A 288,358-nucleotide genomic window follows, 5' to 3' on the forward strand; every position below is an offset into this window, starting at 1 on the left:
ACATCACCTGAATGTATGATGCCATAAATAATTGTGTCTTCCCACCTAATGAGAAAGAATGTAATTTTTCTTTTCATTTGCTGAGCCATTTTTGTCATGTGTGTTGGCATTATTTTTTAAAAAAGGTAAAAGATGAGAACTGTGTCTGACTAATGAGGTGATGATTAAACATCTTTGTTTGCATTCCACTTATCCATCTCTTGTGTGTATAGTGTGCATGGACGCATGTAAATAACAGAAAATAGCGACTTGGATTAAGACTGAAATAAAACCCTACGTTCTTACAAAAATACTTTTTAGATTCACGTTGACCTCTACTTTGTGGCCACAGAGTCCTTCAAGGGGTGTCAGGGCACCTGGCACCACCATCAAACGTTCTGTGAATTGTGTTGTTGGGGGTCACGTCCTCCTTTTCATCTCCAAGCGTCCAAAGAGAATTCCCCTCCTTCTTGTGTGAAGCTGTTAGTGTGCTAATCGCTTCGGCGCCACTCCATTATCAAGGTGCTGTGTGCCTCTGGTAAGTGCGGCCCCTCACTTCTCACATGGTCTTTTGGGGACAGTTTGAATAAATGGATGATGGCTGCAGGAAAGTATAAAAGAGTTGGGTCCACCATTAACACACAGGAACCCACTTGCTGAATCCTGCCTGATGTGCGTGTAAACTGTCAGAGCCAACAACCAAATGGTTGAAAAGAATAATAACTTTTGCTCAGTGTCAGTTGAGTAAATGTGTAGCAACAGCTTGCTTTGTAGATGATAAAGGACAGGCTCATACATTTTCTTGTCTGAGAACAATAGTTAATGGGCTTTCAGTGTAAATGATGTAGCACACAATCCCCATTCCGTTCAAAAGAATATTCCAAAGTCTTTTGAAAGCTTAAGTCCCACAGATTGACAAATTAAGTGAGTATCTTTTGAGTGCGTCTCTTTAACTATGTTAGCAGCGTGGCTACTTGGATAACTATTATCAGTCTGTTTGATGGTCAGTTCATCACTGTGGACCAGTCTGAGTTATCTCAGACCACTATGAGATTTTACATTCGCACTCATGGTCCCCAGAGGGTGGATCTTACCAACTTTGGGGCTTCCCTCACTTGTGTTTTTGAATAAGAGTAAACCTGGATATATTGGCATTAAATACAGCCATTCATTTTTCTCTTGTTATGAATTAGAACAACTTTGATGAGCCCCCCTTTTAATCCAGCGCCATCATGCGTTGAGTAAGAAAATGTTGCTGTGGAAAGGGAGTCCTGGGATAAGTTGTTCAAACAACTGCAATTGCTTCCTGACCCTGGATAAGCGCCAGAGGGTGGACGGACAGACGGATGGTCGGTCGGTCGGTTGGCCAAACACTTGCAATTCTACTGAATTCTTTATGTTCTTTATGTTTATCAGCAAATTCTATCATGTGGTGGTGACCATGCTATTTATACTTGCTAAACATCTCCATATTTGTCATTTTCAGCATTCAAACATCAATACAATCACAGTAAGAAAGGAAAATTAAATTCACAAAAGTTCAGAAGATACACACTTGATTAGATAAATTCAGACAGCTAAAGCTTCATAACCTTCCAGAGAAACTCTGGAATACATTTATGCACAGAATGAGGACAATGATTTTTGCCCTCCATCTCATCCACGGGAATCTTAGCAAGGGTTAATGGAACAGGGTGAATGAATACAGTACTTTATACTCTAAGACTGGGAATCTTAGTCAAGCACTTTAGAGGAAAAAGCCCATCTGACTTGCCGCTCTCCTTTCCTCTGACTGCATATATGAAAATACAGTAAATGACATTTAAAGAACACGCTGGCCCAGCTCAACTCTGCTTTATCATTTAAGCCAAATGAAATTATGGTCATATAACCATAAAAGCAGAAGACAATCAGCAGTCAAAATGACTGAAAAGTACACTTCTGAATAGATAAGAAAATCCTTCATACAATACACATTGGCCTGAGTTTTCCCATAATGCCGCCAGTCTCCAGCAGAGAAAGATATGGAGATGATGATGATAATAATAAAATGTAATCACTATGCTCCGTTATTTTGTCAACTGAACACTCCAAACCCTGTGGCTTTCTCCTTTCAAATTAAGCTGAAAAACATATATCCCTCTAAATGAGCAGCTAACTACTGTACTGAACGTCCAGAGAGCATAGAGCTCATGGCTTCACTCAAACAGTCATGAAAAGTGAGTGAATTAAAGTCTGATATGAATTTCCTCCATCCAAATACAAGACGAAGAAACGTATATGGAATTACTAAGATTGCTGAGGCGAAGACAAACACGAACTGCCTGTCACTCTCGCTGAAAACTGAACACAACCATTAAAGTCGAGCTGACGGGCCGTTCTTTTCCATAAGCCATTAAAAGACTAAATGTGGAGATTGACATTTGTGACATAAGACGTGCCGTGGAAATGATGAGATGATGCGAGGACGTGCTTTTGAAATAATTATAGTGGTTTGACAATGTTGAAATAGAGTTGTTAAGCTGCTGACCCCATTATGGCCTTGCGGGTTTTTTTTGTTTTTTTTAACAAAGTTTCACCCTCTGACGATGTTATTTTGCCCTTGCTCACGGGGGAGGGGGGGGACTATTGACAGTGGCAGAAGCTTGAGTTTACAGTGTGCAATGTGCTTGTACCTGCAAAAATCCCATCTCCCCTCTATCTCATTATACAGGAATAAAAACAAAATGCATGCTACAGTAGGCTCAACCAAATCGGGTACAAAGGTTGTGCATCAGTGAGACATTACAGCTTGCACTGTTCATGAAAGGTTGTCACCTAATCACATCCAATTAGAACAATGCTTAATCAGATCACCTATAAAAAAAACAAATTAGATGACTGCATGAATGATAACAGATTTGATTAAGGCTCTCAGTGCAGATCTGCATTAAGTTTGCTCATCTGTACATCTCATTTCCACTAAATTCTGTTTAAACGTGCCAGGAATACAATTTGGGTGTTTTAAGTACTGAATTGTGTAGTTGTACATTCAAATATTATGTGCCCTGAAATACTGATAAAAGCCTTCACGGGTCCTTAAAATCCACAAATTCCCGGAAAAACTCCGGTGGACATGACCCCAGTGCCTGTAGTAGTAGCTTTAACCCTGTCTCTGGAAAAAAAAAAAAAAAAAAAAAAAAAAAAGACAGGCTGTCCAAACCTTTTTAACACAACAGTGTTCATCATGGCAAAATAGAGTAATACAAAGTATTTTGTGAGACATACACAAATCACTACGGGAAACATTCACTGGAACCACAAAACAGCTTTTTTTGTTGTTGTTTTTTTACATTCCACTTCCCATTGAAAACGAGACCCTGTAATATTACTGGCAGCCTATTTGAAGACATGCTTAAAGCATCTCATACATTTTCAAAAGTACAACATTTTCCAATGGCAAGTAGTTTAAAATGTAAATAGTCAGGTGCCTGAATGTTATACTTAAGAAGTGGATACATGTATTTAATTACTTTGCACCCCTATAGCCCACACTGTCATGCACTTGTGACCATTCTGAAAATATTGATTATATGAGCAAACATACCCTTTCACAGTGATATAATCAACCAACAGTGCTGTAGGTCAAACAAAACTAATTATTTCAGTGGAAGCTGTGCACATGTAATTTCCAAATTCATGACAAACTGATTAGCCTACTGTTGCTTGATTTTAGCTAAGGGAAATAGAAAGTCATCATTGCACACAGGACAACATTAAACAGAACAGACTTGCTATCTTAGACTTAGGTAGCAACTATCAACATGAGGTCATATATAAAAAAATACATTAAAAAAAACACCTGATCAACGTTTACAGCTGAATGTAATTTAAATTCACCACGGTTAGTCATGACTGAAACTGAATGGAAGTTTACATCTGTTTATAGTTTACATTTAATGGTGGATTTAATGTTTTAGTACATGTTTTAGTTTGCATGGCTATACTAACAAAAACTGAGGACTGGTGACACGTTTTATACTTTGTATATTTTTCTTCTTGCATATATATTTCGCAATATTTAGAATATAACTGGGAAGCTTCTTCCCAACTCTACACTGTAAACCTAAAGGCCATTCCTGATAAGCATGTTACATTTACATTTGACAACATGCCTAGCAACAACTCATCAGCTGAATTTAAGCAAGTCTGTAACTCTCAGAAAAAACTCTTGACTTTTGTTGTAAACAAAGATACAGGTCTTTTGGAGATTGCTGAGTGCTTGTAAAAAATGAAGCAAATTAAATAAGATTGTTAACTTGCCATTACACAAAGTAATTACCATAAAAACCAAATGTTATCACCAAATGTATGATATAATGCTTTATAAACCTCAAATAGTTAATGGTAAAGATGGGCAATAACCAGTCATTTTAAGTAAGGGGAATTCAGATTCTTTATAGATCAACGAAGCATTTGTTGCAGAATTTTCATTTCTGTGACCGAAGCCGTTACGTCTTATCTTAACACACCATTTCCAGAGAGTAAAGTGTGGCGCAGCACTAATAAATAGCTCAAACAAAACGCAGACAGCAGCTTCACTGAAGATATTATCAACACTAAAACAGTCTGTATCAGTGAGTGAAGTCAGAGGTGCAGCTTTGGATCCAAATATATTTCAGCTACATTTTGCCTCATGAAGTGCTGCTCTGCCGTCACAATGGCTACATTATCCAAACATTAAGCAGAATTGGGGCTGCAAGTTTCAGGCAGCTCCTATTGCTTTTATTTTATTTTTATTGTTTTGCCTTCTCACTATTGTTTTGTATTCTTGGTATTTATTCAATGAAGTTTAAAATGTCAACCCAGCAATAAGTTGTCTGCTACCTTTTAGTGAATCTTGCATTTCTATCTTCGAGCCGTATGCAGTATATTACAGTGACAATTGATTACAGTTGAAAGACCAAATGAAGAAGCCACACTCCTCCTGAAATGTAATACTCTGTATATTGAAAAGCGGTAGGTGATTTCACTATGTTTAAAGAGGTGATAAATCCTGTGCTAGTGCCACTGACAATTGTTGTCTTGAGCCTACGTGCATAGTAATCCAAATTTGATCACATCACTGACTTTGAGTAGTATTTAAGCTTATTGGGAGCTGTTTTACAGTGATCAGTAATACAATTAAGGCATTTTAGAAGAAGTTTTGGAACAAATCCATTCTCCCGAGAAGAAGAGTGGGACATCGTTACATTATTTACGATGGAGATGCACTGCAATGTGCCGTGCTAGGTGTTTTAAATAACCGGACAACTGAATGACTCTAATAACCAAATAAACAGCAGACTGTTATCTTGAGTTATGTTGAAGGATGGGGTTCATGCACTTCCACTATTACGGCTGGGCTCCATGTCATCAATCCTGCCTATAGCACTAAATCCTGGCCAGGATCTATGAACCCCTATTGGTATTGGATTTCAGGACAACTATGAAACCTCCAGTCAACGCTTTAAAACATCATCTTTGTCTTAATCCACTGATCGATAGGTCTGACAGGTTGAAATAACACAATAAAGTGGATTTAGTGTTCTTGCAATGTGGGGACATTTCATACTTCAGATTAAAGCCTGGTGCATTGTACTCTCAAAGAAGGAGTAAAACGCTCTCTCTGCTATTGCGAATATCCTGAATTAATCCATACAGTTCTCACAGAATCAAACATCCATGCTCTCGAATATATGGCGCTTAGTGCTAATTAAGAAAATGATGAAGAAAAATTTAAGAAAAGAAGGCCGGATCCTCCGAACTTCTGTTTGGTGCATAAGCACAAGTAGCGGTCCCTCCCTGCAACCTGCAGGCGCATGGGGAGAACTCCAACACCATCCAACTCCAACTCCAACTTTTATAGTTTGTACAATCTTTTCTCTCTTCAGGTGCATACAATTTTGCATTTTTATTGACTATGGCTACTAACTACAGTTATGCTTACTGCAAGATAGAGAGACAGTAGATAGGATATTGGTATGTATGACTTTGTTGTTGTGTATGTATTATCAAATAAAGGCAGAGCGAGGATGTCGGAGCATGAGTGCACGGGCTCACGTATCGGTAACAATGGATAAAATGCTATACTTTTCCTTTTTTTTTTTTTTTTGACCACATGATGTACCAGGACATTTTTATTCAATTTTGGACCATTTGCTATACTATGACATTTGTATGCCATCTGGGACCACACGCTATATTTTGAGGTTATTTAAGAATACATGCCAAACAATGACATTTATGCCATTTTAGAATACATGCTGTACTATGAAATTTTGTGGTGACATGCTATAGTATGACTTTTTGATCATATTTTAGACGACATGCTATAGTATGACTTTTTGGTCATATTTTGGACGACATGCTATAGTATGACTTTTTGGTCATATTTAGGACGACATGCTATAGTATGACTTTTTGGTCATATTTAGGACGACATGCTATAGTATGACTTTTTGGTCATATTTAGGACGACATGCTATAGTATGACTTTTTGGTCATATTTAGGACGACATGCTATAGTATGACTTTTTGGTCATATTTAGGACGACATGCTATAGTATGACTTTTTGGTCATATTTCGGACGACATGCTATAGTATGACTTTTTGGTCATATTTAGGACGACATGCTATAGTATGACTTTTTGGTCATATTTCGGACGACATGCTATAGTATGACTTTTTGGTCATATTTCGGACGACATGCTATAGTATGACTTTTTGGTCATATTTCGGACGACATGCTATAGTATGACTTTTTGGTCATATTTCGGACGACATGCTATAGTATGACTTTTTGGTCATATTTCGGACGACATGCTATAGTATGACTTTTTGGTCATATTTAGGACGACATGCTATAGTATGACTTTTTGGTCATATTTAGGACGACATGCTATAGTATGACTTTTTTTCATATTTAGGACGACATGCTATAGTATGACTTTTTGGTCATATTTAGGACGACATGCTATAGTATGACTTTTTGGTCATATTTAGGACGACATGCTATAGTATGACTTTTTGGTCATATTTCGGACGACATGCTATAGTATGACTTTTTGGTCATATTTAGGACGACATGCTATAGTATGACTTTTTGGTCATATTTCGGACGACATGCTATAGTATGACTTTTTTTTTTTCATATTATAGGACGACATGCTATAGTATGACTTTTTGGTCATATATTTAGGACGACATGCTATAGTATGACTTTTTGGTCATATTTAGGACGACATGCTATAGTATGACTTTTTGGTCATATTTAGGACGACATGCTATAGTATGACTTTTTGGTCATATTTCGGACGACATGCTATAGTATGACTTTTTGGTCATATTTCGGACGACATGCTATAGTATGACTTTTTGGTCATATTTCGGACGACATGCTATAGTATGACTTTTTTCATATTTCGGACGACATGCTATAGTATGACTTTTTGGTCATATTTCGGACGACATGCTATAGTATGACTTTTTGGTCATATTTAGGACGACATGCTATAGTATGACTTTTTGGTCATTTAGGACGACATGCTATAGTATGATCATATTTCGGACGACATGCTATAGTATGACTTTTTGGTCATATTTCGGACGACATGCTATAGTATGATCATATTTCGGACGACATGCTATAGTATGACTTTTTGGTCATATTTCGGACGACATGCTATAGTATGGACGACATGCTATAGTATGACTTTTTGGTCATATTTCGGACGACATGCTATAGTATGACTTTTTGGTCATATTTAGGACGACATGCTATAGTATGACTTTTTGGTCATATTTCGGACGACATGCTATAGTATGACTTTTTGGTCATATTTCGGACGACATGCTATAGTATGACTTTTTGGTCATATTTCGGACGACATGCTATAGTATGACTTTTTGGTCATATTTAGGACGACATGCTATAGTATGACTTTTTGGTCATATTTCGGACGACATGCTATAGTATGACTTTTTGGTCATATTTAGGACGACATGCTATAGTATGACTTTTTGGTCATATTTAGGACGACATGCTATAGTATGACTTTTTGGTCATATTTCGGACGACATGCTATAGTATGACTTTTTGGTCATATTTCGGACGACATGCTATAGTATGACTTTTTGGTCATATTTCGGACGACATGCTATAGTATGACTTTTTGGTCATATTTAGGACGACATGCTATAGTATGACTTTTTTTCATATTTCGGACGACATGCTATAGTATGACTTTTTGGTCATATTTCGGACGACATGCTATAGTATGACTTTTTGGTCATATTTCGGACGACATGCTATAGTATGACTTTTTGGTCATATTTAGGACGACATGCTATAGTATGACTTTTTGGTCATATTTCGGACGACATGCTATAGTATGACTTTTTGGTCATATTTCGGACGACATGCTATAGTATGACTTTTTGGTCATATTTCGGACGACATGCTATAGTATGACTTTTTGGTCATATTTCGGACGACATGCTATAGTATGACTTTTTGGTCATATTTCGGACGACATGCTATAGTATGACTTTTTGGTCATATTTCGGACGACATGCTATAGTATGACTTTTTGGTCATATTTCGGACGACATGCTATAGTATGACTTTTTGGTCATATTTCGGACGACATGCTATAGTATGACTTTTTGGTCATATTTCGGACGACATGCTATAGTATGACTTTTTGGTCATATTTAGGACGACATGCTATAGTATGACTTTTTGGTCATATTTCGGACGACATGCTATAGTATGATTTTTTGGTCATATTTCGGACGACATGCTACAGTATGACTTTTTTATTTAGGACGATATTATAGTATGATTATTTGCATATAGTATGACTTTTTTATAATATTTTAGACGATATGCTATAGAATGACTTTTTTGTTAATTGTCATTTGTCATTTTTCTTGCTCTTTTTTAAGACCCGCTATACAATGACATCTTCATGTCATGATGGACAACATGCAATGCTTTTTTTTTCTTTTCATTTTGTAACACGTGCTTTCAATGACAATGTTTGACATTTCAGAAAACATATTCCACTCTGAAATTGTTCTGTTTTATCTGGACAACATGCTGTACTTTTTTTTTTTTTTGGTCATTTAAGTGATCTACTATACTCCTTTCCCTAAAGAAAGCTGAGTACAATACTTGGTCTGTAAATTGCTATTCTTCCTTTTGTAGAGTCAATTTTATATTACAAGGAGTATCTTCCTCTGGCTTCAATTCTGTGATATTTGTTAGTATTGCTACAACTGTTTGCTCTTCCACCGCCGTCCTTTTTGGAACTACATTTAGAACTGAACACTTGACTTCAATGAAATCGCACTTACCTTCTCCCACTGGTCGCAGATTGTTCTGACCCTCAGAATGGCTGTGCAAACGTTAATGCCAACAGGGTTTCCAGTCTACAGTCCCAGCAAAGACTGAAAATGTGGGCACTTGTTGGGGAGAGTCAGGCTAACAAAGTGGTCAACGAATCCAAAAACTGACAGCCATTCCTTGTTTGCAGAAGGATGAGGGTTTTAGCCTGTTCATTCTACATTATTTTAGATGCCTGCTTTACTAACATGAATAAGAAAACCTTTATTGATCCTAATCTGTACATGGGCCCTATCAAAAAAGTTTGCATTAATTCTACTGGCTTCATTTTCACTTAAACCCCCTTGAATCATGTCACATTTGAGCAGCAACACTACAGTAAAGTCAGTTTAATCCTAAAAAAAAATCCCATAAACAATATTCTTGAGTGTCACACTTGACAAAGCCCTTCCTCTGTGGCAGAAAACCAAACAGATTATTTTAGAAGGGAGTCTTCTACGATTAGTAACGAGCTGTCCGTCATATGTTTCTACTTCATCAATTCAACATATACATTCCAGGCAATTTCCAGGCTTGAAACATTATCTCACATAGATGTACAGCTAAGGAAGACAGATTGAGTGTAAATCACACTTCATGACAAGCTGGCAGTACCGATAATGGCCCGTCTACATGTACAGAGGGGCACTGTGTAAAAAATGTGTTGCCGGGAGGTTAGGAAACTTCTATCAGGAGGGTTCCCCCAGGGGCAGTGAGAAGCTGAACCACTGAGTGCTCACCCCACGGAGCCTATTGTTAGTCTAATGAACAGACAGAATTTGATTAAAACATTTCAAACATCATTTGGCCCACAATGCGGTGCCGAGAGGCTCCCCTGCCGAGCACACTTAACACCCCGATGATCTGAGGCGAGAGGCATCTTTCGCTCGCTCAAAGGTGAGCCCACAAATCACTGTAATGCATTCAGCAGGGGTCTCTCTCGCCGTCTCTGTTTCCAGCTCCCCTTCTCTTTGCCGCTCATCGTTAAAAATTCATTAGACACTGTTTGTATCGCCTCTTCAAGGATGTCACCCTTGATGGCCAGCTGTGTAGGAAAAGGCATCTTCCGCAGGCCAGAGGGAATTGATGGTGCTCCTAGCGTGGGCCGGGGTACTCTCCGAGGCTTTGATGGATGCATCGGATCACAGTGTTACAGATATGAGACACGTAAGAGGTCTAACGTATGACCAAAGACTGTGAACCCTGATAGCACTCTCACTCCCAAAGTGCACTTGTAGAATGTTTGAATAGCTGTTGTTTAAATTACTTACTTGCTCCTGTTGTGGCATGCTCGGTGGTGTGCATTGTTAAACATGAGCACATGGCAAACAATGGGAAGATCTACAAAGATAATGGTTAATGTGGAATGTTTTTTAATTTGTGCAGTCGGAAGGAAAGCATATCAGGGCATTGTGGGGATAAGTGCATCAGCAAGTGGAATAGATGAGTAGAGATTGATTCAGTATTCAAACCATACAGAAGTTTGACAAAAATATCAAGGTCCAGTTTCTAGCTTTTTCCTAAGCTTTGAACCACATCTTACCTGCTCTCTGATTGGCTTGTGTTTTGAATAAGAGAACTTCAAGTGATTTTAATTATAATTAACCATATTTTAATACTGTTAACTTAAGTTCATATAATGGGCTCATTGATCACAATCTATAGGCCAGGTGAGATTTCATAATTTGCAATTTTCAGTGCATCAGTCTTCGAAAGCAAACTATTCCTACAGTTATAGTTGGGAATCAAAAACCTTCAAAACCAGTTCCAATACCTTGATTTAGATGCCAGTTTCTAAATGATATTTTATTCTATTCTCAGGCTTTGTCATTTGCATGGGGGAACACTTTCAGTCATTAGTTGATTTTGTGATGGTTGCATTCAGGACAATTTCTGTCCGTCCGTTCCGAAATGAAAGTGTTATTTTAATGTTCAGATTTTTTTTATTTTGAAAAGTTGAATTCACTTGCTTAATCATTTCCTTCCCTCCTCTTGCCACTTTTTTTTTTTTTTTTTTTATTGCCACACCCCAGCAGATAATCTATTCAAGGCTCAGCATTTAGCAGGCCTAATCCTCTCTGCTGATGCATTTAGGAGCACATACTGTAGGGTAATTGTATAAAAGAGTAAAAGTGGGGTTTCAGGCACTCTGATAATCACCTACTCTTTGCCAAGAGCACACCAAAGGTAGTGTGAAAAATGGATAGGGGAAAAAAAAAATAGATGCACGGAAGCCAAAAAACCTTGACACAGGAGAATCAGCTGTCTATTGGACCGGTGAGCTGGGTCAGGCTGATAGGAGCTTGGCCAGCACGGTCGCTGCACTCAGGCTCAGTCCTGTCCTGCAGCTTTGGAGCAGGTCCCCGGCCATAATGGAATCTGACAGGATGTAAATGAGTTTTTAAAAGAGCTGGTGAAAGCTGGTCATTTTTCTCATTTAGTGGTCCAGTGTGTTGGCTTGGTCCCCAGCTGTCACCGTGCATCCCTGCTTTTCTGTGGATACGGAGGGGCACTCAGCGTACAGTAGTAAGCCTGGATTACAAATGCCATATAGGGTAGAGGATGCATTTCAGTCTTTATGTCTTTTTCTCCATTATTTATTTTCTTACTTTTTTTTTTTCTGCACTGAGTAGAAAGCTGCAAAGAGCAGTGGTGTCAAACTCCTGTGTAGTGTACCTCTAGCCATATGAAATGAAATATTCCTTCAACACCACGCAAATATTTTCTTATAAATATATTATACAAAGTCTGTTAGTATTTACTTTTTTTTTTCAATGTGTACCTGCAATTTCATTCCTTTCAAAACTATGTTTAACAGTTCAGTTTATCGTTTGCTAACTGCTTGTGTATCTCTTACTTTTAGCTCGTTTACTTTGAACTGGCTCACTAACTTTTAACTGCTACTTATTTAAACTATTTTGACTAGTTTTAGGTAATTCGATAAACTGTTCATTTAACATCTATACTTCAACTGTTTGAGGAGTCGTTTTTCTTTTTTTCATATTTCAACATGAAAAATTGCATACCCATTCAGTTTACCTTTGGCTACCTTTCCGACGTTTCGTTCATACCTTCAGCTAACTCTTTGGTCATTTATTTTTCTCCTGAACACAAACATGTGGATATGTTTTTTTTTGTTTTTTTCTTAAATAAAAGGGCAATCTAAAATGACAATTTCCACTTAGTTTGTTTTGTTAAGTGCTCAGGCTCTTCATGTTATCCTCCCTTGGGCAACTGCAGACAAAACCACTTCCTTCATCATTTGCAGTATGAGGTATGGCAGGCAATGGCATACAGGACTTTGTTGTGAGGCTTTAAAGATTTCCTCAGGTCCTATTTAGACAAAAAAAAAAATACACATTAGCTCTTAAGATGATTCAAGGTGTCTGCATTTTAATGAGGGTCTATATTAGCAGATAACCTCTATATATCACGCTATTAGGATTATGTTTGTGCCATTCAATGTGTAACTATAAAACTATAAAGCAAATACACTATTCCCGCATGGTCTTAACAGTCATCCATGGTGCACTCACCTCACCCAGATGCTCTCAGGGCTGCTCAGCAGCACCATTGCAGTATTAATGAGCAGCGATAATGACTAAAGGCAGTGAGTTAGTGCTAAATGGACCTCGAACACCCAGCTGACAATGGACCATCTACCACAGAGAGGTTGATCAGGGGAAGTAAAGGCAGAGCTCAGGCCCGGAGCTTCGGCGCTTAACCTCAGGCTTCACATGTCAAACTCTGCACAGAGGCAAAGGGGTCAACGCAGTAAAAGGTGACGACAGCACTGCTGCTGGATACATACACTAATTAAAGTTCCGATGCTAAATGCGTCAGGCTTGGTTTCATGTGTTCTGCTTCGTAAACTACTGTCTTTATGTTGATTCAATGTTTAATGCAAGGCTTTAAGATTCGGCCTTGCACTGATTCCACAAGATGCTGGAAAGATTACTTAAAGATTTGGGTCCATGTTGCAATGATTGCATCACAACATTTCTGCAAATTGGTCAGTTGCACATTTATACTTTTCATTTTCTGTTTCACCTCCATTTTCACCAGCTAGCCATAAGTAATGCCTGTTTTCTGTTCAGTGCAAAGCAGATAGCACATGGCAGGTTTATTCGAGCTTTTTCACAGACAACAGCAGTTTCCTGTGGCAGGAAATGTGGCTGATTAGACTAAACCAAAAGAATGACGTTGCTAGTTGTAAAAACCAAAACAAATCAATGACCTCAAAGAGGCTAAAAGACTTTGTAGAGATTAGGGAAACTGGAGTTGGACGACAATTCTCTCTGGGATTGACACTCAAGACATCCCTTTCCCATCACTCATAGTTATTTGTTGCTTTGTTAATAAAAAAAAATAATACTGATAATAGCAGCTTCAAAGCATACAATTGTACTGTTAATTAGTCAAAGCATAAAATTGTACTGTTAATTAGTATTCATTCATAATTAGCAGAGTCATAAAAAACGATCAACCCTTTATAAATTGACCAATAAAGAAAACAAATTAATAGATACATCCTGTCTTAAAACGACATGACTCTGGTTTAATCGGGGTTTTTTTCTCAGCAAATGTGTCACCCACTGAGGTAATGTTTTTTCTCTCGTTGCCCTAACCTTGACAGATTATTGGCCACTGAGAAAACCAAAATAATTTCATAGGTTGAAAATATTGGCAAGGGAAAGCATCCTTGTGAGGTAAGCAGCTGTGTTGGCCATATTGCGTATCGATCCACCTTGTGTTGTGATGGCTGCGCTTAATTAGATTTATATTGTAAACAGAGACTCACAGTATGAAATTTAAATTAGCAGGTAAATGTTATCCATCAAAGCAAATAATAATGTGTTGTGCGGTGCTGTGCAGTATTGGTATTCCAGAGATTTATATGGGCTGTAAATGGAGGGAGAACCTTTCACCCTCAGGGTTTACTGCAGGCTGTAGAGCGGCATGCAGCCTGTGTGCTCTTTCCCTTGTCTCTGCAGGCGTCGCTCACCGAGAGACACGATGACTGACACATAAACAGAAACACGCAGGAATTCAAGCACAGGCGTTATCTAAAAAAAAAAGAAGAGCAAAATAGAGATGAATGAAGCTTTGAAGCTAAAAAAGAAGAAAAAAAAAAAAAGTGGGCACCAATATCCTCACCATTATATTTGCCCCAATCTGACAAAAACAATTGTGTCGTCATACTCAACAGGGCTCCTTTGTGACTCCTGTTTATAGCTGTTGCTGCAGGAAACCCCATTGTCCTGTCCTAATCAAATTAAAACATGTAGAGGCATGACTCCAAATGCTGTCAGAATAACCTCAAGGATATGGAGCAGATTATTGGAATTCAATCCAATGTAATTAAACACTCCTCCCCCATCCGGCAGGGAGTCGAGACATTAAAAAAAAACCTGAGGTTTAATTTCCGGCTCCAGATATTCCTCTGTACACTGAGTCATGGAGGGAGGTGCACATGGATGATCCAGCCAGATCACCGTCTTAGCTCTCAGAGTAAAAGTTAAGCACGGGGAAGCAGAATGTTTCAAACTATGGATTTAACAAGAGAAGCTGGGGTTAAGACCTTTGCTTCTCCGTGTTTAACTTGGCATCAAAGGACTTTGTTTCCTGCATGAAGTCTGAACGGATTCGGATGGATTTCTGCTTCTTGTTTGAGGAGGTGCACACATATTCCCATTGGTGTAATGTGGGATGCAACAGATGCATTGAACAAATATTGCATATACCTGGAAGTACCTATAGTCCCGCTTTTTCCCCCCGGTGTGTTTACGCACATCTGAAGAACCACTGATGTGTGTATCCGCTCCATAATAGAGATATTGTGCACAGCATAGCCTGGCTCTCGGTGTTCGTGATCTTTGCCGGGTCAGAGAGGGAGCAGGCAACTTTAAGATATCTTGACAACAGTGTTGCAGACTGTGTACCTTTGGAACACATTGTACTCTGAAGTTATTTTTACCATTTTGGCTGCTGGAAATGTCTCCTGCATTAGGGTTATAGTTAAACCCCATTCAGATTGTGGGATGGACTCATGATTAATTCTATAAAACGGCATCATTTTACATTTTGACTTTGGTCTGTTTTATCTTTCAAATATACATTTAAACACTACAGCAAGTGTAATATTAAACAAATCCTTACTTTGATGATCTTTTTTGGATTATTTTCCAATTCCATTACAAGGTTATATAAGATCGATCACATCAAACTACTGTGCCATGAGTAAAAAAAAAACATAAAAGTCCATTCTTACTATATAGTATGTTCACAAGAGGTTTCAGTTGCATGTTGGGAGTATGATTAGCTTCCAGTTGTGATGCTATGCACATGAATGTTAGTGCTACAATAGCATCTATTCTATTTGTTTGAATCTATATAACATTACATTTTCAGAGGATTTACTATATGTATGGTCGGAATCTTAAGCAATATTATTTATCGTCATATTGTCCTGTGACAACAAGTTCTGAGACTGTTCCTATTGTGCAGGAGCCGAGCACAGCATAGTGATACGCATGGAGCAGGGGGAAGTCATAACTTCAAAGTAAGTATTCAAAGGTGCGTCACTTGGTTAACATCAGTACCTGTGTTAACATGCATTTACAATTTTCACCAAGGATCGGGAAGTTGAACAGAGAGCGCACATCAACTTGTAACACTTTCGCATGAAGGTTGATCCCTTTCCCCCTAAACCGTGCACGTCATAGTGTTGCACTCCATATGTGCACAGCAAGAACAGTTTCGAAGCTTTTGGATTGCACCTTGTATCTCCACATTTAATGATTCCAAAATGTTCAGATACACCAAAAGAACATTCAATTTAGCTTTATGGGTCTAATTAGCTTAAACTAAAGCATTCAATCACCCACTGGAATCTGTAAAAAGTATTGCATACATGGTTTTCACAGGAAAGTGACATCTTAGTGAGATAGTTCTTGACTGTAGCACATATAGAAACACCTTGGAGTGCTGTGTCTGAGAAAAGTCCAGCAGTTTTACCACAGTGAACTAAAAAAAAAATACACAAATAGTGGAGTTATGTCAGATTACAGCTAAAATTGCTGTTTCTGGGCGACACTGAAAACAAAGCCATAATGAGCCCTGCTTAATTCTGGAGCTGAGTAACAGTCATTATTACTGCAAGTGTCACCCTATGAAGTCATCTCAACAGCCCTTGAATAGTGTATGGGGAAACCACATGATAGCATTCATCATTGTACAAAAGGGTTTTGTGGAATGTATAATTACATACTTATATGGATTAATGTCTCAAACTGCTGACATTTTCTGTCATTATTATGACCCGTTATTGTGTGAAATGGCTCTCAGCTTGTATCAGTCATGATATTTCAAACACTTAATACAAGTGAGGGAATTTTGTTATTTAAAAAAAAATGATAAAAGATATGCATATTTTGTTTTAAACCTTTGTCTTCAGGGGATGGGGGAGTGTGTGTTGGCGGGGGTGGGGGTGCTGGTCTTTAAATTGAGCCCATTGAGTAGTATTTTAATCTGTTGTTTTTCTTTTTTTTTTCTGCACTACAGATGTCCTTTTTGACCTGACCTGCAAGTGATATGTCACCTGTGAAGGAATTGTTCTTCATGTTTTTATTTTTATTTTTTAAACATTTATTTCCACCAGAAATATTTTTCCTGCATATAGACTCTTTCTGCCCAGATATCCGTGTACTGGGATCAGCTTACATGTGATTCGTGATGTGGTTTTTGGTGTAGTTCAGTTCAAACTGGGTACGGAAGAGATTTGCTCAAAATTTTGGTTGAGATGTCCATTATTTGTCATTAACATTTGTATTTAAAAACCCAGAATATTGCTTTGGAAAATAATTATTTACTGATAACGATTTGTTGTACATTTGTTAACATTAAAATCTGAATGATTTTTCTTTTCTTTTCTTCAGAACCTATGTTGCTGACACAAATAATACTGATTCAATTATAAAAATGTGAAGCTGCCGTGGATTTAGGGGGGGTATATTGGCAGAAATAGAATATGATATTCAGAATTAAGTTTTCATTGTTGTATAATCACCTGACAACAAGAGTCATTGTTTCTTTTGTGCTCTTCAGATCTACAGAGAGAGTGGGTCCTCTTTCACGGAGCGCACCATGTTGCACCGCCATGTTTCTACAGAAGCCCAGAAGGGACAAACCAAATACGGAATCTCGAGAGGGTCTTTCACATTTTTTTACAGCCACCATAGATTATCTGACATGCTTGGAAGGGGAGGGCGAAGCGAAGGGTATTCAGTTGTTTGCAATCTGCAACCTCACCACTAGATGCCACAAAATCCTACACACTGCTTTGGTGTGTTCTGTTTGTTTATACTTGAACAGTTTGTAGAAAAAAAAAAAAAGAAAAAGGAAAGTACAGCCCAAAAGTGTTTTTGTTTTTTTTAACAAGTCCATTTGATAATTTTTTTTATCTTTGAAAAAAAAATATTTTTCATACGCATTTTTTCCCCCACCTTAAATGTTACTAATGGGGACACATGTAAGATGTTTGTTTTTTAAAGTGCACTCTTGTTTTAATTGACAGCTCAGCTGTTTGGTAAATGCTTATACTGGAAAAAAAAATGACAAAATGAACTAAAAAATTAAATCAGAGCATTCATATGTGATGTGTCACTTATTTTCAGCAACCCCCAGCTTCACTGTTATGCACCTGACATCTACCCAGCACAAAAACCTGTTGGTCACTGGTGCAGCAAAAAAACAACCTTGACTAAGGTCTCTGACCTTATGATTAAGGTGGCTTTTTCTTTGGACTTCAGTCCACAATGGAATTGGTCGTAAACCCTCATGATTACCAGGGAAACAAATGGAAACTGTCATTTTCAGTCACTTGTTTTGGTGCCAGAAACTATACATTCATTCAAAGTAAGACCAGAATAAGATCAGTTGAATTTCCTGTTGATGACCTTGAACACCAAGACCATCTAAATTTGCAGGGCACGTTTATTTTCATGTTTTTTAATTTATTCTTAAAATATTTCATGATAAAAAAATGTATGTAAATGACTCTCTAATACTTCTGCAGTGCTTTCTCTTTCTCTCTCTCTCTCCTCGCTGTATTCGTCGCCACCGGAGAGAGGCTGGATTTGTGCGAAGAAACACAAGCACAAAAATAAATTAAGAGATCAAAACCCATAGAGAGGAAATGAGTCAGTATTCCACACCGTGTACAATACAATATCATAGCAAATTAGCAGATTTCAATGGCTTCCACTGACTACCATAGATTTACAATGTTCAGTTGGCTGCAGATCAGTTCTCAATAAATTGTGTCACTTTCCTTTTTTTTTTTTTCATTAATGGTTCGGATAGACAGTGACTTGTAGATGACCATGAAAAGAAAGCGGCTACTGAGGTGTGAACAGAAAACCTGGGACTACGAGCCAGCAGTAATGAGAACAACAGCATTTGTTCACATCCTACTAAACTGCCATTGTGACCACATTTTAAGTCCAATAAGCTTCTCTACAAAGGTACAACATATAAAACTGTTAAATATATAACTTTTTAGGGCCTTTCAAAATACATTTAATGACATTTCTTTACTCCTTTTCAGACTCAACAGCATTTATACTCTCTGTAGATAGTTATCATTTCTTTGATAGGATTAGCACTCCTTATCAACGACCAACCCGACAATTCTTCCTGCAAGCTGTCCCAACCGTAGCTACTGAAAAATGCAAATCAGATTTTTTTTTTTTTTTTTTTTTTTGATACACAGTTATACGTATGTAGTACCTATATCTCCAGTTCCAAAATACAGTGGTGGGCTTAGTCTGAGAAAAAAAATGTCTGGAAAGTTTTAAAAGTACTCCTTTGATTGTGTACGGTACGTTACGCCACCGCTCCCAAAGGTTCGGTTAGCATTGGTCCACTTGTGCACCGTGTCTCTGTGGGGGCAGTCGTTGGTCAGTAGCGACACACAAAGCCTGTTCACAAAGTCTCAGTGTGCCTTTGCCAGGTGGTCCTCTCTGTCATAATGATCATATGTGTTGGTTTGCTCTTTGGTCTATAAAAATATGGGAGGTTTACTCCAGCAGAAGGCCTATTCACAGCAGAGAGCGCTCAGTTTGTTTTTTTTACTGCCTCGCAAGGTGGTCCGAGAAGCAACAGGGTTTGCTCTGGAACTCCTGTACTCGAGTCGAGGGGAGAGATGTCGGAAATCCCTTGTTTGATGCAGTTAGCAGCTCCAAACGGTGGACTTCCAATGAGGCAAAAAACCATTCATGGGGTTTTGAGGTGTCTGATCCTCCGTGGCACGAGCAGGCAGATATAGAGGAGAGGAGGTGGACGCAACGTGTTGACCCAACGACAGATAGCAGGAGGGAGTAGCCAGAAACCCAGAGGGGGTGAGGGGGCAGTCACAGGAAATAGGAAGTGTTTTATAGCTAGTTTGTCCAGTGTCCAGGAGAGAGCTTACTCCCTCAAACAGTCACTCCCTGGTTTTCCCATCTCTGGTTGTGTTACGAGACCTGTGAATCAACAAGAACAGAGCAAACACAACTGTTATAGCACACAGTCGTTGTCACTGTCAGCTCCTGAGAGAATTATCTGGAGGTGTATTCTGGAAAAAAGACATTGTGATTCAACTGATTTCCATATTCTTCATACTGCCTGGATATGAAGCAATTTGCGTTTTGAAGTACACTGTTTAAATGAAAATATTCCAGCAGTTTTTTTTCTTTCATTTAACAGAATTGTTTAATGCAGCATTTATTTTTATTTTTTGCTGTGTAAATGATTTTTTTTTCTTCTTTTAAAGTCTGAAATATGTTTATGTGCTTTCTTGCTGAGACTTATTTGAGAAGATTGATACCACTTTTTTTATGTGTCCCCTAAATATGAAGCTGGAGTAAGGAAATGGTGGACTTAATGTAAAAATAATCTAAATAGAAGAAAGCAGTTTACCTGGCTCTGTCCAAAGGCCATAAATTAGTAGCATCTTAAAAGGTCACTAATCTATACATTATTACTCTTTTTGTAATACAAAATACTCAAATGTAAAAATTACATTTTACCATTTGGGAGTGCAACGAGATATAATACAAACTGATATCGCACCTGTAATACACATGCCTGTCAACTACAGAGTAGCATGGCAGTATCACATTCTTGCCTCGTGGTGGCCTGAAAAACCCCATGGTTTAGAGTTTGGGGAGAAAAAAAAAACACAATTTGGGTTTAGGAAAAAAAAAAAAAGACGTGAGTGTGTGGAGACGACACAAACCGTAACAAAAACACAGTGCCCTCTAGTGGACTCGCTAGAGTATTACACGCTTTTCCATGATATTCATGTGTTCATGAACTTCAGAGATGTTGCTAGGCAGATTTTGCTACTTTCGTAGACCTCCTGAGTTTCCAGTCAGTATGCTAAATAAAGTTAACTGGCAGCTAAACAATGGTTGAATTTGACCTCAAACTCAGCAAGAAAGCAAATATGAATCTAAAAAATGTGGAACCATTCTTTAACGGAAAGAAAATAACCTTTTCATTGAATACACGGTGTGTTGCTAAAAGCGTTATGTTATTGCAATCACTCTAATTGCATTGTAAGAGTGTTTTGCGAGTCAAATATTTACAATTCTTCAGCAGGTGTCACCCAATGACAAAGGTAGTCTCACAGGGCAGAGGCTAAGAAACAATTCATCTGCCACAGAAAGACAAACCTGGAAGCATCCTTGCCATCTGGCCCCCACCAGTCACACATCCAACTTGATAAAGGTGTTGATACCTTCTAAGACACTTGCTTTGCCACCAAAGCTTAATTTAATTTATTATTATGAACTCTTGATGATATCACAGGGTGCAGGTGTTGAGTGGAGTACGAGCATGCATCACAGATGACATTGTTTTATGCTGTGGGAATAATAAACGTCTCAAGGAGCTCAGGGTTTAATAGAGATAATGTGATGTTTTTTGCTGGAGCTGGGCATGAAATGATCCAGAGGTATAACGGCTTAAAGCAAGGCCGTGACTGTGCTAACTGCCCAAACAGGTGTTAAATCCCAGTGTTAGCACAGTTTCCCTCTCTCAATGCCTCCTAGTGGAGCACGCTGAGATTACAATGTAACTGTATGATCAAGCAGCCACTGATAAAATGGACGGAGTGCAGAATCACTGCACAGAAACATTGTTGTGGAAGGAGAGAAATACAATGCAAATGAATATAAGTAGGCAGAGATGTGGTCCTTTGTTTATGTGAGCTGCCACATAGTCTGTGTCTACCATGGTAATTTTCTTATATTCTCTTTTTTTTCCTCACACCCACTGTGGCAAATGGTTACCCATAAATCTCACACACAAATCTCATCTCAGGGAAATGCAAGCCTTCTATTAAAAAGAGGAAAGAATGTCAGATGAATATGAGATGAATTTGCCCCATGAATAAAATTTACCGGCCCAGGTGATTATTACCTGGGGTTTATCAGGAAACGACCGTATTACTCTATTTTATATCTTATAACAGCGAGCGAATATTTTACAGTCTTGCGCCGGAGGAGAATGCAGAGAGGAGGGAAATGCGATGCGGGTGAACATATGGATAAACTTTGAGTCCAGTGGTTTGGCTATTCAAACAAGACCTTCAACTGGAAAATAGTTAAACATTCAAGTACGACTGATAACTGCTCTGGGTCTTGTAATAACAGAAGGGAACATCATGGATGTAATCCATCTGTGTTAATGTGCAATTTACGCAGGCTTCTCTTGTTATGGAGCAAGCAGGCAATTCACTCAATACATATCGATACGTACCCAGCGGCGTTCGATCGAGGACGAGGACAATATTTGGTTTCCTAGAGACGTTGCATAGCGCTTCCTGTCTCGAAGCCAGGCTGAAATGCTTTGACGTATAGATTAGAACGTGCACGCATTTGTGATGGCGTTCACATGCACTCAGTATGTGCATTCTAGTGAAGGTCCGTGCGAACACATCTGTTCAAGCTACAGATAACTATATCCACAATAAATGCGGAGTGCCTCTCCAGCTGGGAGTTGGAGAAGTGAAAGCGAATGCACCCGAACATATGGCTCTGGCCTGACATTTCCTCTCCGTATGAACTTTCGCTGACTCCCTTCAAAATGTCACAGCGCTGTGACCCGTGGTGAACGTGTGAATGGGCATGCATGAAAGAAAATGGATCTACTTTGCCAAACCAAACTCTTCATCGAGACACTGATAGATGTGGGTAATGCAGAATCTCAGGAGTATACCGTTGATTAATTGATGTATGATTAAATTATTTTGTACAGTCGCTGGAAGCTTTGCTGAGGAATGCGAGGTGGTGCTGAAGCATCAGCTAATTGAACCAAGCCTTTTTCTATCTGTCATTCTAAAGTGCCTCTGCTTTTTGCATCCCCTCACTCTACTTTTTTTCTAATACTTGTTCTTGCCCTCGCTGTTTGATGTTAAGTATTGTGCAGTCGAGCACGCTCTCTGTACTGCGCAAGTCGCACAATAGCATTCCAGATGAATATTCATAAGTGAACTGGTAGGCTAGGAATGATCCACAGGTTAATAAGAGACGGGAAATTGCTCATTACATGCTGTGAAGTTGGATAATGCCTGGAGCAGATGCAAACATCAAAATACATGAACATGTATGCACGGGCCTCCAGACACTGGGCCCCATTCCACATTAGGAGAGTTCAAAGCTATCTGGGGCGTTATGTCATTATCGACCCTTTCATACTGCATTTCTTCAGAACATCAAAGCAAACACATTTTACTCTCTGCATTATGCAATATGATCAGAACTTAATGCTCCAGAGGAAACATTAGAACACATTTATCGTTGGCGTCAGGCAGTAACAACAAAATGTCATTGATTTGTTTAAATTACAAACAACTTGCCTGACGTGTTGTCAACATGGTCCTCAATACACTGTAATGTATAGATTATATCTGGTCGTTCAGTGAAAGCTTCTGTATTGCATGTCACTGTATGAGATCAGAAGATTGCGGGCGATATGCTGCAACTTTGTTTTCCTTTAAACTCTATATTAAGAGATCAAGTGCTTAAATCCGATTGTAGATGTCCTTTTCTGTGAGTAAATAGACAATCATCTTCTATTTGATGCACCGTGCCGAGGTCTGAGTTCACCCCATGCATTCCACCCTGTGTCTATTTATAGTTTCAAATCTACTGAAGACTTTGCTGTCTGGACTGAAAAGCAGTGGGATCAGATTTTCCCTCAAAAGCGAATTATAACATGGGCCATAAATGCTGACAGTACTGACCGACAGAAGAGCCTGTTTTTTTCCCCGAAAACTATGAGAGCGGGCATTTTTATGACTTTGGCCTCATCCCTTTTATTGCGCTGTACGTTAGATTTACTACACGGCCACTCTCTATTTCCCGATCACATGTATTAATATCAGAGTCTGCTTGGCGCCTTGTTTTATTTGAGTGCGCAGACGCCATCTGACACAATACTTTAAAGACAATATACAAGGCGTGCCAATAAAGCAGGCTGGAAATAAACCGATGGCTTTTACTGGTTTTGCCGTGCACATGGATTTTCTTTGGTTAAACACACACAAGGGAAATGGTGAGCTTAAGGAAAAATGAGGGAGCCAAATAAAGATATCAAACAAGCAGACGGTTGTTTCAATTGTGGATTTATGTGCGCGCATTCATGTGAGTCTATGCTTCCTGTTGTTTGCATGTTCTACTAAAGCTGGAGCAGGATGTGTTTGTGTTCCCTCCCTTGGTGCAGCGTTCTCGAGTACTTTTTCTGTCTATTTGTGGGAACTTCGGTACTCCTTTACCTATTGAAATTCACCGGGAAGGACTTGTTTAATGCTCGATAGTCCACTCCACAAAATTCTTCTCTGATCTTCACACCCCCAGAATCTTTTTCGAGGAGCAGTAGTTGTCGGGTTTGGAGGAGACGCAGGCAAGGGGAGCACATTGGAGCTTTTGGATAAGCTGTGACAGCCGGGATTACATCTTGTGAATATCCGCTCACTGCCCAACAAAATACACAAACTGCTGCTCCTCAAGAAGGCGCGCAGGGACTCGTCAGTGTCTGCCGCCCTACGTCTCACTGAAACCTGGCTTGGTAAGACCGTCCCTGACAGCGTCTTACATCTGCCAGGCTTCCGACTCCACAGAGCGGACCGCACGTTAAAGCGGACAACAAGAGGGGGGGGGGGGGATGGATTGGGTGTACAGATATTACAGGCCTTTGTTGGGGAGACCTTACAACACCTTGCTGACCAGATAACCATACTCCCTCCTGATCCTTCTTGGTGATTTTAACCGAGCAAATCTCAGCCACAAACTGCCAAAATGCAGACAGCATATCAAGTTCCACCAGGAAAAAAGAAAAACACTGGATCACTGCTATACCATACTAAAAGATGTACATTGCTCTGTTCCTTGTGCAGCTTTGGGACTGTCTGATCACTGCCTGATTCATCTTCCCCCACCTTACAGGCATAAATAAAAATGGGCAGAACCTGTGGTTAAAACTCTGAGAAGAGGGACCAAGGAGTCAAAGATAGAATCACAGGCTTACTTTGACTGTACTGTAGTTTTGAGGCTGCATCTAATGACTTGAATGAACTCACCAACACTGTGTGCATCGGTATCTGTGAGGATGTGAGCATGCCCACCAAAACTTTCTGCACCTTCAGTAACTATTCACCCTGAAAAACAGGTTTTCAGCAAACAGCAATACATTGGCACAGAGAGGCTTGCAGGACATTACAGGCATACTGTTCAGAACCTTAAACTGGATGACAACCTGAATGCACTTTACTGCAGTCTACATACGTCTACAGTCACACTCCTCCCCACAAACCTCACAACAAACTTCACCACCAAATCACCCACCTCCCCTCCCCACTGTCTGCACACCGACTCCCCACCTACACTGAGGATCTGTGAGGAGGATGGCTGTCGGCTCTTTCAAAGACACTACATCAGGAATGCTCCAGGCCCAGATGGTGTTTTACCCTCCTGTCTGAGAGCCCATGCTGATCAGGTGGCCACCGTCTTCACTCATTTCTCCCACAGATCCCTGGACCTATTTGAAGCCACACCCCCTTGCTTCAAATGCCCCACCATGACCCCGGTCCCAAAGAAACGCTCCATCGCAGGACTGAATGACTACAGGCCTGTCACCCTGACGTCTGTGTTCATGAAGTCCCTTGAGAGTCAGGTGCTGACCCACCTGAAGGACATCACAGGTTTTTTTGCTGGAACTCTGCAGTTTGCCCACCGGGTCAACGGGTCAGTGGATGATGCAGTCAGCATAGGACTGCCTTACATCATGCAACGCCTTGACTTCCGAGTTTTAATATGCAAAGATTCTGTTTGTAGACTTCTGCTCGGCGTTCTGCATCATCACCCCTCTATCCAAACACATCAGTGTGCCTGCCTCCACCTGTCAGTGGACCAGACATTTTCTGACAGACAGGAAACAGCAGGTGATGCTGGAGAAATCCACATCCAGCATTCGCACCACCAGCCCCCGGGGATGCACACTTCCCCTAGGGCTCTTCTCCCTCTACACCAGCGACTGTACCTCAGGAGACCCATCTGTAAAACTCCTGAAATTTGCCGACAACTCAACATTCATTGGGCCCATGAGCGCCCCCTCACCAGACATCTGCTGAAATCTACAATCTCCCAGGAGCCGAAGAGGGAGAACAACATTGACACAATCATTCAAAAGGCCCAACAGAGGAAGCATATACTGTGACAGCTCAGGAACTTCATCCTGCCTCAAACATCACTAATCCAGTTTACATTACATTAATCGAGTGTTTTATCTGGACACCCATCACAGTCTGGCTTGGATCGGCCACCAAACAGGGCAGGAACAGACCACAATGGACAGTCAAGTCAGCAGAAAGGATTATTGGTGCCGATCTGCCGACTATCCGTGACTTGTACACTTCAAGACTGAAGAAACAAGCAGGGAAAATCACAGCAGATGCCTCACACCCAGGACACACCTGCGCCAACTTTTCCCATAAGACTCTATACGCCAAAACTTACAGAAACGAGAACAGTTCTTCCGTCTCGCCACCACCCTGATGAACACTTATATATCAGCTACCTGTTGTTGTCATGACAGTCACGTGTCATATAAAAGCTGCACACAAACAAGCACACATGCATCTACTGTATATAATCATTGACGATATATAACGTACTTTATTCTTTACCCATCTAATATCAATTTCAGCACACATACATCTCATGTAAATATATTGAGAGACATGAGACAAATGTCTTGCACGTGTTCACATACTTGGCCAATAACAGTTCATTTCAAGTCAATTTAGTCACAAATCAAAGGTTTTCCCGAAGGAAGATCGAGATTAGGCGGCTTTGTGTTGTACCTTGCTGCCTCCATGAGGCCCTTGGTGCTCTGTAGCTGCTTGTGTTGCTTGATGCCTTTGCGGGACCAGGGTATGGGTGGAGCTGTTGTGATGGTGATGGTAGAGGTGGTGGAGGTGTTGGTAGGTGGATTTTGGCTGTCTGTCAAGGGGTCATCAATGCTCTCCATAGTGCAAGAGTGTCGAGGGGGACTCTTGTCGCGTCATAGAGCCTGAAGGGAGAGAGGGAGAGGGGAAGGCGGCAAAGGTTATCAAGCCCAAGGATGCAGTTTTGTTTTTCCAGATTTAGACACAGTCACACCAGCACCACCGCCACCATTTTCAGAATTTGTCTCATTAAAGTGTCTTGGACAGGTGTCTATTTGGATTTGTCGACATTTGTAGAGCAAATCAGTGCTTGTGTTTATCAAAAGGAAACTGTTCTGCGTTAAATGTGTTCTGGTGTTAACTATAGAAGTAGTGCACATACAAGCAAAATTGAAAGAGGCTTTGTGTTTTACCCATTAATCTTATTTAATCATTATCGTCTTGTTAAGCAGTAACCTGAAATGAAATGTCAATAAATAATTCATGCATCATCAATTCATTTATAATTAATTATTTTGAAGTAATTTGTAATGTTCTTATATTATTCATTATTTAACATTATAAGCCATATACGCATGCCTTATTGAAGTTTCATATCGTATTCTATGATGTCCTTTGGCCCTGGCAGCAGCGCGGCTCTAAAAAAGTTAATGCTGCTCAGTTGTCCCCCAGTTTGTTCTAGATTGAAATATCTCAACATCTATTGGATGAATTCCCATACAATTTGGTGCAGACTTTCATGGTCCCCAGATTATGGTAACTGGTGATTGTGGTGAACCACTGACTTGATCCTGTAGCGCCACCTGCAGGTAAGACTTTTCACATTTTAAAGAGTGTGTAGTAAATATCAAACCGAGTGGATTGGGAGTAAATTTTGCAGAGACATTCATGGTCCCCAGATGATGGAGCCTCTGGCATTTTCTTTAGCACTATCATCAGGCAAGTTTGTCTCAAATCAGCAGCAAAACTAATCACAATCCCATTAGCTTCATCTTTAATAATTGTTCAGTGCTTATTAGCAAATATTAGCACATTAGTGCTATACTAAGTTGTAAACATTATTCCTGGTGCTGGTGTGGCTGTATACTCTTTTGCGTGCATCACCGTTCAGTAAAAAACAAGATTTCAAAGTTTTCAGACATGATTGTTTCTTCTATTGATTGAGAACACTGTCTTCTTCTCTACCACTTTAGCTAAATAATACGATTGAAAACCCAAAGGAATTTCTTTGAAAATCCATTGTCCCACAGCTCAGAACAAGCCTGTTTTTCCTCCTTCATAGACTGAAATGTAATCATTTTTGGAAGCACTTTTTTTCTGAGAACATAACAAATGTACTGCAATTGGCTTGGGTGTCAGGATGCACTTGTTTTATCCTTTGCATGTGTGCATTTGTTTGTGCTTGTATGTTGGAATACATTTTCATTTCTTGTAACTTTTAGCTGCTCACACATAAACACAAGCTAGTTATAAATCCTTGCTTTTATGAAATCGATGTCTGTTTTTCAATGCCACATGGAAATAGCTGAATGTCTGGAATGGAACAATGTCGACACTTGGGCTGAATTACAAGCAGGGACTCTGCTGGACAGCAGAGTCTACACTGCTCACTTAGTAGATCAATCCAACAAGCTCTTAGGCTGTTGATAGGAACTTTGAAAGATAGACTTTCTCAATCTTCAACTCAGTTCCTCTCGCTTCTCTCGCCCTTAACAGTTCCAATATCATTCAAAAAAAATGGAGGACTTCGTTTTCCTTCAAAGGCGAAGCGATGTGCTGACTTGGCTCCCTCTAGAAGGAAGCTGGCAGACGCAGCTAATGGTTAGCAGCAACAGGGTCTCTTTCTCTTTCTCCCTTTTCTCTCGGCCTGTCTGGGGTGGCCAAGCAGCTGTCTTCTTAGTGGTGATTCTGTTCAACTCACTGTTGGATGTGCCTAGAGGGCCCAGAGGGATCAATTACCAAGGCCGGTACCGACCCAGAACCACAAGGAGGTGGGGGGAGGGGCATGGTGATGGTGGTGGTGGTGGTGTGTGTGTGTGTGTGTGTGTGGGGAGGGGGTCCCATCAGGCTGAGCCTGAGCAGGATCCACAGAGAGATGGAAAGGAAGTGATGGAGGGGGGTTGGTGTTGGGGAATGGTGGGAGGGGGGCGGGGGTTGGGGGACCCTCAGCACTTGCTTACAAACCCCAATTGAAGGAGCTTTTCATACTCGGCCGCACAACGTGCCGTCACTGGAAGAGGAATAAATGCGTAAATGTTCTGGAAGCTTACAGGCAGACACAGACATGGCCTGGAGATTGTTTAGTGCAAACTGCCCACTTTGTAGAAAAATATGTTTACGTGTCGACGAAAACAGTCTTCATCTCCATGCATATGAATACACAGAAGGATATGAAGAATTGTGCACACCCTCCCCTCCCACATGCAGAGCTCCTACAAATTGTATAAAATATGCAAATACATACGCATGAGCTCATATTATCAAATATTCCAATATTCTCTCTTCACTTGTAGAGGTAGCACTGTGGATACTCCTCCTTTCTCTCTGTATTCTCCTGTCCTCTCCGCGGTGAAAACGTCTTGATTACAGTAATCACAGTCTTTCTCTCAGTAGGTGCCACTTCTGTTCATAGCACTCCGCTCACAGCCTAAATACTCCAATCAGGATCGACCTAATGGAACATATGATTAAGGCCTCGTTAGACATCTGAGGATTTTTTTAGCCACTTTTGTTTTAGAACTGACGTCCACATTACGAGTCCCTGTGCCTTGCAATGTCTGAAAATGATGGTGCGTATAATACACTGTACTCTCTTGCTGTTATAATCACGTCATATCAAAAATATTGGCAATACTCTACTGGGTGCTATGTAAGCAGCGTGGCTGTCAAAAAAAGGCTGGTCTGTTGGATTTTGTGCAATTATAACTTGAAGCTACTTTTGAAAGGAATGTCCTTTTCCATGAATTTAACAGTCACTGAAAGGCCAAACAAGAGCCACCGCTTGATGTGAATCAACTAAAAGAGACTTCATGTTTTACGATGCTTTACATTTGACTGGCTCAAATCTCTCCCTGTCTTTCAGTCGCGTTGCTCCTTTCTTCTCCTCGCGCTGCATTCCTCTTTGTTTTGAATTGTTCGTCTTATCAGGCTGTCACAAAAAGCTGCCAGATAACCTGAGGTGATTTCACTTTTCTCCTTTAACAGCGCACTCACTGTGCCTCTTTTCTCGCCGAGCTCCCCGCGTCGGCATACGCAGAGAGAGATAGCTCCTCGCGCCGTTTCATCTGCCAGTCTAAAATGGTGGAGGGCACGGCGCAGAGCATCCTCCTCTCTGGAGAGAGACAGCACTGAGCCTTTCACTCAGAGGATGTATAGGAGATGACTGCTGAGACTACATATCGTTTTGCTAAAAGGGGAGCGCCTTGCAAAGGCAGCAAACGCAGCATTTGACTGTGGTGACTGTGATAAAACGTATATTCAAAATATTCAGCGACATGGAGAGCAGAAAGGATTGTGGGAGTGGAAAGTTAACCGGAGCAGCTGTAGTGTTTCCTTTTCTGGTGATTTTCTTCAGATGATCTTTCCAGAACCAAAAGACAACATATTGTGAGGATACTGTGACTACACACACAGGTTATATTGCACTATTATAGAAAGTTCAGCTTGGGTATCATAAAAACAACCATTTTCAGCTATTTTTCAGTCAGTTTAGATGGTCAAAACTAACTTTATGAAAGGTTGGTTTATTCTCCATTCTCTGGGAAACCTTTCAATGATACAGTAGTTTGCTAAGCCGTCTTTAGTTACCGTTGAGATACCTGTCAGGCCTTTCATTCTATCACAACACATCTGTGGTTTGCAGTGATAACAGTGGCAGGTTTTGCAAAGAACACAGTCCTTAGAGTACACTCAAGCTAAAACTGAATTAATTGGTTAAAAACGTCTGTACTCCAGCAGACATTTAAACATATGAACTGAAACCAGAACCCTGTAAAAGCTTGTCAGATATCGATGTGATGGCTACATGAGTGATATCATGCTGAAAGACTAATAATACAGCTGCATGTCTCTGGAAAAACATGAACACCCTCACCAGCAGGTGATCCATGTAGAAAAGCACTGTCCTTGTCCTATATAGAGGTAGTTAACCATAGTGCTGTAATACTGTATTTGAATGCAAACTTACAAAATTATTGTTTCTAACACAACTTTACCATGAAAAAAACCATACTTACATATGTTCAAGCAGCACAATGGTAACAGTTTGACTTAAATGAGTTTGTATTTTCAGTATGCCTAATTTTTACTGGACAAAAGGATTTGAGGATGAGGAGAAACGGACGACTTGTCAAGCAGGAGCTGCTATATTGCTGTTGTTTTTCTAAACTATGATGTCATTGCATATAAAATCCAACATTGGAGATGTAACCCCGGTTACGTTTAAAGATTAGAAAGGTGATGTGGACCAGTATAAGAAAGAACTGGGACCGCAGGAGCTCAGGAATTGAACATCAGTAAAGAGGCACAACACAGGAATGAACCTTTCATGAACTATATTAACAACTGCAGTACAGATGGTTAAACAACAAATGACAAAATTACACCACAACAGATTATTTTATTGGCCCATCACAGTGTCAATTAAAGAAGAGCGTCTTAACCCTTTATATGCCAGATATTGCTTTTAAGCATGGACTACATAGATGTTTCATATCTAACCAGGTCATTTTTTATTGGAACCAGAATGACGACATGACAGTTGCTTTAGGAAAAACAAATATAGGTTACTACTGCAGCTTGACAAGCCTACTTATGATTGCTATGCTGTGTATATGGAAATTGAACCTTTGATGTTCAGGGGCATGGCTTCATGAAAAGTAATTTGCAAAAACACTTAAACATTTGGTCACATCAGTTATGTTTTGACAGATATTAGTGATAACTTTGTATCTTTACTTCCTTATGGGCAAGTTGCATATTTTGGCAAACGTAATGTTCCATGTGTTCAGATGAAACAAAAAGAAAATGATGAACATGCAGTGTATTGTCCTTCTGCATTTCATACATTTTCATTAATACAGTTAAGCGAACCCTCTCGGTGGCTCATTCATTTGAGCTTGATTTTCTGTGAGGTATTGTGTCAGCGAGAAGCCCTGATACTGAAATAAATTATGTTCTCTATACCTTCACAAGTCTACCTCTACATGACATGTGTCCTTCTCAGCTAAAAGTAACCCCACTCAAAATTTCAGTGTCAACAATAACTGATGTACATATCAATCTTCATATACTTCTTCTGGAGCGGACCTTAGAGCAATCCATATTGCATTTTTTTTTTTTTATTGACAAGAGCAACTATGAACTCTTCAAAGCAGGGTCAGACTAAGATAAATGCAATCAGGGAGGGAGGACAGGGCAAGGACTGAAAAAGTGATAGACAACGGGGGAGAGAGGGAGAAAATGTGAAGAAAATATAACAAAAGCAAGTGGAAAAGACTCGAACAAATATGCAAGAAAGTTATTTTTATACAGAAGCATGTCGAATGGTGGCCGCTGAGAAGAGTGACATTCTGTAGGATGAGGGAGGACGACCAGCATCTAATCCGTCTTGCCAAGCAAAGGTAGAGAGGAGGTCAGCGGTGTCATATTGAAAAAAAAAATCACTCCTCTGTTTGACAATGAAAGCACAACCTCTCAAACATTCGATGAATACACGCAAACAGCCTCCTGACATTTGTCTAAAATATCCCTTTATGGGGCTATGGGGCTGAGTCAGATTGACTTGGCTTAGTCAAATGCCCCGAGGGGATATGTCTGTTTGTCAGCATTGATGTTTTCGCACAAACACCTGACAGACAGGTCGGACATGCTCACTGGACTGTGCGCAGCTAACATTCATCCTCAGGCAGTATTGGGGTGGCTGCAGTTTGGGTTTAACCTTGAAAAGCCTCAGGAAGGGGCGATTTGTTCAACGTTAACCAGAGGGAGGCTTGGGAGTAAATGGTTTGTTTTGTTTTTGCCGGTGATTCTCCCTTGGGTCTGCAGATAACGAGAGGTTTATGTAATTTTTGCTCGGGAGAATCGGCGTTAACCTTTAATGCATTTGTACAATTTTAGGCTCAATGTGTGGCTGAGAAGTGACATTCTAAATCTTTCTTGAGGCTCCTCAACTTGCCCGACATTAAAGTGAGCGTTCACATCAGGTCAGTCTGTCCATCAAATAAATTAATATTTTAAGAAGAATTTTAAACAATGACCCGAGTCTGCTTGTTGCCAGCTATTAAGAGTCCTTGACAGGGAAAGCTGCTGAAAGACACCCACACCCCTCCCCCCTCTCCCCCACACACACAGACACAGAGAGAGACACACACACACACACACACACACACACACACACACACACACACACACACACACACACACACACACACACACACACACACACACACACACACACACACGGACTGGCACAGATGAGTGCGCATAGCTGTCCAGCCATTTGACTAGCTGTCACCAAGTTTAAAGTAGCCAATGAAGCAAGCAAGAAATACCTGTCACATCCCGCATATTGTCAGCATAAGCCGATGAGAGCTGCACTGACTGACTTCCTAAGCAGGATATGAAACGTACATGTGGGCCAAAGCGTACAGGGCTACCCTTTGCAGGAGAGTGGGGACACATATTCTCAGTTATGAATATGCAGATGCTGAGAGAGAACATATCAGTAAGAGCTTGTTAACACACATGCTATACTGCACATGCATCAGATCTATTTGTCTCCGAACACACAGCGACCACCATATTTGCATACTCAACAACACCCACACCCACACCCACACCCACACACATGCACACCCACACACACACACACACACACACACACACACACACACACACACACACACACACACACACACACACACACACACACACTTATATCTGTCACATAACAAATTAAATCGTAGGTGGAATATGAAATGGCCGTCAACGCAGTGTCCACAACCAGGTTCATCTTCAGGTCATCTTTGTGACAGGGCACTGCGAGGCACACATGACTCAGAGCACAGAAAGAGCACCATCAGCTGACTGATAGCAAACCGCATATCACCTAGATTCAGCAGTTAGTCTGTGTTTCTGCGCTGTATTTATGGGTGTTTGTCATTCAGCAGGAAGGAATAAACAAATTAGTCAGCTAATGACTAAATCATGACAGATGCATTAACGATGCCCCACTGGTCCTCCCTGTTCACCCATTGACATTCACAGACAGATAGGGCAGCTGCGTTGTGTATGTATGTGTTGCATAACCTGTTTCTCAACCGAGACCTCTTTAATTACGACAGTATAGACGCGGCGCATGCAGGCGGAAGAGCAACAGTGTTTACGTCTCTTGTAAAGTGGAGTAGGGGATGCGGGGCTGGAGGCAGGGTGTGGAGAACGGGCCGGTGAGTGAACGGGCGGCATCTTGGCCAGTAAAAGCGGTGGCTCCCCATCTGCTGACGTCATTAACATTAAGATTGTCCCTAATTCAAGCTAATTGCTGGCATTGAGGAAGTAAACAAAGCGTAGAGTTGGCGGAAATGAAGGAGGGCAGGACATATTTTCATAGGTTTGTGAATGGTTTTCCACTGTTATCAATATACTTGTGGCTGACAGTGTAAAAGTTGGCACAAAGTACACTATGGCAATAGTTCGAGGTGGTGCTTGAATATCCATGTGAGGCAGGACCACATGATTTTTGCTAAACCGTAGCTAATAGGGGCACAAGTAACAGGGATGGTGACTTCAATTTTCTGTCATCACCCGAGATTCTTCGAAGTTGCACTCATCAATATTTGTATTTTAACAATTATCCATATCCAGGTGTTTAGCATCATAGGAGCCTAATAAAATTAGCATTTAACTGATGAACATACTGTAGTGGAGCAGATCAAGAACCACACTGTTTTTCCCAAGGATTTGGTGGAGATCAAAACAGAGCTACAAGAGAGAATAGATAGATAGATAGATAGATAGATAGATAGATAGATAGATAGATAGATAGATAGATAGATAGATAGATAGATAGATAGATAGATAGATAGATAGATAGATAGATAGATAGATAGATAGATAGATACTTTATTTATTTATTTCCGCTATAGCAGCATTATAGATACAATATAGATATTTGGCATGTGGTCAAATAATACTGTTTTGTCAGTATTACATCATCATGAGACGACCAGGCTGAGAGTGAATGAAATGGGACGACAGGCGTGAAACGTGGCGTATTTGCTTCATTTTATTTCTGTGATGAAAACCATTGACACGTTTATGTGCGACATGTTAAAAGGTTTGAGCCAAATAAAGTATGCAGCCGAAAACAGTGTTTAAAATAGTTTTCATAGTATACATATGCCAGTAGGTCACAGCTTTTTTTGGGAGCCAATGCTCACAAATGTTCTTATCCTCTATAATGGCTTAGCTTGTCAAAATGCCCCCCTCACAGTTTTGCCCCCCCCCCCAAAAAAATGGTTTAATCACTTTTGTTTCATGAAAGACAATTACATTAAATATGTCCTTAGTTTGGATTTAAACTACAGTTGTTTTTTGACTGGTTTATGAGGCCCAAAAGAAAGAACCTGAACTCACCGTAGTGGTTTTGACTCGGCCTCCGGGCTGTGTACAAGTCCAGCCAGATTTATTGACTAACAGGTCACAGCCTTCGTCCTCCAAACATGGCACCATCTCACACCACTGCTTTTTCCGAACAATACCAGCTGCAGAGGAAGACACAAAGAGAGAAAGAACGATTAGAAGGGTGAGAGGAAAAAACAGGAGAAATAAACAGATGAAGAGAAATGATAGAGAGAAGTGGATGCAGAGATGTGACGATTAAAATAGAGAGTGGGTTTGGGGATGACAGATGGGAGAAGACAGATATGGGCGAAGATATAACACGATTGAAAAATGATGGAAAAGAGGAGAAAATGTGTAGAAATACATATGAATGGAGTGAAAAAAGATGGAGAGATGCAGAGGGGTGGGTTGAAAGAGAGATGAAGTAGATGAAGAGCAATGAAGTAAAGAGACAATTGAGAGGTATGAGAGTAGACAATGACAGTGAGAGATGAGGGAAAGATGCGGCGAATCAGACAGATGGAGAGAAATGGAGGGAGCTGAGATCAGTTGGGTAAATAAAATCAAACATCTCAAATGATCGTTAGAAGGTTTTACAGCCCCCTTGCCTTCTGCGACCTTTCAAGCAGGAGGATATATTTTGTAAACCCTGCACTTACATCAACAGGAATATAAATAAATCAAATAATCATATGTCGAATACAGTATGAACAATCCGGGACATCCGATGCATTTCACAATATTTTGTGCTTTAATTTGTACACTGTTTGTCTCAACCTGCTCTGCGATATTGAAGCTCCAGACTATATTTCCAGGAAAAGCCCCAGGCTTCAACCTAATACTTACTAGTACTAGTACTGTAATCTTCACTTACAGACTGAGACATAACGACAACGCTGATAAATATAGTAGCAACTAAACTGTGTTCTTGTTAATTCAGACAAAGTGACGTGGGAGCTGCAGTATGATCTTTCACTAATGATTTTAGGCTTTTTTTTTTGGCAGATAATCCGCTGGTTTTTTTTGCTGTTGTGCAGTTTTCTCCCCACATTTTGTGTCCCAAAAAGTACCAGTACTATTACTCTTTGTTTTTGCCTCAATGCCAATCCACATTGTTGGTGTCAGGAAATTGCATACAGCCATTTGATTCCTCCAGCATACCTATACAGCTTCTTTTCATGTAACAGCAATAAGCTTGTGCACTGAACTTTGTTCTGTAGATCCTTGTCTCACTGCGGGCATTGTGCATGACATTTTGTTAGGTTGAACCTGAAACCGTAACGGCATTGTCTTTGCCTTTGTGCCTGTACCATGTATGAAACACTACAGGGCTTTTAATTTGAAATGAGGGTTTTTAATTTGAAATGGCATTTGGTCAAACAATGGCATAGACACTGTCTGTGATTGGTTGTTATAATGTGGGAATGTTAAGATTAGGGTTAGGATTAGATTTAAGGACCACTTTACTGACAATTAATTCACAGCAGTGTAGAGTTTAGAGTTTATGTCCCTCCAGCTGATCCAATCGAGCGCCAGTTCACACTTAGTCAGTAATAGACATTTGCGTTGATAGGACTGGCCCAGCTGTTGCTGTCCAGCAACAAAAAGGTTCAAGTATGTAGGGAATTTGTTTTCAATGTCTTTTAAAACTTTGATTAACTGATTTTGTTTATGTTATCAGTTAGAACAAAATACATACATTTCTACCTATTTGTGTTAAAGAGTAAAAATGAAAAACCATTGGTTGGCAATAGAAAGCTAAATATAAGGAATAAATAGGTGAAGCCTGCAGCTTCTGCCAAGTGATAATACTACAAATCAGTCCACCCATGTGAACAAATACTGGAACAAAAAATGCTTTTATTTAATCAATAGTGGTAAATAACATAACACTGAAACAATGAGGGGTATTTAAGCTCCTGTGATTGAGCTACGGTCATCCATCTTCTAGCCCTACTGAAGTAGCAATAGTCAGTATTCTCCAGCAGTCCATCAGTTATAGAAAATCAGACCTGATTAATGCAGTTAACTGTTTCTGCGAGGCAATGAGGCAGAAATGATTCATCAATAAGCACTGTCAAGGGATCACAAATTTGCATTAAACCTGCGGCCTTTACAAAAGTGCCTCTTCAATAACATATCAGCCCCTGACTACATTACAACAGCGAGAATGAAAGTATAACTCGAAATATGAAAATAATCTTATACCCTCTCCTATGATATTAAAGGTAGCCTGTGGAGATTTCATAAACAAACATTATTTTGTCAACAGATATAATTTTGTTCTACAGGGTTTATACAAATGGCTGCTGGGAGGAAATATTTAAGGGTCATTATATTGAATATGTGGTGTCATGAGATGCTTTCTTGGTATAATAAGAAACCCCTTTATAGGTATGGTGTCTGATCACAGCTCCATGTCTCAGGATGGCTCTCTATCTTCACAAATCAGAGGCCATGTTTGAAAAAGAAAAAGAAAAAAGGTATTAAAGGATAAAATCTAAGCAACACATGTCTACCTGCATAGATAAATCAGAGACAGAAAAGACAAAGAGATGAACTGAGATAAAATGAGAGAGGATCAAGACAAAGTAGAGGACAAGCATGTCTAGATGACATTCTTGACCATAACACGATATAGGCAAGATAAAGGAAGGATACATAAATTTATGCTCATATTCGTATGCATTTATGGATGGAAAATAGCATTATTTAATGGATAACAGTGAAACCTTGAATGAATTATAGGGCAGACATATATCATATTCTTCCACTGCATACTGGCTCTCTTATAAGACATGTGGGAATTGTGCTCCCTTCCATATCTATAAATTTGCTCTAAGGGCACCTTCAGTAGCTGTCATAACCTTGCATGTAGATCATCAGCAAGCAAGGTACTCCATACTAATATCTGGTCACTGTAAACAATATTTATATTGCAAACAATCTATGAAATATGTTTACCTTCTCAAGCAGCACATGGTCAAATAATGCAAGTGCCATGAGCACTGTATCAGCACCGTAAAAAGTAAGCTTCAAATTGACACCAATGTAAAGCATTGTTATTGTTGAGTGCATTTTGCTGATGTGCTACTTGAAGTTGAATCACTCGGCGCTACTGTAGCTTGCCTCTAGGCTAGCTGCACACAATGTTAAACTGGAATATTTTTACTTCAGGGACAAAGTTACACAAGGGGAAGAAGGCAATTTCAAATAGATCAAAAATCTGAAAACTATTAAGATTTGTCAGCATACATACATAACCCCATTCCCAGGCTATTTTCTGGCAGATACATTTCAAAACTTATTGTTGCAGTTTGCCCATTGTACAGGTCATTGGTTATCCAATTCTAAACATCGAGAAATGCAAAATATCTGCCTGATCAGACAGCCCCCTTGAGTTTCCATCCCTAAGGGGTTCAGTATGCTAAAGAAAATGAATCATGTTGAACAGCATCTGGAACCTCATTGCCCTGCACATTTCTGATGTGACAAGAGGGCAGGAGTGTGTGGAACTGTTGGTAACTCTCCCACACCAACATCAACTGGCCAGGTGTGCAAAGGTGAACTGTTTGAACTCTCTCAAAGACTAACTTCCATGGCTGTTTGCATGTACAAACAAGTAAAATATTGTGAATGTCTTCGAGTAAAGTTTGTCCGAAGGTGTTGCACAAGTGTTCCTCAGGAATGTTGTTATTCTCCGTCTACAGAAATAACATGCATTATAACAGCAGTGATCTCTCCCTTATGAATATTGAATATATTATCCTGGTTGCCAACTGGGCATAAACACACCCTCCCCACTGTCAGAACATTACAACAACCTTGCCATCTATAGCCATGTGAAAAAATAAAAACATCCCATGGATTTTTTTTTTTTTTTTTTTCCATTTGGTTTTAACGCATTAGGACACGGAAACATTTCATCCACCTTGATACAGTCCCGACAAATAAAGGTGATATAGCAAAAGAAAATTATGTTTTTTTCAATAATTTTTTCAACAATAATATCCATCCCTTATCTATACCAGCCTTATCCTACACAGGGTCAAGGAGGGGAAGGAGCCTATCCCAGCTGACTTTTGGTGAAGGCAGGGTACCCCCTGGGCAGGTTGCTAGTCCATCACAGGGCCAACAGAAAGACAGACATCAATTCATACTCACGACCAATTTAAAATTACAAATTAACCTTACATACATGTCTTTGGACTGTAGGAGATATCCAGAACAAACACTGAGAACAGGTAAACTCCACACAGAAAAGCTCCTGCTGACCAGCAGGTTCGAACCCAGAACCGTCTTGCTGTGCAGCAACAGAGCTAACAACACTGTGCCGTCCTACACAAAAATATCAATACATGAAATATTCTCCTATGGAAAAAGTGAGAACACCTTTGGCGTCAGAAGCTGGTATTGCTGTCAAAACCTTTTGAAGGTGTCGAGCAAAATTGTTCACCAGTCTCGGACATTGCCTTGCTGGCCACTTTTAAATACGATATTCTTTCAGTTGCAAGATTTTTGTTCCCCCACAGCATTTTACTGGGATTCATCTGGGCTTTTATCAGGCCATTGCATAACCCTCCATTTGTGCTTTTTGAGCCATTCCTTGGATTTGCTAGTGTGCTTTGGATCATTATCCTGTTCAAGGGTCCACTTCCAATTCAACAACAGCTTTTAGGCAGATGGCCTGACGTTGTATTCAAACACTCCTTCAGATGATACAGAATTAAGAGTTGGATCAATGACTGCAAGCCGCCCAGTCCCTGAGGCAGTGAAGCAACCAAAAGCCAGGTTATATCCACCACCATGCTACACAGTTGTTATGAGGCATTGACAACCTTTTTTTTCTGAATGCCTGAAAGAGCTCTTTAGATCTTGACATGATGACACTGTGAGGGAGTTGTTATTCATCATTGGGTCTCCCTGTCTCATCAATCCAGTCTCTCTGTCTCATCCAGTCTCCCTTGCTCATGAGGTCACTATGTCCTCTGAACTCATAGTTACCATAAGGCAAGGTCTGTTACGACTATAGACGGAGACAGTGTAGAGTTCCTGGGTTCACCAAGTTTCAAGGATGAGGCAGGCACCTCTCCTTACCTGGAAATGTAAAGCATTCTATGGAACAATGTTAACTGGACCTGGGAGGGGAACTCAAAGATGGATTGCCCAGACACCTCTACCCTTGTCACTTTGTGTCTGTCCTCGATCGAGTTCTGTCAATTAACATCACTGTTTTGACACCCGAGGTGGTCTCCTTTGACTTCCTCACTCTAAATTTATGATTTCCATCACAGAAACGACACACTTCAGTAGCAAAAAGAAAAGCAGACCCTGGATTTAAATAGGACATGGTTCCACCTGTCACTCCCGAAGAAGGTTTACAACCTCCTGACACCAAATATGGAACCACTGATTCTAATTTTAGGGACTTTCAAGCTGAACTCCCAAAGTCTTACATTCAGGGAATTATTTATTTCATCTTATGTTGGTATTTTCAACAAGTGTTTCTTAAGCACACACCCCAAACACACAAACACGCTACAAATTCACTTGACTTCCAATTTTACCTTATCAAAAATACCTTTTTCATCTTTCACCATCATCACAAATGTATTTTGTATTGAGCCTTTTGTAGAGTTTGTCCTTATGTGACGTGTGAAGATGCCAAATCTCCATTTAATGTAAATCTGAAGGACACAAAATTGTTGTAAATCTGCATCTACGACCAGCACTAACTCAGCAGGTGCAAATGTAATGTAGGGGAAATATGTAAAACAGGCTTTTGTAAATCAGAAAGGGAATCGAGAGCAGAAGAGAAAATTAGAGACATATTGAAAAGACACCATTCACTGAGGTGAAAGTAAAAAAAAAAAACTTGTCAGATGTAATATCTCGAGTTCTGGCAGTGTTTTAAAGAGTGTATTTTTTTCTTAGTTTTGTTATTTAATCTGTTACTTTGAATTTATCTAATGGATGTTGTCAGCAAGGTCACTCATACAATTCACTTCTGAATTACCATCCAGTCAGGTGACTATGAGCTGATGAAGATGTATAGCTGCGCTTAGTAAATATCAGTAATGAGGGAATGAGTGCTGTTCTGTGTGGGTGCAAGTGGTCTTGGGTGTTAACAAAGGTCATTTTAGACAGCAAGAACTGTAAAACAGCTCCATCGGTGATGACAGTTGAGAGATAATGTATCACTGTTGTGTCAGATGAATGATGTAGGATTTAATAATGGAGCCACACATTTCAAGTTGACATAACCGATTTCCAGTTGCTTTGAGGGATGATTAATAGAGATTTTCCCTCCTGACATTGTGATGTTATGACAACTGCCACCACAACTCAACTGTTCTGATCATAACTTTCACACTAAAACTAGGTCAGAAGGCTGCATATAATTTGAATGTTTCACTAATTATAATTAGTATGTTATATAATTTGTTAATGTTGTCTTTAAAACTTGGTTTGCTGCTCACAAGAGACCAAAAAAATAAAATAAAAAAAAAATCACAATGCATTCCTGCAATCTGTGATTATAGCCTTAATGAGCACCCTAGATATGATGTTTTATTTGTAGTCTCAGTATCCATAAAAATATAGTTTTGTGGTTAGTAACAAAAGTAACAAAACCCCTGTCAATATTAATTTACATCTCGCAGTTCTCTAAAATGGACTGTTTTTTGTTTTTTCCTGTGTCTTTAAGCTGTCTCTTTTGATTGGCTGTCTTTTTTGAGTGTTGCCTGCACAGGCCAACCAAAGGTTTAATATGATCTTATAGCTTTCCCTCTCCGTGCCCCGTGTTTTCCTCCACATTAAAGGTGGGACAGTGGTCTGTGTCGAGCCATGAAGACTGAGATGAATAGTGGACTTTTTTTTTTTATCACAGTTGACCAGTCAAACTAAACTCATCTCCCAGCAACATCTCGGCTCATAGCGACACTATCAGTTACCATTGGACCATATCACTGCTGTGCTGCTGGTGTGAGGGCAGTGGCTTATGTTGAAGCCTATTAGATTCAAGGGTGATATGAAATAAAAACACACCACACATGCAAGACCAGCAAAGGCACCGACAGAAATAAACACGAGGGCACACACAGGTTGGAAGCAGTAACTGAAGTTAGCAGCAGCGGCTTCATCAGCAGGAGGAGCAGAGAGGGAGAGAACATTATTAAACCCTCCACGGGACACTTATCTTCCCACCAAATGGTAGATCACACTCGTGTCAACAGCCAGCATCTTGGCCTAATAAATTCTGTCTAATGCCATGCCAAGCCTGAGATGGCAGGAGAAAGATGGGCTTGTGTGTGTGTGTGTGTGTGTGTGTGTGTGTGTGTGTGTGTGTGTGTGTGTGTGTGTGTGTGTGTGTGTGTGTGTGTGTGTGTGTGTGTGTGTGTGAGAGAGAGAAAAAGAGAGAGAGCGGGAGAAAGAAAAAAAATAGAAAAGACGGTAAGAAAACAGGAGACGGGAAAGAAAGTGGACCTTCAGACATATCAGATCAGGTATAATAAATGCAGTTCAGCACTCTACGAGATGTGGCGCTAAGATAAGAAGATGTACTGAGATAATTACAAACTTTACAGATCAGATATGGCCTGAGCAGGCAGCAGAACCAGCAGTGTGTCAAGGCCTGCTGATGTTGGACACCAGATATGGCTGCACTTTATTGTTATTATTATTATTATTATTTTAATAAAAGTGACATTTTTCTAAATATTGGAACATATTTATGTGAATCAAATCTGCATGTTAATACTGTGGAGTTGTTGCACCAATTATATCTGTTGTGCACATGCACAGCCTCACTGACACAAATTGCCCCCTAAGTACAGCCATGGTCATTATTGTGCAAATAACTGAATCAACCAAACACTGTGCTTGTTATGATAATCCGTGTGAACAGGAAAGTCGGCACAAATCTGAAGTCTCGGCGTGGTCCAGCTGTCTTTTCTCAACATACAGTGATTGCAGAGTGATGCTTACAGGAGACCAAATCATCTGTACCTTTCAGGTGTTGTCTGTAAACACATTGTATTCAGCCACAGTAATAGATAAATGCCAATTGCACAGCATATAGATAAGGACAATACGTTTGGACAATTACATTTATTGTTAAAGTGCAATTTATCCTGCCTCCATATCTTTGCCACAAGTGTTTGACAACCACATTTCAGTTGATATATCGATATTTGTATGAGCATCGGCCAGTATCAGTCGGGCTCTAATACGCATGACCCTTGCAAGAGTGTCAACTCACTTAGCGGGCGACACTCCAAGAAATTCTGTGCGTGCAAAGATTGAACTGGTGTCTGACGAAAGCAAATCAACATCACTCCGGATTCACAACAATGAGCTGTTTGCAAAATGGAGCTCACACATTTTTCTCTCCACTCTTTGTCAGTTCACGTCCTTTCTACTGCATCAGCACGCTGCTCGGGCCACCCCACGGCCAGTAATGGCGAGTCAAATAGCCTTTTAACCAAATTCACTGTGCCTTTATTTCACAAAGGGGTGCTATGAATTTGTCAAAAATGTCTCCCTGTGTACTTCTTCTTACTGTCACCACCCAAATTTTTCTTTAACACATAAAGGCATATGCATGCATGCACACGCACACACAAAAGCATGTTTGACCGCTTTTATTGTTAGCGATCTGGCAATTTAAGAGCACTCTGCACCGCACTTAATTTATGTCGGGGGGAATTACGCACCAGCACTTGCACTGTGCACACACACACGCACGCACGCACACGCACGCACGCACGCACACACACACACACACACACACACACACACACACACACACACACACACACACACAGTAATCTCTTTGCCGACATGTCAGGCAACAAAGTCAAACAAAAGACGGCTTGAAAAGGCCCAACTGAGTGCCATTAAGACGCCAAGATTTGCTTTCATCATGGAAATCCCCTCCCATGTCTCCTTTTACAGTGGATCTTCTATCCGGATAATTAACTGTACTATCTGACCTGCCGTGGTAGGCAGACGTTCCCTTAAAGCTGAATGAAGCCTAGCAGGAATTAGGAGGAAGATCAGCAGAATGTGGGAGAAAAACCCAATGCAAAGAAATAAATCCCCATGCTTTGTAATTAGCCACTATCTCTCTATCCCCTTTCCTCTGCTCACATCTGATCTCCTCTCGGCTAATTTCCCCTTGTCTCCCCCCCCACCCCCGTCATCTGTCCCTTCGTCACAACCATTATTTTCTCTTTCTTGCACTTTTATGTCTGCCCTCCATTTCCCACCCCGTCTTCATCTCATCTCCCCTCCTTCTGTGTTTTTCCCTTCACCTTTTTTCTTTCTCATGCTTGTTCCTTTCCAGTCTATTGCCTTGCCTGATTTTCATAAGATTATTCCACCCGTTTGGCGGCCTTGATGAGTATCTGCACACTAAAAGCTGTCAAGCCCCCTTTTTTTAAAAAAAAAAAAAAAGCCTGAAGTTTTTTTTTTCTTTTCTTTTTTTTTGATGATGTGAATTTGTGTCCCAAATAGCTCCTCTGCACTCATGAAACTTCAAGAGGCAGAAATAATGAGATAGCATGCTGACTGACATTTCCAGACCTCAGCCTTGTGTCTGTGTGCAAGCGTGTACGCTTGTGTAAGTGTCTTAAGTTGTGTGAGTGTGTAAGAGAGAGTCACCTAATTAACTTTTGCCACCATGAATACAACATCTACAGCAACGATCATGACAATACGTGTAATCTGCCTCCTTTTTACGTGTAGGCTATTTTAAAACTTTGATATTACAAACACGAAAGACACTTTTTCATAAAAAAAAAAAAAAATAAAGAAAAAGGAAACAGAAGCTTTAATGTGATATTCATTACAACAACAACAAAAATTCCAAAACAGAGATAACAGCCTCCTGTTGGCCATTTGATGTGCTAAATTGTCAGTTTTAACAGAAAACACAGCAGGTTTCTCTTTAATGCTCTGAAATTAAAGTTGGATTCTCAGTTGTAAAATAAAGTTATCTTATTCTGCAACAGATTATTGTGCAGTTTTTCCTTTCCTTTCTTAACTTTCACCACTTCATTCAGGCTAAAAAGCTGCCTTTGAGTAAATAAGGACACAAACATTAGGCCTTAAAGTTAGCATCATTAAAGGGAGATAAATTCAATGAAGGAATAATTGGACATTTTCTGGTTGCTTTCTTATAAAGAGTTCGAGCAAGGAAACCACGCTTATGTCTGCCTTTTACGACTGGAGGCTATTAGCATGAAGACTGGAAAGGGAGCTAACCGGACTGTTCAAAGAAAAGGAACTCCAACCACAAGCAAATCAAAAGCTCACCAACATATTAATTTGCACCTTAATATGCAAAACAAAACAAAACAAAAAAAAGACTGCACCTGTATTTGTTACTTTTAAACAGAGCATTTGGAGGGTAATGTAAGCAAGCTGCCTGCTATAACGGTAGCTTTTTTAAAAAAAATTTAGCTTACAACTTCTGACTGCTTGTTATTGCAGTATCCATTGTTAGAAAACATATTTACACACTGCAATGTAGTTCATTTTTTGTCAATTCCTTTTTCTTGAGAGTATCACCGTTATGTTCACTTTTGCAACAAATTAGTTTTACAAAAAAAAGAATATAATGAGTGGTATTTTGTTTGTGCTCGATGTCTTTCATTCCCCTCGAAATGTTGGTGTTTGTAGTCATTCAAAATGTAAAAAAATGTTTTTATACGTCATGCATTTTATGAATGAAAATATTTGAAAATTGAATCAATCATTTTTAAATAACTTTTTTCAACCTACAATTAAAACATTATTTCAATATATACTGTACGGTCCACGTTGTACAGTAGGATATATTTTACAGATTTGCTTCTGAAAAACCTGAGAATCGTGGCATTGTGACACTTTCTTTGTTCCCTCATGTCCAGATTTCTAAACTGAAGTCTGGTTGCACATTGCTGCGTCCAGGCTACAATACATCCTTACTTCCCTGCAAACTATTTATGGTAGTTGCCATTGTGGTGCATAACTGGCAGGTTGTGTGGCGTGCCATTGCTCGGGGCTTGTTTTTCTGCGGTGTGCATGCACATGTGTGTGTGTGTGTGTGTGTATGTGTGTGTGTGTGTGTGTGTGTGTGTGTGTGTGTGTGTGTGTGTGTGTGTGTGTGTGTGTGTGTGTGTGTGTGTGTGTGTGTGTGTGTGTGTGTGTGTGTGTGTGTGTGTGTGGTTGTTTGTGCACTGGCCACCAGGTACTGCTGATATCGTTCTTTCACAGATGTGCTGTGACATTTCCTCACAGCTGAACGCCAACAGCAACTTCAGATTATTGGAAACACACGCACACTCACACACACAAAGACGGAGAGCCCAAAGGCACTGTGAGCCAGAGGAGGAAATGTCAGTGTGAAAAGGACTCTGTGGGGAAGAGATCATTTAACACCAGTGTCTAGAGAGGCACCAGTACATCAGCTGTGAACAGTAGACCCCTGACATAATACACCTGGAAGCAGCTCGACACAAAACTGGCTATTTAATATGTTACAGACAATATTTGCTTTGCATTTCATATTCAAGCCACGTAACTCCGAATTATTGAGTAAGAGAATATGTTACAACCCTTGCCAAATGCAATAAAAGAATCAGGAACCCACTCAGTACACACGAAGTTGTTTGTGCCTTGAGAGTCAAAAAAGGCCATTCAACCGCAGAATTCATACAGGGATCAAAATGACCTTGACTTGTGTTTTCTTTGACCACTTCTGCAAGACTTGGTGATTTGCAAGAGCCACGCATGAGGACTGCAAGGACCATTAGAAGGTTTACACTGCAATTGGCAAGATGCAAGAGCAGAAACATTTACACTTAGTCTGAGCAACAAAGTGCCCTTCTGTGCATCAGAGCCCACGCTGTGATAGTCTGTCCTATAAACACACGCACCTACACAACACATATGCACAAAATACAGATATTTACAAAAACTTGACCTACTTTTAGAATAAAACAAAACAAAAAAAAATAACTATGCAGAAATACAATTCAAATTTAGCTCATGCTTTTTAGAGTTTAAAGAGTAACTTTGAAGGTCCCATATTTCACACTTTTCTGGTGTTTTATTTGCAGTCTTGGTATGCAAAAGAATATCTTTTTTTGGGGTTTTAAATACCAAAACTCATCTCAATATAATTTTAAATCTCTCTAAAGCTTCCCTCTGGAGCTCTACCAATATCAGCTGTTTTATACAATGTTTTATGCATATAACACAGCCCATAACACAAATATGGGCTGTGTGCATTTCTCTGTGGACTCAGCCTTTTGACACTTTCACAGGATTTATACAACATTCAGACCTGCTTCATAAGAAAAAAAAAGAAGGGGAAGTTTGAATTCATGCAGTATGGGACCTTTAACACTAAATCCACTTTTCTGAGCTGTTAAGGGCCACAAAATGTTTGATGGATGCCGTAGCAGCAATCCACTAAGGATGGTAAGGAGAGTGGCAGTGGGGTAGCCACTGGAGAGGTGGAGTTGTGAGTCTGGATGTGAATACATCTTTTTTTCAAATTCGTAAAGAAAGTGAGTTTAAATAAACATGGGGTGTTTAATTGCATTTTGTGATACTACTAAAAACGTAATTTTATTCTGCACTAAATGCAAACTAAACCCATCAGCATGTCATTACTATCATTGGTTTTCTTTTTTATTATCTCAGCTGCATGATGTTGGTTTTGGAGACTAACTGCCTTACGTGATGTGCCAAAAATTAGCTGCTGTCTGACAGAGGCAACTCATAGTAAGTGAAAAAGAATTGCTGTTTGCTTACACTGCCATTATCAGCAGCTGAGTGAACAAGTCGTAAACAATGCAAAGAGCGGGACAATGTGACAAATGGGCCGCACCAGGATAGTATGGCGCCGTAATGATGGGTTGTGATGACAGTTGTGATCACGATGAGGCCGATGGTAATGAAGGTGACTGTGTTGAAGTTGATGATAAATGACACAGTGACATACTTAAACTAAAGTAGAACGATGGCTTGAGGCAGCAAACAGAAATAAACACACTGCTATAATTAGATTGCACACGTATAGTATGCCTTCTGTTAACTGCTCATGTGTGTACTGATATATGAGCAAGGTGCACGTATGAGTGTGTTAATGTGAGCTAATGCGTGCTCCATGATGCATATGAGCACGCCTTAGAGTCTGTTAATAAGGAGTTTGTACAGCTGTTGGAGGCTCAGACCCTCAAGACGCCCCTTCTCCTTCCTGGATGTTGATGATTCTTGTCTATTTAGCCTTATTGACCTCTACATCCAAACTAATCCGCCTTAAATTATGCATAACCTTTCACTTGGCAGAGCTCCCCATAAATCTGTTTATTCCCCGTTTGCTCCCTTACAAAGCCCGCTAAACAAATTCCAATTAAGCAAAACAGCAATACAGCATGAATGATAATTCAACTGAGTACAGTCCCCAAAGCAGATATAAGCATAATCATTGCTGGTATGTGTAAGGCAGCGTATACAAGACTGCTTGGTTTCCCTCAAATCTGGTTAGTTCTTATTATTTTTTAGGTCATTTAGTATTTATGAATACTGAGTGATTGCAAACTGGTGTGTGTGAGTGCCTCTTTTTGTCCATCCATGTGCACGTACAGGCATTTACAGACCTACTGTTTCTCTTCCATGCCTTCTAATACTTGTACTCCACTCCATTTCAGTGGGAAATATTGTACATTTGAAAGTGCTATTTGCACTTGGGGTTGTTTGCACGCTGCTGGATGAACTTGGGGCACCATCAGACGTCTCCCTGATGGTATTGCATGATGGATGACAAACAAAATATCCCAAGTGCTCGGACACCTTGGCACCGTACTGTAATATACAATCCAAACAGTGGATTTTAGTGTTAAATAATTAATTAAGTACAAAAAAAGAGAAAAATAAAAGCCACACTTTGTTTCACCTGTTTGGCACTTTTTTTGTGAAGCAGCAGCAGTTGGAAATGTTGGGTTTTCGTCAGTAATAATTTAGTACAGGTCTGATGTGGCACCAGGAGAATAATTTCTAAACAATGAGGCTGATATCAGTTACATAATACTGCAAAGTAAGGCTGTCTTACACCCAACCACAGAATCCTTTGTGCGTGAGTTGGAAACCTGAATTCAGCACGGGAATGGCGGGATTTGCCAAAAAGAGTGAAACGTACGACAGACAAAATAAAATATTTTGAATGGCTGTTTCACAATTAAAGTATCAAAGTAGGGTTTATTTTATGATTAACTCAGGAATCGTAAAAATGTTATTGGGGTAAGGAGATCCTGTAATGTTTTAATAATATTTGGTTGTTAATATAATCAAACTGAAATATTGGGCCAATTAGCCGAGAAAGAGGAAAAAACAAAAATCCCTGATCCAGAGTCTGCAAATGGCAAATCACATTTTACGACCCGCAGTGCACACTGGGTCGTAAAGTGTCATCAATATTTGACACAAGCCCAAATAATATTTGTACAGTCCCTTAACGAATGACCTGAGTACGGGTTCTGATCGCCTTTCAGTCAGCGGTGTGTTGACCAGCAAAGTGTCACTGACCAAAACGGTTCATACACCCTAAATTGCTCTCATAAAAAAATGTCCGCTATAAATGCCTTAAAAGGCATGTAAAATATTTATAGAAAATGGATATTATAGATAACCCCATAGAACACTTTTAAAGCTTTACTTTCTGCCTTAAGCTTGTGGTGTCATTTTCATTCAGGCTGCAGGCTGGGCGGTTGGAGCTGGAACGAGTTGGAAAGTTCTCTGCCTACATTTCTTCTTTTTTTGCCACCAGCGAAGAACTCATTGACTATTCAGCTTCTTCAGTTCATGATAATTTAATAATTAGAGCAAAAAAACAAAATGAAATAGTAATGGAATATGCAATGTTTTGAGCCAAAACACTTCCCCCGCTTAAGATAAAGGAATCTAATCATGTATCAGGCAATAATCTTAAGCTTTGATTCAGAAAAATAAAAGGAGTCGCAATGAATCTTAATGTTATCAGGAAAATGGAAAAACTGCCGAATAAAAGCTCATCTTGCAAAAAAAGTAAGAATAAGGTAATATACTAAGTAATAAAAAAAAAGTTTGAACGCAAAGACATTATGTATTTGAACCATTATTAGTTTGTTCATCGTTCAAGTAATTTTTACACCACCAGGTTCCATATCGGCCTGTTTTCATATCAAAGATATTTTCCTTTTATTTTGCTGAATTACCTTCATTTTCCCAAACTCACAATGAATAAGATAACTTTTTTTTTTCCAGCGTTTCCCAGCACTTGCTGTTGTTTGGATTATTTAATGCTGCCTCTGAGTGTACTTTTGCAAAGTGTTCTGATGAATAATATATATTTTTTTAAAGGCACTTTCCTTCCTGTAATAACAAAGACTAATCAGACTTCATTATTTACTTTTAAAATTGAAACTTTTCTTCCCCTCCTTTCGCTTTCAGATGCGGTTTTCACTCAATACTGCAGTCTGTTAATGATTTCCTTTGATAAATGTAAGCATAGAAAAGCCCCCCCCAAAAAAAAAAAAAAAAAAAAAGAAAAAAAGTGCTTCTTCATGAAGAGCACGAAAAAAATGTGAGAAGCGGGGGCAGATAAGGTGTATTTAGAAGCATCATTTAATTCTGACATAAATAAACTGCCTCTTAACTTTGAATTTTAAAACGCCTTCTAATGTTTTGTAAAATACACATTCGGCTGCACTTCTTTTAGAAGACACCATAATAACTCAGATGGACAGTGTTGACGTCCAGCGTATCCGGTATGCACCAGGTGTCCTTCACTCGGCCGCATGTGTACATTACAAAGGATAAACGGTCCAAATATATCTGTTCTGGTACTCTGGATTTCCAAGACCTCTCTCCATTAAGTGTGAGCGATAACGGGGCCCCAGCTGCAGCTTCTGCCACCACTGTTGCTCCGAAGACAGAGAGAGAAAGCGAGGCAGAGAGAGAGGTACAACTGATTCTCCACCCCACCCCAGCGGTCTTGACCCAGTTAAGACGGTTCTGTGACTGATAACCGATGCAGAGGCCGTCAGACAGGCTTTATTGAGACAATAAATGAGCTGGGACTCTAGTCGCAATGCAAGGAACATTAGTTATGTATTTAGAGTACTGCTTGGCTGAGCCCTGTATCCGTCCTCCCCTCCTCTCCTCTCCTTATCCTCCACTCCTCCCTCTCCGCTGACGTCTGATGTCACTTCCTCCCAACCTTGCATGGCAGCTGCATCAGGAAGCAATCTAGCTCTCACTCCTACACAATTCGTCCACCTCCGCACCCTCGCCCTCACTCCTTGCCAGAAAAGTGCTGAGTTACAGATCAAAATCTGGCCAATCTGCCTCCACTCTTGATTCTATCTTTTTTTCCTCTTTTTTTTCTACATCAAACCGCCAAGTTTAGATTAATGCCAGAACTTTCCCACTCCAATTTTTGATGTGTTTTTACCTCATGCAGCCCCTGTTCATTGTCTTTGTGCAGCAGCTGGGCCAAGTTGGAAAGTGAAGATGGGGATGGTGCAGGTTTGGTCTTGAAAAACAACAAATTACTTGAGTTCTGTACCCGAGTCCAATTCGGAGGTTTGAGTAAGACGTGTACTTTTAGTATTTTACATACATTTATCAAAAAATATGATGTAAACAAATATTTATTCAAAGCAACAAAATGTATTATTTGCTGAGCAGTGGCAACAACGGCCCGTGTTGGAACAAAATTGAATTACAGGATTCTGGTGCATGTGTGGAATAAACCCAACAGCAACTGCTCTCAGGGTCCCTATAGCTACGAATCTCGGGTTACGCACATATCTAATGTTCTTTTCTACTTCTGGTAAGAAAGAAATACGACTGAAAAATATCTGGATATGGGCAGACTGGGCAAAGGCCAAGATGTGCTCTTTACATGCTGGGCTTCAGTTCATTGTTCACTGTGTCCACAGGCTGCTGTGGAAAGATTGCAGGTCTGTGTGGACCAATGAGAAGACCGTAATGTTCCTCTATTTCATTTAATTGTATATATTCCTGTAATTAACAGATGAAAAAAAACTGATATTGCCCATTTTCTACCATTTTCTAATAAAACGCGCAATAATAGAGGATAGAAACACACATGCATAGACATGATAGAAATACACATGATTTTTACTGTGCATTTTTTTGAATTGAAAATGAGAAATTCTAACTCTAAATTAACGAATAGCCTCTACTATTGACACAATAGCAATAAACACCACTTCATGTAGTTCCCTAGTAAGAGACCCATGTGCAAATGAGACAAAGCTGTAGGGATACACAACAAGACTATTTCAATAGTCTTGTATGAATCAGCCAATGAAGTAATCTCCTTTGCAAAAGCTCATTGATGGTAATGAACAGTGTTATGAGGACATGGAAGAATAGACTGATGATTACGAGACTTGTGCATTATTTCACATCCGCACGCATACAATACATCAATAACTACCACAATTAGAGGCACTTGGCACACAATAATGTTGCCTTATTTCGCAATGAAATTAGGTTGAAGAAATCTCCCTGTTCCAGCCGCATGAGTGTGTGTTTCTTGTGTGTGGGCATTTTATTTAGTAAGGGGGGCTAAGGGTTGTGGAGTTTTTAACTTGACATTTCCAAGGATCAGCGAGGATCAATATCAAAGGTTAGAGAAACAATAACCTCCAGCTTGTTGTGACGTACAGGACGTCTGCCCGTGGCTGCACAGTTGATCGCCCGAAGCCGTTACAGTATATTCTCCATCTGCATCGATCAAAGACTATGGTATGTTTGTCAGCAACCTACAGATGCACGCCGAGGATATTTTGAGCCCGAACTCTTTTTTGTGCTCCCGGAAAATGGCAAAAATATTTGCAGGGTGCAAGCTGGGTCCATGTGGTTACTGAAAAGGTGGACTTTTAGCTACAGTCGATTCAAGCCACAAAGGTCTGTGCCCATTCCTTCCGTCTTTCAACAGCCATTGTATTCCGAGCAGAAGTCGAGTTCTTCTCAGAATCGTTTGTGTTTGTCATTTCACCAGCAGCGGAGCAGAGCGTCTGAGTGCTCGACATAACAACAGGGTTGAACATGCAGTACTGTGCTGGGCTTTCTGCACTAGGGAAAGCTGCCAGTTAGCGGCGAAAGGTGACAGTAAAACCTCAGAGACCGGACCATTATGAGGTCCATCAAGCGTGCTAAGGGGAGGGGGGGGCATTGTGCACCCCCAGATTGTAAACAACAAATCGATAGCTCATTTGTCATTTGGTTTAGACGGAAACAGGTTTTTTTGGGGGGAGAGATCCACTTTTCCAATCCAAATGAACCAATCAATCGGCTCTCTCTTGGGCCAGTGAGCAGGGCGGAGAAGGAGCCGGAAAACCACTCTATTTCCCTTTTCTTACTCATTTTTTCCCGCACCAATGTCTTATTGCCTTTCTTTGCTCATCTCTTTTTCACTCTTGCTAATACTAGCTCAAGCCTCCAAAGCATATTTCTGCCTGTTTTCCCTCTCTGAGTGTGTCTGTTTCTCCTATCTTTCTACACCACCACCCACGTTGCTTTCTCGTGATGCATTTGTAATCCAGAGAAGAGAGGAAGAGGAGGAGGAAGAGAAAGAGTGAAGAAGAGAATGGGTTCTACTGTTCCGCACTGATGGTATTTTGTGTCTAAGTGGGGGCCAGAATGTTCCTGCCAGAGTGCCGCTGACGCTGAACGGGGCTGGCAGGTGGATTATACCTTGTGCTGCTTTGTCCCTAGACAAATTTAAAGGCAGCCCAACGACTAGGCACCATGGGAGAATGTACAAGGGAGGTTTGGCCTGTCTTTCCCTTCCTTCACTCTTTTCTCTTCCTCTTTTCCTAAATCCATTCTACTTTTATTACAAGTTCTGTGGTGGATATGTTTCCTCGCACATTCTTTTTTTTACTTGTACACACCCACATTCAACCAGTTTAGATTCACTTTCTCTAATTCCATAAAAATAATGTCAACTCCTGCCTTGTATATAAAACTAACAGATATTCGACTCTCCACTATGTTCTGAGCATCTGCTTGGCTATCTACATAAGAGAGTGTAGGGGCTGGGATCAAGTGGCAGTGTATGAACATGATAGTGACGAACAGATAAGCTAACAAAGCTCTCAGTGCTCTTCAGACAAAACAAGTGCTGCGCATCAAGTGTTAAACATTACCAACATCCAAAGAGACTCTGAAATGGAGGCCATGATAGTGAGCTTCAACAACTCCTGTAATATAAGTGTTTGTTTGGAAACCCGGTGAAACAGCCTGTGGTCTGTTAACTTAACAGTACTCAAAGTTTTTTTGAAACAAAATTCTTGCTGATGTTTTCAGCAAGAGTTCTCGTTTCTTTAGGAAACTATGTGTGAGGCCCCGTTAGTCCATAGTGATGATCAATATTTTCACGTTACATAATTTCATGTGTATAAATCTAGGGCTTTTCATTTGAAACTGATACAGGAAGTATTGACTTTGTATGAATGCAAAATGCAGTAACTTTAACAGGGCAAATGATAGCAGATTAAAATTAGGCTTTAAAATGACATCATGAATCAATCAATACACCTCAAATGTCAATATGACAACTGTTACTATTCCACTGGATTTTATTCGCTCTCTTGCATGACATATGATTTAGAGTTGATTGGGTCTTTAAGCACTTAAAACATTTAAGTAAATATCAATCAGGAAAAGAGAACGGTGAACATTTGATTTTCTCACTTGGGGGAAAAACTAAAGAGTCGGAGTGTCGTTTGGGTGTCTTCCAGCAGCTCTACACCTATTGCTGTAAAATAGCCTGTTTGCTACAGTATTAAGCCTACTTGTTATTACCATGGTAACTACAGTTTTCTCCAAATCAGCCATGGTTGAAATCTTCAGTAATACAAATTTAATAGCCAATAAATGAACTGTAATTAAAGTGCGATAGTGTGAGCATAAATTCATATTTTGACTCTTTTGGAAAATGACTAATTTTATTTCATAACATGAGTTCACCACAAAAACACAAGACTACTATAAATTTCTACTCTAAATGATACCAAATTTAATTTATGATAAAATATCCATCAGTCTAATTGTGGGATAATTTGACCACTGTTTCTACAATACGACAATAAGGTTCTATTGAAAAAAAATTACATATACCAGGAAGAGAAGAGCCAGTAGAAACGAACAATGGTGCGGCAGAGACAATACATCAGTGATTGATCTGTGGTGATGAACTGCATATTTAATTACAAATAATCCAACATTCCAAAAAGAAGATGAATGCCTAAAAAAATAAATAAAGACTCCACTAATGAAAATTGTTACTATCACTATTATTAATATAATTATTAATAAAAAAAAGTGACACAAAAGTGGGATATAAAGTATTTTTTTCTTTTTCTCCTTAACGAGCAGCAAAGAGGTTGCTCTAAGTGCATGTTTATCCCGAGATAAATTAATAAATGAAAGGCCCACCGCATTTTAATAATGCTTTTACACTAAAGGGAAAACATTCTAATAGCATTTCCAATAATTCTCCAGTAATGGGAAACCGCAAATGTACCTTTTTTTTAAGCACTAATTATAAATCTACAGATCCACAGTATATTCCAATTTAATTAAAAGGGAGCAGTTTTTGTCGTCAGTATTCTGGTTAAACCATTCAATAAAGAAACGTACATGAACACGAATACAAAACCAAACAACCAACAAATACGAACCAAAACGTCGTTCTGGTGAGAGACTTTTAGCTTTTCGCAGCTGCTAGTCCTCTCTATCAATACACACATGCAGCAGTACACACACATACTGTAATAAAATATTTCCAAAAAGTTAGCTCCCAACGGGTAAGAGAAGTTTTTGGAAAAGAAGACAGCTTCAAATGCTTGATTAAATACACGACAAATTAACACCAAAGGACAATTTATCACTTCCGTACCCGTGTATGTGCAGGGTTTTATACGGCCCAACAGCTGTGTGCACCGTGTGATGTACAGTAAACAAAACCATTTCTGTTCTGCTCTCCTTTCCTTTCCTTTCTTGCCCTTGCTGTTTCTCTCACTCACACGCACGTACATACAGTACGCCCTCTCCTCTTTCCCTCTCCACCTCTCTTATCAGTCGGTATGAGTCCGGTCTCTGGTGGCTCGCTCCCTGTGGGCTCTGTATAACTCTCTGTATTGACTCTGTCCTGTCTCAGGAGATGATCTTCGTCTCCCACGGGAATCACACTTCTTATGCACGTGCACCCTTGCATACATCGCAAAAACAGATACACACACACACACACACACACACTGGAAACGGGGAATTATGTGCGAGTATCGCCTTACAGTATTACAGTATTTGAACGCTCTATTATAGTTGTCTTCATCCCAGTGTATTTACAGTTACAGTGATAATACATGTTATGGTATAATTGCTTTACATGTGAATACGATTTGACAATACACAGTGGCTTACTACGTTGTATTAGTGCACATCAGCTTTTTATATGCACAAACTCAGTGTCCCAATTGTCCAACCTGAAGCTGCAACTATTACTGTCCCATAACAAAAATATAGCATGACTGATAGAGCATGTCCTTTGTGATATTATTACCTGATTTGGGGTTGTCATGGATTTGTTGGTATAGTTATACTATTGGCCACAACATTGATCAAATAGTGACATTCAAGGGATCAAAAATATCTTGTATGTTTTTCTTCAACCTTCGAATATCAATATCTAGTCTAGAAAATCCAATTAAAGTTAGACTGCACAGCTGACAAAAGCAGTGACTACAAACTCGATTCTCTACACATGAAGTAGCCAGGTTTAAGTCCCATGTGATAGCAAGCTTTGCCTCTACTCAGTGATCTGGAGCAAACACTCAGCATCATATTTACAAAGCTATTCAAAAATGTGCTGTTCATCCAACAGGTGCTTTTGCCAGGAAGAGGTTTGTCTGCAATCTAAACAGCACCTTCAAAGATAGGGCCACACTAGAGTTTGGAAGAAGTAAAAAAAAAAAAAACATAGCTCTGCTGGTAGAAGTCTCTTGAACTTCTGGCCACACCTAACAACACAGGTGGGCCCTGTTACCATCAATCAGCAGGGCAAGCAGGATTATTAAGCAACGGTTACACCACAAAGTGATACTGTGAAAGCCTGGTGACGAAGTGACTACTCGAAGGGCTAACTCCTGGCAAGCTGACTGTGAACTCGTTAAAAGGCCCGGCAGCGTCGGTTACAAAACCTCCTGGCTTCACTCTGCTCTTCTGTTTTTATCCGTGAAGATTCTTAGTTATGCAGTTCAATCTGATCAATGTCCTCACAAAGATCCAGTTACCTTCGGATGACGCTTAGATTAAACTCTACTTTTTAATTTACCTTGACATTCTTTTCACCATTGCACACCATTATGTTCAATAACAAAAGTGTGGTCTCTAACTGGACAATAAATTCATACAGTTTACTCAAAAAAACATATTTTTACCATTGATTTCATTGTCGTAACTGAAAAAAACCTTTACTCAATCAGAGGAGGTTAAATAAAACCGATGTTGCGACAAGATCTTAAATTTTGGAATCTCTGGCTTTCAGCACTCTCGAAGATCAGCTCTGTTTAAGACAGCATATCAATAAGAATGTCCATTGAAAATAGAAAACAACAACGCACCGGCTTTATGATATCAAAGAAAGAATGGATCCGTGAGCGACTGCAGTGTGTAAATACGCAAATACAAATGTCCCTGTTTTCGTCCTGCTGACCTCTCTCTGCTGTCCCCTCCACCGCCTCCAACAGGGACACATAGCTCATAAATAGCATACATTCGGTCGCTATGCAAATTAGTACATTCATATTAATTAGTGTAATTAGTGCCAATGATGAGGAGGTGGGGCCATTGGCACACTCATTAGCTCCCTCCTACACAGCTGGACTCCATATAATTATATAAGACCTGTTTACCCAAACACCTTTGTTTGTTTGTGAGTGTGTTCTCAGTCTTCTGTCCTTGTGAGGACATTTTATTTTATTTTCAGATTTTCCAACTAAATACATTTTAGCCTCGTTGGGTTATTTTAGCTATTAACAGGTAGTAGATGAATGTTATATTTACTACTAACAAAGCAAGTTATATCATCATAAGCTGTTTTTGAAATTACAATTAGTAGCATTTGTTAGCTATAAAAGGGGTTTGTAATCAGCAATTGTATTTAAAAGTGATTGTAAAAACCACAATAAGCAATTGAGGTACCAATAACTAACAAAGTTACAAAAGTCTGGTGTTACGCTCAGAGAAGAAGTCTCAAAACAGCAGGACAAAGACAGCAAAGAGAAAAGCGTGGGCAACCAAGCACCGTTGGGAAAAGGGAGATGTGGTGACATATATTTTTTACTAAGGGTAAATGTGTTTAGGTTTGAGGTTAGAATTAGAAACAGGTTATGATTAGGACAGACAACTTATGAAGCAGTGATGAAAAAGTTAGGACAAGGTGTGTGTGTGTGTGTGTGTGTGTACAACTTTTATCATTCTCCGTGAGTAATGATGCTTATATGTGTGGAATGGGAAGCAATTTTGGATAGATAAAAGAAGATGCAACAGTTACTGATCAATTTTCTTATCGCGCAGGGCTCAGTGACGACTCTGTGCTGTCTTGAAGCTGCTGAAGTTGAAAGCTGATTTGTGGAGTGTGATTCACTTCCCACAACATATAGACTGAAGACCTTTTGAGATGGGGTTCCTTTTAAAGAGCCTGTTGGAGTAGGGCCCCATGATTAGAAGAAAAACTGCAAAAAGCAGAGGGCACATTTCAATGACTACTCAAATTAATTATCACCTTGAAGTGCTTGCTCAACTAATAGCGGGAATAACATTCATTTGGCCGTGTTCACAGTGTGATTGGAGATTTTACTTTGCGCAAGGATTTGTTCTGTTAACCTTTATTTTTAGTAGCTGGCATCAATAAATAATTCTCACAACTTTTTGGTGTCATTACAAAAAACCTTGCCATTTTTTATATTAAGTGGCACCAGCTAGAATTAAAGAATAATTTATTCATTTCAAAGCAATTGTGGCATTCAGTCCTGGCCTTCACAATGCAGATTACTGCTCATTTTCTCGCCTATGATAATTCACCTACCAATGCCAGGTGTAAAACAGTCACTGAAAAGATGGATCGAGTTAGAACCATCAGGACTCTGTATCCCAAGACCTGCAATTTCAGACAACTGCTCTTCTACAAATTCTTCCATTCCATTAAACAGAAAATGTGCAGTTTACTTCAAGCATAAACAAAGGCTTTCAGATCTTTTAGAATGGATGCAGTGAGAAGCATAGGAAAGATAATCTTCAACGTGTTGGCTCTCTTCAGTAAAGTGTGTGCATTGTAATGACACGGCCGAATCAATGCATTCATGACCAGAGAATCTAAACCATGGCACCATGTTTCCAGAAATTATACAAAAGTATGAACAATTCTTATGCAATAAAATTGTGTCACAACCCAGCTCAAAAGGAAGGACAAAATGTGGAGATCACACGTGATCATTTAAAGTAAAATGAATGTATTTAAGAAAACTTAAGTGTGACGTCAGTTCATCAGTAATGTGTGTAGTGTGTCGATGTATGAGGATGTGTGGATGTAAGAACCAAAATGAAACCTAACCAAGTCAAACCAAACCAGAGACCTAGAGGAGGAGAGACAGACTAATCACATGGGCCAGCTTTTATAGCCTGGAAAGCCCAGGTGAACAGCATCAGCTCACGCCCCTCACGTGTCAGCCAATTTGCCCTCCAAGACGTGGGAGGGGCGTCACAATTGGTTGGTAAATACCCAAGAATACCTAAAAAGTAATAATTCTGTTCTTCAAAAGGGACACTATGTGGTGTACAACCTACCGTTATAATTAGTGTCACAACCATGGTCTGGCAGAGCACCAGAAAACATAAAAACAACAGTTGGCAGAAAACCCATTTTGGTACGTAACACATTTCAACAGCGCTGGCCTTTAAAGTGCTATATCCACGATAAGTGCTCATACAAAGTGTTGTTCCCCTAGTGACCAAACCTCTGGCCTCAGTTTAGACTCAGAGAGATTTGCGGGGAGCAAGGTTTGCTCGCCTGCGGGTGTGCGCACAACACACAATCACCCGATGTGAGGCTTTACCTCTTCCTTTCCCATCTATCAATTGGGACGTGCCCTCTGCTCCCTCAAATCAGTCTAGCCTGGTCCCATTACACCACAGTTTATCCATTTTTCAGGGAAGAAAAAAAAAGGGAGCAATTTGAGGTTTCACGTGGAAATGTTTTGAATCTTGGGTTTACAACCTGCAACTTTGGATGTGGTAAATATATTTGCAGATCATTCAGTCAACATCCAGTATATATATATATATATCCCTTACATTCACCACTTTTTTTCGTATTTCTCGAAGGTAAATAGTGTGAATACCCAGAAGACATCTTCATGTTGATGTGATGAGACTTTTTCTTTGACTGCACGTCACCAACAAAACACGTCAACTGCATTGGAAGCCTTAAGTGCTAATACACGGCATTGACCTGCTAACAATCTGGGTTTGATGGTTTGATAGTATTTCTTCCAAGATGGAAGCCACAGTCATCCTGAGACACAGTTCTGCCCATGACGTTGGTCCGCCTCATAGCCCACCTTGTCCCAGTCATTTCAAGTCATAACCTTGTTTTTACTTGTAACAAAAGGTTTTTGGCCTTGTAAGGCAGCACGCTGTTCAAACACAATATGAAAGGACATTTATTTGAAACTGTTATGAAAGTGAAATGATTTACAAGTCAATTTGAATCCATGGCTTCTTTAAGCAATTTAACTATGCAGCTGTTGGTCTATGACCTGATTTGTGCTTCAGATACACAGAGTGAGAGTCAAAACACAGCATACAGTAGATGTCAGGTTATGACAGCACCTCCTGCTAAAAGGAAAACTGCTGTTTCAATTAAAATAAAAAGCACTATTTCAGTATTAGAAATGTACGACTACAGCAGGAGAGCACTTCAGCAGACACTGGTAATTTGAGCTTTAATTGTGTGTTCTTTAGTCAACAGTGAATTGCGTAAGTAAACACAAAAATGGGGAATAACTCATTTCACATCACACTTAAGCATTGCTATTACAGTGAGATGGTGAAGTCTGTTGCACGTCTGCACGGTGACATTCTGACACCTACATACTGTAAATGCCTCTGCTGTCCCCCTCACCTCTCTGAGAGGATTATAATACAGAAGGACACTTTGGAGCTAACTTAATCAGATGAAGTGAGTCGCGGAATGAAAGGCAACGAAAAAGAGAGGGAGAGAACAAGAGTGTGTCTGTGTGAGACGGCAAAAAAAGCAAAGAACACACCACATTAGTCCACATATGATTTATTCCCCCCTCTAGGTGAAGGAGACACCATTTGTATTAATTTGCCTTTATTTTTATCCTAGCTTCATCTTGCCTTCCCATGCCTGTCACCACCATACCAATATTATTTTGGCCATGTGATGTCTCATAACTGGCTCTTATAAAAATTGCCCCAGCGCGACAGCAGAGGGTGACGCATCGGGAGTGGAGGAGGGGCTTTATTTTACTTCATTTATCTGAATTCATTATTTTTTTTCTTTAAACAGGGAGATTAAAAAGTTCCTCTGGACAGGATGGTGCGAAGGGTGGGGATAATGACGTCTGTCCTCTTACTGAGGGACACCACAGTACCACCACACATCCACACATCCACATTTTTATGTGCGTGCGCACTCAACAGAAGGCCTGGCTCTTTCATTTTTATTTTTTTTATTTTTTATTACTGGCAAGGTGAGCCAGTGGTGTTCCAACCCAAGGACAAAGACAACTGTGACCACAATCCTCCTCGCGGGGCTTTGCAGAAACAATTAGGTGAGAGTGGAGGGGGACTGCAGTCGTGTTTCAGGACAGTGCACACGCACGCACATTAATACAAGACCAGAGGGCACATATAAGCTGCAGTTCTCTACACAGAAGTAGATCCACATGATGCGCAAACACAAATTAAAGACAATTTGTATTGGCTTTGTGCTGGCGCTGCCTTGCATAAAGACTGGAAGAGGGCCTAGCTTTGTTTACAAGTAGCAACACAGAGACCCAAGTATAATAACAGTAATTTGCACTTTTAATGTGCAACAGTATTTCTTAGTTCAGACCAACCCCACCGATATATAGTCAGGTACATAACCCCTCTGTGAAAGAGAGCATTGCCATTTTTAGACTTAAGTTTGTGTACAGATTAAACAAACAAGGCATGTGTTAATTCATTTAGATGTTGCCGGGCAGGTTTTCTTATCTTTTGATAGAGTCAGGCCTGTTTTTGCGATATGCTAGATAAACAGCTGCTGGCACCAGATTCAAATTTTCTGTGAAGTAAGTACGTATGAGTCCTCTGGGGCTGCCTCTTAATTGAAGATTTTCTTGGTCAACTAATATCTTGTCAGTTCAAGCGAATAGTTGTTTATTATATGAATTAAATTATTCAAAAATTATATATCATTTTTTTGGGGGGCCATCAGAAAATGTACCAGAGCTGACAAAGAATATTTTAGATAACGCTAACACAGAAATCACACACACGAACCGAGCAGCCTGTTGAAGACTACGGTAACAGTAAGAGCAGTACCGATTCTGAAAGTGTCAAAATAACCAGCAAGGAGACTGAAAATTGAGTTCATTTATTTTAATACAGTATACTGTATCTTGGCCTAATAGTGAATGGGTCTAGTCTACTACCAAATTATTGACAGCTGGGGCATAGGATGACCTATGTGTGTGTTTTAACTAGCCTGTATGGTTAGAGAATGACCTCTGCGTTGATGATGAGAGGCAGAGACACCACAGTAATCTTGGAATTGAAGTTTTAGAAAGGAAGCAAATAAGCATAATTTCCACAAACGTCCAAACATGTCTCTTTATATTTCCTTAAATCAACTGCCTAGCATGATTTAAAGAAAAAACAAAATAATAAAAATACAATGCACACAGAACTGTTTGTTCTTTTAATTGTTCATCTTTGTTTTCCTGTCTCCCACACAAGAGTCCTTGCATTCAGCTGGTGCATCTATCCAGCCGAGTGCACCCAGCTGCACGGCAATTACAGGTGGGGTTTGGAACAGTACACAACCCAGAGACGCATACATTATTAAATGAACCCTTGTTCAGATGAAATTGCTAAGCCAGCCAATAAAGGTAAATTACCAAAGACAAAACGCGGTGGCGAGGAAGAGAGAGGGGACTGCCTGAAATTGCATTGCATTAATGAACGACATTATTTCTGAAAATGGAGAGGAAACACGGAGATGCACCTATCAGCACAAGACAGAGCGAGGGGAAGAGAGGGACGAGAGAGTGAGATGGAACAGTACATTGACTACCTAATTATGCATTTTATCATTTCAGTCACAATAGAGTGCCTCCCTTCTTTAGTTGCCCAGTGTAGTTGTGCAGCTGTTCCTCCGCTGCTTTAATGAGGAAGATAAAGAATAATCACAACCACGTTACATTTACATCCACTGACCACCAAATTGCTTCCCACCGCACCAACACGCACACACATACGCCACTTCCCAATAATGTGAAGGCCACGTGGTCCCATCATTTTGAGTAATTACATGAAAAGGGACATAAAAGCAATTCGCTTCATCTTGTTTTTGTCCATCATTAAAGTTTGTATGTCCTGAAATTAGCCAAAAAGAGCTTAGCAGAATCATACAAGGCAGCAAGCAACTGCGTTTACTGTGTTGTTGCTTGTGTTTTGATACTGTCGGAGTGAAGACTCGTACATATGACCTCCCCTTTTCTCTTTTCTATTGACTTTCCCCTCACGTCCCTGGCAGTCAAAGCTTGCACAGATCCTTGACTCCCGGCAGGGCTGTAATATCATGTTGCTGGCCCATCACATCGTGTCCCCTGCCTCCATCCATCCGTCCGTCCATCCATCCGTCCGTCCATCCATCCATCCATCCATCCATCCATCCATCCATCCATCCATCCATCCATCCATCCATCCCACAACCATTTGATTCCCTTTGGCTCTTTAAGAGAAAAGAATAAAAAAGTAACTGTAATCACAAGTTACTTGTGTTACAAGGAAGATGAGTGGGTGCAGGAGAGTGGAGGAGATATACACTGCAGGGATCTGACACCCATCATATGGAATCAGCACCTCGTGAGTAATGGGGGTTAAAAGGGGAAAAAGCGCTTCCCCGGTGCCAGATGGGCTAGAGTGTGTCGGATCGGAGCTGTGAGCGAGTGAGCGAAAGAGCGGGTGAATGAATGAATGAACACTTGCAGCCCTTCTTGGCAGCCCCCTCCATCAACAACAGAAATCAAATGGCACGGGGCGGGGGGGGGGACTCGAGAGATGATTGGCCCACCTCATCTGAACTACCATCAAGTACTGGCAGTGAAAGCCGCTTCACAGTCCAACAAGCGAGCATGTTTCACAGAGGTTGTCACAGACCGACATTTAGACAAATACAGAAAATTACTGGGGAACAAGCTGTCTTTTTACATATTGCATCTAAATGTTTGCCAGAAGGAAAACAAATTTACATCTGCGTGTGGTGCTAAGAGATTGTAGCATTTTCTGAAATGCTTGTAGATGACAAAGTGATTGCATTTTTTTTTTTGGCCTGAGGTGATTTCAAGGAAATTATTGGAAAACTGAACACCCAATGCTGGAACACTTAAAATGTTGAACATATATTACATATGATGCTTTTCTGCACCTCTTTAGGATGTCTGTGCTGCAAATTACATTTCACTTCACTGAAGAGATTATTAAGTACATTTTTATCCAATGTGATGCAAACCTTTGGAGAAAAATTCATCCTCTCAACCCACTCCAAAAAAAAAAGATGATTATAAAAGAAAAAAAAAAAAAGATACATGCTGAGCGTAGTTTATTAGACAGTGGCCATGTATTTTTTTCCCATCATTTCTTATGATTGTTGCCAGGAGTAACTTGCACTGCATAGGATACCACAAACAACTGCACATTATTACTCTCAGTTTTCCATTGAATGACTCAATATACTTTGGTTTTCAGCCAGAATTACTGTGGATTGTATAAAAATTGAATTTAAATTGCAGCTCAAATAACATAAGCATCATTCTGGCCACAGATTTGATAGACTTGACATCACCTAATACTCATGTTCACAGATATGTCATTTAACATTTCATATAATTGTCACTGCTGCATGTGTAAAGTGATTATTGCATATAAAATGTCATGGTTACGTTGCAGCACTGAGCTACTACGACAACGTTCATGTTTTTCATTATTGTAGTAACCCACAAACTCCTCATATACAGTGAAGCTGACTTTGCTGCTCTTTGTTGTGACATTAATGCATGTGATAAACAAACATATATGTGATAAACATACTGTATGGTATGTAAAGATAAAGGGATCTGGGGTGTTAAAGTGTCCAAAAATGCAGACCGAGCTATGGATGGAATTCAGGCATTGAGACTTGGGCCGGTGTACCAAGGTCAGTACAAGAAAGATGTGAAATTATCTGACTGCGAGAGTGCAGAAATAAAAATGGCTAACACGATAAAAAAGATGTTTGTGGGCAGTAAATCACAGTTTTTTGCGTGCAACTGTTGTGGTTTATTTTTGAGAAGTTGCACAATGTGTAGGACTCATTAGTGTTGCATTGTTTACTGCACCAAAAGTTAACAAAGTTAGCAAACTTTAAAGAGAAAACTACGATTACTATTACGATCTAATCACTATGAGAAAGAGAGCCCCATACATTTGTTTACATTTTGGAAAATTACATGCGCTGAATTAACAATTGTTTTTTGTATCATTCGATATAATAATAAGTATCACTGCATTACTTTAAAGAAATCTTAAAAATCTGATGTCTCTCAGGGAGGCTCTTAATCTTTCCAATTCCTGCCCTGTTTGTCTGTTGTGTGTTATCAGGATATCATAATTACAAGATCTGGATCTAGTAGTTTCAGATTGTTTTTTCAGAAATATGAGATCCGAGTCATGTGATTATACGAGGTGGAAAACAGAGTGTGTGATCTATGTATGTCGATTAAGAATGTCAATTTCCATTAAAATGCTTGGACGTGTTGTTTGATGTCCTTAGGTTTGGGCCTGACAAAAGCTTATTTTATTACAGTATTCGCTTATTTTTTCCAGTATTCAATGGTAAATATTTTGTCATTCATATATAGACTTTGCTGTAGACAATAAAGATCTCCAGTCATTCATTATTTCACATGCTCAGCCTTTTTTTTATTTTTTTATTTTTTTATATTGCAAAGCATTTTTTTTATCCTATGTTCTTTTACATCCTGTCACTTTTACAACAAATGCACTAGGCTACTATGTATTCTATTTTATACTGCTGTAATCATAAAAGCAAGAGTGCCACCTAAAAATACCCACATTTTATCAATAAGAAAGCTAGGACAACACACACACACCATACGAGTGAACACATAGTACTGGATGTGGTAAATGTTGCCAAAATCCCTGAGACACATACCTGTTGTAAAATCAAAATTAAAAAAAGAGATAAATTAGTGCCATTAGTGCTATTATCCAATCACAATGTTTCAGCAGTAGTTAACAGACTCATTGACGGCCTCATCCTGCTGTAAATTGTGAACTGGGCCCCAAGAGAAGAAGTAATAATTTATTAAATGTTCATAGCCCGTAGCCTCGCGAACAGACATAGCCCCTTGGACATGCGTTCACGGAGGGGGGGGCTTTTCTCTTCCAATTAGACCAGTGAGGTGGAGATGGTGAGAGCACGGACCATCAACCACGACAGCGCCCGTGAGCAGACTCGTGGGAGACGCAGAGGACAGGCGGCAGGCATTTAGGAGGGGACTCGGCGGTATGTGCAGTCAAAAGGCTGCGCCAGTGTCCTCGCCACCCTCGGCTGCTGACGGGGACGGTGTCAAAGATGAAGATATAAAAAGAGAGACAGAAAGACAAGTAGAAAATGAGGGTGAAAGGCGAGAAACTGCCTTTTAAAAAAAAAAAAAAAAATTGTATTCACATATGCTGATGTATTTTATCTTTGTGATTTTAAGTGAAGCTACCGTGTCATGTTACTATGTGTTCTGTGTGTGTTGTAGGAGGGAGGATGGGAGTGAGTGATAGTGGAAGCTGACACATGTTAGCTATTTAAGATTTATAACACTGAGATGTGAGGATGACTGAGATGGGCTCACCAAGTGATTGGTGTGCTGGCCTTGCTAAGATTCCCACTTTATGAAGAGCTCTGTAATACTTCAACACAAGAACCTGATGGCTCATTTGAAAGCCAGACAGAGCACATGAAGGCGATCTAGCGAGCCAACATCCCTCTTCATGAACACTTAGCACGGAGTTGATCTTCAGCTGAATGATTTGGCATTAAATCAGCACACAACTTAGCAATGATGATACATAACTTATCCCCCCTCTCCCCACCTCTCCCCCTCCCCACACCCCACCGTCCATGCAGAACAACATTACTGGTGACTCACTGTTGCTCGGGCAACATCAGATTTCTGCGTCAGAATAAAAGCACACCACGACAAAAGCAGTAAGAAAAAACAGAAGACCTCTAGTTACTGAAAGCGTCAGGTAAATGCAATAAGCATTTTTAACGCTTTTCATTATATCGGCATACGCTTATCAAGAACTTTTCAAGAGAACTTTAGTGGCCTCTTTCTCATTCGACCCGGATTAATTATAATAAAATACAGAGAGCAAGATGCACAACAATCGGGCATCAATAACCCCTGACGTTATCAACATCTCAGAACCTTGGAACACCTGGGTCCACTTCATCACAGTGCGCCTGCAGATTTATGAACGCAGAGTGCAATGAGTTCTGGGTAGAAGGGATAATGCAGCTTCATTAAGAGAGAGCATAGCGGCTTGCCTGGATGCATTATGGCATCTTTATGAGCTCTATCATCCTGGATATTAAATATTTACAGTCAATGTATGCATGTGGAATCACTTCTGCGCACACGCACACGCACGCACAGTGGACTATTTATTCATGTTTAGCTACATTAACAACCATAATTTAAAAAGAAAAAAAAATGATGTGGGAACAATCTGATTGAGCAAAAACGACTGCGGCCTACAATATAATGAAATGCTTAAGTTTAGTTATCGTCCATTTAAAATATGTGCTGGCAAAGTGCAACAATTTTTAGTATTACATAACCTCAATTTTATCTGTGGAAGTAGATCTCCATGAAAAAGAGTTACAAAATATGTATAACCTCGCTGTGTGTGATCAGTTCATACAACTTTGCTTAAGGTTTTTATCTCAAATGTTTTCCGACTCATATACATATTCAATATATATTATTGTATTTACAAGTCATCATTTATTGAGAAATTAAACAAAAAGTGTTTTTTTTTTTTTTTTAAATAGCTGTGAAAAGTGGATTTGCCTTATTGAGGAATTCAGCAGGGAAGAGGCTCCAAAGCAGCATAATGCAAGGTTAATGGACGGATAACTTACTGTAACTCTGCCACAGAATGAAAGGCAGAGCACGACATTTTGTATTATTTTTATGCTAATGTACACCACTCGTCAGCTTTTTCACCCTACGGGGAAAACACAAGCATTCTTTTGTATTATATTTCTGCTTGTCATACTGAAAAAAAACAATACAGTGTGTGTGTGTGTGTGTGTGTGTGTGTGTGTGTGTGTGTGTGTGTGTGTGTGTGTGTGTGTGTGTGTGTGTGTGTGTGTGTGTGTGTGTGTTTGTGTGTGTGTAAACTCACAAAGAAGCTGTTTTGATAGCACTCGCTCTGGAGGGAGAGCTCCGCAGTAATTTTTTTCCAAAAATTCAGAGAGCCCAAAGAATGGGGGGGAAAAAAGGAAAAAAGTATTAAAAATAACACAGACAATGATCATTTGGGACTTTTTCGTTCTCATTCTCTTTCTTATACCCTGTAAAACCGATGGCTTGACAGTTAGAGCAAGTTGCCTCGATGTTGTTTGAGCAGTGTGTGGGGGAGGGAAAACTCTCACTCATCACTTTTAGTTTCTTAGCACCCTTTTCACCTTAAAACAAATAGCAGAAAAAATAATGCAAGGGAGCAGTGCAAAATACTTGCTCATGTCCTGTGAGGTAACTGAGTAGCAAAATCTATATTGTTAAACACCTCTGCAAATTTGTATGCTACCTATTTAATTTGTTCTAATGAAATGTCCATCACTGGGAATAAAAAAAAACAGCAACTTACATCTGATGAAACGTTTAACAGATCTGGGAGAGTTCCGATTAAAAATTTTGCGTGTAAAAATTAAATCTTTATTTATCACTGCCTGAAGCTCAGTCAGACCTTTCTTCACTTCATTCTAACACTTTATTCTCTGACTTAATTTACAAAGAGAATATAACATAGATTTCATACCACCCTATACATACATTTTTTTGCGTCAAAGTGCCCCATTGGCAGGCACAGTGGACAACAAACTGGCAGCAGATGTAACGTTTTCACTTGTGTCCTCAGTACAAACCTTAAAATGAGTCATTTGCAGGCCATGTTTTTTTTCCGTCTTATTTTCCTGAAAAATTGTCTTTTCTGTTTTTTTTTTACCATATTTCAGTAGAAATTGTTTGGCGCAGAATTACAGGCCATAAATTCTGATCGATGCTTCACAAGGAATTCACACCTCGTGTAATACAACACAGAGACTGATGCCGACAGACAGATTCATTGTGCTTTTTACAAGATTATGTCTGAAACTGGGGAAAAAAACAAGGCAACACTGATTTTAGCTGGAAAAACTGTTATATGGGTAAGATTGTAAGGGGAGGGATCGTGGATTTTTTTTTAATTTATTATTATATTGTCATTATTCAAGATTGGATATTTTAGCAATATTGAATGATAAATAAAATGCATTCAGCAATTGAAAAAAAAAGTATTTTGTCAGTAGCACCCGTATGCATTTTAAAGTACAAGATGCAAAAGAGACAGAGTGGGGGATTCGCATGTCCTGCGTGTGATCAGTATATAAAAAGCACCGTGATTTGTGTCCCGCTCCAGTTAGGAGGCTGCAGCCTCGAAGCCAGCACACCCAAGGAGAAGCATGCCACCTCAGGCTGCGGTCCCCCATCTGCCTGCCCTCTCCTCCTCCTCTCCCTTTGACAAGGCCGCAGCCCATGGTCATCAGTCTTCTCCCTGTGCTACACTTGTGTGTATGTGAAACAGAAACAATAAAGGGCAAGGAAAAGAGAAAATAAGAGGGGAAGGAGTGACATCACAGATTCCCCACTGGACCATCTTTTCCAGTCCCGGTCCCCCTGGACAGCGGCTAGCTTGCTGGCTATACCAGGGATGACATGGCATGTTTTCCCAAAAGACCGCGGCCCCCCCCTACTTTCCTCCCTGTATCAAATCAACCAGTGGGCTGATGCATATTGGAGCTCTGGTAATGTCCAATAGCCCAGAGACTGAGCCTGACGCATACTGTTGCCTCTATCACCGCCTGATTCACTGAAACAAGTCCTCATGCAAGCGAACCAGGGATGTGCATCTAGTGGGAAGCCATTCATATGTATAGCTGGCAATGCAGCTTGATAGAAATGACAATGCAAGTTATGGGTTAGCAATAGTGGTACTTTAAGTAACAAGAAGCAGCAATACCACAATATGAAAACTACATTAAGAGTAAAAGTGTGACATTGAAAAGGTTACAAAGGTAATGTTAGAAAACATGTAAATATCATAAGTAAAAGCAGGCATTATGCAAACCAAACAACAACAACAAAAAGCGTTGCTCCTTTGATGGTGTTGTAATATTATACAAGTATAATTTTAATTATGTAGAGTAGTTTAATCTTCACAACACCCACGCTCATGAGGATAGTTCAAAAAAATAATTTACATCCTAAAAACCTTATTTTTGTAAAACAACTGAAAAATCTGTCAGCGCAGCAGCAAGATTTTTTTTTTTTTACACTTTCATTTACCGTCGTTATTATTGTGTTGCGGTTAGAAACAAGCCGGTGAGCGCAGTGGAACATGTAGCAGTTAAAGAACCAGGTATTTCCCGCAGGTGGTGACCAAAACATAGATAAAAGAGAGAGTATTGAACTTCCATTCACCAGGTGGGCAGAAATATGAATTCAAATTCACACTCATGTTGCTACTTGACCATGTGAAAATTGTTCACAAAGTTGCTAACAAGGTAATTCTTCTTCTTATTATTATTATTATATTTCACTGCTGTATTCATAGCTTGTCAAGACTCAGTTACAAACTAAACTTACTTTACGGGGAGCACTTTTAGCCCTCAGAATAACACATTATATTCAGCCCCCAGCGTGAAAAGTACATCCATGTATGACTAGCTCGGAGGTAAAGTCAGCATATGCTCGAGGCAACGTACTTTTCACACCTAGGCGAGGCAAAACGTGACTCTGACCCGTTATGCTGTTCTGGACTGTCGAGTGTATTGAAGGCTTTGGTGTGATGTTGGGTTGATATGTTTGTACAGCAGATCATACAGTATGTTTTATATCCTAAGTAGTAATTAGTAAAGTAAAAAGTACAATATTTGTTTTTGAAATGTAGTGAATTTGTAGCATAACATTGAAATACCCGAGTAAAGAACAAATACCTCAAAAATGCAAGTCAAAGTATTATCTGCAGGCCTAAGCTTCTCAAAACAGGACTCCTGCTGAGCTACTGATACCACCACCACAACCACGCGAAGCTCCTCTATGTCTGTGGAGTGGAGTCCTGCTGTAGCTGTCACCGCTGCAGCCAGCACGCATAAGTAACCGCTTCTCACGAATGCTCTATCTCGGTCTCACCTTCCCAATAAGGGCTCTCTTAGAAGTCACCGAGCACACATGTAAAAAGGCAGAAGAGCATGGAATTGCAGATACTGAAGGGTTTATTTATGAAACACAAGGGTGCGATACAGGCCTCAAAGGGTAGAGCCATCGAAGATGCACAGTAGAGACGAAAGAGTGTGTGCGACAGAAAAAAAAAAAAAAAAAACAATAAGCAGAAGTAGGGAAGATGAAACAAGAACTAGAGTAAGAGAAAGGGTCAAAGAGAGACAGCACATCATGCCACAGAGATGCCATTGTGGAGGGTTTTGTTTTGTTTTTCCCCCGAGCTCGTCCCCTCGTGGACTTGCGCTTCAAACAGTGCGACAACAGAAAGCTTATCATGTTGACAGCTTATCTCCCATTTTCACCTCCTCAAAGCAATAAACACACCAAATGCAATTGCAAGATGGGAAAATGCACAACAACAGAGAATGACTCTTCAGGATCAGCATCGCTACGCCGCTTCCACCCGTTTTCATTACCAGGTACTGTCCCGGAAGCCGTGTAAGGCTGTTGACGGAGCTGAGGATTATCCTGCATGCACGGGATGACCGATGTGAACAGATTCTGAAGCATGAAGGACACAGATCGTGTCAGCCAAGGCAAAGGCATATTACAACAGAGAGCAGACCTCAAGTAGATTAAAACTGATTGAAATCCCATTTGTGGCATATGAGGTTTTTTCTTTTTCTTTCTGGTAGCTCACCACCCTCCCCCATCCAACACACACACACACACACACACACACACACACACACACACACACACACACACACACACACACACACACACACACACACACACACACACACACACACACACACTCCACCTCCTTCTCTTTTTCAATGCCCCCAGAGTGAGCACAGTCTGAGTCTGAATAAACAAATAAGATTGCATTTGTGGAAACAGCTCAGATTTTCATGGCTATAATATCAAGCTGTGGGATTTTGTAATATGAACAGCAATAAAAGACAAGTGTTTGTGCGTGTGTGTGTGTGTGTGTTTTCTTTTCATGTGAAACAATGTGACAATGTGGAAAGACACAGAAAAATATGCACACACGGATGTGCCATCCATGCTCCAAAACCAAATATTGAAATTCGGTTATCCTCCCACAGAAAACGTAGGTAAACATATAAAACAACAATAAATTTAAAAAAAAATCCCTGAAGAAAAGAAGATCATTTATTTCATCGTTAAATCTGAATTTACATTAATCATGTAAACTGCATTGTAATGTTATAGCCAGTATGGGTGGAGTTTATTACTATTGGTTAGTTTAATCAGTAATAATGTTTTTATAAGATGGCCGTATGTCATCATAAGTAACTATGAGGTGTCAATTAAAGCAAATACACTAGTGATGAAATGCAGTATTTAAGTAAATCTACTTAGTTATTTTCCACGACTGGTATTGTCACAGACTTCAATTTTGCTCTTGAGTTTATCCTATAAAACGCAGCGCAGTGCCTTAAGACTAAAACCGGGGCATAAAACTCTCATGTAAGATGAAACACGATTACCTGTGTTTATTTCATTTTTTTTTCAAGTTCATGGTAAATTCCCCTGCCCAGTATATGCTGTATACCTGCATACCACCCACCACTAACCTTACATGCAATGCATACAGCGTGAAAACTGACTTTATATGTAGTCATACGATGTATTTACTTTTGTACGACTGGACTAAAACCGATCCCTGACCGAGTTTCACTGGCAGCATTTTGTTACTCGGCACCATAAAGTTCATCTAAATTAATGATATAAAACTTGACCTCTGCTGTGACTACTTTTATGTTCTCCAACATCACTTATCCACATTGCACCACACCATTATTGATTGATTTATTTCTACGTTTTTATCTTTATAATTTCTTTAATTAAAACAATGAATAATGCATTATGAATGAAATATACTCTGTGTTAAAGACGGCACCAGCAAAGTCTTTATCTTGCTATGTCATAATGTGCCCCAGTAATTAATATATTGTATGTAGGTAATGTCAATGTTGTCTTTTGCTTTGTTGTTTCTGGTTCAGTCGTTGTACTACAAACCTCAACAACGAGCGTCCACTTGCGCTGGCCTCTTAAAAGGCAGCTGATAAGCTTAAGCTCTCTTCAAAATAGACGAGTATCTTGCCTACACAAAATGCCAGAGTGCACCAAGGACCCCACGCTGTGATAAATAACTTCTGATATTATCTGGATACTGTGTATTTATGAAACATTCAATATAGCAAAAGAGAGACAGTAAAGTGACTCCGCGGTGCAGGCGGTCATATCTACAAGATCACATGTTTCTGTAAAGGACTCCGCTGAAGCAAACACATCTCAGTGTGAAGCAGTTTGACCGCAGGAAGAAAATGATTTCGGAAGAAAGGTCAGATCTCCAAGGTCACGTAAAGCTCCGGCTGCCGCACGAGCTGAACTAACTCTCCATTCACAGGTACTGCAGAGCCTTTTCCTCACACGGTCAGCAGGTTAAAACAGTCAAACAGAGCGCTGAGGATACGCAGCCCCCTCTCCCCCCAATCCCAGATACAACTGTGAGGGCACAGTTGAGTCACAGGAAAAACAAGCCATCCAAAGTTACAGTTCTCCGCAGGTCTTTCTTGATAATAGAGACGTTGATTCTGCCTTCACCTGAGTACACGACCTCCCCTGCCTCCAGGGGTAGAGGCCACATAATGAGAGAGAGACGGGCACTCCGAGAGGCAGTGGGATGATGAAGATGTCATATATAGATGTGAGCCTGTGATAATTGCCGTCACATTTCTTCAAATTCTTTGAGCTGTCATGGAGTCAGAACGGTGACAAGAAAAAGGACTCAAGACATAGCCGAGATTCTTCTAATTAAATAGACGTGTGTGATGATTCCGCGGCGACAACTAATGAGCCTCTTTCTCTGTACTGTAAACAGCCATTTTCTTGCTTCTCTTTTATGTAATTTATTTTTGACCAATAAACATGATCTATCTTTAAATGTACTTATTTTAAAATAATCCATTGAAATACATGAAATTCAAGGTTTTTATAGGTGAGACATTTGCATTTTATACTTGAAAAGTAGACAAGTGTGTTGGGGAACACGTGTTTTATCCAAGTAATAAAAAATGTACTTATGCCAAACTTTCTGAAGCTAAATTACTTTCCACTTGACCTAAATTGTGCATTTATTCACATATATTATTAACAGTAAGCTGGAGCTGAGAGAAAGTAAGTCCATCTCATGAAAATTGTTTGTTGAAATTGGAACAAGCAAACATTCAACCCTCTTTGATACGATATCTATGGACAGAGGTGACACACTTAAACAACACCGCAAGCTTTTTCAATAATTCACTCAACTAAAATATCAATAAATCTTCAGAGGAAAAAGTAACTACACCCCTGGCATGAAAAGGTACTATTGCCCCGTTTTGAAGAGATAACTTTTTGCAGGTATTTTGCATAATTGTCCACCAGTTTCTGACATCAAGTTACTGACATCTTTGGCCATTCTTCCATACAACATGTATTTAGTTGCAAGGTGCTTGAAGGTTTTCTTACACGTGATTCCAATTTCAAATCATCAATCAACATTTAACTGTACTTATTTTTCCGAGTGTTGTTCTCCACCTCTTCTAATATTTTCTCTTTATTTAGAAAACGTGAGTAATATATATTTACAGCTGCAAATAGCAGTTTTTCAATATTGATTTCTGGAACGTCTGGGCCATAAATTGTCGATCACAATTTCATGCAGCCCAGGATGACAACTTTAAATTGCTCAATTTGTCAAACTTACAGTCCAAAACCCAAAAGATGTGGACACAGAAGGGCAAGGAATCAAACAAATACAAATAATAAGAGTTTTCACATTTCTGCTTCAAAATCACTTTAACAATAATGGGCTATACATTTTCAGTTTTAATTTATCGTCTGTCAATCATTTAACTGGCTATTTAACTGTTCCAGCTCTATTAATAAAAATAGTAGCAACAATAATGACAAAAAGTAGTCAGACTAAACAGACTATTCCTTGAAATATAAGCCCATCTATTGGGAGGGGATTTAATAACGGCTTTTTTTTGCAGCTGCTTATGAAAATGATTCAACTGTAAATAGATTTGACATGAGGTTTTAACTAACATAACGACTGCCCCGTTATCCAGTTTGCGCCACACAGCAGTTTATCCACATTAAACCCAGACTAAAAAATAGCCAAACTCGAGCTGCCTTCAGACTGTTGATGCAGTTCCATACTTGGATGTGGCTTAATTTTACATTTAATTTTTTGTCCCTGCCTCAAGGCCAAACTGATTCACTGCAAAAAAGTCAAGCATGCTCCGGGAAAAACATGTTAATGTTTAACTCGTTTTCACTCAAGTGGCCCCTCAAAGAAAGCAAGCGTAGCCAGGATCTCCCCGTGCCCCTCCCTCTCCCCTTCCTCTTACCGTCCACACAGGCGGGTCTGGCTCTTGTAGTTCCGGCGATCTGGCCCTTCTTACAGGCGCAGCGGGCCGTCTGCCTGGCGATGGTCCGCCGTGGTTGGCTGCTGTCCCTGTCCAGCGTCACAATCTCACATGTCCCCGCTGCCAGCTGGCCTGGAAATGACATTGCACCACAGGATGCGAGGTCAGAGAGATGAAATCATAAACAGGGCAAAATAAACTAGTCCCATCTCTTCTGTTAAATTTGTATTCCCTCACATGTTCATTAGTGTTGCTCTTTTTCAAAATCCTTTGTAGGGATTTGTAATGACTTGGCAGGGCATGGTGCTGATATGACCAATTTTGAAATGTCTGATCTCGTTAGAACCACCATGTAGTGTAAAAGTGCATATATTTAACGACAGCAAGACATTGTACATATAAACATACATGGAAAACTTTGTAAATGTACCGAACGGTGTGAAGTTGTTTTATTGCTTATGAATTCAACTTTTCCTTTCCGAAAAAATTACTGTGTTATTTCTTCTTTCAAAAGAAGTCTCGCTATAACAACCAGGTTGCAGAGGTGAGAAGGCAAGACAAATAAATGTGATCCCATTTCTTAAAAACTACTTTAATTTAACTGACTTAATCAGTCAGGCCATGCAGTGTAGGTGCAGTTTGGAAACTTTCACATTAAAGTTGGAGGCGATGGGGGTTCTTAAGGTTTGACAGTTTGATCTTTAGCCCTGAGCAGCTCCAGTGGAGCTCAGAAGCCAACAGAAGAGCACTGCTATGCTACTCTGTGGCTCAGGGAGGTGACGGCACATGTGGAGGGACATTAAAAGACAATGGTGAAGAAATGACTTTAAAATTTCAGCTACCCAAAGACTACCCACGAGCTATTTCCCATTAAGGGCCACATCCAATCAGCACACCTCTTTGAAGGTAATGTACCCATTACCCATGAATGAAATGCATGAATACTGATGAACGTTGTAATTGCTGCCCAGCCTCACCGTCTTACACACACACACACTTCCATGTATTCAATCAGGTGACCTTTGCCCTTGTAGCTGGGCCCTTGCTGCTCGCAAATTAACCTTTGTCTGTGTGCGGAGGCCCTCGGGTGCCATCCTGGAGAGGCTTATCAGGATCTAATTGTGATTGGCAAGAGGATGGAAGTTGTGATTAAATCTGGACTTGAGTCTCGAACACTTGGGTGGCTAGCTTAATGAACTGAGCTGCGAGGGGTCACACCCAGGGTAATGGGGCTCTATCAGGATTCATCCACATGCAGGTACCTGTGGTGGCCATGGTCACAGACAGTGGAAATGGCTGAGTGCAAACAATAGTTAGCTTGTTATATTGTTTTACATCTGCTATTTCAGTAGCATCTCTATAGACATAAAATTACTTGTACGATTTTCAAAAGTAATGATAAAAAAATGTGCCGCTTTAACAACTTGCCAGAATATTTTAAACGACGTTGCAATGTTTTGGCATCTGATAAGTCTTCGAACTCTCGGATCTGTTACTCAAACTCAACTTCCTCAACCTCACCGGCGGTACCTGAAGAAACACACCCCTCACCACTGCAACCCCAATGTATTGTATTATCCCATTTTTGTTATGCTTTGTTTAATTGATCTTGTTCATTTTTTCATTTTTTTTCATCAAGTTTTCTGCAGTGTTACATGTTTCTGCTTACACAAAGGAATTTATTTCCCAACGAGTGAAAAAAAGATGAAAGCATCCCCTTGACAACTTCACTGCAGAAACGGACCAAATCATTTGTCAAAAGTATTGCTTCTGTCACAAAATGTCTTCATGAGGCGCTCTATAACAGTCTGAAAAATGCTCAGAGAAAACTATTGTGGATGCTTCCAAGAACGTGACAAGAGGAGGCAAAGATCAATAATAAACAGAAGGAAGAATTGGCTGCACCTGAGGAACATAATGGACAAGTTACACAATGTAAAGCTGACGTAAAAGTAACAAAATACATGACTAAATACTGTAGCAACTAAAGGTGGCCAATTCAACAACTGCACAATTTAGAAGAATATCCATCTATACCCATTATTGTAGTGTGTGTGTAGCCAGAGGCCACACATGAGTAGTATGCAGTTTGTGTGTATCTATAAATACAGCAATGGGAAGAGTGATAAGAAATGTGTGGAAGGATGATTTAACACAAGATGCCTTTACTCAAAAATGCATGCTTGCAAAATTCAATCAATCATGTCTTTTACTTTCTGGAAATCAAGAACCCCCCCCCCCCTCCACATAACCCCCTAGACGCATACACACTTGCTCTTTTCTCCTTCATGCTTTCTCACTTAACTCCCTCCTCCCTCTTGAAACTCTTTTGTCTTTTCTGGGTGATGCCGGATAATGACTTGTCATGCAAGCTCCTCTGTGCATCCGAATCTATATGGATCCCACCCAAACCGACGCTACCCGCTGCCGCCTTCCTGCTTCCTCTTTTGGAACTCTTCTAATGCTAGAAGCTGGACAGACTGTTCGGATGGTTTATGCAGTCTCGCGGATCGCTGTGGCTCCACATTTGAAGCCAAGAAGTTCAAAGACTGTGGCTGATTTGACGTTACGATTCTTCTATCTTGAGTCAATGGAGCTCATTAATTGAATACATTTCATCCAACAGAGGTTTGCTTTTGCTACCGCAGCTGCCAGGGACACAAATTCGCTTATTTTTCATGTTGTTGTCTTGCAACATATATTGTCTTCTATATAGCTGCTCATACTTTTTTATGGGGGATCATAAAGAATCTTCTAACTTTAAACTGAGTATGGAAGAAAAAAGAACATTTGTACAGGACTGATTTCTCTGCTTCTGTATGTAGCCTACTGTAGGTGAAAATAGGGCTGAGGAAAATTCTTCACATTTAAGGACAATTCTTTGAAGGTGACATTCACAGTGAAGTCTGTCGTATCTGGAAAATGTTGAAACTCAGTTGTTTACATCAAAATTGCCATAATGCTGTTGAAGTGGTTGAATTACTTTGAAAGTCACATATGCATATTGGATTATGAAATAATAACGCTCATGCTAACATGCTCACGTTAAAAATGTAACCTCGATGATGCTTATGAAAAGTCAGCGGGCCGCCAAAGTTAGTAGGCTTCATCCTCTGGGAAACATGAATGTCCAAATCAAATTAAATAGCAATCTCTCCAATAGTTGTTGCTAGAAGGACAGCCGTATGTTCTTATTATCCAGATTTCAATCCATCTAACAGTCCTTGAGATATTTGAGTGTGCAACGTAATGAAACATTTCAATCCCTTTACACTGCTAATACTAATGAGTCAGTGTTGTTATCCTGAAGAATGAATTAATCTTGTCTTTAATCTCAATTCAAGTTTCACACACTCAGGGAGAACATACTGTGCCCTTGCTGTGTTAAATATTTGAGGTGTGAATCTCAGGTATTTGAGAAATCAGTTATAAACAAGTTGGCTGCAGCAGCAAGCGTTCTAGTTGTGTGCAGTTTTTCCAAATATTATATGAGAGAACTTGAGGACAAGCTGGTCTCAGTCCCCCAATAATGTGGGAGCTGATTTCATTGCTTATTTTCTAAAACAAATTGCTCCAAGCATCCTCCTGGCTCAGCCTCCAGAGTACAGTGCCAAGGATAGCACGTACGCACTGTGAAACTAAAAAAACAAAGCAAAAAGCAACAAAAAAAAATAAAAAAAATCTCCCCAACACAATAAGGTATTCCTCCTTATGTTGGCCTGAGGGATCAGCAGAAAAAGTTAGAAAATATAACAGCTCAATAAGGCAGTTTCTAGACAGCACGCTGACACATTTGGTCCAAAACACAACTTTTGTATTTCTGCTTAGAATTAAAGCAGCAAAGAAACATTCATTAACAATTTGTATACGTGCAGAGATGCGAGATGTAGTCCAATCTCTTCCCAGTCATCCTGTGAAGAAATTGGACCGTGAAGAGAAAAAGCAGTAATCCTGTTTTCTGGAATAGCCTCATGAATAATAGGAAAAAAAATCTCAAACTGGCAGGACTCCCCAGAAACGAACCCAATGCTTGTACCAGTAGCGCTATGATTTATCATCACCCTTATCGGCTTCTGTTGTTGAGCAGTTGTCAGCTTGGCCAGCCAAATGGCTGATTAAAATGTATGTGTGGCCACCCTAGAGTGAAATGAAAGCTCTGACTGTGGCAGAAGATGGATTCATGTGGCAGAGCGTATGGCTTAATACAACGTAATGTTATTGACATGCTTCTATGCTTTATTATTTCTCCTCCCTCTCTTCAGCGCATTACAACTGTTCTGCCATACACGGCCATTTGACAAACGTCCGGCACAGCTATGACACAGAGACATAAAATCCCCCCTCAGCCTTTCTACTCCCTGCATCTTTAGCCTAAAGGTTCTTTTACATTCATTTTTTTTTTTATATTCTTGTTTTTGCAGCTCAACAGATCCAAATGCAACTAAAAGCCCCTTTTTAGAGTCTCAATCTGCTGAATCAAATGCTGGGATATTTATAAAATGTGAGGTTTGGGTCACGGTAGGAAGGGTAAGTACCATTTTGTAAATTATTTTTCTTTTTCTTTATCCTTTTAAAATCAGTTGTGTGCCGGAGTCATGCTGGAATTGCATACTGTGAGACACAAGAAGCAGCCATTTCTAAATTATTTCCGAGTGTCCTCCTAAATCCGGAACAAAAATTAATTCTGACATTAAGAGAAGATACTGAAGTGTAGTCAAAAATAATGAGTATCTAATTGGCCCTTGTTTTACACTGATACTGGCAGTATTTAAATAAGAAATATGAAGATCTCCCATCCAAAAAAATAGACACAAAATGTTTGCTGATGGTAAATCAACAAGACAGCACAAAACTCGATGGCAATGAATGAAATGGATTTTTCTTGACTGAAAGTAATATACTTGCTGTCAGTTGACATTGTCAGTGTAAGTAATGCTATAAACAAATCTGTAAATGGAGGTACACCCTGCTTTACGTGAACTCCTACCAGCATACAGGGGCCATGATGATAAAAGATGGACCCATCCGTCCATGTCTCAAATCAAACCCAGTCAATAAAGTTTTAAGTACAGTAACATGTTGGATTTTGGAGGAAAAATAAATGAAATATGCTGTGTCAAACAAAAGTATGCAACATGAGGATGTGCGCCTGATGTGATGAAACAAAGCTCCAGCTGAAGAAGAAACAAACCAACCAGGAGTTTACATCAAAGACGGAGCCCAGTGTTTGATGCATTTAAGGTGCTGTCTGTTATCACACAGGTTGGATCGCATGAATGGTATTCCCGAATTTTAGATCATTTAATTACCTTTCGCCACAGTCCTGGTTGTGACATGGTATAAGAAAGCACATGGATGGAAACAAGCTTTTTCCAGCAAACACTTCAACACATCTATTTCTAAATAATTTGTCAGTAGGCTGAGATTGGGGCAATGTAGCCACAACACAAGACTGTACGCTGCACCAGCAGCCAATAGGAGTCTTGCTGCACTTTCTCCTCAGACCAGTGCATTTTGAGCCAACCAAGCGACTGACATCGGCATCCACAGAGCACCGTGCTCTCGCGAGCAAAGCTAAAAAAAAAATATGCTGTGTAAGTTGAAGAAAACTTGAGTGCGGAAATATAACATATTGATTTGTGTATCAAGCAAACAATGTTGTCACAGTGTCCCAGAGGAGTGTGTGGCAGTGAAGCAATAGGAATTCTAACAATGCCAGAACACGGACATGCTCTTTTCGAAAAATCAAAACGCTGCATGTAATGGCGCAAGTCTTGCTAACAAAACATTTCTTTTCCACAGATTCTCCACTTAACCCAGAATCACTGCATGGCAGCTTGACGTAGTTGGAAACGAACATCACATCTGTTCTACTGGAGAGGACAGTGTGTGTATGTGTACAAAAAGCCGGACTAAAATGCTGTATCACTCCAGCACACTACAGCTGTTCAGAATGAGAGAGGAGAGTCCAGCGCCAAGACTGCAAGTCTGAAATCCCATTTTGGATCCAAACGCTGCATTAGTAGAACCTTGATGTCATCCCTCTACCCCGAGGCCGGGCGGGCTAGTTTTTAAATGAATCCTTTTAACAAGCCTAATCAGAGGCTGCAAGAGCCAGCTGAACAGCATGTGGTGTAACGAGAAGGAGAGTGGACCAGACAAAATTACAGCTCTAGGTAAAAGAGCAGGAGGAGGATGTAAGGTCTGAATGGAATCTAAAAAAAGACAACCTGGAACTTGAACAGGAGAGTGAGGTGCAGAAACAATGATGGCAGCCACTTATTGTGGACCTCAATTTATTTGGCGCCTGGACATTGATGATAATTTAAAGCCGTTTGATGAGGAAACCGTATGTCTTTGATGTTTAAAAGTGTAACAAATGAGCAGTGTAGGAAGGATGGACAGAAATAATGAAGACATTTTGACTGTCGTGAGGGTTTTCAGTGGGGTGCCATACTTGTTCCCTGGAGCTAATTTATGTTTTTGATGAAAGGTGGTCGACATTTTTGGAAATTCTGCTCATGTCAAGCTAGGTGAGAAGATCGATGCCACTCTTGCCCTGGTAATTTGCTGGTTACAATTCCTGTTATTAAGTTACATCTGTGATGGCTTCATACACCACCAGGAGTGTTAGAGAGGCAAAGTGTTTCGTCTGCCTGATGTTGACTTCCTGATTTGGTCATTCTTCCTCAATGTTTTTGCATTAAGGGGGTAAACATTTTTAAATAGTTTCTTTTGTGTCTGTTTTGTGGTAACTGTTGTTATGTCCTACTTGGTTTTGTATCCTCCAGACAAAATTAAAACAGTTTCCTGTGTTTTAGTTGTTAAAATTGTTTTATAACTTCTTTTTTTTTTACATACAGAGCCTGTTAGCAGGGGGACAACACATTTATTCTCTTACTTAAAAATCAAGTGGGGTGGACGTTGTTGTAGTGATGTACGAGCGCGAGCTTGTGCAGTGTTTTATTTTGAAAATTGACTGGATTCTCGATGCCGTTCTTCTGTCCGACTTCCTGCACGGCCTATATGCTCTGTGCGCTTGGCGCGATTTTACACCAGCTTCCATCAAAAACAGACGAGACGCCGAGCCGCTTCTGGAACGCTGAATAACTGGTGGAATACCGAGCGTTGCTGAGAAAGGCCGGAGCCACATGTTGCAACCAGATACGGTGGGAAATAACCTTTTCTGTCCATCTAACTGTTAAGCCAGCAGCCGTTTCGCATAGCTTAGCATAAAGACTGGAAACGGAAAAAAAAAAAAAAAAAAAAAAGGTAGTTTGATTCCAACAAAATTCAGATACCTGCACATCTAAGGTCGTTATAACAAGCTACATACGTTTCATTTATTCCAAAAGAAAATCTGTATGAACGTAGCATACATACTTGGTTGGTGTGGGATGATTTCTTGGCTACTGGTTGCCTGGCAACCTCACATTAACAACAAGACTACAGGAAGTCACTCCTCATAGCCAAGAAAATAAACATTCAAGAAGTGAGATATCGTATATTAATAAAATGAGGCTAATGAAATCTAGAGGTGTTGAAGAGCAGATCTTGTTACCTTAGGATGAACCAGGTTGTTTACTGTTTTCAGTCTTTCAGCCAAGTCAAGCTCGAAGGCTCCAGCTTCATATCAACAGACAGATATGAGAGTTATTTCTTCCTCACTGTAAAATTACTTCTCACTTCTTGCCTGAGGGCCGCAGTTTTGAACTTTACTTCTTGGCAGGCTCTGGTTCCTTGATTAAAGTAAAATGGAAAAAAAAAAAAAAAATCTGAATTGGATTAAAAATGAACTGCTACAGATACAATTTTGCGTCATGCATTAGGTTGCTTTGAGAAAGAACACTCCCTTCAAACTACGTTGGCTGACAGTAGATATTCATTTACACTCTTCACACGGATGGAGTGACCAAATGTCATCACAAAGCTATAGCCTTGAAATTATTAATACCCCGCCTATGCCGCCATGAGTCAGAGAAAGTTCTGGAGACAATTCTCATTGGGAGCACTCTCTCATCATGACGAGGGAGCTGTTGGCCTGGCCGATCTATTTTGGGTGAAGCAAGCTTGTATGAGCGCTTCACTTGCTTTGTGGAAAAAATGATTTGATTTTCCTTTTCCCTAAAATGCTTGGGCAGGCAGCAGTCACACTGAAGCACTAACTAACACACACACACACACACACACACACACACACACACACACACACACACACACACACACACACACACACACACACACACACACACACACACACACTAAAACATAAGCACATGCATAAAAGAATATGAGCACAAATGCAGCATATAACGCCAGATATAACCACAAGATAGGCCTCGGCCTCCCTCCGTTTCTCTCATACATATGCACACAGACAAAATCAATGTTGCCATGCAACCGGAGCTACAACTTCTGAGATCTTCTGCTCCTATAACATCTCATAAAGCCAATTTTTTTTTTTTGCTCCTAACGTGACACAATTGCTAATCATAACACAATTGCTATTTGAAAGCACGAGACAATAGCTTACGCGTAAGGGCTAAAACAGGGCTGATCTTAATTTGTCTTTATGACAAAACAAAACAAAAAAACATCATCCTCAACTGCACCGTATGTGCAAATTAGCAAATATTAGCACACTAATCTAATGGAAATATCAGCAGTTAGCATGGGACGTTAAAACTGACAAAAGACTGACACTCACAGACATTACTGATGGCTTTTAGCCCCCAATAATTTTGAATATTATTGATCTGTGAGTGACGGTATCCTCTCCATTTTCTCTCCATCCAGTGGAGACATTTTTCTTCCCTAAAAACAGAGCTTTCCTAAAACGGCCTCTTATCCGAAAAAATATGCTATATAACCATATATGCTACGAGCAATTTGTGAACATTACTTTGGACATTTTACAGACGGTGAGATAGATCAATTAATTGCAAAAAAAAAAGAAGAAATGAGACCTTACAATCTCTCTAAGGTCCCGCAGGATGCCCACACTTTTGTTCAACTGCGTGCAGATTCGGAGGCTTAGAGACTATTGCGTCGCTGTTTTTTTTTTTTTTTTTTACAGCATTGACTTCTGCTTAAAATAAATTCATTCAGTCTCCGTGTAGCTTAACTTGGCTTTCATAATGAAGCTCGGGCCCCATTTTCCTACTGTGACCTTGTGTAAAGCACGTAAAGAATGGTATTTTCCCCCGAGACGCCCTCTATTCCCCAGTGTTAGTGTTTTAGAATAATGAACTCTGCTTAATAACAGGGTTTTGGCGTGAAACAATGAATGATCATCAATTAAAACGGCAGGAGAAAAGGAAAAACAAATGACCTCCGTAACCCTTGGTAACACAGGAAAGCTTATGCGCGCACACACACACACACACACACACAAGTGCCACTTCACTACAGCAATTAAGCACATTTTCTGCCTCCAGAGGATACATCACAACAGGGCAATGATGATACGTTGAAGTCCCTTAAATGGTGCTATGATTTCGCAGACTAAGACCCCTGGGTGAAAGAGTGAAAGTCCAATCATTTCTATCTTTCTGCACCCTTAGGGGACAGAAGCAGGGTATGTCAGACAGTGTTAGGCTCCTGATCAGCTGGTCGGCTGGGCTTGATTGTGTAAAAATCTATAATAAAGCATCTGTAAGTGCGGTCGGAAGAACTTAAATCCGGTCCATTTAGCGTATGCATGGTTTCTTTCGTGCATGTGTAGGAGTGCAATGCTGCAGTTGCCATTTTACTCTGAACTCACGATTTCTTTGAATTTGTAGGCCTACTTTATTTTCCCCTCAAAAAAAAAATCCTCTCTTCTGCCCTCTCTTTCTTTTTCTATTTATTATTTTCACGTACACACACACACAAATGCACACATTGCTAGAGGGTGGGACATTCACAATTTACAACCTCTCCAGCTCTTTGCCAACAAAATATCAATTGAACAAAGCTTTTTTTTTCTTTATTTTCTTTGAGAAGGCAACTCTATCGGCAACCTCAAAAAGGTTCAGGTTTTGTTGTGTGGATTTTGTCAATTCTGTGAAAAAGACTGATATGTTCGAACATGATGTGAAGAATGCGGAGCTACAATGATGGCCAGGAGGAAACAGAGCTAACCTCCCAATCCACGGTAACCAACATAGAAAGAGTAATGGATTCATGTTTGTGCACCAGGGTGTCACAGAGGCTCTGTAACTCCGCTGGAGGCGTTTTCAGAGCTGAAGCGTAACTCTTCAAAAATGTAACTGCGGCTTGGTGCTACAGGGGCTACAGAGACTTGACATGGACGTCACAAGAACTGGGGTTATTCAATTTGAGCCTCTCGTATTTGCTCCTATACGAGAGAAGCAAATATAAGGTATTTTTTGGTTATATTTTGTCATCTTGCAAGATAATATCTGGTGCCTCTTGGTGAATGTCTCTCTCAACCATTAAGTGACTTTAAATAAGATTACTTCAAGTATGGTATTAATGTAATCGACTTATTGTGTTAATCTGTTCCTGTCTTCAAAGAAAACGTGGTCAACAGGTATGACGTCAGGATTTTTAGCCTGCATGTGCTTGAGTGTCTGTGTGGGTTTGTGTGCATAGACAGAATATACTAAAACGAAGACAAGTAATGCTTCCACTCAACTGCTGTACTCAAATTGCAGTAATTGCACTAACATCAAGAGACCAGTGATGGTTTCTTTCAATTATCTTACCTGCTAAAATGTCAATTGACGGTTAGATAAACGCGGTCAGGCAGTCAGCTCAACCAGCAACCTGAATTAGAGCAGGGTTCATGGCAGGACAGCATTAAAATGGTGGTGCATAAAGTGCAAAACACACTGATGATACAGCTCAATGAACACTACTTCAATTCCTCATTCCACCAAAATAAAAGCTTGCAAAGAGTAATTGTTGTTATATCAAAAAATATCACGACCAAACAAATATGAATGACATTGGAGAAAGAATAAATGTTATTTTAAAATCAACCCCAAGCTAATTAAATACAGAACGAAATCCTGTGAAAAGAAAGCTGTATTACCAGACAATAATAATTTTAAAATCAAGGGGAAACGATCAATCTTGTATGAATCATCCATCTATGCAGCACTGTGCTGATGCAACGACAATCAACAGGTGACACTCCGTTAAAAATAGTTCTACTCTGACATAAGGGGGAACTATCTCAACAGGAGAGTCAGAAATCATACTGAAGTTCACCAAGAAGTCATAAACACACACAAACTGCAGTGCATTTATCCTGTTCCTTGCCCCCCCAATTTTACTTCCTGATTTAACACCTGTATAAAACTCAATTCCCCTTAATAGTCTGAAGCTGCTGGAGGCTGTTCGGCTCTTAGGGAGGTTTAACACTATAACAAAGTCACTGTAACGATGAAACAACTTAGAATAAAACATATAACTTAGAGCTGCTTTGTTAGGAGGACTATGTAACTGTTTTAATGACAGCTACTATGGTAACAACATGATGTTGCATTAATTTTAGATTTTTTTTTTTTTTTTTTTTTTTTTAATAACCATACGTTATAAATCTGATATCATGCTGCGCAAGTGTGTAGCTTGCACACTTGTGTGTGGGAGTGGCAGGGTGCATGGCTCCTTTCACTGCAGCTTGATCAGCATGCAGGCTGAGGTGTGGGGAGAGCGGTGGTTGAATACAGAGGCTGCACTGCCTTTAATCTCTCCTCCCCATTTAACTTGGCCTCTGTATTGCTGCTCTGCTGAGGCTCAGCTGGGGCATAAAGACACCCACACACACACGCATACACAACGCCATGTCTGCCAGTCCTCTCCCAGTTCTATCTGTCTTCTGATCTGCCCGTCCTTCTGCTGGTGTGTCTCTCCGTCTGTCTGCAATTGGCTGTTTCTCTTTCTCAATTCACTTTTTGGTGCTTTAAGTCTCTGAGCGTCCGCTGTATTGTCTCTGTATAAATAAACCTGAATATGTATTCATAAGAAGAAAAAGGAAAAAAAAAAAAAAACATATGTCAGCGCTAATTTTGGAGCATGGTCCATTTTATTTTGTTCGCCAAAGGGGAACATAGCAGACAGCATATAATAAGTGGTATAATCAGTGATGGGGTTTTGGGGTCGGGTTGTAGTTACAGTTATCTTTAGCAATAAAGGAGTCTTTTTATAGGATTTAGTGATCATCTTATTGCTGTATCCACGCTCTTTAAATCTCATCATTTTCTACACCTTTAATATAAACTCCTCATCCTGGAACACAGATATGTGGAGCAGGAGTCGTCTCGTTGGCAGGTTCTACTTTACACCGTTAGCGTGATATACGAAAGGTAGGGAAAGTGTGTTACAAGAGCATTGTCTTCGATCATAATACGGATCTTAAAAAGGTATTAGAATCAACAGTAAACAGCTGCTCTGAAAAGCCTGCTCTGCGTGTCCTTATTTGTGCCTGTGCTTGTATTTGGCAAGTAGAGAAAATAAAAAAGGTCTGCAGGTTCCCTCTCCTCTATTTAATTTCTTCCAACCTTCAGGTAACTTTCCATGTTTGTTGTTGTATGTAGAAGTGGGCAAATCCCATTAACTTTTGAACCTGATTCACCATGGTGGTGGGTCATCAGCAAAAAACTGCTGGAGCCTAATTTTGTCGTGTTTTTATGTTTTGCTTAGAGACTTAGAGAATGTTCAGTGTTATTCAACTTCAATAGCAAGTGGGCCAAATAGGGAAATCACTGGGGGCTTGTGTGCCACACAAAATACAGTATAGTGTAGATATGTAAGTACATGGAACAAACTACACACATCCCTTTTCTTTCACTTAAATGGAATCATTACAATCAATGCCACACAACAACCAGTGCACTGCTTTATCAACTTACGACAGAGCAAAAAAAATAGCTGCTGCTTGCTGTTAGCCAAGCTACTGTGAGTTTTTCCTGTGGTGCACAAGCAAAGAGTGCAACGAGGCACATTTTTTTTATTGTCACTAACACGCAAGGTGTCCCTGATCCTCCCCGTCCCAATGACATGCAGTCGTCAAGCTTACCCACATATATTGTCTATGACTCAAGAAGCACACTCACCTGCTTATATCCTCTTATGTCTGCGGTTCGGCCTGATTTGCAGGCAGCTTCTGGCGGACCATGGAAAAATCCAAAAGGTCCGTATCCAGCCTGCGGGCTGCTATTGAATAGCCCTGATCTGGTAATACATAGTGAACCAATTTTCCGGTGTGTGTAGGTAACGGTGGAGGTATTGCCCGGGTATAGAAAAACTAGTTCAACAGGTCTTGTACATTTTTTTCCACAAACCCTTGAAAAATAATATGCTGCACTGAAAGCTATTTTCCTCGCAATGGCTTTTCAAGGTGGCTGTATGTGAAAATCCACCAGTTTGCTGACAACGGTGACCCAAGCAAGCAGAGGGAGAGGATAGCTCTTGCGTGTTTAATAATTTAAAGGCAGAGTCAATATATGAAGAGGCAACCCTGTACTTCTCTCTCAAAATAAAGAAAACAACTTAAACAGCATGCAATGTGGCTGCATGACCTATTTAATATACTACTCGATAATACAGCCTCCAAGAAAGAGGGAGTATAGCTGTAAATAGCTCTATGGTATAGGGCAGCCACACAGTAAATGAAACAGTGTTCCCTTGATGTATGCATAACCTGAGGAAATACTGGACAATTCTACCGGTTCAGGGCAGACTATTAGGTGAGTAACCACCACAAAAATAAATAACAGTTGGGTGCAGGAAGTTGGCAGCTGCACCAGGCTGAAAGTTAATATGTTTGTGTCCTAAAGGCAAAAAAAAAAAAAAAAGAGGCTGTAAGCACAACTTGGGATAAAGGAGATGAAAACAGAGACACCGCAACCCATCAGAGCCTCCACTCTCACTGATGGGTCTCGGCTTTTGGCTGCTTTTCAGGTGAACTGTTCCAGCAGTGGGCCTGCAACGATGAGCGATGAAACCGAAGCGGAGGCTGATTGCTGTATGAAAATTTCACAACGGTCAGATATTTGGAAATAATTTGAATATTGTTTGGCCAATCAGGAAGAAAATCAGGAAGAAAATTACTCTATTTTTTTTTTTTAAATCTGAGGGTGGTGATTTTTTTTTTGTTGCCTTTCCAAAAACAAAAAAAAAACACAACAGCAATAGTGTGAGGAATAGATAAACAACACATTCCTCTGCTCCAGCATAGATAGAAATGTTTGGATGCGAGACTAAATAGCTTACCCACAGTAAAATTATATAAGGTGTTTATGACTAATACAAGCAGTGTGTAGTATCTCTGTGGAAGCCGTTAATGTTATCAGAGTTTAGGGTAACATTTGCATCTCTGTTCTTTCTTCGATTTGGGGAAGTTTACAGTTCAGAAACACGAGCTGGCATAAGCCTGCCTGAGATAGAGTTAGCTTCATTTGTCCGATTTTTTTAGTTAGTCCTAATCCTCAAGACATTTTTTTCCCATGCAAGATTAAAAGTGAGGCATGCCGTTTGAAAATGAGCTAGGCAGCCAAACAAGATTATGTTAGAATGCATCAAGAGCCTGTCCTTAAAGTTCTCCTGATCATACTTGTGATACTTGGACTAGTTGTACCCTGCAAAAGAACAGTGCTGTTCCTTTAAGCGCGCCCGAATTAGTTACATTAAATCTGTCCCGTGTCTGAGAACAATTCCCTCCTCTCCGACATCCTCCCCCTGTTCATGTTACAGTCTGTACCCAAGTACTTACAATATTATCCGGGTGACATTTTAGTTTAAAATGTGACTGATAGTTATTTTTGTTTTACCCTGTGGAGGTACAATCCCCATTGTGTCTCGTGTAACCTCTTGTGTGAAGGCATTTTCTGCATCGTCCCTAAAAGTGTTTCATTAGCTTTGGAAGCTTTCTTCTAACCAAATAAATAGTAGCCTGTGTTCAATTTCATCATGAGACAAGAGTTATCCTTCAGCTGCATTGATATTTGTATCCTCATCAGCGGTACATATCTTGATTTTGGTACAGTTAGCCTTAACACCCGAGTTGGACCCTGCATCTGCCTCGTTCAAATTGACCCCAGCAGGGATTATCGAACATTCACACTTGTCAAACATGCTGTTGTTTGGGCTCAAACATATTTGAACACAGCATAGGGTAGGAAATTTGGAAGCATCCCGAATTCTATGTCGTCTACAATCTCGTGTGGTCTACCGTTTGCTGCCACGAAGTGCAAAAGCCCTTTTACAAGACTTTCCTTTTAAAAGACGTCTGCTGGAAGCATTAAAAAGTAATCAAAAAACAACATGTTCAACCAACTCATGAAGCTAACATCAGCTTAATTTGTGAGCTATGGCGAAATGTTTTGGCAGCAGTAATACCTTCAGCAGTCGAAATCGATGGTTGCTGGCCGGAAATGAGAGCGAGCTTTTGTCTACATATGTCTGATTTTTAAGAGATGAATGCCACTGTTATCACTGTAAAATGCATATGCGCTGCATGAGAACAGAAAGCTTGATCAGCATAAAAACAGAACTGAGGGGGGCGGGGTTTAGTAAACAGTCAGTTACCAGATGTCCATAGCTATAAACCAGAAAATAGTTATCGAACGGGAAAAAAAAAAAAAAAAAAGCCTCTATGCTGTGCCCTATTACCGGTTCACCCAATTACCATCGAGAAGCGCCAGGGCACCAATAAAAGCCAGGCAGACAGTGGGGAAGCATGCAGCTGTCACTTCATTCAGACTTCAAAGTGTGCAATTTGTGTTTCTGTACGTGGATGTCATCACGTCTGGAAGTAAGAGCAGAAGAAGAAGATATTTGATGGATGGAGAGTGAAGGCAAGGACAGATGGAGAGGAAAATGAAAAAGTGACTGAACAAAAAAAGTCTAAAATTAGACAGAAAAACGGGAAAAATAAGTGTGGTTTGTGCTACGACCTGAGTTATTAAGTCATTCATCATCCCTCTCCTCTCCACCTCCCCTCCCTTCCGGATGAGCTGAATAGAGATGATTCCCCCCTTTGAACAAAAGGCCTTTTCCGAATCATCGCAATAATGCTGCTGACAGCTGACTGACTTGACAATGAGAGAACTCCACAGAACATGAAGCACATAGCTCATCTCATGTTGGACCATTGTTAAGGGTGGCTTTCATTTATGTACACGCAAACGCTACGTTTCAGCAGAGCTGAGGCTCCGGCAGTTTTTTTTGGGGGCCTTGTTGGAAACCCATACTCAGAAATGCCATCTGACTAAAAGATGAAAAAAAAAAAAAAAAAAATGAGGAAGAATGGAATTTGTTCCACTGTTTTTTTTGTGTGTTTTTTTTCTTCATTTCAAATGTTTTCTTAGATGAATAATTTGGTGTCCGTATGATGCCTGCTGAGAGGACCGGGGAGTGAGCGACGTTCGGCTGTCAGACACGAGGACAAGCTGTCATTTTGTGAGAGACACACAACACTCTTATTTTAATTTCGAAAAGGAACTGCATTTGTGCTGGTACGACTGCAAAATTAGGCCATGCGGACGAGTCATGAGAGTGACTATGAAGCGATTTTGTTCAGAAAGGTCAGGCTGCATCCTGGTGACAGCTTCTGTGTATTTTCTGATCTTCTGCACACTTAATATGAGCAACAGATTAAAGTGAAAATAAACTAATATGACTGCAAGCACGAGTGAAAGACTGTGTAACTACCCATAACCAAAAGACTGTCAGATATTTGCTTAGCTTTCATTATAAATTTTTTTGTATTTTTTATTTGGCATAGAGAATAATGAAAATGTATGTATTTATTCACTGAAAACAAATAACAAGTGCGCTTATAAACCCTTGGGAACAGTAAATTGCCAGCGCACCTTCAGGAGAAGTTGCAGCACAATAAAAGGACAAAATTCATTTCTCTCTACAGATGCTGATATATTGGGAAAAGTGACAGGCTCAATTGGACCCAGCGGCTACACAGATAGATGAGCAGCCAGATGACGATCACGCAAAAGTGTCTGCTGCTCATCCAGATTCGAGGCCATCACTCACATTAGCATCCCATAGCACTTCCAGCAGAGCATTTTTCTTTTTGCGTGTGTTTCCCCACTAATGTTTGCGCTTTCTCCGTTGTGTGTTTTGTCCTAAGGGGCCACCATACATTCTCAACGATCGTGCAATTACATTTTAAAGATGCGAAAGGTTAAACTCATCCTAGGCTTCTTCACATCGAGAGGATGACTACTTACGACACGCCTTTCGTCTCTAACGTGTATGTCGGACTGTATTTCGTCAGATCTCACTCAAATTTGGATCTTCACTCATCACTTGTCAAGTCGGGGCATTATTCAACTTAACTGCAAAACACAATATTTATGTGGTATCAACACATTGAGGGGGAAGCTGCAACCAGTGGTGCAGTTGTGTAGTTGTAAAGCCTCTTGTACAAAGGCGTAATCAGTAACTTGATAATTGATTTAATAATAGTTACATTGCTTCTCCTAAATATATTACAGTAATGGAATTACATTCTATGAATCATGAACATGGTAAATGACTGTGTAGTACATGACATTCTCCATGTTAGAGTCTGAAGTAATAACGAAAGTGCAAGAAATAGAAATCTCACAGCATATTCAACATAAGTAGGGGAGAGGCCGTTAATAGAGGAATTCCCTCAAGACCATTTTTTTGAACAGCCTATATAATTGGCTTACTTAGCAGTTACCCCAATCTTATAAGCCCAAGCATTTTGTTCAGCTAAGCTTGAATCATCAGGTTTGCTAAAAGGTGCTCATTTATCAATATCCAGGATGTGACTGTCCTTGGTGCTGCAACCAATAGGAAGAGCTGGAAAAAAAAGGTTTGGTGTTAAAATAAAGGTGATAGCCAATGGTCTGTAATTGTAAATTTTCTTTATGTCTCCAGGGATATCTGAGTTGCTATGAGTTGCCTCCCTCAGACACACTTCACACCGTGTACTGATCATTACTCGAAATGACAAAGACATGGAGAGAAAGGTTAAAAAGTGCAGTATGGCTTAAAGTAAGGTTTTAAATCTCATTGTCGGTATCATATATAAATGCCATTTAAATGCCTGGATGCACTGACTGTATTCATGGTGTTATATTTTGTAAATGTACTGCAGCAAACACTTGTAACTAATAAGAACATGACAAGATTGTGACAACCTCTTCTCATGTGTGACAGCCTACCATTTATTGCCTCCCGCTCTCTACATCTGCCGTCAATCTGCTATCAAGTTATTCATCCGCAGAATAACTGAAGTGTAAATGAAAGGAACAAAAAAATAAATAAATAAAAAACTTTCAGATGGCATATCTGAGCACGTATTTTTCCTTTGTCTGATTTCCATAAGAATCAATGTGAAAGAGCACAACCAGGTCAATACTAAAGTTAATTTTGATAGAACAATTTTTGATTATGTCAAAATAAATGTGACAGAAAATGCATACACACAAGAGTAGGGTCAAAAAGCATTTGGACAAAATAAAGTAGAGTTGACTCACTGCAACACAACACTGTTCAATATAAACTGTGAAAGATGTCACATAGGCCCTTGATCTTACCTGAAAAAACACATTAAGTTTATGGTTTTGTTTTGGTTGTAAAAAAAAAAAAAAAAAAAAAAAAAAAAGCCGATGCATCTGATTTGCATGGTAATATGTCATTTATTGTTCTGTAACCATGATGTATGCGCACCATCTCTGGAAAATAAATCTTTCAAAGTTGTTACTGTGCTCATTTTTCATTTTCAACTACAAGCCCCTGGACAACTTTTGCTAAAAAAACAAAAAACAAAAAAAACCCTAAACTGGGAACTACCTCAGTGAAGTCCTCGCATAGTTGGAGGGAAATTTCCGCACCCTATAATTTTCCTTGAGACATGCAAATACATCATCTCCTCCAAAACTCCCCACCCATTGCCACAAACTGCAGCGAAAACAAGCACATAAAAAGGCAAACTGTGTCTTATATTTCACTATTCTGGCGGGGGAAGCTGTTTGGCCAGACATTTGCTCATGAATATTTAGGTCGCGGTGTTATGAATATGCATCAGGATGCCGGAGCAGCGCTATCAGCACCCAGATTTATGAGCTAGCGTAGGAGATAATGATAAAGGAGGAGATAACCTGGCCAATGGTATGATGAACAGAATGCACACAGAAACACAGAAGGAAGAGCATCCACGTACAAATATATAAATACAACTAACTTGGATTTTTGTCAGTTAAAAATGTACTGTATTAAAACCCATAGAGTAAAGTGTGTATTATTTCATTGGTGAATCATGCAGGGAAATTGCACTGTAAAGTTATGGCTGTATTATAAAGTGTTGATTAAAATACAACAAAAAAAAGAAAAAAAAAGTGTATAGCACACTTTAAATTTGAAGAAGAAAAAGCGAGCAGTGTAGAAATGTCACTGGGATACGATATGGCATTTCTGTCATTTTCAGGGTGTGACTGTGGTTTGTTTCTCCTCTGCCCCCGAGGTACACTGAGAAGGAGGGTGTCACAATCTTTTTTATCTGTGAAACGCAGTACCTGCATGTGTGTATCATTTGTGCATGCGTGGTGCCTCTTAAAGTGTGTCGCCAGCGATAACACACTATACTGCCCATCCCACGGTTGCAGAGATATCACAATCCCGTGCCTCAGGTGCAGGAACACAGAGAAAAATACTGAAATAGTTGGGAATATTCCCTGCAGGAAGGAGGTGAAGATTGGCATGGACACCATGCAGGAACCTCCGGGATACAATTTCAGTTCAAAAAGAAGGTTTTGTTGTGTATAGTTATAATTTTCTTGGGCTAAGCAGCAGTTATTGGCAAATATATTCAATGCATTGTAACTGAGCAGGAATGGGTCACTCTACAATAAATAAAATGCCATGCTCATTTGCACGAGAATTATTCTGCAACATTACCAGCAGTTACCTTATTATTAACTTCCACCATGCTAAATATTTGAAGTTACGTATTTTGACACCCTCCACAGGGTCCCAATAAAAATCCCTGCAAAATACGTGACAGAGCTAATTAAACTCCTACCATTGCTCCACTTCATTTCTTATGCATGTGAGTCACTGTGAAATGATTTCACTTAGTTTATGCAACCTTGTCAGAGCTGATCTGACCCCACCCTCAAAAAATGTCAACGGAATTAAGATTTGACTTTCAAAAAAAAAAAACAATCTCTTTCAAGAATCCTGATCAGACATGACAGCAATGCAAAATAATTTCCGCTATCTCAGGAATTAGCAGTAGATTTTTGATTAGTGTTTTGTCTCGGGGGAGTTTTGGCTCGTACTTGTTTCAATCATAGGCCCCAGTCTCGGCTGTTGGTCCTCTACCAAGTCACGTTGTATCTCTCCCCCTCTGCTCCTCATAGCTTTTCTGCTGTAAAATATGTCCGATGCTTTTGTCATTAAAGTACGGCAATAGCACCTCACACGCTACAAATCACTACTTTCAAGGACGTGTCAGTACAGCACTGGTACATATCATAGATGTATGGGTAGCACTGACCTGGAAAAAGACGTGAACGACAGTCAGTCACATGTATTTATTCAGTCAACTGATTAATTATAGTATGTTGGGCCAGCGTTTCAAAGCCTTTAGGAAAGAGTATATGTTTCTTTTGGTGCCTCGGAGAAAGCTACTGGCCTTTGTCTTGACATGGCCTTGAAGCCCTATCAGAAATAAGCCCTTACTAGTTGCTAATGAGTACCCTGTCTAACAAGTGGAATTATATAACTTGCAATGAATTAAAAGAAGGATAAGCGTAAATGTGAAATATGTAGATTTCATATCTACATATTGAGAGGGTCCCCTTCCCCAGAGCCCACCATGTTGCACTACTATGAACAAGAAAACCAAACGCCGGCTGTAGAGAGGGCCTCTCGTGTTCCCCCCCTCCAAGTTTCATGACCACTCCGACCGGCTTGAACAGGGAGGGTGGGCTGTCACTAAATCCAACACACCGCTCCTTTCACATTGTGCACAAAATGCTATCAGCAAGGTATCAAGCCAAAGCATGTGATACACCCATCAAACCACTAGAGGATACTTTATCAGGGTGGTGTTTTGCCTCACTTTGGCATTAGAAGTACATGCACATATGATTACGGTCAAAGAAGGTCAGAGGACTGAGGTCATTTAAAGTAGAAAAGTGATACAGTGAGAAGGAAGGTAGGTGAACGGTGGTTGGATGGATCAAACAAAGGACTTTGACACAAGAGAACAGGTATCGAGTCCGTGAGAAAGCAACATGGATTTCTTTCGAGAACTCTTTTCCAAACCCTAGCCGTCCGATAGTGATTTTTTTTTTTTTTTGCTAAATTTAAGGTACTTTAGTTTTCACAGCTAGGCGAGGCAAAATGTGAGACAGTGACACAATATCCTGTAGTGGACTGACGGGTGTATTGCACACTTTGGTGAGATACCCGAGCGATATTTCATGATTATCTAGCAGGCCAGTTTCTGCAGCCGCTATAGGTAGATTGCGAAACTCCATAGAGTCTTATCGAGTGTCCAACAGCAGAGTAGTGGTGTAATCATTTGGGGGGCTCAACTCAATCTCGCGTGTCGACATGAAGTCGTTGTGTGAACCTGCTCATTGCAGAAAAATACATCATTTTGTTCAACAAAACACAAACTGATAAAAGCGTAGTCAAATACATGGGAGGAGGACAATAACTTCCAATGCAGCAGGGAACTCAGCGCTCCGTATGCACTGCATTCCACAAAAACTGGACGAGTTGGAGCTGATAACTTGGCACGGTTGCTGCTTTTCAAAGCTAAAAACGTCTTGTGCGACTCACAAAGAGAGTGGCTGCCAATTGACTTTTGCAAAATGCATTTAAAAAAAATTATACTGCTGCCATTGAGAGAAAGGAGTGAGGAGAAGAGGGGAAACAGAAACAGAAAAACAGGGGGGGGGATGCATTGTATATCAAGAGCAAGTGGTGACACATTGTTGATGCTTTGGGAGTTAAAGAGCACCTTGCCTCCTTTATTGTAGCTCTTCTCTGAGGACTTGACCATATCGACATCCAGGTTTGTTTTTTTTCCCGTTTTTTTCTCTCTTAAGTTCATCACAACCTGATTTCCCGTCCTGAACTCTGTTTTTAGCAACACTGCTCTGCTCCTACAGAAGAAACAGCACTGCTTACAATAGCGACAGCATTTTGCATAACAAAGGAGAGGAAAGTGGGGAAAAAGGAGGAGAGATGGGAGCATGTCAAGTATGTGGAGGAAGATGTGTGCGTATTCGAGCATGTGTGTGTATGCATGTCCACATGTGTGTACATTAGTAATGAAGCCAGGGGCTAGAGCTGGAGCACACACAGTCAATGTGTTTTAATTGAGACGATGTGCTCCCTGCGGCACGGCATAAATGATAAATTATTCTAGCTAACCTAGCTATCATCAGGCCTTCGCTATTATTACCAGCTGATGGTCAGCAGTTGCTTCAAGATGTAAATGCAAAAAAAAAAAAAAGTAAAAATTATCTGAAAATGGTCAAAGACAGTACTGTATAGGTCCACCTTGTTGCTGTGCCTCGATCAAGAATATAAAGTTGTGTATAGAGGGAGCGTTGATAAGAGTTAAGAGGCAGTTGTTTCCCGCTCACAAAACTCTCACATACTTCTTGTCTCCTCTCTCTCTCTCATTCTTGGACACATGCAGTCTTCTCTCTGCACCTTTCTCCCTCCCTTCCCTCTCTGTCCGCTCCTGTTTGACATCATTTTATATGGTCAGCTGTATCTACTCCGTGTCCCTCTGTCCTTGTATTCGCCCTCCCCTCCGTCCCTCTCTGCCCACCTCACCGTCGCTCTTTCTTGCTCCCACAACCCCTATTTCTGTCTCTGTCTCTAGTGGAGGAGGTGCCAGGGCAGTGCAATTGGTATTCAGGCTCTGTCAGAACCAATGCAGAGTCCTGTTAGCAGAATAAGAGAAGAAACATCCTTATCTGGATTTCCACAGTAACCAGAGGGTGGGTGGGGGATTCAGCTACACTTGCTCCTCCTAACATATTTTATTTTTATTTAACACACGCTATGTTTTCCCTCTTGTTTTCTCTCGTCGGCTTCCCCCTGCTGCCTGCGCTAATTATTGACCCACCGTGTTGGAGGCTCCTAAGCACACACATTCAACTGGAATGCATATATTGACTATATATGGGAACACAGACACACAAGAAAGCACAGGAGAACAATTGGATGCATATGCACACACACACACACACACACACACACACACACACACACACACACACACACACACACACACACACACACACACACACACACACACATGCAACAGACATTACACATCCTTATACAACCCCCTGACACAGCTTTCGCACATCTGCATCTGACACACACACACACACGCACACACACACACACACACACACACACACACACACACACACACACACACACACACACACACACACACACACACACACACACACACACACACACACACACACACTGTGCCCTCTCTCCTGTCTCCTCTCAGTTCCAGAGGGCTACACTACAAGACACATGTACTTGCGCAGCACCATTATGGGGCTATTTTGAGGAGGTTGAGTAAGTGCGCCGAGCTCTTGACTCAAACTACTGCACCCCTGCGCAATGTAAAACGTGACATTGGCTTGAATGAGAATTAATTAAGGCTAAACTATGTATATATTAGCTTTTAAAACAGAGCATATGAGGGTATAAGGAGGAGCTTAATCAGTGATCAGGAGCAAAAAAAAAAAAAGTAGATAAAAAGCCCGAGATTATTTGAAGCTATATGATCAAAAATAACAACAACAAAGACAATTGGAGGCTAGTGATGATTAAAAAAAAACACACAAAAAGCTAAATATAGCTGAAAAAAAAATCAGTAATGCTGGGTCAAATCTTTAATCTTAAATTTACATGTCACTTAGGGTGACTTATGTTCTGATTACGTTTTTGAAAAATAAAGCTCTGGTTTGCACACCCATTGGTTAATGGTAGCAGTTGAATACAGTGGAAAAAGTACATCGATGGAAATACTCTTTTTGAGTACACATTTGAGATACTTGTACGAATTACCTTACATATTAAAAATATATTTATAAAACACCTGCTGACCATATAAAATATGACACTGTTTGAGATGAAAATACCCAATTAACCACTATATAAATCATCTTAAATGAGCAACACTTCAAAAAACTGAAACAGCAAAATGCTCCTTACACATAGTTCAATCAGACAATACGTATAACAATTGTGTTACTTTAGTTTTTGTATATTTTGCTATAAATACGTATGTCCTTTTATTAAAGTGTCATTATCATAACAGGACTTGTATATTTTACTTTTGTTTACAGTAAATAAAAGACCCCAATACTTCCACCAATGCAGTTTAATAGAGAATATCTTTTATTTTTAGTGAAATGTTCCACCTTAAACTTTGCAACAATCAACTGTCTTATTCAAGACATTTTAGTTCGACTCCCTCTGTTGGCAGTAATATGGACGTTAAACTCATTAACATCAAACTGAAAATACAATCTATGACCTCTGCGATGTTTTTCTTAAAACCACGAGAGCAATAAGCATCTTAAATGCTGATTAACTCTCAGTATAAGCAGAGCATTTTCAGACAGAAAAAAAAACAAATCTCTAGTCCTCATCTGGATAATCCCGAGTCCAATTTTAGTGAGGATAGAAACTGTGGACAGAATTTGGATGATATCCTTTCTCTGCCTTTGCGCTGGCGCAGGTTACTAGCACAACCAATCCCTGTCTGCCATTACCCGGGTTGCCATGGTAACACCCCCCCCCCAAAAAAAAATAAAAAAAATAAAAAGATATATATATTTCAGGAAGCAACCCATCAGCAACAACCTGTGACTCTCTCTGTCTCTCTCTCTTTGTCTCATTGTCTCTCTATCCTCTTCCTCCTCTGTTTCCGTCATCATTATACTCTTTAAAGCACTTTCTACAGCTATCTATCTATCTATCTATCTATCTATCTATCTATCTATCTATCTATCTATCTATCTATCTATCTATCTATCTATCTATCTATCTATCTATCCTTCTTCCCCTTGTCTATTTCTCCAGCTTTACATTTTAAGTGTCCTTTTCTGCCTCATTTGCTGTCACAGTCTGTCCATATTCAGCCACTGGGTTCGTTCATTTGCAGCTACAACCAGAGGAAATGGTGCATCAGGCTCCTTCACTAGGCTGTTATCTGTACTCATGGCTGGAGCTGTGTGTGTAGTTTGTGCACGAGTGCGCACAAGACAGAGAGAATCTATGAGAAGAGTGCTGTGGCGGCGCTCGTGTGTATTTACATGTGTTCTAAAATGCAATTGTGTGCGCGTGTGTGTGCGCACACGGATGCCCGCATGTGCAACCGTTTGTGCCAATTATTTCATTACCGGCTGACAGATTTCTCTTTCCACTATAACTACTCCCTTAGCCACAGGCACCAGCAGAAACCTCCAGCAGTCTCACACTCTCTCACACACACACACACACACACACACACACACACACACACACACACACACACACACACACACACACACACACACACACACACACACACACACACACACACACACACACACACACACACACACACACACACACACACACACACACACACGCTAGCACACAGCAACCAGTTCAAGTCCATCAATTAAGGAGGCAATTTGCTCAAGTGGTTCCACCTGGGCCAAAAGGCAGGTGGATGGCTGTGCTCTGTTTATCTATCAGACGCTATTAGGGCTGAGATGTCACTGGTTTTACTTCTGCCCGGCCCCCGTGATGTCAGTCCTGTCTTTCTGTCAGCCTGCATGTCAGATGGGCTGCACATTATGTATGCGCGTGTTTGTGTGCGCGTGTTTGAGCCAGAGATTATGTCGGGTCTTCAGACGGTAGCTGGAATGTACTGTATCTGTCAATGTGTGGCAACCAAATGACAGACGATGCAAAACATCTTGCGGACGTGTTGTCGTGTGTGTAAGCATGTTATGTGTCAGGTTATCAAGCCACTGACATGTAGACGAAGTAGCAGATGCTTTTTTCTGTTCACACACATCTCCATCTTTGACAAGGTTGCTTCAGCAATCGCTCAAAGTGTGTGTGTGTTGTTATTTTTGTGAGTGCCTCATTGTGGACTGTGTGTGGCCTCCGCTGCAATAATTCATCCTCTCTGGAGTCCCTTAAGAACCTGGAGCACTGTGTTTGTATATGTCTGCGTGTGTGTGTGTGTGTGTGTGGGGGAAAGTGACCCATTGTGGCAGCATATGCATATGTATACACGGCTGCCTCTGTGCCTGCTAGTGCACATCTGCACTGGCTCACAGCATTTATTCACTATCTGTGCGAACGGTGTGTGTTCGGAATGTATGATGCAACTTCACACACGCACGCACGCACACACACACACACACACACACACACACACACACACACACACACACACACACACACACACACACACACACACACACACAAAATGATAAATTAGACTGGGAGCTGCAGGAATTTTGCTTGTTTGCTTCTAGTAAGGCAAACCCAAGATACTGCATACAGTCTGTCAATCTCCAGTATACTTTTGCAGGAGTGTGTAAATGTGTGTGTATGCATATGTCTGCATTTGTATTTGTCACTTCACCTCTGCATGTTAACATGTGCAGACGCCTGTGGCATCGACGTTTATCTGCAAGAAATATAGAGAGCCTGTGTGTTTGCATGCCAACCTCATCGTACAGATGTGCTCCGAGGTGCATGCGGGAGGTAAATCGCACAGACAGGAACTACATGTCAATGTTTCCTCCCCCTGTTGTTTGATTTAGGCAAGGGCATTCTGTTTTCCTGCATCCCACAAGCCTTATTTCCTTTCTCACTGGATGTGGTATTATCCCTGGGTTTATGTGGCAGAGCACAAGATATAATTTATTGTCTGTTCAGCAAGGCAAATGTGCAAACCTGGCATATTTCATTTGCTGAACATATCATTATTAAAATAGGATTCCCCCCCCCACACCTTTTTTTGTGTTTCACTGTGTGTTCAAATCCTATCGAGGGTATATCTGATTCTTGCCCTTACTGTGAATTTCTTGGTGATAATAACCCCTGAAATATAGAATATTGGAGAACGTGCGCTCTGTGTGAGGAGAGGAGGCTAGCGAAGTAAGTGTTATGAAAAGGGAAAGATGACTGGTAAAGTCAGACACATCAATGACTACCAAATAGAAAAATGGGCATTACTTCTCAGATGATGAGACACTAGGTTTTGGAAAGCGGTCACCCCTCCTGCCCCCTGATACATACTTCATTCTGAGCTCAAACTGACAGAGAAAACCTAGGCAGATTTAGCACCCATATCAGTGAATAGCCAGCATGCCTTGTAAATTATTGTGTACACAGTGTGTATACTACATGTATTACTTTTAAGTGAAGAATGTGGCTTTAAAAATTCCCTACAGCAGCGGCTCTGTGAAGAAACAACACACCACGGAAGAAAGCTTTCTGTATTCATGAGTTTGGTTTTAACAGTCCCTGCAGGTACAATAATGAAGTTCCTCTTTCCCATGTGGAATGGACCGTAATGATTATGATGAAGCAGAATCGCTAGCTTCTTTTCTGTTTTTTTTTTTCGCCCCCTTCCTGCTGTTGTATCGACAGAGCTGTAAACATAAGCATAAAACTATATGTAGCAACGATGTAACTGTAAAAAAGGGCTATTAACAGATGCGGAGAGAGAGGGAGCAACCCAGTGCAAGACAGGAGATCCTGCGTCTGCAGTTGGTATGCATTCAAACAACTTTACAAAGGCCATTCGAGTGCCACATTCAAAGTATCCCATTACAGAAAAAAACACATGAATTTCACATGTGGAAAAAAACTCACACATGACACACTTTTGTATTTTGCTCATGGGAAACTTTCACGGTGTAATGTGTGAGGCACAATATACAGTGGTGTGATAAAGTGTTTGCCCCCTTCCTGATTTCCAATTTTTTTGCATGTCTGTCACACTTAAATGTTTCAGATCATCAAACAAATTTAAATATTAGTCAAAGATAACACAAGTAAACACAAAATGCAGTTTTTAAATGAAGGTTTTTATTATTAAGGGAGAGAAAAAAAAATCCAAAACCACATGGCCCTGTGTGAAAAAGTGTTTGCCCCCTCCTGTTGAAACATAACTTAACTGTGGTTTATCACACCCGAGTTCAATTTCTCTAGCCACACCCAGGCCTGATTACTGCCACACCTGTTCTCAATCAAGAAATCACTGAAATAGGACCTGCCTGACAAAGTGAAGTAGACCAAAAGATCCTCAACAGATAGACATCATGCCGAGATCCAAAGAAATTCAGGAACAAATGAGAAAGAAAGTAATTGAGATCTATCAGTCTGGAAAAGGTTATAAAGCCATTTCTAAAGCTTTGGGACTCCAGCGAACCACAGTGAGAGCCATTATCCACAAATGGAGAAAACATGGAACAGCGGTGAACCTTCCCAGGAGCGGCCGGCCGACCAAAATTACCCAAAGAGCGCAGCGACGACTCATCCGAGAGGTCACAAAAGACCCCACAACAACATCCAAAGAACTGCAGGCCTCACTTGCCTCAGTTAAGGTCAGTGGTCATGACTCCACTATAAGAAAGAGACCGGGCAAAAATGGCTGCATGGCCGAGTTCCAAGACCAAAACCACCGCTGAGCAAAGAGAACATTAAGGCTCGTCTCATTTTTGCCAGAAAACATCTTGATGATCCCCAAGACTTTTGTGAAAATACTCTGTGGACTGACGAAACAAAAGTTGAACTTTTTGGAAGGTGTGTGTCCCATTACATCTGGCGTAAAAGTAACACCGCATTTCAGGAAAAGAACATCATACCAACAGTAAAATATGGTGGTGGACGTGTGATGGTCTGGGGCTGTTTTGCTGCTTCAGGACCTGGAAGACTTGCTGTGATAAATGGAACCATGAATTCTACCATCTAACAAAACATCCTGAAGGAGAATGTCCGGCCATCTGTTCGTGACCTCAAGCTGAAGTGAACTTGGGTTCTGCAGCAGGACAATGATCCAAAACACACCAGCAAGTCCACCTCTGAATGGATGAAGAAAAACAAAATGAAGACTTTGGAGTGGCCTCGTCAAAGTCCTGACCTGAATCCTATTGAGATGCTGTGACATGACCTTAAAAAGGTGGTTCGTGCTGGAAAACCCTCCAATGTGGCTGAATTACAACAACTCTGCAAAGATGAGTGGGCCAAAATTCCTCCACAGCTGTAAAAGACTCATTGCAAGTTATCGCAAACGCTTGATTGCAGTTGTTGCTGCTAAGGGTGGCCCAACCAGTTATTAGGTTTAGGGGGCAAACACTTTTTCACACAGGGCCATGTGGGTTTGGATTTTTTTTCTCCCTTAATAATAAAAACCTTCATTTAAAAACTGCATTTTGTGTTTACTTGTGTTATCTTTGACTAATATTTAAATTTGTTTGATGATCTGAAACATTTAAGTGACAAACTTGCAAAAAAAAATAAGAAATCAGGAAGGGGGCAAACACTTTTTCACACCACTGTATATTCCCATGGGAAAACTTTTCCATATATTTCCCCCATTATATCATACATCGTGTGGCTAACGTGTCATATATATGTGATCATTTTTTTTTTCTGTTGGGGTAACCTTTTTCCTATTTTCCACAGCTGATCATACTTCCAAATGTTTCTCTCCGATAGAATGAGTCTGTTTTACTCTGTGATGGGAAACATATCAAATCATTCTGGGAGCGATGGCAGGTCCCTCCTGCATTCTTCACAACTCAATAACACAAAGAAGGTTAAAATGAGCAAACAAACAGCAACACGCAATCATTTGAATAATGCTGTTTGAGCAACCTGTTGGATTACGATTTGACACCGCAATGCTTGCCAGCTACATCAATTATGTCAGCGATGATCACCATAGGAACAGCAAACCTGATGAGTTATCTCGCTTTGTTGCATGACTAACACCCATGTCAGCACCTTTCCCTCCGCACGCTTTAATGCCATTAGAAGATAAACGAGCGGCACCGCTTGTTATGACCCATAATGATATGGCTTGTCCTTTACAGTGAGCTAAACCCCTTTTCTTCTATGGCGTTAGATCGAGAATAGGAATTGGAACCCCACAAGCAATCTATTCAAGGGTGCAACAAGCTAAGGGGATGTGACGTGCCAATGTTTTTTAGTGATTTTCATTACGTGTCATTCTATTCTAATTCATTTTCAATTGGACCATAAGAGCTGCCGCCATAAGCAGCACAAAAGGCAAGAACGAACGAAGGAGGATCTTGTTTAGCTGCAAGACATCCCAAGAAAGAAAATAATGATCTTTATGAAATTGCTTTAGACACAATCTGACAGCCGAGACAAAGAAGTGGCTGGCCTTGTTGGAATCGATAAAGCCTCCATTAGTTTTCTAAAGAGAAATTTGTTTCGGTGGAGCAGCATAGCATCGGTAATATTCTGCCCCTTTGACATAAAAAGTTAATGTACTATAGCCAACCTAATGTCAGATTAAACCTACATTTCTGCCAGATGGAAATGAAAAAACTGTTTGAACGCACTGGATCCATAAAGCATGACCAAGCCTGTTATCACAGACACCGCATTTGTGTCACAATGGCCTCCAGGGCCGAGCTTTTGTGAAGACAGAAAAACCTTGTTTCTAAATCCATTCAAATGACTGTGATCTCATGAACACAGAGGATCAAACTTCCTAAGTAGCTATTGATCAGCTAGATGAACAGAGACACACAATTGATCGAGCGCAAGGACGACCTCATCTCTACCTTTGACACAGCAGGAAGGCACAAATTGAAACCGCAGAAGGGTAAGCACACTTCTCATCCATAATTTCCTCAAAAATGCGTTGGATGTATCACACTCAAGCACCCTCATGGTCACAGAATCAATAGTCTGGAGTATTAACCTATGAAAAAAAAAATGGACAGAAGGTCCAGCTCAATTCCCTTAAATCAGCACTCTCTGAGCTTGTACATCTTGATGAATCCACTGGATCATCCAAGGGGAGGGACGAGCTTCTCTTTGAGAGATGGTCATGATGGCACTTGCCAGTGTTGCAAGAATGGGCCCAGAGGAATCCGCCCTTCCTTGGAGGAAAAATGCTGATCTGAAAGGATCTCTCTACCACCGGCTGACAAGGCGATAGATAAATGGCTCCCCGAGTCTCTAACCTCTCAAACTACTGGTCCTCCTCCTTCTTGTCCTACTCCTCAGCGTGTGTGTCTTCTGCCAAACACTCCTCCTTCCTCTATTCAAACTTGTGTGTATACGCACACCCACATGACTAATTCATACAGCTGAGCTCTATCAGATCTCGGTGACCAGAACACGTTTCCCGGCTGCTGGATGAGGTTTTAATTAAAGATACAGCTGCAGCTACTAAATTATCGCAATCCTTTATGCAGTTTCCCACGTCTTACACCCAGAAAGAGCACAATCTAGCAATCTGTGCTAGCTTGCTGATCTGTGCCACAATTCCCTGTGTGTGTTACACATTTTATCAGCAGCATCTGTATTCCGTTAATGCGCCTGAGGACGTTAAGAAGTAGCATCTCATGCCCTTGCTGATTCACGGTTTTACAGAGTAGCTCAAATCTATGTCGTCAAGCTTGGATTGGTTGGGCCTCGGGGAGTTTTATGTGGCACTTCATGGGTGGAAGGGCAGGAATGAAGTGTGGAAGGGCGATGTCTCTCTGACATGACTATTTCCAAAGGCCAGTGAGTCTCCAGTTAAAGCTGGAACCCAGAGAGGATCCTTGCAGCCAACTTTTCATTAGAGTCTAACTCCAATCACTGCCTTTTTTCTTTTTTTTTTCCTTTTATTGTCCCACAGCACTGCCAAAACGCAATCAATAGGACTTTAGGAAAACTGGGTGCAATAGTGCACACTTTTTACTGTCCCACAATCAATAGGAGCTGTGAAAAACAGTGCCATGAGCAAATATCGAAGATTACACACACACACACACACACACACACACACACACACACACACACACACACACACACACACACACACACACACACACACACACACACACACACACACACACACACACACAGATAAAAAGTGCCCCTGGACACAGGACACAAGGGGGTTGTTTAGAGCAGTTTAGATTACCTTGAAAAACCACCACAGGTTTCTGCTGCTGCTGTGATTGATTCATCGAAGTGAATTAATTAACAGACTCGTAAACTAATGAATCAATTAAGCAATTGATTAATGTGCATTGCCCTTATGGATTACAGCTGATTCTGACCATTAAATATAAATTGTGTTCAATTTAAAGCAGATTACATGCAGAGGAATGCTCTGCTTACCTATGTGTACCATTGCTGTGAGGAATTTGCCATCACTGAGGATTTGCCAAGTAAAACACGTTGATTGTGACATCGCCTCTGTATGCTAAAGGAGTATTACTGCAGCATTAAATACACGCATATTATCTTTATCTCACATGAGCCTAAAGCTGCGCTTCAGGGCTAAAGTCCCTAAAATCCCTCCTTTCTGCAGATTAATAATAGATGCTTAAAAAGCAAGAGATTTAATGACTACACCTCTGCCGTTGTATCTCCAAGTCATATTCAAGTCAGAGCTCACACTGCAGTTCACTCTGGCCTCCACTATAATTAAAGAAACTACATGATTCAGATGCAGGTAATGGTCGGCAAACAACAAGGCCGTTTTAGAAATGTGCCTGAAGTGCATTTAGAATTCTGCCGCTGTGGCACAAACTGAATTAATATTCTGATGGAAAAATGAAATACAGCATTCGCAGATGGCAAAATGAAATTGAATAGTTGTACTGAAATCTTTGCAGCAAGAAAATAAACAACTAAATAGTCTGGCATAAAAATGGAAACAACCGTCTATGGAACAGTTGTGTAGCAGACCATCAGTACCTTGCATCCACTGTTTGTAAACTCAGCTGCATAAAACCAATCAATTTGCAATTGTATGACCAAAAGAGCTTGGTGAAGGTATTGGTCATTGTTGAGCAGTGGGGTCACATCTGGAGGGCTGAAATTAAACGTTCTACATTCGAGGCAGTTTATAAAACGCAACGGCCTTTTTCCTGCAGAGCTTTGAGCTGAAGCCTTTTGTAAAGGTTAGGCTTTGTTCCACATGGACCTCTTAAAGTAAAAGTGCCCCTGATGACCTCTCCTCTGAGTGGCAAGTTGCGAGTTCCCTCTCCTTTGCACAAGCTGCATTGCTGATCTAATCATAGGGAGCAAACAAGCTGACAACATCCCGTGAAAGTACACAACCTTTGACTGCGACATCACCATTTGTTCATTGTTTCATTTTCCCACCAGATTTTGTTCAGAGGAAAACAATAAACAGTGAGGCAGCGTCTACTACACGAGGTGCCCTCCTTTTTTAAACTTGTGTCTCAAGACGTGATGGGGCTTCCCTTTCTCCACGGGCCACGTACGTGCATGACACAGAGCGTTTGCCACTGCTTGACCCAAATCTGCCTGAGGCTGCTCTGAGCAGGGCTTCCATGCCACAGAATGTCACTCTGATCCATGTATTTTTTTTTTATTTTTTAAAGAGGATCCCCAGGACTGCGCTTCTATTTGCGGTAAATGTAAACTGATTTTGGTTGCCTGATGTCAGGCGCGGTGGGTGTACACACATGTCTCTGTCACTTTGGCCCATTATGGTTTTACCTGAGGATCAATAACTGCAGTCGTTAGGCAGACTGGTGGTCTGTTTGGGGGAGGTATAGGACGCAGAGAGGCCACTGGGGGTACGCAGGCGCAAGTTGTTTTTTTTTTTAACGGTACACCAGTTCAGCATGGCATTTTCACAGAGACATCGAATCCGATGTCTTTTCAAGGCAATTTTCTCAGATACATACAAGGGTATTTATCCAAAAACACCCACTTAAAACAAATTTGTGGCTAATGAATACTGGTAAAAGCCCAGATTCTTCTATCTTTGATAAAGATGACTTGGCGCCATGAACATAAAGGAACAAGTGCAGATCAATCATTGGAAATGATCCAATTTGTCTCCTCTATTGCAGTTGTCTCTTAAATTTGCTCATGATCTGCAGCACTGAAGAAAGTATTCTACTAATAATGTTCTTATTGAGGAGAAAATATTCCAATATTTTGACTTTTGACAGTAAATCTTGCTTGATGCTAATTTATACGTAACTGCACGACTTTATTGCTGCATTTAGAGAGAACTACAGATCATTGAGGTTTCAAAGATACTGCTCTTTTTAAGTTTCATTCGTAGCCCAAAGGGCACCACGATTTTATGCTACAAATTATTTGATTGCAGTGAGTAGTTTATCTAATTTTCTGAATGAAATCGTTATTTTACCTCAACTGCCCTGGATTAATCAAAAACTATTCCATGAACCTGCCAGGCCTTTCTCTATTGCCATGTGACAAATATCTCGGCCAGTGAAGAGCAAAGTGGGATTTGCTTCATTGCCTGAATTATTGAAGTGGACAGTGTGAGAAATTTATGGCACAAAATCCATCCACATTCCCAATGCATAATGTTTAAATATGTTCCCATTCCCGATCCACCCTCCCCGCATCCCTTTTTCTCGGTGCATAAGCTCCTGTGTCACATTATGCATGAGGGCTGACGCAATGAGGTGTACAATCCCCCCCCAAAAAATACACTTGTGTTTGTGGTGTGTTTGGCTGTCTGACAGGCTGGCGGGGGGGTGACATTTTGTTTCTTCCTGAGCATTCCCTTTGCCAAAATCACCATACTACATCTCCAGATAGCGAGAACTCCCACAAATACTGCTATGAAAATAAATGTTTTTCACAGGCTAGCTTCAGATAACATACCACCTGCATACACGTCTGCACCACCACCTACAGGAAACACACCCCCTCCCGCAAGAAAACACAGAAGAGGCAATCAGACTGTGACATGATAGAGAGGAGACTAAAAATACATTTCCTCGTCTTCCCTCTTTCTTTTGTTCTAATTCACGCTGGAGATGCTTGTGTTGGACAACCTTTATGTTCTAAATGCTTCTGAAAGAATATGTGCGACAAGACTAAAAGGGGTCTGTTCTTTTTTAGGTCCCTTGCGCATCCCTTTCATCATCCTAATCCCCAAAAGACTGTCACTAATGCAGTCCTTTGAATTCATTTTATCAGTTCGTATTATTAGGCCTTACAACTGGCTTCGACCTTGGCCATTCTTGTAGCCTAAAGTGAGCATATTCACAACCCTCCTTTATGTGACTCTCTCCCTCCATGCCTCTGTAGCAGATTTCAATAACGACCTTATACACCGTAATGAACTTGAAATTGCATCTTCTCGCCACTGAGTGACCAGCAGCTTTCCCCCACAAAGTTAAAAGCTATTTGGTGTCAAGTTAGAAAGCATAGAAAATGCAGGCTTAGGGGAAAAACACCTCAGTGTAAAAGCACAACATGATACAGACAAACAACTCGGCGGTGAAGGTCAAAAATATTGCCTTGCCAGTCAACAAGCTCAACAATGCTGATGGCCTGAATCTAATGAGACTCCCTCGCATTAACACAGCTATGAGCAGCACTTTTTTTTGTCCTGTTAGGTGACCACACAGTCCTCTCTTTGACCTCTGTGAAAAAGGCTAGTATGCCACAGTAAATTAAAACTCCAAAGGAAGGCTTCAGGACATATGTCAGTATAAAATTCTCAGCTCTCCTTTTCTCACATTTTGACTGATACTTTTTTTTTTTTTCCCTGCATTTCCTCCTTTCAGTAGGTTGGACATCCTCCTACCCTGCAGTAGTCATGGACTCACCACAGTAAGGAGAGAGTGTTTGCCACTGCTTGACCTGAATATGTGGCCAGGGCTGGAAGCAGGGAAGGGAAGGCGAGCCATTCCAAGCCATGCTTTTAGAAAAAATCTCCACAATGGAAACGCATGACCGTTCCTAAGTGCTGAACGGACTCAGAACGGCCCGAGGTGATACATGTATAAAGGGAATATTAAGTGCTGTTTTTTTTGTGTCAGCTTTATACAGTACAGTAATTCCCTGGGTTACACCAATTGACTTTCATAAGGAGTTTGAGCAGTAAATGTGCTCAACCTCTGCATGAAGATCTCCCCGTAGACAGATATAATTTGTATTTATTATGCTGCACTGTAGGTGGAATTCATAACTGGTTATAGGGAATAATCTGCCACACTGAAACATCAGTTAAGTTATGACTCATTAAACCACATGCCATTCACAGCTGAATGTCAGATAATGAAACTCAATTAATTATTTCCAAAAGCTGAGCCAGTTTTTGTCACAATGCAGCCATGGCCGCAGGCTGTGACATCCAGACAGCATGGAAGTGATGGCAGCCACAGAGTGGACAGTGAAATGAAGCGCTGGTCCTCGCTGGGACGTGTGTGAACGGTGATCGGGATTGAAATATATCTCGGCTTGAACATGAAAGGGTCAGAAAACACAATAGGAGATGAATGCAACATTAGAAGCGCTTGACCTCAATGTTACCCTAAAGCTAGACTCTAGTGCCATCTATTGAAAACGTTTTCAACAAATCAGTATATCTGTGCAAACACTGAACTGCTGCTTTTAGTGGTACTTTTTGTTCCTGCACGCCATCAACACCAACTTGTTTTTTCGATGATATCAGAATATTGATAAATCGATCATCCCCGGGCGGATGACTTGTTGAAGATGAGAAACGTAGGTGAGAAAAATCACAGCTGAGCTTCTGTGCTTCATGAATTCGTTTCTGTGTTCTTTGATTTGGATTTTTATTTTTAGATTGACTAAATGAAAGAGTAGGTATTCGATTGCGACAAATCCACTCCGCGTTGGAGTTATTGTTGCGGAAAACTTCATATAAACTATACGTGGAAGGCGATGGCGCATGGAAACATAAAAGTGAGAGGTAAATCGATGGAGCTCTGAGTGATTACCTTCTTTGAGCAGGCGGGAGTGAATAAGGAGAATGAGAAAGCAGCAGATCGCCGCTCCGGTCAGTGCCCACGCAACTCTGAGCAGCTGCATCCTGGCGTAGGAAGGTTTGTGGCGGACCGAGACAGCCGTGCAGCGAGAGAGAGACACTCCACCTCAGCTCACAGACACGCACTGACTCATGTTCTATTGGCCATGGAAATCAGCACTCATCCGCTTCATACAAAATCCCCACTTGATAGTCCGGTTTAGATGTGATGAAGAGGGCTGGGATTCCGTTAAAGAACAAAAATATGCGCGCTCGTCTCGTCGCCGGTGCGTCAGAGTGGCTCCAAACAGGGGGGCGATTAAGCCCCAATCACCATCTGAAGGGCTGGCATGTTTCCTCACACCACTTCTCCTTATTCTCTTCCTTCTTTTTCTTCAAGAGTCTCTCGTCGTTGGCCTAGCGGGAGTCTCGCTCGCGACAGGTTCGGCAAAGCGGGCTGTGCCCCTCGGCGTGTCTCCGTCTTGGAGTGCGCACGGCGGTCCACGGTGATGCGGCGCGCAGATGATGATCACCGCTCTCCGCTGCATGTTACGCACGTCTCTCCCACTGCTGGAGAGGCACGGGCAAACACTGCCAACCAAGTCGCCTTGCAGCCCCCTCTCTCTCTCGTTTTCCCTCCCTCTCCCTGTCACGCGCTCTCTCTCTGTGTCTCTCTCCCAGTTCTTCACTATATTGCTCAGGCGTTCTGTCACTTTCTCGCTCTCTTTCTCTGTCGCCGTTCCCCTCTCTCCACCCTCTCTCTGTTTCCCTCTCGATTCAGCCCCATGCAACGCTTGCCGTTTACGCACGGTAACAGCCAGTATCATAAACTACAGGCTACATCTTCCTCTGCGCTCTGCGCGTCATACCTCTTGCAAACATTTTTTTCCAAATCAAAAAATCAGAGTTCCTGTGGTCGGCAATTTTTCCTGACTTCTCTTAAAAGGCAATTGAAAAAAACTCCCGGCTGCGCAGGTTTTTTTTCGACAGTCTCCCATTAGATAATCATATTCCTGTGTGTGTTCCTCATACAATATCCACTTTTCTCCCCTCTGCTTAGCTCCAGGTTACGTCACAACTACCCCAAATAATCTCCTCCAGCTACGAAGCACGAAATAGTGCTGCTGTACAAGGATGCTTCAATTTATAAATAAAAGTGAGCTGAGCGTGGGCTGCAGGTGATGATCATATGGGAAACCAAAATAAATTGAATCCAGAGCATTTTCTGTTAAATTTTACCCCACAAACCCAATCTTGTATAGCTCCAGAGTAAATTTGAAAAGTGCTGATTTTAGGTGGATATCCAGCACATCATGAATGCAGCAAAAATGGGGGGGGGGGGGGGATGCAGGGGAAATTCTGCACCTCCATATTAGACAAGCCTCTCTGTTATTGAAAGAAGCAATAGGCTTTGGTTAGCCCAGCCTAGGGCTCTTTTTTTCTAAGAATATTCAACACCCTCTGAAACCTATTACAAATGTAGCCTAAAATTGCATCATATTATAGATATAAAGAATTGATGTCGTTGCAAATTCTTTAAAAGCCTTTACTGCTCTTTTCACAGTTGGAAGTTTAAAAGCATGATCCTGTGAGTGAACACAATCCAACTGGAGGAGGAACAATATTGAACAGCAAAACAATAGAATGTGTAATCCGCTACCATGACCCCCTGGTGAGCGTCAAGCACAGCTATTGTTTTTGTTTTATGTATGTTTGTATGCTGGTAAAGGCTCAGACTGCAGAAAGAGATGGGAATTTAAATATTCATTAATTCATGTATTCAGCCAGTGAAGTCAGTCAGTCATTTGGAAGAGACTGGCCAGTTTGCACACACTAACCCACATGGCCGCTCAAGTGATTACAGCATCTGAAAGCTGTGTTTCCTCCTTGGGGTACTTGTGAGGGTTTTTTTTTCCTTCTGCGTCTGTATATTTATAATTGAATCGGAATGACATGGTTGGGTGACTGACGGTGCCACTCAAACCAGAAAACTGTCATTGCAGTGTCAATAAGGTTGGCCCCTGCAGCTATACTAGGACTAATTAGCTGATAACAGTCTCTCTTGGCTGGAATGTGTGCCAGACTCTCTATGTATTTGTATACGTGTGTGTGTGTGTGTGTGTGTGTGTGTGTGTGTGTGTGTGTGTGTGTGTGTGTGTGTGTGTGTGTGTGTGTGTGTGTGTGTGTGTGTGTGTGTGTGTGTGTGTGTGTGTTTCAGTGCACGCTATGAGTGTCTGAGCATTTGTTAGCTTGTCTCTAAATTTGCATACATGCATGTTTCTTTCTTTCCAGACACTTCCCAGCCTCTTCTCTAAAGCTATGATCCATCCATCTAACTCCATGGAAAGCAATTAGCAGAGACTTGACCTCTACAATGATTTGGGGTGGCAAGACTGTATGTGTGCAAGTCTGGCATTATCATCTGCTCAGCCTATACTAGTCAACACTCATCAGAAGAGCATAGAACTAAATATAACTTTGTGTATGTGCGTAAACCCTGATCAATAAGCCGTCAAAAACACTGACAATGATGCAGTTTGGATCTTCCACAGGAACCAATTATAACTATTCACAAGGTTGTCACCTTTATGCACCTGATCTTGACATCTCGCCTGCCTGACAGGCTTGAACCTGTGAAATAGTGCCAAAGCGCATACACCCTTTTTGCAGTGTTCAGAACATAAGCTTTCGCTCCCAATTTAAGGTGGCAACAGCAGTTTGTCTAACTGTGAGTAAATATTTAGAACATGTAAAGAATTCAGGTTTGCAGCTTTCACACCCACTGGTAATTAGGCTTTGGTATTATTTATAAAGTAGAAACATCTGGATTAACATTCAAAACCCTCTGTAGTGAGCAGCCGAACCTTGAGCTGCAGTAGTCACGGAAGAACCTCTGCAAGCAGTGCCTACAATTGTGCATTATAAACTCAAATAGTGCTGAGAGAAAATAGGGTGAATATTGTTGAAATTTGGCTCCTTTAACACATCTACAGTATCATCTTTATCTCTGGTCACACGTCATCATGGATTACCAGCAAAAAAATAGCAGCAAAACAGCCAAGCATAAATAGGTTAGGTTTGGATCAACATTGTGGTTTGAGTTAAAATGGCTACTTTGCTGAGGTTGGGAGAGTTTAGTTGTCATGGTTACAACAATATGAGATTACATGCAGTCATGCTCGAAAGAAGAACTTAACAGAGGCTACAAATGTTTGTTACCTGTGCAAATTTAGTGTTTTGTTGACCCATCCCTCCACCCAATGTGAAAATAACAAAAACAAGTGCACGATTGAATATATTATTGCACTTCCATAAATTTGCCATACTTAGGAGACACAGATTTTTAAAAAGAGTCAACGTTGTTAAGAATGAAACTCAAAGCTACAGAAGCTGAAAAATCGCAAGTTTTATTCACCAATATGTTCAACTCCAAAATTGCTGGATCATAGATTTCCCATAATCCAATTGAAATCATTATCAGGGTTATTTTTTTCAAATTTTGCGATTCTCCCCCAGAGCCTGTAAACGTACCTGCATGTCTGAAAATGATGGAGCGTTGCATTAAATACGGTTATCTTTCTGAAGTACATGAAAAATATGCAAATGACCATAAAACGTTGTAATTACATCACCTAAGGAAATATTTCATGATTTAGATATTATAAAGGCTTTGGACAAATTACTTGTTCTTCTTTCCAACAGTAAGAAATCTATATCATGTCAGCCTACATGATGTTTAATGACTTAATTCATTATCAGTGATTTTACTGTCATTTGGATGCCAGAGAGATTAGTTCAAATATTCACAAAACAATTCTCCTACAAATAGGAAAAACTAAGTGTATGTTTAAAACTATTGTGTGCTGCCTGTGCAAGTTTTCAAATATATACTATATGTATATTATGCTTACTATTACTGTGTATCCCAGCTTTCTCTCATGAGGTCTAATTTGTGCATTGCTGCCTTGGGGATCAAATATTATTTCTGGACACTATGAGAAATCCCTGTGAGATAGTTGCTTGCATTTGTTGTAACCTGTCTGCTCTAGTACAAAGAGATGGCAAAAATGTTTTGATATAAGTCTTGGAGCACTGATTTTTTTTTTTTTAATTTTAAATTATTGAACAATTTCCTTCCCCTCTCTCCTCACACCACCCACCTACACTGCTGCCATGTCTCCTCTCTCACTTTCTCCTGCTCTATGCTGCCACCCCCTCACTGCTATGCTTTTCCTTGCCAGGAGCCAGGAAGCCTTTGCCTTGTCCTCTGTGCAGGTCACTGGCTATGTGCCAGACACAGCCCATGCCAATAAAAGCCATGAGTAATGGCCTAAAACTTCTACATTCGCTGTGTTTCCCATTATTTCCCATGGCCAATAAATCTGAAGCAGGGCTTAATCAGAGGGAAAAGCAGGAACATACGGCCTATGTTCAGTAGGATGTCCAACATAAAGATTCTTACAGTTTAATCAGAGTTAAAAGTTGGGGTGCATGCCACCAATATGGCTTTGCTTGTGAACCCTCTATGTCTTCTGACAGGTGGAGCCAGTATTGTTTAGGCAGATGAACACACACTGTCATGAAACAAAGCTGCCTCTGGGCCTCTGAGATGGGGTCGACTCTAAATAATGTCTCCAAAGAACCTAATAGACAGATAAATTAATAAATGTTTCAAATTCCATGAATTGCTAAGTGAAGAATCCAAGTTTTGCAGTATGACTGGATAGTCTAATATATCTGCCAACGTTGTAAACACCAATTCAGCCAGACCTAGAAGGATCACATACATATAGTCCTTATCCACATGCAGTATTTGAGCATTGTATGATACATGTCTTCATTAGAAAAAAAAAAGACACAAACTAGAGAGGCGCTCCAGCTCCATACGACTTAAAACTCCACATAAACAAACAAAGAAGGCAGATTGCTTATAATCAATGCAGATGTTCAACCAAACTGCCACAGGATGGCTCGTTCCTGTGGCTGAGATGGATTGTCCTGACAAAAGAAAAAAGAAAAAAAAATCCAAGTTTTCTGTTCTCTTTTACTTTGTCCTCAGCAGTATCTGCACGCTGCCAGCATACTCCGAGATACCAGGCATTAATCTTCCATCAGGAGGAGCCTTTCACTCTGCTCAGTATCAAACACAACTTCACCACAGAAGTAAAACTCACCTGGGTGAGATAATCCATTATAGTAAACACAAAGCACCAATTTGGCTTTGTAAATCATTTTGTTTAATCAGTATTTTCTTTGTGCTCAGGTCGAGTGTTTTCCTATTATTCCAGGGGAAGCATTGTGTTTCCCTTTGCTTACTGTCAATCATTTGACACGTACAGGAAGGAAACCAAGTGCCTGCCAGGAAATAATCCATCAAAAACACATCACCTTAGACATCTGTCACATTCATGCCTTTGTATTTGGGGAACATTTTTCAGTGGAGACGTCAGTTAATTTTCCACACCATAAAGTTTGTGTGTTTTTATTGAATATATCTAATTTCACGCATTATGCAAGGCAAAGCAAGAGGAGGAAATCTAAAGATAGAAATATAGGAGTTATAAAGAATATACCAGTGTCATTTATATCTCATTTATTTCTATGAAGGGCTTATTAGTAGGCTAAAAGAAAAGATAAATTACTTTTCTAACTTTTTCTGTTCTATTATTGGAGAACACGGGGACCTTACTGTGCCTAATCTAAAAATGTTTTAATGGTTCATAGAGCAGGCACATTTTTGGAGGGTTCTGTTGAGGTTTTCTGTTAAGGTTTTTCATTCCAGTCAACAAATGAGAGACCTGACAGAGACGTATGGTATACAGCTACATGTTTTTTGGTCTTCTCCAAAAAATGTCATCTCCCTAGGAGCTCTGTCCAGAATCTATGTCAAAACTTTTGGAGGAAAATGTAAAACAGAAGCTTGACATGGTTTCACTTCTCATGTCAAAATTAGGGATTTTTTTTTTTCTTCCATGGGCTGAATGTGGGGCCCACATGGACGCTGATGTACGGTAATAGTGATACATTTTAATCTAAACATCTTAATTGTTTTAATATCCTTCTCTTTTTAATTGGAATTAGTGTCACCCACACTGACTTGAACTACAAAAGTTATTATATTATTCATGAGTAACTGTACACAAGCAACACACATTTAATTAAGTCTTATAGGGAATGTGATATACTGAGCTGACAAACACTCATTCTCCTGAGACTCCCACTAAGCTTCTTACATTTCCTGTAGTCAGAAGAAAATCAACAAGCACCCACAAGACAGCGATCCACATCAATAGCTCCCCTCAGTTCAGTGTTCTGAGAACACAGGTGTCACACTTTCCAGCTCCAACCCAGATCCAGATGTGACTTTACAGCTGCAACGGTCAGACGCTACAGCTTATGTGAAAGCCAATTTAACACCTATTTTACTATGTACTATTTCAGGTAAAATTACAGATGTTGGACAAATGGAAAATGGAAGAAAATTAAGACTCAAGTTAATTTAGTCAAATAAAATAGAAACTCTGAATACTTCCTATTAACAACCGTCACATCTTTTAACATATAAGAACAAAAAAATGAAATTACTCTAAATTGAGGTAAGTAAATGAAACATCTAATGAAGACAGATTCAAAAGCAAAACTGCACAAATTAAGTGAGATTGCCTTAAACAGAGTTATTTACAGTTTGCTTGCCGTTTCACAAATAAGAAAACTTTATGTGCAAAACAATGAAATTCATAAAATGATCAAATAAGTCCCCAAACGGATAGCTAACAAATAAAATCATCTTTTGGAGAGCAGCAGTCTGTCACTGCCTATTTATCTTTAATCTCAATGGACAATAGACAAATAAAAGCAACGGCTTTGACAATAAAATATTTAACAAGAAAGTTTCAACAACGCCAATCACGAGTTTATTTATCAAGTGTTGCCTTTGTCAGTAGGGAAAGTTGTTGGTAATGATAACCAGAGGTCAGAAAAAATATGAATAAATGTGCTAAAATAACAATCACTTTGACACAGTCACATAAAAGTAAAACTATTAAAACAGGAAACTTGTCTAAGAACAAGTGACAAGTCAATGTAATCTTGCCTCGATTACTGTCTGTCGCTGTGGGTTTGTAAGGATCACAAAGTGTATTTGAGAGTGTAATCTTTGCAAAACATGTCTGTTTAATTGGAGTATAAAAAGTTGCTTCACCATTTCTTATATTACAGCTTGAGCGTGTGGGAGATCATAGGTAAACTTTTTTAATCCTCAGATATCTTGAACATATTCAGACCTTAAAAGCTTAATTTTCTCACTAGAATTTGCAGTGAAACATTTCTTACTGAAACTATAACACAAATATGCATAAAAAATAAAAGCAATAAAAGTAGTGGTGCAGAAAATAAATAATGGTGTCTTATATATTATTCGACAGTGTGTTTCTAAAAAGTGTCAGAGAAAATTGCAATGCAAAGTCTGTTATTGAGTATTTTAATTTGGTTTCAGTTTTAAAGACCAGTGTAGCCAGAAAACTGTCATCATTGATAAACCGTTTTAGTAACAGAGTCCAGAAAAGGCATTTCAAATCAGTGTCAACATAAAAGTCTCTCTGCGGCTAACTTCAGTTCACTTTCAATGCAAGCAATTCAGGAGGAAAGCTGACTTCATCATTTAAATATTGATAAACTTTTGTAATGAGAATGTCATATTCAATCTGTTAAAATGTAATTAAAAATCAATATTCTATCAACGTTAAATGAACAACACTTTCTGTGTTATTCTGCATTGACTGCGAGAAAGTTAATTGACTTGAGCATCGATTTTCATATCAATCTTCTACGTGTGGAACATCCTCACTGGTTTTAAACATGGTCAAAATATCCTGTTGGCACATTTAGGAACAGGTCTCAGACAGGGTGGCACAGAAGAGGTAGAAAGAAAGAAGAAGAGTGTGGGAGCTCTCTGAATACAGAGGAGCTTTTCTGAAAGTAAACAGGTGGACTCAATGGGAGTATGTGCATACAAGGCCAGCAGAAACACATATATGGATATATATTTATATATGAAGAGATATGGTAATATGTTTCTTTGTACATGTCATGTACGTAACGTAACTTATGTACATGCGCCTGACGCAACTTATGAAGTCTGGACTAACTTTTGTAACAAACGTTGTCATTATAAATCAAACCATGATATTTTCCTAAAGCCAGCCAAATAGTTTTGGTGTCTAAATCTGAAAATCAAACTGTGCCTGTGTCATAACGTTAACCATGTATTTATTATTGCTTCCCTGACTACGAATCTCTCGTACGCCTGTCACTGGTACTCTCCAGCCGTCAAATTATGTATTTTGTCATTTAGGAGTGAGGATGTGTCCGTCCTATAGAGGACGTTTAAAACACGCCCATATATTGTTTTGGGACTCAGTGGAAATCGACCTATAATATCCTTTCACGATGAGAATGTGAATCTCACAAACATGAAAGGGGTGTCAAACATCGCAACTAAAAATGAATAAGGGTTTAAAATTGTCAAAATGTGCCTTTAAACAGCCAATTCATATATATAGCTATCATTTATTGATTAAAATATCACTTTGGTCAGGGAAATATGCAGCTACTAGAATATGCGCTAAAAAAAAGTGCATGCATATTATTCCTGTTAAAGTTTCAGGAATTACACTTATTTTGTATCATGACAGGTAACATTAGAGGCTTACAGGAAACATGTCACGTATTTGTTATGTATTTTTTGGGGTCATTACTGGACACATCTATGTTTCGATGTGTCTTTGAAGCCCATTCTGAATAAATGATGCAGGTACAGACAGAGCTGGCTGTGTACCTGCTACAGGATGAAAAGCAATACAACGGAAATTGAAAAGTAGCAATAGCCTGAAAGGAGGAAAGGCTGTAGCCTCTCTGGCCATAACAAAATTCAATTGTGAAAATAGAGCAGATGATAATATTTGGTTGCAGCATTGTCTGGCAAAAGTTGAAAAAAAAAGAAGAGCAGTCTCTTCTAGATTGCTGTAACCTTGAATCACCCTGACATGCCTGGATTCATCTGCGAGTACAAAAAGGAACGACATTTGAAAAGAAATGTGATTATTAGATGACGGCATGTAGAGAGAGAGAAGCCAAACAGAGAGGAAGTCAGAATGGAGCTGGGCAGCTATCGAAGAGGGAAAAAAAACAAAAACCAAAGATGGGTCAGACATGGAAGAAAAAAAAAAGTGTCTTTCGGGACACAGCAAGTAAAGCATATGGAGTGACATGAAGGGTGAGATGATTCACAATTTTGCAACAACGCTTCAGCAGAAAGTCAGACACTAACACAGCCTGCCTGTCACCACGGGCTGCTGATGGACACACATTATTGGATCCATATACCGCCTCCTTGCTCTGCTGCAGTTCTTCACTGGAGGCATATTGCCGTCAGTTAAGCAGTCAGATCGACTGTTCAGGAATTCTGTCACCGTTTGACATAAATAGTGACACAAAACAAATAAAATTGTGAGCTTTTATGCTTATTCTTATACATGTTGTGTTATGGCCTCAAAACATACCATTTTTTACATTTTAGGATTGAAAAGGTTACATAAAAAGGTTTAATATCAGGAACAGTAAATCTAAAAATCCATATTTATTTAAATATTTCTTTTAAATGACAAGTGTATGCGTTGCTTGCATAAATTAATGCCGCCGTGATAGTTTTAAACCCTTGTACTACAACATATGTATGTTGTATAAGGAGGCATCCCTTGACTTTGCGGACTCTTTAAATAGGCGTAGTCCATCGCCTGTAGTCCACTGCAATGAACACGAGTCCGCTTTTGATTAAAGATTTTTTTTAAATACATCCAAACATAGCTATAAACTTCATTAGCTATATTTGAGAAGAAAAAAAAAAAAACGGAAATTGCAACACTTGGAGGTAGTGCAACAAGTTGTAAGATCAACTTTGTCACACAGTTTTGTCAGTGAAGTGGGTGAATATATGAGCAAATGCACAGCTGCATTTATTGGGAGCCATTTTTCTACACCTGTCCAATATTCACTTCCCTTTGAGCTCTGTTTTGGTCTCCACCGACTCAAGAGGGAAATGTCTGGTTCTGCAGCTGCTAAGCGTTGCTGTACATAATTGTGTCTGTTTCTTAGTGTCTGGCAGGTAGTGCAGAGTTTGTTTATCAGGACTTTTTCTTGTGTAAAACAGCCACCTGCTGCATCTGGTTGTGACATCTGGATACCGAGAGGTGGGAGAACCAAGCCAATGACGCTGTTGGCCCTTGAAACAATGAGATAAAAGACGCTAAATCAAACTGTAGAGGTGCTAGGAGCTACAGATGTAGGTAAATAAGTGGCCTCCTTCAAGTGATTTACGCACAGGAATTTGAAACCACACGGCAACTGTGGCTTTTGCAAGTTTTAGCCCATTTAATACAAATCATAAATTTTGCACACACTGCTGCTGTGATTTAGAAATTTAAATATATTTGATTTTTCAGATTGACCAATCAAAATCAATTCATTTCAGTCAAGGTTAGAATGTCATCCAGAAGTTTTAAAATGTGTCCCATTAGAAGATGATCAGAAAAGTGTGAATTATTCAAGATTTTTTTGTCAGAGCAGTGGCGTGGTCTTTTAAAAAGAGGCCTTTTTTAAATGCTGGACAAATATGTTTCATACTTCAATGACAGGTCAACCTTAAAAGATTGTCTTTGAAAAAGGACTGGGGCAGCCTATTGTGAGAAAAAGAGGAGCAGAAAGGCACGGGGAGCCTTGAGAGAGAGGAAGGAGCAACATGTAAACAGGGACAAAGAGCAGAGAATGAAAGCAATAACAGAAAAAGTGAGAGAATATGAGGAAGAAGACAAACGTTGTAAAGATAGAGGACCATCGTCTGCCCTCTCCAGGGCTCAGACTCCCACCGACAGCGCTAAAAAGAAAGGGGATCAATCCTGATTCCAACCAGGCTTTGTCTCTTTACACCATGAAAATATGGCCTGGAATCCCATTATCCCCGGCTATAGAGATGTAACGGCTCCATCTTCATCTCTTATTCCACAGCGCAGAGGGAATGGCACCACCTGCACTGTATATTGAAGCTGTAGCCTTAAGACGAAAAAAAAAAAATGCTCTTACCCATTCTCAGGCTCAAGAGGCTTTTTAGTTGAAGGGCAAACAGAACTGGAGCGGAGAATGGATGATACTCATTTCAAGCAGCAGCCATATTCACAGTGTTCTGTAACTTTGGCATACCGATGAATACCTTAAACTCTATTTTCACCGGAGTAATGTACAAGAGCTGAGGCAGTAGCGCACACGCCCATGCATGTTCAGTCCCACATGCGTTGTCCATCTCCTCCACACACACACAAACACACAGATCACTTGGAGAATTGAGTTGGTGACAAGAGCTAGATTTGATTTTATCCCCTCTCTGCCTCCTCGGCTCTCCTCAGGGTCACCGCACAAACAATCTCCCAGCAGCAAAAGTAGATATGAGATTACTTTTGTGGGGTGTTGGCAAGTGCCACATGTTTGGACACCGGTCTGCTTCTCCTGCAACCTGTGTGTCTCTGTCTCTCTCTCTCTCTCTGTGTGTGTGTGTGTGTGTGTGTGTGTGTGTGTGTGTGTGTGTGTGTGTGTGTGTGTGTGTGTGTGTGTGTGTGTGTGTGTGTGTGTGTGTGTGTGTGTGTGTGTGGCGAAGATTAAAAAAAGGAGAGAATTATCACACACAAAAATTTATAGATCCATGCTCCCTCCCAGATGTACAGGAAAAGCGGCACACAAGGTTGCATCCTGCATGAGTCAAAGGCAGCCGCTAACATATTCATCATCACATCTCTCTCTCTCACACACACACACACACACACACACACACACACACACACACACACACACACACACACACACACACACACACACACACACACACACACACACACACACACACACACACACAGGTACAGTATTTATGGACAGACACACACACACACACACACACCACCTCAATCCCTGATAATCATCTCCCTTTGTAGCCGCCAAGGGCACGGATGTCTGTTCCTGCTTTCACTACAGGGGCTGATCCATGAAGGAGTCAAGGTGGAGTCAAAACGGAGTCAAATGTCTCCTTTGATGTGGTGTGCGCGTGCACACACACACACACACACACACACACACACACACACACACACACACACACACACACACACACACACACGCTTGTCTGCGGAGGAGAGTGCAGGTTTTACATGAACCACAGGAGTGATGACAGCATACTGTTACTGCATACTGTTAGTGTGACTAAAATCTGCAGGCTGAGAAAGAAAGAGAGGTTTGTTAATTGAATGTATGAAAGAGGTAAACAGACAGAGAGAGAGGCTGATTAATTGAAAGTGAGGGCGGTGAACTGATTATGAAGAGAGCGAGGGAGAAGAAAGGGAGTGTATGTCATAAAAGCTTCCTCGAAAAAGAACGCTATCAAGCAAGCAAAGCTCTGACTCTGATCACTCGTGTTTGCATCTTAAGCAGGCCCCAAAAGCTTGGAGCGCAATGGCGATGTTTCACAGTGGCACTGGGCATTTACATATTTATCCACCAACAATATTCTGCCCATAAATGTGCATTGTTCTTTTTTTTGGTTTCTTTCTTTCTTCTACATTTGCTTTATTTATTGATTGATTTAAGCGTAGTAAGCGTAAAAAAAAAAAAAAAAAAAAAATGCATAAAATGAGCTGAGGCCTGAGTTTTCTTATTCGGGAGGGAATTTGCATTCCAACCACCTCATGTCCTGCAGTACGGTACAAAATAACCACTCCCTGTAGCTCAGCAAATCCCGCACACACACTCAGACATACAGAGAAACACTGCGATATGCTCCGGACTAAAAATGCATTGCTCACACGCACCCTCGTGAAGCCCACACACCTTAAAATTCCCAACGCATACATCTTTCACACACATTCGGTGTGTGGACTACTTGGCTGGTGCTGGGCAGTGCTGGGAGAAGGAGGTGGAAAAGGAGGAGGGAGGAGGCTCCATCTGTGCAGGGAAGTTGGGTGCCTGGCAGCCTCCTCGGGCCGCTTGGCCATCCACCCCCCCCCCCACCCTCCACCTCCACCTCAACTCGACCAACCCCCCCCCCCCCCACACACACACACACCCCAATCTTCTCCCCGTCCGTCCCCACGAACCGCAAACATTTCCATCCTGCCTCCTTTCATGTGAGGAGCGGAAGCGTGGCTGGCATCCGCTGCTGTTGTTTGATACAGTGGCCGCATGATGCCCGACTGCCTGCTTGGCTGCCACACACACATGCACACAGACACACTGACGCACGCACACATGGGCAGCTTGCACTGGCTCCATGTACTACCACCTAACGAGCGGCAAGCTCTTTTATGGGAAGGACAAACTCTGGCCGGTCTCATGTCAAACACAAAAATCAAACGTGGAAAAACGGTTTGTTAGATATGGGACCAAGTCATTTATATATGCTGAATAGAAACATACATTCTGTACAGTACAGCACGCACCAACCCTGTCCTCTAAAAATGACATTAATCCACACAAAAAAAATCTGCAATGGCGCAAACACCCCACTTTCTTTTCTTTTTTTTCTCTCCATAAGATGAATGCTGATGACTTGGAGACCTATTCAAATGGAATCTATTGCAACATTTTCACATATCAAGCAAAATAACAAAAAAAATACACAATACAATTTCATTTTCTCTCCTACTTACGGGCCATAACTAAGTGTGCACAAAACAAATCCCACACCCATCAGCGAGAGCTCTACTTTATGGAGCTCATTAGAAAAATGTCAACATCCTAACATGCTAAATTAAGATGGTGAACATGGTAAGCATTACAATAATGAGGTAAGATTTATATTGCAGATTGTTCACAGCCTATGCAGCCATGAATGTAGTATCTGTAAAAAGTTCAGTATCAATGCAGATCATTTGTTTTTCTATCTGCTGCTGGCAATGAAAATAATGATTTAAGTCTTGAATTAAATGTAGGACAAGTCAATTCAGAGTTAAAGACAAGATGAGGATGTAACATATGTTTTCAATATTTAACCAAAAACAATGTGGCTTTGAACACAAGTCTGCTTGTGGCTTTAAATACATGTTTTAGTGACATACATGTACCAATGGCATGTTGAAGTTCCCTACATTTCAGTTCATTTCAATCATGGGGATCCAGGATGTTCAGTTAACAAGGTTGTATGAAAAGAATCATAACTACAATTGTGTGAATATTACAAAATATTTATACAACTTTTGAATGGTTATTTCACCCTGCTTTCTCTCCCTAGTATTAGAATATTACACCCTCCCCCACCCCAGTTTTTCCACTGTCATTTTCTATCCCTCCATCTTATCATGACAGTGACTTTATGCAACTGACTGTGCATTCATTCAGACAAAACCAACTGTCAATCACAGCTGTCTCTGCCCTGATTGTCTTGACGGACAAAGACGTGATAAAAAAAACAAAAAACTGTTTTATATATTTATTGTATCATTTCAGTTAATAGTCTGCAATAATGACTCATATAATGACTCATTGCAGAGTGTCTAATTTATTGATTGTTGGGTCTCCAGATTCAATCTGACTACTGCAGAATAACAACGGCACAGGACTGGAGTGCCTGAAGGCCAATGATGCTCCAAAACATTTTTTGTTAAAGAAACAAATTAAATTAATAAGATATGAAAATTATTTTGTAGAAGAGGGTTTTAAACACTTATATTTGACATGTATTGTATCAGTATGTCTTCCACTCTAAAACGTCCGTGTAACTATTTCTTGAAGCAAACACCTTCACTTCCCTTGGAAGGCCATCGAAGAGCACTAACACAGTGACTGTGTTATTTATAATTCCTGCCAGAAGCTTGCCTTAGAGCCTGTCAGGTTCTTCCTCAAGGGAATAGACGGAAGTCCATAATCAAAGTAACTAACCTGTGATTTACCGAACCCTCGGGTAAACATCTGCTGCCTGTCATCTGGGCTGCTTACAAGGGTCGACTATTTACATGCATTTACTTGTGGAGGGGCTTTAAAAAAAAGGGGGGGGGGGAAACGCAAAGATTTGTGAGCCCTCAGCAGTTCTTGCTACCAACCTGCCAACCTCATCACCACACCCTTCTGTGCCTTGGTGAGATGTAGAAGTAAGCTTAGAGGGAGAGAGAGAGAGAGAGAGAAGAGAAGACAGGGTGGGTTTCACAGCTTGCTCCTGATTCTTTGGGTTTATTACTCCCCCTCACCCTCCCTCTCCCTGCTCCTCCATCATGCCTCTCAATCACTTGACAAGGCAGAGGGAGCTAGAGAACAAATACAAGTTGCTGGGTGTTACAGGAAGAGAGGAAAGGAATAATAACAAATTGAAAATAAAAAAACAGCAAAAAGAGGGAGAATGAAAGTGTGAAATTGAGGAGAGAAGAAAATAAAGAAAACAGATCTGTTATACATTATGTTTGGGTCAAGGTCACCGTTCAAACATAACCACTGCTAGGCAGCTATTTTCACAGGCTTCGCATAAGGGACTGTATAAAACATTGAAGGGGCATCGCAGGTGGGGTAGAAACAACCCAGTTTCACATCATATTGTGGAATACAGTAGCTGTTAGTCCACAGAAAAACATGTATTTGTTTGTTTTAAAAAATAAAAAAAAATTTAAGACAAAGGATGGCTTAAAGGAAAATCTTAATAACACGTTTTTTTAGAAAGTAAAAAAAAAAAAAAAGGCTTCAGCCCGCCTACCCAACAAAATCCTTTCTATAGCTACAAAGTGCTCCACTTGCACACAATATTTAACTTCCTCATTCTACTTGCATACTTGCTGTCATCCTCTCTTGCTTCTTCTCTGCAGATAATTCTACCAATGCAGACCCTGCATTACCGCTGTACTCCCACTGTGTCTCCTCACTCGCAGAGCTAATAATGACAGATAGAATGAGGGAGGGCTGCCACGAGCTGATCGATAATAGGCAACTCCCGCAATATTGCCATTGCTACTGCCAAGCCCCTGGCTAATGGAGCACACCACAGTCAACCAGAGGAGGGGTGGTGGCTGGGGGGGAGGGAAGTAGGGGGGTTGAGGAGAGCAATTTTGATGAAGTCCCTTTCAAAGCTCAGCACCGAGTTGAAAGCCTCTCTCCTTTCATTGATTCTCGTTTGATTTCCAGCCTCTCTCTCCTTCCTCTTTTTCTTTCCATTTAACTCTTTTGCACTTTTGAATTGTCCTTCCCATGAGCTCTGTCTTTATTTATGTGTCCGTCTTCCCTCGTCTCTTCTTAATCTTTTCAACCATTCTCGGTGCAATCAATCTCAGTGTCTACCACTGGCATGTATAACAAACATCTATCAGTTCGTATGCAGATGAGTGATTCAAAGAAGAAGTGGGCAGCCTAATAACCTAACCAGAGCCACAGCATCAGGACATAATCCACAGTGCCATGGGCAAAGTGACTTCCACATTTAGATAGATTAAAGCCAATCAATTAGTACACACAATCTTCAAAATATAAATTAAATTAATCCCAATAAAATGAGCGCGATTTATTAGCTTTCCCCCCTCTAGGCAAAATCCAATAATTATAATTGTCAATTTGCAAATTCAGAGGCCGAGAAGTATTTAAATCATGTAGGAAAACACTTGACGTGGAGGACCAATTAATTAAACTATTCAAATTTATTTGCTGAATTTTAGCTTGTTGGTGAGAGGTGCTTAAATATGAGACAAGCTTCTTGCATGTATTGGGTGAGCCTTCATAGGAAACCCTATCTTTGAAAATGTAAATACAAACATTACACAATGTTTTTTTTTCAAATGGAATGATTTTTGATCCATGAAGTCTAAACTGATAAGAAGTCAAAGGGACGAGGTCAATGTAGTTGGTTGATGTTAGAAATGGCTGACTTGACACTGGAGACTGAGAATCTCATGTTGAGTCCTACATGCTGTGTGATTAAGGCAATTTAAACACACACTGTTGACTTTTTCACTATTTGAATGACATAACGCCCTTTGGCTTACTTTAAACCTGCAGCATCAGATTTGTTTGGTCACTTGGGGGGCAGCAGAAACAAGGTCTGAATACATATCCACCGCAATTTATTTTTCATTCAGGTTTTTTTTATTTTTTTTTTATTACGTAAAGTCACCCATTGCTACAAGCTCTGTTTTGGTGTCCTCTAACTCCGAAGAAAACTGTCTGGCACCTTAACTTATACATTACGAGTCATCCATTGTTGAAGGCAAAAATATTTAGTAAAACGTATGCTGCATGTTGTAGTGGAGGCACACATTTCAGAAATGTATACCTCAAAATCTGCACATATAAAAAGCTAACTGCATGACTACTTATAGAGTAAGACATTTAGTTTATTGGGCACTTTGCTAAATTCTAACTTAGAAAAGGCAGACATTTCTATTGTTTTTTTTTTTCATTATATACATGTAGTAGAGAAGTAGTGATAGAGGGGATACATTTTTAAAAAAAAACATAATGGATAAGATAAAGCTATTTTTTTTCTCGCGATTATTGCCGTTATCCCCCTCCTCTGTCAGTCAGCCTCATCCTTTTTTTCTTGGCCCGTCCCTGGATGCCAACTGGGAGCCGCGACCTGCTCCTTTATCAACACAGAGCCAGGTGCACTCTGTGAGCTTCCTGCTTGCCCTTTATCAGCACAGGCTACAGAGATGTAAGTCTGGTTTGTGTGCTGCAGCATGTGTGTATTTACTGGAGACGGGGGTAGATCATATTTTTTGGGTGCCTGATTGAGCTGGAGCAGATTACGCGTTTGTGCTCGCTGATGTGCCCGCATGAATGTGAATATGCGAATACATGTGTAGTTGTGTCTTGGCAAGTGTGTGTGTGTGTGTGTGTGTGTGTGTGTGTGTGTGTGTGTGTGTGTGTGTGTGTGTGTGTGTGTGTGTGTGTGTGTGTGTGTGTGTGTGTGTGTGTGTGTGTGTGTGCGCGAGAGAGAGAGAGAGAGAGAGAGCAGAGGGATCAGATCCCAAGCCTCTCCCAGGAGACTCAGGGGGCCTGTCACTTCAAAGGGCCGCGAGGGCCCGCTATGCCGGCCTGCCGGCCAAGGGGGAAATCCTGTTTATGTGGCGGGGCCTGCCTTGGCAGGACCAGTGGCTAACACCAGAGCCTGGCGCTTCCACAGACTGCCACCACCCATGCAGGTTTAAATCCTGTACCACACTGTGATCCCAAAAGCCAGCCTCTTCTCTCTTCAAATACATCTGAATTAGAGAGGATAATATTTTGGGAGGGACCCAGTGCTTTGATTTGAGACCTGAAACGTGTAAGCACCAGAAGCTGTGGTTTCTTGTTGAATATGTAAAAATGGCAACTTGAGATATGACGTAATTTTTCTCGTGGCTAATTCAACAATACAATGATTGTTCGTTATGATATTTTGCGTGGTGGCCTTTCGCTGCTCCATGCTGTGCTCACAAAATGAGAAGCCCACTTTAACACCCTCAGAGCAGTCAACAAAAGAGAAGAGAGAGAGGGGGGAAAAGCTTTAAGCCGTCAAAGTGGCTGACTGGGGAGACAGAGGGAAACAGCTTTGCCTTTAAAACGTTTGAAACGCTTTTAACTCATCAAGCTTGGCTGATCACAAAGAAAATTGATCTGTACCGGAGAAGGGGATCTTCAATGCACTTTGTACTCCTCAGTGATTTGCTTGACAGGCGCCTGCTGACTTTGTTTGAAGAGGATTTTGATGAGGTTGAGGAATGATGTTGATGGGACGTTAATGTGTCAGACCATTTTGAATGTTTTTTTAAAAAACAATAAAATGACTTCAGGATACTCTCCTGTCAAATATCACTCCAATCCAATAAAATAATTGTTAAATCTGCAGCTACTTTTATTGGATTTAAGCACAGAAGTATGTTTTAACAGAGAAAACATTATTTATCAAGATGTGAAATGAGCAGTCAAATATGAATTTACTCCATTCGTCAAGTGAGTGTCATCTTGACCGACCATATTTTGACAAACACACCTGCCACCGTAACTATGTATGATTTCTTAGAAATGCTGTAATATTTAAAGAGGAAAATGCAACGAGGCAATGAAACCCCTGTGAGGTGTGTGGTGTTTATTAATAGTATGACCCAGTAATGTCACGTAAGGGCTTGGAGTTGGAGGTGTGGTGGAGAGAACAGTGGGGTTTTTTTCATGCAAGAAAACCATCTATAAAAATGAAGTAAACTTGTTTTTTTTTTTTTAAATAAAAAAGAAAAGAAAAAGAAACAGTTAAGCAGCAGTACAGTCAAACATGGTCAGTCTGCGAGTCACTCAGTCAAAGGAAAGAGAGACATTGAACCCACTGAGTTAATATACCTTTGAATATCAGATGGATTCTGTATTATTACAATTTTACTGCCAGGGGTGTCAATTGGGAATTACTCTAAATCCTGTCTCCGATTTTCTACCTGTCCCCTCGCTGTCATAAATATGCAAAGCACACAAGGACACTCTTAAGGCAAAAACCATGACATCAAGCCTTTTCTATTTCCTTGTCTTCTCCAGCCCCGTCCTCCATCCTGCTCTGTCCTCCCTCACCCTGCCCTGTACCTCAGCTCCTGCATTTTCTCAGGGATGTTGACATCTGCCATGTGGCAAGATTGTGCTTGACAGCTCCTAATAGACCAAGATGACTTCATGAAAATCCCAATTCTTCAGTCAGTGTTTTGACTAACCGAGCTAAATCAAAACAGGCAGACATCAACATACTGCTATAATTAGCTAAATTACATTTTTAACGTGATGTCAGGATCTCTGATGAATAAAGGTTTATAAATTTAGTTAGAAATCACACATCTTCAGACTTTTGCTTCAGAACCAGAGTATTTTACCAGAGTTCACAGTGAGCGTGCAAAGATGCACAACTTTTCATGAAGTACATCCACCGAACTGTTAACAAATGGTTTACAATTTAGACGGGGGGTAGGCGTTTCTCCGTGTTATCCAAAAGGCAACAGGACTTGATTGAGTTTCTTGAAGCCGTTTCACCTCTCGAGCGAAAGACTTCGTCAGTTCTAAATGACTGATGGGGAGACCGTTACACTTTCGTGGGGTCTTGTAGGCAACTTGTCCACTGAATGAAAGGTGAAACATCTTCAAAAACCTCAACGATGTCCAGCTGCCGTTGTACAACACTCAGAAATACCATGACCTGGATGACCGAGTCTTCACAGACGAGCGGTGTTAAAGTTCAATATCCAGAACTGCAGCAAAGTTAATCATCAATAACTTCATCTGTTTCTACTAATATTTTTATATTTTTATTGCTGGGGTATCAAATACTATTGTTTCGTCAAACCTGCCAGCAACAGAGAGATACGCATAATATGACTTTTGGCATTGGCATCGGGCCAACTAGAGTTTAAGACAGAGGTCACGTGACAGACTACAAAGACTGACAAGGTCCACATACATAGGAGATTAGGGATGGTTGCATTGAAGAAACACGGGACACCCAGTATTGGCGTTTGAAAAAAAGTCCACCTCGATTTTGGCTTTCCCACAGACTTTGTGAATTGCATTACGTAGTTAAGGTAATGTACAAAAAGTTACCTGACGTAAAAAAAAAAAAAACCATAATCTAATCCCTAACTCTACCCAAGTAGTTCTGGTGCCTAAACCTAACCAAATTGTGACCACATCACATTGAAGACAAACCGTGATCTTTTCCTAAATCTAACCATGTACGTATGTACTAAGGCTGCTTGTGCATATGTATGAGATGCTAAAGGGCATCTTTTGCGTATCTCTAAGACACCAGCGGGCTGTGACAAAAAAAAAAATCTAGGTTTTGAGATGAGAACAGGTTGGCTGTTCAGCATGAGGCTTTAAAAATGTCCAAATAAAGCTACTTTATGTTTTTTATAAAGAGGGCAACGAGTATGCAACACATTTAAGGTGTATCAGGGGCTGAGTCAACTGTGTAGGTGATGCTGCATTCTTGAAAACAGTACACAAAGAGCCACCAGTAATGGATGCTTGTAGGAGGCATGGATGTTCTCAGTTTCTCTCTCACCTCTCTCATTCCCCAGTCTTCTTCCCTCTTTTGATTTGGATGAAAGGATAAATAAAGACCAAACAAGAGGAGTAGGCCTGAGGTTCTTAATAAGGAAAAATAAAATATGGCTGTAATTGGTCTGTGTCACGTTTCCTCTCCATTTAAATCGTATCCAAATTGCTGCCTTTGACTGCAACTGATGTTTTTGACTGCAATTGTGCAATTTAAACTGGATGAATAAGGCCAAATTTTCCAAGGTTGTTTTTCATGGTTACCGTAAAATAAAGCTAATTTTTTTACACCGCAGCTGCTGATGAGGCCCGTGAAGCAGTAGGAGAGAAATGACAGGTGGAAAGAACGATGGGATGAATGAGGAATATTAAAAAGAAGCCTGCCTGTAGAGAGGACCACAACATGGTTGTACGGAGATTTGAGGGAAGGCATGCCAGAGATAGCACACAGAGATAAAAAGGCCAATAGGAAATAATAAATGAAAAAAAAAATAGTGATAAAAACAATAAAACAAGGAAACTACCTGCCTCAAATCAAATGTTTCTCCACTGGCCAAATAGTCGTATTCACTTTCATATACAGCATACAAAGCCCTTGGGGTAGCACCTATGAAACTTAAGCTTTTATTTTGTAAAGTCTACCTGCTCATTCTGATGCCAACAAACCATCTTGGGTGCTATAAGTTGTTTTTCCACTGGAACCGTTTTTTGTTTTTTTTTGCACAGCTAACTCCCACTGACTTCAAGCAAAGCACATTAGGAGCCTTTTGTCTAAGAGTGCAGTGACTAGGTGTGCCTTGGAAATGCCCCTATACATTCCACCTCCACTCTCCCAAGGGAACCACTTATGTGTTTTTTTTAATGCAACGCAGTGTGATTCATGTGTGCGCATGTTTATTTGCATGTGTGTGTGTTTCTTGTAGGGAACAAAGAGTGTATGCATACTGCAGTTGAAGTTGTAGCTTATCTTTATAGATGCTAAAGTAACATGTTTGTGTTGCGGTGGTTTTATCATGTCTCTGTGTGTCTTTCTGCAAGTGCCTCCATTTCCTCTGCAGCATGTGTGCAAGTGCCCATAAGTAGCATCAGCCCACCTCACTGTATGGCTGTATTCCCAGTGGCAGTCAGTCAAGGTAACCTAATACACATCTGTGAGTGAGCATTTAAGGAACAGCTAAGCGTTCACATGGGGCTACCTGGCACAAGCACAGCCAGCAAACACAGTCTCTTCCTTGCTCAGAGGCCTCCTCACAGCTGGGTTGCATGCTTTAGATCAACCTCCCTTTTTTTTCTTCATATTTTTATGATGGAACAATTAAAAGATTTGGCTCACATTTCAGCTTTTTGAAGCACTTTGCAGTAATATTTAGGTGCATTCTCCTTAACCCTACCACAATTATGCCCAATAAAAGATCAATGAAAAAAAGAGACCGGTCAGTCAATGTGCTTCGATCCGAGTGTGCAACACAATTTAGAATGGAATAACAAGGTGCACCGAGTTGGTAAGATCTGTTCTTCTTCACACCTAAAAACACACAGAATCTTTTCATTCTCAGGGGCTTATTTGTTAAAGCTGTTGGCGTCAGAGAGATGCACGCATGGTGCCCTTTGGTTTCAGCACTGTGACCACCAAAGTAAAAAAAAAGAGGTCATGTGATGAAGTAGAAAGACTGACCGAGTCCGTGTAGGGAGGAGGTTAGGGGTTGTTGGATGGGGCAAACAAAGGAGTCACACTCAGGAGACTAGTGTTCGAGTCTGTGAGAGAGCAACTTTTAAGTAACGTAGTAATTTATTTATGTCATGTAAAGCATTTAACTTACGAAACACCTGTATGACGCACGTAACATTAGCTACATAAAATTACTTTCAACCATGATCTGGGTGAGAACGGGTTAAAACACACTAAAGACACACCTTGGATATACTGTAACGCCATTGTATAATTTGTTTTAAGTGATGTATATATATGGGCTTTAAATTTGTTAATTGCTTTTTTTTTTTGTGTCTTTACAGGTGATAAAAAAAAACACATTTCACACAAAATGTGCCCTTTAACTTTGAAAGTTGCTTTGTTTGGTTGTTTCTGTCTTTTCTTTTTGTCTTTTATTGTGAAGCACTTTGTGACATCTGATCTAAAATGGACTTACATCAAATATAAAGCATGTACCATGAATACATACACTTAAGAACTTACAGTATGCAAACAGATACATTGACTTCTTCTCCCTAGAGCCACCACTGCATTTCTGGCAGCACTGGTGGTCCCTTCCCACTTTTCATTTTTAAAACATCTAGGGCTATTCAATAAAGGAGCTTCAGGGACCTCGGAGGAGCAGGATGGAAAAATGGAGTGAGCATTCAATTCTGCCTGAATTATCCCATGGTTTGTGTGCTTACCCCGATAAAAGAACAGAGAAGAAATCGGTGGCTTATTTAAAGGCTGCTGCATCATGCTCAAATCCGTCACTCCCAAACAGGACCTAAATTTTGCATGCCTGTGAGGGAACAGCTTCTGCCCTTTACAAGTAACATGGTACATTGTTAAGTGTGACACTGCATGTTGGGATTTCTTGTTGAATTGCGAGTCCTATATGCTTGCCCTGGAGCAGGGATGGGTGGTAGTCTTTATTTAGCCAGGGTCGGTGGAGTGTTTGTCCTCATATAAAGGTCACAGCTTTCCAGTGAGGGCACTCATTACTCCCAGTTAGTCAATAAAGAGTCAGTTTGAGCTCTTGGGGGTAAAAACTCCTAATTTAATGTCAAACAGCAGTTTCCTTGACTATTAATGGATTTTTAAGCATACTGCTCTGTTTTGGTGGAACATACATTAGAAATGTTGCCACATAAAAAGCCATTTGGCTCCTTTTTGGGAAAATCCAGCAAGCAGGAAGAAATTTGAGGCAGAGTTTAGGCACAATTACACAACAGAGAAGGAGGATGGATAAGTGATAACAACCCTCAAATTAGATTCTTACTATTAAAAGAAAAGCAAAAAGCTCACAGTTTACATTATGTGGCCCGTTCAAAAGAAAACCATTGCTGTACACCAGCAAACCTTGCATTTAATTAAGCAGGTCCCCTCAGCCCCTTTTTTTTATTTTTTCTTATCTGGGAGCCAGCATAATAATTCCATATACGCTGTGATATCATCTGCTTAATGTGCTATTTTACCATACAGTTAAACCTGGGCGATAAATCTAGCGGTGCTCGCCATTAATAGATGCAGGGCCTCACTGAATAATGTGTGCATTAGATTAAAAGCACTACAGAAGTGAACCACCGTGGAGAGAGAAATGCTTCACGTTAATCTCTCTTGGTGGTTCCCGAAGGATGAGAACTTAGTGCCCTCTTCCCATGGCTGTAGGTGTAGCATGGAGGCGGCGGCGTGTGTGTCTGCAAATGGGACAGCGAGAAAGATTAAAAGATGGATCGGAAAACGTGTGCCTGCGCGTAAATTCAAAGGTGCGTTCACTCCAAGAGCTTCTGATAAATTCATTTTAGGCACACAATGCAAACACGTGCACCAAGTGCACAGCAGAAAAGCCTTTACAAAACTACTTTCATGCACACTCTGGCCACAGATTCAAAAAAGCAGCACAATGCATGCCTGGTCTCCTAGGTTAAAACACTGCTTTTCAAAGTATCCGTCGACACATTTACTTCTCAGACCTACACAGTTAACACTGGCCCTTGTCAACCCTACACTTGTGACATTAAATTCTCTCTCTCTCTCTCTCTCCTCTTTTCTCTCTTAACATACTCACATTCCCTGATTTCCAGTGCGCGGGGAGCGATTTGAGGTGACCTCGTTACGGAGGATGACAATACAACAAAAGAACGGGGTTATGAAATCGAGAAATTCTATTTCCACCCTCCTGGCCATTCATCTCCCTGCAATATTGAGAAGAGGATTCATTATTCGGTACCCTCTCTCCACTATCGTATGAATTTGCATACTCTGCATACATGGGTAAGTGGGTGTGTGGGGCTACGCGTGTGTGTATTATTGTGGTCGTGTTTAAGTGTACTTGTGAGCATGGGGATAAAGACTATAGTGGGGGTCAAAAGTGGGGTTAGATTGAGGTTAAGGTAAACCCCCTGGATATGAATATAATTTAAAGAAATGTCTTCACCATAATAGGCAAGATATAGCGTGTGTGTGTGTGTGTGTGTGTGTGTGTGTGTGTGTGTGTGTGTGTGTGTGTGTGTGTGTGTGTGTGTGTGTGTGTGTGTGTGTGTGTGTGTGTGTGTGTGTGTGTGTGTGTCGGAGAACACAAGTGTGTTCATGTGAAAATGAAAAAAAGACAGTAATAGAAAGAGAGAAAGTTGAATGCCAGAAAATGCTTTTGATGATACAAATGCATTAGGTCTAAGTGTGTGAGCGTATACATCTGCATGTGGCTGTTCAAGAAAAAGCCCTACGAGCTCTCATCCCACGCAATAACTGCACCATTAAAACTCTGTGAGCTGCCGCCATGACAAAGGCAGCCCCACTTCCTGGTTTGGGCGAGTGGACGTTTAGCCCTCTGATCAGACGCTCAAAGCTGAGTCGACAAAAAGGCAGGCTTAAAAGGCAAACGTCAGCCCAGAGGCCACAATGTGTGAAGTCGACAGTTAGAGAAGAGGCAAAGAGAGAACATGGCTAAGGCGGAAAACATTTTACAATACAAATTATGTGCAGCTGTCATCATCATATTAAAAATAGTTTAAGTATACATGATCATACAGAATGATACAGCACATGAGTCTGAGGACGCTGCTGCAATCCTGCTGTGTGACATGATGGTTTGTATTAAATGTCCAAATTGTAGCTACATGATTTGTTTTAGAAACCAGTTAGGCCTAGAAGGTTGTAGCGAATGTATTTCTTCTCTTGTTCATTAAGAAACTCGTTATCTACTTGTAGACACATTATAAAATATTACAAAAATAAATTAAACTACTATAAAAGAAACATTAAATAACTATTAAATCTAACAACAATGAGTCTTGCTACAGATGCATTCAAATTAGAATATTTAAAATTGATTCAGCTGGATCCCACATTTCCCATAACCCATGCATGGTAGTGTGTAAAATTATGGAGGAATGCTCCGTTACAGAACGACGTATATAAATAATTCAAAACAAGGTAAAAAAGGTCAGTGCAGTTAACAGAAATGCTTAATCTGCATTTACTGCATGTCCTAATTCAAATGTATTCAAACAACTGCTGAGAAAATTGATTCAGAATTATAACATACCCCTCTGATGCAAAACTGTTGAAATATTCTGTTTACTTTTATCCGAGTTATCAAAGCAAAAATCTGATGTATCTGTCTCATTGCACATAAAATGGCACCAGCTGATGGCTTGTGATGACACGGTGTGTCAACAGGAAATAGAAAATGAGTCCGTCCGTATGTCCGTCCATATGTCCGTATGTCTGCTCCCCCCGCCCCCACACACACACACACACGCGCACACACACACACACACACACACACACACACACACACACACACACACACACACACACACACACACACACACACACACACACACACACACACACAAACACATCCTCTCTGCCTTGTGTATCTCTTTCTCTCTATCTTTCACTTGTACTCCCAATCATATGTCACTCCAAAGGCAGGGGATTAGGTGGTGGTGGTTTGTGGTGCAGACACACACTAGTGGCAGGAGCATGCCTGTATATTGATATGCTGACTGTGTATAATCCAACAAAACATCTCCCTTCGCCGCTGCGGCTTCTGAATACACAGACGCACTTCGACATCGCCCAAGGATTTGTTAATTAGCTTGCCAACATCTGTCCTCAGTGCAAAATAGGATTACATTACAAAAAGAAAAAAAAAAAAAAAAAAAAAAAACACACACAGTCATTGCCTGATCCCCACCTTTCCATAAAAGCAGCACCCCCAACTTCATAGCTCAGAAGTTATATAAAAAAATTTTTTAAAAAAAGAATAAAAAATTTAGAGAAATGACAAATGTTGTATGTGATCCTTCTTTAATTGATGTTAGCATGTTGAATAATGCATGTCCTTCTTTGGGAGAGGACTGCACAGCATTTAATTGTGTTTGTGTATTTCGGTGTCGGTGCGTGTAAAAGGGGGTACTATATTTAATGTGAAACTCATTACTTGTAATGTCCTCCACGAACCAAAAGGAATTGATAAAGTGATAACTTCTCTTACAGAATGATTATAGTTGTGATTAAGTTGTATGAGACCGACCCTATAGGAGATGAACAGGAGGGTGAAATGGCGAGGATTTCTCTCTGCTCATTTCTCTGCTGGAAGTTCAATGTAGTCTCCCCAGACATTGACAAATGAAGTAATTACATTTATGTGAGTGTGTAGGATTGATTCATCAACCAGTGCTTGCTACCAAAAGCTTCTGATTTAATTGGGGAGCTTGTGACACATGCATCTTCCTGTGATAACAGATCAATTTTATCAAAATTAAATCACCCCAACAATATTATGTTTGGAATTCAGTACAACTCGAGTCGATGTCACACGATTTGGTGAGTTACACTATACCAATTATTCATCATTGGAGAGTTACAAGAAATATGTTATTTGTTAATTAGAAGGCACAACATGACCCAAAATCTATAGTGATATGTCATCATTGATCTTTCAGTTAATGCAAAATGTGTGTGCACACTTTAATCTTCATAAAGCACACTTTTTTTGTTGAACATATCTGCAAATGCACATTCATTGACAATACATGTCCTTTGTTCTCTCTACAATATGTAGTTGTGGAATTTAAACGTTGTCCGACGTTACCCAAAGATTGTCGTTTCCTCAATCTAACTACACACAAGATAGGAGGACATCCCCCATTCATTTCATACAAGGACGCATCAATTACATTTTGTTTAAAATGTATTTGGAGTAACAATTTAGTAAATTATTAACATAATTGCAGAGACACAGGGTTGATTATCTTAGCAACGCTTGTAGTTTTGAATTAACTTTTACAGGTTTTAAGATTCGCCACTAAGATTTCTGCCTCCAACTTAATAGAATGGGAGTAAAAGCATTTGTGTGGTGCTTAAAGCATTAAAACATTTCTAAAAAGTAGAAAAATATATTTCCACAAAGAGTCTCCTTGTTTCAGCAGAATCCACAGAACAGATGAAAGCAAACTTGTTTCACCTCCATTGGATTAGTGTGGGGGAAGAAATCAAATACAACAGCATAATATTTCCAGAACATGTGGGACCTGTTATTGCTAGGTAACAGACACAAGTTAAGTGATTTTTTTCTTCTTCTTTTAATCCAACACTTAAACTGTAAATCTCTGCTTAGAACAAGGGATATGAAAAATACGTCTGAATGCTTGAGCACCAGTCAGTTAGCTCATATATTTGATGTCATATTCAAACAGAGTCCAGTTAGTCAGAGATGGCACAGAAATGATGTAGATTGTATCGGTTTCAGAAAATATCGACGGATAATGTTCTGGTTTTATGCCAGAGTTATACCAGTCTAATAGCGCATTAAATTATCAAAGTCAATGTGTCATTTTCACAAATTATACCACAATCAGCCTATTGTGCCATTTAAGTGTGTTTGCAAATCTTACATGGATAGAAGAAATTAGCATGAAATCAAAATAAATCATGTTCTGCTTTCTATCTAAATGAAATACTCCGAACGTTGGTGTTGTTTAAATGCAGGCGTCCAGATGAAACACAGGGTTTGCCAGTGAGAGGTTTGTAGCACAAAAGGTGACATTCAACGGCAGAATTCATAACAGAGTTCATATCCGCGAATTGTGTCACATGTTGCCCATAGGGTCCCAGCTGAGAAGTCATAATGAGCTCTTCAACCCTAAAGAGGCAGGCATAACTCGCATGTTCTGCTGCCACTTTCACAATGGAAGGGTTTATCACTGCCAAAGGCTTCAGGGGGGGAAAGAGTGTGAGCGGAGGAGATTGGGGAGGGAGGAGAATACTGTACAGAAAGTTACACGTAGCTGATGAGTGCTTAACATAGATTTGAGATAATTTTGTGTTTCTACCACACGACTAAGATTCTGAAGCCACACAAATGGCTGTGAGGTTGTACGTAGGCACAGCAGTGCTTAGCCAAATGCTAATGCCACTTTGCAAGCATGTCCATATTAACTAGGTTAACCTGCTGTATTTAGCACACATGATGTCAACCAGTTTCATCAGCTTAACCGGTTAGCATGCGTAACATTTGCTGATCAGTACTAAACACAAGTCGTTTTTTGGGGATATTTGGTCAAGAAGCAACGTTTTGTCAAATTAAAATGCGTGGTAAATAGCGTACCAGATTGTAGTGGCCTGATGGTAAATTTAAAGTCAGGGGACCACCAAAGTTATTAGGATGTATGCTCCGAGCACCTTGTCAAAATTGACATGGCAATCCCTCCAATACTTGTCGAGATATTTTAGTCTGGACAGAACTGAGCAAACAGCTGACTGACTTCGCCGTCCCCAGCCACGCTATTTATTTGGCAAAAAATGGGAAGCAGTTTTACACAAACATGCACTACAAAATGGTAGAGGAGAGTTTATAAACCCTCCAGGCTGTCAGGAACTGGCTACCAAAACAATGAACTACTGTCTGACCATGGTGCAAGCCCCAGAGCCCCTCTGTAGGACTCTCTATCATGCTTTGGCACATGGGCAAAGTTCGTAATGTGTGGGACGTGTCAAGGGCAGCAAGTATGTACAGCAACTCATATCACCAGCAACAGAGTCAAGTGAGGTCGAGACAAGTTTTTTTTGGTGCATGTTAAAGGAAGCTAAATTTGGTCCCACAGTACTCAAGTCATAGTGTAACACTGTTGAGGCTTGGACTGCTTCCATCTTGATCGCTGCTACTTAGTTTGGTAATACATCATAGCAGATTAGGCAGAGGAAAGAAATAGCTTCTGTCATCGCCTGACTCGACATTCGAGGCAGTGGCTACTTCTCGGAAGCAGAACACAGTGTAAACGAGGTACATACCAAAAAACTAGAGCCAGTGAGAGTTGACAATGAGTAACACTACAGTCAATAAGAGTCTCTGCTTATATAAAAAATATTGTTGTCTGATATGTAGCTGCTATAGTTAACACACTGACATGGCCATGAACTGATATATCCCAAGTAAATACAACAAGTCTAACAACAACCAGTGCAGTATCAAACTTAGAAAAGTACATCTATCACATTAAGATCTTGTGCTGAGAGTGTGTTAAAGCTCCGAAGAAGCTTTAACACACTCCCAAGAAGCTAAAACTGCAACGGTTCAGCTCAGCTACTTATTTCATCTGACTGCCTCATCTCTTTCCAGGCAGAAACATCCTCTTGTGTTTTCTGTCATACCATTAGTCTTTCCTGCTGCTGTAGTGTGAGATCAGGCTTATCCACACTGACGTTTTTAAATCTTAACTCAATTTCCAACATCCTTGTAGCAAAAAGAAACTTGGCCAGGCAACTTTACAGAGTAGTTAAGCTTCGAGGGAGTGCTTCACTTGCCGCTAATTTTAGCCTACCCTGCCGTCGTCTGACTTCTCTTGTGTTGCATTTCTAACACATGTTGGATCAGATAGTGGAGTTCTGAATGACTACAGTCGGGCCAAATACGAAAAGCATATTTATGAAAGGAGGAATATGTTTGGTATAACTGTACGAATCAAACTGTTTTGGCCTTCTATAGAAGTGAAAGTTTTATACCCCTACTATCAAATGTCAATGTATCCTATGCAACCCCAAATTAAGCTCTGCCTTTACACAGTCAGATTTGTTTCTTTTAAAGTTGTGAATGAATGGAATAAACTCATAACCAGACTTATCAGCACTGATTTTACATTTGACAAAACAGATTTTACAAATGTTAAATGTGTGTAAGTAATATTCTGATATGTTTCCTTTTTGTTAAGTGTGTCTCGTGGCGTGGGTATGTGACTGTGTATGCTTGCATGGTTAAGTGTCTGTTAGTCCATTTGTGGTAATGCAGTGACTTAACTAATTGCTAAATCTGGTACAAAGCATCTCTCTTCTTTTTGAGATCAATCTATTTTGTGCATGGTCTGTTACAAATAAACCTAATAAATGTTTAATAAACTAAACGCCTGTATATGGAAAATGTGTAATAAATAGATTGAACGTGTTCTATGACCATAAGCAAGTGAAAGTGAGAAGATGAAAAGTAGAAATTCATTGTCGGGTGAAGTGGAGGTAAATGGGCAGGGTTTTAGAGCCCTTCATACATTACCATTATTTGACTACCGTGTATCATTTATTTATGTTCTGTGATACATATCGACTCATCTGATTAGGGACATTTGTAACTTCTGGGATTCAGTACTTGTCTTTGAAAATATTGGCGGTTAGAGCCTTGTTCGTAGGCACCGGGATTGTTTTTCCATTAAAAGAGGAAACCTTCCTTCATCCACTGGGCTGTACAGGGTCTCAAATCAAATCTTTACACTGTATTCCTTTTGCTCGCTACAACAGCAGCTGCAAATCAGTTTATGCATCCCAAAATGGCTGTTGGAGCAGCAACAAGCAACACTGCAAGATAAATGAGGGCAAGCGCATTGTAATTTCCATATCAATCATGGATAGTGTCAGCAGTTTAAGTTGGGGAGAATGAGAAAGAGAGGGGAAGGAAAGCGGGAATGAAGGGGTGAAAGACAAATGCAGAAAATAAGAAACTACATGCTTTTGTTATTATGAATGTACTCCAGCTATTATTAAATTAAGCCATTTCAAGCGGAGGGCAAAGTAATGCAGCTGGTGGCACGGAGCCAAAGGTCGGACTAGGCAACTGACAATCCTTGAAACTGTTTCAGAAACTCAACCGGCTCTGACATGTGGGTGCAGACAGAGTGTAGCTGTCATTTAGACCATAAATGTCCAGCAGATTTATCCTCCAGAAACATTAACATTGAATCGTGGCTGTCGGCATGTATGTCACCAGGCCTTGAGGTGGAGGTGGTGCTGCTGACAAGCTGGCAAAACGGAAAGGAAGGGAGGATGAAAGGATTGAGGGGAGGCCCTCAAGGCCCCATAACAAATTCTTGAGAGTTAGGCTGGTGAAACTTTGTGCCGGCGTTATCTTGTTAAGTGCGGGAGTCATTGAAGGACACCAGACAATTGATTGAACGGAGTTGACTTCAGCACAATTTCCTCTTCGTGGTGACATGTATCAACCTGGCCATGGGTCCCTATATTCTGCAGCTTAACTACCTCTCAGGCCTCCCACTGTGACAAATGGCTTCTGTCTCTTCTAATGCAATATTTGTTTCTACTTCTGAGAGCCTCTCGGCTACTCTGCGGCAAGTCTGTCTGCCGACTGCTTCATTGTGTGAGCTGACTTTATTCCCCAACCAGCTGTCAATTGGTGGACCGTCTGAGTGTTCTGTCTGTCTGTCTTTTGTCTCATTGCCTGTGCAGTCCTTTTTTTCTCTCCCAAGCTCTTTCTACTGCTCCCTCGTCAACCCCTTGCTCTGTCTGTCTCACTCTCACCATTTCTCTGTCTCCCTTGTGCGCTGTGTCTGTCTCTCTTCCCTCTTCTTCCATTCTCATTGCCTCGCTGCCATTCCGCTCCCTTTTTCCCTCCCTCCTCCTTTTCTCTCTCCACTTTACCGCCATGTCTCTGCTCCAGATGCTAGCTGTCTCAGCTCCGTGGGCTGCGTCTCAGTGATGGGCCCCTCAAGGAATTCAAAGCACCATTCTGGCATTTTCTTCCAAGCAATTGCTTTTTGCAGTAATAAAGGGGGGGAGTAGCTTTAGCATCTCTCTGAATGGGCTTACTGGCCCTAGGCAAAACAAGCACAAGTGCACATCCATGAATCCTCTCGAGGCAGGAGCACTCCGCAAGTCTCTGTCCGGATTCAGACCCAATTAAGCCGTTGCACGTAATTTACAGCATCGGTTTCAAAAACTTACCATTAATCAATGTGTCAAAAGCTCCGAATGAGGAGCCTGAATCTTAAATTCTGTTTGTACTGTCATTTTATTGAGAAAATTTTCATTTATATTGTCATTGTAGAGCTGGACAAGCAGTTTTCATTTGCATACCACACACAATTATTATTATTATACACAAACAACCCCTGTCTTTGACTGTGACCTGTTGAGCCCCGCAGTCATATACGACTTACAATATGATATGTAAATATTATACACGCAGTTTTAATGGTAATTAAAGTCACATTGACACCAAATTAATTCACGATGGGACATGGAGCATTTAAGGTGCAATTAGCCATGGAGGCGGCTGATACTTTGCTTAAATGCAAACTCCAAACACTTTGCAATTTGTTTTCACATTAAGTAAATGTCACAGCATATTAGCACGCTATTATGGAATCCATGTTTTCTTACAAAGCGGCGTCTGGTTACAAAAGTGCAGGTGGTGGAACGGAGAGAGAAACAGAAATTAGTGAGGGGGTGAGACAGAGAAGAGGCTTTGATGCAACTTTTACTGCATCCGAGCGCAAACAAGTGCACCAACTGTTGTGGCTGTTAACCGTTCTTGGGCCATGAAGCAGCTGTGGAGGAACAGGCTGTGTGTTGCTGCTCTACCACGTCAGCATCATTCCTGTGGTTCGCTCGCATGATCGGCCAAGACATGCGTGCACACACCGCCTGTGGACATGCACTTTTATCCCACACATCTTTTAATAAGCTGTCTGTTGTGTGCTTATCGCCAATCAATACCTTTAAACAAGAGGCGCTCACACACAAACGCGCGCACACACACACGCACACACACAGTGGCAATGGTAAGGACTTATTCTGTAATTGTTTGTACACCTGCAATCAGGAGTGTTATAAGTACTCAGCTTAACTTAAGTAGTCATCGAAATGGCAAGCTTTCAATAATTTAGTGTGAGTACATCTGTAATTTCTTGTTAAATGTCCTTGACTACAATGTTTTCATGCAAATCAAGATGGCTGTTTTGAGAACGCAGGTTTAGCAGACCCAGTATTGAACCAGACTGAGAGCTTACAGTCATACTCGGGGCTCTGTGAGGCTGTACTCTGTACTCTCAGGTGGGGTGAGCTAAATGCTAAGGTCGGTAGGCTAACACGCTCATAGTTCATGTTAACATTTTTGAGTTTAACAGGAATAATGTTGACCATGACGACCATTATAGTTTTGAAAATTAGCAAGCTAACATTTTCTAATTAGTACTAAACCTAATGGCTGAAGGAAATCCTACATTTTGCAGGCTGGAATCACCACAGTCACTAGGATACGTTCTCTAGGCACAAATATCCATCCAAAATGTTACAACAACCACGTGTTTGAGATATTTTAGTCTCGACCAAAGTGGTGGAATAAAAATGTTGATCCCACCATAGACTGTGTCTAAAGATAGACTTAGTTTCAGGGTCTCAAAAGTGGAGCCAATGCAGAAGTCCCTTAAAGTGCAGTACCACTGAGGGCCACCAGGGGCTGACTTCAGTGGACTATTCAAGAAGCCCCGACTTCTCTCATGAAATACTAAGTCTAAACATGTTTTCAGTCATGTGAGTCACTTAAAGTCACAATGGTGTCATTAGCTAAATTCCCTCCTTCTGATCAGTGTTCTGGTAGTCCTTCTGAAAATTGTAATAATAATTAGATACTACGCTTCAAAGAGAGGTATGTTTGGAGGCATGCCTGGTTCAATTGACATGCCTGGGGTATAGTCAGGTTTCCAGTATAGGTGGCTAGGCATAATGCCCCCAGGTTCTCAATCAGATCCACCCTAGCTCATCCAAATATAGTCACTTGAGCCCCCCCCCCCCCCCCCTCCAGAAAGGAGGCACTCTATTTGTCAACTTCTTCACTATGCCACTGGAAAACAGTCCCAGGTTTGGTCAAATTGCTTTTCAACAAAGCAAAGTGTGCGAGCATCAACTCATTTTCAAAACTCGTAGGATGATGGATGCCCATTGACTCACAGAGAGCCAAAAGTACAAACAGCATGCCTAAAGATCCCCATCAACAAGCACTTTCTAAAGTCAGAATTGTACTGATCATTACGACACAACATAAAACAGCAATGAGTTGATTCATGAGTGCTGTACAGGAAAAAAAAACATTGCCTTTGGTCATGTTACCATCTCCCACTTAATGTCAATGAGTCCTTTAACACACTGATAAAGATCCCATTTCTGCTTGATATTTCCTACTATTAGTCGCAAAATTTTGAATATTAGATCCTCACCCGACCAAACTTGATGCTTTCCATTTGCGGCACAGTCATTATGTGATAACACCCCTCCTCTCCTTCAAATGACACTCATCATGGACTTTAAATTTTGCAAAGCTGCCTTTTAAAAAGCTGTTCAAATATGCATGCGATCTCTGGACCCATTTCCAAGGGTCCATAATGTGGCTCTTTGCTTTCTCGGTGGAAAACTCAACAAGTTGACTCCCTTTATGAATTTACGTCCCCAGGCCATCGGCAGCCCTTTCTGCTGCTTCCTGACAGTGGCTCCTCTCTCGTCTCCCTCCCTGCAGAGGAAGAGGCTCCAGGCTATGCTGAAAATAGGATAAGATATTCAAATATGTGCATGCGTTCACCTACAAGTTCTTGTGTTTTTCGAGGTCAGTCGAGTCCCGTTTTCTCAGCTGGTGAACCACCCTCGCGACATTCTCCGACATCTCCGACAGGGATTGTGCATGTGAGGGTGCAGGTGAGCAGATATGAGCCTTGATGCCGACTACCTACAAGAGCTCATGCACTTTGAGCGCTTCAGGCGGTGGGGCGAGGTGCCAGTGTGCGACGCGCCATCTATTCTCCGCGGATGCCCCCGAGCTGCGGTTCTCAGGAACAGTCACAAATCTATCGATTGGGCCACAGAAGTACAGCGACTCACAAACAGAAAGGCAGGAAACACAGAACGCCACGCTGAACGGCGGATCTGTTGGGAATGACTTTAAGTGGCAGCAGAGAGCTTTTGTCCCTGACAGCAGGGGAAATCGTGTCCAACCTTTCAGCATTTGTAAAGTCCTCGCAGGGTTATTTTCATGTATGTGCAAGTAGGTCATGGGTGTTTCTGTATGACCCTGAGTTACTGCTTTGATGCTGTCGTGTGCGTGCGTGTGTGTGTGTGTGTGTGTGTGTGTGTGTGTGTGTGTGTGCGCGCACCAGTGTTACCCATGCGCCTGCTTTTGATTGTTATGTTCATTAGTGTCTCGGATATACGTGTTTGCTTTTCAGTGCTTAGATCTGCCTGTGCGTGTCATCTAGGTGTGTGTATGCGCACACAGCATTACACCTGAGGCTGAGAATGAATCAGCACTTGAAGCTTGCTATAAAAAAAATAAAAAAAGGAGTTGCACATGGCCTCTCTTCCTTCCTTTTCCTCCATCACTTCCTCTCCCTTCTCCCTCCTCCCGTTTCCACGACTTGTTACTCTTTGTCCCCTCATCCTCTTCCCCTTTCTCTCCCTTTGCAGTTTGGACTGGGCGCTACATTCCTTAGCTATCCCAAACTCAGATTAGCTACCCTTGTGGGCTCTCTCGTCTCCCTTCCTCTCCGAGCTCGCATGCAGCGCTACGGCCTCATGAATATATAATTGCAGCGTCGGCAAACAAATGCATGGCGGTGAGCTTCCAGAGGAGGGAGCCAGTGCACAGAATACAATGTTGTTGTTGTTGTTGTTGTTGTTGTTGTTGTGGTGGTTTTTTTTTTCTCTTTGTAATGTAATCAGAGGGTACTGGAGCATTCTGGTGTGATTACCGTTTCCAAAACTAAGCTTATGTTATGAACAGTTAAACTGTTGCGTTGTTGTCATTTCTCTCTCTCTTCTTTTTCTCCCTGCCTTCTGTGTGTCTTCCACCTCATTATGATTCATTTGTGACATTTTCACCCTCTCAAACATGCTTTTTATTTCACCCCTTCTCCTTCACCACACCCCTCCCCACCTTCCCTTTATAATCCCTGCACCTCTTGCTTTTTTTTTCCTTTTTTTTAATCAAGGTATCAAGCCACCACCTGGTCTTACCTCTCTTAGCTCTCACTCCCTTTCTTTCCTTCCACCCTATACCCACCTCCCATATCCCCTCCCCCCTCTCTCTCTCCCCCTCTGTCCTCTCTTCGATCCCTCCCTCTCAGAAGGGCCTGAGTGAGGATGGCAGATCGTGTGAAGTTGGATGTTGATTCTAGGTGACAGGCACCATATGAGTCATAGCCATAATCACTGAGCTTTCCTCAAACCCACCCCCACGTACACACACACACACACACACACACACACACACACACACACACACACACACACACACACACACACACACACACACACACACACACACACACACACACACACACCCCACCCTTTGGCTGCACAACACAGCAGCACTGCAAAGCAAAATTGCCCTTGGTACAAACAATAGCAATCCAGTGCCACACACCGCGCTGGTAGATTTCTAATATGTAGAGAATTGTTAAACCCTTCAGGAACTGGAGTCATTCAGAGCAGAGAAAAAGTGACAATTACTCCAAGCCACTATGTGATCCACCTAATATGCAAATTTGCCTAAAAGTAACCAAATGTGGGGTAACAGTTGAAATGTTGTTCATATTGTAGACCACTTTTCCAACCATATATATATATATATATATATATATAAATACTGCATGTGCATATGTATATTTGCCATTTTTATAGACAACTCAATGGTGTTTCCAGCATATAGTTTATTCCTTCCATATATACAGTATGTAAACTTTTAGGAGACACACAAGCTGCAATAATTACGTGATCCATCATTAAGTGATCGGCAGAAGATTCATCATTAATTGATCTGATAAATTATTATCTGTTTATGTCACTCTTTAAGTAAAAACAAATTACATTTGACAGCTCCAGCCTCTAAAATGGAGACTTTCCTTTTCTTGTACAGTAGTAAATTGATCCTATAGCCCACTGTGACCATTAGAATAGTTAATTACTAATACACATGACCATTAGCTGCAGCCCTAAAATGTAGAAAACATGTCATTCAGATTTGACTGGCCGCACCGATTATTATGGGAAAATTCCAGAAATTCAAAAACCCAAACTCTTTTGTTTGACAAGTTCAAAGATGTTCAAGTTATATCGAGAAGAGAAGAGAAGAGAAGAGAAGAGAAGAGAAGAGAAGAGAAGAGAAGAGAAGAGAAGAGAAGAGAAGAGAAGAGAAGAGAAGAGAAGAGAAGAGAAGAGAAGAGAAGAGAAGAGAAGAGAAGAGAAGAGAAGAGAAGAGAAGAGAAGAGAAGTCAGCAGTGCAGGGAACAAGAGATGATGGTAGAGGGCAGGAAAAAAAACCTGCTGAGAGAGCAGAGACCTCCATCAGAATAACATACAGTACATGCAGTGGTCAGCTCAGCTTAGAGACCCAAAAATGACAAGATATGAAAGAGAGGAAATGAATTAAAGAACAATCGCTACAAAGAGAAAGAGGCAAACCAAAATTGAAAAGGATTAAGAAAAGCTGAACATAAAATGGAGACGAATATAGACAAAATAATAAACGGCACAGGAGTTTGAGTGACCGGGATGTCCGAGGGCACAAGAACAAAGTAGAGGGTAAGATAAATATAAAAAAGAACAAAACAGAAATACATCACGGACAAGGAAGGTCAAACGGAATGAAAATGGAAAAGAAGAAAGACAATGCTAACAGCGAGAGCGAGTGGTGAGATTTACTGAGCTGCAAGTTCAAATGTTTGGAGATTTATCAGCCAGAGAGACCACAAGCTAAGACAAAATAAAGAGAAAAGAGGAGGGAAGTAGAACAGAGAAGGCCTGGGCGCTGCAGTTTATTAGACAAATACTGGTAGTGACAAAACCGAGAGAAACTGAACTGTCAGACAAATGGAACTTTGGGAAAGGTACAAAACAATATTGTTCAAGCAGTGCAGGGTGAAAAGGTTATAGAAAAGAAAAGAACTCCAAGAATCACTGCTGCTCAGATTATTAAGTTCTAGACGGGGTGAATTGTTGCTGGGTAAGAGGTCGAGGTCCGTGCAATGAGGGGGGCTCAAAGACTGCTGACTGAAACAAACATCCAGGCACCATTGATTGGACACAAGCACAAGATCAATCAACATGGCCGAAGGCACCAGAAAAGAGGGAAAGGACCCCAAATCCATAAGCTTATGCTCTTATAAACTAAAGCCCCCCCTCTCCTATGCGCACACACACACACACACACACACACACACACACACACACACACACACACACACACACACACACACACACACACACACACACACACACACACACACACACACACACAGATTAACCTGCAGCCTGTGTGATATGTAAAGAAAACTCAATCTCCTGTCTATAAGAAAGAGCTGGGGTCAGTCCACACGCTATGAAAACCTCAACCAAGTGATCATGTAATGAATCTGTTAATTTCCCTGCAACATCAGCACAGCTAATGTGCTCCAAGACAACATGATCATATTAATCATTATCTCAGCAGCTAATGAAATAGCTCAGTTTTCATGTTTTTTTTTCCCCAAACGGGCTTATCATGGCTATTGCATATAGCATCCGTTTTTTGGTTGTTTTTTTTCACACAGCAGACTGGAGGACAGTGTGCCAGCTGGATTTCTCAACGTAAGTGAGTCAGATGCAGTTTGAGACAGAGAAGGAAAGCAAGAAGGAGAGGAGGTGTGTGGGTGCCAGGGAACAAGAAATTAAAAGACATCCATGGCCAGAGAAGTAGCCTTAGAGAGGGAGAGGGGAGGGGAATTGTGTAAATATGTATGTGTGTGTGTGTGTGTGTGTGTGTGTGTGTGTGTGTGTGTGTGTGTGTGTGTGTGTGTGTGTGTGTGTGTGTGTGTGTGCGCGCGCGCTTGCATACATTTGCCTAATAAGGTTATCCTCAGGCAGTCTTGAATAGCTGCCTGGAGTACTGTTTGTCCAACTAAACAGGGATTATTCATCAGTAAAAAAAAAGAAAAAGTCAGATTTTTCGACCTTAAGTCTCATGTGAATTCTTTCTGTGTTTCATGCTCAGTAAATAGTGTTTGGTGCAGAGACAATATGACAGATGCGTGACTGTCTGACCTCAGTAAGTCAGTCTGACAGTAACACAGCCCTCAGGACAGAGATGTGTGTGTTCGTGAGACAGAGAGGGAGAATTAAAGGGAGTCGCATGAGCCTTAATTAGGCCTCTGGCACACTCAAAGTATTTTTCCACCAGACAATAAGACACATTTCTCTTTTATCCGAGTCCTTCCTCGTTAAACGTGCCTCCTTAACCCAGCATGTGTTTTGGCACCAACGAGAGCAAGGAAGAAAAGCATTAAGAGAGCGCATGGGTTTTGGTGCGAGCGCACAGCTTTGGGTCCCATGCGTGTTTTCCAATAGCTGTTAAGAAAAAAAAAAGACACGTCGACAAGTACTGAGATCAATACGCTAAGAGCATTTGTCAATACTGCTCGCAGAATTGTGTTGGCAAAGCGTCTCCACATGACACGGTCACCCACTGCGCACCAGCGCTACATGTGTGGTCAAAAAAAAAAAAACCGAGCGGCGAGACTTACCGCAATAGAGAACCAGAAGCGCTGTCAGAAGCACCACAGCCCAGAAAGTTGACGACATTCTCGGCCAGCGACTGGCATCTTTGCGTCTTGCCAACCTTGACACTGAAGCCATTGAGGAAACAGGACACTTCCTCTTTATGGAGAAAAATAAAAAGCAAAGAGAATAATTTCACAATCCAGCTCGGCTTCTTTCAATGCTCATATCTCCGCGTGTAATCCCACAAAAAGACATGTCAAGATCGAGCAACTGATGGAAAAGCAGTGACTTGCTCCTCGGGTAGTCGGATTGCCGGTGCGCAAAAGAAAAAGGTCACATCTTCCTTCGGAAACCCAGATGGAAAAAAATAATGCAGTGTTTTTCTATTCGTTCAGACACACAAGTTGGCCAACGTCTCTTTTAGTTGTCCCAAAGTGTGCAAGCCTCAATCTCCGTCGTATTTCAGTAAAACAAAGCGAAGTACGGTGGTGCCTGAAGATTACGCCGAGTTAATGCTCAAAGTGTTCAATCATCTGTACCGCAGCGCCGTAAAAGCTCCTTTCACCTGTGGTAGGTTTCCTCGATTCTCTCCCGCCTCAGCAGCCGCGACGGCGTCACTCAAAGATAGGGTTAAAATAATATAATAATGAAAACGGGGTCGTATACAATCCGGTGAATTAAACGCCTGGATGGATGAAAGAGGGTTGATTGTGAAAGAAAATAAAAGTCCTTTAAGCTCACGGTTTGGGCGCGAAGTAGATGGAGATCACAGCATGGTTGCGGGAGGAAAAGGGAGGATGGAGAATGAATGGGTAGATACATACAGACTGTGGTAGAGAGGGGGAAAAAAGTGCGCACTGTGCGACTCCAAGTGATTTTGTCCAAAGTGAAAGATTCAGATAATCGATATTACGTCAGCAATAAGGCACTTGAGGTCGCGATTTACAGATATGCAGCTTGATGCTGTTGCATCACAGACATCGTTTTACATCATGAAATCAGCGTGAATCGCGGCTAACAATGTATTGATTTTATATGGTGTTGGTTTGATTTTCCAGTCAATAACGACTGGCATTTTCCCACGTGAAAAACACTCCTCCCATAAGACATACAATTCCCACATGCATAGTATGAATAGTGAATATTTACGGCAAATGTATGGTTTTGTAATCATTTTTAATGGAATTGAGGGAAATTCGGTCCCTTTTCAGTAACATAGTAATATAGAGAGATAGTTGCGTTGAGAAAGCGGACAGTCGTTTGTGATCAGAAAATCTCGTATTTTAGTGTGTATGTTGAGACGGTGCCATCTTTCCACAGTGTAGCTTCGTTTTGCATAAATACGTTCATTAAAGTAAAACAGATGTCAACATTTATTTTATTCACTCCTATTAGGTATGTAAGTGACCAGTTAAACCATCACGAGAAACACTAACTTCTTTTTTAAATGAATGTTATTACCATCCTGAGCCCAATCATGGTACCATCAGGGATCGAACCACCTTCACAGTAAAGCAATTATTGTCCCTCGTGTTCATTGGAAGATCGATACTCTTGCCTGTGGACTTTCTGCAGCGACGATAGTACTGCTGGTCGCCAGCTCGAGGTTTAGGTTGAGGAGGACTGAGCCTCATAACAATGTCAGTCTTATAAACCAGTAACAAATGATCCACCATGATTTACAGCTTTTATACTGGGCCTTATTTATGAATAAGGATTGCTTTTACTTCACTGATCTAGCGATATTGACCATACTGTTTCAGTACCTTTAGTTAAGATGCATTTTAAATGCAGGGATTTTGCTTATAATGGACTAATTTTACATTGTGCTATTACTATCTGTACGTAAAGGATTTGAATAATACTTCTTCAGCATTTCAGCACCACGGATAGCTCCGCTGCCTTTCACACAGCTCCATGAGCAGCACAAGGGACAGCGCAGTGGAGCACTGGTACCGTGGACAGCGCCATGTCCTGAAGCTCGGCGCCCACGGCCCACACGACGGAGCCCCAGCACCACGGACAGCGCCTGGTGCCAGAATCGCTGCACCACGGACAGCTCTCCACTCTGCCGGCTACCATCCAACTGGAGCCAGCTCCGTCTGCCGGCAGTGTGGCTCAGGAGGCCTCTATATTCACCTCAACATAACCTGCCGTGCATACTAATCCTAAAGTCTGTGCCCACACTATCCTACTGTATTCAGGGAACGAATACGCCTCACTATGGATTACTCAATATTCCAACCAAAAATGTTGCTCTTCTGTTTTGGAGCTGATAGAGATTGTCTGTCAGCGGGGCTATCATTTCCAACAAGGTTCTTTGTAGAGAATCCAAGCTATCCCTGCTTAGACGAGCTGTAGTAATGTGCACTAGACTGGAGCTCTTGTAAACCACACTGGGTGCAATAAAATGGTTAATTGCTGTCCTGTCAGTCCTTGTAAACCTCCAAATCTGTATGCAATTGCTCTATTCGGTATGTTATGGTAATGATAATGTGAAAACTAGACATTTATTTCCAAAATTAACTGTTTCCTTCCTACCTCCCACATCGTCATCACCCTCCCTCGCTCCTCATGCTTTCTCCTCTTCATTGTGGAAGCGCCGATCTTAAAAAGCAACAGACTCAATGTAGACAGTCAATTACAGCCCTGGTTGGAAAGCACTGGCATGTTACCTCCTACGTGGTGTTCTGTCAGCAAATGTGGCAGCAAGGCCAGAGCCTGCTTCGCGCACGCACACAGACATGCCCATTAACTCGAACACACAAATCATGTAAGTTTAAGCACATATACACTGTTTCCCTCTCGTTGTCTCGTTGTCTCTCTCTCTCACACACTTACAGCCATTTGCTTCAGCTGGGATATGATGCATGAGCTGTGGCCTATATATGTTATTCTCTCTTTCTCCATTCACTTTTACATAACATTTCTAAATCTCCAAACAGAATGAAGCATGAAAACACAGACTTGGATATTGCTATTTTGAAGGATGTTACCCCTCCCTTCCCTTCAAAGGCTTCAGAGTTGCACAAAAAGACATTGGCTTACTTTTTTTTTTTTTTGTACATTCTGGGAACCATAATAGAATAATATCTTATTCCGGCTCAACATGAATCAACATCTGACACTGGTTCTGTTGCCTCTCTGCGTTAAGCGGGGCTTGTAGCGCTGGGGTCTGGCCTCTGTTGGGAGTTCAAATAGATTTTAGAAATATCTGTGGGGTTTAAATGGGGTTTCAAAATGCAGATGAGGATTTCAAACATCCACAAGCTGATGCTAAATGCAGCAGCTTTGAAAAATCAGATAAACACAGTCCTTTGGTGAAGTATGATCCCCCATCTTAGCAGAAAGCTCAGGACTACCTTTGCTGAGACAAGAAAAAGACTCAACCACAGAGGGAGGTATGAATGATATCTGCAACTAAAGCAGACAGATAACTGAGCAACAAAGAGTGCTGTTCCTCTACTGTATGTTCACTATATTATTTTAAACAGATATGGATTCCAAAGGCAATATTCAATCTTGAATCATCTCCTCTTAGAAAATGTGTAACTTCATCACATTGAATGAAAAGATGGCATTTCATAACACAAGGGGAAAGTAAATATTGAATATTTAAAAATTTTTTTCAAATGAATGCAGTCAGATAATAAACGTTCCTTAACTCCTTTAGACAAACACCCATGGGCTCCAAAAAATATAGTGTAGCATTAACGAAAAGTCAAAATATAAACTTTGTCCAATTCCTTTGAGGCTTACTCCATGGCTGTAATGTACTCTCAGTGACCAATATTTCAAATACTTGACAGAGTCCAGGATTTACGTATAGATAGTCCGACACTCTTGGCATCTAGACAACTTTTAAGTGGACTGAAGTTAATGGCATTTATAAAAAATGTAAAAAAAAAAGGAGAAATGATTGGAAAAAGCAACCTGTTGAACAGTCACGGACTAAAACAAAAGCTCTAAATAGTCAAGAAGTGAAAAACAGAAGGAGGAGAAGAAAGTAAGAGCAATAATCAATAGGTGCTCTAAAGCCTCCAACAACAAGCAAAAAAAAGGAGCAACCAAGCCTTTGCCATTTGCCAATTTATGCAGGCTAACTGAATCTCTTTTTAAATAGCTTCTTAAAATTCTCTGCCATGGAAATGCTTTCATGCAGTGACCTATATCCAGTTGCTAAGGACCTCTCTTTTGTGGTTTTTGTTTTAATATGCTTCCTTTACCTTTGCATTCTTCCAACAGATTCCACAGATAATAACAGTCACTCTGTGGATATCCAAGCATGTTTTTCTAATTCTATCTCTCATTTGGCACATTATGGTTACTGAGTTGTGATTTCACCATGTACTACTGCTGTCTTCTGTGGTCTTTGGTTTGTCACAGTGGACACAATAGGACTCAGTTTAGTCATTCAATCAACCAAACTTTTACAGGGAAGCAAATCTCCACACTGTTATTATAATATTCCTGCTGCACAGAAAACTAATCCTAATGACTTTGGGAACCTTATGAACGTACCTCAGCTATTTCACAAAAACCGAACTTTACATGTGGTGAGGCTATTATGAATCCGTTAAGAATTTTTTTTTTTTATCCAACAATTACATGTTGAGTCACTGCAGTGCAGTCTCCAGGAAACCCCACCAGTACATACGGCTGTTACTCTGGTTTCTGACACACAAAGAAAGACATGCTCCAGTTAAGTCGACTTGTGTCCAAAACAACACTAATGACCAATATGTAAATACCAAATATTGATAATAAACATACAACGACACAAAACTATATACATGCAGTGATGCGAGACAAAAATATTGGCTTCTCTGATTTGGACAAGCAAACATTCTTTCCGCACGCAGAAAGACTCATCGAGGGTTACAGTTATGGGCTGCCATTAAAATCCAAGGAAAGAGCACAAAAGGGGAAGAAACACGAAAGAGATGAGAAGAAAATCCTCCCTCGGCTAGCTGGTGTCCACTGCTGAGTGGTAAGTGCAGTTCACACAGGGGTACAAAGAATATGGGGAAAGGTGGAGGGAGAAAGATATAGAGAGTGAAGGGAAAGACAGGTGGGTAAGAAGGGAGGGAGGAGGTTTCTCTCAGACCAGCTGCTGGAGCTGGTTCTGGTCCTCAGTGGATGTGGCTCAACAGCCACATCCACTGAGGAAGCTGTTTGCTCCCATTTTAAATTAAAGTCCTCTTCTTTTCCTACACCTCCTTTTGTCTTCTTTTGGAGGCTGCAGTCTCAAAACAACAACAAAAAGATGATGTATTCATGTCACAGACAACTGGACAAAGAAGCACAAGGATTGCCATGTCCTCTTGTCACAGGAAGAAAAGGAAAGCAAGAGAGATGAGCTCAGATTTGATCAATCCCCCTTTAGTGTTAATAAAACATTTTTAAACACAAGTTAAAGTCCAGCTGTCTTTGATCTTCGGTTATTTTCTGTGCAACAGCTGCCATCTTATCTATTTCCGATTAAACTTTCTAATATAATCTTGGGTAGTTATAATGTGGTCTTGTTGATTAGAATTTACATATGAATGCATTCTTTCCTTGCAGAGATGAAGAAGAAGCAGAAGCTATTCCTTTTCTTGAGTTGGCTGAGCTGACAGCCCCATCAAGCTGTTCCACTGCAGCCGGCTGGATCTTGTTCTGCCACCATCGACTGAAACACTGATTCCACAGCAACTTCCTGTGCTGTTAAATCCTCCCAACTGGTGTCTGTAGTGTAACCAGCTGGTATTTCATTGTTGCAACACCTTCTGTGAGAGTTTTCTTTGCTACTCTGTTATTTCTGTCAGCACTGATCCTCAAGGATCCCCCATCAATCATCGATGAACACTTGGCGGAGAGAGTTGATCTCATCAATGACCCGTGCTATGGCACCTATGAATTGTGGTTAAAATCTTTGTAGGCCTGTCCACACCAGCGACCACACCGAGGACCAGGCTTAGGGAGCTTTCCAAACTGCTCTGGATGTTGCGCTCAGTAAGATGCTGTAAGGAATAAGGGCCAGAAGTGGCACCTTGATTCTGCATGACACTATCTTTTACACTACACTGGGGTCTGTATCAAAGTGCTCCGTCAGATGCCCCAAAGACAAGAAAGCCACTGGGGTCAAGGTGCCAGACGTGCACATGATGGAGTAGCTTTGGGGGCTTTCCACACCACACAGGTATTGGTGATTGAAATAATTTGTAAGGTGCTCGGAGAATAAGGGACACCGAGTTGTCAAGGTTCCAGATGAGGTGAAATAAAAGTGCAGTTGGCAGAAATGCCAGTATAAAGGGCATTGAAAAGGGCATTTTATAATATCATTCCTACAATGAAATAACATAAAACTCTGTTCATTTCAATAAGAATAAGAATAATAAAAGTTTATCATTGCAATTTTCATAATGTATTAAACCATTTGTATAATTCAGACCATATAGTCACATGATTTCAAAGTTCATAAGTAAATCATTATCTCGGGTGAAAAATTCAACCACATTAACTATGGATTAAATTGGGATTCATTAAATAAAAGAAAAATATTTATGAAGAAAAATCTATTTTTAACTACTCTTGGAGGGTTAAACATGTCATTGCCATTCATTACAGTTGAACATCTGTAATGAACGTGTTATCAATTTATTCAATACTAAACACTTTAAGACTGTATCGTAAAGCTATACTTCAATCTTTAAACCTCAGTTTTCATGTCTCTCCTATTGATAATCCTCATGCTGCAGTTGTTTTACTGATTCTTGACGGTAGTTAACACCATGTTTCCTTGATTTCAAAAGGGTTTTACAACTCTGTCAAACCTTAACTAGGCAAAGAGAAGATACAGTGGGAACTTTTCACAGCTGTATAGTGTTACTTTATGTAACCAAAGCAGGACTGATTGATCATCTGGCTTTTCAGGACACAAAATTTGATTTGATGGTCCAAAACTTATTTCCGAAAGAAAAAAAAGAAAAAGAAAAAAAAATTGTTGGGTAGTCTAAGACACAGTGTTCTTGTTACAAGTCTTTTGATTGAGGACACGTTGCACAGTGGGAAGCTTTAGAAGTACACAGCATGTCTGACGGTCACTGTGGTAACTGCATCCCAGGAACTAATTCTTAACAGGATTTCGGAGGTGTTATTTTAAAATGCACGTTTACTCATATGCCAAAAGAATAAAACGGTGCAGCAGAGTGGCTCAGTAATAGGGTGTACAAGTTGAGGCAAGTTGAAATAATAATAATAATAATAATAATAACAATAATAAAGACATAGACCTCTACCAAGGCACTATTTTGTTTATAGGCTGCTGAAAGTTTATTATATGACACAAAAACAATTACATGTCTTGCGTATCACGAGGCAAGACACTGCTGCAAGTACTACGTTTTCTTTCTCTCCTTGCAATAACGGCCTGGCATGTAAAATAACACATCACCTAGCATGAGTCTAGCATCAGTCATTGTGTCAGTAATAGAAAACCTGGTGGGGAGCATCTCCTCTCAGCGCTGCACTGAGCTTCTCAGTGTGGGAGCGTCTGAAACCTGACCTTTCTCTTTGCTTCTTCCCTTTGATCCGTCCAGACACAAGCAACTTCCTCTTTATTGGGCCACCGAGGAGGCCTTTGAACTTGGCTTGCCACTCAGTGATTTAAGCGAACAAAGTCTTCTTATTGGTGCCACAGCAGGCTCTCTCTTACTGTCATGGATTAAGAGAAAGTGAGGAAACCAAGAAGCCTTTTCAGCTCTCAGAATATCTGCGAGACAGAGGTTCACCACGGAGAGCGAGGAAGAAAGAAATCTCCGACTTAATACTGGAGCTGAATGGCTTCATAAAGTCAGCCAGTTAATTGTTGTGTTGATAAAACGTCAGCATATTAGTAACATTTCTCATTTTAGCCCTGAGCAACAGCAATATCCTCTCACTTTCGCTTTCAATGAAAACAATATCAGCGTGACATAAAAGCTTTGGAGTATAGATAAAAGTAATACGCCACGGGCTTTACTTTTGACAACCAACTGACATGTTTGTTTTCATGAAGTTAACAAGTAAATTGTGAGAAAATCGAGCAAGACCTTAGTCTGCAATACCTTCTTTTATCAATGCATTTGTCGTCTTCAAACAAGAGTCTACAGCCATACTAGCAGCTCTGTAAGGGTTTACTTAGGCAAAGCAGTTCTTACTAACATCATTGAAAAGGCCAATATGCTGCTATTGTAAGGAACCCCTTGCATTGAGAAGGCAGTTACCATGACACACCTGTCCCACTAAGTCAACCAAGTATTTCATGCCCAAGCCAAACCAAAGGTCAACTGTGTCACAGTGTTAACGACGTGTTTATTATTGTTAGTGTGCTGACGAAGATCCAGTACGTCCGTCACGCCACATAAAAAAATATCAGACCAACATGTGCTGAACAGGATCTCTGCAGGTAATGCAGCACTAAACACAAAGTGCAGCTGAGGATGATGGGAATGTCTTTACGTTTTCAGGTGTTTGGTCACAAACCAAGTCAAGGTGAACATAAATGTCTATAAAAGTATAATACAACTACCTTTAAATGCTGCTGTGTCACATTACTTTGTCCTTTAAGTTCAGAGAGAGTACAGTGAAGAAGTAACTCTGACGTTGACCTGAGAAGTCCACATCACGCTATGGTGGATGTTTATATACTTTCTGACAAAACAGATATTATTTATATATATTTATTGCCCAATATATTTCCATGTTGATGAATGAGATGAGAAAACATTAAATCATTGGTGAACTCTCCCAGAACAGCCCAGTATTTCAAATCAGCAGTATATCAAATCTTCTGATGTACTACTCAGTGTGTGTTTGAAAAATGACTTCATAAATGTATTACCGTGTTGCTGTGTGACTCACACGTGCAATTACTTTCCTTTTCAATCCACTATTCAATATCCTGCTTCAATCCAAGTATATGAAAAAAATATTTTTTGGTTATTCTTATCATGCGATGTGCCGCTGTTTATGATGTGGAATCACTGCATAATTTGTCCACTCTTCAGTCTGGGCTTTCTTTCAGCTGGCTTTAACCCAAACAGCAGTGACAGAACATCCAGCCATGAGATGATGTGACGGTACAGTGTAATTATCCTCTCTGCTTAATGGATACGTGTGACTACAATCAAAGGGTGTTTCATTTCAGCACCTTCTGCTGACATCTCTGCTTACCCACGATCCTACAGGGGATGGCCACGTATAATGAATGCATGTGCCCGTGTGATGGTGCGCATGCATCTTCTCTTCCACATGTGGAAAGTAATCTGACTCGGACAGTAGATATGATGATGCTCAGCAGTGATGATTACACGCATGAGATGAATGTCTTGACCCTTCATCGCAACTCCGTCTTAAATCGAATGAGTGGAGTTGACCGGAGTGCTGGAGCTGGTGGACACCCGGCCGCCTGTTTTCTCTTGTAGCAGCAAATTAACATTTCAGGACAGACGCTTGACTAATGGAAACAGAGCTACGGGATAATAGGCCTACCAGCAGCAGGGGTGAGTGTTGATCCCAGGTAAACAACATGGTGGGAACAGGGTGACCCACCTGTTCCGCACACAGATCTTTTTTGCTGTCATTTACAAATGGATAACAGGTGTGTTTGCTTGTGTGGCCTCCTGGCTTGGCAATCTGCCCAAAGTCTGAAGAAAATTAAATTGAGAGGGGAATCATGTGATGCCACAATTGTAATAAAAAAAAAGAAATGGAAAAAAAAAAAGTTAGTTGCAAAATCTGATACACCAGTCCAATTTGTCAAATGCTTTGTATCCGTGTTTGTGCTCTTCCTTTGTCATGGTCCTGGGTGTATGGACATCAAAACATAGAATGTATATAAAAGTACATGAAGCTTTTGGGTCTGAAAAATGAAGCCAATGCAGAAGTGCTTTAAGCTACAACAATAATGTAGGCCACCAGAGGTTGGCTCCAAAAAGCATCCTGCTCCATAGTATTTCATGAATCAAGGTGAATGGGAATCTAAGTCAATAAAACTAATTTCACTAGGCATTTTGGTATTGTTAGCGAAAGTCACTCCTTCTTATTACTTCTCTGGTGGTCCATCTGAATAAATCCCCGTCATTAATTAGAAATTTGGCCTCAAAAAGACCCGTTTTTGGGGACGTGTCTGTTTCATTGACAGGCCTGTGGTGCAGCCAGGTTACGGCTATCAGTGGGCGGGACGTCGTATCGTCGAGTTTCCAATCAGATCGAGTTAGATCCAGAGCTCGCTCCTCCTCCATGTTGTCCAAATATGGTCACTTCTTTTAAACAGTTCCGAACTAGCTAGATGGTGATGGCCAACATCCAAAGTAGAGGCTTCATAACAGCCGTTCACAAACCAATGGGTGATGTCACCTTTGGCTACCGCTTGGTTATAACATAGCTTCCGCATAACCTGGCTTTGTGTTGCATCTTCTTGTTTTGCTGCAGTAGAGTGAACCTACATGTGAAGATTATATTTTCAGCCTTAATATATAAAAAACAAGGTGGGAAAAAAACCGAAAAAGAGAAACAGAGTAAAAAGTGCAGGGTTGCTGTGAGCAAAGAGACCAAACTAAACACAAAATAAAATCAAAATAATGAGTTAAAACACTTTGGTAAGAATACATTCAATATTAATATAAATGATTTTGATAAATGCAGCTTCATGCTTCACTTGTTATGACCTAAATAAAAAATGTAATTCAGTCGAGTCAACCTTAGTTCAAACATGTGCTATTTCCCCTCCGTGGCAAAGATTTGCTGGGCTGGAGCACACACACACCTCATGTATCCAGTGACTCCATCTCCGTTTGCTCTGGGCTGTTTGTCTGTCACCTGCTTCTGACCCCTATCACACTGGATCACAGATTATCACAACAGCGTCGGACCGGCTGCCCCAGATTTTAAAAATGGTGCCTCCTTTGATTGCTTCTCTGCTGCCTCTCCCTTGAGATTTGACAAGTCTACTTATTTTTACAACATGTGAAAATAAGTAACAACATCTCCTGTTCTTCAGTGATCTTCTCTTCTATGTATCTATTCCATCTGAATGCTTCTGTTTGAATAACTTTTCTCCTGCAGTTGCATACTTCTCTTCATATTTCTCCCCCCCGATCCCCGCTAAGTGGGATTTCACATGGCATCCGTCGCAGCTGGGCGCGGCAGGTAGCCGATTTGCATAGATTGTTAGAGAATGCTAATTGAATGGGGCGCGCTCAGAAATCATGTCGGAAATCATATTGTGTTGCTTTGCTGTGAGTATCACTGTATCCATAGCAGATGAAAGAGGTTTATTATCCCATTATGGGGGCCTACGTTGCCGTGATGCACCGGCTACCACTCCCGCTCCTGCTCAATGCTATGTTTTACTGGGGGGAGAAACTTTTTAATAGGATCCTCGAGATGACAATTATCTGCAGGCAATTCTCTTTCTTGTGAATGAGGTCCCATTAATTGCATTTAGAGACTCTGAAATGAAGTATGGCGAATGCTTTAAGTCAACGACTCCCAAACTAATTTGCATGGTAATGAATACATTTCTCTGGGAATCTGAAATGATCCCATGTGAGCTTTTTGGAAGCATTGCTATGAGATACTTGGAAACAGAAGTCTGGGAATAGGAGGTGAGCACGAAGCAAGGCTTTAATCAAAGCCATTGTGTGTAAATTTCCCATTGGTTTAAATCTGCCAGACTCCGTTTAAAGCCTGTAAAAGGGCCATTTATAGAAGGGGAACGGTGTCTCTTTACAGAAGCCGAACCGATGGGTATTGTTTTGCCATAATAAGACTGTGTCTCAGAGAAAGCAAATCCCTTTTTGAAAACATGATTGATTTCTAAATGGGTTAAGAACTTTCAGAATTAGATCATAAACAAGGCTAAAGATTAACATGTGGAGTAGCGGAAGTCACTTTCTGTTTCATTTTCCTATGACGCTTTGGGCAGTTTGGGCAATCTGCCAGATCATCGTCCATATTCGATCAAGGGGCAGCCACCTTGTTGTGAATTAGATCAATCCCAGACAGACAGGCAGGCAGCTGTCTGATCTCTCCTAAACCCTTTCCTCCAGTCACAATCCTTCTCTAGCCTTTCCCCTTCTCTTTCCTTTGCTACCTGCCTTCTTCTCCAATCTGACCTAACTTTTCAACGTGCCTGACCACTCTGCTCCGTCATTCCTTTGCTCCCTGTCCATACTCGTTTTTCCAACCTTAATGCCCTCCTTCTATCCCGACTCTTTTCTCCACACCAAACTTTCCCTTTGGAGTGTTTCCATCCGTTATCCTCCAGCAGTTTAATGTTTGTTGTCTTCCTCTAGCCTCCTGGCCTCCACTACACACACTTTCATATTTTCTGTCAAACCCCGGGCCCCCTTCTCTTGCCGAGACTCTCTATCCCGGCATCTCATCCAAACTGTAGACCTCTTTACAACTCTACACTCCTTGGCTTGACCCAGTCTTTTTCACATTCTGTCTCTTTCTTTTAATCTCTTTTTTTCTTTCTTCAACCCTTTGACTAAGGAGTAGAGGAGAATCATGAAGGGCAGGAATCAGTATTCTCAGGAAAAAAAAACACACACAAATTGACAGGCTTGAATCCTCAGGGCGGCTTTATGGATTCTTGGCACAGCATTGAGCAAGAGGCTCGTGCAGCCATGCGAGTCCAGCCACTAGAAGGCTAAATATAAAATAACCCTGAAAGAGATCCGGGGATATGGGATATGTGTCTACGCTATCCAACAATCTCAGGCGGCTAGAATAGCAATATACAATAAACTCAAGGGATAAAAGCACACAGGAGGAATTGGCAGTTTCGTGAGGATTTCTTGTTTATGTGTGTACATGTTGCAATGATTGGAAAGGTGCAAGAAAGCTTGCAGGTGAAAGCATTTCCTCGCAATGTCCTATTGGAGTGTAACCTTGCCAAATCCTAACCTCTTCTTATATCATACAAAAACAGTTTGAAAGCTAAACACATGTAAATGCATGGCAAAACAGTCAGCCATACTGTTGAGAGCAGCGTGAGTTGGCTGGCCCCCAGCTGACTGAATATGAAATCTGGTTTGATCCGAGGGACAACCAATGCCACAGAGCCTGTGTGTGTGTATTAGCTGTGTAATGTGAAGAGGCAGAGGAGAGCACAAGGGAATCGCTCCATAATCTACTCCACCATTCACAGTACCTTTCTCGCTCAGTCCATAATACCCCAAAATGGGTTTCACTGCCCAGGCTCAAAGCTAGCCTGTGAGCTCTGGAGACAAAAAAAAGACCCATTCCGATGAAAAATGCCCACCTGCAAACAATGCAGCAGAGGTGCACACACACACACACACACACACACACACACACACACACACACACACACACACACACACACACACACACACACACACACACACACAAGTAAACATAAAGTGTCTACATCTGGCTGGGAAGTAATTAGAGAAGGTTGAGTTGGTGAGTAGCGCTGTTGGCAGATCAGTCTATAGAACAGAGGCACTGATTTCACTCAAATTACCTGCCAATGGCTTCTTTTTCTTCCAGCCACACACACAATGCACTGGCAAGGCGAAGGGAATGAACGAGTGAAAGAGCAACGACGTGTCTGAAGGTCATGATTAAATGCAACAAGGACACACAATGTAAAAACTTTGCATTTCATATTCAAAGAAATGACATGAGATTAAGTGAAAAATAAAAATAAAATATAGGAGCTGCACAGTGTTTTTTTCCTGTCTTGTAATTACTAGAATGATTAATGACCACTATCAAGACTTTTCATAGCATGAGAGATGATCTAAAGGAAGCTGAAGTTTGTTGGAGCTGCTGTTAAGATTTGTTATACGTGGATGATTGACTGATTCAGTGTCTGTCCAAAATTCACAATCTTGCCACAACCAGAAGGACCTTATGACTTGGAGGGCATGCCATGCATAACGGGTCGATGTTTCTGCAAAGAGAAGTACAGTGCTAAATGGGCTAATCTTAGTGTGGGCACCTACTGATGTTGCCGTTTGTCTCTGCATTGCCATTACAGTCTGTGTGCTTCCTGCAAAATTGGTTGAAGGGAGTGTTGTGGTTATTGACTGGGCTATAAATGGGCTGTATTTACTCCCAACCGCTTAGCACAAATTTCCAGTATATGCAGTCCAGTTACCCATTTAATTTATCTTTTGTCACACGTGAAACGAATGCTAACTAAATCAATGAGTGTAAATCCCTTCATCTACAGTTATTATTTAAATTATTAGTAATACAACATTAATGTGTTTGAGAAAGTCTGCACAATCTGATATCTCATTTCAGCCCTCTGTTCTCAATATACCGTTATCAGTGTGAACCTTTCAGTGAGGTCAAAATATTCCCCTTGCTTGTTAATGTGTCCTTCTCATGTCCACTTGTCATCAACATTGTTCATGTAAATATATAAACCATAAGAGAAGCACAGTATAAAGAAAGATAAGTACGTTTTTTTTTTTTTTTTTAGTTTTTTTTAAAGAAAGTACATATGTGCCTTTATTAAAGTAACAGCTCTGTTACAGTTGGTAAGAGGGCCGGGCTTTTACAAAGGCAACAAAATAGTCTGACAACCCAGTGTAAAATCACTTCTTATTATTCTCACACTTCAAATTTTCTACAGAGTAAGCAAACAAGATAACACACCCACATTTGCAGCATGCCAGAAACAACCAACAAACAGCAAGTTAATCTAACTAGTATGCAGCCGAGCCACCGAACAAACCAAACAGTCTTCCTCAGCTACCGCTGCCTCAGCAAGAAACAAAGCATGTTTACAGCTTTGCAACATGTTTGCATACCAAACCAGCATGCAGCTAGCGAGCGAAGCAAACAAACATCTCCAACAGGTTCACCTTAGCAACCAACCAAATTAGCACCTCTAACTATAAACTAAGATGAAAGCCACCATCAATCACTGGCACAATCATTTATTTCCTTTTCTTTGAGTGCTTTAAATAACTTGTTACAACTTTATTGGTCAAAAGCATAAAGAGTGCAATGTAGCCAGATACATAGGGCGGCACAGGCCTAACCTTTATGCAATCGACATAAAATAGGTTACACAACACTGACAAATGTCCCACTTCTTCAGTGCTATAGAGCGACAGTCTTTATTGCACAGAAATACAGGCTTACACAAACAATTCACAAGATACAGCTCTCCTGTTTTTCCTCAAGACCTTAGTCAGCTTTCTCTCTATCACTCGTCTGTTACTCTGTTCCAACTATTAAAAATGATTTTCTTGTTTCCTTTTCTTCCTAAATAACTCATTTGTCAGGCCATTAATCCCTCTATCTTCTGTCAGATGGGCAGAATGGACACGTTTTCATAATTTACCTGTAAAAATAATTTCATATTTGCATAGTAGTACGCACACTCAGATTTTAAATGTGATCTAAGCAGGAAACTACACAAACCCATCACCTGTGCATTTGAGGAAAGGATTGCATCAATAACATGCAACATGCTGTGTCACAATGTTTGGCTGTACTGTGAAACATACCGTTATGGATTAGGCATGGTGTTAATTATTCATTTTATATATATACCTCCTAAAATCCACGTGAATACGTGCTTAATCAAATGCAGTCACAAAACCTCTCCTGCTTGCTGCTTATTCATCCTTTTCATTTGGCGACAGCTGAGAAGCATATGATACCAGAGAGATAAAATCAGATTCAGTTAAGACATATCATTAAGAAGCTGACTGTATATTCAACAGTTCATTTGTTTTTAGGTTTTTGCTTGAGTTGGAGAATCTTTCTTTCAAGCTGGATAAAAGAGGTTTCTGCCTGGTGCTGCCAACTTTTAGTCAAAAAGCACGGTTGAAAAAAAGAAAATCTGACTGATTTGTTCAATCAGCAGGTTCATTCATTTAATGAACCAACTATTTCAAACATGGAGCAGGTAGCCTAAATTGCCATTGGCTCTACTACTTTTTTTTACAAATATTAATTGATACCCACCTATAATTAGTTGAGCGAGCGGAGTAGAAACTGTTCTCATTTCCTTTTTTGGGCACTTGACGCAATGCAATGATTCCCAAAACCCGGATTTTGTCTCGTCCAACTGTAATGCAACCCTGTCACTTACTTCAACTCACTTGTTTGTTTATATACTGATGCAGAGGAATTGGGGAGAAGACTGTCATCCACATTTCATTTCACCACCCAATGTAAGCTTCAGCAGGTTAGCACAGTTAAAGTGACAAGACTGTGTGTGTGTGTGTGTGTGTGTGTGTGTGTGTGTGTGTGTGTGTGTGTGTGTGTGTGTGTGTGTGTGTGTGTGTGTGTGTGTGTGTGTGTGTGTGTGTGTGTGTGTGTGCGCGCGCGCTGCATGCATGCGTGTGTCCCTCCAGCTTTTTTCAGTCTGTAGGTGGACAGTTGATAGGATTCTTTTTCCACCTCACTTGGCCTTCCGAGTGTGTCTGCATGGGTTTGTATGGGTGTGCACCCATCAGCATACCTGCGCTGATGGGTGCACAGAGTTTACATACCTGACAGCATACTTGTGTAATATTTTTTTTTTTTTTGAGGTTGTATTTGTCTGTTTGTGTGTTAGTTTGGCTTTGTGCACGCATGTCAGACTGTGGATTGCTTCCAGGTGCGAAAAAGGGACAGTCCCGAGGTTAACAGCCCTCGAAGGGAGTTGTTTGGGGGTGGGGTGGGGGGAGGGATCGGTGGGGGGGCGGGCGGGGTATTGCAGAGGTGTAAAGCTTCATGCTGGAAAAGTGGAGTGAAGGGCTGGAGCTGTCAGGCGTTTCTCTTTCTGCCTATCTGTCTTATTCTGCCCTTCACAGCTCCCTCTCTAATTTTGTCTCCACATCCATATTTTTTCTGCATGATACCTTGCTTGTCCTGAATCAGCAATGAGCGATGCCTCTCCAGCTTTGTCTCCTCCACCAGAGGTAATTGCACATGAAGAATTTCAGACGAGTAAGAAAAAGAAAGCGGATGATTTGTTGCAATCCCAATATCTTGAAATGATTTTAAATGCAGTGTAATAAGAGGGGACTTCAAAATAAGGACTCTTCTTTTCAAACAATATGTTCAAAATATATCCTGAAATTAAAGTTGGCAGTCAGCAGCGATGCTCTTATTTCAAATTCTAAATAATAAGAAAGTGTGTCACTGTCCAAATACTTGAGGAGCTTACTTTGTAAAGCCTTTTCTGAGCCAGGAACTCACAGGGGGCTGAAAAAAGTGTTACATGTTAATGCCATAACTCTCTTGGGCAGAGCTCATGGATAGTAAAAGCTTTCTAATCATTGGTTGTTGTTTTTTTTTCTGTATTTTGCACTGTGGTTAGATACCCAACAGCATTTTATTGCCTCAGTACTTGTAGCGTTCTGTGTTCAGTCACAGAAACAAACTGTTTAGTTTAGTTTTTTCAACATGATCATTAAGATAAATGATGCATGTCACAACCCTATACTTTCTCCCCATTGGCTCACAGATCTGGGGTCCCCGCATGTAAATTCTGCACTTAACTCCTTGTACAGAAATAAGAAAAACCAACTGCTAATGAGGTTAACTCCATCATGTAACTGCCAGTGTGATTGTTGGTACTATATCATTTTTTAACAACCATTTTATTACCCACCCACACAAATAGTAAACCAATACATTTACTGTATTGTCAGTCAGAGCCAAACACTCATTGCCAGCTGGAGAACACTAATGTGGGGGGGTGGGGTGGGGGGGGGGCACTTTCCCAGCAGAAAAGTAATCAGAGCTTCAGTTTTTGCTTTTTGTATTTACTGTGTATAATTGCTTTTTGGAGCTTCAGCAGTCGCAAATTCTGGTACTGAACATCCAGGCACGTTCAAACCGGATGTAATATTTCTGTCAGAGCAAGCTCTGCCAAAGTGTTTATGATTTTAATCGACAACAAGTACACTCTGAGTGTCCACAGGTATCCCTTTAAACATAAAAGCCTCCGTTATCTTAGAGTTGGCAGGACTGCAGTGCATTCACACTCTCATATATGTACACAAACACTTGCAGGATTTATATTCAGACACACGCAGTTGTATTATTACACCCGTCCTCATTATTATATGCATATTATTAACTCTTAAGCTAACTAAAACTTTATCCAAGTTCAAACCTAAACCCAAATATTTAACTTAAATCAGCATAAAACCCTAATCTTACAACTGCAGTAATAATATTTTTACATCAATATTTAATCATTCAAAAATTGTGCAATGTGAAATGTCGCTCTTAGTGGAAAAAAAAAATCATATAGAACTTCCTCCAGTTCCCTTCTGCTCTGCATGGAGATTTTTAGCATCTCTCATCTCTGATTATATATTGTTCAGCCCATCCAACTCTCACTAGTGTCGTTTCCAGCCACAGCATACAAAGGGTTAAAGACTTTTTTTATTTATTTATTTATTTATTTTATTTTATTTTTTTTTTTACAAATCCACTGTATACTACACCTGCCTGGCAATGGACAGAGAAAGTTAGCAACTATCTTATGAACATTTAGCAAGTCAATACCAGAATATGCAGCTTTAGTTAATATAATAATAGTGAATGTTGAATTTTCTGATTTTTAAGTCGCCATAAACACAACTCCATATAAATTCTCATGTTGCTCCATGGCCTCTGGAAATTAACAATTGCCAACAATTTCAACGTAAACAAAATAAATAATAATAATTAACTAATATAACCGTAAAAAAAAACTTGAAATTGTGACCCCCAAAAAGTTTAATCCCAACTTCACCACTTAAAATGCGAAGACTAATAAATGATCTTCTTCATCATTAAATTCTTATGTCCACAGGGGCATTCAGACCTCATAACAATAGAGATACAAAAGGGGATGCATACACACACGCACACACACATAATCCACTCTAACACACTATGGTCGACCACAGAAAAACAGCAGGGAAGTTGCAGAGTAATGGGACAATCCATCACCAGCTGCTGCATGCTGCTGCGTGGTCTTAGTCAAAGAGACCCTCCCATGGAGACACTGAGGCAGCAGGCTTGAAGGAAGCAAGTGGAAGGTAGTGATTTAAAACCAGATGTGATAAATGGTGAGAGGTTGGAGGACAGGGGGTTGGCTGGAAATCTTTGCCAAAATTGTTGAGTATGATCACTGCGAGGGTGTGTACGTGTTTATATTGTATTTGTGGTGTATCTATGAGTTGAGTTATTTTTTATTGTTATTTTTGAAGTGTTTTTATATTATATGATATTATATGATATGATATGATATATGATATTATATTATATTATATTATATTATATTATATTATATTATATTATATTATATTATATTATATTATATTATATATAGTCGTTTGTGCTCTCTGTTATTTTCTCCAATTTAACCAGTACCTTTTTACTTAATATCCCTGATTACTGAGTCAAGTTTTAAATACATATACGAGACCCCGACTTGAGAGCCAAAACTACAAAGGATTCAAGTGAAACAGAGAAACCTTTTTTTCAACAAAAAAATGAAAAGAAATGTCTTAATAACAAGTAATATTTTATTCTGCTTCAACAGAATGACAGGACTCTCTTCGTTTTTTGAAATTCTCCTTCATAAAACTTTCAAACAATTCATTTTATTCAGAGTGATTTTGTCTAAAAACAACGATTTAAAAATGTGACCTATTTGCCTCCCGAACACCTGATAAGAAAACACATGAAATCTAATGAAATGAGATGACTATATAAATAGAACAGCTGATAGACAAGTAAAATGGGCAAGCTTGTCATATAAAATACTTTTTTTTTTTTTTTTTTTAACACTGTCAGGTCAGCTAGTACTTTATGTATTATGGATGTTAAAACCTCCTGTTTGTTTACTTTCAGTGTGATATTGTTGGCGATAGTCAGTAGGTCTGCCACTTTGGTACAGACCGAAATATAAACCATGTAATGGATTGGTAATCATGGCCCCCAGATGACGAGTCTATATGACTTTTTTGATACCCTCACTATTCCTGTAGCTCCACCACCAGGTCACAGTTGGCACTTATCCAGTAAAATATATCAACACCTACCACATTTATTTGTGTGCAGACATCAGCGGTCGCCAGATGATGCAGCCAGCTGACGTTTGATGATCCCATGACTTTTGCTCTGGCATGAACTATATGAGGTTGACATTTGCGGTTTTGAGTGAAATGTTTCAAGTGTTGGATGGATTGACACAAATCATGTACAGACACTCGTACCTCCCTCAGGATGAATTGTAGTCACTTTTATGATCCCCTGAATTTTCATCAAGAGCCATGAACAACAAAGTGTTTTTCCAATACTTTACTTTATGACCAGGTACCTGCATCAGTTCGATGATATTACCAGCCTCAGCTGTACTTTGTGCTCAGGGCCAATTAGCAAATGTGAGCACGCAAAACCTTGTTGGTCAATCTGGTAAATAATATATTTTAAACATCCGCATGTTAACATTGTCACTGTTAGCATATTACTGTGGTGATATGGCTGTGGGCACTTATTATAGAGCTCAGAAAAAGGTTCTGATTGTACAAAAAAACAAAAGTATTGCTTTTGGACCACTACAATGCACATAAATGTACAAAAGAGCCCCCTTACCACAATCAAATTAAACACAGACGTGCTCAGAAGCTGATCCAATTCAATCTAGACCTCATTGAGACCCGTGTGCTGGAGACATGTGGCCAAATCACCAAGGAAAATGATATTATACTCGATTTAATAGAGCTGTATGAGGCAGTGAAGAGACCCATCATGAAATCAGCCATCCATCCATTGCCCAAATGGAGACAGGCAATGAGCAAAGACATGACCCACGGATACAATCAACAAGAATCAAGACAGACGACTTGGGGAAAAAAAAAAAAAATTAGGGCGCATTGGAACCCGTTACATTTAAAAGAAAACTGAGGAGAGCCGTGAATTGAAATCAATGTACTGCACGGACAGCAAAACTGGGCAAACAAGCACAGTATAAAGGTCACACATGCACACACTGTACTGGCAGATGCAGTGTATGCAGACACAAAGACAGCTGCACAAGCGCACAACTTACTCACACACACACACACACACACACACACACACACACACACACACACACACACACACACACACACACACACACACACACACACACACAAACAAACAAACAAACAGCTCTCACACACTGATCCCACCCTCCTTATGCATTCATGCCACGAACGGACAGATCGATCCCTAACCTGGGGATTCAATAGTAACCACATTAATCCACCACTGGGCACAGTCGGCATGTCTACCAGACAGGCACTCAGTCAGCCACTCTGCTGCTTGGGATCAGTATTGGCTTACAGAGGAACTCGGAGGGAGAGCGAGAGAGAGATGGGGATGAATGAATGACTGCGAGGCTCTCTAAAATGTCACTATGTTCACTCTGGCTGCCCTTTGCAAAGATGGCTGGTTGTGGGCACCAAATCAAACTACCGTACGAAGCAAAGTTCATGCAATTGGTACACTAATGTATTTGTCTAAAAGAGACTGACTTGCAAAGAAAAGAAGCAGCTTCAGTTATTTGAAACAAAAACAAAATACCTCCAGCAGCCACTTGAACATGAGAAGGGAGACAGAGTCAAAATTGAACTCTTTTAAAAAATGACCACAGTTGTTCCCTAACAATGACCAAATCTGAAAGATAGTGGTGCCAGATTTGAATAAACTCATACTCCTTCTTGATGATTTATTCAATATGATGTACAAGGAATTATAATAGGAACGTGCACTTTCATATTGTTAATTGACTAACACAATTTGTTATTGGATGACAATGAAAAAGATTAGTATGACCTTTGTTAGTGGACAGCCTTGTATTTGTACTTTTTTTTTCCGCAGTGGCTGCTCAGTCTGATTAAAATGAGTGAAAAGGATTAATTATTTTTTTTGTCAGTGCTAATTATGAGAATGACTGAGAATATATTTTAAAGTATTTGGTGTTCCATCTCTCTAATAGACTTTTAGAATATTGTAGAAACTCTGCCAAGGAGCTGCAAAGCTTTTTTAGGTTGGATTTTCCTTTAGTTTTTTGTCCATCCGTAGCTTAACTGTCAGAGTTATCTCTTTCATCCACTACCCTGTTTTCATTAAATCACGCTGGTGATTCCTCACATGCCTATTGTGTGCTTCTGTTTGTGTCTGTACTTCCTCAAACCTGCTCATGCCAACTGGTCCTCTTCTCAGACGTACCGAGCGTGCTCATTCGTCATCCCAATACAAAAGAAAGTCCCTAAAATTCAATGAAAGAGGGACAATTTGAACAGCCACGCCAACACACAGCCTGCTGGCAAACTCCTTATTCAACCCATTATAGCCAACTCTCATTTCCCTGACTGAATTTTAAAAGAAGCCCACTTTCCTGGAGAGCTCACTTCTCTGTCTCTCAGCACTCATTTAGATCAAGTATATTTTCTCTCCTTGGCAGACTGGTAGTTTAATCAAGGAAGGTGTGAAGCTGAAGCCCAAACCTGATGTGAACTGAAAAAGCCGTGTGGCTTTAGGTGAGGGCTGGTGTTTATGCCTAAACTAGTTTGGCAAAGAATACAACCTTTGAATGCACAGTGTTAATAAAGAGTGTTATGAAAGTAATCAACCAAAAAAGTCTGGACTTTGTAGTTAGAGGCTCTCTACATCAATCATGTTGTGATTGCAAACCTGGTGTATTGAATGGGTGAAAGGCTTTTCACAATTATTTGTGATTTAAATGAATTAGAGAAAATGGAAACGTCTCCGATATTCTCACGTCTCCTAACAGATAAATGTGTCAGAGCTTGGATTTGTGGATCAAGGGACTTGTTTTCCATGTTTGCAAACATTCCATCTCATTTTCTCTTTATATCACCTCTTCATGAATAGCCTCAGGAGATTTTGCTCTTTTTTTCTCTCTTCTTATTGATTTGAATTAAAGAGTTTCAAAACACAGTTAAATGGATTTTGATCTCAGCATAAATTTAGGAGAAGCACATGCTTCCAAATGAGCTTGAAGACACAAGAGAAGCTGCTGTTCAGAAAGGATTACACTTTAAGATCATCAGCTTTAATGATATGCATGAGTGGACTTGGATTAGATGTGCACATGTATGTTTGTGTGTGGGAAAGGATTTCTGTGCTTTTATAGTCCTCTTTATGGCAAAAAAAGCTGCATCTGTGCCTACTGACTTTCTAAGAAAACAAGCTACATCTACAAGCACACAGACCCACACACACCTCAGTCAGTGTTCCCCGTTACAGTTTAATAGTTTCTTCCTCCCACTGTCCGCCATCCTTCTTTTGTCTTTCCACAGCGATTGTCACATTCGTAATTCATGCCGTATGAAAAATTTAGCAGTGCAACGGCTCGGTGCTGTTTGCATCCTTAATCAATGCAGAGCTGAAAAGCAAACAAAACACCGTTCATGAATCAGTCCTTCACTGATTCATCCTATCATATCCAGAGACAAAGCTATGGTCACAACAACACGGCTAATATGGCATAATGTGAAACTCCCTTGAAGCTAAGTAGCAGCTTTGCAGGTGTTTATTGAGATTAGAAATCAGCTTTCATATTTCTAATGCCTTCAAACCACTTTAAAATTGGACTGAGTAATAAGAACACAGTATTTCATATTCACATTCCTTTTTTTAATTATACATAATATGCCATAAACAAAGGCTGTGGATTATGAGCAAGGTAATTTCTTATTTGGGGGCTTTGAAGAATGACTGATGAATACTGAATATCATTATGTCACACCGTCGGCTCTATGGCTCTATGGTTGGCAGTGTCAGATGGTCAATCCACTACCTTATTGCAGTCTGAAATATCTCAACAAACAGAAGAAGATTGATTGAGAAGATATTGCCATGAAACTACTCTGAAGCTGACATTTGTGCTTTGAAGTGAAATGTCTCAATAACTTGGTCAATTGCCAGTAAATGTGGTGCACATATTCCAACATGCCCTCCAACCTGTCATTTATCATTGTGCGTTCAATAATAAACATACAACTAATACTGTATGCTGTTTACAGTATTTTGTGGATCCATCCATCCACCTGGATCGCTTCCGTATGTGGATCTGGGGCCTCTATAATCACACATCTCACGGAGCTATCTCTACTGCGCTATGCCAGTGCTGGAGAATGGTCTGACTGCACTGATATTTTATTCTGGTACAGAGGGAAAAATGCTCTGGCCTGTGTATTTAAACCAGTTACAGTCCTCTTTTGTTGTGCTAATCTCAGGATGCAGCGATGGTGTAAACTAGTGTTGAAGGGGAACTTGTTTGGTGGAACATTTGCACATTGGGAGGCGAACCCTGGCATTAAAATTGCTAAATCTCTGAGAAAAATAAAAGAGAACCAAGTAGAACTGGCTTACTGCCCCAGATCTTTATCAAAACTTGACATATTCAGGGTATGGACACTCAGACGTTGTTGTTGTTTCCTTTTGTGACAGAGATTTCAAAAACGGTAACACAGAGAGCAGAAGAAAAGGAGAATGTCGACTGAAATAGTCGGACAATGGCAGGTTTATAACAACACTCTACATCTGTCAATCCACTTCCTCCTGAGTTCCATCATAATTACCACTCAAGGACACTGTCACAACAAAATGTGACTGTGGGTGGTAATAAGCTACTTCCGATGAGTTAATTTTTCTTTATGGCAGGACAGTCTCATATTCATGTCCCTCGGGATGAACTGTGATCACTTTGGTAAGCCCTTGCAGAGTCTGTTTACATGTTTTGAGGAGTACAACAGCATGTGAGAAAAAAGTTGTCTCAAGCCTTCTGGGGTTTAGAAGGAGCAGTGTGAAGTCCCTCAAGTGACGCCACTTGAGTTGGCATCGGTTGGGGATGACAACTACAGGTTTCAAAATGAAAATAACCAGGGGGTGCGGAGTTAGCAGCAGTTGGCAGCAGTTGAGTTGCAATGTGTGTAAAGTAGATATGTTTTCTGCTACATACATTTTATGAGCGGGTTTATCATAAATTTAAATGGTTAATCTTGAGGCTAAATAGATAGAAAACTCTCAACTTTTAATCTAATGCCAATCAGGTAAACATTTCTGATACTTTAAATTATGATGGGATAACATCATTAACAGTACGTAATACGTGTGAGCATGCCAACATGTTGACCCAAGATGGTGATCATTGTAAACATTGGAACTACTTAGCTTCTGAATGTTGATATTGTCATTGGGGACATGTTAGCGTGCTGACATTTAGCTTACAGCACAACTGGACCTAAATACATGGCGTGTGCTAGATTGGCTCTTTGGGAGGGAGACTCCCTTTGATTGATTGTTTGGTTGTGATTAGGTTAAGGTTAGGGACCAGTTGATTGACAATGAAATAACCAATCACACCATACTTCAGAGTCTGCATCCTTCCCTCTGATCCAATTTACCGCCAACCTAAGTACAGCTTCACAGAGCCAATAGCATGGCTGTTGACTCTTTGTAATAACTTACGTGTGTATACGTAACAAAAAGATGGCACTAGCACCTAAACAAATGTTTGAGTGAATGTTTTTGCCTTAGTTAAAAATTACAAAAGGAACAAACTGTACATTAAATACAATCACAGACTACATGATGAAACTTCACAAAAATGCCATTTTTTTTGTCCCAAAAAGACACAATTGTACTTGATTTGTTCTGAGTTCTTACTATGATTTGTATTTCTAGTAGTGGCAGCAGTTCTAAAGGCAAAAAGTTGTGTTTTGTTTTCATTTTGGCAATATATAACAATAAAAACACAGGCATTGGCTGTGTGGATGAAGATGGAAGTGATGTTGTTCTGTTTGACAATTTAATGACTGCTGTTATCTAAACTGGTCATGTTTGGCTGATTCATGTGCACATCAAGTAGAGAAGAACCACATTTGAGACGGAAAAGTCAAGGAATTTTATTGATGCCGAACCTTAGGATTCCTATCACAGCAGGTTGGTGTGATTGGTTCCAGCCCAGCGCTGCCTGGGCCCATTTAGATAATAAAATAGCCTGCAGTCTCAGGGCTCATACATACAGAGGCAAATGCGGGGTACGCACACATGCACACCAAAGTAGATGCAGATAGGAAGAAGCCCAATATTTTCTGTTGTTAGTGTGTACAGGCTCTGAAACATAGGCAAACAGGCACAAAACTGCCTCATCTGAACTCTAAGAGTGGATGTAAATCAATTGCAACGGAGGACGGAAGTGACCAGAGCTACTTCCATCTAGTTTAAAACTGCTGTACTGAATTCACTCCAATATAAGGTCCTTCTCAAGATCGACTCGTTCGGCAAGCAGGCCAATGCTTCACACCTTTTTAATAGTTTGGTGTTAAAAAAGTAAAAAAAAAACAAATATGGCTCGTCCTCTCCCTCCGGTGGGGAAGTAAGACAGTATTCTTTGTTGGGGGGTGGACTGCATCACTGATGTCCCATGAATCATTTTTAATCTTGTTAGGAGCTATATGGGATGACCTTTCTTGGTGTGTCTGTGTTTACCTGCCAGCCACTGAGCCCGTTGTACAGTTTATAGGGCATGCAGCTCCTACACACTGTCAGCTGAGACTAAGGTCAGACCGAGTCATTTTCTAAACCACTGGCTGTATGACTGGCCTCATGTGCTCACACGCAGCACTGTACAGCAGAATGAAGTCGAGCTCACATACATTTAGGTGGTAATGATGCAGGGGATGGCTCGGATTGCTGCACCAGTGTCTGCACAGGTCCCCACTTATTTTCTGTTTGAAAACGTTATAGTCTGTCATTGGATATGATCTCAACAGGGCAGAAAAAGATGGAGGTAAAGTCATGGAAAGTTTATGAAACCTATTGTTTAAATGTTAAATGCATCAAACCAATTGCAGCTGTTGTCTTTTTAAGATCTATATTTTCCAAACAGAACACTGCCATAACAAACGAAAACTAATATATGAAGTTTAGTCAGATGTTCCCACTGACTTTTCCTTTTGCACAAACATGAACTACTTCTCAAATATTGGTTCAATTGCCATGAAACGTGTCATAGTGTTGTGTGCTGTAATTTAGGACCAACTACACAGAAAAATGACCTCACAATCAGCCTCTGCTATGCTTTGTAAAGTATTAAAGTATTGTAAACTACAATGATGAATGTGGTTAATATTAGACCTGCTAAATAATAACATTGTCCCTGCGAGCGCGTTAGCTTGTACATGCAAACTACGGTCTCAGAGTTGCTCGCACGGCTGTAGACTTTCAAGCTGAGTTATGGCAGAAGGCAAGGCAAATTTCAAAGTCAATGGAAAGTCTCCAGTTTGGTGATTTGACACAAATTCACTCAAGGTGGAGTGAGATGAGGCAAAGACACATCCATGCGAGTTGAAAATGTTTGAGCTTAAGTAAAACATCTAAACTTCTTGGGGACTTTTACAAAACAGGAGAGACCAAAAGGGGATAAAATAAATAACTACTCTGTTGCTCAAAGCTTCAGTTTTCTTCACTGTGATTATAGTCTGGAAATAATGTTCACATCAAGGTTTGCATAGCCACTCTGAAGAACGGACCAATCAGCAACAAGTGTGGCTGGTTAAGTGCAATGACACTGCAGTCAAGGGATATATTTCTAAATATAGTAGCACTCATGGTAGAGTTTCGACTTATATGGTGGTCAATGCCTTTTTGTTTAAAGGCTGCTTCAACAGTTTCAAAGTTAACCCAAGGTCTACGCCCAGTAGGATGCAACGACAGGAAAAAACTGTCTATGGTGTGTACCCAGATTCATATATTCATGCAGGGAAAATGGGTCTGGAAACAGCAAGCTAAGAAAGAACTGTGATTCCTGGTGAATTAGGACAAATGAACACAGACTGCATCACCAGCCTAGCAATCAAATATGCATAAAGGATGAACGGCCTAGACATTTGCAGTTTTTTTTTTTCATTATACCAAAATTCATATAAATTGTTTTTATCTGAAGGATAGTTATGCAGTTTCTCACGAAACAAGTCAACTGGCCGCTCAAAGCAGCCCCAGATTTGGAACATGTTGACATTCTCCAGAAAACAGACCCACAGGCTTTGCAGTCAAACACATACAAACGCCACTTCCCAGATAAACACGTGCATGGCCTCTCAAAAAGCAAGCTGCATGTCAATTACATAAACAGAGATCAAACATTTTTAGTCATGCCTCCATTTGTCTGACATTTTGCTAAAAGCTTCCACTTGTGCTCAGAGGAATTCTTAGTGTAATGTTGTAATCAAGCCACTTTATGACAGCTCCTGCCCCTAAAAATGTAAGTAATCACAAGAACAAAACATTCTTCAGAGATGGAGGAATAGACAATCTTTTTGTTGTGTGAAAATGGCTCTGAGGTGCAATTCTATGAATTTTAGTGGACAATTTTAGTCAAATTGCCACATGTTTATTTTTAGTATGGGTACCTAGATTTATAATCAACACTCTCAACCTGGAATTTTCTGCACCATATTCCATCCATTTGGCATCAGTGGATGCCTTGTTACCATCTTGACAGGCAGCTTAAGGCATCTGTGACAACAGTAAATGAATATGTGCACTATGCAACAAGTTGTTCCTGTCTTTATCACACTGGCAAACCTTTCTTTTAAATCAGCACACTGCACTTAATCTACCTCAAACACATGACAGATTTCTCCATCACACACACATGCTCACAGAACAATTTACCTCCATCTACCTTAAAGAAAGAAACATAAATCCCATTACATCTTCCTTAATTGATGTTATGCCTGCTTTGCAATTAGACAAACTGAAATTGCTTGTGGTTCGTTTCATGTCTCAGCCAGTGTTGACTGCCTCTGATCCATGCAAAGGTTCGCATCCTCCCCTCACACTCAGGGTTGAGTCTTTGCACATCTTATATCATGAGATGTCAGCTCCAGATGCCAGATATTAATACCCTGAAAACTATTCTTCTGGATGCACAATAAAACAAGCTTTGGTTCAAACCAAGATGTGTCCCAGTCCATCCGTGTCGTCTTGTTGAAGACTATTACACCTCCTGCTGCCAAATACTTCCATTTGACCTTTTACACAAATGCTTTGGTTTCCACTTGGAAGATCTGAGTTGAAGTCCATAACGACCGATAAGCAGGTGTCACAAATACATGATAGGTAATGCTTTGTTGATGAATTAGTAGGGCTTTTTACCCCAATCATGACAAAAATCCAATCCACTGGTTACACAGTGGCACATTCTATCATAAATATTTTCTGGGGAATTGTTTTATTTTATTTTATTTAGTTTAGCCTTGAGTTTTGTTCTTTGAGGGGTATTACTTTGGTGTTAATGATATTATTTGTTTTCTTGTTGTACATTTTGGAAAACATTTCAACTCTCAGATGGAGAAGTTCTGACAGCTTTTAAAATCTGCATCTAATTATGAGTCTTACATGAACACCAAAAGTTATTGCCAAAGTTAGAACAGTTTGGGATATTCTACATTGTTTGTTTCATGTTTTTCCTCTCTGATTTGAAGTGGGCAGGGTTCAGTTGTAAAAAAAAAAAAAAAAAAGAATGCTGTCAGACCAATGACAGTCAAATGTGACACCTGCACAGTTTTTGAGAATTAAACTCAAAACTTGAACTACAATTGCTCCCTGCTAGTCACAAATATTTAATTTTATGGAGAAATACTTAACATTTGCAACACATGTTTTGGGACTTTTTGATGGGTATCAGAGAGTGGCATTGTAGCATTTGTTTACCCAGACACTTGTTTAGTGCCAGAGAAAGCAGACAGAGAAGCTTAGAGCGGCCACCAGCCTGTTTTTGAAGGATGCGGCTGTCAATTGCTATGGTTCAGGATTCAAAACATCATCCAGAGAGTGGCCACCTGTCCCGTCTGGCTGTCAAGTCTACGACCAAATCAAAACCAAAAAACCCAACCAGCTAAATGTAGACTCTAGTGGCTGATGTGTTTAGATGCCAAAATAAACTGTGCTATTTTTGTAGGATGCTTCACTCATACAGAAAAATGTGTGTTTGGCCTGGAAGGGAGGAAGTGGAAGCAAACACATATATAGACATATATAGGTATAAACACAACCAATATATTGGTCTAACTCTAATTATTACCAATATGCAGTTTTAATTCCTTTCCATGTACTGTCAGACATCTGCAATACAATAAAACTGATCACAGTATTTTTGTTCATTTTAAAGATTAATAAATGGCCCTCAATGCTCTTTGAAAAATATGTTATTTTTGGGACCATATGAGATTCTTAAACAGATTAGTGCTGGATATTTTTCTGCAGTACAATACATGCAAAAATGGGACTTGGTCCAAAAGTGATAATGAAAATATTTCTGATGAAAACAGGAAAGGACTGGATCTGTGGTCAGAAAAACTACATTATATTTAATTGTATTAGCGCAGCAGCATTGTAAGGGCTGTGCTGTGTCACATAGTATATACTAAAGTACTGTAGAATGTTGAGAAATGGAAATAGACAAGAAACATAAATCATCTGACATCTTACCAGCCAGCAATTACAAACATTACAAACAACCCCCAAAATGCTGTATAGTGATTACCAAAATAATATATTGAGATGACACAAATACACAAACTCAACAAGGTATACACACACACACGCACACACATAAACATAAACAAAAGCCTCTCTGAAGCAGTTATTGTCATTAGAAAATATAAACAATTTTAAGGGTGGAGGCACTCAGGTCTTGGTAGTCAGAAATGTAGTTTTTCATCGTCAATTAAGATGACTTGGAGACTTTCATATGAAATATTTTCGCTCTCTTTTTCAGTCTTTCTTTTTCTTGCTTACTTACACACAAACACAGAACTGCTTTGGAGGCTTAGCAAGCTCAATTTCAACGTTGATGAGTGAGGCAGCAAAGGGAGCTTGATAACCATACACATATATCCAAGGTACTTATTGGCTTGTGTCTCTTTGCCTTCTTTGTCTGCTCTGCAAACACACCAAGTCTGTTGCATCAGATTGGATGAATGTGGTCTGAATCAAAAGTATAGAGTGTGTGTGTGTGTGTGTGTGTGTGTGTGTGTGTGTGTGTGTGTGTGTGTGTGTGTGTGTGTGTGTGTGTGTGTGTGTGTGTGTGTGTGTGTGTGTGTGTGTGTGTGTGTGTGTGTGTGTGATCTTTGAGTGGATTAACACAGAGCAGCTCAAAGCCCACCCTCACATATCTTGTTTACCATGGTCTGAAAAGGATGTTTGGATGGGGCAGCAAAAGCCTGCCTGCCTGCCTGCCTGCCTGCCTGCGTGCGTGCGTGCGTGCGTGCACGCGTGTGTGTGTGTGTGTGTGTGTGTGTGTGTGTGTGTGTGTGTGTGAGGGCATTTCTTTTTCTTGTAAGGAACCTCTCTGGACAGCCAGGAGGTACTGATGTATGAGACTCATCTGTGTCAGTGTGAGATATCATGAAATAAAGATGCACAGGGTCAAAGCAACAACGACAAGCTTACTTACTGATGTACAAATAATCTTTAATGTGCAATTTGAGAAATAAAACTTCAGATTTTGGGGTTGAAGTCAGAATAAGGTTATGGTTATAGGGCAAAGTGACTAGGGAATGCATTATGTCAATGAGTGTCTTCACAAAGATAGTAAAACAGCACAGAGTGTGTGTGTGTGTGTGTGTGTGGGGGGGGGTAAAGTGCAATTTGAGGGTTAAGATTAGAGTTAGGTTAAGGTTAGGGTTGGGGTTAGGTGCTTCGTATTAATGGTCAGGATTAGGTTTAGGTTAGGGTTAACCAATAGGTAGGTAGGTAGGTATGGTAGGTATTTACTTTATTAATCCCCGAGGGGAAATTTTTTGTGTCATTGTGGGGACAGAAATTGAGGTCCCCAGGGGTAGAATTAGCTTTCTCAGGGTTAAAACGTGGTTTTAGGATTAGAATTAGGTTTCAGTTAGGATTAAATTAGGTTTAGATTAGTGTTAGATTAGGGGTTAAAGGTTAGGGCATTTCGTTGTGATGGTTAAGCTTAGGGTGGGGGGTTAGGGAATGCAATATGTCAATGAAAATCCATGTGGAGGTAGTTAAACAAGCTATACATGTCTGTGAGTAAGTGTGTATGTGTGCAGGATGGGTCAAAATGCAGCAGCTTCATCAATTATCATTAGTAGTAGGCGTTCAATCACCAAGCCTCTAGAAACAGTTTTGGGGAACTGGTTGGGTGTGACTGGCTTTAATGCTCATTTAGGGTCCATCAACATTTTTCATTGCCACAATCAAATGTGTAATTTATGTAAGCAACACTAAAATATAATTAAGGATGGACCAAACACAAATTCACACAAACTTCAAAAATCAAATCCCTTCTCATCCTTATATGCTCACAAACAACAACAAATGCAGTCATAATCCACATTGCGAGCAGGTGGCACAAATCACAGCTGTTATAGTCCTTACCTGTAGGTGGCAAACATGAGCATGTCTTCATCTGCGGGTCGAAACTGTAACCGCTGTTTCTTTTCTTGCTGACAGGTTGGACCAAAGCTGCCACAGTCGCTTACATATGCAGGACCTGTAGTGCACAAGGAACATCAGCATATATAGCAGTTGTTATGTAGATGCGAGGGCAAATTCAAAGTGGCAAGGAGATGTGACAGACAACAGATAAAGATTCAATTCAATGAAACAGAAAGACGAGATAAGGAAAGAGGGACTTCAGTCTAAATGACAGGAGAAAGGGGAATATTTTAGCTTTAGCTGGAGGTGTCCAGAATGATGACAATCAAATCTTTCATTTCATTTTCCACAACAGGGCCAACTGAGGTCTGATACAATGAAAGCATTTCAAAAGTTTATTTATTTCACACTGCATTACAAATGACAGCTCACTGCTTTCAGTATAGCTTAACAAGAAAGAAAAAAACTCTTAACAGCAAGAGGGCATTAATAATGAAAGGAAAACAGGTGGGGTTGCAATAGAAACAATAAACCCAACAAATATCTGAGGGATTGCAAATTAAACCACTGTTTCCTTTATCTCAGTGAAACTTTGGATCCTTGCACATTCTTAACTAAGCTGCTGTCCAATCAAGCCTGCCTGCCACTCTACGAACTTTGCATAATGTGCCGTCATGAGGAGTGGAGAGCAGTGTTGTAATTCACTGCAAAAACATTCATTACCACGGCATGGAGCCCAGTGTGCTGCTCAATGTCATTAAGTGGGTCAAAGATGTTGCACAAATCCTAAATGGAGGGTATAAATACATTTTCTGCACAAACATCTGACCTTTCTATCGTTTCCCATGCTAAACAGCGGTAGGTTTGAATGTGCATTAAAGCGATGGCACGTGGCGCTTATTAGGTCGCACACCAACTAACAGTAGAATTAATTATCATTAGCCACGTATGCACTGACACTGGATGTTTAATTAACTGATCAAGATAATGTTGTTCTCTGAGTGGTTACAGCATCATGCAAAGTTATTGTCTATGAATGCATGTGTGCTATATTTGACTGAATTGTACATGTTCCATCAAGCCTAATGAAGAAGACTAGAAATGGAAATGAGCAATCACCCAGAGATACAAGCACATCATTAACAGACACATTTATGGTCTCATTGCGATATTAAGCACTGATTTGTTTTTTGGAAGAATTTCATCTGATTCTTTTGGCTTTTAGTTTGTTGTGCTTCTAAAAGAAACACGATTAATTTACACTGTGAAGCTTTTGGTAAATCGGCGATGGCTTTGTTCAAATCCATTCATTACAGACTTTTGATTTAAGGAAAAAAAAATATCCCATTAACATTTTCATTTATACGCAGTCACCCATATTATAGTAATTATATGATTGTGTCAAACACCTTCTTCACAACACACTTAGCCACATCAATCATTTCCCGGCGGTCATGAACTGCAGTGAGTTTGTGGTATTTCTCCCGTTGCCATTTAGCTTTCTTTTGTGGGAAGTTTGAGAACATTTGAGAAGCTTTAATACTGGATCCTGCAGGCTAAATATAAAATACAACTGTAACTGCCTTTATACACTCAATACCAACATTTTTCACTAATATTGTTCTGCAGATGGCAATGATATGGTCAATTTAGAGGTAGATTTTGTATATTTTGTGTATCCAAAAAATAATCATTATCAATAATGGTTTTGTCCTAAGTTTAGTGATAAAATGCCAGTTCCCTGGAAAAGTTCCGGTGCACCACTACAGAAATAAAGAATTTTATTCTGTGTATCTGCATTTCAACAAACACAGGTGGTTGTGTCCGCAACAACCCTTCTATTTTTTTTTCTGTATATAGTCTGTGTGTGTATTTATTCATTGCTCTTAATTTTTCTTCTAGAATAAGATTGTTTTTATCCGTCTTATTTCCTACATCTCATACGTATTTGTTCATATTTTGTGCACCTTTTTGTCTTTTCTATGCTGCTGTGATGACTAAATTTCCCCACTGTGGAATTAATAAAGTCAAATATAATCTAATCTTGGTTCACAGAGCAAAATGCATTATTTTTTAGTGTAACAGGTCCAAAATTGTGAGATGCCTACATTTGAGACTGAACTGTCAAAGAAGGAAGTCATGTGGGCGGCACGGAGGTGCAGTGGTTAGCATTGTCGCCTCACAGCAAAAAGGTTCCAGGTTTGAATCCGGTCCTGGGCCTTTCTGTGCGGAGTTTGCATGTTCTCCCTGTGCTTGCGTGGGTTCTCTCCGGGTTCTCCGGCTTCCTCCCATCATCCAAAAACATGCACCTCAGGTCTGGTTACCTGGCGCCTCGCTAGTGGCAGCCTGTTGCAGCAGCTCCCCCCTGAGAGTAGCAAAGAAATTTCCCCTTGGGGATAAATAAAGTGAAAAAAATAAATAATAATAATATGTGACATAGTAGAAGGTGTGTCAGTGTCCTTAAAGAGACAGGCAAAAATCCAAGTGGATTTGTTTAAAGTAACGTACAACTGTAACTAAACATGTATAAAGTATGTAAAGTAGCCTACATAATAAACATGCATTAACCTACAGATGTTTGGTTGCTTACGTAGTAACATTCTTGTTGTAACCTAAACCATGATCGTTTTTTCTAAACTTAGCGACATGGTTGTTGTGCCCAAACCTACGGCACATTGTGTGCAAGGCTTCGTAAGGCAGTCATGTGACATGAATGCAGGCCAAGAAAAACCCAGGCATCTCACAATTTGCGAGCAAATATTGTGAATTTTTGCACTGTGGACCAACGTAGCTATTACATTGTTTTATACAAGACTGGGTTGTACCACATGGAAAGCCAGGCAGGCGTGTTTGTCCTTGTTGCTGTGCCTCAGACTACTACAGGGGAGAATAGAGCAAATCTCAGAAGCGCTGCACCCTCCTTGTAAAGCTCAGTAGTGCCTAAAAACTGTAAAATTAGAAAAGATCTAAACTATTTTGAATAATATAACTGTACATTTAAAATACATTGCAGGGTAATCTTTCTGGCCTCAGTTCACCGTTTGTTCCAAAAACGCCCAACTTCTCCCGGTGAGTGCTGAAGTGCCTCAAATCCATCATCTGTTATGGTGGGGGATTGTATCACCAATCTAGCAAGTATTGTGCAGCGATGTGATTCTGTTTCCACAGGAATTGTTGGCCAGCTGGAACATGAATAAATATTACCAGTCGAGCCCACCTGTTGGCTCCCAGCAGCTCTCTTTATTGTCCAGCTAGCTGTTCTGCCAGTGTCAGCTGGCTGTTATCCAGGTGGCAGCACTATCAGCACCAGCCCGAGCTTTTAAAATGTGAGGTTATTCATAACGTCCCACTGGGAAGTTCTGTTTGAATTGTAGTTCTCCACTCAAAGCGGACTGAGCTGTAGCGACAGGCGTGCAGAGAGAGGAAAGCAAAACCTATCTCAGCCAAAATCATCCATTAATGTCAGAATATATCAGCGGACAGAAGAGATAAAGGCTTCCACAGCTGGAAAGATACACAGAGCATGGATAAATATTGGAAATTACCATCATTATTTTATTAATAAAAATATATCTGAAAATTGGCCACATGTTGCCATTATTAAATGGCAGTACCGTATGATACTTTACTGTTTTACCCTTGCAGATCAACAATTTTTAATCAGATTTCTTTTCCCATTTGGAGATGAGTAAAGCTATTTTTTCTTTATCCAATAAAAAAAAAAACATCGCAGCAGTCTTTACCGCAAGACTTATAAAATGCACAATTTATACTTTCATAGTAGGGCTAAGATATGTATCTTTAAGTAGAGAGTGTCCACCATCAAAGCTGTTTGTCATGTCTTATTTAGAGAGAAAGTAGGGACTGGCTCTCTCTTTTCACACCATTGCAATAGCCTCCATCTTTCCCTATGAAACTGTCACTGTGTCCAGATGCATAATGATTAGTTTCAACCATGCATGAAGCTACATTGATGGGGATTGGGACAGTAGCCATGCTTGTCAGTGATAGACAAAGAATGGGTCCCATTAAAGAGATGAGCTTTGGCTTACAGAGACACAAACACACGCACATCCTCACACACATACTGTATACAATGATTGATCTGGGAGAACTCCAGATCCAGAGGAAAAAATAAGTTTCTATCGCCTCCTGCTTGACCTGTCTGTACACGCAATGCATCCCTGCAAATTGTTTTCATACTGCATAATTGCCTGATAAGTTCTTATTTGTCTAACATTGACTTTTGCCTCCCGCAGATTAAAAAACTTCTTTTTTTTTTTTTTTTTTTTTTTAGCCATTGTTCACCAAAGCTGGTGAATTTCGCTGTAATTTTTGTGCCAAATTTGAGTCTTCAACAATTTCAATGCCACAGTGGTTGTTGGAAAATAAATGACTTGGTCCTTTGACGAATTAAGGGACAGGGTAACCTTGGACAAAATCCTTTAAAGGGACTCTTTATGTGGAGATGTACTTTGAGGTGCAAAGGGAGAGGAAAAGCTGCAGCCAAGCCCCATCTGTTGATTTTAATGGAGCTCTCTGAGCTCATGTGTCAGCACCAAGGTCTTGTGCTAAACATATTGGCAGAGGGGAGGTGAAGATTAACTCTTTTCTTTTCTTTCTATCTGAAAAGGTGGTGCAAGTTCAAACATAGAAAACAATAGGCCTATTGCAGTATTTTGTTTGACATAGGCATGAAAATAATTAAATTGGATTGCAATGCGGTTAACGCTTTTAAACAAAAATGCAACATTTTTTAATGGGATACAGTATGCTTTGATAAAGAACAGTCACCTTTCATTTCAACATTCAAAGGCAACATTAAGCAAATAATTAAAAAATTTGGTAAATATACTTATTTAATTTCTTGCGGAGATTTGAATACAAAAATCAATGAAGCTACAGCTAAAAGTCATTTAGCTTTAGCATAACGACTGGAAGCAAGCTGGAGCAGTTAGCTTAGCTCCGTCAAAAGTTCAAATGTAGGCAAGTCTGGCCACAAATGATCAGTTTTACATTTCTGCTTCTGTATACATTGAACAAACATACATTGCAGAAATATCCCGTGGTCATCCTTTCACGAATAAAGAACTGACTACGAAGCCCTTTTAATGTCATTACCACAACATAGGCAACCATCCACCTGACCCTCAAGAAACTAACCAACAAAACAGACTTCAAAATGGGCAATTAAAATAACACGGTGTTCCATTCCAACTTGTATAACTGCAGAAATCAGTTATTTTTTCTTCTTTTCTTCATGGAGAAATACTTTAGTTTTTTTGAGGGGGACACATGAGTCATTTTGGCAAGAATATTTTCAGTCCAACTGTTATTATTTCTGTGGAAATAAATGTACAAAAAGGATTTCTTATCCTGAAACTAGACCATCATTAACAACACCTGTTCTTCATGCCATGAGAAGTGAGGGTGCTCATTATAAGTTTAAAATAAAACTGCTTGAAACTGAAGTAATCATATCATGCAACGGGTTATTGACCCCAATTTTGGAGTAATATAGTACAACCATTAGTTTGATATGCAATGCTAAATTTCACAGGTTACAATCTATTAAATGAGAAAAAGCTCATTAAGTAATCGTAGGCAGGATGAAGAAATTGTGCCTATTCTCTTGCTTTTGTCAAATGTTATGGTTAAGGTGAATGATGGCTCAATTTGTGGGAGCACCACAACAAGCTCAGTAATATAAAAGAAGAATTTGTAATGATGCTTAATAAAAAGAATAAACACTAAAGGTGCCAGGTAACTCCCTTAGCGAGTGGGCTTAAGGGTAAATTGCAGTGTTTTCTGATCCAATAAACAACCTTCCCAAGGTATTATTCCCAGAGGTGTGTTTTGTTCCCACATCCCACTCCCAATAACAGCCTAATTCTCATTTACATAAGAAAACATATCTTGTAAATTAACCAGCAGAAGGTTGCAATTAAAGATGTTATGCAGCATCTGTCACTTAAGCTTCTAAAGCAAACATATTCAGAAATTGAGGCCACTATGCCAAGTGTTTCTCACCAGACTGGCTCCCATTATAAGTTGTAAATTGGTAAATGGTGACAGGTGTTATGCCGATACTCTTTTTATACTGTGTTGGAACTTATTTCAAAAAGGGAGCTGGTGAATTGTGGTGCAATTGCGGTTTTGTTTTAGAAAGAAAATAACTGGATTATTTTCTGAGGAGGGGTTGATAGTACTAAAATTGTGTGGATTTGTTTGTGAAGAAGAATGACTCTAGTTTGAGGTTAACCACTTAACTTTTAACCCCTGTTTTACTCAAAAAGACAAAAACCTTGGAGGCATTTTACTAGTGATTCAACAAGTATGTGCCCGTATGTGGGCTTATTGAAAAATGGGGGAAAAACATGTCCAAGTTTACAGCACATCTCAATAAATTCAGCTCTCAAATGTCAGACTATGACTTTGGATTTTTTTTTTTTTTCTGTATATTACAGTTTCACATGACTTTTGAATGCATGTTTGACAAGCAGAAGATCCTTCCTCAGCCAGTGTGACCGTCCCTCCAGTTTCCTCCTAAAAAACACAACTTGTGAGAAAATGCATTTTCCTGTTGTTGCAAAATTTGGCTATTTCACCCAAAAACTGTGGTTTAAAATTCCTTTCCTGGCCTCTTCCACTATTGAGCCTGCCGCATTCAATGCATTGTGTATTATACAATCTCTTATATTGCTTGAACCAGAGTGGGAAAAAAATTAATCACCATTCTTCTATCATTTTTAGCCATTTATTACTGCTCAGGATAACAGCAGGATCTGGGGCCGAACCCAGCAAGCTCTGAACAGAAGACTGGATAGAAGGCAGGGGAACATCTTGGACAATAGTGCTTCAATTGAGCCAATTTTCATGCGTAAATCGCCCACCTCTGTTCTGTAATAATTCACTGCATAAAAGAGTAGACCAAATCAAAGCTAAAATACCATACAGGACCAAGTTCAATGATCCTCTCTCTCATCTTAATGAACAACACAAACCATAATTAAAAAAAATAGGTTTGCCTCTCCACAACTCCCTGCACCCTCATTGTGATGCAAAGGTAGCTGAGAAGCTGTTGCTCAAGAGGCATCAAACTTGTCAGAAACTGCTTATAGTTCATTCATGAACTCAGAATTTTGATTAATTTTAACTATCAGTAAAATAACAACATTTTAAAGTATGATGACCAAAATAATATGTTACAGAAGTAAGTTAATAGATGTAAAAAATTGGATAAACAAACGAAGTTGAATCACTGAACTCAAAACTTGATTTACATTTCTTGCCTCAACATTATTAGGTTTTTATTTTTGAGGAACTTGGATTAAATCAACTATTTTAATAGTGATGATGTTTTCAGTGCATTAAGGCATGTTATATTACTGCACTACTTTCAATGAAATAAAACTGAGTAATTTAGAAATTCCTAAAAGTCTGGCTCGCAATTTAATGACTAAGGAAAAATGTGGGTCCCGAGGCTGAATCAGTTGAGAACCTCTGCTCTATAACTTTCTTTGGTAATCCAAAAATGCATGGCAGAGACCCTTATAAATAGTGGTACTGAAGCAGTGTAGCTTATTTTTCATCATCACTCAAACAGCATGATATGCATAGTGAACATGGTCACAAAGAAACTTTTTTTTTTCTTCTTTTTAAACGATTAGAATCAATGCTGCTGTGTCTATTTACTTGTATTTACATGACGTGTAGACGAGGAAGCTGTTAGAACAGGATCACCACAAATGAATCCAAAAGTCTGTACATTTCAACATTAAATATGCACTTTGGCCATTGTATTCATTAACCTACATTAATAATACATCTTAAGAATAAATAATATATTGCCCTGCTCCTCTATAGCACAAATTGAAGTTTAATTGAGATTGTTCTTATGCTGTTGTATCATTTATTAATCGTCAAAGGACTCATTAGAATTCAGTGACTTCACTGATTGGTGTCTTTTTAAGTACATTCATGTGTCTATTTCAGAAGGTATTGATTGCTGTAATGAAGTGCTTTCAGACCACATGTGCATGTATAGCCTGGGAGACCAGTGAGAATCTTTTTGCCCTTTTCCATTACCCAGTTTCATATATACATAGCTCTTTGACTGTGGATATCTTTGAACAAACCGCCCAGTTAGAAAAGTGGACAATGAAATGGAAAGTGTTCTGATATGAAGGCTTTTGATCACAGAAGAATTGATCTCCAGTGTTAGATGAGGTATGGGAATCCTATACGGTCAGCTATTGATGGAAATATCATCGTCCAGATTAATACTGCCTTGTTTTTGCTGTCAGGATGACTGTATGTATTCAGAATCTTTGTCCAGATCCAAAGGCAGCACACCTTCACATTGCTTGTTTTGCCTGAATAACAATCAAGGAAATTACATTTGACAATATATAAAACGGAAAAAAAATAGCAAAACTGAGGGATGGTCAGTGCCGACGTGTAGGTGATGTGGGTTTTTTTGTTCACCTTAATACAATCAGGAAATAGTTAAAAATATCAACCAGCGTTTTCCAAAGACAAAGCTTCAGCCTAAAATGTCATGTTTTGTCCCGACCAACAGTCAGCTACCAAAAGATATTCAGTTTATTCTCATGGGGGACAAAACAAATCAGAAGAATCAGGGAATTTTCTTCTCATTAAAACAAATATTTAAAATTATGAATCATACATCAAAACAGTTCATTAATTTTCTGTCAATCAATTAATTGATTACTTGACTAATTATAACATCTATAAAAACAATTTTTTTTATTTTATTTTAACTTTAAAAAATAATCACTGGATTTTTCTAACTCGTGCTGCTGAAGCCCTATAAATTCAGTTACATTATGTTTCAACAGGCAGCTTGGACAGGAGGCATGACGCTGACCAAACTGTGATATTGACATGGAAACAATGTGTTTCTGAGGAATATAAAAAAATATAGTGATGCTCTAATTGATTTTTATCATCTCTACATTAGTGGTTGTTGCCAGAGTTGTTTCAGAAATCAACTAATTTGTGCTGGTTGTTATCCAAGGTTCAGAGTGGTTGTGTAAACTGTACATTACTCCATTCTTCACATTGATCTGCATGAAGCAGGTTGAGACTTACTGTAGCCAGAGGCAGAGTAAGCACCCCACTTACATATCCGGTCACTGACAGGCCATATGCACAGTGTTTACTGTATGCTTCACTTGCGAGTACATATACAACCTCCACTAGTTGCAGAGAGACGCTGGGTTTCTATTAGCAGCAGAAACATGCTTCCACAGTCTCGAACCGATGGATCAAATAGTGGACATCAGCCTCATCACATCACTGTCACACACAGCTCTCTGTGCTCACTTCCTCTCTCGACTGAATGCTTAGTCTGGCTGTCTCCATGGGGACTATCACACACGCGCACGCACGCACGCACGCACGCACACACACACACACACACACGCACACACACACACACACACACACACACACACACACACACACACACTTGTCCCATCCCATTTCTCCCCTGGCTGATCAAAAGTAAAGCACTGTCAATCATATACACACCCATCCAATCTGGACTTTGTCCTTGGTTATAGAAGGCAGTTATCCTCTTTCTCTCTGCCTCTCTATTGGTTTTGTTTGGTTCCATCCCTTCCTTCTTCTTTCTCCCCCCGTCTTTCTCCCCCCCCCCCGTCTTTCTCCCCCCGTCTTTCTCAGCCTCTCCAGGCCTCTCATATCAAAGCCAGTGAGGACAGCTGTCGGGCTGTGGATCTAAACAGCGGGCGGCCGCCATGGCAGGAGGTGAATTAATCCACCCTGGCATTTTAAACCCCCAGGCCCCTTCCAAACATTACATCTGTGTGGCCCCCCTGTATCCTCACCGGTTAGCACACGCCAGGTTCTGATGGGGACAATGACACAGTTAAAGTAACCTGTCATTGTCTGACGATTAATGAAATACAGTATGTGACCATTTCCACTTGCTCACTGACAGATTTTGGAGGGGAACTTCTGGTTGTTGCTGTTTGCTTTTATGATTTGAAGCGGTCAGAACTTTCACTGAGAGAGATTTTTTTTTTGTAGCTCAGTATGGCCGGTATCTGTGATCTGTGGTCCTTTTACTTTTTTTCTGGCGACTCATGAGAATATTCTAATAAACAGGCTTTGGGCAGAGGTATGGTGGCAGTCCTTTTTTTGGTGTAACTTTGCTCTTATATGTGTTGAAATCTGTCGATCTCCACAGATTCTACAGACACGTTTATTGTAGAATTGTGATAGTTTGCCTGATGAAAAAGCAAATGAGAGAGCAGTTGATTAACTTTGAGGACAGGGAATTTTTTTTTTTTATATATATATATTTTTAATTAAATGTGTGATCCATGAAATGCCAGGAAGTTATGACAATGAAACCCACAGCCAACAGTGATGAATTGACATCACTTGTTATATCCCACCAACAGTCCAAACCCCCCCAAAAAATAAGTTTACTATCATAGATGACAAAGGTCACATATGAGAAGGTGGAATGAGCGAATTTTTGGCATTTGCTTGAACATTTTAATCAAGCAATCATAAATATGGCTTCCAATCAATTAAGCCGTTAATCACAACAGCTCTGTAATTAACAATTTTCTTGAAAGAGAAATTTTTTTTTATTTCTGGCTGACTGATCCGGTTACTGATGGTGCCAACAAATGCAGTTATAACAAACAGTATTTGAGCAAATGCTCAGTGAGAAATGAAACAAAAGGAAAGCTGATGAAACTAAACAAACTCACGTTGTTTAAATAACGATAAACTTCATTCAGTTTTACCCAGGTGCCAAATCACAACATAAGTAATCTTAAGGGGCTTAACATCATAAATTTGACACAATATTATGGACAGAAACCCAACAACTCAACAATTCCCACATGAGCGACAGAGTGAGGAAAAGCAACAGGAAGTCCGTCAAAGATATTTGCAACCATCATTGGTGCATACATGTTTGTGCTGCTCCGTTTGGTTCCATTATTCCTTGTAATTTTTCAAACTCATGTCCAAAGAGACACCATCCAGAAATTGGTCGTTTCCATCTTTGATAAGTGCTTGCAGTTAGCAATAAACAAGCTGAAAAATACACTGTTGCTGCTTCACAATTAAAGCTCATTTTGTGAACAGTAAATCAAAACAGCTCTGATACGAAGTCAAGAAAATGGTAGTAAACAGTGAGGCAGACACCAACGAGATGAAATTACGATGGATCACATGCATGCATTGTTTCCTGAGAATCCCTTGTGCATGTGAAGGTAGTTTAAGTCAAGCACTGAGATGGCATCATCTGACACAATGATGAAAATAGAAACAGAAAAATGCACAGAGATAATTACAGAAATTACATACCGTACGCTGAATGACTATTGTACAAAAATGCCAGACATAAACAGTATCTAATATTTCAGAAAATTATAAAGAAAAGGACTTTATATAGTATATTGTAAACTGGCTCCAATAAAAGCTGAATGATTTAGACTTTTTTTTTTGTCTCACTTAGAAAGTGGGTGTTTGTTTGCAGGCCAGCTTGCAGCATCTAAATTGACACACGACTGAAAAACCTCTCAGCAGGTTCATTACATTAAGAGTTAGAGGAGCTGGTGTCGCCTGCCAATCAGGGCGCTTTGTTGTGACTGCCTCTGGGGACTTGGCTTCAAACCGAGTTAAATTTAACTAAATCACTTTAACTTGTAACTAAACCACACTTGTGCCAAATATCATTAAGCTCATTGTTGTTGGAAGACTACAGATTACACACGAAGCTTTACAAGTGAATAATGTACGATGTAAAAGTTGAATCAGTCAAATTAAATCATATTTTTAAAATCACACAGCTGGAGGTCAATTTCATCAACATGTATTTTCTAATATATTTGGGGTTGCCCCCAAATTAAGTGTAAGGGCACTAGAAAAGCCTTAGTCAATTTCATTTGTCATTTGGTCAAAGAAAAAACCTCAAACCTCAAACTAAACAGCTGCACCGTCACCGAGACATAATTACAGAAACATTAGTTACTGCCCGAGCCTTCGCCCATAGGAAGGTGGCCTTGTGGGTAACCTAGAGATAATGTAGTTCATTGTTCGGGGAAGTGAGAAACTCTCAGAAGTAACATTAGCAGCACTATGAAGTGCACGCCGACAGCTCTGGTTTCTATAACCAGCCATTAAGTGTCACTGTGGCCGCTGGCCACCGTGTTCATGCAACGTTACGACAGTGTCTCTGCCTCCCCTTATCACTGCGGAGTTGGTGCAGACAGTGAAGGCTAATTACCAGCAGAGCCAGCCTATAGAAAGACAGGTAAGATTAGGCAAGATAACACTTTGAGTGCAATAGTTTTTTTTGTTATAGGCTTTTGGAATTGCACCTTCCACCTTGTACTCCATCACTCTGTGTCAATTACATTTAAGTCCTAGCTGTTAGTAATCTTTTAGAAGCCTTGATACAGACGCTATCAGGCCACGATACAATGTGCTGTGTGAAAATAAATGAACTAATTGTTCAGTCTCCTTGATGGATGTTTCAACACATTCAGGATCATTCAGTTCTGTCATTAACAGGCGGCTCGCTTTGTGTGTGCACTTGTAAAAGTTCTATTTTAAAAGCTAACCATTCATGTTTTGCCTTTCTCTGTAATATAGCAGTGTTAGCAACGCTACTTTTTACATTTTATGTCAGCCTTGGAAATTGTCTGATGCCAATAATAAATATATTTGAATACATACATTTAAATCATAAACGTGCAATGACTTGTCAACTATTGGCTTAAATGAATCAGTACTAGTAGAATCGTTGGTCAGGAGCAGCAGTAAATATTTTAATAACTATTTTATTTCCATAAAGGAGATCCTATTTGCACTAGTGGGTACGTATTTCAATTATTTATCAATCACTAGATTTGCGTGAAGACACACATATTCACCTGTTAAACAAACAGGCATTCAGTACTTAATTTTCATTTTACATTTTAGATTTGAAATCTAAATAATTAACTTTGATAACTTTGTCTCATGAGTTTGAGGGGACATTAAACATCAGTTCAGACACACACACTCGTGACTAGTCCCACAAAAGTTGGATTCCATAAAAGAGATGCCTCGTGAGAGTGTTACTGGTGAATAGTGGCTGCAGAAATATACACATTTTTCTCCTGGCTGTAGCTCAGCAACTGAGCAAACTAGACTGCCTCATTTGACTGGTCAGATGGACCCCTACAGTATGTTTTCAGCCAGTCTTATCTACATGGAGCTATGAGGGACCATTATTCAAAGTCAGGTCCGGGGACCAGACTCCCTGATCCCAGGCATGTTGCTCAGAATTCAGTCGGCTGGTTATCTGACAGAAGAATACATTATGCTCCGAATGGATAGATTACAAAGTAGAGTTAAAAAAAAAAAAAGACAAGAAAAGAAAGAAATACCGAACTGATTCAGATCACAATGCCTTTTTTTTTTTTTTTTTTTTTTTTTAACAAATCCTCACACGCGGTAAGTTTTTGGTTCACTCAGTGTTCCTGAAACCAGATTACATTTCACTCCTCAGATAGAAAATATAACCCATAGTGACAGGGAAGTAATTTGTCATCACAAACATCAAAGTGGGTTTGTAATTGATATCTGTGTTTTTCTGGGATTTTGGGCCAAGTTATCCGACTCGTGATCTAACTTTGCTGAGGTTATCTTGGTTTGGCTTCGGAGGCTGTGTGGATAGACACATCAATGAGGATTTGAAGGCAAAAATCAATGTGAGAAAGTGAAGCAGGGTGAATGCAAAGACCTTCCCAAGTGTGGCTGCAGTTTCACAAAGTGTCTTCTGTGTTAGCCAGTTAGTTTTCACCGCTCAAACTTCACCTGACCTTATAGAGCTTGACTTAAGGCATTATATCGAAACTGGAAATGACTGTTTACTGTTTGTTTTTGTTTTTTTTACTTTCAAGCCATCTTTTGTAACTTTGCCATGCATCAAACTGTAATGTGCATATGGCTCATTGCTATTTTGGCACTGGGAGACAAGTGTGACTTTTCCTGGCTGAAACTGTACAGCGGATAGAGAGCCCTATGGCTTTCTGGCTGGGGACGGTGATTGAGAAAGGCCAGCTGGCTTAAACCAGGTCTGGATGTGAACTGACAGGAGAAATATGGTCTTGGAGACTGCCAGAGGAGAAAAGGGTTCTGGGAGAGATATCTGTTGGCCGAGGTTGGCCAACAACACTCAACCATTCATGGCTTAAAACCTAGGGATGGGTGAAATCACCCAGCTACATTTGGACCAAGTTTGACCGGGCGGAGGACCAAATGAAAGACAATGTCATAAGATATTCTAATCATACTCAGTTCTTACAATTTGTCATTGTGTAAAGGTGCAAAGACGAAACAAACTGCAACTAAACATGCAGCAAAAGCAACATACTTCAATGATCAATTATTTTCCTCAGACAATATTTTTGAGATGCCGTATGTTTTAATGAGGTTTTCTCTAAAAAAAAACCTAAAAAAAACAATATGTTTTTGTACAGTACCATTCCTCATTATTCCTTGTGTTTCACTCATATGTCACTCAGCCTCTTGCTTCTTTCAATAACTGTAAGAACTGAATTAAATCACTGCCATCTGCTATGGTAGCATGCATATGGACAATTACATACACAATGTATAATGACTGTTAGCATGGCAATATTCATTAGAGACCACAGTCAAATTCATTGTATGCGTACTTTGCCATAAAAAAACAAACAAAAAAAAACAGTTGGAGTTGGATATTTGAATGGCAGCCTTGTTGAAGCCTGTGAGTTATACAAATTCATGTTTTAAAACACATCATTAATGTGTTGGATTCACCCAGTCTGTTGATACTTTGACCCACTATTAGTAATCATTTTCAGAATAATTCATACACAAAAGCTGTGCTATCTGTTCATATGGTTACCGGTAGGCTTAAAGAGAAATATGGTGTTGAGTACATTAGGATCTGTCAGTTAGTCGGTTATCAAAACACACTTTGCAGCAGCGTCCACCGTCCCAACAGTAACTGCCTTGATTGACTGCGCTCATGTTAAATGAAGGGCAGCTAAGGATGATGAATTGGTTTTCTGCGATTAAAAAATAATGCTTCATCACTGCGTTAATCATTTGTGATGCAAAAGACAAATGTGGTTGCCCGACATGCCTGCCACTAAGTCAGTCCATTTAGCAGCGTTTCAGACACATTTCCAATACATCACTCCTCTTGCAATGGTAAGCCCTTAAAACCGCCAGCTCCTCTTTGCTTCGTATCTGTGCTCCAGTTGCAGCCGACAGTCTACAACGCTGCACACAGTCATGCTCACATGAAGGTTAGTACGCACCATTGGTTCCTATGTGTTGTCTGAAATCAAGTATGGTGTAAATATGACATCGATCAGAGAGGGCCTGCCTCTTTACCCTGTGCTACATAACCTGCCTTAAAAAAAAAAAAAAAAGACTTTTCTCTGTGTAGAAAACTGATGAGTATGGTATCAGATTTATGTCAGATGTTGCGATAAAACATGTACACGAGCAAATTGTATCATTTCACACAATCAGACATTAACTGCCACTCGCAAGTCCTCACGGACAAATTCAACAACTGGAAGTTGCTCCGGCAGCTAGAAACAAAACACAGAGAGACTCAAAGTATGACACCTGCGTGTATAGAACTAAGCAGCAGGCACACCAAGCAGCCACCACGCGTGAAAGTTTCTGCTTTGTGAGCGCTGCAGGGCCTACACACTCTCACAGGTTAACTCCCAAAGTTGAGTTCTGCTGGCACATATGAATTTGGTAATTCAGGGGCAGAAACCAAGGCAGTCACTGGACGTCTTGTGATTGGTCACTTTAAAACGCTAGCTTTCAGGTGCATAACCGTCACCATCTGGATCAGAGTGTGGATCAGAAAAGCTACTGTAATACATTAAATTCTCCTAATTATTTTGGTTTCCCCCCCCCAAAAAAAATCTGAAAATAGCTCTGCACTTTACACCACTCGATCTCTGCTGCAACATTTCTCTATACTCAGTGTCAGGTGATTCTTTTGGAATGCAAAAATATGTATCTGTGCCTCTTGTTGACTTCTAGTAAAAAAATACAAGCTCCACTGTTTGCCGTCATGTGCAATGTTCACATCAATATCAAGGTTCACCTCCCCCGGTGCATGCCAATTCTTTATTTTGAATGTACTGTTCAAACCGTGACCAAACCTCCTCCTTGATAAACAGTCCTTTGTTCCATTTCTGTCTCCTCCTTTCATTTTTCCATCCCTTTTTTTTTTTTTTTTTAAGACTACATTAAATACTACTTTGAATACTACAGTAAACAAACAATCAGCCTGCTGTCAAGTCAACACAAACTGGCAGTCAAGGTACAAAGAGGTTGGGTGGATGTTATTGCAATGAAAGTAACTTATGAGAGAGGCGGTCACCCACCTTAAGCAAGCAAGACTCAACTTTGAGAGCAAAGTTAACCTGTGAAGAGAATCCATTTGCACTGTGACGGGGGACAAAATTCAGAGTCTGTGTTCTGCGCTGAAATGCATCCTATAATCCAAGTTAAGGTAATGTTATACTTCAGCAGTGTGTTAGAAAAATCAAGAAGGAAATCTTTCAAAGTTTCACTATTTTCAGAAAAAAATTCTCTCTTTAAATTTACCTAAACAATGTTTTTTTTTTTTACTGAGCTGTCATGTAGTAATAGGGTGGGGTGGGGGGGGGGGGTATTTTGTTGAAGCTTCATATATTGGTAAAAATTAAACTTCTAAATCCTTCACAGGACTGTGGAATAGAGTTGCATTGACTTTGCTTTAGACAGGAATCACTTCATCTACAGTATGTGCATATTGTGTTGAAAAACGCAGCTCTATCCTTTAACTGATACGTACAGGAAAATCGAAATACAGCTTGCATTCATAACAACCACAGATCTGATGCAATCTGTGAACTTTTTTTAAGTTCCCACATTAAAATTGATGTCAGACTTTGAATGTGCAGAGCTGTGATTGGCACCCCAGATCTCACTACGGGTTAAAGAAGGTGACACGGGCACTGATTGTGAAGTCACCAACCGAAGCAGTCAACCGGGGCTGTGATACTTCACCATTAGCTGCTGACTACTTCCAAAAACCGCTGGTTTCCAGCTCTCTGAGCTGTAGGGAAGGCTGTTAGCTCAAATCTTGTTTTACAGTATTTATAAGGACATGAGTCCAGATAACTTCTTCGGGGAAATATATTGGGAGGTAAATTGGGAGATTATCTTTTAGTTGTGGAAACATGTATGCATTTTGGGGTCTGTCTAAAATGTACCTTTAACTGCAATTTTCTTTTCTGAGGCTCATTTTAAAGTTTATTTGTACAGTGCATTTCATACACAAAGTCTTTCTCTCTCTTTCTGCCTTACATAAAACATTAATTAAAAAAAAAGGCACAGAAAAACAAAGCATATTAAAATAAACCCTTTCAAAGGAAATTAAAAAGTTGACAACAGGGACATAAATGAAGGAAAGAAGGGCATGATGGTTCTTTATGAATATTTAAGGTTCAAAACATACGTTTTTAATGTGGATTTAATTAATTTTAGGGCCCTTCTGATTGTTATAAAAAGGAAGGAAAGTTTTTTTGCGATTTAAATGATATAAATTCATGAATAAGGAACAATATGAAATCCTATTTCATTTGATCTTGCTCTCACTTTGAATGAAAGCCGTTACAACATCATCCCATTGTATATTTATGAACAGGGGACATCTAGATATATACATATTATGGAAATGATCTGTGAAGCGCAGATCCACATGCTTTTCAAACACTTTTTGACTGAACGGTCATTTGAGTTGCATAAAGTAAACTGTATGGTTAGTTTGATTGTTCTCTTAAAATGTCTCCAGCTTAATCTGTCTCCAGTGTGTGTCTATAGTGTGAAAAAAATAACTTTTTTTCTATAAGTGTTGAATATGCACGAGCTGTAATTTTCCCAGTTCTGTTAATTTATGGACGTAGCGCTTATAGAAAGACATGTACATCATTTACAAAAATAGAATGCTATGATTTCCTCCTCACTCTCTCATTAATCATCCCAGTTGCTGCCAAGTTGTGTTGTATTTAGAGCCAACAAGAGTTATCATAATATACATACAGTATCATATGAGCCGTAGTTTTTACTCTAAATATTTCACTTTTGATTTACTGAACAACTTGTGAGCTTGTCAGTCTGATTAATTTATTGACATGAGCTGCCAAAGGTTTGTGAAAATAGTTCACCTGTTGCGACCTCCATACTAACTGGTGCTGGATGTTATGCAAATTAAATTGTCCGTACAGTGCACTCCATTGGTGAGGAGTCATCAATATTTAAATATCAATCACACTGTGTCTACACTTGGCAGTGAATGGGGTTTGATTTACATGCAATCTCCGGTACACTGTTCAGAGTGCTGCATAGACAATGTAATCAATGTTTGTTTTTTACTGACTACACTACTGTAACATAGCTCTTTGATATAGACTTGTATTCTCACAGCGAAATTTACAAAGCATTGATCAAATGGACTCATTTCAAGAATCCGTCTTTGTATAATACATAAATGGTTGGCTGATCAACATCCTCCAACAGACCACGTTTTATTGTACAATAATTCACAGACTCATTGCCATGGATAAGAGGGTTTTACATAATGCCGCTTGCTATTCATTCCAAGAACAAAGTGGAGCCCCTCCTCATGTCTCACTCTCAAATCTGTGGGTGAGCTCATGATTAATGTGTAATTGACTTGATGAATGGGTTTCCCATTCCGTGAATCCATCAAAACACTGCTTGATTAAGCGTCCTCTGCGAGTCTGATTAAAAACCAGCAAGATCAGCTTCATTTAAACACAAGCACAGACCCATCATGTTTCAAAATCTGGTCACACCCACTGATTATCTCCTTGCAATGTAGGGTAATCAATGCACGTAGAGGCCTGGTATTGAGAGTCGACATAGTTGTGGTTCCAAGGGATATTTTGCAGGCGCCGCAGCGGAGAGTCGGCCCAGTTTCAGCAATCAGTCATGCCAACAGAAGTAGAATAGGATAGATAGGGGGCGGAGGAGGAGATGGATAGTGGAGGGTAAGAGTTTGAGAGGTGAGAATGAGATGGAATGGGATTCAGACATGGACGGGGAGATGGATACAGAAAGTAAGACAGTGTGGTGAAGAAAGTTTGATATGAAAAGCAGTGTGTGTGTGTGTGTGTGTGTGTGTGTGTGTGTGTGTGTGTGTGTGTGTGTGTGTGTGTGTGTGTGTGTGTGTGTGTGTGTGTGTGTGTGTGTGTGTGTGTGTGTGTGTGTGTGTGTGTGTGTGTGTGTGTGTGTGTGTGTGTGTAGAGATGAAGAAGAAGAGGTGCTGACAGTACAGATGATGAACAGACACATGGAGATAAGTAACAGTACAGACACTCCATATGACACTCCCCTCCTCACTTATATGAGTCTATACCTCCCGCTCCCTCTCTGGTCAGAGTATAATTACAAGATGATGATAACCAGGATTTCATCTTCACAGCTAGCCATGAAAAGACTATATGACATTTCATCTGCTTGTGATTATTATATCACATTTTATTCTCCCGTACTGCCCCACTGATAAATTCTAAATGAAATTACAATGAGCAGCTGTAGCTGTTGGTTATATTTTTGTTAAATGTCTAATGTACGTGCATCATTCTGAATGAAACTTGTCAGAGCCACATGGCAGTGAAATAAAGGCCTTAATGCCCAGAGGGATTTATGCTCTATGATTGTGTACATTTGTGAAATGATGCCAAGACAGCACTGCCAGCCCCACAAGCATTATACATAACAACCACTGCAGTGTTATTTTTTATATTTGATCATAGTACAACAGGATAGTGTGAATATGTTCCATTATCTGTCATTACTGTAACAATACTAGATCTTCGAAGAACTGACAATCCTGAAAACAAACCCCTTATGTTTATATCAGTTTAGGACAGATATTGCACATATTGCTGCGTGTATATTTTTCTGTATTTTTGCAGCACATATCATCGTATGTCATCAGATTATGTGATGTAAGAACTTCACACAATCAAAGACATAAAAAATGTAAAATTCCATTGACCATCTATGATATTTACCCTTTGATGTTCTTCTAGACAGGGGATGCGCTACAAAATCTGACCACCACTGTGCCAGCCGAAGCCGGGTGGGCACAGCTTCCATTCTGTCTCGGCATACAAAATGGCACATAAGACAGACTTTAACTGATGGTTTCGAGCAAAACGTCCAAGAAATACCTCATGTTCAAACGGCATCAGGAAATATACTGACTAATGAACCCATATTACGCGCTGCTGGAATTGGTTAAATCCAAATAAAACAAGATAGCGTCTCTTGTAACACTTCAAAGCATTTCAACGACCTGCTACTGTTTGATTATGAGCTGCTAGATTTACCACAAAAGTCCAGCCTGGTATCATGCCAAAGTGTGTAATACACCATCAGTGTCATGTCACGTCACATATGTGTGATAAGCACACACATATGACCAGGCTCAGTGAGGGGGAACAACAAACAAACAAACAAACACACACACACACACAGGACTTCCACCCAGATGATCGGCGTTTGAGTCCGTATGAAAGCAAAAGTCGACATGGATTTCTTTTATGTAAGTATGCACATAAGTTCAAGTATTTTACTTGCATAATGTACGTGAAGTAATTTATGTGACGTACGTAGCATTACTTGCGTAAATTTACTCATTTTAATCCAAACCATGATCTTTTCTTAAACCAAACCACTGAGTTTTTGTTCCGAACCGTAACCAAAGTCCTCTAGTGGACTGATGGGTGTATTACAGGCGTTGTTGCAGCTATACCTACAATCTAATGTGCCACTTGAACAACATTTAATTGGGTTTACCCACCCTGTCACATAAGAAGCGAGTTGTTCAGCTACTGATGCATTAAGACAATGAATGGGAAGTGATTGAAAACATCAACATATATTTGAAAAGAACATGAATTTATCTGTGAAGCTTTTTAACACCTGAGAGTTTTCAAATGAGCACAGTCGAGCCAAAAGTTTACCAAGCTGCCACGTTGGGTGGGGAATATATTACAAAATATGCAATTACATATACTGTCATGTCTCCCATAAATACCCTGAATATAACTATCCCTTTGATATCACTTAATTTATAAGCTACTGTTATACATGTTTATAAGCCACTAAATCAAATAATCAGCATTGGTGTATGGCAATAGCTGATTTCCATATGATGTCTTTATCAGTGAGACAAAGTACTTTGATATTTTTATATATTTACTTTGGTAGCCAAAAACAGCCATCCCTGCATAGTTGTATTGCGTAAAATGTATTGTATCACTTTATGTATTCATATCTTTTTATAAAATTAGATATGTTTTTTGTAAATGCTATGCTGTAACTTAGTGTAACAAATCAACAGCAAAAATCCAAGAAAATTAATCTTTGATGAGGAAAATGTCCTTGTCTAGTGCTTCAGACAATATTAAAGTCCCTCTTGTAGCTCATGTCTTGCCCACAAAAAAAGAATGTGACTTTTGACTCTCCCTGATTTTATGTAATTCATTCCCTTTGTGGTCCATTCACCCAGTTTAGCTTGCAGAGCTTTGGAGATAATGAAACCTTGGCTTGTGTCTGCATACGAGAGCATTCATTAACACAGGAATGAGTATTAGCCGCAGAAAAGCCTTTCCCTTCTCTCTTTTCACTCCCCTTCAGTTAGAGGTCTTATTTTATTGGCAGCCACAAGTCACTCTCATGTTTTCTTGCCTCATCTCAATTTCTGGATGTTGTTTTCATCTAAATTGTTAACCTTTAATCTGCTGAACTTCACAGGTCTCCTCCTGCCTTCTTCTACTTTTTTTTTCCCTTTCAAGTTTAATTTGTTTTCATGTCTGTTTCTACTCATTTCTCCTTTTATTTCTTTTTCTGCGTATTCCGACTTTTACTCTCCACCATTCTCGCCTCCTTGCCAACCCTCATCACTGCCGCCTACTCGTACAGCTCAACAAACCGAATCCAATTCCCCTGGAGAGCAGGACAAGCCCCTGTGAGCTGCTCTTGATCTCTGTCTGACCATCTTTGTTTGACGGCTTACAAATGAGCCTGACCCTTTGAAAACAGTACACACACACATATACAGATTCCACACGCAACCGCAAGTGAAGTGTGGTTGTAACCTCTGTCATGGAACAAGACCTCTGCTGGCTTCTCTGTTTTCAGAGGCATCAACCGATTGTGCTTCCCACTGATGTCTCATTTCTGACCGTCTGACCTCTCACCCCATGGTGTCACCTTTGACCCGTAATGTCAGAATGGCTGGGAATGGTGAAAAGGGGAGTTCATAAAACATGCACACGTTCAAAATGAAAACAAGCACTGAACCTGCCTCACACAGACACGCGCGGAAACAATCTTAATCACTCCCTCACACACGGCTATCAATTCAAAAGAGCTCTCAGCCTCTCCAGAGAAACTGAACACCCTCTTCAAATGTAATCCTGTACGCAATTCAATCCTGTGACATGCATTTCCCGCCACAGCACTGCAGCATTAGTATCACTGTGACATCGGCTCACTGCGCCTCCTGACATTAGGTTCATACAGATACCTGAACAGCTCCCAACGCACTCATACCGTCTTGCCGTGAATGAAAAATTCATAGGGATCCCTGGCAAACAAAAATCCCAATGCAGCTTGATCCCATAAATATTTATTTGTCCGTTATCTATTGTTTTTGCCATGGAGTAGAAAAATGGACTACAGGGGCAGAGGTCACAACCATAAATAAAATCACTTTTTCCAGGTGAGTGACCAAAATAGTCCATGAGCTATCCACACACAAAACAATACAAATATAAATCATTGTCAAACTATAGCTCATATAGGTTTTATTAGAGGTCTTCTTTGTACATGTAAAGAAATACATTATATCTCTTTTGTGAACTGAGAATAGAGTAAACAAGTTTTGTGAGTACATTTTGAGCTTTCAATTTGTCCTAATCTTGAATAAACCTATTATAACAAGAATATTGTGTCTACATAGTGATCAGAGCATGAGCAGTACTTGAGTTGAGAAGTAGCAGCAGTAACAGAGCTCCATTTATATCCACACAGGACACCTACTTTGGGAGTGACCAGAAACCAACCCATAATCTCTGTCGTCCTTGAAAAAATAAACTCCAAGCATAGAAAATATGCTCCTGGTGATGTTAAAATGCTTATAGACTGTGTGTACAGCTGAATAGATCTAAATAGGATTATGTCAGACAGACATGCTTGAGATGGACGATTAAAAAATGTACGCCTGCGTAGATACGTCATAAAACAAATCTACAACCACCGCAGCTCTTTAAGGCTGAATTACTTAAAAGCTAATGTCAGCACGCTAAGAATGCTACAATGGCAATGCTAACATAGCAGCAATAATGATTATCAAGTTCTCCATCTTTGTTTAGTATGTTTTCGTGCTAACATTTGCAAATTAGCATGAAACACAAAGTACACTGGAGTAATTTCATTATTTTGCTCAAATTCAAATACCAAATAACTGAACACATTTTATATGATGATGGCCCTATGTTAAAATCAAATCCACAAATGTGAAGCTCATGGTATAGCTGGAGGAAAAGAGAATTCTCGCCATTTTTTTAGATACATCTTTTTGGATCACAAATGTGTGTACAAACGTTTTACCAATCTGTTTCATAGATTGTTTTCTACTGGACAAGTGAACGTTCTGTGGATTCATAATCTGCAAAACATGAATGGCTGTACAAACTTTGTCAATTCATGTTAAAGTAATTGTGATAAAACCAACAATTTCTCATCTGCTGGTGGTGCCAAAGAAACAATCAGGGGACTAACAAACTCCATAGACACGTATGAAAAACTGCAGGACCAATCAACCAGCTGACCAAGCAATAGGCAGACAGCACGGACAGTATAGTGCATGTATATACTATAATATACATGTCCAAAAGGACACTATCAATAGAACAAGTATGGAAAAGCGAAGGAAGTATCTCTGACTCTTTCTGCATTATAAAGTTAACTAATTGGGTGTGAAGGACCTCGGCCAGAAAGACAACCAGGGACCCAGAGCGGTAAGCCAACTGTTTGAAATGAAAAAAAAAAAAAAGGAGTATTAAAGCTCTGAGAGCATGGCATAAAATATGTGGTCTGATGGAGCAAAAATTGACCTTCAGCCAGTGTTATGTCTGACAGAACCCCAGCACAGCATAGCTCATCATTCATCTAACATCATCCTACTGTGATGTATGCAGGTGGAAGAATCGGGCTGAGTCGGGGGCTTTTCACTCGCAGGGAGTCTGAGACTTTTGATGATTGAGGGAGACCGAGACAGATCCAGGCAAGAAAAATAGATTCTACTTCGCGGAGATGATTTGAATTCATTCAGGATACTGTGTGTACGACACTATAAGCATACAACAAAATAAACAGCGGAGAGCTTCAGAACAATAATGTAAAGGTCTGGGAGTTTTTCAGCTATAAATTCTGACTTGAATTTTGCTGGAAGTCTGTGCAATGCATTAAAATAGCTGCTCACATATGCTATTTGCTTGGCAGACATGAAGTTTGTGATCCCTTTGCTGCCTTGTGTTTTTGTGGATTTCATTTTCAGCACACCAGTATGCTTCTTTTAGTACAGATGGATGACTTATGAATCTCTCCTCGAGTTGGCAACACTCTGTTCTGACATTTGTCAGACTGTGGAGCATTTGCTACATCGTTTAAACAGAGGTAACTACCCTGTTATATATCGAGCTTTATTAGGTCATTGAAAGCAATTTTGAAAATGAGAGAGCAGGTCTACTTTATGGGAGTATTACTGTGGACTTGCAAGAACATTGATGTTGGCCGTCTACTTACAATTCTTATTTTGAATGCGTTCAAACTGAAACGTATGGCAACATGCAGTTCACTATAAGGACCTGGAGAGTTTACATACTGGTCAAAGAAATTGAGTATGAAACACTGGACGCTTCTCAACCTCAATGGTCACATCTTGGTTTGGTAGCAGAAGAAGAGGGTACCACCAACCGAAGAAGATGAATCGATATGAAAAAAACATTATAAAAATACAGGCTGTACACGTCTCCATGAATGTGTTTACTTTTCACTGAGTACCACTATAGTTTTGTTCATTAAAAGCCATCTGAATGTTCATTGTATGCATGAAACTGGGGTAAAAACAAAACAAAAAAATTCATTTTAAGTACAAATGTCTAAACAAAGCCTGCAGATGTTTTCACAGGTGATGCTTTCAAATGTTGCTGCATCAGTCCGTCATATTAACAACTATTGGATTGATTGCCTTGAAAATGAACAATGACATTCAAGGTCTTTAGATAAATCCTGTAGATTTTCCTTGATTCTTCTTCCAGCACCACCATGAAGTTAATAATTGCCTTGCATATCAGCCTCACAGAGCTGCTTGCATGGTCGTTGATTTGTTAACATTGTTTTCATGATGGAGCCTTGTTGCCATTTTTAATGAGCTTTCCTGCATTTTACATGTGGGTTTCACAGCTTCATACTGACAACATAACCAAACAATTACAGTACATAAACTTGACGTTGAATTAGCAGACGTACTGAAGGCAACAGTCACAAAGATTTCCCTCCACAGAAGCTATTGGTTTGTATTCACCAACACACCAATCAAGTCTATGGAGTTGATTTTGGGGGTTTATGCAAATAATGAATGGTTATTTATTGAAGGGAGACCACTGTGGAGCAGGGAGAGAAGATGGGTGAGAGGCTGGCAGGTGTGTGTGTGTGTGTGTGTGTGTGTGTGTGTGTGTGTGTGTGTGTGTGTGTGTGTGTGTGTGTGTGTGTGTGTGTGTGTGTGTGTGTGTGTGTGTGTGTGTGTGTGTGTGTGTGTGTGTGTGTGCGTGTGCGTGTGTGTGAGAGAGTGAGAGTGAGCGTGAGCGTGTCTGTCCAGCAGAAGCAGTATGAGCTAGTTTAGCTCAGGGCCACTGCAACACACACACGTGCACACACACGTGCACACACACAGAATCTCACTCCTACGCAGCATCTGTCCTCTGCTGGCTGAAGCAGTCCATGAGGTGCTGTAGTGATGAGCGGTTCCAGCAGCAATTTGGCTTAACTGACAGCAGCGACAAAGCAAAAGTGTGCATGTGTGTGTGTATCTCCGTGTGTGTGTGTGTGTGTGTGTGTGTGTGTGTGTGTGTGTGTGTGTGTGTGTGTGTGTGTGTGTGTGTGTGTGTGTGTGTGTGTGTGTGTGTGTGTGTGTGTGTGTGTGTGTGTATCTGTGCAGCCATCACACGTATGCATTGCTACGTCTGCTCTTCAACAGTCTTGAAATGCATGTGTACATGCACCATAGAAACTGTATCAGCACCTACACTCTCTGTTTTGATCCAGTGCTCAGACTGAACATGTTGGTTTCTGTGAAGGAGACACGGCAGGTCGCTTGGTTGCACAAAAGGTCAATGTAAACGTGGGGGAGGTTATAAAGTTCACAACGTCTTTATGCTTTTTATTTATCTTTGAATAAGAACATGACCCCTTATTTCTTGAGTGCACACTGTAACTGTGAACCTGAACCTTGGACTGCAGTTAAGTGTTTATTTAGGGACTGAGGACAAGTCAACCTTTTCTACATTTTCAAAAAAATATATATATATAATTTCTATATCACTGAATGTGTTACTGTTATTAATGTTAAGCCTGAAACATTTGTGCAATGACTTTTGTGGTCGTTGGTATTGTTTTTGTTTTGCCATGTAATGACTGTTGGAACTAGTGGAGCAAAAATAAAGCATGATAAATATACGCACGTTTTAGCTAATACTTTTTTCATTTATCCATGTTCCTCATTTGTCTGTCAACTTCGCTGAAAACAATAATTTGGTGTGTGTTGTTTGTGCAAGTGATATCTCCAACCCAAATGATATATCGATATCAGAATTTCTTGTACTCCCTATTATTGGTATTGGCTCTAAAAAATAAAGCATCAGCTCAGCTCCCGTTGTTTTTGATCATTTGTTTTTATACTAAACAAACAAACAAGAATGTGATAATTAGTGAGTTTTAACAGGTGTTGGCAGATGGACTTTGTTAGCTTTGTGTGAAGTAATTTTCATTTATCATTGGGCCTCCCTGTCTCACAGACTTCCTTCGCTCATGATCTCCATGTCCCCGGAATAGACGGAATCAGTCTGGTGTTCCAAGGTTAACCAAGTTTCAAGGATGAGGCAGGCGTCTCTCTATCTTGAAGATGTAAAACATCCTCGGGAACAATTTTAACTGGCTCTAGAAAGATAGGAACTCCCTGATGGATTGGCGAGACACCTTTACAGTTGTCACTGTGTGTCTCCTTAATGGAGTTCTGTCAAAGAACATTGCTGTTTTGACTCCCTGACTCGAACTCCATAATTTCCACTTTGGACATGCCCAGACAAGAAATTTCCCCCTGCTTCCAGTCTTTGTGCCAAGCCAACCGACTGTTGGTGGCATCTTTATATATAGCAGCACAGACATGTTCCCTTATCTGACCAGGAAATTGTTCAGTGCTAGTCTTACCTGCTCAAACCCTTAATTTTGGAAAACTAACTTTATGCAAGAGTGTTATATATACTTCCATCTGCAGTCCATAGCAATTGTCATGTTTGTATCAGTCCCTGACGTCTGAAAGGCATAAGTATTTTCTAACACAGTTGAAAACAGGAAGGTGTAATGAGTGACTAATGATATGTCTGACCGAGCACTCTGGATGTGAACAGCTCCAGTGTAATAGCAACATGGACACATTGGGTACTCAGGTATTTTTAGACACCTCATATGGCTCCCCTCACCAGCAGGACCTATCTGATTGCAGCAAAGCTGGCAATTTCCCTCTCTAAATTTCCCTCTCTGTCAAAACTATCCATGATTTCTTTCCCCCTCCTTAGTCTTCCTCTTCCTCTGCTGTGGCTGCCTCTGTCCATTTTGGTCTGAACTTTTTCCTGTCACTGTCATTCCTCATGTCTTTTTCTCCTGTTCCCTGTCATTTTTACTCAGATGCATCACCTCCGCTGTCCCTCCCTCCTGCGTTGTTCAAATCTCCAGCCACTTCTGCGCTCGTATACCCCTCCATGCCTGTTTTGTCTCCCAAAGTCATCCTAATTAGTGTTTAAAGCTCCTGCTCCCCCACGGCGAGGTCATCTGTGCCCGTAAGCCACCGCTGCCTTGTCGTCGCCGTGCCAACTCTAATGAAATAGCCCTATCTGCTGCCATCAATGTTGGTGAGAGTGCGTGCGCGCGCGTGTGTGCAAGAGCGAAGAGAGACCACTCACACATCATTAACAGCATTACCTCAATTACACAGTCTGACAATGAGAACCAGATGAGAGAGATGGCGAGTGAGTGAAAGGAGGGAGGAAGCAGGGCTAGGCAGAGGGAGGAGGAGAGAGGTCTCACTCAGCATAAATAAAGAAACTCGGCAGCAAAATTGTTCCCTGTCAAGTAAATGTAAAACAGCAGTTGTACACAAAACCAATTTCTTCACTACACTGAATTCTATCCTCCTTCTCTGTTTAAACATATTCACTTTCAGCGCATTTCCAGGTGTGATTGAATCCACGTTGACACATCACTGTGACAGTAAGATAGCAGCTCATGGAAGTGGGTATTTCTGTCAGGGGCCCTGCATGCAATCATACCAGCCTAATATTTTTTTTTTTTTCTGCTCTCGTTCTCTATCTCTTTGCATGACAGTGATTTCCTCTGCCTCTGCAACAATGGTAACTAGATTTGACTCTTTTCCTGTTCCTCCTCCTCTCTATTTATAAAAAAAAAAAAAAAAAAAAAAAGGCAAACAAAATAAGAACTGATGTCTGTCTTTTATTTATCACTGAATTTCCTCTGGGAACATGAAACAAAACAACAAAGGTTGGATAAAAAAAATAAAAAAAAGAAAAAAAAAAGAAGCGAAAGGGGACATGATGGAGGTGGAGAAGATGCTGGCGGAGAGAGAAATGGTTTCAAATCAATATCGTGAATCTACAGGGATTTGAAATGGTGCCCAGGGACAGTTTAGGAGCAGCACATCCGCTGCCGATTGCGTGTCTCACCCAAGGGGCGAGGCCAGTCAGGGCTGTTCGACCACCGCGCTCAACAAATCAATAGTCCTGTGTGTGTGTGTGTGTGTGTGGGGGGGGGGGGGGGGGGCTCTATCTGCCCACAAGCCCGACAGCCATTGACAGAGGGCCAGGTGGAGTGCTGGGTGAGAAAATTGCTCAAACAAGAAGGTTGTTACAGGAGCCGGTGGTAAATAAATGCTGCAGTGAAGGTCCTGAGGCTGATGTAAAGTTTTAATGCTTTACTATATGAGATTTTCTCTGTTTTTTCTTCCTTTCAGCAAAAATGCTTGGAAATATTTTGATTATGCATTAGTAAGTAAAATAAGCTAAATATTTCTAACGGGAAACTATAAAATTGGATTATTTTGAGATATGACTGATATCATTGTCATGACACTAACTGTAGCATCACCGTAGCAAATATATTAAAGATTACATACAAAAATATTATAGCCAGATCCATACTGGATTTTTTTTTTTTAAGCCCATATCATTATTTATGTGAGAGTTTATAAGAATTGGTAACGGCATATATTCTGATATTTTTTAAACACATAATATTCCCAACCAGATATGCACTAAATAGGACAAATTAAAATGTGAAAATCTAGTTGCTGCTGCTCTCTAACACAAACTACTGTATGCAAGACACATTTCCTAAATGATCTGAGACATATGTTATTACTATATTAGCTGATATTGATACTTCAACCTGTCGAATTCCTTCATTTAGCCTTTAAAAGTATGATAAACTTAAGCAAATCTAAATCATCAAAAGGCATTCAAAATATACTTAACAATATTGTAAAGTGTCTGTGCTATGGAACATAACGCAGCCTATTCTTATTTTATTTATTATTATATACATTTTTTGAGGGTGTGGAGCATGTAGATTGACAAACCTGCTGCGTTGTAACTGAAGCTCACAAACCTACTCACAGCTGTGTTGTACAAAACACTGCAGCAGTGCTATACACAAGACAGACAATTTCAAATTCAGATCTAAAGCTTAAGAGATGGAGCAAACCCCCACCCACCACCCCCCATCATTTCAGCATGACTTTAAACAATACCTAAATGTGCTTTTTGTATACACTCCTCACTTCACTGCATCGTCCTGGCTCATACAGTACTGTATGATCTTATGCATAACCATTCATTCATAACTATGGCAATTAGCATACTGTACTGCAGGCAACAGCTGGCGCTCCATACTTGAGTGCATTATCTGTAAGCTAGGGAACAAACACGTGTACCCTGTTGTTGTTTTGCAAGTCAGAATCATTATTATTGCAAGGCTAAAAAGGAATACAAAGCAGGCAAGACAGCTGAAGGGGGAAAAACAGAAACCATTTGCATGTGTGGTTATTTCCGTCTTGATTATTCTATTTTTCTGCTATGTGAAATGGGAACGATTTATTGGTTTTAGAGCATTTGCTTCCGTAAAGTTTTGGGGGCATTTTCTTCAATATGGTGATGGCCATTGACAATGATCAATACCTACATCGATCAGCTCCAACATTAAAACCACCTGCTAAATACTGTGTAGATCCTCTCTGGTCTTCCACAACAGTGCTGACCTGTGGAGTTGTGGACTCCACAAAATCTCCAAACGTGTCCCGTGTTAGCAGGTACCAAAACATTAGCAGCAGATCCTGTAAGTCCTCATAATTGCGAGGTGGGGTCTCCCTGGTTCTGACTTTTTATTTTCCAGCGCACCCCATAGATGCCCGATTGGATTGAAATCTGGGGACTTTAAAGGCTAAAATCAGCACTTTGAACTCGTAATGTTCTTCAAACTATTCCTGAACAGATTGGGAAGTGTGGCAGGGTACTTTATTCTGCTGAGAGAGGTTGCAGCCATTAGTGAATACCGTTGCCATGACGCAGTGTATGTGGTGTTCAACAATTATTACGTAGTTGGTACGTGTTAAAGTAAAACCCACATGAAGGCCAGGACCCAAGGTTTCCCAGCAGAGCCTTACTGAGAGGATCACACTGCCTCCACTGGCTTGCCTTTTTCCCATAGTGCATCATGCTGCCGTCTCTTCCTCAGGTAAACAAACCACACACACCCATGCCATGGTCCAGTTGTGACATCCTGGTGCCCATTGTCGAAGCTTTTGGCAGTGGACAAGGGCAAACATGGGCACTCTGACCAGTCTATGGCAACAAAACCCATTTGGGCATCAAGATAGGATGCACTGTGTATTCTGCTCTTGAGGTTTTCTGGCATTGGAACAGGACAGCATTTGCTCCCAACCCACATCATCGGGCCTTGGTCAGTCACAACCATGCCACCGGTTCACCAGTGGTCCGTCCTCAAAACACTTTTGGTCAGTATTAATCGGTGCGCGCACACACACAAAGCCAGCACAGATGCTCTGACCCAGTTGTCTCGCCATCACAATTTGGCCCCTGACAGTTGTTCAGAGTCTTACACTTGCCCATTTTCTAAGCTTACATTACATTAACTTCAAGAACCGACTGTTCACTTGCTGCTAAATATATCCCACACTTTGACAGGTGTCATTGTAACAAGATAATCAATGTTATTCACTTCACCTGTCAGTGGTTTTAATGTTGTGTCCGATCGATGTTGATTGGTTAAGGCGTAACCAATTAAAAGGTCTAGCAGAGCAGATGTATGAAGGTGGCAAAGGTGTCTTTTATTAAGGAGGCTCAGCGTAATAGTTAACCCAGGATTTTTTTTCCACGAATTTGCATTTCAGAAAAGGAGTCCTTTTCAGTAAATGTCAAATGTATAGCATTTGGAATATTTATTTATTTATTTATATAAAACTGAGCTCATACTATTTTTGGTCTTTAGAAACACTAAAGATTATTCCTGTCAGCCCATAGCCGTAACCATAGCCTTGTAGTAAGTAGCATTTCCACCTTTTGTTCTGCCTTTAAAGGCCAGTTTAATAAAGTCAGAATAGGACACATTAACAAACCTGTCTAATAAAGCAGGCACGAGGGGCAGACAGACACTAATCCTAACAGAGGTGGCCCCATTTGGAAGCCGGTATGTCACCTGGGTAAATAAATTAGCATAATCCAACTGATAAATTCCATTAATTATCGTATTATTTTTTTTAGCACTTTGCTCTGTGATACACAGACAAATACTCATGGACAATGTAATACAATTTAAACTATTCAATCCTGCTCTGTTAGGCTCAACTCTGTTGCCAAGCCCACCTGAGCCTTTTGCCAGTGAAGGGGAGCACAAACCACATAGTGTCTAACAAGGGGTTACTGCTTTATGCAAACACATACTCTGAGATTTTATTGGGTTTTTTTGTTACTAATGCAGCCACTTCAAAAGGATTTACCATTTGTTGACTGACACGAATTGCTGTAAGGTGACCAGGAAGTGTTCCGGTCATTTGCTGGCTGGTTGTAAAAATGGAAAAGAGGCACTCGCCTTGCCTGGTGAATTTCTGCTTTGTTTCATTTAACTGAGTAGTACAGAATGGTTCAGGCAAATTTGAGGAGTCATCCAATCAAAATGATTTTTTTTTTCTGCTTTTCTGCTCTCTTCCACTTAAAGAAATACCCTCTGTGATGTTGACCTAAAACACTTGTCTTCAGTGAACACTGCTGAATCTAATCTACATTTTAAGTGATGTGGCTCAGTACATCAGAGTCACTTGGTAGTTCACCCACTGACATATTTTAACAGACTTGATTGTGAGTTTTAGCAGAGCAAAGACACATTTATTTTTCTTCAGATCGCTATTACACCATAGTGTAAACACAATTAAGCAGTTTTAGTGGTAGGGGCTTCTCTTGTTGTTGTTGTTTTTTTTTGCAGATTTCAGAGTGGACAAAATATTCAAACTGTAGCTCTTATTGTCTTTGCTGAGCCCCATCACCCAGATAGAGACCTAATAAATCTGTCTCACAATCTTTGTGTTGCAATATTTTCCCAAAGAAGTGGGATGGCAGAGTTTTTACACAACTTCATATCTCCACTTCTGTCTGTCTTGTCATGCACTGTATGTCCTGTTCTTTGAACAACTCTGCCTGCCACTTTATTCTGCTGCTTTTATTGTCATTTTCTATTCCTCACTTGTCATAAAATGACTTTTCCTTTTTGCAGCACCGTCATAATTACTACTTACAGGGATGATGAAATGCTAGAGTGCTTGGCAATCAACTTAAAGCTCAGAGTCTACGGCCACATTAGTGGGTCTGTGTGGCTGTGTTTAGGCAAAGTACTTTCTTGCTTTGAGTTTATGACAATGCCAGCATGTTAACTTGTTTACAATATCAAGGCTAACATACATGTGAAAATGTCCTTAGTCATGACCCTGAACCCCAAATGTCGCCCAGTGGTCAAACCATCACTGCCCTCAGTGTTTAAATATGTATGTGTGAATGGTTGAATGTAAACTGTAAAACACACTGCTTTACTATTCAAATACTAATCTTCCAAAGGGGAACATGAATGCATGCACCAACTTGTATGGCAACTGTAAAACTCACAGTGGCTTCAGAGGAAAAGTCTAGGCAACACCAAAGTTAGTTAACTTCATTCTTCATGGACCATAAATGTCAGCACAAATGTGAATCTATTTAACAGTTGTATAATTCAGTCTGCACCAAGTTGCAAAAATCAACCAACCTGCATTACCATCCTCAGAGCCATGCTTCTCGCTTTGCTATAAACGATGTTTGATTTTTAGCTAGTGTTAGCGAGGCTGAAGCCCAAGACTTTGTTAACTTATCTGGACTAGTCAGACCCACTGCTCCTCATGTACCTCCCCTAACAAACGACCACTTCCTGCACTGCTTAGTGTTACTTAGCACTCCGGTACAAAAGTTCCAGCTCAGCCCTCATGTCAAACTGTTTATAACGAGCCTGCCTACGACAATGTCAGAATCTGATTCAAAGCAGAAAAGGCTGCGCACTTCTTATACCTACCATTCCTACCTTCTGGAAAGTAATAAGATAATAGCAATCTATTAAGAGATTTCAACACCAAAAAAAAAAGGAACAACATGGGTGTCTCGATGCACTTAAAAGATCCTTTTACTGTTAGCCCATATGGAACACCATTGGAGTAGTGGGCAGGTTATGTATTTTGCTTAAGGGCAATCCAAATGTAGCAGGATATCTTTTTAGACTCTGCTGGGGGGACACGGGGGGGGGAGAGAGAGAGAGAGAGAGAGAGAGAGAGAGAGAGAGAGAGAGAGAGAGAGAAGCAATGAGAACATCTGTAGGCATCAGCTGGCATTGTAATGTATAATTGCTGATAAAGGTTACTGATAAGCCAATGCCAAAGGCCAGGCCTCAGTTAAGGCATATTGTCTGTTGAACAGAGACACTGTCACTCACTGTTCACTCTTTATGGCCATCTCCCAGACAGAGCACCATGCTCACATGTGTACATGCCCACATAAACCATTAATCCCAACCCTTCCATGTACATCGATATAATTACATTTGATGGGTAATCTGCGCCGGTAAATGCAGGAAATAACCTGTAACTTTCCTGATAATCACTCAATGAGCAATGGCAGAAAAAAAGATGGCTAAAAATGATAAGGGTCTAGATGAAGAAATCACACACACAAAGATGGCTTTGCGACTACTCTTGAGGCAATATGTGACAAAGCAACAGGGTCTTGCCTTTTTACAACACACTGATCCTTCAATTATTAGACCATAAGGCCTTCGGGTACACATTTGGAGACAGTGTTTTTAACCCTGGTACATTCTCTTAAATCAACTTATAATAACTTCTATATTGACGACCAAAGGTAAAGTGAAGATAAAAGGTCAAACACACTGTTGAGTAAGAAAAGCATTAACAATAACTTAAATGAAAGAAAGTGGAGAAGAGGGTAATTGTGTTGAACCTACTGTCATATATATACTCCTGGACTATATTTTATACCAGTTGTGGGCTTCAGTCCTGAAGTTAATACAAGTGTTAAATGCAAAAGCACATTTGATCTATGCTAGCAGTGTGGTTCTGTTTAGTTGGTTGATGCATCACTTTTGTCCAGACTAAAACATCAACAAATATAGACTGGATTGTGTGTACAGATTTAAGTAAAATATCCCAGAAACTGATGGATGGAGTGCAGGTACAGGAAGCCATGGTCCCCAGAGGGTGACCCATAATAACTTTCATGATCCCTTAACTTTTTCTCACCAGCGTGTCAAAGTTTTCACTTCTTCCTGTGAAATATATGAGCATTTAATGGATTGATTGAAACAAAATTCTGTTACTGACATTGACAGTTCCCAGATGATGCCTCCCGATGACTTTGAACTGATTTGCTGTGGACTGTTTTAACAAGTACTGAATGGGTTACAATTAAATCTGCTGCATTCATTCACCAACCTCATTAGATTTAAATTTAATTAAACCTTAAATATTAAAATAAATTAAACCTCAGTGAGTCCAAAACATTGGTTTGCAACCAAAAACTAAATAGAAACTGAAAAAAGTATGACATTTCCCTTAAACATAGATATACTCTGTTTGCTGATAATTAGTAGAGGTTTGCTTGCTAATACACTACATACATACACCTTATAAACCTCCGTATTCTCATTGTAAGCATGCTGCAATTAGCATTCAGCTCAAAGCATTCAGCCACACAGAACCACTACCATGGCTGGAGTCAATGGGTTTACAAGGACATATCTTCCTTGACCGAGCCATATCGTGCTTTAATTATCTTCCCCTCCCTTTGTTTACATTCTTTCATTTACTTTTTGATACAAGTAATGGTGACTCATTACTAAACAGGAGAACTATCCCACGCAATCACTGTACTTATGATCTGTCATTCACTGACAGAGTGGTGATTGTGGTGAACAGAGGCTTTGCAATGGAGATTGCTTTTTGGTTTCATTACAGGAGTTGGATTTCCTCGCTCTCCATCGTACTTTTTTGGAACTACTACAGTGAGAGTTGAATGCCATGATTCAAAGCCCAGATCGGCAAGTCTAAATGTTCTCGGAAAGGCACATTACAGTGCAATCATTTTTTTTATTTTTTTTATTGAAGTTGTGTAGGAATAATTTAAGCGACTGACTGGCATTCAAAGTAGAGATACAGCTATTACAAATGACTTTGTTTTCCTCTTGATGCCTTTTGTGTTTCCTTTTGAACTGAATTACCTGCTTTTTGAGGGGAAGCTGAGCAATAATAGGCAAAGAGAGTGACATAATTAAGGGAAAGGATAACTAGGTAAAGCCTGATTCAGGACCGCCTAATCATTTTTGATGTAATCTTAATTAAAATAGTTTCTAACATTATCTTATTTGTGCTTCTTTGTGTTCCTTTGAAACTCAACTGCTTCGACAATTGCAGTTGAGCAAAGGAAATGCTTTGGCAGCCCAGCGTAGATAAACACAGTAGGTGGAAATACCCCAGAAGGGGTTTAAAATCTTGAAACAAGAAAAAGTGTCAATCTTGAAAGTGGTTCAGACTTAGCGCTACGTAAGAAAGAAATTTGTAAGATGAGCATGCTGGGAATATAGTCAGACAACTTAGTGTTTGAAGTGAACGCTTATGAAAGAACTGCTTTATTGGACTTAATATGTAGTGATTAGATAGCAGAAATAGGGGCGGGGGGTGGGAGTTGCTGCATCTACTTGAATCGAGCCAAGAATGGCGAGCATCACAAGCACAAAGCCCAAGGATATGGAGTGATTATGGGAGGCGTGTGTTTCCACGAGTTTCCACAAAGAGAGAGGGGATGTGGCTTCTGCACTGAGATTCAAATCCACTTGGAGAGTTTGTCTGTTTGCCTTAGCCCGCCTTACTTGCCAGATGGCCATGGTTTGTGGTCTGGGACTACTGTGGCACAGTCCATAAGGCTGCTGTCTCTCAAACCCGTGTAAGAATCCCCGTGTGTGGGGTTGTTTTTTGTTTTCGGCAAATTCACATTGTCTGTTACAGACTGTGATGCTTCGCTGCCTGAATAATAGAAAAGATACACAATGATTGCAAGGAGGTCAGTGGTAGAGTTGGAGTAATTGATTCTATTAACATGATCACAAGTTTTATCATTGTAGGGTGGCGCTGAAACAAGGTCATACTTTATTATGTTGAAGTGACTGTTCCTAAGCCTCATCTATTTCCATGTTGTGCTACAAACACAGCTGAGCCAGAAGTCAGGCGATTTTGGATAGCCTTCCTGGATTATATACATACCGAGTGACTCACTTGGCTACATCTTTAAACACACAGATGAGCAAGGTTAGATGCAGTTGTCAAAGATCCATCTACTGGACATGTTCAGCAGACATCAACGTCAGATTTACATCAACACAGTCAACAATGACAATGCAGAGCTGCAGCACACGCTCTCAAGCTTACCTCGATTGAATCAACCATCGTCTTACAGGCAAAAGGATGGATTTTTCAACCAAAATGGTGATTTCACGTGCTTTAATTATGTTTCTTAGTGAGGCATAAATGTATACTGGAGAAATGTGGCATGGCTAATCTGGGGTGGCATCAACAACATACATTGCCATAAGGGACATTTTTAATAAAGTAATGACCTTGAACAGTAAGTTTTACAATTCAAAATTCAAAATAGATTTGGCAGATTCTGGCCCCTCCTCACACATCTTTACCTGATTAGCAGTGAATGCCTTGAAATTAACCTGTATGTTGATCTTTTCACTGTATCCAAAAGGAACTGGTAAGCATTACTGATAAACACAAGACCAATCAGCAGATTTAGTAAGCGTTTAGGGCATTTTTAAGCATTAAAGCAGCAATATCATATCAGAAAATAGTACTGTTACCGGTATCTTTACATATGAGGTGATGCCCCATCCTTGAGATCTCCTTTGTTTGCTGATTGGCACGGCTTCCAGGATGATATATGTCCAGATGATATAGTATTAAACAATTTGTATCCCATTGTTCTTTTGTATTTTTATATCCCCCTGCCCACAGGTCAAATCAGAACTTCAGTTACTGCTAGAATTACAGTAAATGCTGAGAATTCAATTTTCTAACCTTTAAGTCAAAATGACGTATTCACTTGTGGTTTATTTACATTCTGCATCAGCTGCTTCCAACTCGTTTGGAAAGTTGTGGAAAGGAGAACACCCGAGATTATGTTACACGTAAAGAAGCAGGGAAATAATTGTTATTGACTTCCTGGTTAGTCCCTGTTCCTTATCCCTCCTTTGCCTGCCTCGTTCACTTTCGTTGCCTTATTTGTCTGATTTAACCTCCCTTCTGTATGCTGTGCCGACCCTTCCTTATTTCTTTCAATCCTGTCCCCTTGCCTCTCTGTCTCCCCCACCTACTATAATCCATCTTCGCACTTGTCATATCCACCCAGCCCTTCTCTATCCATCCATCCCCTTCTCCCTCCCATGTGGACAGACCAGTCTGACCTGTATCTGTCTGGCATGGATGGGTCCCAGGTTTGGTTTAAATGCCCTAATTATTCTCCTGAATTATGATGTCCTGCTTTGGGCTATGTTGCGCCGTCTCTGTGGCTCTCTTATGAAAGCTGGCACGGCACAACAGAACCATTTACAGAGGCCAGATTAAGAGCAGGTTCACACGAGTGGTTCTCCCAGTGTGCCTGGCCATGGAAAGCTGACGTTTGGTGTTGAAAACTGGCCACACACAAATGCTCTGACTCGTTCTAAGAAATCCTGCTGTGACCTCTGCCTTATACGACACCCCGATCATCTTTTTGGATATCAAGGTGGATATTAACTCTTCAACTTTGGCACCAGGTGGGATGAAATGTAGAATAATTTAAATATAATGCAACATTAAACATACAACAGAAATCAATCATATCGGCAAACAGCAACAACTCTTGTTGCCTGGTTCTTATGCTACCTCTCTCTCAACTGCTAGTATCTTAACAGTTGGCTAAACATATAGTATTGAAGAAGAAAACTTTGTAAACTGATTTTATTTGAAAAAAAAAAATATGTTGTGTTTTTTTGTTTTGTTTTTTTAAAGGTAAACGATCTTCCATCAGTTTTGGACAGCAGGTACTATAGCTCAGTGGATGTTGAGTGTAGACAGCTGGTAAAGACAGTTGTGGCAATATCTCAGTTAAGCACATCATGACGTGGTACAAATTCTGACTCAAGAGTCTGGGATGTGGAGCTGTGATCAGTCTCTCTTGTCTGGAAACATTCTGCAGCGTCAGCTGTTGCCAAGAAATAGTCCAGTACATACTGTAACCTATCCCCCACCAAAACATCCCGTGTTGACTCAGGAGGTTTTTAGGTCATATGAAGCAGATTTAGTTTTTATATATTAGACAGTGTTAGGAAGGTAACTTTTGAAATGTAATAGGTCACAGATTACTAGTTATGCTTTTAAAAGCGTAGTAAGTAATGCAAGTATCTTATTTACTTTACGTTATGTAACTTAGGACAATAAAGCTGAAAAGTCCTAAAAATTGAAATGTAAACTCGGCATTGTGTAAACCTCCATCAGAATTCAACGGATTACTGTCTAACTTTTATTAAAAGTTCATCAATATAATTTGAATTAAGATTGAAATGTTTTGACTTTAAAGCATAACCACCAAACAAATCACATGCAGATCACAACTGACTGCAGTGAAGAACAAATGCTCACAGAACCTCAAACCAAGTCTAAACTATCAACAGGGCTGGGGACTGTTCACAGTTTTTTTTACGCTGATTCCTGAATGATTCTTTTTAAATATCTCTTCCCTTTATCCGACAACATGGCCAACCACCATAGTGTGATTAGTTACATCAGTGCACGTTGATTTGATTGGCAGATGAGAGGCAGAGTGAATTCAAACATGAGAACCAATAAAAAAAAACAAGGGTCAAAATCTGAGCGCATACTGTTGAATGAATGGAACCTGTCTGGATGCAGACAGAAGCCAGGTGAAAAGGTGCACAGTAACAGAATGAATGTTATATTCTAGATTAAAGCTTTTTACAGAAGAAAATAATTTGGCTTTAATCCGTTTGTAATTACCAACATTTTGACTAGTAGCTGTAATTTAATTACATATTTTTCTGTTATTGTAACTGATTACAATTACATGTATTTTGTAATTGGAATACATCTGACTAATTACATGCGAGTAGTCACTCTCCAACACTGTAATTGGACCGTCACAGGGTATCAGTTTCATCCCAAATATATAAGCTTTATGATAAGCTAACTGGCTGCTAGCTGAAGCTTCTTAATAACTGCACTGAGATTTCTTTACCAGTCAGTTCTGTGCCTAAAATAACATTCATGTGAAAGGTAACAGAATAAAAGCAGGTGACTGAATACAATATCCTTCCAGGACTTACATGGGGTGCACTCACACAGGTGTCCCTGTTGGAAACTAGTGAACACATTCAGCTCACACTTGGATGAGCCCGATATAGTCTAACCCTTCCATCTTGTCAATGCAACTGGGTAATCCAGGCTCCATGGTTGTATTGCTCATTTCTACCACCAGTGTAATCCTACATTACGACTGAACCCACTAAACCTCTGCTGACATATGTTCCACACTCTGAAAGGTAGTCTAATCATCTGGCTCTTTTTCTTCACCCTATAATTGATCATATCGCATGTGGCCTTGATTAAACACCCACTCGCACTTCAGAATTAATCATGCATTGCATGAACTTGGCATTAATCACGGTATAACCCCCGCTCCATCTCCATTCCTTCGTCGGACTGTAATGGGATATTCATCTCTTCAACAATTAATAACATCGGCATGGGGCCTCCTGCACACTAGCCCCATTCTCTCTGTTCCCACAGTGTTATTTTAAGCTGGTCGCGGGCGATGATTGAGGGGTCGCAACGAGAGCTTAAATGGGATTTATTAGCGTAGATGCCAGAGGTGAGAGAAGAAGTGAAGAAGCAGTGGGGAGACTGCGAAGCTGGAAGAAACGGAGACAAGGAAATAAAGAGCGGGGAGAGCAAGACTGAGAGAGGACCTAAAGGTGATAGAGTCATTGGCATGTTTTAACACGCGTGCCCGCTGGAGAGGCATCAATCTTCTTTATCTCTTTTAGATTTTTTATATCTCTGTGTTTTTCTCTCTGTAATAACCCCCTGCCACCTACCAGGTGATTCATCTGAAAGACTCTGCGGCAGAGCTCCTCTGGGGTTCATAGAATACCTGCCACTGCGATCCATAACAGTACATACGCACACACGCACACACACGCACACACGAATAAGAGAGGTGGAAAATAGATTATTATGCTCTTCTCCAAGATTCACTTGACCGTAACAAAATGAGAGTAGCCTATCATACACTGGTGCTGCTGTAGAGCATTAAAAAAGAAAGAACCAAAGGGATGATGGATGAATTCAGCAGCTGACACCTGAAACTCATTCTCCAGTGTTGAGGTCACACACATTTCATGATGTAACAATAGACAGCCTTATTACTTTATAAATTCATGTTTGCACAGACTCTGACTGACAAGTATTAATACAAAATATATTTTAAAAAAAACAATCATTGACTCATTCTGTGGCCAAATGGAAACTCTGATCATGCCAACAAACACAGAGGCAACACAATAACCACTAACCATGACCAGTGATGTGTTCAAGACCTCTCAACAGAACGAAACCTTTTCAAAGTGAATCGAAGAAAGAGTTGCATTTTGGGAAATGCACCCATTTGATTTCTTCCTGAGCGCCACTAGCTGGTCAGCTTAGCTTAGTTTAGCTGTCACCACATAAGCTAATGATGAGTGCATGTCCCAAATTAGTGAAATACAACATTTAAATAATAGGACTAAATCAAATGGAAAAAGGGTGAATGCATGAACAACAACATTAATCCATCCACAATTCAATGCAGATAATGTAAACTAATGTTTCCCAGATAATGCTGTGAACAAGATACGTCACTTTGGGAGTCTACTTGAGCTGCTGTTAAGCTACTGCTGGACATGTCACAGACAAACATTTCAAAATCACAGTGGTGAAAACAATAAGCTAACACACTATACCTGGATTGAAGACACTTTGGCTGTTTCCTGCTTTTAGTCCCATTTTGGACATTTTTTTTCTGCCCAGTTTCTCTAAAACAATTAAATAAATTACTAGAACCACCTTATTAATGGGTAAATGCCTTTTTTCTCTTTCAGACTCATTTGTTTGAAGCCATGAACTCTGTCGGGTCACCTAGTGATGAAATCATTTTAAAAAGACTGAGGCAAATCATGCTCTTCTTCAAGGTTTTTTGGTGGTTGCCAAACATACTTATAGTTGCATTAGCGCCACCTACTGGACTGCAGTGTGGAGCTGAAAATTGGCAAGAAAAAAAACAACTGAGAATCTTGGGGAATCTTGGGAAATGTAGGAAAATGTAATGTTCCAACATAGTCATTTACCGCTTGTGTTCTAGAGGTTAATGCCCTTTTTTTTTTTTTTTTTACTTTTTACTTTACTTTGTTTATTTAATAGACGCTGCATATTATTATTGTATCAGACATATCCCAAAACATTTTCTTGTAGTCCTTGTGTGTAGGCAGATGTGACAACAGTTGTCTGAGGTGAATTAATGTATTGCTCACAGTGACTCACACTCCTCTCGACCTCACAACCATTTACAGCTTTGAGGAAAGTTGACATTCATTTCACAAATGTTATTTATCTAAATACATACATTTTTCAGTCAAGGTAGCTGCATGAAATTATTCTGGGATGGCGTCAGAAGTCAGTCGTCAGCTGGAAACCTCTCCAAAATGCAAATAGGGCAGTTTTACACATTTAATTTTGCCAAAATCCAATAATCCAATAACAGTTTCCTTTTACAAATAACAGATTCTTCAAAACCAAAAGAGAATATTAAGAGTGGGAGAATGGTGTTTCCCTTTATTTTGTATGCTAACCTCTATCATCACAATTGTAACTACATGTACAAATTTCGGCTAACAATCCGGATGGCAGCCCCCCTCGCTTCTGGAACCATCTCTCACCAGCTCCCTACTGTGAATGACTTCTCTGGCATGTGTGGTGCGGCACTTGATGCCAAAAACAGGACGCTTCTTGGCGGATACAGACAATGCGATTGAGCATCAAAGGATGCCAGGTTGTTTGAAGCTCCTTGGCAACGGTCAACCACTCCAGATGTGCGGCACAGCGTCCCAAGCGGACATATTTTGAAAGCACACGGACAGATTATTTGCCTGCTGCTGCAGCGGTGTAAGGGTGCAAATCTGGGACAACGTAGTACACATGACTTTACTGTTCCGCAAACTACAATGACTGGTAATGAAACCATACTGGTTATTTTATCTCCTTTGTTGATCCCTGTAATGCGAGGACAAATGCACTCTTGGACCTACAGAGCATTCCCTATCTTGCTCAAGGACGGATCAGCAAGGTGAATACTTACTGAATCTGTATTGCATTCAGGCTTCACTTGTATCCCTTTGTACCCTATTCTTCACTCTCTTCAGTAACAGCTTCTGTGTAGGGTGTTAACATGAGAGCCTTGAACTGTCCCTTTGTTATAAAATGAAACATCCACAAAGCATACACATTCCAGCATAAAAGATACAATCCACAACTGAACAGAATGAATTTAAAAAGAGGCAGAAACTATAGTGCTAAATAATTGCAGACTTGGAGAGAAATGGTGCACAACTGAATCAGTGTATACTTGAGGATCGCACTGGAGAAAACTCAGCAGTTATACACAGTAAATTGAACAAATCTACAGTGTGCACCCACCAGGAGAGAACAACAGGAGAAACCGCCTTCTCGTCATGTAGTTGAAATTATTGAGGAGTTTTGTAGTTTGTCTCAGTCAAGGACATTTCACAATTCTTTCTGCACTCAGCTATATCTGCCATTGATCTGTTTCCACAATTTAAAACACTTCCTAATGTAAAAGTTGTCAGCGATTTTTGTGGTTTCACTGATCATACTTACTCAATGATCCTACAAAGAAATGTCAAATCCACAATAATAAATAGGCATTTTCAAATATTGTCAAATTAATGTGTCACTATGACCAGATGTTAAACCCAATGTGACAAAACAGAATACATAAAAGCTGAGTGACCAGGAAATACCATCTTCTGTTGGGGTTTGGAGGACACAATGTTTTCAACCTTTGCAGCAACCAGCGTACCACATAAGTGAATGTTAAGTGGCCAGATGTTTAATGGTGCGTTCATCACCACTTGTTCAGTAGGAAAATGTCTCATGGCCGTCCAAACACAAATACTAAGAAGAGCCTCACAGGTGTGGATGTATAGCTATTGGCCAGCTGTCCATCACGTTTAACATGAGAAGTCAAGCTGTAACTTACTGCTTTAGCTTTATGGTCCCCAACGGGGAATTTGACTTTCAGCTGGGTAAAATACAAAACACACAAAGACTTGAACATAAGCCTTGAAAATAAGATACAATAAACATATTAAACCACAGAAAGCATATAGTTAACCTATATAAAACACATACAAAAACACTACATGACACCCACATAAAATAATGTACAGTGAATAACAATATATCCATTTATATTGCAACTATTAAAACCAGTTTTACAACGTGCTATACACAGCAAACAACAAAGACAGCGTTACAGAGAAAATACCAGTAAAAAAGATCAAAAAGGATGAATTATTATAATAAAATAAATAACTGAAAGTATAAATTTGCCAGACATAAGTAAACCACTCAGATTTCTCAAACGCAAAGGGATAACGTTGAGTTTTAGGAGGTGATTTGAAAAGTTTGAGCTCCTCAGGCAGAACAGTCCAGACTTTAAGTGATCTTACAGAGACCTGCTCTCCTTTAGTCTTAAATCTCGACCCAGTAACAGCCCCAGATTCTTGTCTGACAACCACAGGCTGTGCACAGGTTGATAGGGGGAGAACAACTCTGAAATAAATACTGTAGCCAGTATCGTGACACTTAAAATACTCTCTTTTCTGGTTTTAGTTAAAAGTCGTGCAGTCCATCATTTGTTACATGGAAGACTCAATGTCATCATGAGATTGTAAAAGTTTTATGGCATGAAAGATAAAAGAACTGTTAAAACACACCATTGGTATTTGAAAGCTGTACAGAAGAGAGAGGCTCAAAGTCCCCTCAGAGATGATTGAAAGTCTTGTGAATAGCTTTTCTGCATAAGATGTAAGAAATCTGGTCAATTTAACTGTCATGCAGTCCTTTTTGTTTTCTTTCTTTACCAATGGTGGCCAATCAATGGAGGGCACCCTACTAGCCAAACAACTTAATTCAGAGTCTACAAACGTAATCAATTACTATTATGAAATATTTAATATGAGCAAATGATTTAGTTTTGACTTTTTAAGCATTTTAATGGGAATTAAAAGTAAACCACACAGTATTAAATGAACCACATCTTATATTTTGTATTTTATTTTCTAATGGGTACCAATTCACCACTGGTTTGTCCTGATCGTGCCTCAACTAGTAAATATTTAGAAAAAGGGGCTCAGAACACAGCGTCTTAAACAACCAATTACAGGATAGATGAAAGACAGTCAAGAACGCACGTACGGGAGGCCATCTCTGTTAATATTTCTCAGAGTATCAACAAAGGAGCAGTCGATGACAACTTGGCTGGAAGGCTAAACTAAACTGATGCCACATTTTATGTGCAGTATTGAGTATTTGTATTGCTATTAGGCAAACAAGCAAAACAAGAAAACCAAGTATGAGTCTGACTGGCGAGAAAAGAGACAGATTTACTCACCCAGCTGAGCTGTTGGATGGAGTATGTTTTATTTTATATAAGTAATACCAAGTTATAATAACACTGTTAATGACTCAATCTAAAGTCAGATGTGGCACGTCTGTGTTTACATCCGTTTTACATTTACGTGTACACTTTTTGGACTTAGTAATGACAGTAAAACAGTCTAGGTACCTGTTTAAGTTTTGTGTTTGCGAAGGCGAACCATCTGGATAGGAGCAGCTTGTTCATTCTTCGGTGCGTCATCGGGGACATCCAGCCCGCACTACCCTGAGGACGACATGCATTAGCTACACAAGAGCACAGCTATTTTCTTGTCCTGCCTGTGTTTTATTCATTCTATATGTAGTACATATGATTCACAACGCCTGCTGTTCATCATAAATGAGTGATAAACCCACAAGTGCCTTCAGTATCCCCTGGTGGCTGTTTGGTTGTGTGTAAGACAGAGGTCCTATCGCTCTTCGCCATGTCGACGGCACTCAGAGCAGCAGCCTACAGTGAAACCCTCCACACTCCTTTTCATGCTCGCTGCTATGCCACAGGGGGGAAACGACATTCAGCTTCCACAGAAATGAATTCAGGAGTGATTTAAATGACTTGAGGTATTTAACTACATCGTACCTGGAAAAGAAGAAAAAAAATAATCTGCACAGCAGTCAGTGGTATCTGTGCCATGAATCTGCTTTTGACTGTGATAGTCTTTAACATATCTACTGAATAGTCATGCCAGTGCTTCACATAATAATACATTTATCAGACAAGCCCGGATATAAACTTATTATTATTCTGTCCTCCTACATCAGCATTATCCCCCTAAACACTAGAGTAATACAGCAACTGTACAAAAGATGTTCTTTGCTCTGATTACAGGTGCAGCTGTAACATACAGTAGAGATGAAGAACTTGTACCGATTTCTGCTTATGTAACTAAAGAACAAGCACGCAACAGGTGAGGGCTGGTGAGGTCTTAGCAACCAATATATAATGGATTAAAAGGCTCTCATGTCACGAGAGAACCAATTAGATGGTTCACTCTCTTTGACAGTGAAAATTACGATCAAACCGCTCTCAGAATCTGAGCATGTTTAAGATTATTCTGCAGACTCTTTTTCGTATACTCTTCATGTATAGAGCCACATATGTTAAAAAAAAACATCACTATCACCTTACCTTACCCATTAGGAAAAAAAAACCGAGACTTAACTGTTAGCTTGTGGGTCCAAGTTGCTAGCAGAGCAATGTCAGTGTTTCCATTTCATTTGGCTAAAACTTTTATATTTCCAGAAACTGTGGTTGAGGTGCATTTATTCATATCTCCATATCCCTCCACCATATGAGATTTTTGACAGCTGTCTTTTTTTTCTAAATATTGTTATTGTTCTTATTCCGGTTTTACACCGAATTTAGGTTTGATTTATGGCTCTTTTTTTTTTTTAATGTAGGCAACCCACAATATTGTTTGATTAATCTACAAGTCTTGATTTCACACAATTTTAATTGCCGAGAACAACCACTGCCTTCTGCCTCTCTAGCACTGTCACTGCAGCAGGAGTTGGGTGACATATTCAAAGGCAATGCAATTTTTGGTTATCAGATCACATGAACTGTTATGAGATTACAGTAACCTTTTATCCCCCCCACCCCCCCACCCACCCACCTGACTCTCAAATTATTGGCCACGCTCCCATCAGTTCTGGCTGCAGTGCCATTCCTGGTGTCAGCTCTGTTGTCAGCCAGCTCTCAGTAAGTAGGTCTGATAATGTCTGCCGCAGATAACAACAGAGGGATTCCCAGAGCTTGTGTCTCTCATGCCTTCCCAGTCCATTAGCCTGCCATACTGCCTATGTGGCTGACAAATGACTGAATTAGATGTGAGTGTCATCTGATGGAGGAAAAAAAAATATCTTCTCTCTCCTTCTAGATCCTTGACACATGCTCTCTTCCTCTGAGTTGCACTTCTTCCTCTCTGATGTTTTGCTTTCTGTGAAGTCTATTTCTTTCTAACATCTCTTCCCATCTTCCTGGTTCTCATCTGAGCACTCTCCTTGTTTCCCACATGACACCAGACCATTCATTTCACTTTTCTGTTCAACTGGGGATTGCATCTCCGAGTATTTATACTTTACTTAAGTGAAAGCTACCGTTTTATTTAGTTTTTCCATGCTGTAAAACTTGTGTGATGTATGTATATGTGGGATTTGTTTTGCCCCTGGCATCCTTTAATGAATAGCAATGATAATTGGTACTAATCCAGTCATTTTTTGATCCTCTTCCCAAACATGAACCATCTGAGGTCAGAATGTGGTTAAAGACGTGGTGTTGCCAAGGCAAGCAGAACATTTAATTATCAAAAGCAGTTTTACAATCACTTCACATAGTTCATATCTGCATATGTTTGAAATATAATTAAATGCACAAGCTGTTCATTCTCTTAAATCTGCTAATTATAGCACGTGAAATAAAGAGCAATTCAAATGGATGCCTTTTCTAAGTTGATGAACAATGAAACAGATTATTCAGTTCACATGTTAGGACTATTTTTAAGCAAATTTTAAAACAACTTAAGCTCTTGCTGGCAGACATTTTCTGGCTATTTTCACAAGGACACTTTTTTAATTAGCTGAAACCTACACATACTGGTCAAACCATGCATTTTGTAGTTTTGCTAGTAAGAAGGGGGCACATATACATTGACTGAAACAACACATGCAAGTATGCACATTTCCAGTAAATGACCCTGTTCTAACACAGGTTGTTTTTTTTGTAAAACTGCATTTTCAAAGGTCATTCATGATTCCTCGAGCTAAATGTTTAAAGACTGGGACAAACTCGGCTGGGTTGATCCACCGAGTCATCACTGGCGAATTGCAATCCTAGTCCTAATTGGTTCCACAATTGTAATGTGTCCGCATCACTTAAGCATTTTTTTTTTTTTTTTTTTAATTGGACATGTCCAAGAGAACGACACCATCCACGATCGATTATCCAGTGGACATTCTTCACTCACTCAACCCCTTACATACTTTTCATTGCACTTGTATTGCAATTACAGGAATACGTGTAGTCGTCGTCGTCGATCGAGTAGCGTTGTCTTTACTTCACCTGTCGCTCCTCTCCTCCGCCCTTGTGAGCAGCTGAGCCCCGCCCTTCAAGAAACACACAGAAGGTGGAGGTAGACAAACTCGCACAACAATCAATTTCAGCACAACAACATTTACTAACAACGAGTTAGTAAAAGATCAAAGTAACACCGTTGGTCGGCCGAATGGTGTGACTTCCATTTCTAATTAAAAGACCTCATTTCAAATTAAACAAGTTAGCATCTATTGATAGTCAGCATGTGAGGCGTTTAGGGGACATCTGAACATTGTAGCTACAGAAAATAACCAGCGATACACTCTCCCTTTCTAAACTGCATGAGTCCCTGCGTGCGCAGCGGTCTCGTGGGAAAAACACTGCAGATCCACCGCTCCTGTCCAAACTCTTGCTGCCGCAACTTTGTAGATCCCAAACTTTTAATTATATTTGATGAGCTGCCATAAATATTCGATTTTCCCCCTGTGTCCGCAGGCCCTTTATTATTGCTTTGTTACAGGAGACTGTATGCAGACCGCAAACATCCACCCCACATCTCTCCGTCTTCATGTCCATCTCTTTGCTCTACCCTTTCTTCCCCCAGCGTACCTCTTTGTCCCTCTTGCCCCTGAACACCTCTTTGATTCAGTTTATCACAGTATTTGTACAGTTTTACACTTCAAGTCCTCTCATCTGCTCTATCTTTCTTCACATCTCCCTTTCTCTCTCTTCACACCGATTTAATTCTGCCTTTCAGCCCAGAAGCAAATATGGTTCATTACATTTTTTATGTTGTTTGTAATTGTTTGGCATGCTCAACATGTCAAGAGCAATTCAGTTTTCCAGAGTGTTCGTTTATGTTTTGTGTGCGGGGATCTCAACCAGCCCTTTGCGAGTGTTGTACTAAACATGCTTTCTGTCTTTGCTGACTGTAAGCATCTCATCACTTGAGCTGAGGAGCTTTACATGTAAGGTGTTGGATTGCAGCTGGAGATATTCGGCAAAGGGAACATTTTCTATTTGCGGATCCTTTCTATTTCATATTTATTTTAGAATAGGTGTTGTGTGTTATGTTTTATTTTCAGTTTAGGCATGCAAGGACCATTTAGACTTATCCATAAGGATTTTATGAGCAATAGTATTGCTATTTTATTCTTGCCTCCAGTTTTCATCACCTCTGTATTGATTTCTTCTTCCCCTGCCAACAGGTCACCCCCACAGCTTGTCAGTGTCGGTATTACATTGCATGTTATCGCAGTACTACTTTGCCTCAGAGACGTGGCTCGCAAATCTGCACATAGATGAAAGATAGATATCTATCTATGTGTCTGTTTATGACCAAACTTCGACCTTAATTCTGTTAAGTGAGCCACACTCTTGCTTTGTATTTTTTGTAAAAAATAACTGATGCCTTTGTAAGATATTTTTTCAAATTTGATGCCCTTCAAAAGTATGTCAACAGCGTGGTGAAATTTGATGGTTTTGATACTTTAGGCATTTGCATTTGAACAAAACATGACAGTGTCGAGACTGTCTTTTATCTGTTTCACACTATTTATATAGATACATCTTGTAATTTCCTAACAAGACACATTTTAATGTCGAGTGCCCTTTTTTTTCAGATGAATGTAAGAGAAAATAAAAGTGTGGTTCGTAGCCTTTTCATGCATTAACGGCATCAAGTCTTCGACCTGCTGACAAAACTAAATTATTAGTAGTCTTCTTTGAAAAGGCTTTTTCCAGGACAAACGTTTATGATGCGGGCCAGTCAGAAACCATGTTTTTGTCACTGATAAAAGCTTTCATTGCAGAGCGTTTGGGGTCATTGCCATGTTGCATAGATGAAGGTCCAGCCATAAATGGCCGGGGCCATGACATCAAGCATGTTTCACTGTTGAGTTGGAATGGTTTGGATGATGGCCACTTCCTAACTTCCTCCACATATTTGGTGTTAACAAAGGGTTTACTTTGGTCTCAGTTGATCTAAAAGTCTTTACTTTCATAACTATTGCTCTCTAAACTGGCGCTGTTGTCACTGACTGTTGTTTTGGGTTTCGTCTTCACAGCTCCAAGGATCTTTTTTGGTCATCAGCTGCAGTTGTTTTTATTTATTTGCTTTTTTCTGTTTGAAACTGTCCATAGTACTGTTTTTGGGGAAACCCATTTCCATTTTTCAGTTTTCTCTTCTTAGGGCTAGTTGTCTGTTATGGTCAGTTCTCTGATTTTCATGTTGGCATTTGCCTTGTGGCTCCAATTGTATCTCAACAGATAAAAATATCGCTGACTGAAATGAGAGCTCGACACCCACTGCCTTTTACGGTTGAACACCCAACGCAGAAGGAATCACCTCGGCAACGAGTTACACCTGTCAGTCAATCCTTAACTTAATTACGCACACTTGAAAGTGGGGGCAGTCAAGACAACCCAGCCTTTTCTGTAAAAATTGTAATATACATTTGGATCTTAAGAGCATGAAGTGAAAGTTAATAATCTTCTCTTTTTATTGCACACATAATTAAATATGAATGACATAAAGTTTAGTATTGTTAACATACTTTTAGAGAGCTCATTTGAAAAGGTTCATATCTTAGATCCTGACTTCAAATGTATTACTTTGGACTGAAAAGCACATGCACCAAATTAGCATCCACCATATTTAAGACATTTTGGGAAATATGTATGAAAAAAAAATGCTGTCATAGTGATTTCACCAGACTCAAGGACATCACTTCTCCCAACCAATAAATGGTCCAGCTAAGCTAAGTGTCTCCTGGAAGCAGCTTAATTTTGAACACGGTGCATTACTCTATTAACTCTATGCCAAAGCAAATAGGCATATTTCTCAAAATATCAAACTTTTTTTTTTCTGTTGATAATGTCAAATTTTGAAAGAGTGGAATTTTTTTTTTTTTTTTTTAACTTTTTAAATATATTGCAAAACGTCTCCAATATACTAGTTGCATTTTTAGCTTTCAAAAAAAAAAGGCTAGAAAAGGGCAAAAGATCCCGATAAGAAAGTGGTGTCAAAACACTGTTGCCCATGTCTCTCCTATCTACCAACCTGCCCAGACCAGGCTGCTCAGCAAAACACGGCTCCTCCTACTTGTCAGCTGTTCAGTAAGCCCACAAGACCTCTCAGGAGCACCAGCACTTTACAGCGAGAATTCCACTCAGCATTTGCACTTTTATAGTGGTGTGGACCCTCACTGACAAAGCATTATCAAAAATGTCCCCTCTGAGACTCTATAACCCTAATTGGTCCTTACAAAGATAGTAGTACCATGATGCACACACCTTGCCTGTCCACTGACTGAATTATGTAAAAGCCCCACAATTAAATATTGAAATGAACACAGAGAGGGAAATTAGAGGAAGGAAAACAGGATGGGAAAGAGTAAAAAAAAAATTTTTAAAAAAAAGAGTGAAAGATTGTGTGTATGTTATATTTACAGAGATATTTTTTCTTCATGGCATACATATTTAACAAATATTTTTCCTCAACAGGACCTTTTTTGTATTTATAACCACCAATCCAAAAGAGAGCATCTTGCTTCCCACAAATAGTACACGTCTCCTCTCAGTGTCCTTTATACTGACATAAGTCTTCAAACCTCGCAAAGTCAGCCAAGTCTTTGATTTCCCTCATTGACATTGAGAAAATGTCATTTTCTTGAGACAGACATTATTTAGAGAAGCCTGTAAAACAAAACCTGATTGATTAGACACCAACATGACCCCGTCCTACGCCTTGATGGATAATGTGGCGCACACAACGCTTTCTTTGGTTTAATTTCAGCTCAATATTATACAACACATTTAAAGAAAGAGTTGAAAGTTAATTTATCAATTTGTTTTCTTGCCAGCAATTTGATAAGATTTGATACGCCTTTCATGCCTGTACAATCAACAATGACTCTTGTGCAGCATCTGATTAGCTGAGAATAAAAACTGAAAACAGGTAACAGTTAGCCCAGCTTTGTCCAAATAATAAAACCTGCTGTTATCGCTGGAAGCTCATTCACTAACTTGTTATATGTGTTTGCTCATTCCGCACAAAGTGTAAAAACAACAACGGTTTTGGTTGGTTATGTGGTGGAGAAGCAGCAACAACCCAGACCAATAGTGCAATATCACAGACAGCCACTGGGTGCTCGCTTCAATAAATCTCAGGCTCCCATTCAAAAAGCGTTTGAGTGTTTCTCGTGAAAAACGAGGTAAAAAAACAAACAAATGCACTCCCTCTGATCAGGGTCCTCGTTATTGGTTTAAAAATAATTCTATTGAGTAGATATTTAGCTTCAAAGAAAGGTATGTTTGTGGGAGTGTGTCTGGCTTGACTGACATGGGCAAGGCAGGCCAGGAGGGTCAATTATCAGTAAACTTGAAGTTGCATGCACATTATTTTGATTCAGCTGTAATATAATGATGTTATTTTATTGTCGTTTATCGGTAGAAGCAGGCAACAGGTTTGCTGTTCATTAGCTTAATTAAATCCGTTTCTGGTTCACTGTAATTTGGGGTTTTCTGAGTTTTTTTTGGCAAGTAAATGTTTTATTTTCTTAAAGGTTTTAAAATTTGAATGCACTTTCAATACAATTTCAGCACTAAGTATAATGTGTATAATTCAATTTGGTCGTTAGCTAAGATACCATTGATAGTGTAGGCCTACGTGATTTTGAATGGTCATGCAGACCATAAAGCTCATCTACCGTATGTTAAGCTCATCTAACTGTCTTTCACATGTCGCATTTTACAGTATGTAACATGTTGATATGTGTGTGTGTGGCCTTTTGATCTAACTGTTGATAAGCAAGTGTTTATAAAAGTATTTCCTGAACAGTGAGGCGGAAGTTCTTTCATCATTCTCACCAGCCCAAAGTTTCTAAGTTTCAGTCTGCTGGGCTTAACTGATTTCCAATGGAAGTTTTAAAGAAACTCTTGTGCTAAAATAGGAATTTGCAGGATTTAGGTTAGTTTGAGAAAGTGAGAGGAAACCTCGAGCTCCTGAGGTCCTCTCTTGTTGACTTATTGCTCCAACATCCTGGTACTAGCTGCCCACATGAAGAGCCCACACACAGCACAGGCAGAACACTTGCATAAGAATACACTCAAAGAAATGATCCCAGTGGTGTGTGAGGTACCTATAGAGTCAGATATCTTTCCAGAAAACAAGTTTGGCAAAAATTAAAGTCACCTGTTAGACAATCGCTGAGCAAAAATGTTAAAGCTCCTGATATTTACTGTACTTGAGTACATTTCATTAAAAATATATATACTTAAGTATTGAAAGTAAAAGTAAATGCCACCATTCAAAAATAAAGTAATCAAGGTTATTCTTTCAAAGCAACACTGTAACACTTGCTGCAATGTGGCTACAAGTAAAAATTTGCATTTCTGTTATTCAGTTATCGAGTAGCTGCAACTCACTAGCATCTGCCATGCCTGGGCTTTGAGAGCACTTGTTTGTGCATTAGGGTGATTTTACCAATGACGTACTGAGTAAGAAAGGACCACTGATTGACCTGCTTGCAGTTTGTATCATCAGGCTTTCAAAATTCGTCTGATTTTATTTTGAAGAAAGGTGCTTGGCGGGGGGAAAGGAATTGAAGCAAAAGTGTATTTTTTTTTTAATTAGAAAATGTAGTGGTATAAAAGTGAAAGTTGTGTTGAACATCCCTTTTTTTTTTTTCAAACACGACCTAAACCTCACCATCACACATCAGCCAAAGCAACTCGACATTAACTACAAAAATCAAATTGAAATGCGCAGATTTTGTGAATAACCACAGTCAGAAAGAAAAAAAAAAAAAAAAGGTACAAAACGTTTAAAATCATGTCACTCTGGGGTTTGAAGTTGTGGATCTAGAAGTAAGCTGAGGACTTTGGTGGAAACTTGAAGAAGGATGCGTCCGTACACTTAGAAGTGGTCGCATTAGATGAAAAATATATTCAGATGTCCCTGGCTTCTTCCACACCCTCCTTACCTCATGTGTACGAGCCCAGGTCACATCCCTTCCGCTGCATTACGCATGCACTCACCCTCAACGTAACACCGAAACACAACGGCCCAGCGGGAGTGTGGACGCCAGTGCAGGGAATCATGTGGAGGAAATGTCTGTAAGAGTTTATTCTTATGTAAAGGAAGTGTTTTACATTATGTTGTTTTTTTTGTTGTTGTTTATTTTTCTTAAATTTTACCAGCTTAGATTTTTATTTTTTTTTTTTTTTTTTTTTAATGGAGATTTTTACGATGAGTGTAAAACATTTGTGTTCAGTCACATCGCTGGAATATTCTGCAGTCCTGTGTATACGTCTGTCAATTATATTTGAGAGGTGAGATAGCTTTTGACCCGCTCCAGCGTTGAAGCCGATACACTAACACGAAGGTAATAACAGCGAAGCGCGTGCTGAGAGAGCAAGAGACGGAAAGAGAAGGCAGAGTCTGGAAGGCGGGGTCGCACGGCCAATAGCCACTTAAGTCTCGCGAAAATGAAAATTGTTGGAAGCATTCAGAGAACCCACCTCGCGCATCCTTCCGTGCTCTATTTTTTTTTTTTTTTTCTTCTTTCAAACAGGCAGTGACTCAGACCGCGAATGCCAGTCCCCTCAGTCAAATAGGATCCCAGACTTCAGAGGCTGTCGCTTGATGATCACTGACATTGAGAGAGTCTTGCTCAGCGACCCCTGCGACCCAGAGCCTTAAATCTCCAAATGAGAAAGAGAAAAGAAAGAGAGAGGAGGAGCAGTTTATGATATCGCACTTCAGTGAGCACCGCAGAAGAGAAAAATAAGTATCAATTTTACGACGGGCTCTAAATCAGGATGGGTTTGCAGAGACGACTTTATCGTTCAATCTGGCTGCCTGCTCGGGGTGCGTTACCGAGGTTAGACAAGCGAGCGACGAGCATGCCCGCCTCATCATAACAATAATCATCCAGCTAGGCCCGCAGCTCACGACCTGTAAATTGATTAAAGAGAGGATGGTGACAGAAAGATTCTCTGCGAGGTTCTCCGAGGGGCGGCGGGATGAATTTTCAGACCTTCATTAGATGGACCGTCTGTCCGAGCGTGCTGATTCCAGAGCGGAGATGATGAGAGGGTGTGAGGGGGTAATGGGAAAACTCCAAACTCATTGGCGGTGTTTATACGAGCTGTCTACCATGAAGGGAAGGGCCACGGCCTGCTTTGTCCCAAGATGAATAAAAAAATCATCCTCTCTGTCTGTTTCATTACGGAGAATCATTTCTCCCAAATCAGAGCAGATAAATCATTTAGAGAAAAATGAAGAAGGGTGTGCGTGTGTGTGTGTGTGTGTGTGTGCGTAGAACACTTTGTGAATGTGTTTCAAAGCCTGTGTGTGTGTGTGTGTGTGTGTGTGTGTGTGTGTGTGTGTGTGTGTGTGTGTGTGTGTGTGTGTGTGTGTGTGTGTGTGTGTGTGTGTGTGTGTGTGTGTGTGTGTGTGTGTGTGTGTGTGTGCGTGTGTCTGCCTGTTGTGTCCGTCCACCCGTGTACGTATTTTGTGTGTAGGTGCGTTACAACACCCATGTTTGTGCGCGTGTCTGTTTGCGTTACTGTCAACTTGAGAGTCAACAGAAGGCACGAAGAAGCGGATAGTTATTTCTGTATCGGGGGGGGTCTTGCCCGAAGAAGCATGATTAAGATGGTGAATCAGACTCCCTGTTCAAACATCACAGCAGAATCATGCAACTTTAACTTCTTCCGACCCGTTGACACAAACAAGTTAGACATGACTCCATGCAACATTAATCAGCCCCTTCAGGAAACTGGAGGAGGCTGTAGCCGAGGACTTTTTTTTAATGCAAGATAAACAGTTTTCGTGCAGATATTGTGAGGTCTTGCGAGTTTGGCCAATATGTTACAGTATAAGCCAAAAAATTATGAAGTCTGTAAAAAAAAAAAAATTCAATTGATCAATTAAATTATTCATTTATTTATTTTTTATTTTTGTTTACTTTCGAACTGTGTTGGCCGAGGAAACTGCAGATGTTGCAGTTCACCACACATAAGTGTTTATTCTTCATTAAAAGCGGTTGGGTAGATCCCACCAGCATATTTAAGTGTGTGTTAAACAGAGGGCAGAAAAACATGTTAATTCTATGGTTAAAATAATGAAAGCCACGGTTCTTTCTGGTAATTGCAGAAGGGCAGTGTGTGGTTTAAGTCAATACTACCCTGTCAGAATTCTGGTACTACATAAGTAGAAATCTTAACACGTGAGAGTACTCAATGTTAGCGTACCGAGGGAAGTGCACCATTTTGAACACAGCCTGAGAGCAGGAGTAAACACATAACAAGCAGCTTTAACGCTCACAAATGAACACATTCTATCTTGTTTATTTAATAGCAATGTTAAAGTGCAAAGCTGACATATTCAGGTCTATTTATGGGCCGGACTACTTCTTCGAAAGGTTCAGTAACTGAAGTCTCCACTGGTTGTGTCATTGACCTGCAGCTGTATCACACAGACGCCTGCTGCTGACACTAAAGCCAGCATCCACACGCAACATTTTATTCTTCAAAGCTACGTTTGTGAGCAAAGATGTTAAGATCAGCTCTAACATCATTAAGTACTCACATTCCACTGTATTAAGAATTCTGTTTTCCTCTTTCAGTAATAACCCCATACATATTAACTACTCTTCTTCCACACACAGCCCTTCAAAGCTTTGCCAACCAGGGTCATAGAAGAAATTTCAAAACAAAAGTCGCGACATTTTTTTTAAAATTGTCTCCTGAGGCGACCCTCCCCTCAGGCAGGAAACTGAAAATTCCTAATTTAGTATTTTACCTACAGTCATGTTTTCTTTGATTCCCTGTCCTCCCTGAACACCAGAAGACACTTTTTGTTTTGTTTGAAAAGAAACAGAAACAACCGGCATGGCCCTGTTTCTACAGGTTTTTCTTTCTTTTCTTTTTTTTAAATGTCCCTGGAGATGTCACGGTGCACTGTTAAAGCTGATTCCTACTGACATCGAGCCACAGGAGCAAAAAAAAAAGCTTGGAGGGTGACTGGGGAAGAGGGTGAAGCTATTTTTTTTTATAAGGAAATAGTCCACTCCATATTCAAACGTATTATTTCAATGAAAATGTATAAAACCACCATTAAACACAGCCTGCTCCTTCAGTGTTTTTACTCACATCCAGCTAAGCTCACACATATCAATATAATGCCATAAAATGCATTAAAATATCTGTCAGATTTCTCAAAACAGCCTGTGCAGCCTAATCAAACAGTTTCAGACCCACAGTACGGGAGTTTGACTTATTATACTACAGGCTGGTTTAGAAAAATTTGCATTTGACATTTTGTGCTGTGAGAAACAGGTCCCAGATAACGTCATTATCTTGGGAAATGGCAGACATGAAACTGCTGGGAGTAACTCACTTGTTGGTGATCTTCCAACCTGGATTTCAGCGGCGATTCCAGTGACATACTGTATGATCAATGTGTAAAACTACAGCATTACAAGGGGACTTCTCCTTGTAATGCTGTAGTTTTACATTGTAGTATTTCAGTTATTAAAGTACAAAAGTGCACCAACAGCATACTAAATAACCTAAGCAGCAGAATAGCTCCTGTCAGAGCATTATAATAAATGACTACTATAGAACTATTGTGTGAGGTTAAGAAAAGGAAGGAGCTGTCCATCAAGTCACTATAGACTGTTGGTGATCTTTCTCTAACCTGAAACCAGTGTTGTAAGTATCTAAACACAACGATGAAATACTTTAAAAAGCAGATACTGATTTTAAAGCTGTGATTATATGTTGTTAAGCGACATTTTACTGTTGGTGTCATCATTTAATTAATTGATATGGACAATAATTAGCAACATTTATCCTACTTATCTTTTTGGAGTCTGATAAATATTTTGAAAGCCTTTAATTCCCTGAGCCAGTTCAATTTTAGATGTTGAAACCAGAATCATTTACATCCCTGTTTTCCTGTTAGCTGTATTTTCCCTTCCCGACTATTCTTCCTGCATTGCAATACGTCTTAGAGAATATTTAAGTTAAGACTAATTAGAAGTTTTACTTCATATCATAATGAAGCTACACTATCGCTTATCATCTATTTTTTTTATTTTTTTGTTGTTGACCCCTCTGGTGAGTTCATTTTTAAATCACACCTACACTGTTTGATTAATCTTCATTTTCACACTCTATTATTTCTATAGGTTGTAATAGGAAAAACGTCCACCTGCACACACACTCAAACGAAAAAAGGATGCTCTCACACAGCATTAACACACAAATAAACACCAATATCATAAACACATCTCACCCCGCATATGCCCCTTTTGTTAACCCACATAGACTAATGAAAGGGCAGGAAACCAAAGGGATCCAGAGCAGCCGGGAATTCCTGCACTGAAAGACTGTATTAACCTTTCCACAGATGTCAGTATATAATAAGTGGTACCGAGTGCTGTGCACCGGCATTTGTCTTGGGTAAGGTGCAGGGGTCCTCCTGGTAAATGGCACCAATAATGAAGCAGCTCTCTCTCTGTGTGCCTGTGCTTTCTCTAATCTGAAACTAATGTCCCTCCAGAGTATATGTATGAAAATGTGTGTGTATGTGTTCGTAGGCCTGAAGACAGCAGAAAGGCAACGGAGTGCGGCGTGCGTGTCGATGCTGAAGGCAACAGAATGCATTAAAGTGCGGTTATATACTGCAAGTGGCTTCTTAAAAGTGATGTTAATGTCATTCATTGGAAACTGTCGTACTTATTCAGTAGGAACAAAATAACAGCTCTCACTTGCTTGACCAGTTATTAGTTATTTTTCCAAAATGTATTTATTTGTTTTTTTTTTCACTCTAAAATTTGACCCGCTGGAGAAAATCTACAATGTCTTCAAAATAAAACCCCATACATAGGAGATACTGACAGCTTTCAACTAAAGTATCTTAACAGCCATTGGATGGATTTTCACTAAATTTGGTACAGTTAACAGGGTGCCCAGAGGATGAATCCTCCTGCCTTTCGTGCTCCTCTGACTATTCATCTAGTCAAACCTTTCCATTATTTGGTAACATTTCTCAACATTTACTGGAGGGTTTGGAGTAAAATCTACAGCCTTCAGTGCTTCCCTGACTTTTTATCTAGCACCACTAGAAGGCCAAAGTTTTCCATTGTATCAACCCTTCCTAAAAGAATAGAAACAAAACCCTGTAAAGATATTTATGCCCCCCCCCCAAAAGGATGAAATCCAATGGCATAGATAATACGTTGGAATCAAGATTTTGGACTTTGAGAGAGATATCTTTACAATGTTAATTTCTTGTAGAAGAAAAATACTTGACTATTGGATGAATTGATTCTTTGCACGGACTTCAGTAGAGTCAAAACAGCATTTTCTTGGCATTTAGAGGCCTGCAGATGAACTACATCTTAAGGCACTCTCAAGTTGTTTTCACCATTCAGCAGTGGTAGGAGCCATTTGGGATGAACACATTGAATGCATTTTTTATAATTCCAGTTGTGTCAAGCATGCAGAACAACCCCAGGAGCTTGGAAGGTTTCAGAGTAAAATCAAAGGCGCATGATTCTGAGATGGTAGTCATAGCTGCGTTTACATAATTTCATGTGAAACAGAAAACATACTGAACTTAAGACTGATTAGAAGTTTTACGTCAGAAAACCCTCCCTATAATTTCCAGGAAAATAAATGTGTGAAATTATTGTTGAAATTTAAAACACACTGCGGTTAGTAGCCAATCCCAGTAAGCATCATTAAATGGATAAATGTTGTCTCAGATGTTTGTGACCAGTCACCCCAGCGACCTCCAAAAGAGCAGTAAGAATATCCTGTGAAGGTCTTTTCATTGTGAACCACTCTCTCCTCTTGCTGTCCTGCTCCCTGGTTACGAAGCTCTATTTACCACACGGAGCAGACGAGATGACCCCCGCGGGCCTGAGCATGCTTTGTAAACAAACCAGTGCTGCTTCATACAAAAAGGATCTGACCCAGAAATAAACAATATAATGTCGTCAGATATGAAAAAGTGCAAAAGTCATCTCTGAACAGTACAGTGTCTGCAGTTTAATTTGTTAAATCCACAGGATTTACTTTTAAAGAATACATTTAAATAAATTAACAGTGCTTTTACATTTCAGGCATGTCTCTGACTAAAAACATCCTCCAGTGCACTTGAGGTGATGCACTGTGCTTCAGGCAGCAGCTGAGGTGAAAAATAAACTGGGAAAGACAATGATAAGAGCATCACCAAAGCTGCTATTCAAAAACAAGCTTTTAGCATGTTTTTCTGCAGTCAAGAAAACCACTTTGAAAACTTTATAAAGGATCCTCATGTCCTTCAACATTTTTACAAGTCAGCATGACAGAGTGCCTAAACTTTGAGCTTGATCTGCTTGTTTGGTAATGTGCTTGTTAAGGTTTGAGAGGACATCAGTTGCACAGCGTTATAATGAGCTCTTTTTCTAACTTGAAGGTCCCTGTACCCGGACCAGCCTTTATCTGTTTTAAAGAAAACGACTCGTCGTTCTTTTTCAAAGCTTGCTGAGTATGGCACATTCAGTAGAGAGGTCACCTAAGGTTGTTAATTTTCGCCTACAGATGTGGAGCTGTTACTGACAGAATTTGGGGATTTAAAAAAAAAAAAAAAATTTTAGGTGGAAGTTTTAATATAGCCTCAGGCATAAGGGATTAAATACAGAAAGCAGCACCTTGAATATAAGAACTTTTTCATTTACCAGAAATGTTGTGACTTTAGTGATCCTTAGTTCCAGCTGCTGCCACAGCCGTGAATTGAATCCACTTACAGCAGCTATCAACACCATTGTGCTATTTATAATAAATTTGTCCGTTTCTGTGTGTGTGTGTGTGTGTGTGTACATTCTAACATTTTAGATGAATCCCTGATTTTATTTAATTTGCGGAGCTGGACTGGACAGGTCAGTGTGGACGATCAATGTGTTATAAGACACAAATCAATTTACAGAGTGGCAAGAATTCTCATATGATTCCCCAACTGAGTAGAGAGTAGACAGGAACATCATTTTGCAATCACTGATTGTAGTTGCATCATTATCTGCTACCACCATATACAACACAGAGAGAGAGAGAGAGAGAGAGAGAGACTGCCGGATCATGTTATATTACAGTACAGTCAGAGTATCTGAGCAGAGAAAAGTGGCAGATGTAAGAGTTCACAGGCGGGGCAGCAGACGCTGTCTGTTCAGGGACACAAAAAGCATAAAGAGGTTATTGTTAAGCTCTACACATGCCAAGCAAGGCACTGATTCCCAGATGGACCTGACTCTTGTCTTCCCGCCCTCCCTCAAGTGAACGTTTCTCAGTTTGGTCGGTCAGAGCTGAACAGTCAAACCTCATCCGCCTTTAGTTTTTATTGTCCTCATTGTCCAACGGAAGGACAGATATATGCGAGCAGTATTGATCATATTTAAAGGAATATGTTGACATGTTTTTGATGTATACCTGCTCTTGATCAGTGTGTGTCCTAAAGAATGACTAAATGAAGAAGCTTACATTCATATTGCAAAATATATGTATTAAACAAACCTATTTTTAACTCTCACGCCCTAAAAACGCCACAAACTTTGTTTTTGAATCCCCCCCCCCCCCGTATCCAAACTGATAATGTGTCCAACCAACAATTTGCTTGCTAGCCAGCATGAAGAAATGTAGCAAATGTTTGTGATTGTTTGTCTAATCTGTGTGCGATTAGCTTAATCATTAAGGAAAGACTAGCGGCATGCTGACATTTTTGGTACGGACTAAACAGAAGCCAAAACGTCCACGGAGCAGACGAAGCTGAGCTTCAAGTCTGAACTCCGGAAAAGCGATAATAACTGCTTGAAAAGCAAACATTTCCCATTCATTGTGCCCTGAAAAAAAAGATAATTGGTTTCGATATTCAGATCCCATCAGTGTAAATCAGACATTGCTGTGACTAACATAGTGCTGAGAGGTATTCAACTGTCAAGTTACGAAGTGATCTCTCTGACAACGGTCGACAACAATCCTGCCCACCGAACACCACACTTGCCCTCCAGTGCATGTTGTGAGGCGAAGAGCAACCTGGGAGGACAGGCCTCACCAGCTCGAATGCAGTGAAGTCTTTACAGGGAAGGACATGAAAAGCATCCTTCCTCTTGTCCCCCAGCAGCTTCTTTTAAGGTGAGAAAGGCGACGAGCTCCCTGAGCAGCACCAGCGGAGCAGCACTCCGGCCAGCAAACAGGAGGCACGGGGCACCTCACAGCTGTGGATGTGCGTCACAGCATTTAGCACGGTGCTGCTGAAATTGAGACATTGTGCTCAAACACACCAATATTAAGGGGCGGAGGAGGGGGGGGGGGGTAAAAAAGCAGAATAAAAAGTTGTTGATTTCTCCCCCAACTGCCTGGCTGTCCATTATTCCTGTCCTGTGGCAATGAGGGGGAAGCCAGCTGGCTAGAGACCTCGACAATAAACAAACACAACATTGTCTGGCTTGAACAAACAATCTGCATTTTCCCCAGAGCCAACCTTCCCTCCCCAGCGATGATGAATATTCTCTGTCTCCTGCAGTCATATTTTTTCTGTTGGCTGTGGCGGGGGTTTTTTGGCTGCGGGGCCGGATATTGATAAAGCTGGAACAGGATTTTTCTGCACTGTATAATGTGGCTATCGCTCTGTGGCGTGTGAGGGATGCTCCATGCCTGGATACAGATATCCAACCTCCGGCTTTGACACACAGGGTGACTGAGGTTTGTTTGTGTGTGCGTGCGTGCGTGCGTGCGTGTGCGTGTGTGTGTGTGTGTGTGTGTGCGACTCTGTAATCGCTGGTCTCATGCTGTACAATCTGACCTCTGAGCCATCTAGTTAACACACACATGTGTACGCTGACCACATTTACTGTGTACACAACACAGAGCAATGACAAAGAGACCAGCTCACACTGTGCTATTTGAGATATTTACTCATTTAATCCCAGTGTGTGTGCTGCGCTCCATTTCAACTGGCAGTAATGAGCTGTGGCTGGACCCCGCTGCGTGTGTGCGTGTGTGTGCGTGTGCGTGTGCGTGTGCGTGTGTGTGTGTGTGTGTGTGTGTGTGTGTGTGTGTGTGTGTGTGTGTGTGTGTGTGTGTGTGTGTGTGTGTGTGTGTGTGTGACTAAATGCATCCTGCAGTGAGGTCTATAGTGCAAACCATGTCGAGTCACCCAGCACAGCTCAGCATAGTGGCACCTCAGTGTGGTGTGTGTTTGTATAGTAAGAGGCCCACTTTCTAGCACTCCTACTGTGCCCCTTTGACTCCATAAAAATTTTTTTTTTAAAACATATGCAAAACACACACACACACGCATCTGTGCACAGCTACACAAATTCACGTACAGTACTTATTTCAGAAGTTAATCTTACTGCTGAAAGAACATCGCTTTCACCGCTAGAGGTTATGTAGCCGTAAATAAATAGAATTACTGGATGAAGCTATATTTTCACCCAAAACACAAGCTGAATAGCTACGGGGCTAAAGCTCTTTATTAGTGCCACTTTAATTATTAAGAAGCATTGATATAAATGCTGCAGTCAACAGGTCTTAAAACTGAAACGTGAAGCAAAACGGGATCCATACTTTAAGAGCTAAAAGAAGAACAATAGGCCACAACTTGCAAACCAAAAATCACAAGAAACGGTGCTGAGCCTTAAAAGAATGAATCTGAATACAGATGTATGACAGTTACAGTTAAAACAGCCCCAGAAATCTCACAAAGAGGGTCTTATTCTCTAATTCTGACCACATGAGTCATATGGAAATACACTCAATTGCCCCTGTAGTGAAATTAAAAAAAAAGCCTCCAACTTCTACAAATTACTGTGGAGGGGGGGGGGGGGGTAATTGTTTGGAAGGGAAACATGTTGTTCATCAGCTAACACTAATCTTTAAAAAAATTTTTTTTTTTAAAAACCAGTGAGTCAGGCAGCAGAAATTCAAAGCGTGGCCCTGTGCGTTGGCTGCAAAAACAGACAACAATAACACTGGCTCCATAAAATAATTGGAATGGAATAGAATGGAAAGGAATAGAAAACAATAAACATGAGCCACTCATCTGCTAATCTTTGCAGTAATTCAACCACAATAGGTTTAAACACAATTATTGCACAAACAACTGAACAAAGCAAACGTAACGATCATTTGCACGGTCGAGGCGTCCGCATGAAATCCAGCCTGCCTGTTCGATCAAGGTGGGTTTGTCACACGGAAGCCGGCTTCCTGTGTGGTTTCAGATGCTCCAGCCACGCAGGAAGCAGGAAGAACGGGAAAAGCACAATTGGTAACATCAGAAACAACCGAGTTCAACTTAAGTGATCTGTGTCGTTCCACTGTTCTGACACTGTGAATGCTGGCTTACTGTCATTGCTCACTGGAACAATTACTGGAACTGGACCATCGCTCGGGAGATTTGTTTTACCTGCGAAGTTAAAATGTCCGCCGTGAAACGTTTGCAAACAAAAAGGTGAAAACTGGACACAAAATAATGCGAAGCAGTACCGGAGTTTTTGTAACCAATTTTGATTAGGATTACAATAAACAAATGATCATTTTATAACATTATAGGGAATGAAAAGTATGGCAATTAATTATTTCACCAGGGCTTACGCTTAATAGGTAAGGGCCGACAGTTTAATTCTGCAGTTTGGCTGACTCGTGACATAAATGTTGATACAACGAGTGAATTTAGACTGTAATTGGAAACGGCACTGCTTCGGGCTGGACGGTAATGTCAGCACGCTAACGTGCTAATGGTACGTTTACCATCTTAATTGAGGGTGTTAGGATGCTAATGCTTGCTGCTTGTACAGCTTGATGGTAATCTTTGACCCGATGATGGTACCAGAGGTATTTTTTTTTTTTAACTTTTACAATTCATCCTGCGGAAGGTATGAACGTGCGTACCAAACACAATGCCAATTCACGCTGTAGTTGCGGAGACACAATGGCGGCAGCGGGAGGCCAAGTCAGGAGATCATTAAAAGTCAGAAGGATTCATCCCCCTGAAACGTGAAACCCTGTACAGGCCGTCGTGGCAATCCATCCGCAATTTGTTTGGGGGGGGGGGCGCTTCAAACTTAATCAAAACACTGGACCCCCTGCTACCACGGCTACAAAGGGTAGCATCTCATTTGCAACGGCGTGAGACAAAAAAAAACAAAAAAAAACATGACAAAACATCAGTCATGTTCAAGAGAATCAGCTCCACCATCTGTGCTTCACATTGCGCATTCATAATGCAGCTTGTGTCCTCCAATAATGAACATGTAGATCTAATGTAGCACAGCAGTGGCCTTGGACCAAATAAATATTTAACAACATATTACACTTAATGGGTGACTGGATGCTCGCTGATGAGCTACTGGAACGCGTGGCATAACGAGCTGTTAGCCGTGATCTCCCCGCTCACTTCTTCTCCGCTCTGATCATCCAGACTAAAATCATTACATTATGCATGAAAGGGTGCGACGAGAATCCGCAAATTGCTCCAAAACGGACATGTTGCTTCACTAATGGTTGGATTTATGACACTTCATTGTGCCTGTGTTATCTGCGGTCACTCTTTTAATGGGTAATATCTACAAAAAAAAATACAATTGTAGAAATAATGGAAAATGTAGAATAACATAAAATATGTCATGAATTATTTAAACAAACAAAAAAATACAGCCAGAACTGAAAACTTCTCCATTTGACAAATGTTTGATTAGATCAAAGCAACGCTCAAAACAAATGAATGTTTTCACTGGAGCTGGATACATTTTAGAAAATGGTTCTTTAAAATATTCAGCCATCAATGATGATGAAAATATTGTTGGCTTAGGACACCACCTCCTGACTCGTCTCAGTTCCTGAAATGGAAATACAATACGTGTAATATTCATTAAAAAACAAAAACAAAATGTTTTATTACTTTACAGCGTCCACATACTTGATCCAAATTTGCTAAATACTGCTGGATTAACTTCAAAACATAGCTGCTGTCTGTGCCGTTTGCAAGTGAATTAAAGTAAACGAAGACAACAAGTAAAGAACACCGAAGCAAAAGAAATAGTTTGACATTTTAGGAAATTATTCATTTATCATTCACTTTTTTGCTTGAGTGAGAAGAGATGATTGATAGCTCTCTCCGTGGCCTATGTTTACAGTAAATATGAAGCTACAGCCAACTGCCTGTTAGCTTAGCTTGTAGGCTTATGTTTCTTTCAAATGGGATTGTGTTTAAGAACTCTCTATCATACGGTATTCACGATGTCGGACCTCTGGATTTTTTTTTTTGGAAGTTCAGATTTCACGGGCTGTGACGTATTTGCTGACGTTTATGGAATTGACAAAGGCTATGGAAGTTCTTTCTTTGGATGTTAAAATAATATATTTTATCTTCAGTCATAGTTTTTCCTTTAACAGGTCTGAGGAAAAATATAGATTGAACTCAAGCCATTATAAAGGTGTCCTATGTATTCCTCATGCAACATAACTAGAACAAACACAGTGCCCCACCCAAAATCCAGTGTCCCAACAGATTACATCAAAAACATTTATCTTTATATGCGTGACTCACCAAACGTGAAGCCAGGTTGGTGTATCCAGTGTTATTAGTTCTACTGGTTCATAAAGAAAGCGGTGTTCGCAGCCTTGGAGTCCGTCACTCCCATCAATTCTGCTCTATTGACTTTAGCTTAAAATAAAAAGGGGAAAAAAAAAAACCAACATTGTATAATTCTCCTGCATTCATAAATAAAAAGTGAGGATTTACATACATTCTTCTGAGCCGAATCGATTTGGGTACCCCCCCCCCCCATTCACGATACTGTAGCAGATTTTAATTTAGTGGGACTGCGTACTGTGTACTAGAAATGGGAAGGGGATACCAGACAGACTGTAAAATAAACTCCTCGCGAGCCGGGAACCAACGTCATTGAAAGATTATTGTGCGGTTAAAATGTAAGGTGGCTGTTTATGAGCTTTTTTTTTCCTCCCGCATGCAAACGTTTGCGCTGAACATGGGGGGGGGGGGGCAAACGGGGAGGAGATTATGACCTGCTCACCTGCAAAAGAAAGCAACAACGCAGCCAGAATCAAAGTTTTACCCGCAGACTGATACTGTGCTCGGTCACAGAGACAGACCGAGAGGGGGGTCTCCATGGTTACCGCGGCTGCTGTCATCTTCAATCCTGTGACCTTTTATGCATTGCAGATCAATAACTGCGAGGTTTAGTCTCCTAGGTAAACAAGGGAATAGGAAGACGGCTGACAGGAGTAATTGCTGACATTTCTCAAGAAGATTTCTTGGGCAGTCGAACCGGCTCTCGGCTTCAGAATACAGTGGAAACTTGGGTACGAAAATTGGAGCACATCTTTGTACGTGTCCGCTTCAAAAACCTCCCGCCAGCACAGAACGGCCGGCAAACTTTTGGGCTGCACAAATTGGACGAAGGTGTGATTAAGTGACAAAACTTTAATCTGCTGTCAGTTCTGGCACAACATCTTAGACTTTGCGCAGCGTTAACTGTATGTGTTAAGCTGTTAAGTGCACAGTGTGCGAGAAAGCAACAAATCCATAGTCAAATGAGAGGGAGATTATAAATGTAGCCATACTATTCTTCATTATTACACCAAAGGATTTCAGATGGAGCTAACGCTTATTAAAACTCTTCTCACGAGCTGTCTTGGAGCAAGCGGGGCAAAACCTTGGCAGAGGAGCAGGGGTTGCCTTGGTGAGGCTCCGTTTGAAGTTCTGGACTCCTAATTTGTTTTCCGTCCTAGCCTGCCAAGCCAAGCCTTTTCAAGATGCCTTTTCAAGCTCTTCATGGATAAAGTCGCTTCGGTGCAGATTCTAGGTAGAGAAGAGGCTGACGCAGAGAGTGAGAGAAGGTGAGAAGGATGGTGGAGTGAAGGGAGGGAGGAGGAGGGGGAGGGGGGTTGAGGCTATATTTTGATCGGGGCAGAGAGCGCAGAGGCACACAGAAATGGTCAATATTTGAAAATGGTCTTTAAAGCGAGAGGTGAAAGAGAGTTGTCGAGCTGGAATACCTTGAATGAATGCTTGCACAGAAATGAAAGACGGGGAAAAGGATTTTGTAATCAAAGAACATGTTTCTGCTTCTCTTCTTTCTTCTCTTTTCCCCCTGCATTTATTTCTAGCTTTTTAAATATGGAGAAAAGGCACATTTAACTGCTTGGAGAGCTGAGCACATGTTTTGAACAATGAGCTTTGATGCAGTTCTCAAAAGCCAATGTTTTGGCATGGCTTCTGAACTCTGAATATACAATGTCACAATACCAGTTATTTGGTTGTAATTTGGTGTTTGGCACTAATGCCGCTGAAAAACGTCAAACTTCTCAACACAAATACAAAAAAATAATAATAATAATTAATCAATATATTTCAATTTAAACTCTAAAAAAAAACAAAAAGCCTGGTGCTCACACAATGTGAATGCACATCCACAATGTTATATTTTGGCTGTAATAATCTGGAAGCAGGTTGCTGCCTTCTCCCTGTATGAGACTAATGAAATCCGAGTGTCTTTTATCGAGTGCCACCGCTGGCTAAATGTCTTCTGTCGAGACAAAAGTTGGTCTACGTGTTCCGGAGTACATTCTCTCTGCTCTAATGCTAGCAACAGGGGAACTCTTTGTTATCCACAGCACTGCTGCATGTCTTAGAAATAAAACCGTTTGGTTGGACGGCTTGCTTTTGTTGCTGGTATTCAGTAGTTGTCCTCTTTCCTGAACTTTTTATGTGCTATTCTTTCTTTTCTCCTTCTGTACTCAGAGTTTTGCTTTTGTAAGACACGTAAGACCTAAGTTTTGCTGACAAATAACAGAAATCAGTTTTTGTATCTGAGTGAGTCACAAGGACGAAATACCGAAACAGACAAAACTAAAGCACCTGGTCTGTTCTTGTGCAGCTTCCACAGTCTTGCAACAAACAGAAACACTGCCAGAGCCTTAATATTTCGAGACAGAACCCCATGTCCAGCACAGAGCAACCTTCTGACAGCAACAAGGCTTCAGCAAACACCGAACTAATACTTGCACGACACCTTCTTTTTCTCCATCCTGACATTTCCACTTCTGTCAAACACAATATTACTGCCAGTCTCTATTTTAATCAGCTCAAAAATGAAGTGCTAGCATGACTCTATTGCCATGGCAACTGGTATTACATCTTTGAGCTGCCTTCATTTCTTCAAATAAGAGGGTTATTTATTTCTGTGCTTTCTCAATATACCTTTTTTTTTTTTTTTTTTCCTTTTGCAATTTCCCCCATACAGTAAATTCTGCAAAATGGACACTTTAAACCACAGGTGTCGTGCGGGCACACACCGACGCCCGCGCGTACGCATAAAGCCACCGGCTCAGCAGGAGTCCCGCCAGCCAGGAGCACAAATACAACAGGAATAAAAGAGAGGGAGAGCATGAAAGGTGGGTTTATTTTAGGAAGCAGAGTTTGAGGGTGGAATGGAGTTTAATACCTCATTTCAATTTCGGCGGTGTGTTGGGGGCCCGGCGGGGAGCCGGAAACCTGGCAGGAAGAAAAGGGGGCACAGGAGAAGCAGAGCGGCGCGCTGCAGACACAGGGTCAAGCTGCTGTTATGTTCAACTCCGGAGCCCCTTTCTCAGTGAGGGGGGAGACCGGTCGAGGTCGCTCCGAAGCCCAGCCGGGAAAAAAAGAAAAAAAAAAACAACAACACGCAATTGAGCCAGAGTTTAGAGAAAGGTTAAGTGACTGAAGGGCTGATATTTATTAAAATAAACGAAAGTAAATGTCATACTTATTAAGCGAGCGTTCTTGCAGCGGGACAGAAACAAGAAAACATGTGTGGATACTGTTGTTTTAAAAGGGGAGCCAGACCTTAAAAGCAAATATGATACGTGTTCTGCAGCAGATTTATCTTGGAATACTTTTTAGCATTTCATTTATTTTGCCACAACACTGTTCATTAAGAATTAAAACTACTGAAGTTGCCTTTTGCAGATTTAATTGACAGTTTTTATACATTTTCGGGACCCTCTGACTTCCCAGAGACGACACGTTTTTTTTTTTTTTTCTCGTAGCGCAGCACATTGTTTTATCAATGTACACAGAATTATAACATCGATTTTAGTACATTTCTACAAAAACACACTTCTTAAAGGAAGTGTATTCATGAAAACAGAATCTCAGTGATTATTCACATCATATAAACACAAACTAGAACTCCTGGGCCCATTATGTATAAATACATAGGCACAGAATTCATGCATACACAGTTTCCCACACACAAACAGATATATATAACTACTGAGAACCTGTAATTTATTGAATTTTGTAAGCCCAGCTTTATCACTCTTTTTTCACGGAAAGCTTCGTTTAATTTCCATGTTATCTTTCAATTTTGTCTCTTATTGTGAAGTGCTGGGGGAAGCATGAGTACTGTGAATGAAATCACTGATTGATTGCCTGTCTGAAGTTACCAAGTTACAATAATGATTGAAGGTGGGGAGCATGAATGCATATGTGGATAGAAAGGAAGCTCATTTTTACACTGATTGAGATATAAAACAGAACCATGTGTACGCACAGCCTTATCCACAGTTTTACACCTCTCGCCCCAGGCCTGAATTATCTTTAGTATTCCCAAAAACAACGATTTTTTCCAGTGTTACCAATCCTTTATAAATAACCACCAAAAAAAAATAATATTAGCTTATCGCCTCAGGTAAAAAATACTTTTAGATTGCAAACATTTTTTATGATCAAATGTGCAGTTGCCATTCGCTCTGCAACAAAAATGAGCAACGGTTCTTATTTGCTATGCTCTGTGAAGTGAAGTACGGCCGGCTCATGCCCCTGTGCCGACGCGTGAGCGTCATATACCTGAAACACAGACTCATTCAAAGCCATCTTCGACACCTGCAAGGTGGAGGCTTTAAATGGCTGTATTGCTGCTTATTTTAGAAAATGAAACGAGGCTTTCATGGAATTTTACGCGAGTGAACAGTGACCGCAGCGGTGGATGAAGCCACCGTTTTCAACATGGGGAAAAATGGATTGGTCAAATGCTCGTGCAGCCCAGCAGGGTGCCTGAACAAATCGGCCTCTGAAGTGTGGAAATCTACAGTACAAATGAATGGTGTTAATCTGGTGGGCTGAGTGCAGAGAGAACGTGCTGTGAAATCTTGTTCGTTACCCTTTGCTCTCTCGCTGAAACTCTCCCACCACCTCCCCACCACCCGCCTCCTCCCTGCACCCGCTGCTCAACATGATCTCCTCCTCTAGTCTATCCCGCCTCCGTCTTACTTCCCCCACTCTCTCAGTCGCACTTCATCTGTCCCGTCTCTCCCGTCTCCTCGTTTTTCTCCAGCTCATGTGTTTAGAGCCTGAAACGAAACAGGCAGCGTCTCAGCGGGAGGCTGCCGGTATAGTGTCGAAATGTGCCCGGCTTCCTCCCACAATCTCCTCCTTGCTCCCACTTTCTCCTCCCTGCTGTCGTCCACAATTTACAAAGTGCAATGAAATGTTAATTCAAGTTGTGATTCCACATGCAACATTCATGGGACTCCCACTGCGAACAGAGGAGAGAGCGGGCGCTTCCACATGACTTCATAGTTTATGATGCAGATCGACTCCTGCAAATAACGAGGTCTGTCCTTGTATTCATCCATATAAACGGTTATGAAGCGCTCCATTATACCCGATACCTAACGGGACAATAAAACAGGAATTCAATGAATTTCAAGATTTTACAAATGATATGGTTCATCCTCAATTAACAACGGATTCGTAACTAATGTTTAAATTGATTTATAACGAGAATAACAAAAATATCATTACAAATTTAGGAATAAGAACAGCACCAGTCCAAAGTTTGGACACACCCACTCATTAAAAGGTTTTCCATTATCATGACTGTTACAGCTGAGCATTTCTTATCTTCGTATGGATTATAACAGTAGCTGAATAGGGGCTGTTTGCTATGTGCCTACATGGCAACTGGTGGTCTCAAACACATAAACAAGGCAAGAAATTCCACCAGTTAACAGTCCAAGCTGATGAAGATATGGCCAAGAGTGTGAAAAGCCGTTATCAAGGCCAACAGTGGCTACTAAAAAAAAAACATTTCACTGGTATCAATCCATCAGTAAATATCAAGTGAAAAGGGGTTTTGTCACAAAATGTGAAGTGAAGCAGTAAATTAGCTGAAGAATCTGCAGTCATACCTTTATGACAGAATTAGTAGATATAAACTGTTTGGTGCTTTCTAAAAAAAAAAAAAAAATGTGATTAAGAGAAGACTCGCGGAGCTGACTTTTTTTCCACTCAGCTGCTGAAAATGATCAAGGTTGTGATCCATGGCTTGACACATCAAATCACACCTCTGGCAAGAAGATCTGAGTAACTCTGTATAAACTATGAGGCCTAATTACCATTAAAAACAACTCTTGTCCTACATTTGGATCCTGAGGCGATTCCTCAACCGGCAAATTTGCATTTGCCCATCGCAGCACGGTTCTTATCTTCCCCACGGCCCGACGTGGAGAAACTAACCAGCAGATCTCATCCAAGCTAAACAGCTAACAGTCAGACATCTGTAACATTGAAGTAAAGAAAGAAAGAGAAACAGTTTCACTGGTGCACTGATACTTTTTGTAGTTTTTCTGAAGAAGATGGACACAGGTCACTACATTACTGAAACCGATGCTTTACAGGTAATCGATGGCTTTGTAAAGAGATCAGAATGTGGTTGTTGTGGTTCACAAGAGGAAGGGCAATTCAAATATATGACATTGAGGCAGTACATCAAGGAAAAGAAAGCTTTACTCATAAAAAGGCTGGTTTACATGAAATGATGCAGGCCAAAAAAAAAAACAAAACATAGGAGACAAGCTGGAGCACGTCCAAAAATACGAGCGGAAATAACCTGGCACATCAAGAAACTGAGCTCAGGTGAATTCAGTCATTTGTGAAAAGTTTCTAACACTACAATCTGGAAAATGGTAGGTGAGGAGACCAGGCTTTCTCGATGTAACTCCCTGATGGGGTAGCAAGACACAGGCAGGTACAGAAACCAACAAGAACCTTAACAGTTACAGGAAATACGGCGCACACATGCACACTAAAGGCGGAGGATTCCAAAATAAAACAGGAAGCAATTAAACAGTCCAAACGAGATGTGTGACGGTGGTATGCAGTTTTGTAAATGTTGCATAAATCTGGCCTGTGTTTGAAAGAACTTGAATTCTCATACCGTTTAAAAAAAAAAAAAAAGGCAAATGAGCTCAATATCTGCGGTAGACGTTCTAAATGAAAAGGCCTTCACTGGTTTTTGGCTCAGGTGGCAGCAGTGCTTTTACTAAATCCCCAGGAATCTTGGGCATTATTGTAGCTATCAGAGGATTAGAAATGCAATAAATGCCTCTGAATTAGTAACATGAGCAATTAGACGACGGCAGTGTGGCATTAATGTTGGTTGTAAAATCCACCATTGAGCATAAGTTTGATTCACTGATAGCAGTTATAGGCACTTATATTTAACTAGAAAACATGAACATTCATTACAGCCCACCTGCGTGTTACATTTGCTGTAAATGTAAGGCAGCTTTATGACGATAAAAGCTGAACACAGCTTAGCTTTTTCAAGTTCAGTTATTTATGTCTGCTTCTTTATATCTTTGCTGAATCGGATATGGTTTGATTTCACAGTCACTTCTCACATCAGGGATCGCAACGCCTTCCACTGCTTTTATTTGATTCGTTCCACTACTCCAACATATTTCTACCCGGTGATGCAAAGCAGATATTCAGTTATTGATGGTATTCATTAGTAATTGATGGTAATCCTTTAACGTTTAATTTTTTTTAGTACAGCCAACGCATTGAGGAGGATCCTCTTTTCTATCACAGCCGCTGTGGCCAGATTGACATCACGGCTCCTCACCACTTCACCAGGTGAAGTCATGACAGAAAAAAAAAAATGGCAACAAGGAGATGTTACATAATTGTTTCTGTCCTGACAGATTATGCTTTGGTTTTTAGTAAAAATCAACATGTAATTTATGCAGGAGGCCAACTTTTTCAGAAGGTAGTGATTGGCCTTCAAGCTGGTCCCTGCAGAGCCAAAAGGATCTGGTTTGAACAAAGAAAAACTCCTCAGTCCTTTGCGTCAGGGACATAGAGCTACTGAGACCACAATGATTCAAGCCACTACAATCTTTCTACTTTCTTTACATGGACATGTTAATGCACAGTTGTTATATATATTAAGCCTTTTTTTTTTTTTTACATACAATTTTTTTTTACTCTCAATTGTCTTGATGACATTAATTGAGGTTGCTTGGAGACTTGTATCATGAAGCTGAGTCCAAGTTATGTACCGTGCAACCGTGATTTGATGTGCTAATATGGTTGCCTGGACAGCCGCTGTGAAGAAAGAGTAAGAAAGCTAAGAATAAAATCCCGGCGCCTATAGGAGCACTATATCAGCAGCGCTCTATGGCAACAAGTGACGGAGAACGTGGGAGAACGTGGACGTGTGTTTGTGTAACGGAGTACCGCAAGCTACGAGGATGGAAACAGAGCAGCGCATGGGCAGGCATTATGTGTTCAACCATTTTTTTTTTTCGATTTCTCGGGTCACTCTTACGTAACGCAACCGGCTGCGGCCCGCTGACAGCCGGGTGGGAGCAAGATATGACCTCACAAAGTCCGTTCGGGCTTCATTTAAAATGTGTCGCGCCGAGCGGAGAGTGCTTGAGGAGAACCACGAAAACCCATTATTCCTCTGTAAATAGCCAGACATGACGGTCTTCAAACGCGAGGCTCGTACGCTTAAGGGGAGGGGAAAAAAAAAAAAAAAAAAAACAAGCGAGTCTATAAGACTCTCATTTCACTTCATTTCCAGAACAGCATACATAATTACCGAAACATAAATGTGCACCTTTGAATTACTGCTCCTCTGTCACAGCGAACTAAGTCTTTCTTTCCTTAAAACACACACATGCATGGCTGGCTTCTAACTTAAGCAGCTGCTTGTTAATTCTCCAGTGGGAACTGTGCCTGACACGCAGCATGGATGTGGAAGAATGAAGGCGGCTCGGGGTCACCACGCTGATGGATGTCTGGTGTTTTATCGCAGCAAGAGAAAAAGGAGAAAGTAAACGACAAAAGTGGGTTACACAAATACGACAGAAGAGGAGAGAAATAGAGCGACCAAAGCCACGCAGGCAGGCTGTACCTCGACGCAGCTGTGCTTTGAGCTACACGATGACAAGTCGAGCGTAGAAATGTTAAGTAGCACTGCCTTTAAATGGTAGTCGTGAGTTTGTGGTCACGACATGGGAAGTCATGTGAACAGAAGCAGGGGGTTCAAGTGGTAAACGCATGACAACACCGTTGCTAGGCGGCGGGAGAAGATGAGGCTTTCAGGAACATCAACATTTTCACCAGACATATTATCTAATCGTGAAGATAAACCTCCGTCGCCTGCGACTAAAATGTGAACTTACTATCCAATGAAAAATGAACAATCGTCGCCTCAGCTAATTCAGAAAATGACGGCAAATACGTCCGCCCGTGAACTTTGACCTTTTCCAAAATTCCAAGATGGTGAATACCAAGATCGGGGCGTACGGGCTCTTCCCACGGACACGGTAAACATGACCCCATTTGAAGGCACGGCCATAATGTTGACCACGCTCATCATTTTAGTTTAGCGTTTAGCTTGCATTCGCCTATCACAACAAAAGTGCAACCGGGGATGACGAGAACGTGAATTTTTGCAGTTGTTGGGTCATGAACCTGAAGATGTTGCTTCCTTGGATGAAAACTCGGAGGGGTGGCATCCTTGCTCTTTGGATAGTTTGGGGTGAAATTGACAAGAAAGGATTACAACAGACTCACAGTGAGCACCTGACGGACAGATTAGCATTGGAAATGTCTCCAAGCTGCAACGAAATCAAGTGCCACGGTGGATGCATCACTTCAATTAGCTCAGCGGTCACAAAATGATTGTGATACACCGCAGTGAAGAAGCTGCCACACAGGCACTAAAAAACACTTGAGGTTTTATACTTCAATGACGGATCTGAATGAAGCTTTTGCTATTGTAATGAAGCTGAAGAGACATACTGTGCCAGCAAGGTATCACAATGATTTACTTTGACATATCCTCCCTCTAAAATTAAATTAGTGCCTGAACTTGAAATGAATACACCCCCATCTATTCTATTTCAAATTTCTAGTGCTACATCTGTAAACACATTGGAGGACAGATTGCTTTTTCTTCAGGGTTTAACCCAGCATTGACAGCAGGTTTGGAAGAAAAAGAAAAAACACACATATCTTCACAAATATTCAGTAATGTTCGTTCCTGAAACGAGTTGCAGAAATAACTATCTTTTGAAGCAAAAAAAAAAAAAATGGAGTTTTGACAGGTCCAATCCGAGTGAGCCAGTACTGCAGCGCATTGCTATATACCAAAGGAATAACTGAGGTGAAACAAATTAAAAATACATATTACTTGAGTGGTATGCGTGCTGAAGGCAATTACAGCCTGACATTTCTCACTGAATCTACTTTCAGACCACTAAATTGTTACCTACATTTTGGATTCTGTCGGTGATTAAAAAAGTCTGAGTTGTTGCTATATTTACTCAGTGTCAGCACCATGTGAATACTTCTTGCGCTTTCCCACCGTGGCAGCCTGAGTCGCATAAATTCATCATTTAACATGTGACAGATTTGTACTGATCAATTAACAAGGAAGACACAAACAGCATATAGCTCCGTTTCAATTAGCAGAGTTGATTGTATTAGGTTTAATACAGCCTTTCATTTAGATGTAACTACAAGTGATGGGAGCTTTACAGCCTTTTTACTGCTTCTCTGTTTACCATGTGGAATATGTTAATGACACTTCACAGTCAGTGGCAGTACAACCAATGAAAAGAACATTAATTGTACCACTATAAAACAAGAATCCTTTAAAATGCCATTAATAAGTCCTTAATTCACCCCTGAAAAGAGACAAAACACCTTCAATTTAAATTAAGGTGTTTGTTATGCCCAATTACCAATAAACTTGAAAATGTAAAAAAGGCAAACTCATCCTTCAAAAGCCCCTGGTCAAATATTTTATTGAAATATTTGACAAATCCCTTAATTATCACTTAAAGGATTACAGTTGGTGTAAGAGCCAGTAAGGTCTGTTCAGGTTTTGGTCTGTTGTTCCATCAAGCTGTATCAACATAATGCCAAAACATTGCAAAGAGTTAAATTTATGGATCTATTTACCTACAGAACTAGAAATGTATGTTAATCTGTTAATCTCTACACACTACCCTGCCACCCTGCCAAAACCTTTACCCCCCCCCCCCTCCCTCGTAAAGTTTTCTAAATCTGACAGTTTGTGATGTCACAAACTCAGTCTGCCCTCAGCACGGCACACTGTCTGGACGAAATCACAGAACGCTCATTTCGTTTGCAGAGCTACAAGACCAAGGGAAACCTGTGAATGACGCGGGCTCAGACGAGAGTCAGCCAATCAGAGGAGAGGGTCTTTGATATCAATACGCCTTAAAGACACAGACACAAAACAGCCTGTTCTTGGTAGAGCGCCATAAAGTAGCTTCAGAGAGGAGATGTAAAACAGTATTGAGAAGGTGTTTGACACTTAAACCACAAGAGAAACATCTTATTGATATCAAGACTACGAATAGAATACTGTTCAAGAGTAAAGTACCTTTGAGGATCACAGCGGGGGAAGGGGAGGGGGAGGTGAGGGGATGGGAGGGGGGCGGGGGGGGGGGGTCTTTGCCTCAGGGCATCTTCCTGCGGGACAGACTGTGAATGCCCTGTTTGCCGCAGCTGAATGACATGCAGGGACGGGCAGCATCTTTCCATCTGTCTCCCACCTCAAAGATAGAGAACATGACAGGCCAGTCGATGTTTATTCATTTGTTTCAATCAAAAATCAAATTGCTCTCTGAGGGAGAAAACACACTTTTCTTTGCCCAATGCACAGATTGTTATGAGACTAGTACCCTGCTTTAAAACCGCAAATCTTCTCGCTTGAAAAAATAACACCAGTGGTAAGTCTGTGAAAGATTTGATGCAACAAAATCTACAACCGCTTATTTATTTATATCTATTGACTGTAATACATTAATGGATCCTTATTTACTCATTAAATGTCCTCAAGAAAACTATTAAAATCCCTTTAATTTTCCATTATTTAGTTTTGACATAACAACAATATAGAGTCAACTCCACTCTCAAAATCGTTACATTAAGACTGTCCTACAATATCAATAAACCCATCATAGCAAAAGCATATTTTAGTTTGTTTCTACAGCCAATCAAAGCCTTTAAATAAAGAATATGAAATTAGATAAGTGTACGGTTTGCAGGAACACAGTGTCTCTTCTGCTTTGGCAAGCCATGCCGTTTTGTGAGGGTTCAGAGAAGAGGAAAATGAAAAACAGAAATGACTGCCTTTTTGTTGAATGAACCTCCTTGTCAGACCTGAGAGCTACGTCAATGTGAGCCGATCTTTATTTTTAAAGTATGTCTTCAGAAAAATCTGGCTGAAGGACAATGGGCAGACTACTTAACGGAGTTCAGAGTGTTGTTCGGTGGATGGCCGAGGCGGCAGGAACTTTAAATAGCTCAAGGACAAACACTCCATGAACACTGGCTACTAGGTAGGTACTAGGTACTAGGTACAAGGTACTAGGTATTAGGTACTAGGTACTAGTTATTAGGTACTAGGTAGTTCTGGCCACCGAATTGAATTTAATGGACTCATGTCTAATCTAGCCTAGTGTTTCCAATCTGCTATGAAGCACTGTAGCCTACAAATGATGAGCATGTTTGTTGTTTTGTTCAAGTCACTTCTTCTACTCTCTTCCCCTCCACTCCATACAACATTATTCAGGTCATCTTTGCAATAAGCAGCGAGCACGAGGCTCCTTCTCTCAGTCGGTCACGTCGGGTTGAGCAATCTCGAAAATCCCCCACCAATCCCTAAAACCACCACCTCCATGAAATGCAGCAGTTTAGTCCTCCTCTGAAATTCAAATGAAGATCCATCAGAACTGCTAACAAGGCAGCTTAAGTAACAAGCCCTTCAAAGTCTGCGATTCACCGTTCCACGGGAGAGCAGAGAGAGAGAGAGAGAGAGAGATTGGTGGGGGAGTAGGAAGACGAGGAAAAGAGGCGAGAAATAAATGGAGAGCAGATAGTGAAGCTCAGCAGCGTAAATGTTTGGCCAGGTCACTGTGTGTGTGCATTTTGTATCTCCAGGACAAAGGGGCAATTGTGTGTAACTGTGAGCCACCGATGCCATTGTCCGGTCAAGGGTTTTTGTGCCTGCTTGTGTGGAGGATGTTGTATGAGTATGTATTTAGGTGTGAAGATCAAGTTATTTGCTATAAAGTGGGTTTTTCTAATGGTATGTGACGTGCATGAAAACATCCCCCACCACTCGCCACCTTGGGAGTTTTAGCTCCGGTTTTTTTTTTTTTTTTTTTTTTTTTTTTGGTCTCTACAAACTCCTGAGGGAAAAAAAAAAAATCTAGTTTAGCTGCTAAACACTCCACTATGTTCACCTGCTAGTTGTCAACTGTGTCTGGTGCTAAGCAGGGAGTGTACTTTTAGGGGCTCTGTTTTAACAATTTAAGCACACAGTCTATTTTTTTATTTATTTTTTATTTTATAGTACTCTATTAATCCCCGAGGGGAAACTTCTTCGCTGCAGCAGGGGGGCTCTCAGGGGGGAGCTGCTGCAGCAGGCTGCCACTAGCGCGGCGCCAGGTAACCTGACCTGAGGTGCATGTTTTTGGATGATGGGAGGAAGCCGGAGAACCCGGAGAGAACCCACGCAAGCACAGGGAGAACATGCAAACTCCGCACAGAAAAGGCCCAGGACCGGATTCGAACCCGGAACCTTTTTGCTGTGAGGCTACAATGCTAACCGCTGCACCGCCGTGCCTCCCTAAAACAGTGGGAGTGCATTTACAGTGCGTAGTAAATCCACTTTTCCTAGTTTAACAGCAGATAATCTGAGAGCAGAGTAACGTGCATTGTTCAAGGAGGTGGTACTTAAGTCTCTTCATTAATCACAGGTGTGTTTTGGGCGTAACGTGAAATAAACCAATCAGAGTGTAAACCTCCCATTACCTTTAACAGCCGGGTGTTTGCCCACTAGTAACCGGTCAACACATACTCAAAGTAAGCAATTCTCCATTTCTTTCACTTGTACGATCTCCTTTTTTTTTTTCCCCTGACAGAATGATGTCACAAAATCTTGTATCTCCATTTGGTCTGTTGTTAATTCTGTCAAGCACAGTGAAGGATCTTTTGTACGCGACCTATGTTTGCCCACATGCTCGCTTGCTGTTCTCTGCTAACCACTCAAGTTGTACTTTACGTGCATATCTGTCTAAACGCATACGGCTGTTGAACTCACAGTGACCTATGACCTTTGCCCACCAAAATAAATAAAATAAATAAAAAAATTGTCTTCCTTGAGTCCAAATAACTGTTTGTCTACGTTGGGAGATATTTCGTCCCAAGTCTTTTCTGAGATATTGTGTTCACAATTGGAAATGCATGGGAACTCACCCTGACCTAAATGTTGTCAGTTCACTAGTGAATGTTTGTGCCAAATTTGAAGAAATTCTTTCAAGGCATTCCTGAAATCTTGCATACACAGGACTGGAAGTAGCAAATAAGGACAGACATGAGATCATATTGACCTTGACCTTTGAACTTTGATTACTAAAATCCCTTGGACGCCGAGGTTAAACATTAGAAACATGTTAAAAACATTTTTTTTTAAAAATGGGTGATGGATGTGTACTCAGAGTAACCTCAACCTCGGACCACCAAAATCGTATGAGTTCATCTTTGAGCCAAAATGAACATCTGTTCCACATTTGAAGGGATTTCCTCAAGGCGTTCCTGAGATATCGTGTTCTCAGCGGGAAATGGATGGAATTTACAACGATCTTGACAAAATTGAGTCAGTTCACCCTTGGCATCGAGTGAATGTTTTCGCCCAGTTGGAAGAAATGAGATATCCGGAAAACCTAAAAAACAAAAAACCCATAATGCATCCCCACAATGTCCCGAAACCAACAGTCTTACGGAGTCCGCTGTCGACTTCTAGCCCTCTTTGGTTCCTCTTTTCTTTAAAAAAAATAAATAAAAAAAAGGGGGTCTATTGGGAGTGGAAAAGGTGAGCTGGGGGAAGTGTGTTCACTTGATAAGCACAAAGTTTTCCCCTGAAGCTTCTCACTGTCCTCTAATGGCTCCACTAAGTCTGACAGAAAAGCAAATTGGCTGTTAAAATAACCGGAGTCAAATACAAATACTGAGATACACAGCAAGCAAACAGCAGTTTTGTGCGTGTTTGCTCTCGACAGTTGTTGGATTTGCCTTTCTGCTCGTCTCTGTGCACACACGCCCGGTGCGCACGGGGGGGGGGGGCGATTCTAGTCATGAAACCCTGTTCGCATTCATGTTTGGTGATTGAGTGCGATCGTGTTGAAGTCAAGTGTTGTTGTTTTTTTTTTTTTAATTGCCCTCACGCCAGCGAGCAGCCCTCGCCGGAAGCACGTCATGTTTCGGGTTGTCCGTCCGCCCCGTTCTTGCGATCACGATATCTCAAGAACACTTCGAGGGGATTTCTTTTAACTTGGGGAAAAAAACAAAAAAACAAAAACAAAATGCATTTGGTACATTCGGATGAACTGATAAGTGTTCTGGTGGTCGAAGGTCAAGGGTCGCTATGAGTTCACGTTCATTTCCCACTATTGATGCGATATCTCAGAAATCTCCACAAATGTGTCAGGAGCGTGCATGTACATGAACTGCATGTGCATTACAACTCGAGTAGTTAGCAGAGGCATATAACCGCCTAGGCGGGCATTCTGGTTTCTAAATGAAGTTGCAGCAGTGGTGGAGTTTGAGTTTATGTGGTGATCAATCAATAGCGATTGTGGCCACTTTATTTGTTTCACTTCTGGTTTAATATGTCTACACTCAGCAAAACGCAATAGCTGGAAATTATTCCCTGCGGAGAGGAGCCGAACTTATATATATTCAGGCGGTGAAATTGGGTCTCGAATCTCGAACTCCAATTTCACTGTAACCTGGCAACCCCACAACCCGATTCAAAAAGCGTGCGTGCAGCCTCTCTCTGCGCGGGCAGGCAGGCCGGCGGGTTTGTTACTACGGTGCTTCTCACTTTCGCTCCGAGTTACTATTTTTTTAATTTGTTTTTAATGTAAATATAGCGGAAATCACAGCACGGCCGTCGTCTTTCAATCACGTGTAGGGGGAGAGCGGTGGTGGTGGGGGGGAGGGGCAATCAGATCTTAAAGCGCCGATACAATCTGGCACGGGGCAAAATGCAAATGAAATGACGTCGCAAAAGGTTTTAATGGTCGGTTTCCAGCGAAAGCGCTTGGCAACACTGCGCTGTGTGATTCAGGTAGCCAACTCGGTTGTCGACAAAATTCGAATTCAAAAAGCACACGTGTGATTCTCAGCAGAGTTGGACAGAATTTCCATACACAGTATGCCGCCGTCCCCCCCTCCTCCCCCCCTCCCCTGAAGAAAACCTCCCGTAGTTCGAGGCCTAAAGGTTGGCAGGTACGCACCGCGTGTGGTGAGACTTAATGCTGACGATTCGATTTCCTTGAGCAAAAGCCGCAGAAAACTAGAGGAAAAAGGGATGAGGCTCACCGCATTTATGAAAGCATTATTCAATGGAATTATCAGGAAGCTAATTTTCCACTGACTGCACAGGCCTGGTTTTTTTTGTTTTTTTTTCATTTTGTCTGTTTCACGTTCAGTTTGCAGCATTGCCTTCATTACAAGTGAAAACACAGCGCAGAACCACCTATTACAAACCCGGAGACCGACCCGCGCGCACCTCTGCCAAAAAAAAAAAAAAGACGTCGCGGCTCCAACCCGCTCATCGTCTGTCTCCTTCAACAACAACACAAACACGCAGACGCACACGACGGCAACCCGCCGGGTGGCACGTTGTCACAGTCTGAGAGTTTTTGTCCTGCTGAGGGAGATGCAGGTATGGATCTCTGTAAAGTGTCATTTCACAGCAGACGTGACAGCGCAGGATCAAACACACACACACACACACACACACACACACACACGCGCACACACACACACACACACACACACACACACACACACACACACACACACACACACACACACACACACACACACTGACTCTACCGTAGACAAAATACACAGACGCCAGAGGACATGGCCCGTACCGTGCTGAGCGCCACCAGGCCCGAGAACAGGAGCGCAGTTACCAGGTTAAGAGAATGAATTGTTGTACTCTTACTATCAGTTTAACCTCAAAACTAATTAAAAAACAAAACAAACAAAAACAAAAAGGCCAATAAGTGTTTCCCATTAGTGTGTGAACTAATCTACTGTCCGGTTGGCAGGATTGAATTGGTTAAGCCGCCAAATGAAAAGCAGGAGTAACGGCGGCACACACGACACACACACACACACACACACACACACACAAGTACCAGTTAATTACATATCCTGAGTGTGTCACTGCTAACGGTTCTGTCTTTATCGCTACAGAGTCACTCGGGCTCAGGCCAGAGGGGTCGCCTGCTGCTTTAGGTAACACAGCAGCTTGGTGGCCTGACTTTGATAAGGGCCGTGGACGCTTCCACGCAGCCACGTGCACGCACGCATGCACTATCGCACGCGCGCACACACACACACACACGCACACACACACACACACACGTGCACCCGATTTAGGGTGTTTTTTCTGCTGTTACCCAATATCTTGAAAAAAAAAAAAAAAAAAAAAAAAAAAAGCCACCGCAGCAACTTTTTCTGTAGGTGCTGTAAATCTAGATAGCATTAAGTATGAATGCTTTACTGCTTAAAAAAAAAAAAAAAAAAAAAATCCATTTTGGGAAGACTCGTTTCTCTTTATTTATGAATTATTTAAAAGTGGAGTCGAATCTCAACAATTTTTCACACTACGAACTGTCGAGTGTTTTTTGGGTCACTCGGGGTGGCACTGGATCTTTCAACTAAATAGCTGCAATTTAAGTGTTCGCTTCCTTCAGTTGATCCATTCAAATGTTCACCAGTTAACGCGCCGACTTCGCCACTTATCCACTTTCCTCCGTCTGTTTCACGCGCGCCGACTTGGCAACGTTCAGCCAACGTTATGAACCCTTTGAGCTATTTTGCATGCGTCCACGTTCAGATGATTACCCCCAACCTCATTTCAGCCCCACTATTCTAAACTAACACCTCCTTACTTTCAGCTTACTGACTGAACTGTTTATTCGTTACTTTTAATTATACAGTTAGATTATTCATTCATTCCTTTTAAAAAGTTATTCATTTCAAAAAAAAATTAAATTACTTTTATCTAATCTACATTCAACAATTATTATTATTTTTTTTTACAATTTATCCCCGAAAAGTTCAAATTTCTCATTACTTTTTAAATACAAATTTTCAAATTGTTCGTTTATTATTATTTTAACCAGTTTTATCTACATTTAACCCTTTTTTGTTTACCATTCCCCCTAATTTTAGCCTGTTTGAATTTGTATTTATTCCTTTTAGCGAACTATTTCAACTCCTTGTCAAATACTTACTAATTTACATTTACCCATGTTTATTTTTTTATTTTTTTTTTACCATTTATCCCTTAGTTTTAGCTTAGATTTTGAAGTATTTGTTCTGTTATTTACCTTTAGGTATCAATTTCATTTCAACCTTTCACTCATCAGTTTTTATCTAGCTGTGTTCACACTTTGTCTACTACTTTCAGCTATTTTTTTTTTTTTTTTTTTTTTACCCCCAGCCATCTACGTCCCAATTTCAGCTAACTACACGAACCGTTTATTCTCAATTTCTTTTATTACCGTTACCTAGTTTTTGCCACTTATTCTTTATATTCAAACATATTCCTGTGTTTGAAATGGACTATTTCTTTTCTTTAACTGCTTACTTTTAGCTGCCGTTGACGGTCGGGATCTCTGCTCGCTTTTAACGCGCTCTCGATTTGCGTTGCGAAGCGTTGAAAGGTTGCAGGCAAAAATATATCATATAATATAATTCCTCCTCTGCTTTTTTTTTTTTTTTTTTTTCTTCTCACAGAAATACAACCATACCCCCTGGGGTACAAAAGCCCCCGGTTTGGGAATCACTGCTGTAATACACTAAAGCTTCCTTTTTTTTTTTTTTTTTTGAAAGCCACAGGTGACACAGCAGCTAACGATATCAGCGCTCGACAAATGAGACGGATGATGTTCGGTTTTGGTCGCGGTTGACGCGTGAAAGCCGTAAGCGTGCGTCACCGCCGGTCTGCTCTTTCAGATGCATTGGCAGCCTGTTAAAAGGCGCACGAGGCAGGAGGGGATTTCAGGCACGACGCTGCACAGTCGAAGCATGTCGAGATCCTATCCATTTTTCCGCCGCTTTTAAAGGTATCGAGGTGTGACTCGTCATCAAGTGTATTGCTTGCAGAATTTGTTTTTGGGGGGGGGGGAAGAGAATAATAATGGACGCGGAGCTACTGAGAATGCAGCTACATCAGCCAGACAAACAGTCCACGCCGTCGCTTCCCGCTGCTTGTTAAACAGGATACAAAATAAAAAAAAAAACTATTTGTGAAGACTGAGACTGAACATCTGTAACGGTGTGGGAAAAAAAAAAAAAAGGTCCCGTAAGGCCCGAGTCATCCCTCGGACGGCGCTTGAGTCGCGCTTTGAACAGCAGTTGCTCTTTCAATGGCAATTTAGAATCTGTTAAAAAAAAAAAAAGAAAAAGTAAAGCGGTCTGTTGCACGACGCGCAAGCCACGGCGACCGGAGGCGCGCGAATCGTCGCGTTCGCTGTTCGGACACAAAACGTCGGGATTCGCGTCGCGAAGCCGCGCTCGGCGCGAGCGGGCTCAAACAGCCGTCGGTCGGGGAAAGGGCCGGAGGCGACGGGCAAGGAAGCAGGAGGCGTAAATAAATCCCTTAAAATAAAATATTAAAAAAATAAATAAAAAGCTTCCAGAGTTTCAAACTGTCCTCTAATTTTGTCAAGTCGGGTAAAAAAAAACAAAAATTCACCTGGTCACTGGCGGTGAAAAGGTCTCGGCCCGCGTCGCGCGTTTAAGCTCCGCGGTTGTCTGAACGAGTTTCTCGACTCGAGTCGTCGGGACGCCGAGATTTTTGAAAAATAGGAGCGGAGAAACGAAAGGACGGATCATGCTCTGTGTTCGGAGAGTTGAAATGAAGCGCGGTCTTTAAATAGCCTTCCAATTTAATCTCTGAAGAACACGCTGTCCCACGTCTCGGCAGCAGGCAGAGGAACCTTTTTTTTTTTCAGTTTCTAAAGTGTCGGTGGCTGATGAACTCCCCGACTTTTAGTCTTTTCGCAGTAGTTATTGAAGTGTTGTAAATCCAGATGTTATAGGTCTTAGTAGTTTTCCTATATATATATATATATATATATATAAAAAAAAAGCGCAGTTAAGTCTGTGTTGACATTTCGGCTTTTGTAATCCCAGGAAGCTGTAACATTTGCCAGCGTGAGTCCCGATTGAGAAAAAAAAAAAAAAAAAAGGACTCACTTCACTAAATACTGGTTTTATAGGACTGTAAAATTGGGGCGGTTTAAAAGGGCATCCGGGAGGTTAACAGCCAAAGGCCGACACAACGACGGCGACATTATCTACAAATAAAAAGTAAACAGCCACAACATGTAGAGAGGGAAATAGCCGCGAGGAGGAGGAGGAGGAGGGGGGTGTAAAAAAAAATATATAAATAAATTATGATCATGCTAATAATTGTGTTTTAGCCACACGGTGAGCTCCAGCTGGGTTCTTTATTGGCACTTCTTCCATCTTTCATTCGGCTTCCAACGCGAGCAGGCGCCTTCCTGCGACCATTGTTGGTTTTAATGTATTTTTAATTTCCCACGAAGTGACTGGAGTCCTCAGTGACCGGCACTCCATAATTGGCTGCCTGTGTGAACATCAGTCAGCCTAACGAGAGCAAGAGGGAGCTTTCGACGACGGCCTGCTGTTGCTGCGTGAGAGCAGCGCGCGCACACACACACGCGCGCGCACACACACAGCGAGAGCGAAAGGGAGTCTCATTAAACCGAGCTGCTTGCCATTACCTCCGGAGGGATCAGACGAGGAGTGGTTTACCTGTTCGTCTGCGTGTATCCGAGCGGTGTTACGAATGCAACCGGTACAATTAGCCACCCGCTGCGCGCGGCCGGTGACGCGTGCGCGGACGCGCGGAAGCGAACCGACAGCATTTTTACGAGGCGCGTGCAGCAAAACGGCGAGCAGCGACCGCGGGCCCGGTTTGAAGCGCCTGCTTTTTGTTTTCTGCATTTTCATGACGGCGAAGAACTCAGTTGTGGATCCGCCGGTGGACGCGTTGTTTGGAGACAGAGAACCACTGGAGACAAGAGAACCACTGGAGACGGAGAACCACTGGAGACAAGAGAACCACTGGAGACGGAGAACCACTGGAGACAAGAGAACCACTGGAGACACACGCGCTCTGAAATAGAGCATCTGTTGAGTTGCAATGACATCAATTGGACATGTTATATTTAAAGATTACACACACACACACACACACACACACACACACACACACACACACACACACACACACACACACACACACACACACACACACACGTGACGGCATACTCAAAGCACTTTTGTCATATATAGGATTTATTTACACTTTCTATTTACAGATTTTTGTTTTCAAAATCTTCTCTGTACACATTTTTTAATTCAAGAATCACTACTCCCGTCACCCACACGCTCTACTATTATTAGATCTGTTTTCTTTCTTTTCCTTTTTCTGAGTACGCCGAGGCAAAACACATTAGGGAGGATGTATTTATTTATTTTTTTTCAGTTTGGTTTTCATAAATATATTTTACTCTTAAAAGAAATGAGCAACTGAAAATTGTTTACTTAAGGATGAAGATGAATATGTTCCAAACAATGTTTTAAGTTTGTATATGTGTGTGTGTGTGTGTGTGTGTGTTAATAGAAAAAAAATGTTCTCCTGCCTGATGCCACAAGGCCTTCATCACCATGGAGATGTGTGTGTGTGTGTGTGCGTGCGTGTGTGTGTGCGTGTGTGTGTGTGTGTGCGTGCTGACAGACAGTAGGTTACAGATGAGCTGATTTGAGCTTGGTAGAAAACCGAACGCGTTTACGTGTTTGTTCATTAAATTGTGTGAGTGGGCAGCTGATTCTTGTTAAAGGGAAATTACTGCATATAAGTTTAGAGCAGGAAAAAAAAAAAAAGAACAAAAAGAAAAAGAAATCTTCAAATGATCTGAGAAAAAGAAACACACGTACACGTGCGCACAGAAAGCACAGTGGCTGTCAAACTAGTTGTCGCCGCGGGGGCATCTCTGTCCCCTCCCCCCCCCCCCCCCCCACAGTGTTCATATCAATATGAATGTTTGCAATAAGGCAACTTAACTTTTTTTTTTTTTTTTTTTTTAAGTCGGGCTTTCGATAATAAATGGGACAAATACTGACTTCTTCCCAACCCCCCCCTCCCCTCCCCCCACCCCCCGAGTTACTGTTGCTACGTCTGTCAAGCTTTCAATTCATTGCACACGTTTTCAACGGCGGCAAATTTTAACACTCAAACTCGGCAGCCAAAAACATTTTCTGCCACACCAGCGGATTTTATCGGCTGCAACCGGCTAATCGAATGAGCTAATGTTATCGCTGTTAATTTGATTTAAAAAACAACAACAACAAAAAACGTCTCCGGCTGATTTTTTTTTTTTTTTTATATTTCAAACCGATGAGACGCACCGTTACAGTAAATGTGCACTTTGTGACTGAATCCATGATATCATGCTAAAAGGTTGAGGCTCAAGCTACACGTCCCCGGTTAAAGTCAACATCCTCACACAGATGAAATATTGTTGTTGTTGTTTTTTTTACAGCGAAGCGGACAACACAATAAGGGGAAATGTAACAACAGCCCGTGTTTATATATATTTTTTAAAATATGTTTTCATTTTTAATGTTACAAGAGAGAGAGAGAGAGAGAGAGAGAGAGAGAGAAAAAAAAAAAGGCAATGAGTTTGGCGGATGCTATCCAGATTAGCGTTAGCTGGGGCCACTGGAGTGAACACACACACACACATAAAGACCAGGACAGAGCAGCTGACATTAGCCTGATAGCATCTATGATTGGCTTCCACACAGTGGGGAAATATCACCAAAAGCCGCATTCATCACGAGCCAGTATGGCGTGAGCATCAGCTGGTTAGCCAGACGCTGACGTAACGTTAAGAGGATATAAACACACCGTTTGTTCTGTTTCTTCCCAACTCGATCTAAACTCTATCTAAACTCGATCTAAACTCTCTAAACTCTCTAAACTCTCTAAACTCTTCCAAACACACGAAGCTCGACAGGCCGAGTTCGGGAGTGGGAGGGGGTTTTGGTGGACGGGTCAGCTACCAAGTTGGAGATATTAATAATGCCCAGACTATAATTAAACAGCTCCCGCTGGTTGTATCCACAGCGCCCCTCCACCCCCCCTCCACCCCCCCTCCCCCCCCAAAAAAAAGAGAGAACATTTCTGTGTTTTAAACAGCAAACTCAAAACGTCTTATATATTGCTTGTAGGAATCTTCTAAAACCTTGCACGTACATTTGAGGTCAAAAACCAGGATGTTGGCTCATTGTCTCCGGAGTCAGGCACAAACATAACAGGCTTGTAAACACGTGTTAGGCATACAAAAAAAAAAAACCAACAAAAACAACAACAAACAACAAAAAAAAGACAAATCTTTAAGATGCTGATTGAAAGAATATCTCAGAAAAAAAAGAAGAGCAACAACAACAACAACAAAAAAAAGGCTATAGACTTTTAAATTAAGTGCAGTTTTTTTTCCTTGTCGGAGAGTGTGGGAGATCGTGGGGGAGGGGGGGACGGGTGCAGATTGGGTTATAAAAAATTTTAAAAAAATTAAAAAAAATTCCAAAGTGTGATCAAAGACTTGACAGCTTTCACAGAGAAAGTGCTGAAACTTCCAAAGGAACACAGCACCCTCTCTTCTCCCCTCCTCTCCCCTCCCCTCCCCTCTCTTCTCCCCTCCTCTCCCCTCCCCTCTCTCCTCCCCTTCTCCCCTCCCCTCTCTCCTCCCCTCTCTCCTCCCCTCTCTCCCCTTCACACACCTACGCACACCGTCTTTACCGGCTCGGGTGACAATAATGGATCCTGGCGGAGTCGCGACAGGAGGCTCCAAACGTTAACAGCCTTGTGTTATGTCATGAATGTCTGATTACCCCACTAACACCCCCCCTCCCCCCTCCCCACACACACACACCCTCCCACCAACATTACACCAATATGGTGCTACTAACTTCGGATAAGACATCCCAGGTGTCCTGCGTGAACGGAGCAATGTGTGCGATGAAGACGTTCCCGATCTATTCATGTGCGGGATTATTATTATTATTATCATTGAAGGGTGTGTTCAAAACGATCTGGTAACTCTGCCAAGTTTCTATCACGTTGGCGAAGGTGTGATTCTCCTGTTCCGTCATGTTTATATTTACGGCGGAGCTTCTGTCCCTTCTGCCAATAAAATATTCTGGAAAAAAACCACAAAAAACCACACAAAAAAACCCCCAACATAACACTACTCTTACCTTTTGTCAGAGTGCAGTGAGTGCATGATCAAACGCTAATTTTAAACAGCACGTCGGGAGATATTGATTGGCGAGGAAACATTGTTATTGATTTATATGAATTATCCATGTGTGTTTTGTTCGGGGACAGTCCTGACGATTCCCAGACCACAAACCAGACGGCTGCGCGGGAAGGGTCGTCAGTGTTAATTCCTCAGCAGTCCCGTGCTGGTTACACATGATTTCACGAAGGGAACCAATAACGATCAGACATGTGTAATTGCATTTTAAAGCTACTTAAAGACCGTCTTCGAATAAAACCGTGCACCTGCTGCTCTTATGTACTGATAAGGAAAACATTTACTTAACCCTTAATTGATTAAGGCAAAATTGTAAATTCGGAAAATCGCTAAACAACCTTGTTAAGTGTTTTTTTTTTTTAGTTTTTTTTTTTTTATGAAGGACAAATTTTGCTTCAATGATAATCATTTTATTTCTAATTCGGACTGCAAGTACACTTTATTATTATTTTTTCCCCACCAACCCATACCGATGTGTGTGTTTCTGTCTGTACGTGTTCTCGGTGTGTTAGCGCGTGTTCTGAGGTAGTCCTGTGTTCAGAGAGGACGAGGCGAGGTTAATAGCTAAGACACAGGCAGTGGGGACAAGTAGGTTTCTTGCTCCTGATGGCTAATTACCTTCCTTCTATGTCGATCTGCGTATGTGACTCTCCTGACCTGCAGCCTCCTACCACTGTTTGCCTCAAAAGCTGGGACGTGTGTGTGTGTGTGTGTGTGTGTGTGTGTGTGTGTGTGTGTGTGTGTGTGTGTGTGTGTGTGTGTGTGTGTGTGTGTGTGTGTGTGTGTGTGTGTGTGTGTGTGTGTTGGTTCATGGAAGGAGGGAGACATGCTGATAATCTTCTCTCTCGCTGTAAAGGAACAATTTGTAAACAATCTGCGTCTCTGAAGCAAAAGACAGGAGAGCCCGTGTTCCTTCAGGTTGTGTTGCGAACGGAAAAAAAAAAAAAAAAGGGGGTGCCGAGACATGTAAACCATCTAGCGCCATGCCCCTTTGCCATCTCCCTTTGTCTTAGAAAAACTGGGGGGGAAAAAAAAAAAAAAAGGTCACATTTTTGCCTCCGGGAATCAAACAACAATGTATTGCAATGGTGCTGGAAATAGCAACGAGCGGAAAAAGAACTTTTTTTTTTTTTTTCTGAGCCAGACCTAACCCCAGGCGGTGCTGAGGAACAGCTCGTGGTCCCGCCTCAGGCCTGAGGTCGTTGTTGTTGTTGTTGGAGGAGTCAGCTTGAGCGGCTTCACACTCCCGACTAGAAGTCGCCATCTTCAATGATAAAGAACAGGGTTCTGCACTGGGCTGCGGTAGCGCACATTTCAGAGCTGATCAGAGAAAAATAATAATAATAATAATAATAATAATAATTAAAAAAAAAAAAAAAAAAGGCTCCAGATCAACATGGTAGAATGCTACACCGCACGTCCTCTCAGTCATTGGTTGATTCAAATCTCTCAGTAGCTGAAAGGCCCACTGGGCAATATGGGGAAAGGGAGGTTTAAGAAAATAAGGGAGGTCCTTCTGTGGAATAAAAGAGGCCTCGAAGTTCAGCAGACGACTGTGGAGAGTGAAGGAGGAACAGAGGGACGAAGAGGAGGAGGAGGAGGAGCCGCTGCACAGAGCCACGCTTATCATCTCTTGTAGTGGTTGGGCGCGTCAGCGAAGGCAAACTTCAATCTGTAGGCTTCAGCCAGCAGCACACTCACTTCCTCGTTGCCCCAGTGCATCGTGGGAAGGCTCTGCAAGAGGATCATCAGGCCCTGGTGAAAGAAAGAAAAATAATTAATGAGACAACGAAATAGAAAATGGTAAAAGACAGGGAAACAAAAATATAATGACTAAAAGTTTAGGAGCAAAGAAAATATTGATGCAAGAAGAAAAGAAAATCAAACATAAACCCACAGATGAACATTATTAAAAAAAAAAAGACGAGAGAAGACCACGAGGAAATAAAATGGGAAACGGCACTTTCTAGGCAGTGATTTTTATTCTGTAGAGTATTATACCTACTCAGTACAAGACCACTTTCAAACCCAGCATTGATTCCTCCGTATCTGATAAAGAACCAATTTGAGGCGTTGCACTTCTCTCGAAATAATAAAGTCTAATAAACGAGAGTGGGAGCACTACTTCAATATGACAGTGATGTAAGACAAAGCAACACAACTAATGTCCGCTTGAGAGGGAGAATATTCTCAGAAAAAAAAAAAAAAATGTAGCTTTAAAATCCATTATGATTTCATTCTACTCAAAGGAGAAGACTTCTTGTCTCTCGGCCTGGATTTATGTCTGATGTAAAAACGGTAGACAGGAAACCAGTCGATGAAACCCACAGCACAGAGTTTGATTAATCGCCCGGCATCCTTTTCTCCCCGCTGATACCCGACAGATGAAGCACATGAGATCATCAGTCCAGTGAGGATCGGGTGCCAGAATATGTTTGTTTACGCGCTTTTGTAAGATACATCAGAACCCGATTTATGAACACGCGATGGTGTAAGTGGATGTCTTATCTGAATGAGTAACCCGTGTGTCGCTGTATAAGCCGTCCAACTCCTCCAAGACATGCGGACGTGGTCTGGTTTGTGTTTAGATCAAGTTTTAGCCAGCTGTAAATGCAAATGCTCCAGTTCCTTATTCTATAAAACCTCTTCTTTTTTTTCTCCTTATATATCAATTCATGCGCTGAGAGGATTGTTTTATTTCCTTCGTATCTGAGGAAACTGCTGAGAAAAGCTTTTATGTTTCGGGCTGCCTCTGATTGAAAAACGTTAGCTGTAAATATCGACTGTCATTATTTTGCTTATTTAAAAAAACAAAAAACAAATTAATCTTAAAACAGTATGTTTTCAATAATGCCATCACTGTTCCTTTTTTTGCTTTTATTTATTGATTGATCTCTTAGTTTGTGTCTGTCTGTTTGGACATGATAAACCTCAAGTGGTTCATCCAAATATATTTAATGAATTTGGAGAGTCAATACAGCTGCATCACTTCCCTTGACCTGTCACACACTTTCTCTATTTATAAATCTGCTGGGATTGTTCAGCGTGCCAATCAAGCCCATGGTGAGATGTGTCATAAACCCGCTGTAATGAGTGGTGTATTGTTTCTTTTCACTACGTTGTTTGCTGTGGTGGAGCTATTGCTCTGTATACTCGCAGGGAAACACTTCGCAGATGCTGTAACGTGATGTATAATTGGAATGCATTTTATGTCACAGGGTTAGTTCCTTCTAATCTAATCCCGGGGACTGAACACAGCGACGGTTCTCAACCGGCTCGTTGTGCAGCAAAGTGAAATGTGCTCATGAAATAGCAAGCAGAGGCTTGAAAACATTTGTAGTAGGTAGCAAGATCACGTGACCATATGTGGGTATAAATGAAACTCCAAACCATGGAAAAACAATCTGAGTGCATCTACAGTACAAAATGTGATCATGAAAGGCTCCAGTTGAATTCAGGATCCCGGAAAGTCGAGATTTTGGAGGCTGGTTATGTAGAGGTGTAGTGGGAGTGGGGCAGACAGACACAGTTACACCTGCCGTCTGCCTCTGCTTGTGTGCTTGAGTGTGACACAGATGGTATTAACTCAGTCAAAGTGGTTTAATCACAGCTGTGAGAGAGAAAGAGGGGAAAAAAAAAAAAAGATAAAGAGGGTCGGGGTATGGAGGAAAAAGAAAAGTAAGGAAAGAAAGAATAAAGTGTCAAGTACAATTCAGAGGAGCCCCGAGCGCGTCCCCAGATTCCTGTTCTGTACATTACTTGGTAAGTAAGAAGACAGACAACAGCAACACACACACACACGCAAACACATGCACGAGTTCAATCTCGCCAACTAATGCCTCTCTCTCGAAGGGGAATGAGACTGGTTAGCAGTGACATAGACTGATTGTGTGTGTGTGTGTGTGTGTGTGTGTGTGTGTGTGTGTGTGTGTGTGTGTGTGTGTGTGTGTGTGTGTGTGTGTGTGTCTGTCTGTCTGTGTGTGTGTGTGTGCGCGCGCGCTTCGGCTCCGAGTCCCGGGAGCTTTCATCATCAAGGCTGAAATCATTGCCGTGACAACAGGGTTTACAACCAATCACGGTGTTGATAATCACATTGAAGGACAAATCACGTTGGGGCGATGGTGTTCACACCCACTCCTGACTCCAGAGCAGTGTGCTGCTCTCTAAAGGGACGCGACCCACGAACAAAAAGTATTTAAAAAAAAAAAAAAAAAAAAGCTTCACATTTCTGAAACGAATTATGCTAATATAATAATGCGCCCATATTCTGAATCATTATTTTATAAGCATGTCAAAGTGCTTGTAAATCTGGATGCAGATTCCACGCTCATCTTTCGACAACTGCTGAGAAAGTCAAATTACACAAAACTTTAAGAAGACATATATACCACAGCGTGGCACTTTGTATTAGTTTACCCTCCTACGTTTTAAACGGAAGGTGTTTGGCTCCATTAATTCTTTCCTCCCTCGCTGGGTTTTAATGAGCCGGTGCTACGACCCCGGTGACTTTTCAACAAAAAGCATTTGTATTCTGGGCGAGGGTGGAAAAAGTACACGTTTTTTTTTTTTTTTCCCAACTAATTGAGCTCAAAGCCGGCATCCCAAGCAGATTTTTCAGATCAGGCCGCAGCTTCGCTTCACCCCCCCGTTTTCTGAATAACTTGTAGGTGAACTCGGCTCAATATCAGTTTTGACACGCAGCTGTTTTTGAAATTTAGCTAAACTAAGAGAGTAGCTGGTAATTACTTTATTGATTGACTCTTACGAGCCTTAGGCCCTTGAAAAGTGTTAAAACCCCGGTTGGAGTACTGAAAAAAAAAAAAAAAATCACGGTGAGAGAGCGCTGATCAAAATGCAAATAAATTCGACCTCCAGTGTTTTAAAACATAAAACAAGGATTTTCACTTCATGATTCGATTCCCTCCAGAGTACCACTCCTTATCACTATCATCAAAATCCATCCACTTGTTAATTCTATGTGTAAAAAAAGAAAAAATAAGAAAAAAAAAAAAAAATCTCCTTTCTGGACCTTGACTTTGAAAGGTCGACCCAGTGACTTCCTCCTTGGTTCAGAAAGACGCAGCCCTCTGAAGTAGTTTCCCTCCGAGGGCGGGAGGGAGCGCGGAAGGAAGACTGGAAAGGCAGTCTGATCAGAATTCAGCCCGCCTTTCTCTCATCTGTATTCAATAGAGCCTCGCTAGCAGCTCTCCCCTTTCATCACTCACTCTCTCACGTCACTCACACACACAAAATCCAGCAAATTCGCTCACAGCGGTAGCTTCACGCGCTCAGGTTTATGTTACATCTGCTCACATGAAAACAATCACGTGCTCAAAGGAAATAAATTCAATACAATTAAAATGTCTGAGGTGCAGATGCCCTGCTGCATATATGTCAGCGCCTTTAAGCTGAATATAAATGATCAGTAACAAAGTAGTTCATTTAAACAGAACGAGGACAGGACATACGAAAAAGAAGAATTGATAGTGCAATGCATTTCATGCAGCTGAAGTGTGAACGTGTGCGCGGCGAGTGTTCTGTGCATTGCGCCAGTGGCCTCGGGCGCCTGGGGCGAGATACCATGTACCTCCTCTACTGTACTTCGCTGCCCCGGGCTCTTCAAGGAGAAGCAAAGTTCCCAATGGAATCACAACACTGCATCCGGCGATGGTTCAGTGAAACCAGAAGCAGATCATTCAAATGCTGCTGATGGTTTAAACTCAGCCTTTCATACGAGAAATGATGCCTGTTGCCGCACGGGCTCGGATATAAGATCGTATTTTTGCCCAGAGATGAGGTTTGTAGAAGATTGTGTTACACGATTTATAGATTTACAGAGCGTTGACTCGTAGGTTGTTCGTTGCCTTAATGTTGTGAGGCTCGTTTTGTAGTCCAAGATTAACTTTGACACAGAGGAAATAAATTCCTAACGACTGAAAATGACTCCTAAAATCTTTGCAGCAGAAATGAACCAGGTAAAAAAATAAAATAATAATGTCTAATAGCAAAGAATTACGGCTGTCACGGATGATGAGCTCAAAACCGCTGTCAGAAAAAAATTTGATGTGAACCACTTCCAAGAGCCTGACAGGAGTGTGAGCGTGCGACTGATAGACAAGCTACACAAATTTGGGTTTTACATATTATCATATTTCATGCTTCACTTATGAGAGAAAATGCTTCATTGATCAGCACGAGCCATTCCATATCTGGGTCAACATGGTATTATTGACAATGACAAATATGGAAACGAAAATGAAAATATTTAAAGCCCCTCCTACACTCAGAAATGTTCACTTCATCTGTGTGTTTGACCATTACTCTGCGGCATGATATATGTGGAGAGTTTGACGCTACAAGGCTGTTCGCACATTAATGCCCTGAAGGAGAAACATTTCTTTGAGGCTCCCTTAAATATGAGTTAAAAGCAAGTTCGTCACATCTTTTGGGGGAAAAAACAAAACTAGTTTGTGGGAGATACGTGGGAGATTGTATCTTTCACCAGTGTGTTGAAACATTTGGTGCGCATACACGGATAATGAACTTTGTGGTGAAGCAGGATTTCTATAGCTCCATCCCTCCCTATCTCGATCTCTACACACCTTTACCTATCTCTATCTCCACCAATAACAATCTGTCTATACCCATCACTATCTACCTCTATCTATACCCATATCTGTCTGGGAGGGAGGGAGACGGACTATGGATGGATGGAGGGAGGGAGGGAGGGAGGGAGGGATGGATAGCTGGATAGATAGATTATTCACATTATTCAAATTTCAATTGGACTAAAAGTAATAACATTAATTGTAAGTAATACCAATATATACTGTCATTGCTTTCCGTAATGATGACCTTCTTGTGCAGCAAAAAGATTCATTCCCGATTTGAATCTCTAACAATTCCGGACCCTCGATGTTGACCAGAGACCCTCATCAAATATCCTCCTTGTCACTGTTTTTTGACCTCCACACAGATGGATATGCAGCAGGAACGGCATTTACCATGTGCTGCTGCATCTTTATAAATCAAGCACGGGCACTAATTGCTATGCTACAGGAGGACCAACCACTGTCTAATCAAGTGCTGCTTTAAGCATCACAGCCAAAAGAACATAAACGCGAGTACACCTATGCATCCTCCGCCAGTAGACACTGAGGAGCTTCATTAAGAGCAAATTTCTGCACGGTAACCATCTGCTGGCTATCACTTCTGTTGGGCTAATGACTTTAATACGGTTTAATTGCATACATCTCGCTGTCAGGGGGGGAACGCTGTGCTCTCACTACTCCACAGAGGTGGCTACACTCCATGCTGAGAGGCCTTGAATGTTAAGTGTGAGCGAGTGTGCGCGTTTGCACGAGGGAAAAACAAAGGAAGAAGTGCAATCCATGAAACTCAGTGTACGTGTGGTGTGTGTGTTTGGGGGGTAGTGGGAGTTGTGTGTGCAAACAGATTTGAGAGAGAGGTAACAAACACAGTGTCTCAGCAAAGGAGATGATAAGTTACAGCAGAGAAACAGGCTGGACAGAAAAGGGAGCGGTGTGTGGGGATGGTCTTTGTGTAGCTGTGTGTAGGTGCTCGCGATTATTCAGGCATGAATAACCATTTATCCCACAGTACTAACAACGACATTGATTCACCATTACTGTATACAGTACACTACAAAAAAAAAAGGCAATTAGCTCTCCATCTCCTACGCTTGGCAAGGCTTAAAGTGGTTAATGACTATTGACACGAGGGGAAAGCAGGTTGTCAATAGAGTCAGTGCTAAAGCTCTTTCTTTAAAAAGAGAACGGGATAACATAATGGTCGCACAGAAAAGCAAGGCGACTATCAAAATTCACTTGCTGCGTGTGTAGTTATTGTTTTAACCTGCATCGGACAGGAGTGACCTCACTTAATAGAGTCTGTCCCCTTCCCCACTTCACATTTACAGAGCCACGCATGTTCGGTGTAAGCTCTTCCACCTTAGGGAATAGCAAAGATTCAATCATAGACTGTATATAAAAATATACATAGACTGTGGGTCTAAAAAGTGACGCTAAAGTGCCTTAAAAATGCAACACTCCCATTCAAAAAGTGTCCAATTCTCTCATGGACTACAAAACGTGTACATTTTTCCACAACAATTAAATTCACTCCTTCTGATCAGTGTTCTCGCGGAAATAATCCCATTATTAATTAGATATTAGGCTTCAAATAGAGCTGTGTTTGGGGACATGCCTGGTTTGATTGACGGGACTGCGGCGCAGTCAACTTGGCTGCATAGGTGGGCGGGGCGTAGTGTCATCTGGTTCACAGTCAGATCCACCCACTCCACCTTCTCGTCCAAATATGGTCATACCTTTGGCTCCGAATCACCAAGATGGCGACAGCCAAAATGCCTAAAGGCTTTTAAAACAATACTTCACAAACCAGTGGGTCCCGTCATGGCGAGTTGTCACTTGAACTCACTCAATAACTTGGGTCGAAAAAAGGCCTGACGGATGTGAAGACGCCACACTGGAGACGTTGGAGTCATAGTTCTGAGCACAAAGTTAGATGAAATTACAATCTCGATGCGTGTGAGTCACAGATGAATATTAGTCATAAGAGACTCAAATGGAGTTCGAGAAATATTACTTCAAATATTGTTTATCACGGCGACTGAATCCATTGGCAGTAATGGTGGCTGGCACGCGCCCACGCACGCACACACACACGCACATGAAACACGCAATTAAAGCCCACTCTTCCTGTGAACCAAGTAGCTTATTTGCTGGCAGAATGAGATGGTGCTTAGTGAAGTGCATACAATGAGTGCCCAAAGTGCTGCGAGGTGCCTTGCTGTCTTTTCTGCTGTGTCAACTACAGCTCCCAGCTGCAAGCAGCTAGAGCCCTGGAGGAATTAATGGAGGAGGGATGACATGTGTGCTGCGTACACACACGTACAGGGATACACATTTATGGCCAGAAATGGCAATTGTCTGTAGCGCCAGCGGTGTTTCTGTGACGTGTATCAATCCACCTCCGACCTCCTTCAACCAACGCATCATGAACGCACACAAAGAGTCGCGGTTGCACACACGAGCTGCCACCTACGAGCACAGACACTGCAGCTTGGTGGTGGTGGTGACGGTGTTTTGCAGCACCCTGAGGTGTAATGGGCCCAGGCGCCATTAGCTTGCTGTAGTTCATATAATTACACAAAATGGGCACTCTGGCAAACAGTGGGTGCTAATGTAGGAATGGGGCACTGTAGCATGTGGAGGTAAGAGCTGACACGGGACGGCACCGCCAAGTTGCCTTTTCGAGAGGTTGGCGTATGAAAAGCTTGACGGATTGATATGCAGCAGGACTGGTTGTGATGTTGTTCATGGATAATGTGGTCGTTATGTTGCCAAATAAATGTTGATGTGATTTAAAAAAAAAAAAAAAAAAAAAACATTTTTATTGATCTTTTGCTGCCACTAATCAAAACAAAATTGCTAGAATTATGAAATTGTTTTATGGGCTATTTACACACCAACACCAACAGTTGTGAACTGGGAAAACTGGTTCTGCACAGTAAAAGCCGGCTGTATGGTCCATACGCATTTTTGCCCAAATATGTTAAACTATTCTCATGCTATTTTCATTGAACAATATACTAAAAACAATTGCCCATTTATGGACTTCTGCACTCTGTACATTTCATG

General features: G+C 40.5%; 2 protein-coding genes across 7 annotated transcripts in view; both read right to left on the minus strand.

The window, feature by feature from the left end:
* Window positions 1–16,159: 16,159 nt before the first annotated feature.
* tafa5a (TAFA chemokine like family member 5a) lies at window positions 16,160–155,361 on the minus strand. Of its 5 annotated transcripts, none has more exons than XR_011310973.1 (6): window positions 154,458–155,312; window positions 76,835–76,984; window positions 69,328–69,354; window positions 35,512–35,639; window positions 26,794–27,002; window positions 16,160–19,909 (listed from the first exon to the last, which is right to left on the minus strand). XR_011310973.1 is itself a non-coding variant. In XM_069700280.1 (5 exons), the coding sequence occupies exons 1-5, from the start codon at window positions 154,567–154,569 to the stop codon at window positions 19,901–19,903; spliced, it is 426 nt and encodes a 141-aa protein (XP_069556381.1). In that variant the 5' UTR covers window positions 154,570–155,361; the 3' UTR covers window positions 16,160–19,900. The 5 variants fall into 5 exon arrangements, 1 of the variants encoding a protein (XP_069556381.1); XR_011310974.1 differs by lacking the exon at window positions 154,458–155,312 and adding an exon at window positions 113,833–114,613; XR_011310975.1 differs by lacking the exon at window positions 69,328–69,354 and having other exon boundaries at window positions 154,458–155,286.
* Window positions 155,362–279,711: 124,350 nt separating this feature from the next.
* tbc1d22a (TBC1 domain family, member 22a) overlaps window positions 279,712–288,358 on the minus strand; it is a 119,628-nt gene continuing 110,981 nt past the window's right edge. For both annotated transcript variants that reach the window (XM_069700274.1, XM_069700275.1), the window contains exon 14: window positions 279,712–280,433. In XM_069700274.1, the coding sequence (XP_069556375.1) occupies window positions 280,305–280,433 (129 nt within the window). In that variant the 3' untranslated portion in view covers window positions 279,712–280,304. The remainder of the gene's footprint in view (window positions 280,434–288,358) is intronic.

Source organism: Brachyistius frenatus, unplaced genomic scaffold (genome assembly GCF_029030835.1).
Source record: "Brachyistius frenatus isolate BFR_SWC_R1_liver_20210118 unplaced genomic scaffold, ASM2903083v1 Contig_33, whole genome shotgun sequence".
NCBI lineage: Eukaryota > Metazoa > Chordata > Actinopteri > Embiotocidae > Brachyistius > Brachyistius frenatus.

Coding starts and splice junctions, on each gene's coding strand:
- tafa5a (XM_069700280.1), bottom strand. CDS start 154,569: ATGGCTTCAGTGTCAAGGTTGGCAAGACGCAAAGATGCCAGTCGCTGG. Junction 76,985..154,457: donor GCTTCTGGTTCTCTATTGCG/GTAAGTCTCGCC, acceptor TGTCATTTCCAG/GCCAGCTGGCAGCGGGGACA. Junction 35,640..69,327: donor GCTATCAAAACAGCTTCTTT/GTGAGTTTACAC, acceptor CTTCCTCTGCAG/CTGGTATTGTTCGGAAAAAG.